This window comes from Papilio machaon, chromosome 19 (assembly GCF_912999745.1).
Source record: "Papilio machaon chromosome 19, ilPapMach1.1, whole genome shotgun sequence".
In the NCBI taxonomy this organism is placed as follows: Eukaryota; Metazoa; Arthropoda; class Insecta; order Lepidoptera; family Papilionidae; genus Papilio; species Papilio machaon.
In genome coordinates this window covers 4,300,138-4,588,495 of record NC_060004.1, presented here as the reverse complement: position 1 = coordinate 4,588,495, position 288,358 = coordinate 4,300,138, and the positions used below count along the sequence as shown (strand labels likewise).

The window sequence follows — 288,358 nt, the reverse complement described above, 5'->3', positions numbered from 1 at the left end:
ATTTTTAATTTTCATAATGAACAATGACAGAATTTTACTTAGGGAATATTCTTTCCTCACTAAATCTGATTTATACATATATCCTACTAATAAGTTAAAAATGAATATATGTTTAAAAATGCGAAAGGTTAGATGGATAGACGGATGTTTATAAAGTAATTTAGTTTAGACATAGAACACATACTGAAAGAACACATAGGCTACCTATGATCCTGGAAATATGTACGGTTCCCATGGGTTACGAGATGCATTTGACATGTTTATTTAACGGTTCTTCACATCTTATTGAAATTTGCACACATAATCGGAACATAGTTTCGAGTAACACATGAGATAGTTTTTACCGTTTTTTATTTCTGCGCAGACGAAGTCGCGGGTAAAAGTTAGTATTTTCCTAAAAGTGCAATATTTCAGCTATCTACTCTTTATCTTTAATTCTCTTTTAGCTCATTCGAACTCTTTGATTTTAAAATAATGTTTGACACATGACATTTTGACACGCATCTTTTGCTCATCGTAATTGATTATTATAGTTGAAATATAATTAAAATTTAAAAATATTCCATAAACAGGTACATTTCAGTTAAAATAACATTTATTTGCATTTAGTAGTAGATTAATCTACCATGGCTGATGTATTAGACATTGAGAATTCCGAAGAATTTGAGGTGGACGAAGACGGTGAACGTAAGTGGCGTCACTGACAATTATTCATAAATATATAAGATACATTGAATTAAATTGGTTAAAATTTTATAATTGCACAAAGAACTCTGGAAAGATTTTATTAATAATGATTTATTGTAGAGGGAATTGCAAGACTCAAAGAGAAGGCGCGTAAACGTAAAGGTCGTGGATTTGGCAATGAAGGCGGTGGCGGCGGCGCAGCAGAGCGCGGGAATAGAGGAAGGTAATAAGAAATTGGATTAAAACAGAAAAAGTACATACAAATGTTTACTAAAATCATATTTATTTATGCCTGTACTTTTATTTTAGATATGATAGTTTAGCCCCAGAAGGTGATGGTAATACACCAGGTCCACAGAGATCAGTAGAGGGTTGGATATTGTTTGTCAGCAATGTGCATGAAGAAGCACAGGAGGAAGACATACAGGTAAAACTCTTTTCAAATATCTTGGTAGGCCAAGATCAACAAAGCACTGTACAGTGCCTTTCTTCCTTTCCTTGCCGTGCATCCTGCTGCAGCTAAAACTGTGCCCTGCGCAGCGATTCCGCGAAGTTAAGAGATATTTGAAAACATTTATATGTGTTATAATTAAAGTAATGGTGAATTTCCAAATATTAAACACCTGTGTAAATCTTGTTATCTCTATTTTTTCATAGAGATAGAGATATTTTTGTAGATGTGTTTCAGCAGTCTACATACAAAAAATTACTTTCTCTTTCAGAATCAGTTCTCTGAGTTTGGTGAGATTAAAAATATACATTTAAACTTGGATCGCCGTACTGGATTCTTAAAGGGATATGCTTTAGTAGAATATGAAACATACAAACAAGCTGCGGTAAGATCTATATCTACTTTTTAGTGGTAAGAACCAATTACCTGAGTAGTACAAATTATTTTTTTTTAAATATTACAGAGCGCCCGTGAGTCATTAGATGGAGCTGATATCTTGGGCCAGGCAATCTCAGTCGACTGGTGTTTTGTAAAGGGACCAACCAAAACCCACAAGAAGAGGCGATAAATATCTTCTATTTAATAAATAAATCATTAGAGTTATGTATTGCACTAAACATAAATATTTGAAACTTTTGCATTTCAATTGTAATACCAGATTCCTGTTATTTTTTTTAATAACAAACAGAGCAGAACATCAGATGAAAGTGTAACAAATATTCACTAAACAATGTATTAGTTATGAACAAACAGTGTACTTTTAACATTTTCATGTAAGTTGAATGTTCCTCATTTTTTTTATAGCTCTGTTATTTATAGTATAACAAATTACTTTGCATACTCTGTGTAATGTCTATTACTTAGGCATAAGGTAATATACATAAGTCTCTCATATATTTTGTTTTATTTCACTCCATGTGATAGGAATTCAATAAGATAAGAAACAACTGGATTGAATGGTGACAGTTCTTTTGTAGTTCACCATGCATAAAACTTGTGTTGGAAGTCTCGAAAAAAAAGCAATACTGCCCTTTGGTCTACTGGTACAATGCATGTTGTGCAAAGTACATCAATCAATATATAATGCACAAGAATTTAGATAATTGAGAAAAATGTAAATGTGAACTCTATTCAGGAGTCTGATCAAAACCTTAGTGATGATTTGTAAATGTTCCAGGGAAGAGAAACTGTACATGTCAACATGACAATTTTCTAAAGAAATGCTTTTTGAGGTCAAAGACGTACCATCAAATAATATTTACTTATATATTACCTACTTCACACTTTTTTTTTGTAATACAGTGAATTATGTGATCAGGGTCATGGCCAAAAAAATTGTCACATATACCATTGGTTTGTCATCTCTGGTGTAACTAACATATTTAATTTTCTGATTTTTTGTATGAAAGTGAACTTGCAGGGCAAGTCAGTATCACTAAATGTGTGAATGGATTATTACTTTATAAAGGAAAAAAAATAAAAGATTTGTAATTTTTCTTAAGTTTATATTATACTCAAGCTATTGAGCTTGCGTTTGAGGCGATACGGGGCCACAGATCAGCGCACTCTTTGGCAACAGGTCCGGTGATGGCTGAGCCTTTCATTTCTCCCTTGTTGTTCACTATGACGCCTGCATTATCTTCAAAATATATGAAAATTCCATCCCGCCTTCTAAACGGTTTCCGTTGCCTGATAACCACTGCCGGCATTACCTGAAATTTGTTTAGAGAAAATTGTCGTAGAAATTATAATAAAACATTACAAAATAATTAACAGAACATATATTTGCTTCAGTCAGCCAAGGTGTATCTACAGACCTTTTAGGGAGGTTCAGATATTGAATATAGCGAAACCTTTGGCATATCATCATATTTAGAACTTATATGAAAGATGTAGTTACAATTTATATCTAGTATATTATTAAAATTACCTAAAATCACTAATTAAAGCAACCAATCACAGCAGTTACAAATTATTTACATACAAAACAAAATGTCAACTTTATGTTTACCTTTTTCCTGAGTTCAGGTTTGCCTTTCTTGACAGTGGCTACAATCATGTCACCAGAGCCGGCAGCTGGGAGCCTGTTCAGGCGACCCTTGATACCTTGCACAGCAATCACATAGAGGTTCTTTGCTCCTGTAAACACACGTTAAAAATTTTGTGTGAAAAAATGTATTAACGCTTCTAAAAAGTTTACCATTTGACAATATTTTTAAAGATAGTACAATTGAAAAATTATCATTTGTATGCAAACAATGAAATGACATTATATTCATAAAATTCTTTTTCGAGCATGTTAACATGTGTTAATTATTGTAACTATAATTCTGCAGACTGAACAACCTCAGACACAGCCAAGGAAGAAATCATTATATTCATAAAATAATGTATGTTTGATCATCATCGGTGTGTTCAGACATTTCAATACCTAGTAATTATAGGTTATGAATACAAACAACTCGAAACATTTACCTGTGTTGTCGGCGCAGTTTATAACGGCACCCACTGGTAAACCCAGTGAGATACGGAACTTCGCTCCCGCGGAACCACCACGTCCTTAAAAATAAAAAATATGCACACTTTAACATCGTTCACTATAGCACTTTCAGTACGAAGAAAACATTTAGATACCAAAAATAAACGCGTATTATAGACTACGAACACATAAGGATAGTATGTCAACATCTTTAATTATAATTTTTCCTATAATAGGACTTGATTATAACGGATATTTTATAATTCACAAACCTCTCTTAGACATTTTGTTGTGTCACTTTTTAAAAGAGGGATTGAAAAGGATCGTGACAGAGATGAAGTTAGCATTCAGGGTTACCTATTAAAACGTCCTAATTCCCCCAACTTTATTTTCTAGAGTTGTCCGGTAAAAATATCCAACTGAAATAAGGTAAAACATTATTTATACCGTATTAGTTTTTTTATTATTTGTTCGTTTCTTTCTTGCTTTTTATATAATATTATAAAATTGTTAATTAATTATTTGCGATAGTTTTTTGTTTTCAGAATTTGGTTTATCGTGATTGTAAGCGGTTTTATAAAGTTCATGAAAGGGATGTGAGAAATGGTTAACTTCCCGAAATGTTTGGTTTGGTTCCCCATATTCTAGAGTGCTAATTATTTTAAGAGCTAGCTTTAAAAACTCAGCTTTATTTTATATTATCTTTGTCGCTCAAAAGTGTTTGTCATTTTTTGTTGTTATATACTCTGTGGTTTTCATTGTCATATTTCAATGCGGCTTGTCAATTGTCATTACAATACAAAATTTGTTAGAAAACTTTTTAACTCAACGCTTAATTACTTCCAGCTTAATATAATTAAATATGGCCTTTATGGGTGATATGATAAGTCCTTCGCCGTTATGGCAAAACGGGCCATCCCCCGGTGCTTTCTATAATTTCCCTGGAAATTCAAATCACGGACCTTTGAGCCACATTAACCAGGATTTTAGAGCCCAGTAAGAACAGTTACTGATTTTATGATTATATGCTTAGATACCATTAAATGTTTAATTAGATTAATATCTGATTTTATTGTTTCAGCTCAGCAGCTCCTATAACTACAACCACTACTGTAATTGGCATAAAATTTGACAAGGGATGTGTAATTGCGGCCGATACCCTTGGATCTTATGGCTCTCTCGCCAGATTCAGAGATTGTCCTCGCGTATTAAAGGTCAATGATCTTATACTTCTTGGTTCTGGTGGAGATTATGCTGATTATCAATATTTGAGGGATATCATAGAGCAGAAAATGTGAGTACAAGATTTTGAACAGTAAATAAATTGTTGTAGGGTTTTATTAAACTGATCTTCTATCAAACAATAAAAATATTCTTCATGATGCTTTGTGAGCCATTGTTTTAAGCCAGCTGAGTTGAGGGCACCAAGTGTTAATAATGAACATTGACTTCCACCCTTGATCTGTAAATTTGGAACTACAAATGTCAAGTATAACATAAGATGATTATGTATAGATTTTGTATCATAAAAATAAGTTGATCTCTCTATTATTTGTTCTCAGTATTGACGAGCAATGTATCGGAGATGGTCTGCAGCTGAAGCCCAAGTCACTGCACTGCTGGCTCACACGAGTCCTCTACAACAAGCGCAGCAAGATGGATCCTTTGTGGAGCAATTATGTTGTTGCTGGTATTCAGGTAATAAATACAATAGTTAAAATAGTTTACAATAGTTAGGGGTAATACAGTTTCATATTATAAAGCAATATTCTTTGTTTGATAAACTGAGGAGCAGCATTTTATGGCCTTAAGTAAAATTTAAGTAATTAAAACACAAAAATCTCACTAAAAGTTACTATATTAACCTAGAAAAAAAGAGTTTAGGTTATTGCTACTACTCCTTTATAGGTCTAGTGGTTCTGGTCAATACCATACATTTTATAAGTGAGTGTTTAGATGGATGGATGTTAGAAGGTATTTCCGGAATGGCACAATAGATCTTGATGAAATTTGGCCCAGATGTAGAACATAGCCTGGAAGAACTCATAGGCTACTTATTAAGTTACTTAATCCATGCGGTTGGAGTTGTGGGCAATATTAATAATTGTATTCAATAATTGTATAGTGTGAGTTAGTATTCAACTAAGTATGATTTCATATTTAGGATGGTGAGCCATTCCTTGGCGCTGTGGACAAATTAGGTACAGCATATGAAGATGCTGCCATTGCAACTGGAATGGGTGCATACATGGCAACACCTTTGCTGCGTGATGTGCTTGACAAGGGGCCTTTGAATGAAGAATCTGCTAAGTATGTATATCTATGTCTTTTTTATTGTTATGTATATATGCAAATTATTGCTGTTATCGATTAACTGCATTTGGGGAGTCTTTTAGGTTTAGATCAATAATTCGAGTCTTGAACATAACAAGTATTATGTCAATGTTAAAATGTGTTATAACTTATGTTTTTCTATTGGTAATTTTAAATGGTATATGTACTGAGGTAATTCAACACTAGTAAATGTATGATATGTAGACTGATCAAGTTTTTTTACACACTTTATGGTAATTAGATCATTCAAATAGAGGCCTAATTTGAGTTCTCTTTTCCTTTCCACCCTTTTCTTATAAGGAAATAATGAGAAGGGGAAGTTGATTTGACGCAGGAAATGCATAGAAAGGGGAAAGATACGCTTTATGTTGATTAGAGGTAGGTATCACATCTGAAATTGCGGATGTCTATGGACAGTGGTCGCTTCGCTATTTCAGCCAATTTAGGTGGCTGCTTACTCGTATGTCCCTTTATGATGTACAAAAACATATAGTAAGAAAATTATTTTTACTTTTAAATTTCCAGAGCATTAGCACGTAAATGTATGGAAGTGTTATACTATCGTGATGCACGCTCATTCCCGCGCTACCAGCTGGGTGTGGTGACCGCGGCCGGCGTGACTGTGGAAGAGCCCACAGAGATAGGCCAGAACTGGACCCTCGCACACATGATACATATGAAGTAAAAATTTTGGAATAAAAATAAATGATTTCTTTTTATACTTGTTTTATTTAACGAAAATAAATGAGTAGAAAATTTTATTTGTCTTATTCTTTGTGTCTATGTCTCCGTTATTGTAGAAATGAAAAATTAAAACAAATGCTGAATGCAACACAAAATATGAGATTTATGCACTTCTCTTATATTCTACTGAACTAACTTACCCGTGAAAATTCAAGTAAACACATTTTTGTACAATAAAAGTGAGAAGCAATAAAAGTCCAATATTGAACATAGAAAAATATTTATTTCATAATATACAATTTTTCTAATTAGTTTTATTTGAAACAATTATTTAAATTTAAAATTTCTTATAATTATGGCTAATCGATAAATATTAATAAATGCATTTTTATTAAAAAATTTAACATTATTTACAATTACGAATTTAAACTTAATAATAGAATAATTTATGGACGGAAATATAATGAAATCGAAGATAATAAATAGAAAAGGTACGTACAAAATGTTTAAGACCATGAAAGAAAAATCTTAACCTAGTAATAACTTGCGTGAAGTGAATATTTTTAATTAGGGTTTTTTATACATAAGTCTTAAAATATTCATTTATAAATTCGATAATCGTGATTCAAAGATTAATTAAATGATGGCCTATAAATAGCTTACGATAAAAATTCTTAGTTTGGGTTTCCACTGTTAAAACAAAATACATATATTATGAACAGATGTTTTATCTATGGAAACCAACGTATAATCTAAATTAATGAGTTTATTAAATTTGTTGTGAAAAAAAATGTCATTTTTAAAACTTTAATTTATCAATTAAAGTTTTAAAAATGTTTAAATTGTTTTTTATTTTTTAGCATTTTGTACAAAATATACTTTGACTTAATTTTAAAATGTTAGTCAACAACTTTTCCATGTTAAAAGAAAAAATTGCTTAAATATAAATTCCTCATTGAGACTTTAAAAGTAATATAAATATGGTTACCTATTTGTATTTGTTTTGATGAGCAATTATTTCATTAGATTTACCCTATGCTTAAGATTGTAAGAACGTTTTGTAATATTCTTTTTGAGTATAAAATTGGAATATTAGTTCATATTCCAGATTTATGCTAAAAAAAGTCACTTGACATAAGACATGAAGTTTTACAATCTATTAAGAGGTATGTTTCTATATATTTTTAGCAATACGCTCTTGGTATACAAGTGTGTGGAAAGAAACATCCTATAACTAATGTAAGAGACGCCATACACGGACTAGATCATACAGTCATACTGTTATCGTTATCTATTCCGACTGCACCATGAATGGCTGCTCTTATATAAAAACAAGGAGCAATATGAGGAGAAACCGGTTTAGAACTGCAATATCTGGTTGATCCAGTCGCGGAAGGCGGAGATGCGCGTGTAGACTCCGGGCTGGTTGGGCTCCGCGCAACCGATGCCCCACGAGATGACGCCGCCCAGCACGAAGCGGGCGTCGCGCTCTCGCTGCAACACCATCGGACCCCCACTGTCACCTGTGTTACCGGTAAATTGAGAAAATAGACTAAATACTAAAACAATATGACTTTTTTATTACTAGTAAGAATAAATAAAAAAAAAGTCACAGTTACGACCCAATAAATTCTAAAAAACCGTCGTCGAATGCTTTCATAGTTAAGCAAAAATAAAGCGAGATATATTTTTTGATTTTGAATATTAATTATAATTTTACTTTTCAAATGGAGATCATTGACTCGCTCGAATCTTATTTGAAACGCATATATCAATAATAGTGCAATCAAACCTTCACAACTGTCAGCTCCGCCCGACTTCCAGCCGGCGCAGATGAAGATGTTAGGTATGTGCTCCGTGTACCCGGCCGCCTGGTACATCGCCTCGCACGCAGAGTTGTTGATCACTGGCACTTGCACTTCTTGTAGTACAGTCGGCAGTGGACCCTCTGAGAGACAAAGACACAGTATAAATTACTAAGTACGGTGCGACAGATAGTTAACAATTTAATAGTCTTATAATTATCTATAATTTCAAGTATTTACACAATTGACAATAACAATCTGTTTTCCACTGTTGTATCAACACAGTTGGTATCAATTTCAACAGTACTTGACTACAAAGAGTCATGAATTTCATCATATGTAGGTACTCGTACAACGAGGTACCAGGAGAGTATAACCCCGCAAGTAGACTGACCGTCATAGAGTCTTCCCCAGCCGGTGACGTAAGCAGTCTTGCCGACGTAGTCATCATCGTTGTCCGGCACACACACCGGCAAGATATTCGGCTGGAATGTCACTGGTTCGTAGAACCTGAAACAATCATAGATTTATTGTTACACCATTAATATAATAATCACCAAAAATCGCCCACTTTTAAACGTCGGATTAAATAGTAAGACATCGGGAACAAAATTTTTGGACCATTTCAATATCAAAATAATAGTGTAATCGGAAATTCGCCACATATTTCACGTTTTTCTCAATAATTTGAGAAAAAAAAAATAAAAAAAAAACTTGAGAACGCACCAAAGGTATCTTTCGAGTCGAATATTATCTAGATACCTCTAATTATTTTCGTTACACACTAGTACGAAAATCCATTCAAAAATTTACACGTAGTATGTTGGAAATGTCAATAGTGATCTACTAACCAAATGTAAGTTAACACTTTTTCCGGAACGCTAACCGTTTAAACTGACCTTAATTTTTACATGCCATAAATAGTCACTAGAGCGTGTTTCTTTGGTCACTCGTCATTACACTTGACCTTTATTTATAAAAACTACACAAGTAAAAAAGTGGCATTAACGGAATAGATCACGTTGATTGTGTTATGTGCATATATTTAAAAATATAACATCAACTATCTGTATTCTAATTCTTTCTAATCCGTTCGTACATTCACCTTATACTATTTTTAGTTTTTTTGTTTTAAAATAAAAAGTTCTAATAGCGAATAAACTATAATATTTTTGACATAGTTTCTTTCACAGTTTCGTATTTAATTTGCCCTGTAAATTCAGTTACACGTTAATATCAGAGTTATCAGAATATATGTCACAATTTTAAGATTAAGTGCCAAGGTGTTCTCTATCACTCGTAAAGCATATCCTTAATTGGTTTTAATAAAATAACTCACCTCAGTAACGCAAGATCGTATTCAAATGTATTGCGGTCGAAGTGCGGATGGCTGGCCACGATCTGTACGCGGCGCTCCGCGAACCCGTACGGCTCGTCCTCTGTCGCTAAGTCATGCTCTCCTAGTCGCACGAGCAGCTCTGATGGTGGTACACTGAGGAGAAATATTTTCATATAATTAAGACTATTAAAAAGCAAAGTAATGTGGTAAAGCCGATTTGAATGAAAACAGTTTAACTCTTAAACCTAGAGCCGTTCCAGGGAGAGGATACTACATAATTGATAACCACGCCTCTAAACGTTTAACGGGTTCTCAGGGTAATATCAGTTTTAAAGAATCCCACCATATTTGTACCTATAAGGAGCCAAACCAATCTAATTTCCACGAAAATTGTTATGTAGTAACTACGAGGAGTACCAATTTGAAACTTGTAATTTGAGTTTTATTGACAAAGTAATTCTTTTACTTTTATTAAATACTAGCTTTTTCCCGCGACTCCGTCCGCGCGGAATAAAAAAAAAAAAGAAAACGGGGTAAAAATTATCCTATGTCCTATTCCTGGTTCTAAGCTACCTGCCCACCAATTTTCAGTCAAATCGATTCAGCCGTTCTTGAGTTATAAACGGTGTAACTAACACAACTTTCTTTTATATATATAGATATAGATTTTTTAAAACCGTGCTTTTTAATGTTTTGCATTTATATTTATAGTTTTAATTAAAGTATCGTTATATTTTACGTTCTGTATTAGGTGATATATAAAAACAATCATCAAAATACCCTAAGTTCAGGTCGCGACAAAACGCAAGTAATGTTTTTTCATTTGCATATAACGATACTGAACTTTTAGGATCGCCGAATTTTTATCAGTTTTAACTAAATATTGTTTAAAAATCCTTAAATTTATCTTTTTTATTGATTTTACATATAAACACATTATTTCCAATTATTTTTTCATGTTTTGTTAGTTTCCTTAAGCAGACAATTATGTTTTTATCTCATATCAATTGGGCAAAAAGGTTGCAATTTTTTATAACATTCAGTCTCGCTTCTTATAAAAAATTCAATGCTACTAACTCGACGTTATCAATTGAATATGTCTGAGATATAACGTGCGATTTTTCATAACTCGTCTCGTTAAATTTAATTGTATTCAAATTCACCGAGTCATGTGATTAAGTTAGTTATTTATATTTCACTAAGCAACGAGACATTATAATTTTGAACAACCTGTTCACTTTACTGCCTGTTATTTCAAGCGTACTGTTAGTTATTAGTCATACTAGATGTCGCCTGCGACTGTCCGTGCGGAATTAAAAACAAAGGTAATAAATCTATGTGTTTTTCCAGACTAAGTTCTACACCTGTGCCAAATTTCATCAAGATCCGTTGACCCGTTTTGGAGATATTTTCAAACAAACATCCATCCATTCAACTAAATATTCGCATTTATAATAGTATTAAGATGTTATTCATTTAAGTAATATATGTATATAACAATAGAAATCTCGATATAATACGGTAATCGACTTGAGTGTACAACTACGAATATGTTATTTCTGAATGTGCAAAGAATGTAGATTTAGATCCGTCATGCGATTAGTACTGTGAGCTATCACCTTGTTCTAGTTAATTTTTTTTTAAAAAGTTAAAATATCTACAAGTAAGTAGTTTATAAATATTTTTGATCAACAAAAATAATACTAAAATGTGTTTACATGCCATACTAGAGTTAATATTATTCATACTCACTGTTCAACGCAATGCGCGGCTGTGATGGCCCAGTTTTCATTCAAGAGTGCAGCACCACATTTGTGGAGGTATGTAGAGGTTCTATACTGACGTAGTGAGATCTGCCACGGCCACTGGCCGAAGCTGGACTTGGTGCCGCCAACGATGCGCCCCTGTGGCCAAAGTCGCCGACCGCACACTGCCAGCATCACCAACGTTGAGTTTATTATCATTTTTCAATAACAGCGATAACAATCGTCCGAAAAAAATTACGCTCCGATGCATATGTGCTTTTGTCTAATTTAGCTAAATTAAAAAGACACTTTTGCTGCCATTAAATTCCATTCGAATAAAAACAATTTCGTCCGAACGCATGTGAAAGCTTTTGCCTAATTGCGCTAAATTAAAAAGTTATAGTTTTGGCGCCATTTTGAAAATAGTAAACGTCACTTGTTGTTCACGGCGTTTTTGTTAGAAAAAATATGTTATCCAAAAACACTACGTAAGTTACTTATATTGTAATTGTTCGGAATAACTAATTTAGAACTATGAAAAAGAATTTCAATGTTATTTTATTTCTGCTAGTCATTTTTGAGTTCACTTGTTCAAATTGTTATGAATTATGCACTCCATAAATAGGCACAGATAATGCAATACGTCCTTGCGTTTGCCTTGGCAATGGCGTCCGGCCACAACGCGCGCGAACTGACAACTCTTTGTTTAAAATTTCTGAACAGAGTTGATTTTATTTTTTGTGGTTGTTGATACGCTCGGCAGCCTGGAGTTGTGCAGGCTCGGTGGTTCTTTGACCTGGCGAACGATGCGTCATATTGATTTAGGGCATCCCAAAATATCGTATGAATTTATTCCAAATTATGTTTACTCCATTTTCATGATACTTGATAAGTAATTATAACAAAGATTTTTTTCTGCGCTTGAATCTAGTGACATGTCTTGCCTAGCAACTTAAAAATGTTTTTTTTTAAATTTTAAATACTAATTTTTATTGTTATTGTTTGTAAATATTTATAATTTTATATGCGTTTGACCGTACACGGAAATCACCGTAGTCAAGGATGCTGTGACCCTATAGCAAAATTGCTTTGTGAAGTAATAACAACTGTAATGAACGTGCAACATTTCCACGTGGAAACAAATTGCTTTTAATTAATATGTTTACCACTGATTTTAATTTTTTACATTTTGCGAGTAATGTGAAGTAAAATTATAATATAAAATCTTACCGTCCTTATAGTCAGACATATTGATAGTTTCAGGACTAATTGTAGTCTGTGATGATGCATTTGGATATATTGTTGTTGTTTCTGAAATGCAATGAAAATAATTTAAAATTACTATCTATATTGTCAAAATATATTTAAGATTAATACAAGGCAAACCAAAACGGCCAAAAAACATTACAAGAGAAGTTTGAACGAGGAAAATGTATAATTTCAAAGTACTCGTAATTGGTTTAAACAATACAAGTGAATTAGGTAAATTATACAATGTATGTCTGTCTGTTTAAATAACAAATATTAAGAAATATCATGCTTTTTACCATTTTCATATACTCCAAGTGTCGTTGTATCAGTAAAGTTTAAGTTTGAGGCTGTTGTAACATTTTCTGAGGTCAAACTCGGCGTTGACGTCGGCACAGTCGGCGACAAAGTTACATTCACAGTGAACTCCAGCAAAGGTGCTTCGGTCGTTAATACAGATGTTGACGGTGATAGTTCTGAAGTCGGTAGGCTTGTTGTCGTTGTTGGAGTGACTGTTTGTGTTGTTGCTGGCGAAGAAGAACTTGGTGGAATGTAAGATGTTGATTTCTCTGTTGTGGTAACATCAGCTAAGGTCGATGTTGGCTCTGATGAAAGTTGCTGAGTTGCTGATGTTTCTACAATTGTTGTTGGTGCTTCTGTTGTAGTCGTCGTTGTTGTGGTAGGAGTTGTTGTTGTGGCAGGAGTTGTTGTTGTCGTAGGAGTTGAAGTTGTGGAGGGAGTCGTTGTAGTTGTGAAGGGGGATGTGGTTGTTGAGGAAGTTGTAGTGGTTGTAGAGGGTGTCGTGGTGGTGGAAGAAGTCGTGGTGGTTGTGGTAGTAGTGGTAGTCGTTATTGGGGTAGTAGATGTTGTGGTTGTTGTAGGGCTAGCGACTGTTGTATCAGGTTTTGGTTGCAAAGTTGATATCAAAACCCAGCCTTCGGGTGGAGTAATTGGTGACCATACTTCTGTAAAGCAATTAAATTTATTTTAATAAAATATTTGTACACCTGCTATTATGTTGGAATACGTTTAATTTTCAATTATTTATTTAAATATTTCTTATTTACAAACTTGCATTGAAGCTAAGTATGTAAGTGGAATATGTTAATGTATAATACAAATACAATGATGTTCTTTCGAGTTGCAATGTCAGCCGAGAGTTGGCACGGGTTCAAAAAATGAATGGACCACTAAATGCTCGGGTCAAGTAGGGTTACCGGCTTGTTGAGTTTAATAATACTTTGTAAACTCGATCTTGAAATTCTATATAATTATAAAAAAATATCATAGTGCGCATCTACATGTTAAGTGGTCTTGATTAACGCCGACCAAGTATCATAAAATCAATTGATAAAGTTCTTTCACAAATCGCGGGTTTATGAGTCCGAAATCTCTGTTTTAAAAATATCGTCATTCCTGTGACAAAACAGGGATAACAATATAGTTTAACGAAGATTTTGGTTTCAAAAACCCACGGTAACAGTTTGAATAATATGTACCAATATTTCATTTGAAAATTAAACGTATACTTTTTGGTAGCTTGAAGGATTAAAACGTACTTTAGTAGGTTGGTGTTATTACATACGAATTCTTTTAAAAAAAAACAGACATAATTTTTTTTTTGCAGCTTCTAAAAATCGATATCATACAAAAAGGTTTTATAGCGTACTAATGAACGATTCAAATTGTAATGCTACATGTCCAAATACATCGCGGACGATATATTCAAATGAAAAATTAAAGTAAAAAAACATTATTTTTGATAAGGCTTTTTATACCATGTTCGATCGAGATAAAGTCGATTTTTGTAACTATAACTCCATAGTGCTTGTTGGTCCAAGTTTTTTGTATGCGTTTTTTAAAAGTTTGTTTACCAAAAAGTTCAATGACCCAAGGTGACATTGAATATACCATAAGCAGTTTAGTTTATTGAGATGAAGCTTAAGGAATATTGGCAAGGTTTATTGATATTTTTTTCGATATGCTTTGGTATGATTTTACTTGTCTTAGTTACGATGTTATCGTATCTTTATCATTTAATATTTATGTCCGACATTGTACTAAAGAGTAATTTTTGTCTAAATCTAAATAAATTCCAAACTGATCATATTCTCAGTCGTTATAAATAACAAAAAATCTAACCAGGTTAACTCGATCAAAACATCGTAACATTTAAACGAATTTAAAAAAGAATAACAAAAGCAATGCTTGTGATCTGTTGGCAACAGTGTTGAAGAAAGTGAGGCGGACAATTTCACTGGGGCAGAGCGGCTGCGGGACTGATCTCACTGGGGTCATGCGCGACCTCGATACGTGAGTTGTGGATATCGTTTCATATTATTCGTTTATCCATGAAACACGCAGCTTTAGATACTTCGGAGTTACTTATAACTACCATTAAAAGTATAACGAACTATCATTGCTGTATGTAGGAAATTGCATCTAGTTTAGTTTTACCGAAGGTAAGAGAAAGTTATTGAGAATTCCCGTAAAACACGACCATTTGTACTAGACCGTGCTATAGAAAGAATTTTATTATATGTAATTGTACAGGGAGTTATTCTAACAATCTCTCTCAGCTTGTACTACAGGATCTGTAGGAATTAAGCGAAGTTCAAAATAAAATTCAGTTAAAATTTATAATTCTCAAAATTGTTATCCCATCAAATGTTTATCTTAAATTTTATGACAAGGCAATTGTAGTTAATTAGATGAAGATCAATTTCAAACTTTAAATTATTTTCATATATCTTTTTATGTTATGTAAATATTTTATCTTGTGAAATGTAGAGGTTTGTTTATTGTCATAATATTCACAGTCTTTGCTGACGTTATTGATTATCTAGCGGTATCTTTTTGTTACTGAATAAAAAACTAAGAAATAATATTGCAGTTATACTTAACAAGCTTTTAAGATTTCGAATCGAGGTTATGAATGAACTACCGGTGAATCACACGATGTCTTATGATGAGTCATGGTAGTAAATGATGCGAGAAACAATATTTATTATGAGTAGTTAAGAATTCTAGACATTCTAAACTGACAGCGAAAAGGTTTAGGAATTATTACGATATATGGATCCGGTTTCGAGCTCAAATGTTCAACCGTTAACACTCGAACATATTCAAAATTACATATTCGTAAATCTTCATTACATATTTTAATTGTGAGAAGAAGGGAATAATTATGATAGTCGTGATTATGTTAAATTATGAGCACGGAAATTAATGTTAAAAAAAAAGTACATACCATCCGAGGCCGTAGTCGCTACATCTGGTGCTTTTGTTGCAGAATCGACATTACTAGACCAGGTCACAAATGGAGGGAATTCAGTTGAGAGCAAAGAATTTGGTGCTGTTGTTGATAAAGTAGTGCTTTCAGTCACCGGTTTTAATTCTTTTTCAGTTGTTGGTTCTTGGGTTACTGCTTCTTCTTTATCTAGCTCCACCGGTAAGCTTTCCTGAGTTACTTCTGCTACTGGCTTAGTAGTAGGTTTTTCTGTGATAATTTCAGTAGTTGGTGAATCATAAATTGTTGTCTCAGGTGATTCTGTTATACGTTCCGTTGGCGCTAATGTTGTTGTGGTTGTAGACAATGTTGTAGGACTTAAAGTTGTGGTGGTAGTTGTCGTAGTGGTTGTAGTGGTAGTGGTAGTTGTAGGAACGTCTTCTGTTTTAGAATTAGTTGAATCAATGAAGGTGATGATAGGTGATGAAGGCCTAGTGAAGAGCGGCCTTGCGCTAGATGTTTGAGGAATTATCGTTATGTTTAATCTTGGTGGCGAAGGTAAAGGTTTTTTGGTAGAGTGCCTTTTTGGTGGGGTTTTATATGGAGGTTTTCTTGTTGAATTATATACTGATATAGGTTTTGTTGGTCTTGGTTTATTACTAGGACTAAATTGAGGCCTTGTAAAATTAGTTAAAGGTCGAATCGTAGGTCTCGGCTTAAATGGAGGTTTTATAGGTTTTCTAGATGCTAGGGGCTTAGTGCTCCCCTTAGTAGTTGTTACAGTTGCTTTAGTAGTAGTAGGTGGTATTACCGTAGTAACACTTTCTATTTCATCATTTTTGATTTTGTCTGTTTCCAAATTTTCATTATTACCAGATACTGTTTGGAAAGTCGAAAGTTTTATTGGTACTTCTGTAACTGGTATGTCAGTTGATGCAATCTTTGTAGTTTGTTTTTGTGCTAAATCTAATGTTATAGTTGTATGTAATTTATTGTCCAAATTTTCGATTTTGTTATCGATAGTCGTTATTTCATCGGACTTGGTTTCTAATACATCAGGTTCTGTTCTATCATGTGAGCTTTCTGATACATGAGACTCTGTTGTAAATTCAGTTACCTTTTCTGTGGACGGTTTCTTTGTAGCTACACTAGTTACTTTGTTGCCTATACCATGAATTTTATCTTCCAATTGTGGGTGAACGAAATTTGCACCGTCTATCGAATTATCGTCGATATTTTCAATTATTTGTGGAATTATATTTTTATCGGGCATTTGACAACATGAACCGAAATAGAAACGATCAATACAAGTTCCTAAATGAGTACCGTTTGATTTTAGGCAATCTATGGCAAACATGCATAAACCTTCTTGCGCTGATCTTCTTGATATGCATGGCAAGTGTCTTATATTTCTAGCTAGTGGCACTGGACCTGAAACAAAATTAGATGACATTAATACAATGCATTTTTTTAATATTATGCTAAATAGACCGCTTAGATTTTCATATTTTTGTTCAAGTAACTATTGGACTATGTATTATAAACCTTATTGACTTTTTACTGTGTTTAAAGCTTAATTATTAAGAAAACCTTGGGTCTATATGAATAGATGTAAAGGAAGTTAGGTACAAGTAGTTTTTATTTTCCGTTGAATCAGTACTAATGTTAACCGCCATCTGACGGCTGCAATTAAAATTATATTGTTTGCTTTAAAGCCTTACTTAATAAGTGTTTTGTAAACCAGGCACTAGATGTCAATGCTTTTACAGTTGTGATATTTTAGAGATTGGCAGTTTTTTATATTACTGGAGCCGAGAGGACTATTATTATGCTTTTGTTTGCTTCTGTATCTAAATTTAACTTAAAAATAACAATTCTTAACTTTCCATATAAAAGACTTCAACGCATAACGATTGTCTTAAGTGGAAGTTTCGTAGTAAAGCGTGACATATTTGATAATCGATACATGTTTAAAATCGATATAATGCTAATAATTGTAGATATGAATATTTTTATTATCGTTGCAAAAAAAATAATTATTCTTATCCTTTAAATGAAATTCATATGTTGATTAAAAATCGGCTAAAATGCAGGCTATGTAGTATTATGTAATGTTCCTCGTTCTTGACATTTGACATGTGGAATGTTACATATATGTCATGAGTAAATTATAACTATTAATTAAAAGTAACATAAATGTCGCAGATGTACAATCCTGACTAGTATATTTACTAGCTGATAAATAGCATAAGGATTTACCGCGACCTCATTTTGAAGAAAAAATTAACTTAAACGTCTTGATTCTATTAAAGTAAAATATACAGATTGATATGTATATATATTATATATATATATATATATATATATATATATATATATATATATATATGTATGATATATATATATATATGTATGATATATATATATATATGTATGATATATATATATATATATATATATATATATATGATATATATATACTATCATACTTGCACTGAAGATGGACCCCCGATGGGTCCGAAACTATTAAGAAATACTTAAGTAATTTATAAAAATGAAAAGCGGAATAAGTTAACTCGATATAATTTAATTTAAACGTCAAGGAAATTTGCCCGCGATTTCGTCCATTTGGATTTAAAAAAAACTTAATAAGTAGCCAATGAGATCAACCAGACTATGTTCTATAGCTGAGCCAAATTTCATCGAGATTTATTGAGCCGTTCTGGACACTTTCTAGCAAACATCTATCCATCCGAACATTTGCATTTATAACATTAGTAAGAAAGTTTTTATTATTACTGCTAGTCACAATAGATAGAATGTTCTTGGATATAGTCACTACTTAATAAAAATTAACAATAGGCAGTGTAATTACAATCAACAAAGTTGTAGTGAAACAGATTAAAAAAATAATATACATAAAAAGAACTTTATTCAAGTACAATGCAATGAACGCGTAATTAAAAAGATTTCGATCTTTTCCTTAAACGTATTAGCGTATAGTATTAAACATTCAACATCACAAAAAGTAAGGTCAATCGTCTTGATCCTTTAAACAAAGTAAAATTATAAAGAGCTAGCTGTCGCTTGAAACCCGTTCTCCTTCACAAAAAAAATGAAATGATTAGTAGCCTACGGAATTAAAATAATTAGTAGCCTACGTGTTTTTTCAGACTGAGATGTATTTTTCAATTTCATCGAGATGCGTTGAGTCGTTCTGAAATACATAAATGTAAATTATCTTAATTGGTATGGAAAAATAGAAAATTAAACTCTGTCTTTAAAGTCTTAATACTTGAGTTCTACATATGTACGTATGTATTGTATTGTTCTCAATCGAATAATATCGATACTTATACTCGTATATCGATGTTTAAACTCAGATTAAAATATCTGTCTGCTATTCCATTTACGAAAAGTATTAAAGTAAGATGAACTACATTCAAGGATAGTTTTAGAAAAATTTATCAAAGGATCTTAAGGAAAGGTCACTGTCCTATTTAAGCTACTAACATTTTAGTCACGATTTAGGAGATAAGATGACATTAAGTCTAACAATGCAAGTGATGTGAGATACACTCATAAGAATCATGATTATATTTTTAAAGCAATGTCTTGTTATATATAGAATAATATAATATATATAAGTTTAGTGCTTATTTATTCGCTCTTTTTAAAAGTTTTTCCAGTTCATCAGATATATACATAAATCGGACTTTTCCAGATCAATATCAATGCGAGGAGCCGCTACAGCGAAATGATCCCATTCATCCTGGATGGAGGAAGGGCCACTGACGGACCTACATCGGAGCTCAAGGTATTTAAGACTTTATTTGATTAGCTTAATAAAACTAATTTCCGCAATGCAAAGAAAGCAACGTCTGTGACGTAGTTCTTAAGCGCTTGACCGGACCGGATCGAAATCTATATACATCCAGGTTCGATCCCGGCTATGTACATACCAATGTGTTTTCCGAATTTTAATGTACATATCATTTTATCCTGATACAACCTGAACATATCGTCGAAGAAATTCAAAGATATGTGTTAAATAAACCAACCCGTACTGGGCCAGCGTGGTTGACTATGCCTAGTTCCTACCCCTAACTCCAAGCCCCTCGGTGAGGTCATTTATAAGCTGACGAAAAGAATGCTAATTGAATCCGGGCGTTCCCTTCGTTTTAGTTCAGTAGGTAAAAAACTAATAAACGTTACTAGTAAGTTTATTTATCCGGGATCCAATCGTAACTACATTTTATCACTGTAATGCCTATCTGCCGTGACATAACATAACCGTAGCGCACACTCGTACATCCTTACAATGTAATGACGTAAGTAATTAAAAAGTTATAAAAACTAGATTCAATCTTTGCTTGGTATGAGGTGCATTGACCGCACACAATTCAAATAAGCAAGTCGCAAAATACAGATTGAATTTATTAAAAAAATAGTTTATGTATCGAATGAGAAGAACTGTTTGTGAGAAGTAGCACTCGTAGGCATTTCTGTTGTGAATCGGCCTAATGGGATTTTTTTTTCTCATTAGTCTGAACGATCAGCCCAACAGGATACACCCGACGTAGTATCGTTGACACGTCATTAATGGATTTAAATATAAAAAAATGTTATGTCAACTTATAAAAAACACATTAGATTTGCGCTTTGTTATAAACACCCTGTAAGCTATGCCAACACCGGGGTTGTTTTCTATTCATCTTACTTTATTTTCTTAACGTGGATTTTTACTGCTGAATTATGTTTGTACTGCTAGTGTACTCATGGCCTTTTTAACACAAAGGATTAATCTTTAAGCTATCCCTTATTAGTAACGGAAATTCACGTTATTAATAGCATCAGTAGCCTAAAAAAAAATCTGAATATTATGCCATTATTCACACGTTTGTAATTTAATTAACACATGTATAATTATAGCAAGTCGATCAAGTAGTAAGGTGCGGTGCGTGGGAATATCGCTTAGAGATCTTTGGTCGATGACACACGCGACCTACATGAGTCCTTTAACAAATAAGAAAGGAAGTGAAAGTGTGGTTAAAGTACGCAGACAATTTCTACGAATTTTTATGCATGTACCTGCCACGAAGACAAGTGCTGGGATTTTACACACATATTGAAATGTGGAACGTTTTTATAGAGGCCGTTTGGAATGCGTGGGGTGTTAAAAATAATCTAGAAATACACTATGAATACAACATTCGAATATTCGTAAAATAATATTATAATAGGTACTCAACATGTGTCGCCACCATTTTGTTCTTTCGTCGCCAAAGCAAGTTTGTCAAGATCGATGTGAGAAAAGTCGCTGCGATTTTAAAGATGGCGGAGCAAATCTATACAGTTGACATTTTGTAAATTCGTGTTAGCCGTGTAGTCGCTATGCCTGTACTGACCGCTTATACGACTCACGTCGACGATTCAACGTTGTGTGTACGGAGATGCATACTACGTTTCCTTCTATTCGAAGGGCTTAGTTAAGCAATTTAAGTTGCCTGACCTATTTTTCAACAAAACTCATTTAAATGGCAACAGAATAAACTACAGCCTAATTCTTGTTTAGGAAATAATTTTTACTATAAATCATTTTAAAATAAATTGAAAGTTGTACTTTTTAATAAGGTTTTACTTTTCACGGTGAGTGTTTTGTCATGTTGTTAAGTAGTAAAGCCTTAACTAAGCATCACTAATCGCCTTTCTCTGTTAACTGCAGCAGCCTTCATTGTTACATTGTAAAGTGTTTTGTCAGTGTGTCAAGGTGTTATGAAATATTTCACGCTTCCCCTTTCTACATCATTTACATATTAAAGACAACTACAACAACATTTAGTTGATGCGCGCGGCTTCTTTCGACAAATTCTTTTTGAAGTTGTATTTTGTTAATTATTAATTTACTCGTAAATTGAGTCATGCTACTCTAAAAACTAGGCTATGTCTCTTACAAACTCTTTTGCTACACATTTCCGTAGAAATCCTTACCTTCCGGAAAACAACACTTAAATACAACAACACAGAAATAGATAATCAATTTCAAAATTTAGTGGGTGTGTATTTTTTAACACAGACAAATTAATTGGAAATAATACTCATAAAAAGTTGTGGAACTATATGACTAAGCTTTTAAATGCGACGTTGAAAGAAAGGTGATCTCGGAGAGATGACGTATTGTTTTATGTAACATGAGACGTTAACAAACAGAAGACACGTGTGAGTCATCATATTGGATGTTAATCAAATACGTTCTTCAGGAAATATGAAAGAAAAATATCACAATAATTAAAGGATTTATGTGTTACAGTTTAATAAAAATATATAAAAAAATGTTACCTTGTAAATAATCCAAATTTAGTATCACCGGACCCGCGGCAACAGAGTTCAAATTTAAAAACACTTGAAAAAATATTAAAGCAACTGTAAAATTTAAACATATCACACGAACATTATTTACGATGCTTAATATTGAACATTTCGCGTAAATATAACTGTCACTGGGTAGCACTTTACTATCTTCTTCGTCGTTCTGTTCTCCTTTGATTCTGGGATGGCTGTATGGCCACGTGTTTAGAGGTGGGCCCATTTTTTAATGATGTTTTGTATGCTTGCAGATTATCCCGATGCTATGAATGTTGCATTTTTTTGTAGTCTGATAATGATTGGAGAGTTATCTGTAACAAATAATAAAATAATTTTAGCCAAGCTGTAAAATCTATATTTGTAAAAAAGATATCTTTCTGTGGATACAAGGTATTATTGATTAACAGCCGTAATCAGTTCAATTGCTTTTAAATGTTAGTTTGAATTCAAGTACTAAACATACCATAACAAGATATGTACACTGTATTTCCGTACTTGTATTGAATTACTACGTAAAGCTTCATTGATCAGTACAACAAGGCTACTAGCCTTGTGAATGAAAATGCTTGTTTTTATATTATTGTATTATATTAAATAACAAAGTTTTTAATCTACACCTGACGTAAAATGCAACTTGAATAATATGAGCTAAATGTGTATGAGGGCCGAGTGGATCTAAATTAAATTAGGTGCAGATGTAGATTACAGTTTGGAATAGCGCATAAGGCTTCTGTATGTATGTCGCTTTAACTTTTCAATGTTAATTTATAATTAATGTAATAATATACCTTTTACCCTTTACACAATAATAACATTATAAACTAGTATAGTCGTAGCTTAGTAGCTTAGGTCTAAGTCTGAGCTATCTAGAATTCAGGAAGTGGCTAGTGACCAGTCTGTACAGTTAAATGAATCTCGCACAGCCGGCTCAGCCTGTTTGCGCGGCGTTCAACATTCGATTCTGCTCCTACTTGCTGCTATTTGTTAACATAAACTTTACGACCTAAATGTATTTTAATAGTGGCCGTATGTTATATTTAACTTCCTCCTCGTAATAGTTAAAGTTAGTTAAAGATTTTAGTAGGTATACATTAACTGACAACATTAACGGATTACCGTATATTACTGCTACATGTGTAGAGATATGTTGTTATTCTTTTACAAAAGGAAACGAGAAGATTGACAATATACTTCTTGTGCATTTGTTTCTGCAATGTAAACTCACGCTAAGTAACAACTAATTTTTTTAGCAATTTCTAAATATAATTTCAATTCAGCTCATTGTAGGTGTTGACTTTTGTGTAACCAAATAAAATATTTGTTTAACTTTCAATCTGTCTGAGCGTCAAATCATTTGTACATATATTTACTGAGAACTGTTAATTAATAAGGGTTAGTGCATTGAGGTCAGGCGACGCGGCGCCTCTAACGGTCCGTCATTTTCCTAGCGGACCAGTAGCAGTCATCTCGCCCGCACACTAACACATCCAAGATATACTTGTATTAAGTTATATCTAAGACTATTTTCTTATTGTGATATTTTTGATTATCTATGACATTATTAAACAACATTTAAATAAATATGCTTCTTATCCAACTGCAATATCCAATGGAAAACCTAATCTAAGGCTTAGAAGGTGATCGATTCATTTTTGTTCATCTTCCCATACAAAGTAATTAAAATAATCTTCTGATCAATCTTAAGAATGATGCGCCTCTTGATATTGACTTATGAAAATCATGATCTTTATTTTATCATAAAGAAAATTAAATTCTGCAGCTTGTATAAGTATGCATATGAAAATAGACAAAGACTTAATAAAAAGACTCCAATGTAATTGTTTTGAACTAAAATGTGAACTATTTTTTTATTAGAACAAACGACATCTACAGACTCTTTGTCCGTATTTTTTTTGCACATGTTCGTTATGCTAAATTACAGCAGTGAGGTCCTTATTTTAGATATCTTTTATGTAAATTAGGAACTGCGTCCTCTCGTATTTAATTCCATGAACAGTTATATCGATAAATTTCAATTTACATCATCTAATAAACTGTTTTCACCAATACTTGTAACAAATGAACATATGACAATAGGCGAAAGTGTCTAAATAATAAATACTAATACATTGACGAATGTGCAAATAGAAAAAGTGCATTTAGAAAGTGTTTCAGGCATTTTCCCATTTGTCACATCTATACAGCTGTTAACGAAGTTCTAAACGACAATACAGGGTGTTTGAATTGGTAACAGTTCCGAGTAACAAAGACATTTTGACAATATCAATTTGTGTAGATAATTAAATTACGATGTTTCTAAACGGTCTTGCATTTACAATGCGTTTAATAACTTAAAATACACCAATGAATCGAAAAAATATATTACTTATAGTCAAAGGAAAATTATAAATATATTCGACTTCATTTTTTTAACTCTTTCATTCACATTAACAACAATGTTGTAAATATGTAATTGTCAAACGTATCATAAATCCCATAATCTTTATCGAAAAATAACTTACTGAGGCTTTAAAAAATAAATTCTTGATTTTTTACAAAATCCAAAGTGAAAGCACTAAGTAAGACTTTCAAAGATAAGCTTTAGTGTTTTTACATGTTTTTACTTAATGCACTTAGGTAAGTAAGAACCGGTTACATCGTAATGTACAATGTATACTTTGTGGCTGAACCAAAACTTTGTGCCTGTTTTAGTTTAGTGTTTTAAAATAACTAAAAAATGTGACATTACGTTTTCTGCCATTTGTCATTATTTAATTTTTTTTTATATACACACTATAAAACCATACCGAAATTTTGCAGGTAGCAATTTTGACATTAAAAAAAAAGATTCTACTCACCTAACTTTTTTTTCCATTCATATCGATTAGTTAAGTTATTAATAAATTCGATTAGTCTCAACTTAATTGTCGAATTACGTTGTCTCTACATAGCGGTCATAGGAAAATGACCGATGTTCAATCTAAATCGCCCACGCGACTTTCACACACGCTAACCGCGACAGGCCGCCGAACTGCTAACGGTCCGCGCGACTGACATACATAGGAACCCCGTATACACTTACCCAAGATTATACCAATGTATAGGCAAATCGCTCAGAGCTCGAATTTACCTGTACCTAGAAAAACATCACCGTCCAATCGGTTGCCATGGTTACTATGACCACTATACGTAGTAGTGTTTTGACAATAACATTATTTACCGTGCGTTTCTGAGATTAAAATCTTTGCTTAAACATAATGTTATATCTGTATTGTCAAAGATACTGACAATGATGACGATATGTTTTATAAAGAGATTTGGTCTCAAAAACTGCGTACCCAAGAGGGTTACTTATAACGAACAACTCAAAGTTGTATTTTGTCAAGCACACATAGTTCCACGTATCATGTGAGATTGAATGATACATATTGGTTTATTACACTAATTTGTATTCGTGTCTTGTGCATTCGTAACATGCGGTTGTACAAGTTTTCCGAGATAGTTTTGTTAGAATTAGAGCGAACGTAGAAGCTTAAAAGTTAGTACATTTCATTCGATCGGTTTATTAGGAGACATAAAACATGTAAACCATTCGTTGTGAATACGGCAATAATCATTATTAATTGAATTAAATCTAAAGTAAGATTTCGTTGTCGTAAAAATAGTCTGTTCCTAATAAGTAAAGTTTAATCTGGAATTCTACATTAAGCCCGAAACAATTAAACGTGGGTTTCTGAGATCAATCTGTTTCTGATTTCTATTTTGTTAAAGATAATGACAGGGATGTTGATATGTTTTATACAGATTTTGATGTCAGAAACTGGTTAGTAGGTAATTTAGTTAATATATAGTTAACATAAAAACTTCTGTGTGATGGTTTAGACGATCAGTTAATCATAAATACGCAAATTAAGAGCAGAAATGCATCTCTGCTATTCCGGTGAAAATATGATAGCCTCTTCTAGCTCCTACCTGTGGCTATTAGTCAGCAAAAGATGTTATCTTAGTAATAAATAGTAATCGAGTTTCCGTTAACGTAAGTTGATTTAACTTAAACGGGAAAAACCCACTCGATTTATGCAGTGAGCTTTCTATTGATCGTAATTATATCATTATCTCCACATTAACGTAATGCAAATTAAGCGATTTGAAAGAAAATCAGGACCTTTTAAAATCGGTGATAAGATAGTGAAGTATTCTCAAAGTCGAAATAATTTTTTAGAGAATGAAATAACATGTTTTTCAAAAAAAATCAATAGGAAACTCACTGACAACTTTTTGCCAGCTACTTTTATAGAAAAAATTAGACAGCAATATGGTGTCGTAGAAGTTTTTCAGTTAAAAATTATTTTTTTCTTACAGTTCATTACATCAAAGACCTCCCAGAAATTTAAAAATAAAATCCAATTAAATATTATACCTTGGTAATGGAATTCGGAGAACTATAACCACATATTGTACAAAGTGTTGACACTAATTAAGAGAAGGTTTTTTGGATTTTTATGCAATGAAATGTTGCAAGGGTTTTTCGTATTTGAGTACAGTAAAAAATGTCTTATGAGACGATGACTTACATATGTATTAAACAGCATAATAAACATAAATCTTAAGGTCAATCATCAATTAAACAAAATGGTCGTTGATCTACTTTCTGAAATTGGTAGCCAGAATCAAACTTGCAAATTTAAATTAACATTTAATAAAAACTTATTACTAGTAAACCTAGTATTTTCTGAGTCCAGATATTTTATACTTCCGGGAAATTACAGTTTTAACAGTTATGCGAAATTAAATTTAATATAATTCGATAAGATTTTAGTAAATAATCCGGCTTATCGCGTTAGGTATATGACATAAATATTCATAGTAAACAAGTTCTAGGCAACCGCCATTTTATTTTTCTTTCATAGTTTTAGAAAAGCTCATGATTGTAAACTTTACTGTATAACGTTTAATGTTTCTCTTAAATTGCTTTTCTTTTTTGTTTCACTTGTTTTAATTGATTTTTCATACGATATATATGATTAAAGACATAAATGTCTGTCACAATACGTTACAATTAAAGAAATTCACTGAGTCAAGTATTAACGGAAATACATCACTTCTCTCGAAACCAGAGTCCCAATTAAGATGCCTTTAAAACAAGGCTTGCGAGTTGATTTATTATCATCAGATATAAAACCGTTTTACCGCTCAATGGGATAAAATTTCATATATATTGTTTATCATACTTATAAAAACCATAATTTTCATCATAACTTTTTGTTGTTTGTAATAACTTTTATGTATATTAAGATTGCAACAAAATATAATTTCACATGTAACATACACCCAGCGGGCGATTTGGTAAAGGAAACATTATTGAAAAATATATATAAACATTATTACTTTGTGGTAAGAATTATGATGTTTTGAAGTTACGTTTATTGGGGAGCATAATAAAAATAAGTAAATACTTAGATGATATCAGTATATATTTAGGAAATGTTGTATTTATTCTAATCTATTCTTCTCTATTTATAACAAAAATTATGTAAATGAAATATACAGTTATGTAAAATGTAAAATATCAACGGGTTATATCAAAATATCAAATGTATCAGGTATAATGTATCAAGCGTGTCGTGATATTCATCAGCCATTATTGTGTGTAAATTAGTCAACATTTTGGAGCATAGAACAGTTACTTGCTCGTCGCGAATATTGTTTTTACGATCGAATGATTTCACGGTCTGCAGATAAAATAATTGGAATTAAATCAAAATCATTCAATTTGTTTTATTCTTTTTTTTTGTTTAGGTAAAGTTCATTCTTCTTTTGTTTCAATAATCTACCACATTATCGGGATAATAGATAATTTCTTTTATAATATTTGTTGTATTTCGTTTATTATTGAAAAAAATGTTTACTTTAAATTTTATTTGTATAGAAAATCTAAAATTACGCACCTTGATTTAATGTATAAATTGGCTAAGTTTGGTTTTCAAAATATAAAAAACACAAGTAAACCTGGAAATAGGTATATGTAAAAATAAGTAATAACAATTATAATAAAACCCCATATAAATATATTAGTGTACATCTATGCCTTACGTAGAACATGTTTTCGTAACGACGGGTATTTACGGACTCCTTCATTAAGAGAATTCCTGGAAGCACAAACTGCACCTTTTCCTTAAGAGGATTGATAGACAAGTCTAAAAGAAGGAAAACGTAATAAAAAGGGAACGGTGGTGTAATTAATGACTAACATGAAAGGAATTTATGATAAACTTTTGTTTTTATATGCTTATAATAACGCAATGAAAAAGACATCAACGCATAAGTAACAAGATTGTGACTTTCTCCCAATTTATTTAGTTTGAAATTGCATTACATTTTTTTGGTCAAATTAATTAAGCACAATTTTTTTTTTCCTATAGAAACGAATAAATTGAACTATTTAGTTAATTGAAAATAGAAGATGTAATTTACTTAATCTAAATTTTTTTGTTGTAGTATTATCTTTATTATATTTTTGTCATCCGTGTTATACCTCAAACTTAATAATACAACCTTAATTTATGATAAAAATATGAAACATAAATGGAATTTTGGAGCCACGAGAACTGTAATCTTACACCAAAAGTTTCATCCTTATCCGGTATGCATTATGCAAAAATGTCACTTATTTTTAGTGCTCGTAAACTTTCACGAGCGCCGCTGTAATGCGGACTTACTAAGTTACCTTCATTTTATGTCAATAAACATTCGAGTTGCATACAATGTGTGAAGGTTTATATGTTACATACGATCAAGGGCATTCAATTTAAACATATTTTCTCATATATATAAAACATTTTAGTCTAGATTACGGACAGCACGATCTAAAGAAATAAATTGAAAATAAATATGGGGACTTTGAGTATCTCTAGAATATTCGAGATATGCAAAATACCCATATTTATCATGTTTTGTTCATATTAACGTCCTCTGATAATCGTAACCAAAGTTTTCACTTAACTTGACTTGTTGTTATCATACTTTATACTGATATTATAAATGCGAAAGTTTTAGTCGAAGTCACAGGCAAAAGTTATCTCATATAGTTCGATGAAAATGTAAGTTGCAGCGTCCGTCATAAATATTTAATACAAAAGAATACAACAGCAATAAATGACAAGTGTTTCTTTAAAACATCTTAAAAAATAATCAAATAAAGATGTACAAAACGCCACGAATTTAATACGAAATGTGGGCCAACATAAATTACATCGCTTTCGCCATTCGATGCCTTCGCAGAAACGACGTCAAGTTTTCATTTTCGATCGTAAAATTCCTCCTAAAATTACTAAGCGGCAACAAAATTTTGACATTACATTTAAATACCTCAGATTTATTTACCTATTAAGATAAATCTAGAATTTATGCATAAGTCGCGTTTTATGAAATTAATCATTACTGAAATCAATTTATTTTATTGAACGATCTTGCTTTTAACTTTCGCGATTTCCCGTTACAATTGACAAAAGCATAATAGAATTTACATTAAATTCATACATGTTTAAGAGTATTTGCATGGAAGTAAAACGAAATTAGAGTGTAAGAATTATAAGTAGAGCAAGGAGGTTCGTATAACGTAATGCCAGTTACCAGTTTGCACTGCCGTAAATCCTGTAAACTTATTTTGTTATCCGTGTTTTTCTCAAAAAGAAGAACAGGGACGACAAAATATCTTGTACAGGTGGTTGGCCACAGAAACACCCGGCAATATTACACAAGCTTTTATCCATCTACGAATTATATTCTTCCAAATATCAAAATAGCTGTTTTTTTTTACTTCCTAAAGATATATAATAATTAAAATGATTTCTAGGATTTCCTGATTAGGGATAGGTCCGTTGTCAGAATAAACCCTAAAATCGATACAGCTTTATATACATGCTAGATTTTTTGTTATATCTTGTAAAATATAAATATAATACGAAACATATTTGCACGTTTGCACGTTTCTCGCATACATATTATTAATTTGGCAGTTGACTTCTTTGGGGGTCAATAACATGTTGAGAATCTTTGCTCCTATATGTAGAAAATATTTTTGCAAGAATTAATGAACTCTGAACTTTAAAATTAACATCTGACGTAATTATACTTCCGTCCAGATGATCATTTAATATGTATCTCAAAACACATGTTAAAACATATAATAATTCTAGAAATAATTAAAAATCTTTTTTATACCTATGTAATATATAGGTATATTGCGTATACTAAGAATATTATACTGAAAACAAAGTAAATAAAGATTTTTTCAATGATTTCTATGAGATTGTATATTTAATTTACTTAATGGTATGTAATAATATTATATTTTATATTGAAACCTGTTATAAGTCAGATGCTTTGCTGAGTCACTACACATTATGTGGTTTAATATTTTTTTTATCGTGATAATGTATTAAAAAAACTCGCTCGTTATAATTATAAGATATTCATTTTCCAGAAGGGATGTACTTATATTTCCCTCATAAACTGCAGTCTTTTGTTTAAGAACTTCATTATATTGAAGATAAAAAATTCCTCCGTGGTGAGCGGGACGCAGGCAACGCGATGTTAATGACCCCGCCTTGGAACCTGCTTATCTGGGTCTTATCTCAAAAGTAAGTCAATTGAAATGTAGACATTCTTAACTAAAAGACTTATGGTCACAAAATATAATTTGCATTACGTAATTAAATTAATAAGCAATATTTCATATTTAAAACTACTCTAAATGTTATATGAAAAGTTTTTTTTATTATTTTAATTATCTTCGTAATGTTTAATGATGATCTATTTTCGCAATGTTGCTTGAGCAAAAAAAAAGAAAAATAATTATGAAAGTGCGGGCCGACGGTTTGACACCGAAATCGGTCGGCCGCAGCTCGGGTCGGATTCCATACGGGACCGTGTTTCGATCATTTCACTGACCTACATTCACTCACAACACAACTGGCCGCGCGGAAATCGTGAACTAATCGCACTTCTGTTTTTATTTTTTTAATTCTTAAAAAAAAGCTATACAACTGTTACAATAAATAAACCATTGAAATTTTATTTGGAAAAAAATTATATCTAGTATTCTGATGTTTCAAATATTCGTGTTATTGAATCTAGGTCGGAGGTAAGACTTCAAGCTCTAGAATCTAGATAGTTTCCTTTATATAAACTTGTTGGTTTTATTTGTGGTGCGGGCGCAGTAGGAAGAGCAACAACCTATGATTGCAGGGCCGTTATTCCCGATCGTCTCGGCTGAACACTGATAAGTGGAAAAAACGGCAACTCTTTCAACCATAAACTTGAACTTTAAAAAACGGTCAAATCTTATTTTTTAAATCAGTGACATATCAAATGGTAACTTGGAACATGATGTATTGTCAATTGAGATAAATAAATTAAATTACCTGTTTTATTAGAGTCCAAGATGTATATACTCTCACACTAACGAACTCATTATCCACCGGCACAGAGACAACAGTTATTTGTACTAAAAAAACAGATAATTAGCAAAAGTTGTATTAAAGATGAAAAGAATTGTTTTATACGTCAAACGGATGTCGATTATTTTTAAAGGCGCGCGCGCTTTTTCTTGAAGTATTTTTTTTTATGTAAAGAAGCACGGGCGTTCGCCGCGAAGCCTTGACCGCTACGAGACTGCGGCCACACTGAACGAACTATCGTTGCAAGTCGAGCCAAGTTCTCTTGCCACTTCATGTAAATTACTTTCCAACAGTTACTTTTCGCTTCGCTGCACTCATTCCGGTCATCTTTTGTGCTTTTTTGAAACTAAGCTTTTGATTGCCGTATAGTGTGTAGAGCTTTGAGATACGTTATCGCAATGCGAATATCGTTTTAACGACTCAAACCATTTAAAAATAGTACAGGAACATATTTAAGATAAGGTAATGCTTACGACTTCTAATTTAATGGTTATTGAGTTCATTCTTATTTTTCTTAAAACCTGACCTACGACCACATATTTCATCTAATGGATATATGTGAATGCTAAAGAAAATGTCCTTAATAGGACAGAATAAAACAGGATATGACAAGTAAGCCTTACTTATAGCATGAAAAGCAAAAAACAATACTCATGCAGCTGCTATGCACATACACATAGAGCAAGTCTAATAGAGTCTAACATTATTTGTAAATCAGAGATATTTAATATGTTTTCCCTGTTTTTTTTCATTGATGTGGAAAGAGAGAAACCTCATTTAGAAACTTTACCACACTGAAACCACGATCATATTAACAGTTCTACAATGACACGAATACTTAGAACTTACTTAATCGTAAAATGAATATAGCAAAAGTGTTCAGTTTTAATGTCATTCATATCTGATACTATTGCTTCCTTGCTTGATATTTTGGCTATAAGTGTAGTTAGTTATAAAATGCGTAACTACCTATTTTCAAAAAGAGCAGAGTGAGCGGTTCACGTGGACTTTAGTTGTCCGATAAAACCTCCACCCCATCTCAGATGTTTTATGCTTGCAGACTTTGATGATATTTTAGTGATGTTAAATATATTACTTTTTTGCTTTCGGAAACTATGCAGTACTAACTACTAAAAAGTTCATTCAGTGCCTAGAAGATTGTGACGTGAACCGTAGTCAGTACATTTAGGAAGTAATAATTATTTATATATACTTATATGTCGACTTTCAACGACCTTCGATATATATAACGGTAAATCTTAAATAAGATAATTTATCCTTATAAAACGGAACATAGTAATTGACCTGTAAACGCGGCATAACAACTCATTAGAAAGCCTTACACAGCTTTCTGTTTTCTCTATAATTGAGATATGATTACCTTAGGCAAAATCTATGAATAACAAATGTCTTAGGCATTAAACAAAATAATAATAACGACAACAACAACCGCAACAGCGACAACAGGAATTGACCGACTTGATCTGTGAAATACACCCGTGTATAACGTAGAATTCGTCGTGTTGTGACTATATTTGAAGATAGCAGTGAATTTACAATTGAGAACTTCCACCACAAGAAAAATAATTTATAGGCATAAAATTACAAAAGAAAAGTTCGTTGTGAGCCATCTAGCGCGTAAGTTAAACAACTTTGAGACCAGATAAGATGGGTAAAATCTATTCAAACTAAAAATATTTATTCAATTCAAGATAAATATTTACAGCTTGCTTTATTTCATTAAAAAGATAAACGTATAGTTTTATAGTATTTGTATTAATACTGGTCCACTTACTTTTTTTTCTGCGCATAAAGTCTAAAACTTTTTTATAATCTGTAAACAATCTTTCATGCGCTACTGTCAAAGTGTCAACGCAAACATATGTCAATGTCACATTATTCAAACAAAAATGTAAAAAAGCAAAAATAAATAAAATATGTAAATCCAAAACTATACAATAATATTCTTATAAAAGCCTTTTGCAACTCTTGGTACCCATATTTAAAAAGACGCGTGTGATTTTTCAAACCCAAAACCTGAGTGTACCTAACCATAATCGCAATATGGTTATGAATGAAAAGTAAAGACCATGTGCTTTTGTTTTCTTCTAAAGATTACATTTTTTACTTTTCACTAAGAGGTTATCGTAAATATTCCAGGATGGGAGACACAGCTATAGACAAAAAAGTTAAAAAGATCGCCACGAAGCGAAAGAGAAAAAGTAATGAGAATGTGGTTAGTGCAGTAAATGTTCCCAAAAATATAGTAGCAAGCAAAATTGATGCGGATAATACAAAGTTAACAAGTCTGAAGGAAGGGCTGAAATCTCCTGATATCAAGAAATGCAAGACCACTGAAGTTATAGAACAGTATCCTATTTTGAGTGACAAGGAACTCATACAAAAACTACAAAGTGTGTCTTTGACAAATAATCAAAAAGGTATGAATTTTATACAATTAAGCTTCTATTAACATCTATGAATAAAATTTACATTCTAAGATGCTAATTTATAAGTCAATAAATTTATAAGCCACACAGGCTCCAATTGCTATACATCAATCATGAAATGTGAAGTTTTAATGTAATTTCAATTTCAGGAAGGCTTCGTCAAATGATCAGAGACAGCCTCAGGGGCACTTCAGAAGTTTTATTACCTGAAGTTATTAATAACAGAATACAAGCCATACTCAAAAGTTCAGATGTTTACACAGATTCAGATCTGAGAAAATTGAGAATTTTGTACAACATGTTGAAAACTGCATTGAAAGCAAACACAATTGAAAAAACAAAAACTGATAAAGTTAAAAGTAAGAAAAGTGATGTGAAAAAAAAGAAAGAGAAATTGTCAACTGATGATGCACAGAAAAAGGACACTCTTCCAAATGAAGGAGAAGGGGTTAAAAAAAGTGAGAAGGAAAATGTCCAAAAAGTCAAGGGACCAAAGAGATATGTTGTGTTTGTTGGCAACTTGCCTTTGGATATTGATAAAGAAAAGGTGAAAAATTGTTTGTGATTTATGATTAAAAAAAGTTATTTGACGTTAATTGGAAATTAGGATGTATTTAGTTTGTCGATATGATTAATAATTAATTAAAAAATCTATTATAATATTGAATTAAAGGACACATTGAAAAGGGGAAGGTCAACATTGTGATGTAAACTGTAAATTTTGTTGAAGAAATTTAAAGACATGTGTGAAGTCAACCCACACTGGAGTAGGGTTGTTGACTATGGCCTAGTCACCTCTAACTTGGGTAGGCTTCAAGCTACATACATATGAGCTGATGGTTCATTTATGTGACTAACATTTTTTAAATTTAAAATATGTAGGTAGAAATATAAAATTTTATATCAATTTATTACAGATAATGCAACATTTTGCTGAATTTAATGATTCAATAGTAGATGTCCGTTTGCCAAAGCAAAAAGAAGGTAAAAAGAGTGCTATAGCTTATGTGGAACTTAAAAATGAAGTTGTATACGAGGTATGTAATTCTTAACCCCTTCACGCTCAAGGGAAAAAATTTTCACTTCTAAAAGATTGTTATTGATTGTTCAATTATTATTTAATCAATATTTTTTTTACTGAATGTAAAAATAAAATGTATGTCCAAAGCAAATGTGTTTCTGAACGCAAATCTAGCTAAAATATTGTGTTGTATTGGCATATTTAGTCTTGGAAATCTTATGGTCCTGTAAGGGTTTAATATTTGTAGAATAAATGGGATATCCCTGATAGGGATTGGAAGTGTTCATCCTCAAATTGAAAAGCTCACAATATTTTATACAGTTAGAATCAGTATGAAGTGTCAAATCATTTAACTAGAATAATATAGTCATATAAGGATATCTGGTCTGGTGAGAGAGGTGTTGCTACTGCAGTTAGCTCTATATGTAAAATTTACATGGGAATAGTAAATATCATAAAAGAATAAACTATGAAAAGGATATTCTAACACTTGTTTAACATTGACAGGAGGGCGCTACTGAGCTCTCATTATTGAGTTTGACTTATGCCCACTATGTCAAATGACGTTGTTGGTCTTTCATTACAAAATTTACTGTTAAATATAAAGTGAAACCTTAATAATTGAATAACTTTAGTAGTAAAAACTCATTAATAATGATGTTTAAGGCATAAATAATCCTATAGTTGCAATTTTAAACTATTATCCATTTATTTAATTTGTTTTTTTCCCAACAGTTAGCACTGTCAAAACATCATTCAATGCTTGGCAACAAAAGAATAAATGTCCTATACACAACTCAGAAGAATGGAAAGATTACAAAAGCAGAAGCCAAGGTAACTTCTATCATACTAATATTATAAATGTGAATGTTTAGATGGATGGATGTTTGTATGAAGGTATCTCCAGAATGGCTCAACGGATCTTGTTGAAATTTTTCATTTATGTAGAATACTTGTGGATACTAATTAAGTTTTTATTTAATTCGGCGTGGACAGAGTCAAGAGTGACAACTATAAGATATAAATTACATTGAGCTTTATCATATTTGTTAGTATATACTTGCACAAAAATAATATTTTAATCTCTTTCTTTCTATCCGGATTATTAAGTGAAGAAACAGAAATAACAATATATGTTTTGGTACACATTTCTTCTTGTATTTTTAGAGTAAATCAGCAAAGCTAATAGCACTGCAGAAGTCTGGAAAACTGATTGGCAGTGTGCCTATGAACAAAAAACGTAGTCAAAGAAGATTGAAGATGAAACAGGCGCGAGCTAAATTGGCCGCCGAAACCATCTAGTGTTTATAACAATATTTTTGAAATAAAGTTTAAAAAAATATCTGTATTTTATTTAAAAAATATCAGATATAATGAATTTGATATGTAATATGTAGTAATATGTTCTTTTACATATTGCGTTATTGAAGCAGTTTGTCTTATACTGTCAACTTTGCCTCTTTATTAACAACAGCATTACCACGAGATTTCACTGTCTAAAACATGTTTTTGTACACTGTAACTGTAAACTTATGAAACATGTTTATAAATTAATTTGGCAGCTGTTTATATTTTATGTAGACCAGCTCATAAAATGTTAAGTATACTTTTTTTTGTTTTGTTTCTTTTGATATTTAAGAAACTAGTAAAAGGATAATAAAATAAAAATTCAAGAAGGAAGTGCTTCAAAAAATTATTTATTTATTCATTATATATAATTTATATATCCATTTTATAATTAAAATCAACCGATGCACACAACATAAAACTTTGTGATCACGTCACAAGCTCGCGGACGAATCTCGCAGCCCGCGAACAAAATACGTTTTACAAAAATTGTAATATCGTCCTTATTTACTGGCAGTAGGTTTGATTTTCGTAAAACATATTTCATCGAAGGCATTTTAAGTAAACAAAAATTAAAAAAAAACCCTAAATACACAATAATAATTTATTTAAAATTCGACGACATTTTAATAACACAGTGAGTAAAATAACTAAAAAATTAAAAGCATGGATTAAGTATTCGTAAAATTATTAATACTTTTACTAAAATAGTTAAAAAAACACAATGTTGTGCACAAGGAATGGACATTTAGTAGCTATTTGTATAAGTTTCCACTGCCGTAAAACTTGTATAACAACAATATTGTAATCCAGTTCATTCTCTTTGAGAAGAAAAGGGAAACAATAATGTTTTATTACAGGTTTTAGGATAATTCTAATTAACGGAGATTTATTTTTTTTCGTTTCACAAACAGAACATACGGCGATATTCGCTGTCACATAAGTACTAATAATTTGGATTCTCCAATTACAGTGAATTAATTTCAACTTAATATCAATAATTGAAATAAATAAGTCTTAGCATAAATATGACATGACTCTTGAATTGAAACATTTACAATATTAGATAGTCAAGTACAATATAAATATAGTTTTAGGACAAAAAGAGACGTCGTTAGAGAAATAACGACATATTTATCATTTGTATTGAGTATTAAAAGATTTTGTATAAACAGCAATAATTTTAAAGATATTAAAAGTATCAAAGAAAATATTTTACTAATTTTTTTTTTAATTTAACATAAATTATTAAGTAAAGTATCTGTTTGAAGAGATCTGTAAAATAATTTATAAAGAAATGTATAATCAATATAAATAATCCATTTCAAGAGAATCAATTTTTCATATACATATACATATGTTAATTTAAAAAATTAACCATCAAATACAAAATAATTTGTTATCGTAATATATTTTAAAGGACAAAACTACTTTTACTAAGCGTAACAATTTTTATTAAGAAATTCATTGACTGAAAAATTAAAAACTCCGGCTGCATATAGAAACTGTTTACAATAATTAAAAAAAAAAACTGAAATGTAGCCTCAAAGCTATTAGAAAAAAAAAAGTTTTGGATATAAAGAGTAAAACGTCTGTTATTCAAGTTAGGCCCTAAACTACACTTAATCGATCACTAAACTTTACTTCCCGCCTAATGCAATACTTTGAAATGGCCTATTCACAAACCAATCTGTGGTTAAAATTTGAAAATTTTAACAATCACAATCAGACTGTCAAAATGTATGGTATTTGCCATTTTACATGAAAAAAAAGTCCTTAAAATTGTCCAAAAAAATCTGTTTCATACAATAAGCCAGTATACAACTACATATTTTCAATTAATAATTTTTTACACACGCAAATACACATTTACAAATTCACTCGACTACGACTCGCCAACTGGCCACAGTAATATTTTATTCTATCCAATCGAAGATGCGGGAGAATAAGACATTTTAAATACTGGTTCGTTGCTACACGCAAATAATTATAAAAATAATATTCGAAAAACGACATCAATACTCTATACTTCTCTATGCTTAGAATAGATCTCAATCTAATACTTTATAATTGCTACAATTACTTATATTAAAAGAAAAACTAATATATACAGTCAGCTACGTAATTAAATACAAGTACGCCAGATAAATAACTGTGCGCGTTGTCCGTCACATATTTAATACATAGAGATTCGTTACAGCAGTGTTGCCATTGTTATGACATTTGAGACATGTATTGCCAGTAACAAATAAAATCTTTTTAGAAAGATTTCGTTGGGAATATGTTTAAGTTAAAACATACAACAAATTTTGTTGGTTTTATTTCTACATACCTATAAATATGTCTACAACAATTACAAAACTACATTTTGTAGTCATGTCTGAATTGGAATGTCATTATAAAGTAGTTCTAAAGTCAATTGACTGCTGATAAGTTTAATTTTAACTATGATAAAACTTTACAATCAAGACAAAAGAGATATCGAAGTAAATATATGAAAAAGTAAATACTTTCATTCTATTTTGTGCGTAAATAATTTGACTAAATAAAGTAAAAAGATAATTTATTTTTTATAATTAATGTTTAGATTATTTTCAGACATAAAATAAAATTCAAACAATTTGATATTAAATAAACCTTGAAAATTGTCACGAAAATCCTTTGTATATTTAACCATTCGATTCATTAAATTTTCGAGAATCGTTATATTCAAATAAGTAAATAGATTTTAGTTAATTTCACACAATCATTATTCGAAGTCAATTTCGGTTTATCATTATATTAAGTCATTATCTTGTCGATCTCCTCGAATAGATGTCGCTGACAAGTTAGCTATGTGTATGTCAGTATTTTCTCCAATAGATGTCGCTGACAAGTTGGTTGCGTGTGTGTCAGTATGTTGTGGTCGAGGCTGTCATACATGAGGCCAGCGTGCATCAAAGAACTGTCGCATGCTGTGTCCAGCTCGACCCACCGGGCTGTCGTCCTCATTGAACACCTCGCAGTTGCTGAATATCAGCCTCACGTCGGACGCAAACTCCTCTTTGCATTTGTACCTGAGAATTAAACATTATATTATTGTGAACTAGCTTTTACCCGCGACTCCGTTCGCGCGGAATAAAAAAAATGCACACAAAATAAAAAGTTCCTATGTCCTAGTTCTAAGTTACCTCCCCATCAATTTTCTGCTAAATCAGTTCTACTGATCTTGAGTTATAAATAGTGTAACTAACACGACTTTCTTTTATATATATAATAGATTACGTAAAATTACAATAGGATTAGATATAAAACTGCCAATTTGTCATTCCACTAGATTCATAAAATGTCGAATTCGAAACTTTCAAGTGATTATTTTGCGTTAAGATAGATTTCAAGATTAAGACCACTTTTTCACCAAGAACTAAGATACAGCAGCGCAGTTAATGGCTTAGTGAAAACGTCGTCTAAGAATTTAAAAAAATTACATATTTTCGTATGTAAAGGGTACTTACGTGCCGTCGTGTAGCTTGCGCTTGATGGTGGAGAGGTCCATGGGGCACTTGATGACCTTGCGGTACTGCGGCAGGTGTTTCGTGTTCACCGGCATCAGGAATGGCCACGCGTGCTCGTGACACTCCATCTCCGATAGCAGACTCCTGAAAAAATAATAAATATATAGCGCCATCTATTGCATATAATAAAATTTAGTGCCAGGAAATAATTCTAGTAATTTTTTTACAGCTATTTCATAATTTTTACAAAAAATATAAATTATATCTCACTTGCAAAACTGCAATTCTTTGAGTTGTTTTTTGGCACTTGATTTTTCCTTCTTGGCTCTCGACAGCAATGGCACATTCTCAGAGTTGATGTCCTCGACTGCGAAATAATTAAAAACAAAATCTTGCAATATTATAAATGCGAATGTTTAGATGAATGGATGGATGGATGGATATTTTCTTGAAGTTATCTCCGAAACGGCTCAACGGATTTTGATGAAATTTGGCATAGATGTAGAACATAATCTGAAAGAACACATAGGCTACTTATTACGTTCCTTTTTAATTCCGCGCGGACGAAGTCGCTGGCAACAGTAAAAAATAAATAAAATAAGTTTTATTGATCCACAAAAAATTTTTTTTACAATTCAATCGGCCTCCTGTGGTAGGTGGGGACCTGTGTTACAGGAGGTAGTGCCTTCTCTTAATCTATGTCTTAAATAGGTACTTATCTATGCAATATGCTTGTGTGTGTGCGCGAGCGCGCACGTGTGTGTATGTGAGTGTTTGTATTTGTGCTTGCGTTTGTGTGTGTGTACGTGTATGTGTTATTATTAATTATTGTTTGTTTTATTTTTGAATTAGTAGGAGATTTTCTGTTTGTTCATAGTTGAGTAAACAGTTATTTTATTATATTAAAAGGTTTTTGCATCAATCCTTAATTTAACAAAAATGATCCTAAAAACTTAATAATCTGGCTAAATGTTAGTGATTTATAGAATACACAAATACAAAAAGATATGTTTTCTGTTTATAACTAACCGTCCACGTGGTCAGTGTCATCATGTTGTACTGCTCCGTTGCTGCCGACTGAGAGAGCGCGTCTTTTCTCCGGCGGTGGTCCATCCTCTGACAATTCCGCAACTATTCAATATTCGTGTATCAATAAATATACTAATAAAATATCTATCAAAAATATATTTACATGATAACATGGACTAATCATGATTAACTTAAGTACTTGATTAACTAAGCTTAAATAAATTGAAGTCAACAAATTGGAAATCAAACGAATTCATTCATAAAATGACCTAAATTTCTCCATTTTCATACAATTTAAGGGACAATTGAAGTTTAAGTTGTGATCAGTCCCAGACATATGTAATAACATAGCCATTCTTTACTTCAATAATACAATACGATCTATTGTAAAGTTTGAATGTTAGTTTATTTTTTTTCAAATATATGCAGTTTGAAAACCAGCAAGAACAACAACTGTTACATGAATGACCTCTCCCGATGCAATATCAGGATCACAAAGAAGACAGGCGTTGAGTGGAAGTTATTCTGAAATTAGTCCTCGTTTTTTCTGAAGAGTATGTGTTCTGGAGACCTTTCCGCCTTTCTCTTATAAGGAAAGGAGAAGTTGATTTGACGGAGAATGGAATACAAAAGAAGAGGAAATATTCCATTTCTGTGTGTTTTCCGTCGATTTAAGGCAACGCAATCTGCAATTGCATATATTTATTTAAAAATATACTTAATATATATCGGGAAAAGTTCTGTACCAGGATGATGGTTGAGTCCGTTTTCAGGCTCTGTGAGAGTCTCATCTCGCTCGTCATGTTTCTCCGGCGTGTGAAGTACACTCGGTGTGCATTCCTCCGCTGTTGTTGATGTCGATGCTTGAGATGCCGCTGGACTGTCCACATATAATACGTTATAGTAACTTTGTATACATTGTATTCATAGTATACAATGTATTCTTATTATACATTGAATTTGAAAATATACATTAATCACCTATATCTATATACATAAAAGAAAGTCGTGTTAGTTACACTATTTATAACTCAAGAACGGCTGAATCGATTTGACTGAAAATTGGTGGGCAGGTAGCTTAGAACCAGGAAACGGACATAGGATCATTTTTGCCCCATTTTCTATTATTTTTTATTCCGCGCGGATGAAGTCGCGGGTAAAAGCTAGTGTATTATAAAAGAAACACATTTCGTTCACATGATTTTCTAAATTTTATCTGTCTGTCTGCAATTCGGCGTTTGTTCCGAGTAATTTCCGGAAGGTAACTGATACACTTGGCCGTATTATAGGTTACTTTTTCTGCGCTAACGAAGTCGCGGGAAACTGCTAGTCTTTAATAAAAATGACATTACTAACCTGGGCACCATGCTCTGGTCTAGATCTATACTGTTGTCCTTGTGCTTGTTGTCTCGCTTCTTGGTGTTGCGCGGCTTTTTGGGTGGCGCACGAGATATACAATGTGAGCAGTACCATTTGCCTCGAGGATTCTGTACAAAAGATAAAGCAATTAACAATTATGAAAGACTTTCATAGTTACAACGTATTATAACGTGAATAATTTTATTGTGGTAATAAATGTCGCTCCAAGCATATTACATCACGCTATTAAGAGGAGTAAATTGATTTTTTTTTGATCGGGAAATTTTAAATATAATACGGGGTGGAATAATAAAGTATCACTACCTTGTGTAGAGGCGGGTAGTGACAGTCCTGATGGTATGCGCGTACGCAGAGTGCGCAGGGTATGGTGCGCCCGCTGGCCGCGCCGCCGCACACGATGCACACGCGCTCGCCCCGCGCCTTGTTCACACACTCCCAGCAGTACCTAAATAATAATACATATAAATATGAATTGTATACATAATGAAACTATTAAAAACGTCATTTCGAAAAAAAATAAAAAAGTACGCAATAATTTTGTATCGTTTCCCATGCTGTATTCAATAACATAGTATTATATTTTTTTTAGGATAATTAAACTCACCAATCGCCTTCAGGAATTTTCTCCATGCGTGGCTTGAAGCAGTATGTGTGGTAGCCTTTGTCACAGCCATCGCACAGCAGTAGCTGGTCCTCGTTGTCACCAGACAGACAGAATTGACAATTCTATAATAAAATACGTAAAATAATTACTTTAATAAGTTATTTTAAGATTTATAGATTTGATCAGTAACATCAACCATTTATGATTCTAAAGAGTTACAACGTGAAATCCGAATTTATGCGATTTGGTCCTTTGAGCAGGACACAATACTCACCGCTTTTAAGATGCTCTTGTCCCAGGCGATGGCAGCTTCCAGCGCCTGCAGCAGCATGGCGAGCTGCGCAGATGTGTTGCAGCGCGCCACAGCCTCCCGCCAAGTGGTCAGACCACGCGCTATGCCTTTGTTATCTGAATTACATTAATTAAATATATTAAATGCTATATTCAAAGTCATTTCATGCTAACTAAAACTGTCCCTTAGAATTCTAAGAGAGAACTGAGAGTGTCACAGTTATTTATTTCCCCTGGTGTTTGTTGTCTAGAATCTTTCTTCGTCCGTCTGATAGGATGATATTGTGTCAACTTTTGACATTTAGATTTTGCCATTGCAACGCAAGTTTGGATGGATGTTTGATAAGTATCTCAAAAACGGCTTAACGGATTTTGATGAAATTTGGCACAGATGTAACACATAGTTTGGAAGAACACATAGGCATACTAAGGTGTTTTTTTTTAATTCTGCGCGGACAAAGTCGCGGGCAAAAGCTAGAATTCTATTGATATTGCGAACAATAACACATCTGATCAGTATTTGAGAAATAAAATTACCTTTAGGTTCACTCGTTTCAGTGTTTTGTGGTGAGGTGACGGAAGAGTTTCCACGTTCTCCGTGCAGTATCGCGCCCAATGTAACTTCTGTACTGCTGCATACAAAGTATTTCATTTATTTTTTATATCAATATTTTTCTTTAAATATATCGCGATATATTAAGTTTCAATAAGAAGTAAAAGTATGAATTTACAGACTTTTAAAATGATAGATTTTACTAACGGTAGTAAATTTAATGATATATTTGATACTAGATAGCAGAATTTTTTATTCTTTATTATTTTTCTACGCTATTCAAATGTCTACATCTTACTTGAGTAACCACTAATAAATCACACTTCTTGTTCATATTTGAGAAAATCTGTATTTTATCATGCTTCATATTTATGAAACCCAAACATTTTTACTAATCTACAAAACACACTACGAATTATATAAACCACCACCATTATTTAACAAATATAAAAATATATAAATAAAATATAGTATCAAACTTGAACTCAAAGTAAATCACAAAAAATGACACTTTTTCTATAAAGGGTACATAATATAACAACCCAAATATTCCCAACAAAATAAAAAAGATTAGTGAAATTTCTTCAATACAACTCATTTATAATCGTAAAATTCCACAGCCGTAATACTTGTATGAGAGTGATAACAAGTGTTACAACAGTGGAAACCCGCTGCATAACACTCAGACCTTATATCCTTACCGTATAACTAGACACACACTACCACCAGCAAAGCGAGCACACGTCAAACCAGCCTAAGAGAGATGTTGACGTTACCTAGCATACCTTTGTACCAAAGGTGGCTTCAGATATCTCCTCTCGATGTGAGCCTCGAGGAAGGCGAGCTCGTAGCGCGCGCGCGCCACTATCTCCGCGCCCGTCGCCTCCGCAGACAGAGGAATCTCCGACGGCCGCCAGCTCTTCACCAACATTGATCCTAGCACGAGACGAGCTTCCACAGACTCGATCTGTACAAATCAATATATATTTTTTTCTTTCAAACTGTGTAAACTACGAAAATTATTCATATAAAATGATGCCTTACATTAGCTAGTAACTGCATATCCACGCGGCGTGCGGTTTTAGCGCAGAAAGAATTCGGCGAGTCCGGTGGAGGATAGTCTTGATCAGATTTCTCTTCGTTAGATGTGGTTTCTAAACGCATTACGTCGTTCTTCTCCGTGAACATCTGCAAATAAACGCTTAGATTGGTTAATAGTCAACACATAACGTACTTAAACTTGTTATATAAGTATGTATACCTATACACATGAGGTATTCGAATACACAGATATTGTGAATATTCGTACACATGTGTTACACGTACGTACACACCTGGTATATATACTCGTGTAGTACGAGTACAATACATATTATACGAGTACGTACCGATGTGCTATGTGTGCGTACCTTGTCAGTGAGGAGATGGTGGTTGTGTGTGAGCGCGGCGTGCAGCTCTCGCTCGCGCACACCTCGCGGATGCAGCGCGCGCATCACCTCGCCCACCTCCTTCATATCGTTGATGCGCCACCAACCGTGCCTACAATACAATGTCATTTTACTTTTTTATTATTATATCTTACTAATATTATAAATGCGAATTTTGGATGGATGGATGTTTGTTTGTTTGAATGTATCTCTGGAACAACTCAATGGATCTTGATGAAATTTGGCACAGATATAGAATATAGTCTGGTAGAAAACATAGGTTAATAATTATTTTTTATTCCGCGCGGACGTAGTCGCGGGCAAAAGCTAGTTTTAAAAATACTTTCAACTGTTCGTTTTGCGTGATACTATAAATTTCAATGAAGATTCTAATTGAAAGAATTCTAAGACAATATTTACCGTAGTTCTCTAGGCACGAATCCACCTTCTAGCTTTTTGGGCAGACCGTGGACCTTGCAATTCTCCAGCTGCTCAAGTTCCTCGGGTGACATCTGTATGGGCGGTGGACTGTCGCAAGTAACGTATGTGCTGAGTGCGTTGAAGTTGAGCAGACCGAGGCTGGTTAGACCGGACGCCTTGGCCTTCTGTGTCGCCGCCTCTTGCTTAGCCGCGTCCGCTTGCAGTTCTTTTTCTAGGTCATTGTCCTGGATAACGTTTAGAAACAATTTAAGGTATGATGTTAGGTAAAACTTTGTGATGATGCTTTATAAAAATGTCTATAAACTTACTTGTTCCTTATTATCTTCTTCTACTTCGTCGCCTTCAAGATTTTCATCTTTATTAATACTAGCGTCCATCATTTCCTGGTCCAGACCAGACATAGTCAGACTTGAGTCTGTGTAAATGTTATTGGTTGGCACTTGGACACTGGTCACCATACTGTTCAGTGTGAATAGACTCGGATCGTTCAGTAAATGCAAATTATTCGACACATCCCATTTATGACCTTGGCACATTACTACTTCGGAGCAAGTGTGTTCATTATCACAAAATTCTGGAACTTTCTGTTCATTAGACTTTTCATCATTAATGTTAGTCAAATATGAACTCTCGTGTCTTAGTATTGAGAACCATTTTCCTTCGAGCATTTTAGTATAAAGTTGGGCGTGTGCACTTTCTGCATCCATGAGTTCTTTCTTTGTTGGTCGTTCTATGATTTCGCTTTCGTCTTTGATTTTAGCTTCAGCTTTTTTAGCGGCATCCAATTGAGAGGATACCGCTTCTGCCATTTTTCTCAATTCTTCTAGATTGTTGACTAGTTCATCTTTACTCTCTTCTACATTCTCTTTCTCCACAGCTTCTGTTTTGACGACGTTTTCTACTTTAACGATCTCTTGTGGCTTATCCATGGGTTCCGCTTGCGCAGCGAACATAGGTTTGTGAGTGGGTTTCTGGACTAGGAACGCGGTGGGAATAGAGTCTTCAATATCCAGCATGTCTTCTTCTTCGTTAGTTTGCTTTTGCTGAATGTATTTCTCTTCCATTTTGATCGCTGAACCTATGACATCATTTTCAAATTAGTAACCAAAAGCCAAAAGAACATCAACGACCTTTAAAAATTGTAGAAAAAAGTATAATTTGATTTTATTATAAATAATTAAACTGGGATACTGGCCACTAAAAAAATGTAATTAAAAAATTAATTATCTAATTGGTTTACGGATCTGCATATATTTTTTTAAATTTTTGTAACAATAGTTCAATTTAGTTATATAATGAAAATACCTTCAACTTTAAAAGTGCCGTGTTTCACGTTAGGTTCGTACTTGATAATTTGCGTGTGATCGCTCAAGTTCAGTTCAGACTTGATGTTCCTCAGTTCCAGTTCGCTCTGCAGTTCTTGTTCTTCACGCTGTGCGTCTGTTTCCATCTCCTCCTTCTCGTCTGATGACTCTTTCTTCTCTTTAACATCTAATTATTATAATTGTAATTATTTATTTATGCTAATTCAAAGTTAATCTTTTGTGCATGTAGCAATAATGTCTAACAGAACCAGAGAGATATTAGTAGAAACACTTGGAACTCGGAGTGTTTAATGAACACTTAAACAGTCTTTTAAAGTAGATTTAGTGACCACTAAAAAAAATTATTTTGTAGTAATTTATAAGATTATTTACTAGAAATATCTTTCCTATATTTTTCATTGGTTTGAATAATTCAACTATACCTTTTTTCTTTTTCTTAGCGGTATCACTTAAGGGTTGTCCTTTCAAAGCCGCTGCCTCCAATGCCTCTTGGTAAGGCAATATCTCTGGCTGAGCTGACTCCATCGCCTCTACGAATATACCCCCACACTTGCCTAGTGACCAGTATCGTCGCCAGTACCTATTAATATTACAAATATTTAATATTTCAACAAAACAAAACATAACAACGTGTTAAATTATGTAATCACTCCACTTTCATCGATTTATGAATTATCAGACTCCAAAAAACAATTTCGTGAGTCGTATGTAATTTTTACCAACAGCAATTTACTTTTCACTTAATCTTTTTTTTGTTGTATACCTTAGTAGGAATTGACGTATTAATACAAAGATGTGTATGAAATCAATCCAACTATCCATTTGGTTCAGTTAGGTTATTTAATCATCTCTTTAGGGTAGGTTCAAAAAGTATATTAATTTGAAGAAGACTTGTTTTAATCTATCGTATATAATATAGTTAACCTGTCCTGTCCATAGCAGGTGGCTCGGAGCGCGTGCGAGCCGGCGGAGAGCTGCTGCAGCTGCTGCTCCGACTGCCGCACCAGCTTCTCCAGCTTGCGGCCTAGCTCCTCTGATGATAGGTTCTTGTCCTCATCCTGTATATATCATAAGGGAATCTTATTAACTTCTAGCGACCTCTATTGATCTCTTAGTCAAATATGTAACTTTAATGGAAGTAAGTTTCGATATCTCACTTGCTTGTCACCAATTTATTGTTATCTTTTGAGCTTTTAACACACTTTATACTTTGCTTACGAACTCTAGTCCGGCTTCGCAAGGGTGGATATTTAAAACAAAAATTATAACAAAGTTAAAAATAGTCTATGTTCTTTAGGAATAATGTAACATAATTATGGTGAAACAAATTTTGTAATCGCTCGAGTAGTTTAAGTTTTTTCGTTACAAACATACTAAATTACAAAAGCTTCAACTATATCAGTGTAGATCTACACACAATAAAAAAAAATTGCAAACCAATAGCAACAAAGATGGATTGTTGCCATGGTAACAGTATTTCTCAGACAATGGGGAAAGCCTTCGTTGTCATTTGAGCATTTGAATTTTGAAATATACAACTTAAAGTTTTAAGCAATGAAAACAATAAAACAAAGTTTTTCTGTGTAACAAAATGAATGGAATGGAATTATTTTAATTACATAACCAACAAAAGTTTATGTAATATGTAAAAGGCAATGCTTGTACTTACCTCTTCTGGTTGAGTGCCTTCGCTTTCTAAATCACTTAAAATAGCGTCACAATCACCAATAACACTGTCCTTATCGATCTTTGAGTTATCTGCTGGAGAACATTCGTCTTTATTGTTATTCAAAATCTCTTTAGTTTTCATATTATTGGACAAATCCTTTAAGGGAGAAAGTTCTTTGTCGCTCTCCTCCATAGGGGCGGTATCTTTGTACGGGGACGGCAGATCGACTTGTTTGTTGACTTCAGACTCTTGCGGTGAATCAACTTTGTCCAGTTTCTTCGGTGTCTCGCTTTTGTCACTGATTAAATGCTCTGTTAAAATAATTATTAAATTAGCGTCTAACATATCTATATGTTTCTTTAAAACAATAGGAAGTGTGGTCTTTAATATCAATACAAAATAATTAAATCTCTAAAGATATAGTACAATTAATGTTTTAAATAGTATGTTATAGACCGTGAAGGCTATCCTAATCGGTGGGCATATGTTAAACTAAATTATGATAGCTCACTACCGCCCTCTCGTTCCCGCCAAAGAATATGACCAGATTTTCTTTCTATTGTAGCTGTCATATTATTTTCTTCTTTTATTTCATTTTCTATGTCCAAGTAGGTTTTATATATATTCTGACAGAATCAAGCACGATAACAGCGCCCCTCACCGGTTCAGATATCCTAGTTTGACTGTACTTAAATATTAGTGTAGCTAATGATCACTTTCTTTTTTAAATTACCAGGCAAAGGTAACGCTACATTATGCCACAGATACAGTAACTTATAGAGGATTCAAAAACAGGTATATAATTATCAGCAATTCTTAATGACGTGAGAATAATATCTATTGAAGAAATAACATCAAGTGACCTTCTTCAGGCGCGTTGGCGAGTGCGTGCGCGTGCGCGTGCGCGTGCGCTGCGCCAGTGGAAGTCTCGTCTACGAGGCGCTGCATGCGCTCCAGCGCGAGCGCCTGCTGACGCTCAGCCTGCTCCGCGCGCATCTTGCGCTGGTGCAGCACACGCACTCTGGACACAGCGTACACGTATATTAAATGCTGTACTAAGGTGACACCTTAAATGCTTTCTTAAACAATCCTTTAGTATTTGATACTAAATCTACAAGAACATAGGATGGATGATGGACATTAAGCGTGGTAATAACATACGCAATTTACACCTTGATTAAACCCATTCTACTAGTAGATTTATGCAGAAACCAATTTAGTTAATTAATATTTTGGTAGAAGGAAACGAATAAAAAGAGCTTTAATAATTAGAGATAAAGTATGTTATGTGGTCATTATTATAGAAGAATGTTAGAATATTACAAGACTTCGTACTGGAAGGAAGGCGAGGCTATCAAAATGACGAATTTCAAGAAAACTGGAATGAAAAAATTGTCTTTAATGTCCCATTAGGGTCAAATAACATGGCTACATACTTGCGTATCTTCATATCCATGAGGTAGCGCTCCTTGCGCAGCTGGTTGAGATGGTCGAGGGAGGCATCTATCTGCCGCAGCACCGCCTTGCTCTGCAGCAGCTCGTCACACAGGTACGCCAGGATGCGAGCCTTGGTAGTAGGATTCAGCGCAAGGAATGGCTTGTCGCGTAATGTTTCTGAAAGATTAACAATTATTGTACCAAAATGCTTATTCAATCCAACAAATTGTTTATTCCATCCGTGATAATATTACTGTATAACTTCATATTTTATCAAATATGGACATCAGTACCGTCATTTGTAACTGGGACTTCTATAAACAATTAAACATATTTGTTACCAATGTATTTTATCTATACATTAAACATTTAAAATATGGACAGGAGCATTAAACAAAGATGCAAACTATCAAATAATTTGATACACTCGTAGTTTATAATACGCTTTAGTTTAGACCTCATCGCGTCACCCACTGCTCTGTATGGATTTATATGGAGCAATAAACCCGCAACCGGTGGGCGTGTCTAGAGTGTCACGTGACCAAGTGACAAACACATCAAAATGGCAACATTTTGATGTATTTGTTAGTTTTTGCGGTCGTGAAGAATCGTTACCTTAATTATTTTACCTGATAGTTTGTATGTGTGGTTAGCGTGCAGTTGCTCGTAGTATGCGGTGTTCTTGGAGTGTGCACAAGTGTGCTGTATCTCCGCGTCACTCTGGTGATGGTCGGCAACGCGCCGCTCACGCTCGCGCTCCGCCGTCAAACCTGTCACATAATTGACATTATTTTTAAGAGAAATATTTTCATTATTAACGAGATGTTAGTGATTTTTCGAGGTGTCTGATTCCTTTCATTAAGGGTTTATTCAACATCTTCAGTTTTCGTATGCATTTATTTTTTCAACAAGTAATGTGTATGTTTCATCATTCAGCTCATTATGCGTCCCCTTTGAGCAGCTCGGAGCCTACCCCAAGTTAGGGGTGACTAGGCTATAGCCAACCACGCTGACCCAGAGCGGGTTGACTTCACACATATCATTGATTCTCTTCTCAGATATGTGCAGCATCACGATGTTTTCCTTCACCGTAAGAACGTCGGATAAATGTACATATGTCAATCGAGAATCGAAAAACACATTGGTGAATGGTGGGATTCGAACCCAGGACCTGCAGATTGCAAGTCAAGTGCTTAACCCCTGAGCAACCGAGATAGATGTAGACAATAAGAAAAGGAGGGGGCTAATCGTATAAAGGTATAATGCAGCATACCTGTGAGAGCCTTGACCTCTCCAGTGGCGTTGGCATAGAGGTAGATACGCAGCACCTCGCTAAGGTTGGCGGGCGTGATGTCCCCGAGCCTGATGGCGTGTCCCAGCAGCGTCGTGTGCCGTCCAGGGTGAGGGATGCCAGGGTCCTCTGCATAATACAAAAGTTAATACTGACTATTCGTCCTAAATATTAGTTCAAGTTCAGTTTTAATATGTAACTGTGGACTTCAACTGCACTTGTAATCATGTCTTCCCTCTCATTGGCTTTGGTGAAACATATTGTCGTCTCTATTTATTCTAAAGAGAAAGAAAGTAATGTATTTTTGTACATTTGTCGGCAATGGAAATGTTTATTGTTGACGTAACTTACCAATAGCGCAGACGAGCAGCTGTGTCAGGACCTGCATGAGTTCCTCTCTCACATTAGCGTTGCTATCAGGCAACAGCGATTGTTGCAACGTTTCGAAACTCGGCAGTGAATCCATATCTAAATAAAAAATCCATTAAATTTAATATAGAATTTTATTATAGATTAAGCTGTGTATATTTATAATACTAACCGAAACCAAGAGTCTGTCCAAAGTTGTGGATGAATTCATATACTTGTAGTAAATCCGCCATTGCTTGACCTGCGAGCTTCAATCCTGGGATCCTACTTAATGTAGGCAACGGTTTCTGGTCTGATAATGATGAGTCTTCTTGAGGTCTCCTGTTTATAAAACGGATAAAATTCATAAGTTTTTTTTAATAAATATTAACTTATCTTTTGTAATTCATTAGGTTGGTGGTTAAAGGTTAAGCATCTTTTAGTCCTTCCTTTTAGTCTTTTTAGTAACTTCTTTCATATATAATATCTATAATTATCGTCTGACAGTTTCTCCTAAATTTAAGCTCTATGTAGGTATAGTTCAATGGAAACTTTATGACTGTTTGCAATATTTACGAGACGCTGCGCATAACTTACATTTAGATTTCAACAATATGTAAACGGAATAGATGGCTCATCGCTATCAAGTTTGTATGTTTTAATACCTGAGCTCAGCAAGCAGCTCCATCTCCTTCCTGCGCTGCTGCAGCTTTCCCTCCTTGGCGAGGAGGCGGTCGAGCAGGTTCTGGTGCTTCCTGCGCTCTCGCTCCGCCCAGCGCCGCCGCCCCTCCAGCTGTCGTATAAATGTCGTGTGCTGACGTCGCCTTTCTCGCTCCTGGACACAAAAACATAATTACAATAATATGTCAATCGTATATGTACGTAATATTCAGGTTTAATAGATACAGCAATAAATATATAATAGATTCCAAGTGCGATAGATTAATATGTGTATATCTTCAAACAGTTGCTACACAAGCATGCAAGAAAAGTACATGAAAGTTTCGCGTATTTTTCTAAGCATTTATTAAGTGAAATCTCGTATAGTAAAAATGCAACTTATACGTTCTCCATTCATCATTGAATTAAATACCAAGTTATATCGCATAGGTTCCAGTTCTTATTCTCATGCGCTAATTCCAAATATAAGATGGCTCCTACGAATAAGGGCCAATGTGCAAACTTTACAGAAGAGGCTCTCAAAGTTTCAACCATGTAGGAAAAGACGCCTCATTTGCCCTTTTACTTTAATAAAAAACACGTTTACACCTGTAACTGTGTATTTGTGTTTAGTGCATGTTGTTAACTAGACTAACAAGTTATAATCATGAATTTGTTACTTTGACCCTTATACATAGGACCCATCGTAAAATGTATAAAAAAAATCATGCATTGTTAGTATTAAAAGTTGTTGATAATTATCCCTCCACTTCAAAGCGAATTGTAACATTTGATTGTTATGAATGTAAATTACCTCAGTTATGTACTTTTGCTGTTGATGTGTAGTGGCCGATGGAATTGTGCATTGGAAAAGAAAATGTAATGAATGAGTTTATATTGTAAAATTAGTAAAAAAAGGTATACAAATACCCAAATAAACTAGTTACAGATAAAAAATGATCTTTTTAATTGTTGGATTCCATGTGTCATGAAAATTTATTACAAATCCTATTATTAATTTTAAGGTATTTTATTAAGTCAAAAATAAAATAAAATAATATATTCCCTTAATATCTTAAATAAAGTTATTTACCAGATAAACATAAAGTACATTTCTTATGCAAATTGTTAATATTTACTTTTGCACACATAATTATTACAAGACTAAATACATAATGTAAAATACACACAAAACACATAACTAATAACTGTCTACATTGATTTATCTCACCTGTTCTTTTAATAGAATAGCTTGTTGTCGTTTTAGTTCTCTTTCCTGAAACAATACATAAATACATAATGAACATGTGTATACATATATAGGTGTATACATATACATTAACATAAAATTTGCATCTAATCATCATCATCATCATCTTCAATACATTAGACATCCCCACTAAGGATATCGGAGCGTACCCTAAGTCAGGGGTGACTAGGTCACTACGCCGGTCCAGGCCCAGGGTTGGTTGACTTCGCACATATCTTTGAATTTCTTGGATATGTACAGGTTGCATTACAATGTTTTCCTCCTCCGTAATAGAGTCGGATTTATGTACATATGTAAATCGAAAATTCCATAGGTAGATTAAAATCCAGGACCTAAGCCATTGGTAGATTGCGGGATTAGAATCCAGGACCTGGTCGATATAAGTCAAGAACTTAACCCCTGAACCACTGACGCTCTTGCATTTAATACATCTATTTAGGTTGCAGTTAACAAGAAATATCACAAACGATTTTTTCCAGTGTCGACACCGACTTGTTTCGAGCCAATGGTGGCCCTTTTTCATGGTGAGTGGAATTGGTGAGAGAAGAAATAACACCAGTCCCACTCACCCGAAGGAAGGTGGCCTGATGGGCTCGAAACTTGTCGGTGCCGACTTCAGTTAAATGCGTGAATGTTAACCGTTTCATATTTAGTTTATTATATTTTACGTTAGTTTAAATAATTAAAGAAATATCACATTACGAGTATATTACAAATATTCTAACACCATACATTTTTAGCCATAATCCGTTTACATTGAAATTTTCGATGTCAACTCATATTGACGATTTAACAAAACAATTCATTGTCTAATAATATCTACGAGTATTAAACAAAAAGCTCTACTTGCTTAGTTTAAATATTGTAGAGATCAAGTCCTGTATTGAAATGCTAAGCATGCAATTAGACCAACCTGTTGCTTCTTAGCCTGGTCTTCGATTTTCTGCTTTTCTAACTCCTCCTGTTTTCTTCTTTTAGCCTTGAAACACATCCGTAGTGACAACATCGAAAGCGGTACAGCAAATTATAATCAAAGCAGCGAACATGTAACAAATAGAAAATACGAAAACATAAAAAAAAATAGTTTAAACGCATTAAAGTTACATTTAACTGTATAAGTTATAAGAAAATAAGTATTACATTCTAAGAAAGCGTGCAACAAAAGAAAACATTCAAAAATGTTGTTAACTATTTCTTTGCTACAATGGTAGTAGCTAAAAAAACCTTTAATAATATTATTTTAAGATTGCCTAAATAAAATAAACAATTTTTTATATCAATTTATTCGTAGCTGAAACAGATAGTAAAAAGATTTGAATTCTGAAAAAGGGTATGAAATAGCAAAGTTAATTTTATAACTTTTCACCTCCGGTTAGAAATGTGCATTAATAAAAATCCAAACAAATTATTAGCACATACCAACACCTGTTAAGTGAAGACGATGGCACAATTGTTAAAGAATGCATACATAATGTGTATAACAGATCTTAATATTCAGATATACCCATAAATGTAACCACAGTAATTAGACGTGTTAGTGAGTCCCAAGAAAACGTTAGTATTTTAATGTTGATTTTAATTTCTAACACGTACCAAGTACATGTCCTTACTGCCGAAGGGATGTACCGAGATAGATAGCGCACCGTCTTTGCCTACGTTAAACGTTCCTTGGCTTATCTTTTTAGTTATAATATCGTTGAGTATATTTTCATCGTCGCCGCTCAAATCTATCACTTCCTTTAGAACAGATTTTTGCGATTCTTTCGGCATTAGCATCAAATTTTGTGACATAAATTCGTTTTTTGCATCTAAATATTTCTGTTCTAAACTTTTAGGGTCCTCGTTTTTAGTTTCGCCGTCTATTTTCGACCAATCGCACCCGTTTATGAATTCGCTTATTCTCGAATAGGATTCGATTAGTTTTTCCAAATTGTTCTCTTTATCTGGTGTTTTCGTTGTCTTGTCTGACGCTTTCATTAATGAGAAATCAAAATATTTATCTTTCGGTCGTTTCGGGAGATCGAAGGCAGCTTTTTCCGCGAAATCTTTCATTTTATCCAAGGCATTGTATTCTTCTACTTCTTCCTTCCATCCGGATTGGTCGAAGTTTAATGTTTTTAAGGGTACATTTTGGTCTTTAGGTCCACTGACGGGTATCAGGGACAGACTTATGGGCGGCATAGTGCGGTCCTTGCTAGTTCTGAGGGCGGGGTCCACTACTATCTCTGGCACTTTCGCCGCGTGCACTGTGGGTGCTGTGGGCGCGGTGGGCGCGGTGGGCGCGCTCGGCAGCGGCTCGATGGTGAGCTGCGTTCGGTTCTTGTTGATATGCTGTTTACATTGCCATAGTTAATTTTCTTTTATGTTTCACAGTTTCTATTATCAATTGGATCATGACAACATTGTCAATTAATACCAGTTTAGTGTGATCGCTTTTAGTGTTAGAACTAAGATAAAACCCACAGACAGTGAAAGGGGAATAAAATTTACATAAATATATAGAATAGTATATAAAGATATAACAGACGTAACTATTCAGACACACAACTAAACTACCATCTAAAAGCTAAGAATTCCAACGCTGTCTACGAAAAGCAAAAAGTGACCGACATTTTTGTATAATTCTTAATTCCGTATTGGTTCTTTTTGCTTTGAAAAAACTACATAATACGAATGTGAGCACAATGTTGCCAAGCATCAAATTGATAATAAAAAAATAAAAACAAACACAAGCACATGTAAATTAAAAAAAAAACATATACAGATAAAAATAAAATGTCTAAATAACAGCAAAATACCAAATTAATAAAAAAATAAACGATAATTTAACGTGCAAAACAAAAAAAATTGTAGAGCCTTATAAAACATTATATTTACAAAACCCGTAAGATATATAAGTAACAGAAATACAGTTGGTATTGACAACTGTTATGAAGAAAGTAGTCATATATTTGAATAGAGGACAAGACAGTATATTATTATACATATAGTATGGTTAAAATCGACATAAGAGCCCGATATATCCCGATGTAAGAAGGTGTCATACCTCTAACAGTTGTTGACTTCGCGCCTCTTTTTCCCGTTTGACGAGTTCAGCCCTTTCGGACCTTTCTAATTCTCTTACAAGTCGAGCCTGTGGATCAAATGTATTGATGCGTCATCGCTAACACTAACCATTATTTGGAAGTTTAGCAATTTTAGTAATATTTGATCGTTTGGTGAATAATAAAAAAAAAAAATAGTTTCAGATTTTCATTATATCGGAGGAAATAACTGTAATTTTCATACTGAAATTTACTTAAATTTTAATATCTAAGTTTTCTGTTTACTGTCTTCGGATATATTAAAATGAAATATCAAAAATCACTGCCTTAAATAAAAAAAACAAAGCGAACCTACAAATATCAGGCTTATTTAATACAAACTAAAAACAGATGCATTTATTACATTTATTACTACGCACTAAACGTAATCCTACATACAATTGACAAAGATTTTACAAATAAAATAATTTAGTAAGCTTTCGTAGTAATAGACAGACAATTAAAACTAAAAGAATTAAGGTTCATTTACACATAATCCGGAATCGTACGAACAACAATCGGCAGTCATAGAGCGAGACAAACGTATGGGAAATACATACGGAAATACATACGATTCCGGATTATGTCTAAATCAAGCCTTACATCTGCAAAAATGTCACTACTACGGACACATAAAGTTTCACTTAGTGACTATAAAATTATAGCCTAAAATTGGAAAAATGTAATGTGATGAAAAGAGTTACATCTTATATGATCTCATAAGATGTAATAGTTTTGGTGGTACGGTGCGCAATGTAAAGAGTTGTATCTGACCTGTTCCCTGCGCGGTGCAGCATCTCTGCGCGCATCTCGTGCTGCTTGTTGCCGACGTGCCAGCTCTATGCGCCGCTCTACAGGCGGAGGTGTCGGCCGCGGTGTGCTCAGCGCTGCCAGCGCACGCGCTTCCTCCAACCTGTATATAAGATACTAATATCATCATCATCTCCATGGCCTTTTCTCACTCACGTGGTGTCAGCACACAAGGTTTTATGAACCTTAAAGTTTTGGCTTAAGTTTTTACGGCCGGCCGCCTGCATCTCGACAACTTTATTATTAATACTAATATTGCAGACAAATTTACCAGATTTGAAAGATATGTCGACTTTGAGGAGATTTCTTTGCGTCGAAGAAAATCTAAATATTAAAGTCATAAGTGGTACAGTCCAACAAATTAGTTATTTGATGATATAAAAATTGGATGAATTAATGTAAATGGCTATAAAAGTAGAGGAAGACCAAAGAAAGTATGGATGAATTTTGTGGAAGTGGATATGTGTAAGAAGTGAGTAAATTCAGATATGACGGCTGATAGAGATGTATATGGAGGAGTAGTACATACTCCAAAGGGATAAGGGTAAGTTGATGATGACATAACAATTTAATAAGATTTTTTCGCATTTTTTTAGTACTTATACTTGCCTCTTAGTGATCTCAGCCTCATTGAAGACTAGCGGTTCAGCGAGATCAAGTGCCGGTTGTACGTATTCTCCGAGCAGAGTACGCGCGCTGAAGCTAAAGTTGTCAGACGAAAGCGGCGGACACGGGTTCGATTCTAAGAACTGTGAGAAAAAAACAATACTTTTAAGTTTTTTTAGTCTATTGATAAATAAAAGAAATTCGTTAAAGCATAGTACAAATACGGGGTACATTTTTGTAAACTTAACCTTAACTAAGATTTTTTAAATAATTTCTAACATAACAAGTTTATTTGATCATCGAATAGTAAGTTTGAATCACAATTTATATATATTTCATTGTATATTTTTTATAAACGTTGTAATATTGTGTTACAATGCTTACATGTGAAAGTCTGATATACCAGCTTTCATATAATGCTCGTAATATGCCTCAGCAACTTGTATAGCTGCAAATTATTGCAGGTTGGATACTAGAAAAAATATAACCACACTCGTTAAATGCTACTTCCACTTATTCCGACGAATAGATATCAAAACATATATATTTTTATTCGGATAAATCAAACCTGGTCTATCATTAGTTCATCTGAACAATATGATGTAATTTTCATTAATTCTATATCATATATGTTCATATTCTTTTATATATAAAATTTTCGTATCATAATATTAGTTACCATACTCCTTCGAAACGGCTTGACTAATTTTTATGGAATTTTATACACATATTTTGTAGATCTAAGAATCGGCTACTATCTAATTTTCATATACCTAAATGACAAAGGTTCTATTTGGCACAGATTTAGAACATAGTTTGGAAGAACACATTGGCTACTTATTAAGTTTTTTTAACTGCGCGCGGACGAAGTCATGGGCGACAGCTAGTATTAAAGAATGTATAGTACCGTGCATAGTTCCTGTGTTGACTTTATCGCCAGTCCGGAATGTGGCTCAGGCGGGGAGTAGCTCACATCACCCTTTATGTTGCAGTTTCTTGATAGACCTTTGATTACTGTCACTCTCTTCCAACCTGCGTACAAATATAGTAAAAATCACAATAATATGAACCATTTATTTTGATTACACGTGAATTCTTGTATATTCTTTACTTGATAGAATAACTGTATCATACTAATATTATAAATGCGAAAGTTTAGATGGATGGATGTTTGTTAGAAGGTATCTCCAGAACTACATGAATCTGGATGAAATTTGGTTTAGATGTAGAGCACTGTCTTTAAGTATACATAGGCTACATAAGAAGCCTATCCTATAGTAGCCTGGCCTATAAGTAGCCTAAATAATAATAATTTAATTATTCACGGACGAAGTTGCAGGCAACAGCTAGTAATGACTAATGTCAGCGGTCAATTTTAGAGCGAAGTGGAAAAGAATAATAAAGAAAGCTGACCCCATCATCATATAAGGTGACGACTATATAAAGAGAAAGAGATAGAGAGAGAGAGAGAGAGAGGAAGAGGGGAAGATTGAAGTGGAGTCTTGGGCCTTTTAGATATTAAAAGGTTTCTTAGAGTAACCATTCGTAGTTTTAAACTTGTATTAAATGTAAAATAATATGTTTATTACCAAGTGCCAGAGGCAGGCGTAGTTGAGCATCATGCCGGCGGCCTGGATCACTGGCGTCGGAGTCTGAGGGGCCACTGTCAGATGGACACTCGGAGTCTGTGCTTGCACTCTCACCGAGTAATGTCCGTAGTTTCTCCTGTTGAATATAAAACTATTATCTCCAAGAATACGTCTTTTCAAATGTTTTGGCTGCTTAAGGTCATCGGCGCATTGCGCAGTGCCCTTTACTGCAACCCTTTACGAGACTTACGAAACTTATATCAGCAAGTTCTTTTTTCTTTCATCATATACAAATTCTGGTTCTTTTTTTAATAGGAATATAAGGAATAAAAGAGCAGAAGAAACACCAAGGTGATCTTCGATGCCCATGTACATTTACAATACTAGAGGAACTGCAGATTCATTGCCGGCCTAATCGATCAAGAAGTTTTTTTTATATATTTTTAGGTGGAAAGAGCAAGCGGCCATTTGGATTCGCCGAAATAGATTCCGCCGAATTCAGATACATTGCCTAACTTTAATCGATATAAAATTCCTACATATATATATATTGTTTATAAACTATGCCATGTTTTCACTAAGTCGTTTTTTATGTAATATGTTTATTCAGTTACCAGATCAGTTTCAGCAAGTAGTTGGTGTGCGAGTGCTGGTCGCAGGCCGAGTGCTCGACTCTGAGCCAGCAATGAGGCGACTGTGTTCTTCTTGGGTTTGCTGACGCCGCGGCCCAAGTTGCGCGGCCGACCTTCCCGTGTTGCCCACCCGCTTACTGCTGTATACATAACATCATTGTACATACACTATTTAAAAAACAATCGACTAGTTATTTGTTGAAATTTTTATTTATTTATTTATTTAGATACCCCAACAGATAAATTATAACACATGCACAATAACTAATATAACAAAAGCAAATTAAAAACCGAATTTGGCCAAATTATAGGTGTACAAATCATACAAGTATAACACCAAAACTTTACATAAAGAAAATTAGTAAGATTTATGTGATGAAGCTAATTATGTAATAAAAAAAAGAAAGAAGAACAAAAAAAATTGACTTAAAATAGAAAAAAAACTGCAAGATCAAATTTATCATATATATTACCGGAGACACTTCGAAAAAACATGAATATTACCGTGGTTTTGACTACATGTTTTTAAGTAGACGTTTTGCGTTCAGTATTTAGTGATATTAGAAATTAAAAAAAATGTATAGTTATTGAAATTGATAGAATAAATATATGTATTTGTAAAAGTAATTATGATAAAGTTGTTACATTCACTATCCTCACTGCCACTGGACTTGGGCCTGGGCGAGTCAGCGGCGTGCGAGTTCAGTTCGGGCGCCACTCGCCTCGGCTTCGCGCCCGGCTTGCGTCGTGCTGCAAATATTTATTAATACTTTTTTATTAAAATATAAACAGAATTTAGTTCGTAATAACCATCCCAAAATAAACTTAATACAAATTATAATTGCAATGAAATTAAAAGAAATATAATCTTACAATATTCTCTTCATTAAAGAGAAATAAAAATAAAAATTTCCGAAATTAATTGTTAACTTACATATCCTGTCATTATTTGATGCATTTAGAGAGCTACTCAGTGAGGTAAGACGAGACAATGCGTCCGAGGCTTGCGGGCTTGCTGTAAGAGATATTAGAATATAATTAATTTCTCAACATTTTTAACTACTACACTCAGAGTAATTAAGTGGTCACTAAGGGAGATCTTATGTGACCAATAAACAACTCTAACAGGCAGGTACAACAAATTTCATCTTTTTTAAAAATGGTTTCAATATGAAAACGTATGTCTTATATGGATGTAAAGCGTTATTTAATCTCTGAAGATAAATATGTAACTCTTTTCGTTCGATGGGTACATTTAATAATGTTGTAGGTGGAAATGTACACTTACGAGGTACGGGCTTCAGCGATAGGTTGAGAGGAGTATCTTCGTCGGCGGCGGACTTGAGGCCCAAGTCCAAGGGTGCGTCCTCCGACGTTGTTGACTTCGTGCTCAGGTTCAATCCCGAATCACCTAATTGTAATAAAACGAATTTACAATATTTTGTAGTACCAAATCATTAAATAACAAAATTTATGTTACAAAAAACAATCTAAATCATCGTAAGCTCATATATTTTTCTCATCGAGGAGCTCGGAGCCTATCATAAGATAGGAGTGACTAGGCCTTATAGCCCTAGACCGGGTTGGTTTACTTGACAAATATTTTTGAAATACTTCTCAGATATGTGCAGTTTACATCACGATGTTTCCTTCACCTTAAGAACATAGGATAAATGTACATATGAAATTCGGAAATTGAAAAGCATTTTGGTACATGGTAGAGAACGAACCTAATCTCTTAAGAATCGAATTGGTTAGTTTTTAATCTTTAAGTCACTTATCCAAGTAGTTAATTTAATTTACTAGCTTCTTAAAAAATAAAAAGTTTGACAAAGTATTGTATAACATACCGGGTTGTGCTGCTAGCTGTCGCTCGAGGGCGGCGAGGCTGAGGCCGCTCTGGCTGGCGATGGTCTGCAGCAGCTCGCGGGAGATGCCCGCGTAGTCAGCCAGGTTGGGCGGCGGCGTACCCGCGTGTCCGCCGCGCTCCGGCTTGCCCGGCAACCTGATCACTTCCACTGATGATCGACCGCTGTAGTCCTCCTATTATAATCATTTTAATGGTACTTTCATCATCATCAATCAACTCACTATACATTCCCACAGAGGGGCTAGGGTATTGATAAATATAACAGAACCAAAGATTTTTAATTTATTAATCATCATTAATTAAATAAAATTTGGTTAGTTAGGTAGTGGTAAAATTCTTTCAATAGAACACAAATACAAAAACTGTAAATTATTCTCATGTATTGAAACATGTATTTCAGCAGTGAAAACGCAATATTAGACTTACAACTTTGGGACGTTTACTGGGTAGCGGCGTGGACCTGTCACCGGCGGAGGGATGTACAGACACTTGCGGAGGGTCCAGCGATATCGTCTTCTTACGACCCCGATTCGTCGTACCCGGAGGCACCTGTAAATATATCAAAATATAATATCTGGTCTTAAAATACTCCTACAAACCATGTAATGCCCGCTACAGACGTTCTGTTTTAACTGTACAGTTCGACTGTTCAGATAAAACTGAACATCTGTAGCATGTTTAAATGTCATTTCTATTTAAGACACTATGACAATGTTATCTTACTAATATAAATGCAAAGTTTAAATGGATGGATGTTTGTTTAAAGGTATCTCCAGAACTGCTGGATGAATCTCGCTGAAATTTGGAATAGATGTAGTCAGTCAGTCAGAACAGTCTGAAAGAACATATAAGCTATTAATTATTTTTTTTTTAATTCGAAAAAGGGGCGACTTCTAGTTATTCATAATAGATATACCTTGGGGCCTGCGAGTGACGACGTGTATTTGATAATCTCGGTGTCAGGCGGCAACCGAACACCTCCAAGCACCGACGAAGGATCACTGAACATAAAATTAATAATGTATATCTTAAAAACAAAGAGAATTAAACGTAAGGACTAGGCAATAAATGTTAATTTGATATCAAAAACTATTTATTACTATTTATTAATGGTAGGACTTTTAACACACCATAGATTAAGTAGGTTAAAAAGGTCAGTTGAATTCATTGAGATGGAATGCGAAGGAATAAAATGTATTGGCTAATATTAATGGATGTATTCATGCAATGCAATTCACTGAATAAATGTAACAATATTATAATGTTATATTGTTATTCGTATCTCTTATTTAAGGAACCGATGTTTAAAGCAATATGGATGCTTCTACATAAGCAATTTTATGATAATCTTTGCCATTCATAAAAAAATATACAATTTAATGTTTTCACGGTTATGCTGATTTAAATTAGTTTAATGTCTTTGATTGATCCTTCAAGCAAAGTTCTAAGATTTATTATTTTTACAAACAAAAATGGATGCAAGCTTTAAATGGAAGCCAAACAATGATTTATGAACAATTTTAGCATCCACTTACCCGCCCTCCAAAGCGGCACTAGGAAGAAAAATAATCAATCAGTATTTACATTTTTTATTGTTATTTTAAGAGTCAAAGATTTTTTTTTTAATATTTACCTAAGTATTGTATGAGGAAGACCGGTGAGTGAATCTATTCCCGAATGTCTATCCTTATCCGAACCCGGCATTCCGAACGGATACAATGGCGACATGTTCTGAAACAAAACAGATGCAAAAATAGCGGTTTAACTCGTCTATATCATAAGTTTCCACTGCAGAAACATAAATACAAAAAAAATTGTAATGAACCAATTTGTTAAATATAAAGTATGCACCTTTCCCTTGGTGGCCGCCGCGACTGCTGCGTGGTATGCGCCGTGCGCTGCAGCCTGCGCTAACATCAGATCGCCTCTTAGCAACGCCAGATCACGATCTTTGCTTTTACCCGATGAACTGGACGAGTTTTTTCCTGAAAATAAATAATTACATTAATAGAGTGCCCACCAACATTAATGATTTTGCGAGAGAAAGGACGTACCCAAATGAGAAATATCTTCTTTCTTTATATCTCTTTTTCTAAGTCCTTATGTTATATTGGGACGGTGAAGTCTAGTATATAAACTATTGCATTACTACTAGCAGTCATTTTAGTATACTTACTAGATGAGGAGGACTGCTGCGGTGGTTTACTGGAGGACTTGGACTGGTGCGGAGCTGACACGAGGCTATTGAGAGAGGCCAAGCTCGATAACGACGCCTGTGAATGCATCGCTGACGGTGAAGATGTCTTCGGAAAACCGTATGACGTTCCTGTTCAATGATAGCAGTAAATATAATGAAAAATCGGTGTCATAAGGCTCTAATGATACTATAATACATCTATCGAGTGAACATAGTCGAAAGATGTCTACTGTTTAATATAAGATTAATAGAACAACCCAAGTAACGTAACAATAAATTTCAAACAAGTAGTTACGTTTCAAACAATGGGACTTAACTGTATAAATCACACACGAAATAATTCTATACAGGCTGTAGGTGAAACAAAACAAAATATTCAATTTCATATTCATCTCAACATATTGACTAGAAACTGTTACCTAGAAGTTCTATAAGATGTACCGGGCGCAATCCTCAGAATTTTTAACTTAATTTTTTTATGGAAACATATATAGCTTTCCTTTTTCATACAACATTGGTTTATTTATAATGAAAAAAAAAAAAAACTATTTTAAGTAAGATACGTGCCCCACTCACTCATGGTCGGCTGCGAACTACCGCCAGTGGAAGGACTCTTGTCCTTTAACGACGCACTCGACGTTTGGCCGCTACTGCTCCTGCCCGATCTACTGTAAACACGAGAAAATTCTAGAAAACGTCTATAATAAAGCATAAGTCATATGCAAACATAGAAAGTATTGACTTGAACTTAGTAGCAGTGAAATGATTATCAACCTTGTTAGCTTAGGGACTGTTTAAATAATTTATACGACTCTGTATTAGAGGAGAAAATCAAAATACATAAATTCACATACCTTTCACTTCTCATTGGCTGCTTGGGATGTTTAGGCGGTTGCTTCATGCCACCGGTAGCCCCCGACAGTGCTGACAGCGCGGAGTACGGGTCCCCGAGCGGTGGGAAGTTGAGGCCCGAGGCTTGTAGGCGCGCTAGATAGTCCTGCGCTGCGAGATGTGACGCCATGGACCACCATGCTGCACCTGGAAAACAATGTTTCATAATGTATATTCTCTGCTGTAGGCTTGTATTTAATATTGTACAGATATATTAAGCTGTGGATACTTGTAACTAATATTACAAAAAGGAGAGATTTGTGTTATTGTGTGATTGTATAAAAACTCAAAAACACTGGTCCTATTTCAATAATTTTTCACCATTAAAATGGTACATATCTTAAAATGAAATACCCTATTTACTATCGTTTAAGATGTTTAAAAAATAAATGTCTACCTTTGCGAAGCCATGTATGTATCTGATAGTGTTATGGAAATGAACCTGATGATATGCGAGCTTTACTGTATGGTCCTTTTAAACTACTATCAATGTATACTAACTGGCAACGGGATGTAGGCCGAGGGAAGCTGCCTGGTTGGCAGCGACGCCAAGCGTGGTGGGCGGCGGGTAACGAGAGCCGAAGCCGAAGAGTGCCGCCTGCGCCTGCGCCTGGGCCTGGGCCTGAGCCTGAGCCTGCGCGGCCGCCGTCCCGCCGCCGGACCCCTCTCGACCCCAGTACGCTGTCCACAAAAACACACATTAATAAACGTTCGAAACCAATATTCGATCCTTGAGATCTAATTGAAAATTATAATTACATAATATAAAACGAATTTTAAAAATGATTTGACCGGTCTCTAGACAATACATCGTGTTTTTCGATTGCCATTGTGATCGGTTTTTAAACCAAATATATTATAAATGTGTATAAAAATACGAGGATAAGTAAAATAAGAGATTAAAGTAAAGGAATAGATAGTGGTATCGCTATACCATTTTTCATAAAAATAATTTAGATTGTAGGAGTGACAATTTCTAAAGATGTTCGTGTCGAATGATCGGTTTAAGTCGCGTATATTAATAGAAAATTTCCTCATAATTCACATGTATTATTAGGAACATATTCCACACACTGACAGTCAATCGATATCGTTACTTATTTCGTCTCAATACGAGTTATGTTGGTCGCAGAGGCGTGTTTGTCAGGGACGCTCGCAAGGTCAACGAACTCGGCCGGGTTTACTTATATGGTGGCATGGTACAATACCACATGAGTGTTGAACGACAGAAAGATGTGAGACTTCTTTTTTCAATAAAAGATAAGATCACAGTGGACCGCCACACCTAATGATCGTTGCTTGTTTACTAAGATTCCTTCAGTTAGTTTTTATTTTTTGTTATATCGGTGTACTTTATTTTGAAGGTATTATTCAAACAACTTTAATAAATAATTAAATGATAAATACCAAGGAGTATACATAATAAACAAGTAAACGTAGTTGAGCTCTATTAGTGACTTCATTTGTTCCTATTTTGTTTTAGCCTCCGAAATGAAATTTAACCTGAATTTTCAATCTTTGTTACCTTAGGTTTCCGACACCAAAACCTCCGTTTAAACATATTATTATCTCTGTTTTGTCAAAGATAATGACAGGGACGACGATTATACAGAGATTTTAGTATCAGAAACCCACGGTTAGTGCTCTCTTTTAAACCACTCGCAAAAATAACACTCGTTTCATATATATTTGCGTTTGCATTGATAAAACTTGCTTTTATCACTGTCAGCCAGCAGAACAGTTTTTATATATACATTGATAACACATTAGGTACTCAAGCGAACTCGTACCTCCGAAGAGTCCAGCGGCATCCAGCAGGCCGTCGGGCGGCGGCTTGCCGGCCGCGTCGCCCTCGCCGTTCTCCTTGTCCATGCCGCGTCTGCAACAATACAATAAATTCAATAAAATATACCATCTGTCACATATTAAATTATATTTTAACACATGGCACAAGAACACAAACAAGTAGGTCGCATAATGTTAAGTGATCCTACCCCCATGGACATATGTAATACCAGAGGAAAATGTAGTAATTTTTTTTAACTGATCATAATTATGTCTTTCAGTCTTTAAAAATACTCATTAAAATATTTGAAATTAAAAATTGACTGATTATATCTCAGCAAGAGTACGTGCGCGAACTATAAACCACCAACAGCCTCGTTGACACATTGCGTCATCTCTGATAGCCCGATTAGGGTAATAAGACCGTGGGAGCTATTTATATCTAGTTATAAATAAACTACGCCAGTGCTTAGGTTTTAGGTCCAGAGCTTAGAGAACATGATAAGAGTTCAAATAAAAAACTACATAATTAATTAATATTAATTTTCGAATCTTATAGCCACCGATTCATTATATTTTCTTTAACTTATATGATATTTTCCATCTATTTTGTAAGTCCGTGACACTGAGAGCCTCATTCAGATAAAAAAAACAAAGGGACATTTATAAGAAACGAGCATTTATGATTTCTGATTACTTATTTATTATTAAGCTATAACACATACAATATTTATAAAACAACATATTCATCTCCCTCATTTGCTTTGAACAAAACAGAACAAAAATATGTTTTGCTAAAGTGTTTCTGCAGTGGAAACTTATATTTTTTAAATTACTCAAAGTTTTAATAATACAAATGGGTTCAAAATGTATAAAGTACTACATGAAGTGTAGTAAAAACGTAAATCATGCGTTGACATTAAACGATAATGTAATGAGAACCCGTCCGGCTGCCATTCAAGTTCTCACTCCAGTGCGGCAAATAGTACTTTCGCATTTACACCCTAGGACAATGCACTCGAGCATCTATTAGTGACGTCTATAGATAATATATCTACTTAGTACTTACCTTAACTGGAGTGAATAAAAGGTAATTACCTTTTTTATCACAATTTACTATTGGGCAGACAACGCAATTTATATGTTAGTGTCTATTTTGCATACAAGTCTATGTATACATGTGAAAATTTATCAATATTTTCACAATTTTATCCTAATGATTTGTTTATGATGCTTATTATGTCTTCAATTAATTTATGTTTTAGATAAATAGCGTGGCAAAGATTAAGCTTCATTTACTTACTTTACACCCTAAAAACGTAAATAAATTTTATGTAAACGCATAAATTTAAATCTGTCCTTTTAAATCACAGTTCGTCTGAGATTACGGACATTCATTTCCCACGATCCTGACACACCTGTTCCACTTAAACATTCATCTAATATATAAAATTCTCGTGTCACAGTTTTCGTTGCCATACTCCTCCGAAACGGCTTGACCGATTCTTATGAAATTTTGTGAGCATATTCAGTAGGTCTGAGAATCGGCCAACATCTATTTTTCAAACCCCTATTAAGTTTTTTTTTAACTGCGCGCGGACGGAGTCGCGGGCGACAGCTAGTATATCTATGTACTTGTCACTTGTATGTATAGACTATTTACATAGCACCATTCTATACCATCTTCAGTAAGCACGACATTTTAAGACCTAATCTTTCATGACACAGATAATTTTGAATTTGGAACAGTTTTTCCTTGTTTATTCCCTGTTAATTAATTATTTAAAGATTATAGTATTAAGACAGTTAACAGTGGGTTTCTAAAATCAAAACCTCTGTATAAAACATATTATCGTCCTTGTCATAATCTTTGACAAAAAAGAAATAACAATATGTTTTGAATGGACATTTTGGTCTCAGAAACCCATGGTAAATCCTTCAAGCAAAAACCAGAATTTATAACAGCTTAGTATTTACTTACGTCTCCACTGAGCGATATGATCTAGACTTAAGATATGTCTACTTGAATTATAACGGTGTCGGCCACAACTGCAATACATTCAAACGACCAAATCTGGTGGTCATTAGTAATGTAGTACATTCGTAATGAGATATGACTGTGTCAACTCGTGAGACTGAGAGTGGCTTGTTTACTACATGACATATATGTTTATTTATTGAATTATGTATTTCAATAATGTTATTGAAGTGATTAAATATCGTTAACATGATAAAATAAACTGACATAATATATTAAGAATACCAAAAGACAATTTTGTATCGTCAAAATAAGAAAGGAAAACAGCGCAGTGCCACGATCTAAATTGTAAATATCAATTAATTCCGAAATAACACACTGTAATAATTCAGAAACCACACGAGAGCCAATCACAATTTATGATATATCAAGACAATCTCTTATTTCTCATATCTCTTTGACATTAGAACAATTTTAATAGACCGGGATTACCTTAACTTTCCGTTATTTCCTTATATTTAAAAATATAGAAACTTCACATATTAAATTATAATACAATATGTTATGTTTCACAATGGCAGACATAATACCGTTGCCTTTATAGTAACGCGTCAAATCGCACTAAGAGAGACCTTATTAGACAAACACAATACTTTCTACACATTTCCGTGTAAAAGGCAAACAGTGCGCTTGGCGGCGGTTCGACGACCTCGCATTGTCTCAACTCTTGCCCGAGCGGCGATCGTGTTTAACGAACTGTTAGAATCAGAAACTGGAGTTAATACGCCGCGCCGTGAGAACGAAGGAAGTCTGTGGCGTTCGGATAGCGTTTAATCCGCGCCGGACGTGTTTTTGTATGTCTCAGCGATACTGTTACAAATGCATTAGGTTTAAAGTGACTATTAGAATGTCCATAACGTTATCGTATTCTCTTGAGAACGGTACTTAATTAATTTAAGAAGCTATAATTTAATTTACAGTTGACTATAAAAATTCTAAGGTCTAGGGAACATTTAGACATTTTAAAGCTAATTTAACTCAATTGATCATCGATTACGCATAGTAACTATTCAATTGGTACTTTTACTTGCGATTCCAGTTGTTGTTTGTTTTTTATTTTAACGTTTTCGACAGCAGTGCGTAAACGTAGTTCTGACAGTTATAAACGCTACAATATGGTGCCGTATGCTAATAATATCCGACAATTATGTGTGCTGAATAATTTTATCAGATTATTAAATATCACATTCAAATTATTCGCTTATATTAGGTTTTCGTCCAATCTATAATTATAACTTTTTGGTTTAATTAAAACCTGAATGTCACAAGCTTGTGACATTGATGTAAGACATACATATTATATCGTAGTTACTACATTGTACGTGGGCTTTTGTAGATTGAATTTCAAATAATAGGGCACATAAGAGCCTGCTTTCAATTTATAAAATCGCAGAGCGTGCTGTCCAATGTAGCGTGGTGGAGGCGGGATTATCCAGGGATTACGCCCGATTCTAGAACAATCCAGTTACTATCGGCCGGGTAAAGCATAGCTCATTACACCTAGCCGTACACTATTCCTGTCATCAGTTAATTTTGGTATACATTTGATGTTTTAAAATATCTTCCGCTGTTACCTTCATATGTTTTTACTAGCTGCGCTCGCGACTTCGCGTGAAATGCTGTCTTCGGGTAGCATATTAATTATTTATACTAATAATGTGTTTTTCGATTTACAAATATACATTTATACGACGTTCTTATGCTGAGTGAAAACATCGTGATGCAACCTGCACGTATTTGAGAAAAAATTCAAAGATATGAGTAAAGTCAACCACCACGCACTGGGCCATCGTGATTGACCAGTCACCCCTAACATAGAGTAAGCTCCTAGCCCCTCGGTAGTGACGTATAGTGAGCTGACGATGATGAATAAGCAAAAATTAAACTTATAAAACGTTACAATAAAACCAACTTAACTTACAAAACATTAACATGAAACATTCGCGTTTATAATATTAGTAAGGATTTCTATTTAACTACAGGAAATAATTTTTAATAAAAATAATGTTTACATCAAAACATTAATATTAATAAAAAATTTATTAAGTAGCATAAAAGTAAATGTTCGTTTCTGACGTCACGATGAATTTTCTAACGTGCACAATATTGCATAAAGGTATAACCTCAAGAGTGCACGCTACAGTGGCTTCAATAATACAGTGACTCTATAAACAACGAGATTAGGTTCACCATGTCTTTAAGAACAAACTGATACTTTATTAATTTAATGTCACAATAACCTTTAAAACTATATGTGAATTATTTTACCACTACTAGATTAAAATATGGTAATTTTAAGTAAGTAATAAGTTAAAATTTACAAATACTTTTGTTCATATAATCAGCTTTTATTTTTAACTAGTATAAATGTACATACATTTACAACAATTAAAATTAAATATTTTACTAAATTTTTTAGAACATAAGTGTTGCGATGTATGCTTTTGACCTCATAGGGTTATGTGTTGGTAAATTATGGTCACCCTAACAGTGACCCACTTAACAAAATAACGTGCGACCAACTGTATTGACTTGTACTTTTTAATGCACCTTCAGAACAGATGTTTGTTCTTTAAATTTTAAAGACTGGAACATTTACAATTTTAATTTCCTTTAATATGTAGAAGAATAGAGTGCTTTTATGTGAATTGGTTTAAGCTGCTTTAGTAATATACATAAAATACAATTGTGTTTAATTAAAATCACGGTAAATAAATAGTAAAATTAAAGAAAACAACTTATATTCATTTCAATAATTTCTATAATTGTGTACATAACACATAATTCGATTTATATGAATTGAAATGTAGTCGGACGTGATTGATAATAAAGAGTAATTAAAATAGGTTTACATAACTTGGCGGCGCTCAGTGGCAGCCGACATGAATACAATTGGGCTGACATGGCCCGAAACCAAACGCAGAGCCCAACATAGAGCGAGCTGGCAGCGCACTGTGGACGCCCTCTGCCCCACTACGGGGACATAGGACATTAAGTCAAGTATATAAACAGTAAATTACTATCTACAATAAATACAAACCAGTGACACCACTGACCTACCGAGCGATGACCTGTATTATTATATATTATGCAGATAAATCAATTGAATCATGTAAAACTTCTTTGTAATTGTAAGAGCTTTGTATCTCGTCTGTAATCTACATAATCTTTGTTAAGTCTTATCTTAAGGTACAGTCGCAGACAAATGTATGTCGTGTACAATCGCATATTTGGATAACAAAAAACTTTAATAATTATTTCTGTTTCTTTTTTACGGCCGGACCCAATAATCGAACTCAACTAATCGAATTTATTTTTGCTTATAATGGTGTTATTGTTTAATGTTTTTAAATCCATTTAATTTTAATTAACCGATCTTAGGATCAACAGTAGTATTTGAAAAACCTTATCTTTCGTTATAGTAGATTATTATCGTTATAGTATATTTTCCTACTTTCTTTCATACAAATTAATTTCTAATCTTCGTATCTTAGGGATCGATTATTGGGTTCGGACGTTATTTTATAAACGCACTGCTATCTGTCGTTGAACTAAGACATCGTGGTACAGTTACGTGTACTATTAGCTTATCGGAATAATAAACCACGCTTTGGGAGTTTCAATGTAAATAATAATAATAAATTTTCTATGTACCTATATTCTAAAGATAATAATTCTACAATTGTTTATACAAATTCACGCTAATACGATGTTAATTTGTAATTATATTGTATATTATAAATAATAAGTGTGTTGGGTTTGATCTAAATTTGTTTAAAATGTCACTTAAATCACAATAAGCGTGCCATCAATGTCCTAAGCTTTGTTATTGATGTATCGTCTCTGATATTCAAAGCTAAGCTAAGCTAGTTTGCTACATTATCCGGAAAACGGTACTTTAACTACTGATTATATTTATTTCTTACATTTAATTTTGCAAGGAGGTCAAAACTAATCGATATACTACATAGCATTGAAAAATTCTGGGCAGCAATATATAATCGCAGATATCTACTCGTATAATCATTCTCATTTAGTTATGAAAATTGTGTATACATATATAAGTAAATAGGAAAATGCACAATGGAATAAATGCAACAAGTTATGTAATGACGTCTTCGGTGCTTACAATCGTCAACACATAACACATAAACATGATTGACTCCTGTTACTTATGTCAGTGCAACATCGATTCAACGTATGAAGATAAGGTATAATAAAACTATGCGATATATTATATTGTTATAGTACAGATAATGACATCAAAAGAACCGATATCTTGATTTATCTAGAGACTTAGGAAGCTAACTTAATACGGGTACATTATTATAAACTGTTTAATCGAGAATTTTAATGCTACGCTACTAAGAAACTATAAAATTTATAAATTAATGGGATACAATACTTTCGATTAACGTTTAAAATCCTACGATTCAGGTGTGGGAAAGTCTCTTTACAATAATCGTCAAGATTCTATAGCACTAAACGAAATAAATGTCTCTGTAGGTACCAAGTCTACAGAAGGCCTAGAAGATACAGAATCTCAAAACTTATAGAAAGTGACATTGTTTATCTTAATAATATTTTAAATGGGAAAATTTATATGAATGGATGTTGGTTTGTTTGAAGGTATCTCCGGAAAGGCTAAACGGATCTTGACGAATTTTGGCACAGATGTAGAACATAGTCTGGAAGAACATATACTTATTACATTTTTTTTAATTCCTCGCGGATGAAGTCGCGGGATAATGATAGTCGGTAAATAAAGGATAACGATACTGTCCTCTGTGGGAGTAATACTTTTAACTAATAATATCTCCCTACAATAGTATACAATTCATACGTAATATCTATCGACCAATAAGGCCATTAATTGATATTTATAGCAATCGTTTGTGTACACGCGTTAGCAATTAAATAGGCCAGTTCCGAGGACATTGCCCAAGCGCTGGCTCAGAGATCACAGTGGCGTAGGGCCGTTGATCGATCCAACCGTTTGTTTATTCCGTCTTCGTGTAAACGACGGAAGCGCTTTATTTGCGTTGGATGAAACTGATTGAACTAGTTCTTTTTATGCCAACTTACTTTCGTTTTTGGTTTTTTTTTACTAAGTATTTGAGATGATTTGACTTTTAATATTAATAAAAAAAAAGAATAAAAGTACTGTAAAAGCAAAAATAATTGTTTCTAAATTCATTCATATAAAATGTTGATTATGAATGAACTTTAGAATACTTTAGTTTGATTATGAAGGGACAATGGCTTTCTCTTTACCTACGTTAATACAAACGGTAATATTGAACTTTTCACTAGTTAGAAATAACTGTTACGTTTACCCGTTTTTATCCTTCATAACCTTTAGTGTATATGTCGAGCACGGGAGGCAGTTAATTATCTCTATTTTCCAGTCACCGCTATATAATTACAGCAATACAAAAGATCACGAGCCATAGGTTGAGAAGCCCCGCTCTAATTCTTACATAAACCTGCTCATTATAACAGAGAACGTTTGTTACGCTCTAAGCCGTATCAAGGCTAATGTAGACCATTATTAAAAGTAAATAGTATTTAGATCCTTTGTTACATTATGGCGATTACTTATATAAATTACTACCTTTCGCCCGCGACTCCATTCGCGCGTAATCAATGAAAACGTAATTAGTAGCCTATGTGTTCTTCCAGACTATGTTTTACATGTATGTCAAATTTCATCTAGAGCCGTTAAGCCGTTCTGGAGATACCTTCAAACATCCATCCATCTATCTAAACATACGCATTTATAATATTAGTATGATTAATATTATTATTATTAATTTATTATATTTAAACAAAATAAATGTGCTAACAATTTATGCACGCAATTGCTTAAGCAGTCATCAGTGTAGATTTTTTCAGTGATTTTTAAGTTATTCAGGAAATCAGTTACAAAGCGCTTACCTTGAATGGTAGCTATCATCCAGAACCCGGATCACGGAGGGCCCGAGACGTTGTTACGATGCACATTGTCTCACTCCATGTCACTTCACACACATAACTTGCACTGCACTTATGTCACTTAACACAAGCTTGCAAATCCTGTTGCCGCTTCTGTAACAAAAAAGAAACATTGTTTGTAATCTTTTTACAAGGGTCCGTTGAATATTTTTTGTACAATATTATAAATGCGAAAGTTTAGATGTTTGTTAGAAGTTATCTCCGGAACGGCTCAACGGATCTTGATCATATTTGGCACAGATGTAAACATAGTCTGGAAAAACGCAAAGGCTACTAATTAGATTTTATTTTAAACTACACGCAGACGGAGTCGCGGTTGACAGCTGTTACACATAAGATAAAAAAATGTCGATTGTAAAACGAAACTCTTTGCTGGGCTTTCGTTAATGTTGCAGATTAATACACAGCCACACAAAGTTATAGAAATACTTTCTACTAAACTATTGGACCATAACTTTTTAGAATTATTTTCAAAATAGAATAATTATGTGTACACTCGTCATTTTGATTGCTAGCGGTGATAATATGGTCACCATTACTCTGACAAATTCCAGTAACATAAGGGGCGCGCGACAACCCCTGTCTGCAACCCCACAGTTGTTAAATTATGTTGAAATCGCTCATGATTCTGTACGATTCCCCGTCACGTGGTACAACACTAAATAATTGATGCCTTGTGTATTGTTCGGTTTTGAAATGACTCATTTGAGTATGCCATGACTCGGAAATTTTGTTACGGTATTGTAATTTTTGATTTATATATTTGAGAGGTTGTTGAGTTTCAATATTATATTTATATAATTACTGTCTTTGGTCAGATGTTCTTAAAAAACAAAAGCAAAATTAATTTAATTAGCAAAAATTAAATCGTTTTTGTTATAATTATACGTAAGGAACAAAATAATTATTAAAACAAAGTTCAAAAAATTTCAAGAGAATTAGCAACTAACAATTCTAATACACAAAACTCATAAAAAGTCAAATAACTAAGGGTTCGTGCAGACAGACGTGAAAAGTAAATTTAAACCTTGTTTCAATCGTGTAAAGCTCAATTTTATTTGTTATAAAAATTTGCTCTTCTCCGACCCGGTCTGTGTGGACGGTCCCTTACGCTACTGGCATAAAAGACTATTGTAACGTGAGCGGCATTATCTTTTCAATATTATCTTTATTTGTATTTTAGTTGAAATTACTAAGTAAACAGTAAAATCTTTGTTTAACGGCACAAAGCGACCAAATTTTACGAATTTCTCTAAAACAATCTATTGTTTTACGTTCTTTAAAGTGGAACTATTTTCTATTATCATTTTATATGTTAATAGTGTTTATTAATAAGTTTCACTAACATAAGCAAAATTACATATTTCACGCTTAATAACCTTAGAATGAGCACAATCTAATTCCAAGGTCTGTCTATTATTAGAAATATTACTGTTATAACTTAAGACATACAGCAAACCTTAATACATACATATAAAATTAAAATATAAACTTCGTAAAGAAAAACCCTGGCAGCTGTGGAGCTATCGGACACTAAATCAGTGTATCCGTATTATGATGGAACGATGTAATGAAAGAAGAGGACTTTTGACTAATCAATAGTAATATATAGAAACAACATTGCCGCATCTGTCTGATTATAAGCATTTTACAATATTATCACATTAATTTTAAATTAATCACAATAGACAAAGTGTAATACAAACCGCTGACCGCTGTTGTTCAGTTTATTCAGAGTAGTCGGAAATCGATTCTAATCGAACTCGAGTGGTCTCAGAATTGAACCTCCGATCCCGAAAGTAAAATATGTCGCAACCAACAAACCATCGGCATTTTAATTAAAGGTGATATCAGGCACGAAACACAAAAAGCGCGAGCGCGTACCCGCCGAGAGCTTCATAAATAATACCTTGTCGCAAACCAATCGATTATAATCGCAAAGCAATTTTTCAGAACGCAGAATCCAGTTAACCACATCGGCACGGCCTGTACACATTCACGCACACACAAACAAAGCGATGTCTCCAACAAAATAAAACATCGGCCGCTGTCATGTGGTATTGATTCCGGCCCTTCGCCTGCCGTCCCTCTCGCGCTTGCCTAGTTTTAGAACGTGCGAACGGGACAGGTGTACTTTCTTCTCGCCAAGATGTTGTATTTACTCGTGTGCAGATTAATACGGTAACGCCCTGTATATTGCTTTGTACCTGTACGTTCGTATGTTTGTTACATCACACATGAGAATATTCAAATGACTCGTTACATATTTTTAGTTATTTTGTTCGCATAATACCTACATTATTGATTATGTATTCAATAAAATGGATTAGAGTTAAATACATACACTTCATAATTAATGCTTTAGTAATATAAGCGTACGACTTACAACGAATTTTAAAATCCTTCAAAATAAATCAGGTCTAAAAGCAATATTTTCATTACTACGAAAACTTTTGGCCAGATTATTATAAACAACTGGCATTATTAATGAATACAATAAAATTAAAAACTGAAATTTAACTAAATTACAGTATTGTTTCATTACAAGTATAACTAATTATATTCACCTAACCTTTAGTGCGGCAGATGTTTTAGAGCAGATATTATACGTATATTTTGATGGAGTGGACGAATCAGACTGTGAGGGGCGGATGGATATATCGCCACCCTAATTTCGTATAAAACACGTACAAGGCATTAATGTGAACGGTCGAGAAATAAAGGGTATGTTAAATCTCAGTTTTAACGCGCCCCTCATTCAAGTCTGTAAATCGATAAGTGCATTGCAATAAATTATATCTATGTTTGTTTGACTCAGAATGAAGTAGTTTGTTTTAGATATAAACGAATAATTGATATCTAGATTTTAATTAAAGTACATACGATAATGAAACTAACACAATAACAAAGGTAGACAACATTAAATATATGGATTTGTAGCGTATATTTTTTCTATGTCCAGCAAGAGTAAAGGCGTCGAAACAGAATACTAATTTGTAGGTAGTTAAAATTAGAATACACCAAGAACACAATGTAGACAACAATATTTAATTAGTAAATAGTATTTATAAATATATCTTATCTTACTAATATTATAAATGCGAATGTTTAGATGGATAAATGGATGTTTGTTTGAAGGTATCTCTAGAACGGTCCAACAGATCTCGCTGAAATTTGACAGAGATGTAGAACATAGTCTGGGATAACACATACACTACTTATTATTATTTTTTTAATTCCGCGCGGACGGAGTCGCGGGCGACAGCTAGTCTGTTAATATGTATATCCGATTGACATAAAAGTTTCTTTGAATCCAGTGACAGTCTATAGCAATCAACTTAAACTTGACATCTAACCTAACTGATGGTGTTATAAATAAAATACAAAACAAGGCAGCAATCAAGGCAGCTGTCTTCTGTATAACATGGGTCTTCAGTTTTTATTCGACCAATATTTTGCAGCGCTCAACTCACTGTTCACTAATTAGATGTTACAAGAACGTCTCATATATAGTTTTGACTGTGCGGTTTCATCACAGTAACAACCGTAAAAACTTGTATTAGAGACAAAGGAAGACAGAGGAAAGAGGACTTCTCCTTTAGAAGCAATTATCGCTGAGTGTGAATTTAGTAAGAGAAATCTACACTAAGCATCTATTAAATAACTTTAAAAGGTAGTTTTTTCCGTCAGTTAACTTTGTTATGGATTTTGGCATTTTATATTATTACGTGTCTATATCTTTTAAATAAATTGTTCCTTCAAACGGAAATCCGTCCGCCATGTACAAAGCGTCATCGTATAAAACATGTCGTACAAACACGAGAATTTTTTGCGAGTTTCTTGTGTTGTTTCAAATTCATGGGCGTTCTAAATTTGCGTCAAAAAGCGACATCTTTGTATAAAAACAATTTTACTTTCGATTTAAAAATGTATTGCATAAAATTGAACGATAAAAATTTCAATTCAATTGCGTAATATTTAAAATGTGACATGTAGCTTTCTTTTCATGACTTTTAACACGACATAGTTTCAATCAAGATGAATGAATTTTATCACTTTCATTTCTTATGACCATTTCGATGGCTCCTAAGTACTCATATAAGGGCCAAAGTAACAAATTAATGATTTTTACTTCTTTGTGTTAAAAGCTACCTCTTAATTTAGTTAACGACATTTTTTTCTGCTTATGCCGGCTATTTTAAGGTTATTTAATATGGTTGAAACTTTGAGAGCCTCTCCTGAAAAGTAGTCAATATGCACATTGGCCCTTATTCGTAGGAGCCATCGAATTTAAAAAAAAAAGAACATTCCCACCGATAATATACCACATGAAAGCACAACCACATACATTAATAACATTTGTGCTAAAATAACTTTATGAAAGCAGATTAAATAAAAGTTGTGCATTGATTGATTGAAGCTCAGATTTGCATTATTACGTTACATCCCCTCATGGGAACAAAGCGAGGGGGCCATGGGAAGCGGGCACAACCCACACTCTACTGTTTGTCGATCACAACTGTTATCAAGGCGGCCACACTTTATATATCTCGGTGAACTATGAAATTTTCTAATTGTTATAAAAACTATATTCTACACAAAGACGCTTACTAACAAAGATTTTTTATTACCTTTAGAGTTTTTTTTTTAATGTCAAAGATTTATTTTTATGTCAGATAGAATTATACGATAACTGAAAATTGGGAAATATAAAAAAAAACAAATCAAAAGTTTCATTGTTAAGTATGTACAGCAAATTACAAAGTGTTATTTACTAAAACATGAGGTAACATTATATAGATTTCTCTTGTTGGTTAAAAGGCCTAACATATTTCGTGTTTATTAGCGAAATAATAAAAGTAGTGTAATAGCAATTTCCGGATTATGATTGTTACATGTAAATTCAAATAAAACATGTAAAGTTGTTGAGTGACACGCAATCAGGCGCTTTCTAATTGACGATCGCTCGATTTATAGACGACTAGCTGTCGCCAGCGACTCCGTCCGCGCGGAATAAAAAAAAAAAAATTAGTAGCCTATGTGTTCTTCCAGCCTATGCTCTAGATCTATGCCAAATTTCATCAAAATCCCTTATTCCGGAGATATCTTCAAGCAAACATCCATCTAAACATTCGTATTTATATTATTAAAGTATAATTTGGTAACATCAAACATATTTTCTTGTTACAAATGCCTCTTTTAAGAAATTCTTATTTCTTAATTGACTACGACTAAGTAACATTGAAATATGCAAAAACTATTCCATTAGCATATTTAACTGTACTACGCTGTCAGATTAAATAGAAGATAGTAATGTGCATATTATATGTTATTTAAAATGTCTTTCAGCAGTGGAAACTCAAAGTAAACTTATACAAACTGTAATTATCAATTGTAATAGACTGTTGTCTTAACATTATGCCTCGACTTATTCACATTTTCCGAATTATAGCGAGAAATGAAGACCTATTTCTGCGTTACATATTATTTGCGCTAGTAAAAATACATTGATGGTCTCATGTACATTATTTAAACAGTCATACAATATGTTGGTTCTCTAAACAACTAGTAATATGACACGAAACGAATGCCCCGTACAACAATAACGGTTAACGCCTGCGCCCTCGGCCCAGGTGTGCCCAAATTTTTGGCATTCAATTTCAACTCAAACACCACGCATTAAACAAATTAATACATTCAATTTTGAACCTTATCTGTTTAGTTTAAAACTCAAAATAAGAGTATTTCGGAATACAATTTGTATTTCGAAGACAAATCGCGTTATTATTCCTTTTCCTCAAAGGCGATCAATTTTAAAACGTCTATTTAACGCCAAAGCGATTTACTGAACAGTCTACATGCTGGCTTAAATAGAATTTAAAAAGGCCAATTGAATTAGTGCTTACTGGCAACTGTATTTTCAAAAGTTATTTATTACAAAAAGAAGAAAAATCTCTATTTACAAAATACGTATCATATAATGTCTTAACAAATGATGTTAATAATCACACAAAATAACACAAAATCTTACTTAGCTATATCGAGCTCGAAAGAACAAATCAGTTATATACTGAAAGCGAGTATTAACACTTATTGGTTTTCAAACCCAGAACGTAGAACTTTTATGGTGTACTAACTACTCTTAGTATAAAACTTCACTGCAGTGACAGTTCTATTAATACATAACCCCATCTCTTCCATTATCCTTGAAAAAAAAAAACAGAGATAACTATATGTTTATATACACAAATATTGGCAGTAGAAACTCACAATACGAGCTAGCGCACATCAGTGTATGAGAACAATAAGCATTCATTTTACAATACTGTTGCAGCAAGGAATTCTCCGTACAACGTGGTATGAAGAGATAAGCAAATTGTTAGACTTCAACTCGGAACTCTGTTGCAATATGCTCTACTTACACAATACATGGGGTAAAGACCTCTACGATTTTAAAGATTATTTTTAGACTGACTGCCGCACTCATTAAGAGACCACTAAGGAAGTGCACTAGGTACATTTAATAGGATAAATTTACACTAGTCGACTGTTTAAGTCCCATTAAAGGAATCTTGAGAGCGCGAGTAACAGATATAAAATTCTGTTCAAGTAAATTGAATTAAAGAAACAGGTAAACTGTGAACTTGTGTTTGACGTGAAGCGAAAACTTTGTACCTCTTTTTTAAGGAAATGGCGAGAACGGATTGCACAGTTTAATCAAAACAAGAAATCTTTGATTATGAATTATAGTCGAATTTCGAAAAATGGGCGACCACCAGATTATCAAAATGTACAAATTGCAACATCAACTCTACAAGATATGTTTTTAGTTGCAATAATACAGTTTGTTAAAAGTAATCAAACGCACGTATGTGTGCAATTTATTATTAATTGTGCTGTTATTGCTTCTTCATAAGTAAATTGCAAGCTATGCTATGAGATGACCTTGGCTGCACTAATAAAGGACTCAACGGCTATTATCATTATATTGCACTTCAAACAGATATAAAACTAACAAGTATGTGTATTTAACATTTATAGACAGGACCGCTTAATAAAAATAAAGACAAAGATCTGTGGATTTCCATGTCTATTTTGCTTCTAGTTTGCTGTAGTGAATTGCAGTAGTAGATCAGTGTAAGTCAAAATTTGACAGTAGACTTTAATCTTACTAGCGATGATTAACAATTGAATTTAATTGTTGATATAATGTATCGTTTTTCAAAGTCGGATAGTGACCTGACATTAGTTTTATTCACTGCCCTACCACAAGTACTCGCATTTCAGTTGAGTAAGTTTAAAGCATGACTAAACATATCGACAGCCGCGCCAGTAATACGTTAAATGAGCGTGACAATTACAATGTTTAATTGTATTAGCAAGTACAGCGCACGTATACCTCTTACCTTGTACTTTGATTAGCCTACACTACACTATATAAGATTACATTTTGTTAAAGTTATAGTCAACAAGCTGTCGCCCGCGACTACGTCCGCGCGGTATTAAAAAACAACGTAATTAGTAACCTTTGTGTTCTTCTACACTATGTTCTTCATCTGTGCCAAATTTCATCAAGTACCGTTGAGCCATTTCCGGAGATCCCATCAAATCCACCCATCTAAATATTCGCATTTATAATATTAGTAAGACTAGCTCTGACGCAGGATTCTTTTTGTAATTAGAGACTATGTTCTATACCTGTGGCAAATTTCAATAAGATATATCGAACCGTTGCAGAGTTATGGATTAAAAACATACACGTTAATCAAACGTATCTCACGGGATCCGCATGCATTTCCGGAGTCATAAGTAGTCTATGTGTTCTTCCAGACTGTGTTCTACATCTGTACTAAATTTCAGCGAGATCCATTTATCAGTTCTGGACATACCTAGTACAAACATTCATACAAAGATTCGCATTTATAAAGTTAGTAAGATTTCTAAGAATACAACATCTTTTTTCGGAGAAGAGCTTATGGGTTTAGACGTATTGTCGTGTCCTCGTTAGTATGAAAAAATTACATTAAACTTCCCCTAAAAGCTAAGTTAACAGCTATGTTAACGTTAAGTAATAAATATGTGGAAATATATGTTAATTTATTGGAATATAATAAATGAACTGTCGCTTGTTAGAAAAAGACTACTACATTTACTTTAAATCTAAGTCGTATGTTTTGTGCGTGTCGTAACGACTACTATGTTTAGGTACTAAACTTATAAATGTAATTAAATCTAGACAGAACAGCGGACAGCTAATGTCAGCATTGTTACGCCATGTTTTCGAATACAAACCATCTCACGTATTGTAACGAACGGAATGATGCAAATCACAAAATGCGTTCGATTCACAAAAGAATCAATAAATAATATTTATTGTGGTACATAAGTTTATTTTCCTTATTGCCAAATAAAAACTAACCGACTGAGTTATTTATTGTTTAGTTTTATGGACATCAAACGTTAGATCACTCGGTGCAATAAACTGCACGAAGCAAAATATAATGATATGATATTTCTTCAAATCTCACTAATATTATAAATGCGAATGTTTAGATGGATGGATGGATGTTTGTTTGAAGGTATCTCCGGAACGGGTCAAAGGATCATAGTGAAATTTGGCACAGATGTAGAACATAGTCTAGAAGAACACATAGGCTACTTATTAAGTTTTATTAATAATGCCGCGCGGAAAGAGTCGCGGGCGACAGCTAGTTATATATAACTAAAGTTATAAAATAATGTTGGATTACAAAAATTAAGATTTCCATCGCTTAAAAGTTTGAGAATGTTTTTTACTTCTGCCACTAAATTGATAACAAACCAGCTACCATATGTAATAAAAAATAACATTATAAATTGTCTGACGCCGCTCAAAATATTTCTCTTTTAAGAAGCGAAGTTCCATTTGATGTCGGACAAAAAACAGCCCTCGTCTCGAGGCGGCTTTGTCTCGATCGCGCTGACGCCAAACGACGATATAAGCCATCGATCCGTTGCTCACCGTCACATCGGAAATGCCCTCTCGCATACTTGTGTCGATATTAACGGACATTTCTAACCTGTTCACATGGCATTTGCCTTTTTTTCAAGTTTGATCATTGGCTAGTATTATATCTTCAAATAAAAACCTCATGTATGCTAAAATGCTTGTCTTCCGTGAGAGAAAAAAGCATGTCTTTAGGAATATTAATGGACAGTTTTTTATAAATGTATATTTCACCTAATTCATAATCATACGTATATCCCTACTTACATTATATTATTTCTTTCCTCCCACGCACAATAATACAATCTGCCATGATTCATCTCAATGAAAATAAATGAATCATTTTAAAATACGACTGATATTTGAAATAATTTGTTTGGAGTGATAACATGTATGGTATGCATTATATCATACAACTCTAGTAAATACGCGAATATTTTGTATAAAATATCTCCAGTATAGCAAAACAAAAACGTTAACACATACTTAAATATTCCCAGAGAAAGAGTAAAGATTGAATCGCTTTGTTACAATTTAATGACACCAGAATGTTATATTCCATGATGACAAAGTTGTTATTTGACCAATACGTTTTACTAGTTGTCGCTCGCAACTCCGTCCATGCGGAATTAAAAAAAACTTATTACGTAGCTTATATATTCTTTCAGGCTATGATCTACATCTATGCCAAATTTCATCGAAATCCGTTGAGCCGTTCCGGAGATACCTTCAAACAAACATCCATCCAAACATTCGCATTTATGATATTAGTAAGAAGTAAGATAATAACCATGCGATATACCGTATTTCTACTTCGACCGTCACGATCGAATGAACTCAGCAATTACACTGTTAGGTACATGACAGTGCTTGCTTTTGTAATGCTCTTTAATATGACTTCATTGCAATTGTTTTACGTATTACTCGTTCATACAGCGCCATCTGTGTTATATATATATTTAGGGTAATTATGGTCACCTTACATACGATAATTTAGAGATGAGAGACATATCTATATATATAAAAGAAAGTTGTGTTAGTTACACTTTTTATATCTCAAGAACGGCTGAATCGATTTGACTGAAATTTGGTGGGCAGGTAGCTTAGAACCAGGAAACGGACATGGGATAATTTTTACCCCGTTTTCTATTTTTTATTCCGCGCGGACGGAGTCGCGGGTAAAAGCTAGTATAATATAAAAATAATGATGATGAATTCAGACATGACGGCTGATAGAGAATAAGAAATCGACCTTCCGTACGGAATATGTAAGGTAGCTAAACATCAGGTAAACCCGGCATAGGCTTAAACCTGTGTCTAAAAAATGCGAGTTAACAAGTCTTTGTTTATTACTGGAATTAGGGCTCTGATCTTGATACCTATTGAGTTTTAATTCGCAAAGTTACACGTGTAATTTATGGATGCTAATTACCGCCATCATCAGTCTCGCGTAGTATTTAAGTGCCGTTCTAAACATAATACACATTTCTTGTAATCCGCGGTGTAATGGTACAACACGCGCTAGTACAAAGCCTTGAAATGTCTACGGCAACAACAAGGTCACCTTTGTTAATCTGTCGAATTAAATACTTACAACATAACCTTATATTGTGACATGTAACTCACATCATTATTAGATTTAAACTTAAACATGCCTTGGTAATTTAAAAGGTACTACACACACGGTAGGCTATACACAACGCAAAGAAAACTTAAGAAACTCCTATCTTAAAACTTTATATCCTTACATAAGGGCCTAACCATAAAAATATTAGACAGTTTTTCAGTTACATTTTTGCCTTAAACATATGTCAACCATTTTATAGCGTTACGCGAAGTCTTGATTATTATAATATGTACTAGCTATCACCTGAGACTCCGTCCACACGGAATTTAAAAATAAACCTAGATAAGTAGCCTATGTATCTTCCAGACTATATTTTACATCTATGCCAAATTTTAGCGAGATTCGTTGAGCCGTTACGGAGATACCTTCTAGCAGACATCCATCCATCCATCTAAATATTCGCATTCATAATATTAGTAAGATACCGGGTAGGTTCCAGAAATGCGGTTTTGGCAAATAAATAATGAAGTATTTATACCGAAAGAAGGGTGGTCAATACATATATTTGGTGAAACATGACCACGTTGACGTCCATAATAACAATCAACGGTGTCAGAGTTAAAAAAATGGACTTTGACGTGTTTAAATAAACAGTGTGTATCTATATTTTTGGAGTAATACAGTATAACTTTACAGTAATGAAAAAATTATCAAATAAAAATTATAATAAATTACATTATCAAAGTATAAGAAAATGTAGAGTTCTGGCGCCGTTTCCTTTGTCCTTCATAACATCGGGTTGGCGCTTTGCTAACGGTGGCGCTGGAAGGAAGCCAGTCGCATACTCGACAAATTGATAAAATAATATCTCACCCGTTTTCTCATACAATCGCCTGTTATGACTGCTTTCATGCTGCATTACTACGATTGAATTCCTACATAGTAATATGTTGATATTAAGAGCATATTATGTTATACTAATTTTAATAAAAACAACATATTTTGATTAAATTGTTTAAACTTTCGTGAGACATCATAATTAATTAATTAAGAAACGGCTTAACTCACGTTTGATCGTCCGGTGACGGCACCGACTAGTTTCGAACCCATCGGGGGTCCATCTTCAGCGTCTCGCACGCGACGCGACCGCGAAGTCTTCGGATTAAACACTCGCCCTGAAGATGGACCCCCGATGGGTTCGAAACTAGTCGGTGCCGTCACCGGACGATCAAACGTGAGTTAAGCCGTTTCTTAATTAATTAACATATTTTGAGATAAATTCGCTGTCGCTAATAATGTTTTATAATTTTAAAAAACAAATCTATTAGGTTATGTCGCAAGTTGGAAAGACTTGGAGCAGTAGAGATAGAGACTAACAAAATATATTTTGGTGACGCAAAATGGACGCATCGGTCGTAAGGTTCTTCGATCGCCAAAATCATATGTAGGTAATGAATTAATAGTTTCCTAGTTCGTAGGTAATAAAGTAAACAAATATAAGGTACTTAAATAATCTTACTAATATTAAAAATGCCAACATTTAGATGGATGGATGTTTGTTATTAGGCATCTCCAGAACGTCTAAACGGATGTCGTTGAAATTTGGCATACATGTAATACTTAGTCTGAAAAATACGCTACTAACTATTTTTTTTTTAATCGTGCGGACGAAGTTGTTGTCGACAGCCGGCGTGAAATTAATTATGACAATCGCTCCAATAGTTTTACAGAGATTATCAATTATGTAAATAAAAAATATCAATTACAATTAAACACTGCGTTACAGATTATTTTAATTGCATGTTTTATTATTAAGTATTATGTAGTTCTTGAAAAGTCCAACAGCTTAGTTATATAATGACCTTGTATACAATTATAACAAAGGAACAATACTTGGTACAAAGCATTATCTTGCTTTTCAAAGAACAGACATGGGACAGGTAGTCACCAAACATCAACTATACTCCAGTTCCCTTAACAATTATTCTTATAAGAAAACTAATCCCGCCTCGGCTTCGCACGGTTTTTTTATAGCTTATGTTACTCGGAGATAATGTAGCATTTTAAGAGTGAAAGCATTTTTTAAATCGGACCAGTAGTTTTTTACTTTATTCGTCACAAACACACAAATCCTTCCTCTTTATCATATTCCTATTAATAAATATAATAACAGTTACAAGTAAAGACTAGTATCTAGCAGAGGAGTTCAATTGTTGTGGTTTTATTTTTATTTTTCATCATACTAATATTATAAATGCGAATTTTTAAATGGACGGATGGATGGATGAATGGATGGATGTTTGTTTGAAGGTATCTCCGAACGGCTCAACGGATCTTGATGAAATTTGTCACAGATGTGGAACATAATCTGGAAGAACACATAGGCTAGTATTACGTTTTATTTAAATTACGCGCGGACGGAGTCGCGAGCAACAGCATGTTTATATATAAATATGTTATGCTTTATTAGTCTATCAATATTAATAAGATAATGTATTAAACAACAGCAGGGTGTAAAATACTTCAATCTAAATTTAAATTACAAAGCAGTAAGTTATTCTAAAAAAAAAACTAGGCATTTCAGGTGTATTAAAGGAACTTGGTGGACCTGGCATTATTAAAAGACGAATAAATTAATATATCTTTTTAAAAAATCGTTCTTGCTGTCTATCACCGTATTATCATTAAAATATGTGCTCTATAATAAAATATTAACGCTCAAACTTATGACGATGTTCTTTTTACAAGTTGTGCGCTTGAAATGTGAATAATCCATATAGACGATTGAGTTTTTACTTTGGCCATTCTGTATTGTTATAAAACATGTCACGAATATAGCAAACGAATAAAAGGATCGCGATTTACGAGATGACAAGTGACCTGAACGAACGCAAGGTGGCGCTCAAGGTTACATCAAAGGTATTTAACTAGCGATAAACATATTAATACGATAAGCATATTAAGACTCTAAAAACGTGTTCATTAATTAATTATTAATGATTTATTAGTAAGAATTATAGATATTTCTTTTAAAGTTACAAATAGTAACTTCTAGAACAAACATATAATGACAATGTAATCGTTTTTACTGCCGAGAGTAGGAGAATGATATGGATGAAAATATATTTAATACATGCTTTTCGACAGTGGAAACGCACGTTAAAGAATACTCATAAAATTCGTACACCTGGAAGATTGCATTATTCCCAATGTAACAGGTTTTGTACTTAATGTAGAAACAATGTAAAGTTAATACTGCTGTTGGTACGTCGTTGTATTGTTACTAAAAATATTTTTCTCTTAATTTATTACTAGTTTGTTAAAATAGTTTTTTTTTGTGAAATTACAGTTTCGTCATACTTTAACGTAGAATTTGTATATTTTATACGGAGTCAAATATTGAATTTGTCGTTAACATATTTTGAAACAAAAACCTAACCTGTTAGAGCCTCTAACAATCTCTTAATTTATCGGACCAAATTATACATAATTCTTTTACTATTTAACATCTACATTATCCAGAAGCAACGAAGGTTAAGAGCAAGGTTACGTTGTGACGATACTTTAATACGCATACCAATAGAGGATGTTTTTAAACTGATGATTCTTATTTTTTTATATCATAAGGTTACAAACAAGCAAGCGGCCAAGTGAATACGACAAAATAGCGAATCGACCGATGCCCATAGACATCTGCTATTGCAGATGCGTTGCCTTTAATCGACGGAGGAGGGAATGCACAGAAAAAGGTTATATCCCTTTCTATTCTTATTTCCTTATAAAAAAGGTTGGGAAGGGAAATGGGACTAACATTAATACTACCGAACGCACACTCATCACACGAAGCAGAATTGCTTCCACTTGATGTCTGTCTGCTGTGTGATCGTTGTATTTCACCGGGCGAGTCGGCCAATTCTGCTGTTTGTTGTTACTGGCGTCTACCACCGTTGAAGTAGTAAATTAAACGATATTAGCAGAGCCTAACCTTTTACAGATGTTTTAACATTATAAAAAATACGCTATTGTTAGACTTTCTAATATTGTCGATCAAGTTAAATATAATTTGATTTAATACATTGAAAGGCTGACTATAAATTTGGTGGCAAGACGTTCACATCGATGCGTTAGGTAGCCGAGCTCGCTTGAAGAGATAATGAGGCCATGACTCACGGCTGACTCATGTCCAACGGATTGTTTAGCTGTTTGATTACCTGCACTCCTGTCGTAACTAAATATAGACTACAGGCCAACTTAAATTATATTGAACGAGAATAATCTGTCACGTATTTAAAGTTGATTGCAATACGTAGATTTTATGCGGTTTGCAGTTTCATTATAAAAATTGTAACAAACAAACGTAACTAAAACTAGCGTTGTTTATTTTTTTTACATTTAATTGTGTCGATTAGATGGTTCACAACTGAAACACAAATTCGCTTTTAACGCTAAGGAGCTTGGACGGATATCCTCACGGCTCTTCATCTTTTAACCATTTTTTTTTTTAAATAAATTGTAATTTTTTTGTTATTTTAATTGCAAATTACAAGCACACACAATTTTTTTTACTTTAGATAGGCCTTTTTAATTCACATCGGTTTGTTCTTGCCACAATCTACATCTTTATTAATTAAGGAATATAATTAAACAGGCCTGTAAGTGGTATTTAAAATGTAAATCGAGTTTTATTTTTATCACAAATATAGTGAGTAAATTGTTTTATTAATTATAGCTAAACAAGTTTGTGGGCCACAAAAACATATGAACGATAACAGTTAACCGTTGTAGAATAATATATATATAGGACTATAAAACCTGAAGCACAACAGAGGACATATTAAAGAAAAGATAAAACGTCTAATAAGCGTCTAATCTAGCTGTATAATTACAGATTATTTTAAATTTTCTATATCAGATACCACTAAATTCCTATTAAGTTTTGAAGAATTTTAGCTTTTTAGGGCGGCTCTATGCCGTCCTCTCGTTCTCCTAACATGCTGTGGATCAGGGACTTTGGGTAGTTTTAATCTTTATTTCTTTATTAAAATTGTTTAAAAATCAAAATATTACAAAAATTTCTTGCACTCAAATATCACAAATAATTATGTACTAGAAGAGTTTTAGTTAAAACAGATGATTCTTAAGGAAATGAAAATATTTACTTGATTATTGGTTTCATTCCTGTTTGGTTTTATTACGTTAGTTGATGTTGCCATTGTGTTTTTCATTTCTTTTCATAAATAACGACAATAAACTTCATTAATATGTCTCATTAGTGTTTTCTACCACGACGAAGATTACTTGTTAATAATTCAAAGACAAATAGAATCAATAAAACTTTCAATCCCTGAAAGGTCAACATTAGTATCGATTGAGAAGGTATAAGGTGCGCGGGTTGGGGGGATTGAGAGGGGTAGGCGTTAGGCTGGCAGTGACTTGATGTGATCCCGGCCGGCCTGCGGTGACCTACATTTACATGGCAAGCCGCTGCTGGCTGCATTGCTGTACCTTGTGAACGCACTACGAATTTTACCTCACAATAGTACACAAGTTAGCCGCTATTTTACTCAATTCGAATAGCAAGATTAATATTAGAATAAAAATAATTTTAGTTATAGCAAAATACATTTTGTTTAGTGCTTGAGGGAATCTAAGACTTGTTGGTTATAGCAATGACTTTTTTATAGAACCATGGTGAGATTTTAAGACTATGAAGATAGGATGTTGTTTTTGAAGGCTGAAAAATATCGTTCATTGAAGTTATCTCCTATAAGTTAAGAGCAAATGATAATTGTATGATGATGAATGTATTGATGATGTTCAGTTCAATTTAATTTTATTTATTTAAAATATGTTGGGTAAATTCATGTCACTTTTTTGGAACGTAATTTTTCGTAAAGAAGTCGTTACCGCTTATTCAAAATGCGTTTCAAGTTAACATTTATTAAGACTAACAAAGGACCCACATCGCGTCGTCGGAGGAGATGGGCTCACTGTATGAAAACGTCAAAGAATGTCAAATAAAAAGTAATTTTGCAAGTTCTAAGTCCCTGAACCGAGCAACAAGTCTGTTGGGAGTCCACACGGAATGGTGGTGCAAGCCATTTAAAGACAAAACGTCTACCAAATAAGGGTAAGAATCCTTTGCATTTTTTCGTTTTGGTCGTAAAACCATTTGAGTGGACGTACATTCTTTCGTTTACGACGATCATCTTACATCTTTTGAAGAAAAAAAAAATGGTTTCAAAAGTACATACTTTGTATTCGCGAGACATGTAACCAGTTTCAAAATTAACAAGTGATATAGACATTAAGGGGCAAGAAAAAAACTTTCTCCATAAGTGACCAGTTTTAGGAACTGTACAACTTCAAGACATTAGCCGCCTTATTACAAAAAATCTCAACAACTCTGGTTTAAACCCGAACTACGTAGTCTAGCTTAATCTCTAAAACCATGGTCTAAATGAATCCGTATTACAAAACGTAGACCAAAGCAGAACTTCATAAACTAAGAATTTGAACCACGGTCAATCGATTATGACAGATAATCATTCGCTCACTAAATGTCATTCGATAATAAACGTTCCGTTTCTGCGAAAGTTGTAACATCTGGCTATCTTTTATCGGGTATGTATATAAAATGGAATAGAATAAAGCACGTCAAACGGAATTCTTTCGAAAGTGCCCGCCCCGCGCGATCTTTGCTTTTACGTGTGTAATTGTCAATAAACTAATTGAAAATGGATCAACGATATGCAAAATGATCTGCAAATTGGACTTCTGAGAAGAAAGTAAATAATTAATTACCTACTACTTCATTTACTACTACGTTTAAAAACTTTCTTTGATCCGGAAGAATTATTTAATTTTTAATATTTTAGGAAATACTGCGTCAATTAGTCGCACAATCGTGCGTTACTTTTTCGATCCACTATTTTTTCCGCAAAACGTTTAGTAAATCGGTACTTTTGTCTTAAATCTTCATTCGACAATTCAACTAAAGGATCCAAACGAACTCGACGTTTATTAGGTTGACGTGACATTTCTAATATTGGAGATGTTTTAATATCATCAATGTCTTCCATGTCCATTAAATTAACCAAATCAGATTTTTAACAAAAATCCGATAAGGCACAAAACTCGTAACTAAGCGGATAGCAAATTCAAATGAATAACCTTAAATTTTACACTTTTGACATAAGTCTAAATCTGTGGTCTAAATAGTTAAACCTGGGAACGCAATGGTTTAAAGTTGTTACCATAGGTAGTCCAGGTTTAACGTTAAACTAAGTTTTGTAATATGAATTTTAAATAAACCACTTCGAATGTAGGTTTAAACCAGGTTTTATTGTTAGACCACGTTTTATAATAAGGCGGTAGTGGTTTTAATTCAATTGAAGAAAATATTTACAATAAAATAAGAAATGTTTAGATTTAGGCCAAAACACTTAGAACATAAATTCTATAGTGGCTAGATTAGTTAGTTATCAAACATATTAATTAAGAAAAAGGTTATGTATTTGTTAAAAACAACTATATAGGAAAAGATTTATGTAGTAAATATAACAGATAAGAAATTGAATAGCTACAAACCAATTCTATAACCACATGTTTTATGACGCATTATTATATTTATAAATGTACTCACGTATTGATGAGAGCACCTATTACTGTCGTCAAGCAATACATCAGTGAGGGAGGAAGACGTATCATCTAATATCATCTTATACATATAGAAGTTCAGCACATTACTATGAGTTTTTTAATATCATAGTAAGAATTTACCACGCAAGAAGGCTTATAGTGAAGCTGAAGAGTTTATTCTACAACGATAATCTCAGGAATCGTCAATCAGATTTCACCATTTTTAATTTTACAATGTAATTATTAGGAAAGTTTAAAGACTTATTATCTTATATTATCTTTATAAACTTTAACACAAGTGAGGCGATATATCTATGAATACCTATGAATTTTATCGTATCTAAATTAAGATTGAAGTGGAATCATATGTTTTATTGCTGTTGCTATTACTTATTAATACTATAAATGTGAAAGTTTGAATGTTTGGATGAATGTTTGTTAGAAAGTATTTCCAGAGCGGTTCAAGGTATCTCTCTAAAAGTCATAGATGTAGAACATCGTCTCGAAGGACACAATGGTAAATCAAGATTTTTTTTTAATTCCACACGGTCGGAGTCGCGAGCAAATGCTACTATTTAAAATTTGTTGCTAATATAAAACTGCGTATTCAGAATTTACAAAAGTTGATATTATTTTCAACGAAATCGAACAGCTAATAAAAATAAACATATTCGAGTTCAATAAACGATATGTTTTGGACTGTGATCAAATTTACACGTTCACAAACGCATCTGAAAATATCTCTCGCACTAATTAACAATTTCAAGACCAATCTCCAACTTCTATACGTGTCATATAAATGATAGAAATGAAATCCGGCACAAGGTCGTACGTATTAAATCAGGTACATCTTTGAGGCTTTAAACGTACATAATTAACGAATTCTTACTTGTCACAAAACGTGACTCTGATGCAAGCTATGTAAATATATATTAAGGTAAATGATTAGATCGTGTTATTTTACGATCAACGGCTCTGTTGTATCTTCTAGGTCAGGGATGGCGAACCTTTATATTTCAATATGACATTTTTGTAGAGAAATGTTTAATAAAGTTATACACGTGCCATCAAATAGTTTGTGATTATTGTGAACATTTCGTAGCGTCGGGAACACTCGAGTTCGTTCCTCGTACCTACTATTCCTACAACATACCTTTTTTTTTAATTTTGTAATCAATGTTTTGACCATAATATTATGTCACGTGCCATTAGTTTGCCATCCCTGCTCTAGATCCTTTAATTCCACATTGACGGATGATTTAACAACAAAATATACATGACCAAAGTTGTGTTAATTTCAGTTGAATTTATAGATCATATTTTTTAATGAGTTCTAATGTTATCCTTGTTATTCTTCTTTTTGAGGTGAACGTGACTGTTTATTTACCATTTAATAAAATTTAAACTGTCTATCAGTTAAAATTAACAGATTATTAAAAGACACTTAATTGACTAGTATTACCGAGGGGAAGATTTATTTTTATTAAACTGAACCAATTCATATAATTATTTCACCATTAGCAAGACTTCTTTTAAGGAAGTCTTAGACTTAGGTATCAACATTGTGTTTAAAGCGGCGACGACGCACAAACACTTAATAGAAAATAAATTAACAACCAAACTCACAGACCTTTATAAGATAGGCACTGAAGCAAGAAAGAAACGGCAATAAGTGATTACGTAGGCGGACTCGAAAGCTATTGAAGCAAGCGTTGTTTATAGCTTTCGATTTTCTTTCAAATAAGGCTATACGAATCTGACCTCTGTGCCATAGACAGAATATCATAGACACGGAATTACATTGTTTAAAAGAAGAACCAACGATGTAAAAGGAAAAAAGTAAATTTTTTCAGGGATCTTTTTAAACCTGTATCTGTTCTGAATTATCCTAGTTTCGCTCTATCGTAACACAATGATGTCCTATATTTTCGACTAAAATATTCGGTAACTATGGTATATCTATGTATTTTTAATGGCTAAGCTAAATAAATCAAGGCTTTTCTCAAGGAATTAATAAATTTAGTTAAAAAAATGAAAAAAAAATTACTGTTTTTTAAGTTTATCCTTGTGAAAATACTAGTTAATTTTCTCTAATGAAACATGTTACATGCATTTGATAGATTTCTTTCCATTTCTATAATATAAAATTATGGAAGGATAATTTAGTGAGCCTGCAATTAAACTCTACTCGAATGTTATTCAAAGAACCTGTTATTAATAGTGACATTCAAATGTTCCCATCAAGTGGAGCAAAGAATAAGCCAGCGACCAAGCGCTAACCATATTATCAACTCATTAGAACTCTTTTTCATTATTAAACAAACGAAGCATAAGAAATAAATGCCTTCAAAACGATAATAATTACCTCCAGTAACGGCCTATGAATCATCACTTTAAACCATAACCTCATTTTATAATGAAATCTTTATAGGCGTCCTATGTATAGGACGGCCGACATGCCAGAATAGTCGGATAAATGCGATCGGAGCATCTCGAACGATGTCGGAAAGTAATCTGGTGTATAAAAAAATGATGAACCCAACTCGTCCGCGGCAACGCGACAAATTCGGAGAGATCGCAGAAAGATGCCAAGGGGCAGCCGGCGTCGGCACAATTTGACACGTTCGGGTAACAGCTACAGGCAGTAACTCTCGTTAAACATAGGTGCCTATATCTAGTAAAGCAGTGAGGTCGTTCACAAGGCGCGGTTGTGAATGCAATTATTTCATGCTCAATGCTTGCTTATCCGCCATGATTGTTAACGCATTCAAATTCGAATTTTAAATCGTCTTTACCTTTTGGCATTGTTTGTCGAGATTGTTTTGATCAAATTCTGTTTCGTTATCAAGTGTGATGTAATCAAATATTATGCGGCATTACAATAGCGAGGCATAACTAGCATACATAATATTTTTATATGAATGGGATATCTTTTACATGACCTTGTTACTTTATCTTTCGCAGGCATTAACCACAATTCATAATAAGAAGTCTTCAGATTACTTTTCGTGCAATTACCAATATAAAATTGTTCTTTAGTGTCTTAATCTCATTAAAGGCCGGAAAAAACATTTTGAAGTTACATTATGTAAATATTTGTCTTGTTCCGTAATAAATTGAATAAGTGGTCGGAAATAAATACATATGTAACTTTCACAAACTTTCCTGTCTTTAACATTGAATATTTATGAATATAAGACAACATAAATTAGGTATAAATATTTTATGATGTTTTCATTGATTTATAATCATGTATTGAATATGAAATATCTACGTTGACATAATCCTATACAAATGCATTAGGTACTTCGACACATACTTAGCACATTGATGTTCTATTAATAGATAAGGAGAAAGCGAATTATGTTGATATGTTATTGCAAATATTTTTTTCAAAGCGATATCAAATAACTAATGTAACTTAAAAGAAAAAGAACTTTACCTTTTTAAAGACCCCGGCGAAGAACACAACGTTTTATTATATTTCCACCAACAATTTTGTTTTTGAACAGTCACAAATAAACTAAACGATATTTTTACAGTCAGTATTTGCTAATTCAATACATAACACATTACAAAGACAACGTGAAATGTACTCGCGAAGTAACAGTTACAATCTCTCACCGTTAAAACACCGACAGCATTCGGAACGTCAAAGGATTTGAAATAAGAACGCGATCCCCGCAGCTAGCCGCCACTAAAATTATTGATTTAGCAGCGTTACAAAACAACAAAAGATATAAAACGGGCCGGCTGCACACCCCCGCGCGGGCCGAATCGATCAGAATGATAATTGTCGCGCACAAAGACTGGTGACTACTCACCTAGACAGACGGAATGCACACACCTAAAACAACAACACACACAATTTATGTCAACAATGTTTCAGATCACAACGTTCAGGCACTATTCCGATGTACTTTGGCACTTATTTAATATGTTTTTATTATGTTAAACGGTTAATTAGTGCGAATTAAAAGCGATTTATGTCGCGGAGACGCGAGCAATTCGACGACCGCTAGCAAGATGGCTCCGCGTATGCCGCGCGGCGACCGCCCCCCCGCGCGCCGCGCGTACGTGCAATGAAAGATAGGTGGCCGCTACACAAGCCAAACGGAGAACGATGACTGGTCCGGAGATAAAATACTGTTTCGATTTGTAAAACATTTTCAAATTGGTTAATCATTTTATTTCATGAATTTTTACTTTTATGATGTTAAATAGCAGTGATAATAAATATTTTTGTGATAATAAAGTTATTTTTTGAAAATTTATATGGAACCATCTGTCATTATTTTGTAATATGTAAATAATATGCATTAGTTATGATAAAAAGAAACTTTTAAGTTATTTTTAGTAAAGAAATATTTTTAAAAGTAAGTGAAAAAAAAATTAATGTTGCAATTTTTTTATTTTTTTTTATACTATCATGTAACAATTTAGACAGCATTATTTTAGGTCTGTTTTGGTAATTTGGTTCTATTTTAATGATATCCAGCGATCAATCTGGAGATATGAGCTCTTGTGCAGTTGTACCGCAGTTCTTTCCCTTCACACCGCTTTGCCGTGCGGAGATCTCCCCGCGCCCCGCTCCCGTCCTGTCCTCTGCCTACCGACCTCTTATATACTGCTCTCTTTACAACAAAAAAAACACCAATTTCCCAAATTCCCGAAGCGGACCGCGCGCTCTCTCGCTCGCGGCAGACCTAAGATGGCCGCCCGCTTCCATTTTGATCGCAGATTACATTCGTCGCGTCCCTCGACCGATTGTTCAAAGCCTAAACGATGCGGCGTCCTGCCGTTATCGTTCGCTTTGTAAACGTATCGCACACGTATTTAGGCTATTTTTTCCCGTCCGACACGACGGTGACGTTAGATTTCGCATAACGCGATCCGTTTTCGCGTAAGCATTGTATAAAATGGCCGACGCTGTCAGTTTAGATATAAGCGAGAACATCGAGATCCGGTTATTGTATTGATTGAATGTACAACGGCCCCTCGGTGCGGGGTTGAAAGAAAGTCCATAGCCGGTCTAAATGGCCGCGTTAAAATGTAGCCGGGTTACGGCCGTTGCGATGGTTTTGTCTCTTTCGTTATTCCGGAGTCCTCTCTACCTGCCGCACACGACATAAGCGGCAATAATACATCTACCTAGCTAGTTGAGAGGGATTTGTGCACGGCGACGGCGAATCATCCCAACTGTGGCGAATTACGCTATCTAAAGTTATAATGTTACGCCGATTCAATCTTCTAGTGGTCACCTTACATTTATTCCTTAATTCAATCAATATTCTTTGAATAATTGATAATATTTTCTATCACACTTTCTAACAATATTTACATGATTTAATACATTAAATTAATTTAGTTATGAGGTATCACAGTTTCTTTAAAGGTTTCTTGTATTATGATAATAAAAAGTTTAGCACTGCATTCTAAATACGACCTTATGCTTAGTTCTTAAGGTTCACAATGCAGTAACGCGGTGATTATTTTTACGATATCACAAACTATTTTTTTTATAAATTATACAAATGAAAAAATTTAACGTACTTTTAACTTTAAAGTTGTATTTAGACCATGTGTATAGTTAAACGAATTGTAACAAAAAAGCTACAAAACATCGATAAACGCAAAAACTTCTTGGTTTACATTGATTTTTTTTACACATTTGATATATTTTTCGGTGTTAATTATTTACATAGGTTATTACAAAACGATCTCACATCGACGTTTTATCTAAATGCTCGTTTCTATTTTTATACTTAGTTGAGATGAGTAAGAGTTTGATGTCCAGTACTAAAAATGTCCTTGACTTTACGATTGTAACTACAATTATGAATTAAAAAAAATCCCACATTTTCATTGAAAACTGCCGTAACAGAGGAGGATTTAAATATTTCTAGTTCATGAGTTAGTGCATTAAAGTAATCCATTTTCATTTTAAGGTAAATAGAATGAAAGAAACTACTGGATTAAGTAAAATTTATGTGTGATAGGCATTTAATAAAATAAACAAAACTGTAATATTTATTAGAAAATTATAATTCATTAATATTCTACGAGTATAGCTGTGAAGCTGTGATAATAACAACTAACGCCATCTATTGTCACAAATATTAAATTTGCACTCAAACTAAAACTCTTGCCCAACATATCAAGTTACACCGAATAACAATTAGTTGGTAATTGATTTGTTCTGTAACAGTTGAAGTACAATAATTAATATTTTGCAACATTAATTGTTTGAAATAAGAAGATACAACATGAAACGCCATAGAGCAACTATTCTATTTATTTCTGTAGTCAATTGATTACACAGATTTAAAAATATTCTTAAATCTTAATATCTGTTCTAATAACAAATGATTGATTTCGAGTTTCATTACAATTATTTAGGTCGAGGTAGAGGTAGTTAGTTACTTTGCATCGCGCAACGTGTCTTTGTTTGAATATTTAGGCATCATTTTTATTATTTACAATCAGCTTATATAGTCATTAAATTGTTAAAAGTATAAATTAAACATAAATGGCATTTAAATGCCAAAGTTAGTGGTAGAAGATTAATTTGGTTTAGATTTTATTAAAATGTTAGTCATGTTAAAAAAAATCGTTTCAGTTATCCAGTTAGTAAGGTACTAAGTGAATGAATAGAGGTTTCGCTTATTGATTGTTTTTTTTAATTAATACTATTATTTTTTATGATCAACCAGTATTATTTATAGAAGTGATATAATTTTATGAAATAAAAATACACAGATTAAAAAACAGCATAAAAATATTCGCAAAAGAAATGTAACGGCATACTTTCAAATTGCATTAAGTAAACGCGGTCATTCACTTCACGCAATTGTAATACGTTAAGCTATTGCTGACTCATTCTATGCGCTATAAAATATTAATCGTTGATTTCTGAGATCAAAATCCCTATATAAAACATTTTGTTAAGTCTGTTTTGTCAAAGATACTGAGAGGGATGACGATATGTTTAGACAACATTAAATTTCAACAGGGGTAGATCCCGCAACAACAATATTTGTTGGGTGCACGAATTGGTCGGGTCAACCGGTGCAAAACCACGACCACACAGAAGACAGGCGTGATGTGGAAGCAATTCCGCGTACAGTCTGATGAGTGTGGTACCGGAGACCTAATTTTAGTCCTCTTTCCTCTTCCGCCCTTTTCCTATTAGGAAAGGATGGGAAGGGGAAGTGGATTAGGCGGAAGAGAGGACGCATAGGAAGGGGAGATATCCTCTTTCTGGGCGTCCCCTTTTCCGTTGATTAAAGGTAGGCAACACATCTGAATTTGCGGATGTCTATGGGCAACGGTCGCCTCGGTATTTCGGCGAATTCAGGTGGTCGAATGCTCGTTTGCCACCTATTGATATAAAAAAACAAAGATTTTGGTTTCAGAAACCAACGATAAATTAAGGCGTCCACTCCAAATTGTAAATAATAATGTAAACAAAACCGCTTCGTATAAAAACTTACTCTTCTTTATTATTTTATTGAATTACGCCCCCTTCCGCTACCCACTACTGCAATATCGTACTGGACGTTGTGGTGATTTATACTTCGTGTTCGAGGTGATGGATTTACTAGCTGACTCTAATATACGTTGTTATGCCGGAGTTAAATATAACAATTGAAATAATACCTGTTATAGGGCAACCGAAGTTTTCTTGAACCTGAATTTTACTTTATTATTTAGTTTTTTAGGGCACAAATCGTCTCTGGCGTTTTAAGATTATTCCACTAAAATTTGACCAAAATTGTGCAAAGGTTTAGGGCACATAAGGGACAAAAATGCTATTACTGTTTTAAAAATAGTAGATGAATATTACAATAATTAAGAATTTAGAATCTGTATTGTCTTATTTTCGTGAATAAATAAAAAACACATTCTTTGAATAGTGCACTTTAATTAGTGCACTTGTGAGTACAAAGTATAAATAATTAAAACACACAGTTGCGTGATATCGTAATATGGAAACGTCGTCGTTATGGAAACATTAACGGTTGTCCACATTTGTATGTATAATAAAAGAAGCGAGACGTAATTCAATAAAATAATTTAAAAGTGTTTTCCGTGTGTTTTCACTGACGAAACACTATGTATAATTTGTGTGGCCGATGCATTTGTGTTTGTTATCTCGAAAGGGAAGAGAATAAATCTATCAATGTAGTAAATTTGGACAATATTACTACTCTGTTCTGATCAAAATAGTTTACTATAACATGGTAACAGAAATAGTTGTCGTATTGATACCCACTTAGCCAAATAGGTATTTACCATTAAAACGATAAAAGGTTTTTGTATAACCGCAATTTTAAAAGCAATAATAAGTCAATAAAATCTTTTATCTCCTAATGTATTACCAGTTATCAAGCGATCGCAGCGCCGCACCGTGAGATTTAAAATAAACCATTTATGCCATTACTTGACGAATGATTTTTTGCAATACATTCGTATACCTGTCAACTGCTTTCCGTCGATTGTAACATAGCATGCGCCATTATCTCACGACCTCCTAACACTAAGAGCGCCTTACCTTTCTTATCCGATTTCTGCACTGGAGCGGGAAACGAAGGGGGTCAATAAAACTGGACGGTCCATTCGAGGGGGCAACGACCTCGAAGCTAGAGTGTAGCGTTTCCAACAAGACGACACAGTGTCGGTAGTTTTAATAACTCACTAAGGCATTGTGTTACATAGTGCGATGTGATCTTCCGTGTTCTGCAGATAGAAAGGGATGTAGCGATATAAGGACCGGCGCACGGCGTCGCCGGCGTGCATACATGTCGTTGCGAAATTGCTCGGTGGAAGCCGTGGGGGCTATTTTCTGACCGGCGCGATTAAAAGTCAGGTATAAAGCTGTACGCTCGTGTACTTATAACGCACAGCGGATATATTGCAGGCAGCCGGCCTGATCGGAACCGCGATAAAACGACAATTGTAAGAAAAATAATTCCTTACATTTGCTTGTCATTTTTGTATACTAGCAAACAGCGGAGCTTTCTAACTTAACAAATATTACCTTCGTTAAATGTAATAAAAAAATGTTTAAATTATTAATATGGAATACTATACAGATCTTATAATTTTCTAACAGATGGCGTTAGGAGTACATTAAAATTCCAACGAAAAAAAAACAATTTTTTATTATCTCATTATCCTAAATATACCGTAAAAATAAAACGAAACATTAAAGTAGCCTTTTTACATATCCGAATACACTCTTTGGCTACACAAACGATATTGTCATGGAAAGTGACTCGAACTTAGTCCCATTATTAGTTGCAAAGAAAGTTCTACTTAACCAGTTTAATTTACCTTACTTCTTACTAATATAATAAATGCGAATATTTGGATGGATGGATGGATGTTTGTTTGAAGGTATCTCAAGAACGGCTCAACGGATTTAGATGAAACTTGGCATAGATGTAGATCATAGTCTGGAAGAACACATAGGCTACTTATTATGTTTTTTTTTTATTGCGAGCGGACAGAGTCGCGGTCGACAACTAGTTGTTAATAATTACACAATTACTTCAAAATAAATTACTAACTTTTTTTAAACAAATGGATATGCGATAGAAGCTAATTTGAACATATTTTATGGTGTTAAGTCTCAAAAACAACAGTCAATAATTATTGGTTGATTGAGAGACCATAAAGCTTTTTTTCATTGACGATTCGCCACTTATTGTTGATTTATGGATGGTAAAAAAACGTCAATATTCAATGTGCTGATTTCTCGTAACATTCTGTGATTACAGACTATATTAATTCGTATCACGATCGAGTCGCTTAGACGGGCGACATTATGTTACACATACGAGTACCTACAGTCGTGTGAGGTGTTTGTTGTATCAACCAATTCGCGGTTGCCACGGCGTTTTGGATTTACCGGTTGCCCGTTTAGTTTACTGTGGATTTTCAAAACGAAAAAATCTTGTATAAAAATACTACATGCATAAGTACTCTGTTTTTTTTTGGAACCAAAAGCAAAAGAAAACGAAATTGGAAGTTTTACATTTAAACATAAACGAATATAGTAGGCGGGATGCTAAGTACCTACTTATTTAGTTTTATTCTACAAACAAATTTGTAGAATATTCATATTTATCAAATTGTATATTTTAAAAGAGAAATTATGATATGTCTCAAGTTACTTTGTTAGAAAAAAATGTTTTTAGATTCATTTGTTCAACACACATTTGTCTGAAGAGATACATTGTAACAGCAACATTGTAAAAATAGAGTAATAGAAATTGTCGATGGTATTACACATACATTGTAATTGTAAAACAATTAACCTCGTACACGTACACAAACATTTTTTATTGAGCTAATTAATGGCGTAAGAATTAATACAGCCATGAATTATACGCACAAAATATCAGCGTATAAGTAAATGGATAATATTCATACATTAGTTAAAGACAATACAGAACGTAAGCTTCTCCCAAAAATTAGTTCCTTGCCGTATCTTCCGATGGATTTCCATCTTCCTTTATTTAAAATAGATTGTCTAAGTTGTGATAATTCTTTCTAATCCTTCTATCTATATCTATAGGTCTTATCCGTCATAGTAATAGGTCTGCGTAAAAAATTATAGAGATGTACCGTAAGTAATTTCAAATTGTGCATTTAAATATCAAATGAAGACGAAATTAAGTTCCTCAAATAGTTGTATTCCATTTTCTTTAAAGGATTCGAATTATTTATTAACAACAACAAATTAACAAAAACATTATTTATTCAATTAAATATGTAATAAAAGTCTGTTCGTTCAAAAATAACCCTTATTCGTAAGTACTGAACGAAATTTACGCGGCAAAGAGTAACAGAATCAGTTCTTAGATATCACACGGGCTTTGGACGAAGGCATGGTACGGCCGAATCGATAACAGCTATTATAGAATCGAAAGAGACACAGTCTAGTGCGGGCACTACGGGCACTACGGGCACAGGCAGAGGTGAAATACATCGGCGTCCATAAATATTGATTTTATGTGCGCGCGGCGACCGCTGCCAGGGCTGCCCCGGACCCGGACCAAACTACTCAATTTATGTTTAGATATTTTTAACTTAAGTAGGGTTATGCTTACGCTTATTTTATATTTCACTTAAGGGTTGCGACACATTATTTTTTAACTTTTAAGTGAACTGCTTCAATTAAAGGTAGGCAACGCATTTGAAATCGGATGTCTATGAATAGCGTTTTCGTTTCGACGAATTCAGGTGGCAGCTCGCTCGTTTGCCACGTTATGATATAAAAAAATGCTTACTAAGGAACATATTCATTTGTTTAGATTTCGAAGAAACGTAGTACGTATGTTTTTCGTAAAAGTCAATAGGTATAATTAAAAATAGAGTAAGTGCGTATTCATATCTAATTGTGGGCGCGGTAGCGAAATTTCAAATATATGGTATTGTATGAGAGTGTTCACAATAAACGTGGCACAGGCACAGAAGCAGGCGCAGGGAGCTGAAAGATATTCGCGTAGGCCGCACTAGTAACAATTTCAAACATAATGAATTTATATGGGAGTGTTCATATATATCTCGGGAGTTAAATATGAACATGCACTAAGGAGTGGGAATGAGATTAGGCATATGAAAAGATTCGACCTGGGAAGTATGACGACCCTAGCATGAAGTAAATAATTGATACTACACTAAGAGTCCTAATTATTTGCAAACTCTCTCAAACGTTTCCTTTACAATTTAAGCTTTCATTACCTTTACTCTATAAAATCACGCAACGAATTCGCTACATTTCATAACATCTGGAAAGTCACTTGCGTGCAGTGCAAATAACAGCACAAAACATTCGTATAAAAATTACTACGTAAACTTAGCAAATGGTACTGTATTTTTTTCTAAGACTGTTTGTTCCATTGGGAAACCAATACGATACAAACATTTAAATACAAAAAAAGTTATGCAAATTATTCGGACAATGATTAATGTACAACCCTAAACAGGAGAGTTAAGCCCGCGGGGATGTCACACGTCTGAGGGGCAGTGAGATGTGAGAAAGGGAGCGCATAAATCAAGCCGTACGTCGGAAAGAGACGACCGGTTGACCTGGTGTTTGCGCCATTGCTGGGTACTTAGGTGACTCTTTTATATTCTATGCGTTCGTTACATTTTATTCATTTTGTACAGGATTTGGCCCTTTTTCAATTACAACGGCCATTGTTAATTGATTTTGTCCCGCTTTTGTTATTTAAAAACTATCTATGACAACAAATTGGTTTTGAAATTCTCTATGAAATATGCGCTTTAAATTAGTATTTGAATTGTAGTACCTAGATTAGGTTTCAGTATTTTATTAAGTAGTATATTGAGAATAAATATAACCAGTATATTATTAACCAATATAGGCAGCTAATATATCTTTTTTTAGCCCTAGGTATCTAAGCCGCTTTAGTCCCTTTTGTAAATCTGTATTTTCAAAAAGCTACGGCTACATTCTAGGATATATGCACTTAAATATTTTTTTAGTATTGATATTGTTTACATAATCAAATATCGTTGGCATATGGAGTAATGATAATAGATGTTCTGTATTACTTCTTAGTAATTTTTTTGGTTACAATTTGGCTGTCAAGTTCATCTTATTTATGAAAAGTAAATAACTACAATATGATAAAATGACTGATTCAAAAATCTGAAATATACGCAAGATAAAAAGTAATAGTAAATAAAATTTACGGTTATTGCGCCATCTGCTACATTATTTAGAAAGTAATTTGTCTTCCTCAAAAAGGTTCAATGGTTAATAAAGCGTAATATTCACCACAGATGTCGTTGATTTGCGTATTAATTCTATTGACCACAAGATGTCGCTATAAAATCAAGATTTGTTTTACACAATGTTAATTAATGAATAATTTTATTATTAAATGTAATGTTTTTTTAATTGTTATTATTATTCTTGAATATTCTGTGAAACTTGGGCTAGGAAAATCATCACCGCCATCTGTAGTTGAATAGAAGAAATAAAGTGACGTCATCACATGCCATTACGACAGGTTTTGTAAAAGATTCACGATACCGTTGGGTTCAATGCACTTCAGTCATTTTGTTTACGCGGAAATCCGAGATGCAGAAGACTTGATATAATTCGTGAAAATTTTCGGATTTACGGACGTTGTAGAAAAATTATACGCACGTATTAAAATTATATTATTTAGCAACTCATTGATATATAGTTTTAAGGAAAAAATTATGTCAATTCTACATTTACGATAAAGCTACGCAATTCTTTCGTATTTCTGAGGCTAAAGTCGTTATACTTTCTAGAAATTATTTGCATAGTACTGTTTCATAGTATGTTTAGAATATCAATATGTTAGCTTGCTAGTTTGCTACGTGACGTAAGAGGCGTAGACACTGAGTCTTCCTCCAAGTATTAGCTCTAATATTATGCTCAGCACATGTTTATTTCTTTCCTGTTAACAAGCAACTGAAGGTAGCAATTACTTCCACAATATTATTGTTAACAAGAAGCGTACATATTTTGAATTTCTATTTTGTTGAATACAATTTTTTTCATATAAATTAAGTGCCATCTCTCTCTCTGTGCGTCGTTTCTTCATTCTTGTAAGTCATGAAGTCATGAGTCTCTTTTTGACAATACAGTTTTTCTCCATTCTTTGTGAAAATGGGTGTAACGTTGATCCACTGCGCGACATATATGTTATTTCCTATTTGCAATTAGGTTGAAATTTATCATGACATTATACACATGTACTAAATTATAGCTCTCATAGCGACAGATTGTTGTACATTTGATCCCAAGTGGGAAGTGAATTTAATTCTTTGACCATGTTACGAGTATTCCATGATATATTGACCTTACATTTTGAATAATAGGTAAAATTGTATATTTCGTAGTGTAAGATCAATCACCTAAGTTTGAGGTGTCACATAAAATGTTACCATCTCTTAGCGGGCTCAATATCAGTTACTTTTAAGGAACGGTATTAGTTGTATCTTACTGTAACTTTATATTCTCGACGTGCTTTACTAAGTTACGAGAAACATTTGAATAACGGTAGAAATTCGTAGTAGTTTTATCTGTTAACTCCTCAACAGAAAACGGACGAATGATCTTCGTAGCTTTGAAATGCAAGACTTAACAGGTATAGGATACAAATATTGTAATGTACTAGACAAATAACAGAAGATAACTCTGTTAGTTACAGTGGGAAATGCTTCCAAAATTAAAATAACTGATTTATATGTAATTACGAACTTCTAAAATTAGCTTTCTGATTCTCATATCGAAAAGAACTTGATTCCCTCCAACTTTTATCATCAAACAGCTGGGATTTTGTTCTGTACCAGAGGTTAACTTCATCGGCTGCCGCAAACAGCATTAGACTTTCGTTAATCGAATTGATCGGACATCGATCGTTCCTGCATCCGAAGATCCACCGGCTAGAAGAACCGGCAGCACCGTTACCACTCTTCGCATCACGAAAAAAAATTACAGTTAACCGTAGTCCGCCGCGCGCGTCGACGGAACGAAAAAAGCACAATCTGCCGCCACACCACCTCACTAGGACGTATACGAGCGGCTTTCGAAAGCGCGGGAACTTTGACAATTGCAGTTGACAGCTTAGTTCTAAGCAAAGACCTATATAACCTATAATAAAGTGTTCGTGCTGTGCTGTCTTTCTGTTCAACGTGTGTTTTAAAAGCAATGTCAAAGACATGACGGTGTTTGGAAAATTAAATTTCAGTGTATAACGCGTGTTATTTGGATTCTTGGTTTATTTTCTTTTGAAAAGGATTTGATTGGCAAAATGCCGAGTACAATACGAGGTAAGTAGAACATTTTAATATTACTTAGATTTATTTGTGATTAAATGAGATGAGTTTTTTTTTTTCAACGAATATATCTCGTTTTTACTAAGTTATTATGAATGGCATGAATCAAAAGGTGAATGTACTGTTGACGGAAGGATCGGCGTGACTAAGAAGAGTTACAATTTGAATTTCATATGGCATCTGGCGCCAAACAATACCAAATCAGACATGCATCACTTTCAATAATGTTTGTACATTATTCTGCCGTTTTAATGCATTCTTAAGATTTAAAATAAGTTGCAATTTTTAACGGCGTTATTGATATTTTTAAAATATCAAAATGCTTTTTCCTTTTATAAAAGTATTTTAATTAATTATGTACTTATGTTACAAGGCTTCGAAACTATGAAGACTTTTCGAAGCTCTTTAATTATCATAAATATAGTATAGCGGTTAGCTTGGAATCGAACTTCGAACCTATAAGTATTCGAATAGTACGTATAAACACAGACTTACCCAATGTGTAAGTAGCTCTACTTTGTACAATTAATAAGTTATAATTCCAATGATTTTTGTTGAAATCTGTACTTGAATTTAGTAATGGAAAAGCTTTTAATTTTCTTCTCATTTTCTTTTTAATTATAATTTCTCTGCAATGACTAGTATCTGTACTTAGTGTAGTTTTTAAATATTAATTATTACTTTACTATTATAAAACTATTTCAAAAGGTGATATTTTAATTCCTTTTTTAATTTATTGTACAAAAAAAAATTTAGAAACATATACAATTTTGATTAGTCAGCAGTACAAAATCCCACAGGGTTTAAGTGTACTTAAGCGACCAGTGCGCTTAGTTAGTTTATAAAATCAACAAATTAACAATATTACAGACGTCCTTTTTTCATTTCAATAATTTTATTAAGAAAGATCAAACTGTTTTCAGATTTAAGAATTATTATCATACATAATTTTTCATGCAGATGATACGAACAATTAATTTGTAAAACGACATGTTAAAATTTGCCGCTGTAAAGACGTACCTGTTATAAACCGTTGTTAAATTTGCCAAATCCAAGGTCATTGACACCAACATCGCTATAAAGTAAGAGGTACATGAATAAGATCTTACAACGATGCTTGTTACTTACAAAAGACATAAAACATTTAAATGTTTGTTATAAGTTGTGAATAACTGAACTGTGAGTTTCCACTGCACTGAATCTTGTCTTAATACAATTTTTTGTCTCTGATCAATGAGATTGTACGAGATGACAGTACAAGTAAAATTGTTTTGAACATACAAAATTTGTATTAATTTGTTACCTAACTTTATTAAAGTTCAATAGACTATATGTATAAACATTAAAACAGTCAAATCGCATACGCACTTTTAAGACTCTTTGACAAGTGAATTTTAACATTTTTACACTAAATTAAAGCTCAACTCACGTGGATTTCAATCTAGGTAACTTAGTCTAGGTCAGTCTTGAAAAAAGACCCAGGACAATTATAAATCACGGTTAAACCTTGATCTTTATTTTATTTAAGGAGTACATTCATATTTTCACTTTGTAACATGAATTCTCGACTTAAAACAAATAGCGATTGATAAAAGTTACTAAATTTATTGCGCGAAAAGTGAGGTAAAGCGCGATATATAGATAAATAAACCGTATATTGCTTACATTACACTTACAAACAATTGACTAAAGTTAAGGTTTTACATATAAATGTGGAGAAATGAGACGATAACCGGCCGGGAAATACATATATATTTACCATGTCATCATCAACCTGCCCTTATCCCTATGGAGGGTCGGCACAGTATGTACTACTCCTCCATACATCTCTATCAGCCGTCATATCTGAATTTACCCTCTTCTTACGCATATCCTCTTTCACACAATCCATCCATACTTTCTTTGATATATTTACCATGTATCATGTTTAAATAAGAAACGCATTGTACTATAAAAGTACAAAAATATGACATCATTTATTTAAAGAATTTGTGGTTGATAAAGCGTGCAGAAACCACACATAAAAATGTGGTTGAGATGAGAACATTTTGTTTCCTAATATATGCTGAGTTAAATAAATAAATAATTTTCGCGCCAAATAAAAAGACCGGCTAACATAACCTATTTGAACAGTAGTAGAAATATTCTATGCAGTTATTAACTGCATAGCTAAAGAAATGCAATTTCCAATTCAAATCAACGTAAAGTATGTTTAAAATTTTATCGTTAATAAAAAATTAATACTCAATCAGTTAGTAGCCACGCTGAGCAGAGTAACTACCGTTCAATGGAGACTAAGTTATTTCCCCGGGCAGCAGGCAGAGGCCGGGCGATAGAAAAGCGACAGTTCTGCGATCGCGCCGCAAGGCCCTCGGTACCGTTGCTACAGTCCCTTTCTTCGTGACGTAGCATCGTACGGTACACGGCCAGTGATGTGACAGCGTTGTTTTTATCGATAGACACGATATCGATATATAGGAATCGTGTTATCGGTAAATACGTTTTATTGGCGAAAAATAGATTTCTTAATGTTACATGTTTTGATAATTAGTTAGTAATTGACACTAATGATTACTTTAAAATCTGTTAATTAGTGAATCATATTAGCACTTGTCTACAAACCTACCTAGCCTGTTACCTTCGTAGGCTACCTAGGCAGATTTTGAAGTGTGAGATGTCATTTGTTTTCTTTCTAAAATGTTATAAGGTTTTTACAACTATCGATAAAATTTAATCGATAGTTGTCGTGTTCCATCACTGTAGTGACGTGACGTCGCTAACGGTGCGCGCAGTTAGCCTCACCCACATACAGTGTAACTGTGCGCGCCGCCGTTATGTGGACGCGATCCGAGACACCGCCATGCCATGCCGTGGGACCGCCAGCCGACAACATGCTTTACAAAAATGATGAATACACGTGCCAATGTCAATGAGACATTGATTTTTAATTCAAAAAGTTTGATTAAAGAGTTCTTTATCAAATTAAATTACTTGAATCACATTAGCGATGATGATTACATGAAAATGCTAACTTTAAAATAAAATAAGTTGCTTTAGTAAGCAGAATAATGTAATTAAATAAACGTTTTCTGATAATTCGTCCCCTCCTCCGTTGATTAAAGATAGGCAACGCATTCTGCATTTGCGAATGTCTATGGGCAACGGTCGCCTCGCTATTTCGGCGAATTCAGGTGACCGTTTGCTCGTTTGCCACCTTTTCATATAAAAAAAAATAATTCAGTAATTTATCTTCAGTAGTTAAACTGTTTAGTAGTATGTTAGCCTAGTACTACCAAACTTCAAACTTCCTGACGAATCTTTTATTATCACAATTAAAACCCTAAGAAAATTTCTATACCATTTTTCAAATTTATTACTAGTTTAGTCATAGATTGGGGAAACTTTGTGATGATTCATCAATCATTATTATTATTTGAAAACAAACAATCACTTACAGATAATATCAAAGTAACAAATTTTTTTTCATTATAATGAAATGCTATTTTTTCGAAATTATTATAAAATTCGAAGAAACTATTAATGTCATTAAAAATCTCAGTAATTAAACAATAGAACACGAAAATGTCTAGACGCAACAATTACACATTTGTTTCTTAAACTAATACTTTTTGTTGTGCGGTCATTGACTGATATTTTTACACAAAGTAGCACTAAATAAAAAAAATCTCGGTATTTTTTTTTACTTACCGTTAATTATGATTTAATGATTAGATTACAACGAAAAATTTACAATCTTACTAATATTATAAATGCGAATATTTCGATGGATGGATAGATGTTTGTTTCAAGGTATCTCCGAAACGGCTCAACGGATCTTAATGAAATTTTGCATAGATGTAGAACATAGTCTGGAAGAACACATATACTACTTATTACTTTTTTTATTCTTCGCGGACAGAGTCGCGGGCGACAGTTAGTTTAAAATGAATATGGATAAGAAGATTTATAAGTAACCAAAGGTTAAGATCAATTATCTAGAATATAAATAATTATATATTATGACCTTGAGTTTCCACTACCGATGTGTACAAATTCAATGTCATCCTTTCTGTTTGTGTACAGGGTGTTTCAGTATTGAAAATACAAGGTTAAAAAATTCAATATACTTAAAAGCGTCATACGTGATTATCTAAACATCTGGTATTTTAAATATGCACTTTTAATTATATTCACAACATAAAAATAAATCGTATAGAATCATTTAGGGGTCACAAAAGTGTAACAATGAAGTAAACAACGAACAAATAAAACCAGATTTTCTAAATAACCAATCGTTAAATTTTGTTGAATTAGCGATATTAAATAACTTTAAGCTTTAAATCTACAATTTATAATGCATATTATTTTAGCGGTATCATCACTAAAGGGACATATTCATTTTTATATTTCCATCAATTCACGTTATTTATTAATGGATGATCGGTTATAGAATTACGTGCCGAAAGAGTTCGTTCACCCCGACCGGTTCGCGACTAGAGACTAGAGTTTTTTATTTCTAAAAGCACTACGCTCTATGCCGTTATGTTTGTAGTAAGACATGTTTTATTTAGTGTGGGAACGCAATTAATTTTTATATCTTCAAACACGTCTTTATTACTTAGAGATAGCCCATTTCCTTTGCCATTTTTTTAAACTCTCTTCTTATTGACTAAAAGTTTTAATCAAGTTAATTTGACATATATTAATGTATCGTAGAAAGCCATTGAATAATAGTCTAATTAAATGAAAAAAATTGCCGGCTATAAAATGTAATGATTGTAAAAATATGTAAATGTAAAATCTAAATCTGGAAGTAGAAAGTCTGAATTATTTGAGTCACACTCATATATTATTTACAACAATATAACCTTGCTTAAGGTTACCTAGATAACCTAGGCTTCAACTGTGACCTAGCTGTCTCTTCAGAAATGTAAGCATAAACAACGTAAAACGCAAACACTACCCACATATAAATTCTGACCTATTTAAAAAGAAAGAAAAAAAACAGTTCCATTTTTAAAATTCGCGCCACGAGCAAATCTACGTGACAGTTGGATACTTAAAAGAACCGTAATGGTTAGGGCTGTCAACATAGAAATATTTTAAGAGATGCAGCCTAAATATTACATTAAAAATTAATGCTATTTTTAATATTAAGTTCTTAAAGTTAAAATGACATTAATAAATCAAGTTTTATATAAATACAGTATTTTCACTTATTTAGTAGTTCACTTTTTTTTCGAAATCTTGATTTATTTATACACAATATGTTTTTAAGTTTAAGTTACATATTACATTTAATAAAAGTAATATTATGTCAAATGTATTTAGAATTTTATTTATAGATTTCAAGTGAAGTATATTCTCAGTTAACTGTAAAATTGTAACAAAAATAAAATCACAGATTTGTTGAATCTAATCCACTTTGACAGCCCTAGTAACGATGACAGAACATTCGGATATGATTGCGCAACGGACACGCATTCGGTTCGGTGTTCGGGGGTCAATGCACGCAGTTCGGCAGTCGCGGTATCTCTCTCCCGTTAGACGCGCACGTGAGCACAGGTGGTTTTACTTTTAAATTTGCAATTTAGTACCGCTATTGGATAACAGGGGACGCTGACTTATGTCACGTCCGATCGTGTTGACTGAGGCCTCCATGCGCAGGTGTGTCACACGTGCCTCTTTTAATTTATGGTCTAGTCTAAATTTATAGCCTAGTCTAGGTCTATAGCCTAGTCATACCTAATTTTATAAAGAAATAAAATGACGTATTTTACTCGTAAACAATTTATTACCAGTTAAGTAGTTTTTATACATAGTTCTAGACTGGAATTATTACTAAAAATGTCAGAGATACTTCTGAAATCTGTTATATAGCCTGACCAGAAATATAAAAACCCTTGCCATATTACGAAATCTGTGGAACTAATTTCCTTACATAGGTTAATAAGAAAGTAATATAACAAAGAAGCCGATTGATTAGGTTATAATTTGGAAACATAATCAATCATATTTCTAGTAAAAGTTGTTTGTACTTAGCGGAACTTTCGCTAAGTTAAACTTACCATAAGTTTCTTCTTTTATTAACGTAACTCGATTGTGAGCGATCGGGAGATTTTTTTTAATTATGTCAACATTAAAAAGTATTAAACTTTTGCTCGAGAGGAGGCGCTACAAACGCAGGTAACTTATCAAACTTTTCTTATGCCAACTTCTAAGATTATTTTCCTTAGAAGTTCAAATTGGCATTTCGTAACATATTTTCTTAACACATAGTTAATCACGAAATAAGTAGCTTTTTATTTGTGTATCTTGCACTTTTTTAATTAGTTTTTATTTTCATTTTGAATAAAAGGCTTCTACTCTAATTGTTTAAAGTCAAATTAATATGAATTATATAAGTATATTTATTTAAATGTATACTAACTTATGTTCGTGACTTCGTTCGCGCGTTAAAAAAACTCAATAAGTAACTCTATGTGTTCTGTCAGACTATGCTATATATATAATATATAAATAAGATAAGATTATATAGTAAGAAATCCCTGTTAACGTCCCCAGAAAGATTGAGCAACGCCTTGTTCGTCGTCCAGAAGGAAGGATATAAGAGGGATATACGATAGTTTCAAGTTGTGTGGCACAGAACTACTGAATGTATCTACATGAATCGTTGAAGTCATTGACGCAAAAAACCACTCTTCAAAAAATATCGAAATCTATGCAGTGATTGAACGTATACAATAATAAAATAGATTTTTATACAGATTCGTACGTTTCGTGCGAGTCAGGTTATTCATTAGGCGTAGCTGGTGTCCTTGGGAAACACCGCATAGCGTAGTGTCCCGCGTCCCGCCCACTGCGACCGAACACCTGTCTCTACTTCTGTACTATGTACTGTGTATCGACGACATTGTGTCACCTTCCCATCCCTCTTTCAAATTTAAAGGCTAAAACGAAAAACGTTACTTTGGATTTTAATATACCCAATATGGCAATGGTTTTTTTGTTATTGGCCATATTTATGTTTACAGATTTCCTTGTTAATTTGTATCAAATTATAAATTACTAGCTGTCGTCAGCGACTCCATCCGCGCGGAATTAAAAAAAACTTAATAAGTAGCCTATGTGTTCTTTCCGACTATGTTCTACATCTGTGCCAAATTTCATCAAGATCCATTGAGCTGTTCCGGAGATACCTTCAAACAAACATCCATCCATCCATCCATAAAAACATTCGCATTTATATGGTAATTTCGACTATCTGTGTAGATAATGCAGTGAACAGATTGTATTGATAATCTTAAAATAATTAAGAATACCACTGTTATTTTTCCTAATTTTGCAAATATATGGGTATGATTATTATAGGTGTTGTTTTTGTAGCTTATGTTGTAGCTTGCGTGGTATGCTGTAGTAAAATTAAGTTGTGTGACCTCTAGCAATTGTCCATTGGTTCATTAGTGCTTTTACATGTCAGAATTATAACTATTTCTATGTCTTTCATTGCATTTTGTTATATTTTACAATATAGATAATAAAAAAGATTGTTACGGAAAAAATGCCTTATGATTTTATCATTTGGTTATGGCAAATATAAAAATCTGACGTTCTAAGGCCTGAACCATTAAACCACCACCTTCTTAACCACTGAAACAATTTAGAAAATTCGTGTTCAGAGATTTTCACCGAGGGTAAGGGAACGAGACTGCTATTGTCACAAAAATAAAACAAGAATGAATTAAAATACAAGATGAAATATATAACCTGGAACCCACAATTGGAAAATTAGAGTTACGAAAATTTATATATTTGTGATCTCCAGCGATTCATCTCTCAAAATAAATGTAATTTAACATTCGTTCAAATGTAAGCAATTAGAAAGAGTTTTATAAAAGTACCTATATAAATTAAATTAACAATAATTTTAAAAACTGTTTTAAACAGGGTTCATTTCCATAGTGACATACATTACATTTTTAACTGTACGTAAAGGAGAAAGTTATTGACTTAGGTGTTGTTTACATGGGGTTTCCTTATTTGGGGGAACGTTAGATCATACCTCGTGTTACGTAATGAAAATTCGGGTACAGTTAGCAGAAGAAATCTTTTGTACTAAAAATATTATATTTCTGTTTATTTATCTTAAATCATTATGGAAAATGGTTACTCTTTACAAATCACAGTTAAGGATAAATGTAATTTTAATATTACAGAAGAACTTTAATTTTATAAAATTAGGTCATCACTAGGTCATCTAGTGGTAATCTGATGGTTTGACTGCCATCAATTTCTTGATGTAATTTATGATTTTATTAGAGTATCGGTGGTGCAGTTATTTAGCGTTTGACCGTACTGGACCGAAATTTACACTTTTCGGTTCGATCCCCATTATGCGCCAATGTGTTTTACAATTTCAGAATTTAATATGTATATTTATTCGACGTTCTTACATGATACAACCTGGACAAAGATATGTGTGAAGTCTACTAACCCACACTGGGCTAGCGTGGATTGACTATGGCGTAGTCACTTCAATTTGGATAGACTCCGAGTTTCTCGGTTGGGACATTTATGAACTTAGCTGACTACATGATTTAATTTTTATGCCTACGATAAAGCACGCTAAATAATGTCAATTTTCTCTACTTCATTTTAATGAATATTAATATTTAAATCATTAATATTTAATGTCATTTTCAAACGTATTCGTATTCAAATCGCAAAGATTTCTAGCACGTCTACTGCACTAAATACACAAGGCATTTCGAAAGTATGAAAGAAACGGGAGCAGTGTTAAAGTTTAGCCCAAAAAACTATGAAAAGAGTCGGATGACATATATCCTGAATGTAGCCCAGCATGAAGAGGCTCGCCTTTCAGAAATTAGTCCAAGGCCGTCCGTGAAAAAGACGTGCGTTTTTGCTAACGGTACGTACCGGCCCGGGGACCAACATAAATTCGATTATATGCTTTTTCGTCATTGTGAAACGATCGAAGCGTACGGAGAGGGACAGAGGTAGCGGGTTTGAAGGAGATGGAGAGTATAAGTAGAGTGCGCATGCGTAGGCACGTGCCGCCGAATGTGAAATGGTTCACACGGTATGACTTTTTCCTGAGATATCTCGGGATAAAACAATGTTTCTTACTTAAAACTAAAACGATAGTAATAATAATAGTACTATTTACTATCGTTTTGGTTTCTATTTATAATGTAGTTAAAAGTAAATAATATTAATGTTTTTAACAATTACTTTTCAAGTCGGTAAGTATAAATTAGCCTAATTAAAATAGGTCGACGTTTTTGACTCCTTGTATTGTTTAAAATGTTTTAAATTTATATATTTTATCTTTTCTTTTATAAAGTCATATTTGATTTTTTGTTAACATGACTGAATGTATTCTCAAAAATAAAATAATTTTACGATTACGATATTTTTTACACATTTTAGTTTAAATAAAACAATAAATAAAATTTTATGGAAGTAAAAATATAACAATGTAAAAATCTTAAGAATAATCTCGAGACAAATTCACGGAAGTGTACTACGTCAGGCCTACGTTGCGCGGCGGCGTAGCGCTACGCTTTCGTAGGCTTTGCAGTGGCTACGACGGCTACCCGCCGCCTCACCGGTCCGCGTTCTCAAAATATAGGACACCGTGTCAATGTGTCTCTAGCGCGCACAGCCTTCCAAACACAACAACAAATAACACCGCGGCCTGTGGCGACGCCTCGCGATACAACGACCATGTGAGACAAGCCGAGCCTCCAACGGAACGATCACTGCCATTCGAATTTCCGGCTTACCCAAACGCACAAAGAATCGACGTACGATATCAAAAAACCAATTTTGGTAGGATGTTGACCCCTGACCTAGTTTCAATGCATCTGCGCGTTGCAGTCCTGCAGTGGCCAGCCTAAACAAACGATATACGGAACTAAAGGACGGTAACCAGCGGAGTGTGTTCAATGGATTATATATACCCTATGCCCTAAGGAGTGTGATACCCGTGTTCATTAGTTTGTAAAAGATATCCCGCGACTATTTATCCTTATATTAGCGCTTCTCTTGTGCAATAATTTTATTTAAATTGACTGAATCTGATAAGTCTGATCGCTTCGAGTGTCTTCGCGGAAAGTATATTATAGTGTTGTGCATCGGTATCGATATTGAGAGCGAATTATATATAGTGTGATTATAAGAGGGAACAAGCAATATGGCGGGCAACCGAGACAATACGCTCGAGGGTCAGCTGACGCATGTCATCCAGCACCACATGTCACAGCCGGGCACCGAGGCACAGGTCAGTGTACACCAGGTGCAGAGCCCCTCGGGCAGCGGCACCAAGCGACACCAAATCATTATCGATATTAAACAAGACATCGATATCGATGAGATGTCAACTCGATCGTTAGCTGAGAGTGTAATGGAGACGCTGGGGGCGCGGTCGGCCGCTGTTTACATCGATAACACGCAGGTCCCTGGCGAGAACTCCGATATGGAATCGCTGACGACGGTTAATGTGATAGTGGCTAACGACCTGAGCCAGACGGCGCCGAGCCCGAGGGTGGAGGAGACCGAAGTGGCAGAAGTTAGTCAAGACGCGGCAGAGAGTTCCGGTGTCCTGCCAGGGAATCGTATCGCAGTCGACAGGATCGTAGAGATGTCTAACGCGACCAACACAAACAGCGAGACGTCGACATCGAGCACTGCATCGATAACAACTGTGGCCACCACTACGGCGTCAGGTAAAAAAAATCACATCTTAGTTCCGTGTTTGGAGATATACAGCTTATTGCATAACTACATGCTTGAGAGATGTTTATTAGCTTATACAGACGATTCACGAACGATGTTAAAGTAATAGTTTATAACGTAATGATATAACATAATGATTTTATCGTTTCTCACAACCAAATTAACAATTACTTCTGAATAAAGCTCAATACAAGCTCTTAGCTTATAAAATAGGACAGTAAGATAACGTAGTCTAAGGCTAATGGCGCTATAAATAAACAGACTGCAACACGATAGGGCTATTTTGGATTTAAGTTAGAGATAAATCACTGCCTAATGGTAACTTTTTTTAAAGGCTCAGGAAACAATAACTACGTAATAGAATACTGACGTAACATACTGCAGTTTGGATTAACAAATTCACAAAAACAATACTTTGCTTTTAAAAGCTTTCTATATTCGGTATTGCAATTTAAATCGTTAATCTAGTGATTATTTTAGATTAACTTTAATAATACATTTTGAATGTTAGGTTGTAAAATATTTTACTACAATTTTTATATCAATACCAATTCTCAAGATGGCAACTTGCGAGCGATTTTACAATCTACATGTGTTTATATCTGTCCCTACTATGTAACATATATTGAATAGGGTAATAACGTAGTTGTAAATAATATGATGAAGTTCTGTATGTATCTAAAATAGGAAACGGTAAAACAATCACGAACATTTGTCCGGTGTATAATTACATAGACGAGTATAGTTTTGTATGTAACTCGCCTGTTACTTTACTTATTATCTATTTTAATTTGAGCGTACAATTAAAAAAAAACATATATGTCGATTACGTTAATCCATCGTACGTTGCTTTTGCGTGCGAGGTAATTAATCTTAATATTGTGTGAATATTTGTACTGTTAAAAATGTTATATACAAAGGCCAGCAACGTATCTGTGGTTCCTCTGGTGTGGATGTCCATGAGCGTCGGATCAATTAATGTTAGGCGATCTGCTACTCATTTGCATTTATCCAATATAAAAAATAAAACAAAGGAATCATTGCAATTATTTTCTTTTAGCGCTTATATACAATTTTAGAAACAGTTTACGACTAAATACATAAAGCTTAAGTAAAATGCAAATAATGTTGGACGATACTAATTAAAACTTATTCATTTAATATTCATTGTTTACTCATGTATAAACTTGAATGAAACTGAACGCACTAGTTCACGTAATAATAGTATTATAGGAACTAAAGCCCTTTCTTCTCCATTTACTCTGAGCTGAATACGAAATCGATTTTACAGATTAGCTGTTAGAAGCGTGTCATGGCTCTATTATTATTGTAACAGAGATGTTAGACGCATCTCTAACTTTTGGTTTTAACTGTAGGATATTGTTATCCTGCTCATTGTCTCTGAAGAAACAGAGACAACAATACTTTCAAAACTACTCTTTCGGCATTGGTTACTTTTTTTGGCCAACTGACTAGAGGGTAATGAGTGTCTTAACGTAAAACAATGCATGCATTTTGTTTCAAAAATTTACAGCGTTGTAGTATTATTTTTATATATTTCCAGCAAGATATGATCGGAATAGTTGAGCTGAATAATTGACTAATTACATCGATCGTCGGGAGTTAGCGATGCTGTCGCGACCCCGCGCCGGTGACTAACCTACTTTACATATCATCTCATATACGTAGTTCATCTTTAAATAACTTCCACATTTTAAACCGCTGTACACGGATTTGTTAATATTATAACAGATTTAAATGGAAAAGACTGATTAGAAAAACCGACCCCACCACTTTGTGGGATACGAGGTAGGCAGAAAGAGAGAGTGTTACCGACTAGAGAAGTGGCGAAAAAGTCGACATGGCATGGAACGTGTTAAGCAGTCGGTATCGGTTAATTCAAGCTGTCGGCGTAGGCTGTTTTCTTAGCGACTGCTCGATACTCAGGTCCATGTCAACTGCTGATCGCTCAATGCCGTTCACTTAATGATGATGGTCTGACTGCTTAAGCAGTCCATGACGTCAGTCATACTTCTACTACACCTTTTAACAAATAAACCGATAAAATACTACCACTAATATTGAGTTTAAAGAGAGACCATAAAGGATCTAGAATATAGGTATTTAAAAGATATAATGATAAGGATGTGCAAATATAAAAACAAAATAGATAGGAAATATAATCCTTCATTTAGGGCTCTATAATCTTGCGTATTATAGCTTCACTTGCATTTCGTAAGTGCACACGGACACAAAATTCATGTCACATAATTTCCTTTAGCTTTAGGCTAAAGATATGTATCGGTACCGACAACAGACGTAACTAAACAAGAGAAGGGAGCTCGTGCTATCGATGACTGTGCCTTTGACTTTTGAAAGACAGGACCTATCAAGAGCGCGCATTCACTCTGACATATAAACGAACAATAATTTAACAATTTGCTTGAATTGTGTGTGTAAACTTTGGTACCAATATGCGTTCAAGACGTAAGTGCACATGTGTGATTGTCATCTTTGTCAGCCACTGCGAAAATCAGAATTTATTTTATACCTAAGTAGGTTTTTGCTCAATCCGTTTCTTTATAGTCAAAGCAATGTTCAGTCCCACTGCTGACGTTTGAATGTAAACGCTATCTCAATACAAGCGGACCCCTATCGAAGCACAATGCTATCTGGTGACTGCGATGTTAAACATGCTGATTTTAGTGTAAAGGTACTTCCACATTAAAGTTATGTTGCAAATTTATTTAATTTAGCAGTAATAGAGGAACACCTTTAAGAGTTATCCTTCTGGACTTGGAAAGTACAATTATTTCTTTATTATATTTTAAATGAAATTATCACGCTGAAATGCAATACGATGCACTTATGAAAGACATATTGAAGTTTATTGATAAATAAATTGGATGTCTCACAAAGTGTTTGTTGTACGTTTTTGATACTTATTTAGAAATGTAAAATGTTTTCAAACATTAGTCTGGACCTATCATAAAATTTGTTGAATAACTATAGGATTGTATTACACAGGTCTACCGTTTAGGTTAGTTTATGCGACAGTGTATCTTGGTTTAAATTTGTATCTGTTATTGTGTTTTGAATATTCGCTGTTGGAAAATATTTTGAAGATGTTGTTATAAAATGTTATTTATTTTTTCTGATAAACGACAATACGACTACTAAAAGCGACGTAAAGACTTTAGTATTAAAAGACAGATTGAAATTCTTTTTTACTACAAGAATAATTTTAAGGATGTCCTATATTTACAATTTAACTAAATCAAATATCTACTTTTAGAACAAAGGATGCTCTCTAAATAGACTAACATCGATCTGTGCATGTAGTTTATTGTAAGATATGCCTGTTAAAACTTTACGTAAAGTAAAAAGACATGCTCCTTAAATACGACAATAGATTTAATGGTTTTTATTAGTTGCAATATAAAGCATAGATTTTAAGTATGTATTGCATACACAAAAAATAGTTTTTACGATAAACTTTCGGTTACCGTTAACTAATGCCATCTATTGAATAAACCTCGTATCTCTTTGGCACATATTAAAACCAGACGGAACGGTATTTTCTTACGAACTATTCAAGTCAGAGATGTTCGTTAGCAATTATAATTAGACAAGTATCCGTGATCGTTAAGCATTTAATCAGTATTCTACTTGATTGAATAATTTCAAAGCTTGAAAATTATTTTTTTAAAAATCTGGCAGTGCCATCTATTGTTGAATAGTAACATTTTATTCTCGCGTTCTAAGTAAGCAAAATGATGACGACCATTTAATAATAATATTTGATTTTCAAAAACATCAACTCAAGCATTTTTTCCTTAGATTTTGTGAGATGCATTAATGCAGATTCATTTTCGATACAACATAATCAATCATGTTTTTCTATGAGGTGGAGTTTCATGGAATGTCCTCAGTATTTTGCTGAACTATAATTTTAATTTGCCACTTGACTATAAAATTTGTAGCAAAACACATCAATCATACGTAGATAATATGTTGTCAATGAAGTGTTCTTATCTTTGACCTATATTGTTTCTATCAAATCTGTATAAATATGTAATACTTAATATATCATTATACAATTAGATAGTTGTAAAATGAGGTCAACATACTCTAAAATTAAATAGTTTACAAGTACCGATAAGTAGCGCCATCTGTTGACGAGTAGAGACAGCGTGGGTTTTTTTTTCGAAGTACCGTTTAACGGTACCGCTACTGACACAGTTTCGCGCTCAGCTGATGTCGCGTCTGTGTGCATAAATACACTGTGACGTATGTGGCGAACATGTATGTAGGTGTCGTGGATCCGGGATGCAACGGGGACCCGTTAGGACTTAGCTTCTTTAAGGTAACCTGTTCTTTGCAAGTGTTTTTACATGTCTGTTGTATAACGAGCCTTTGTCATGTATTTGAGTGATGCGTTATTGTTCTTCGGTGCTGTGCTTGCTAATATAACTCGTAATTAATACTTACGTGTTGTTTTTTTCGTAAATCTTGACCTGAATACAGTGCGTTGACATTTCGCAAATGTAAATTTATCTCACTTATGTTAAACGTCAACGGTAATTGCTAAAATTTATTTTTATAGAAGCCTACTTAATTAGATTACAAATAAATGACAATTTTTACTTGCGTGGTTTTTTAAAGGTTGTTTATTTAAACAAATATCAAATATTTTTAGCTATTCATAGCGAATTTTAAACATAAAAATATCCAGAGGGGATATCTTTTTAATTCTTGTTATGAAGTAACTTTACAATTTCCTATTAATTTAATATTTTGTATCAACCGATTCCGCAACAAGGACGGCTGCCTAAGAACCTATTGGTCATAAACTTCCGATGAAGGCCGATTACAAAATCAAAACTACTAGCTCGTTAATTACAATGTAATCGAATTTAAAAGTTATGTTATTTTTATAAATTACTTTTGTACAATATATTTAATTCATCTGAATTATTGAGTTATTTTAATTTTAAATGTTACTGTAAATAACATTAACGTTAATACGATAATTTTTGAGCATTAATTATGTTATGAAAGTGCATTTTATTCTTTATTTTCTTATGGCATGTGCTAATAAAAAAAGTTATCAATTCATAATATTGGTGCCCCTTTGTTGAATTTACTTATGACATAAAATACTTTGAAATATATGAAATTAAAAACGTAAGAGAGACCAGAGGGCCTAGCACGACATTTGTGACAATCGCCATCGTATCGTCATCGACATGATGATGCCAATGATGATGCCTCTAGAAGTAACAAAAATCTCAATGTAATTTAAGACAATGAGGACTTCAAGTTGCAAACAAAATTTGTAGTAATTTTAATGTTACTGCGACTCACTATATTCTGTGTGTGTTAATGTGTTGTAGTTAACATGTTATGTATCATTTTAATTTTTAATTATACACTAGAAGATCTGCAGATAAAAAATGAAAAAAAGAAAGCAAACACAGCGCTGTAAAACAAGTGTTAAAACTTTCTCCCTTGCAAAAAATATTCGCGAACGCTAGTATCTATGCGCGTTGCCCCCCGAGGTAAATTGAGATATTCATTAATTTTACTTCGAGTGTACATATTATGTTATCTTACTTTCAAGGGCTCAGATATTAGTATGCATAAAATTGTTCTTCAAAAATATTAAGTCCTTATGAATAAAAATATGTGTTAGTAAATGTTGGTCAGAATTCCAAAAAATAAGGTATTATTTGTTATTATTATAGGAACTAAAAGGAATTACATATAAATATTTTTAGCACAAGCTTATCTGGAGGTTCAGTACCTCTGCCAAGACGAGGGAGCTGTAGCATAATTTTCTAAAAGCGAATGAAGTTTAATCTCATTTTAAGATTAATTAGTGCTTAGATGCGTGAAACGACATTTCATCCATCATCTATTTCAGCCTCGTAACAGCCACTGCTGGGCATAGGCCTCCCCCAAAGATCGCCACGAAGATCGGTCCTGCGCAACCCGCATCCATGATACTCCCGCAACCTTGACCAGATCATAAGACAACGACATTTACAATTAAGTAATTTTATCAATTTTGAATCCATTATCCATATCCTTCTTAATTAATAATTTATTGGATAGATAAACAATTTTACATATCATGGTTTATTACAATAGTCCAGTGACCGAAGGAGAGGGATTCGATCCAACCACCAAAAGTTCGGCAATCCGAATATTTGACCATAAGGCTATTGCCGTTTCATTTTATGTTATGTGAGTGCGCATTTGATTAAACATTTTTAAATCTGTACTCAAAAATTCGTAATACCGACTGTCGTAATAAATTACCACCTGACTAAACAATCTAATATATTCTATAAGATAATGGAAGTAGGATCACATCTGCATTAATTTAAATGAAAGGCCTTTGAAAAGAGAAAGTATTTTTTTTCACTCTTACTTTAAATCTGGTCTTCGAATGTTGCAGTAAATAAAACTGGTTTTAACACTATTTGTACAACGCCTTGATTGATTGAAACTATGTTAATTAATTGTTATTTTTTGTGACCCTTGTGACATTTTAATTGAAAGTTAAGCGCCTTTTTTGTGTTAAGTTTCACAAGATTTGGTATAAAATACCTTTAGTAATTACTTGTGCAAATTAATCGCTAAGACATTAGACGTCCTATATTTTGGTCCCTAGTTCTGATTAACTGTATTTATATAGCTGTATAGCTAAATGGTTAAATTTTAATATTATGCCTGGTTTACATCATGCTTGTATAATAGAACAATAACGCTAACCTAACATATTTGGCTCACTTGCGCCAGTTAATATTCACATTATGCCAGTTGTATGTCGGCGTAGATTTCGAGCGCGGCTGTACTAATGTTAACTAGGCAATAAAGAATTGAACATTAGTTTTCGGAAGAATATTCATTTATAACCCTTCATTATGTACAATATTTGTTCTTTGAGATCGTATCTCATTTTGCCTCCACAAGTTTTTAAACTTTAACCAACTGACTTTGTTTACACAGTAACACTTTGGTGTTCCCGCCTCTTATTTGCCCCCTTCTCTTAAAAAAAATAAAATAAAAAAAACAACTGATGAAAAGCAATTTATTTTTCAGTTATCTTCTTAACTTATTAATTGTAAGAATCTTATAAAATTTGCAAAGTTGAAATTAACTCGTAATTAAAATTTCATTTTTAGTTATTTATTTTACAATACCGTTTCTAAATGTTGTAACATGTTTGTTTAATTTCAGGTAAGTGAAAGGCAATGGAAAACGTGAACGTGGACTTTGTGTATGTAAGACTCAAGTCAAAATATTCATCGTTATAAAAAACATTAACTTGGTAAGTATTAACTAGTTAAAATGATTTAATCCTGTATTATTTTGTATTCATTTAATACGAATACTGACTTATACGATGTCATTGTCTCCTATTTTTTTTTGTTATTTGTAGTATTTCACCAGTCGACTATATGAATATGCCATAAGAATGCTTTCATACATGGTTTCAGCTGCGGTAACCTATGGTTGATAAGAAATTTTATGTTTCCGTACATAGGTCAAAATGACTAAGCACGCTCAAAATCCAAAAAAGGTTGTCGATGGTTTGCGATACTACAAAATAAGAGAGATTCCAACATTCATAAATAAAAGAACGAATGGTTGGAAGAGAAAACACTAATTTCATCTAACATATTTAAATTGCATTTGGAATGTATTCTATAATTTTAGTAACAATATTTAACTCAAACAATTACGTAAATTGTTTTACGTGATTCATTATAAGCACAATTTGATACTTGTCTATGTAGTTATGTACGTAGTATCATTTTACATATAATCGACAATTTAAAAACAAAATAATCGATCAATATTAGAAATTATTGTTAAGGTAAACATATTTCTAATACCTAAATCTAATTGCGCAGTCACTCTTTTCGTTATATATTAATTTTATTAGACGTATAAATTTTTTTTAATTGCTTAGTAAGTAGGACTAATAGTTTGGAAAGACTGTGATCAAAGTCATATATTGAGTTGAAATAGATAAATGGCAAAGTCCAAATTAATGTTTATTATTCATAATAATAATAATTAAATTTTATAAGTCACGAATATATTTTATTGTTAATTTCATGTTAAGGACAAAGGCAAATTTTCAAATGTCTCGGAAACTACGAAAACCTGAAAGACTGGCACATATCAACCTCATTATTTTTTTTCAAATATAGAATGCCTTTAAAAATAGTATTAAAACAATAAAAAGTTAATTTAACGCTACAGTACAGTAAGTAATTAGGGCTTACGCTGCAATTAACCGCACAACAAAAGCTCGAAGCGGATCGATCGACTCAGTATGCAGTGTTGATTAAATGTTCATTTACTTAGAGCATGTGTTACTACATGGCAACATCAGGCTGAATTAACTTTGAAATGCGTTGAGGAAAACAAAAGAAAACTGGACACCTGGTTTGAAGACTATGAATGCAAAGGCTGTGGTTGTTACGTCAAATAGTTTAACAATAGTTAGGCAATTTCTGATTAGTTTTTCGTCTAACTACCATACTCAGAGTCATTAAGTGAAGTGTCACTTAGTGTAGATATATTTTAGTTACTTAGTAGTAGAGGTCTAACGGGTATTTTGTTGACGGAAGTTCGTGGATCACCAAAGAACCGCAGCAACTTCTTAATGTTACTGGTGTTCTCCGGGAGTGATCTCAGCCAGCCGATATACCTAACTTATTATGTGATGTAGATATACTATGAGAAATCTGCACTAAAGGACTTAGTGACCAATAAACGACTTTTAAGTGCAGCAATAATTTTCCTTTATAAAAAAAACATTGCGTATTCGATCTAGTGTAATAATTATTACATTCGCTTTGTGTGAATTACAATTTCTTTTAGGAACTTGTACTAGGCTATCATAGATTTAACTTGCATATGCATTCCTTGAAAGATTAAAATGGAATGGCTAGGCATTGATTGAACCTTTTTCTGATATGACCTAGTGTAGGGTAGGTTTAACAATGAAAGGGTTTGTTCCCTGCTCTACTGCGGCTTGCTCGAGCACAATGATTCATTTGCGTAGGCTGAGTTTTTTTTTGTTTGTTTTTTTTTTCAACTACGATGTTGTAATGATTTTCTACGCTTCTATCTAGGAAGCTAAATTACACATTGAAGTGGAAAATAAAATGGCAAAGTGCAAAGTGCTTTTTATTCAACTGTACGTCTAAAAATGTTTTTTTTTTTAGTTCGCATTATTCTAGGTTCATATTTATACTCTTTATTTACTAGTTAATTTACTATATAAGTAGAATGCTGAATCAGTTGCTTATATTCTATATAAGAATATTTTTTTCTAGTAACTACATATTATGCATGAGATCGATATGTAGATGTAAAGCTTTTTATCATTACACTATAAAAGGCAAAGCATTCTTATTTGCATTTCGCACTCTTGCCTATTTATGTCACGTTTCGATTGTAAACTTAGTCAGTTTTATATGAAATCACATCAAGTTATGGAATAATACAATCTTTAATATAAATTCTCAAAACACAGACAGATTATAAATTAAGTAAGTCCAGCAATATTACTATCGTCTGTCAAACAAAACCAGTGTTTATATACTGGCGAGTATGTTAATGTGGTGAATTAAAAAATAATAAATAAATTGCATGTTGCCAGGATGTAAATTAGGTTCTTTAAAATTTATCAAACAATCTTTTATTTTGGCATTGTGATTACTGCCGCGTCACAATGTAAGTGTAATTTAACGTTTATCGTTCATTGACCGAGATATGAACCCTGATACGACCGTTATCATTGCCCTATCGTAACGAAATTGGGTTACCGTGTATCGCTTTTGTGGAGCGTCGCTATTATTTAGATTGTCTGAGGAGAAAACATCGAGAGTTGATACTCCCCGCCACAAACTTAATACGCTAAACTACAAAGTAAACATTTAGTTATTACTCAGACTTATTAATTAGTTACAAAGGTGAATTAGTTTAGTTAATTTATTTCATCTTTTTTGTATGTGTGTGTATTAGTAATAAACGGATTTGTTAAATCACGAATCCTTATTAATGAAAGAACGATTGAAACTGAGACACATCGAGTACTAAATAGTACCAAAAAGATGTTAAGTATATGTTATTGATTACGTCACATAAATAATACTTTTTACGTCTTTGCGATAGATAATAAAAATAATTTCAATGCGTTTCAACTCACCATATCGAGTTCAAATGTTTTATTCGAGGGTTTGTTCTAGTTGATACTAAATAGGGTATCCATTTTGCGTCCCAAAACTATGAGGTTGGGGCTGGTTAAACTGGATTTAAAGATTCTTGATAAGATAGGTTTTCTTTGTGATAGCTATATGTGAATATCTAGACATTTTGTAGACATGTTTGTTTACAGTGATGTTTTTGATTGAATATACGCAACATTTTATTAAAGTTCTTTTTATAATATTGCGTTGTGTGATTGTCATTGTTTGAGAATAGGCAATTCGTTTTTAAATAAGAGAATTGTGAATGAAAATTTATCATATTTGGTTTGGCTACTTCTAAACTACTCTACACATAAGTGATAAAATCATTTTGATTTTTACTTTGTTACCTAAGTCGCGATTATTATTTGTAAATGTTAATATTCCGTCATTTTCTATCTTATTATTTAAATAAAAATAATATTTTAATATAATTAAATTTCCTTCCTCGTTTCGGTCAGATTAAATTAACTTTCATTTAGTTACGTCACTGATAAAATACAATCGTTGAAGTTTTGTTTATAAAATTAAGTAAAAGCAATTAAGATTTCAATAGTCTCTAAAAGTCAAGAACGTCTTCTATTGTGGTTACTTACAAAATATAAATTGACTTCATTGTTCTGCTGTGTATAGATTTTTAACATGTCTTTTTGTAAGTTTTTACACAGCTTTCAGCTGTTTTATTCCGCGAAAACGACCTGATACAATATAGACGGACAATGGGAGCATCTTCTACATTCTCTGACCCCTCGATTTGTTTAAAAATACGTGCCAACCCTCTCTGACCGGTCCTCCCGGTTTAAGCCTCAATGGACTTTACATGTCCTGTCATTTTTGTACAGGGGTGCACACAAAGGGTTAATTTGCGAACCAAAACCACTCGCTCCTGAAGGGTGCTGCTCCTTTTACAAATAACCGTTTATAAATATAATGTTTAAAAAAAATTTAGCATCTTTTTAATCAATACGAAAGTAAATTGAGCTTTTACCTTGTTGATATTTATGTTTCATAAAAAAGATCACTTTCCGTGAACTTTCATTGAAAAAAGCGCGAAAATTTACTGTTCAACTAGAAGATTAATGTTAAAAATTTTGACACTGTTTTGTGATGTAATCTTACTATTAAATTAGTGGTACAAATAATTAAGTAATTTTATTAAAGTTATCTATACTAATATAATAAAGAGGAAAGATTTGACTGTTTATTTGTTTGCATTGAATAGTTTCTGGAAGTACAGAACCGATTTTAAAAAAATTTTGACTGTTGGAAAGCTGCACTATCCGCGGGTAATATCGGTTATATTACTATATTTTTTTTAAATAAATAATTTAAAATTAGGTCACAAAAGAATACGATAAGAATTTATCATATTATTTAATAATTTGAAAGGTAATATACAAAAAAAATTCGTGACCTACTTTTGAAAAATTTTCTGAAATAAATACATATATCCTATGTAAAAGGCATTTAAGTACAGGAAATTAATCATACCCATATATTGTTCTTATTTGATATTAAATAAATAACAAAGAAGAGAAGTCTGTATCTTGAGTATTATTTTCTATTACCAAAGAATATTTGAAACTCAAAGCAACTCAGCATAAACTATTTATAAGCCAGATGTTGAATGTAATAACGTTCAAAAATTAAGACCTGTTTGGTACATACGAGCTAGTGTCCCTCTGATGGCTAGAACAACTCTTCAAATTAAGTGCTTGTGGCTGGTACCTTCACAATCCTGTGCCGGAGTGCGCCAAACCATTCGCCTGCGCTTACAAAATTTAGTTTGTGTTGCAGAACGCACGCGCGCGGCCGCTTTTCGCGCCCAAAAGTCAAATTTTCGGCAACCGAATTCGTAACTTCATTAATTAAATAAAATATTCATTTAATATTTTTTTGATCTTTGTGCTTTATCAGAACATACTTTATTAGTCTGTGTTAAAAGTTGAAATTACTTTTGTGTGAACTTGTGACTTGGATTGTAATGCAAAACGGTGGATGTGAGTAATATTATGTTATACATTTTGAGACTGTCCGTCCGTTGTACATTTGTGATATATATGTTACGAAATTAAATTTTCTTTTAATTGACTGTTACTGATTGATACTTGATTTTTTCATCAAATCGCTGTCCATAGAATTCGACTTATCAACTAATTATTTGAGTAATTTAAGCTAGGTTCACATGCAGGAATAAAAAAAATATTTTTTTATTTTTATATAATTACAAAGGCTGGTATAATAATCACCCGTATACCAATTATCTATCACGAATCTTGCAATTTATCAAGGCCTTTAGTTGCATGAGATCTCGTATTGCATACTGCGAGCGAGACAGATATAAAAATGGCCTTGTGTTGGAATGAGACGCTGAATGTTGGGAAACTCTTGGGAAATATCATTTTTCTCTTTCGGGGCTGAAGGGCATTTTTTTTCGATGTGTCTATTTATTTTTCATGATAATTGTTATCTGTTTTTTTGTATCTATTTGCACTGATTCTGGGTCGATGTTAGGATTGTTTTGAGATAAATTCTCATTATAATTTTGTCACATACATTAGTATTATTTATTAGTTTTATTTTGTATGTATGACATGACAAATGAAATATGACCCCTACTTATTAACATCTCATAAAAGAACAGTTAAATTTATATTGTTGTAATTGTTTTATTTTTTAATTTATTACATTATTATTACCACTGAAACTTTTAATATTGTAGGTAATTTCCTTTCTATTTATACTCTACATATTACATAAAGATAATATCAAAATATATTTAGAATAATTCATGTGTTCATTTTTAAAGCTCGGTAAAGTTTAGTTATATATATTTGTTATTTATTTCATTATTATTTAATAACTTTTCTATGTATTCGTTGCATGTGTGTATTATTTTTATAAACTGCATCAATTTCAAATAATGTAGATAGCGGAACAGTCTATCGTTTCAAAAATATTTTAAATTTATATTACAAAAAAATTGTCGTATTTTATTACATGAACAATTTTATATATCGTCAAAATTCAAATATATTTATATCATTATAGCTGTAATGATTGAATTGAAAAAAAAATTATATAATCTATGAACCTTTAAAAACAAAAAAGTCGTATCTGAATTTGAGTATTCTTTGACTGACTTGTTTGTTACATCCGGCTTTTGCTTTTAGCATATCTCATATAATGCGTAATAATAATTATGGCATCGATCAAGCGAACTCTCGCTCACTTTCACGTGAGATTTTGGCAGTTGCCACTTTCACTTGGAAACCGCGTGGTCCGAGTTATTCGCTAAAGAGAGAGCGGTTTCAGCGCATGCTTTTTTTGGCCTTTATTATCATGTTTCACCATATACAGATTTTTGTTTGGCTTAAAATGTCCCAAATGTTTAAGTTATCTTTAAATAAGCAAACCATTTTAACGTTTCCATGCCACCTTTTAAAATATGCTGCTCTGATTTTTTGAAAAAGATAACATTAAAAAAAATTGTTATTCGAAATTTACCATATAACTTTTAAGGTAAATTCTTATAGTAAAATAAAAAGTAAGGTCTAGTAAATTCTTATAGTAAAATAAAAAGTAAGGTCTAAAATTGAACAGGTAAATTAGTTATAGTTAAGTTAAACCGACAATATTTTATATTTCATGTTTCGTACATAATACATGTTTCACAACAATGTTTATGTTAAACCATTAGTGCTTATTTTGAATACTTGATTGTAACTTTCACCGATCAATCGCTTTTAAAAATTAATCTACTTGTTACCTGTCGTATAATAATTATTTATTGAATTGTTATGAGATTCAATTTATGCATGCATTATGTAATTTATTTATGCACTCACAATCTTTTCAATTCTAACTCTTACCTAATTCACTGAATTGCAATTGTACAAAAGCATGCACGTAAGCGTAAGAACTATTTAGCGTTAGGTTAACTTATTAAAATTGAATGAATTACAAAAAATCTTTATATCACAGATCAGTTAATCACTTAATCTTCTTTGGACCTTACTATTCAACATTTTGCGGTGTTAACAGAAAACAAAACAAAATTTTGGCATAAACATTATAACAGCATTATGTTAGTATTACTGTTAAGCTTGAGCTGTAGTAATTATAGTGGTATGTAATATGTAATTAAAAATGTTGTATGCCCTAAAGTATCATAATATAGCACACAGATTGCTTTAAGAAGATACGATAGGTGTGAACATTTTGCGTGATTATTAAGAATTTACGTTAATTGGAGAGACGTTGATTTTTAAAACGCTACCGCTTAAGCTTATATCTTGTACTAAAACCACCAAAAGCAGCTAGCTACATTTGCGCGCGCCTGTGTGCGACGTAACGTAATCTTGCGTAATCGAGTGTCGCCTGCGCCCGCGCACGCACTGCCACTCAATGCTTATTGATATTTATACGAATTACATCGTTGTACTTTAAGGTTTTCTTTTAAAAATCAATAACTGCATAGTTAACTACCAGTTATATTATGCTACGCTAATTTTATTATTGCAAAAGCTTTCGTTTCTATCAGAATAAACATTATTAAGCATAAAATTAAAAAAATATTTAATTATGTACACAATTCGTTATATTAATTATCTCAAAATATATAGTAGTAAATTTACAATAACAACGAGAGTTACATAGAAATAAATCCAGTGCATAAGATTATATATACTGATGAAAATATATTATTCGATTTATAAACTGTTAAAATTTTTGTTACTCATTAAATCCATCCATCCATCCATTCAGCCTCGTTACGCCCACTGCTGGGCATAGGCCTCCCCCAAAGATCGCCACGATGATCGGTCCTGTGCAACCCGCATCCAGGATAGTCCCGCAATCTTGACCAGAAATACCTCATTAAATATTTATTTTAATTGAGCCATCCACTTATACTTTATTCATATGAAACTTTTTGTGATATCTAACAAGCCAATAAAAATTTGAAAGTTTATAATTAGTAAAGAACAATGCGAAGGTGGTCGAGACAAGTACAGTTAGTATTGTACGGCCTAGCAACTATAAAGTGCGCGCAGAGAAACATCAAAGTGAATGACATAATAGAGGAGTGATGCCTTCTATCCATATGCACGAGTAGTAGGATCTAGAATGCCGGCCTTTGCTGGCATTTCCATAGCATTCATGCACATAGCACGCGAGAAAAGTAGTGCTTTAGTAGGGACAGCTTACTAACCATGCGGGATCGATTGCGGGCGTGCGCAGTCGGCGGCAGCGCTTCCTATCCCCTCCCCCTCTCGGCCCCCACGCCCCGGCACGCTGAAGCTGAAACACCCCCAAGCCACTGCAACTGCACTTCAGTGCATGCGAGAACGCGATTAAAAACCTCCAAAAATATAACGCAATAAACCAACCGGCCGAAGAGATACCGAGTTCTAAATTTAAAATACGCGATCGTGTGTCGTTTTGACTTTTTTATTGAACTGAAAATGTTTCAAGCCATAAACAAAACTGTGATCGAAACCGCGTCGGTGTGCTATTGAAGAACTGTTGCCAGTGGAAGGAATTGGGAGAGCGGACATTTGAAAAAACTATGAAGAGGAAAAAACGCATTCATAGAAAATTCTACTGCAGTCATACAAAAAACCGGCAAATCATTTTATATCAACAAATCGCACGACAATATTAAAAAAAATATTTAATCACATTTTTTCCGAAAACATTTAATAAGAAATAAAAATTACCACAGTTTACCAATATTTATACGCAATATATAATCACAGAATAGTTTTTATTAATAACAATAATCACACCAATTAGCGAAACCCACGATATAACGTGTATCCTCCCAAGCAAATAAGCCCAAACCTTACGAACGAAATTTTAGACTGATATTTAAATCCGAATGACGTAGTTGACTTAAATATATATAGCGTATTTACATTAGTTGACCATTTGAGAAAGTTTATATATATAGAAAAAATATTTATAAAAATATTGATTAGTAAGAAAATAAATGGCAATATATGATACAAATTGAACCGGGGATCAGTGCAAGTAGCCTTAAGTTTTTGTACGTACAACGGACGAACAGTGTTGATACTGGCTGAATATTTTCAGTGTTAAATAGATAATGGATGAGGTACCAAACCGCGCGTGCTCGCCGTGATTGTAATGCGGTGTGAGTGACGGCCGCTGGGCGAGGATGCTGAACATGTTCGATATGTGGAACTCGGTGAGCACCAAGCTGGAGGCACAGAGCAATGTACAACAGAGCCAACAGCCACACACCTCAGGTGGGAGCATTAAAGGTAATTTCTTCTTAATTTCGCGTCCGCATCGGTTACTCGCGCGCCCTATGCCAACTTTCCTAGCTGATATATTGCACATATTATTTCGTTCGTTCGTTATCCTATAAAAATGTTAAAAATCCGATTCGTAAACTCCTTTAAAATATTTTTTCTTTATCTCTATGGATAATATTAAATTGTGGTCTAATATTACAAAAGGATTTATAGTGGAGTGGTAGTTTGTGTAATTTTAACAATAGCTTGCCTTAACAATTATTTCAACAGCACAAAAAACATACTTTCTTTTCTTAATTCTCAAAGCCTGCATAATAACCGGCCAGTCTCACAGATAAAATATTGCGTGAGCGAAATCTCATAAAAATATATAGTCGCTAGAAAGTTCAGCCAAACACTTCCTTTCCGGTATATTAATACGTACATAATTGTTTCTCATTTCGTTGTTATGTAATTTGACGCCACACGCCTAAAGAAAGTGGCCAATTAAAATTCGGTAACAGTTACTGTTTTTGTCATTGAATTCACAGTCTCTTTCACATGCCCGATGACATAACTCGCTTAAATGCCGCTAACCACGTTACTTCAATCAATTTATAACAGAGTAATTATAATGAATATAAATTTTATTATAAATAATTACGCCCATAACTTCGTTTGCGTGAAATGAAAAAACTCATTAGCTTACAAACTTTCGCACTTTTTTTAATTATTTTTTTTCTCACCAGAAATTTTATAAAATAATCAAAGATCAAAAATCTAATTGTTACGAAAGTGACAAGAAGTGAAAAAGTTTTATTTTAAAATTCCTGAAATACTTAAATATTGTCAAGTATTAAACAATGTTATATTGTACTACGTGTATTATAAAAACAAAAAATATTTTTTAAGCCTTGCATAATGCATTCCAAATTCAAAAAAATAACTCCGTAGTTCAATACATAAATTACCGTGCCAGTATCATAAAAGTACTACGAAGAAATCTGGTTTTATTTTTAAAAATACACGTTCTCGTTGCGTAACTAAATAAGGTTGCACGACAGTTAACAGGCAACCAGTTCTACATCAGTTATTAACTGTATTGTTTGTGGCACGTGAAAACAACTGTATTATCCAATTTATTTGTTATTGATACTACGAATAATTCGGTAAAAGTGTCAATTGTGTCAATTATAGGTAGGTATATTTTGTTCCAATCTAAAGCCATTCACCATAGACCAACTGCATATTTTTCGCAAAAACACGTAATTTCCAAAGTATCCTCGTAGAGTACTTTCTTCGAAATAAACTATAAATAAAAACGCGTTTAACATTCGTGCGAGTTCGTTTTCGCATCAATACGTATTAAAGTCAATCGAATACTATTTTAGACGTCACATAATGTTTATTGATTATGAAACAAACCATATTAATAATGGACGATAAAATATTAAATTAATAATACAATTTAGTTTTTTAGAAATCAGTTTTTTAATACAATTAGGTTAAAAGGGACAGTTAAATATGACGTATTTTCATCTTCGGTTTTAAACTTTTTAATTAAATTAAGTTCCACGCTCTTTTTCATGAGAACGAATAAGTATTGAGAATATGTAATATTAATATTTGATAATGTTTACATTACTTTTACACAAAAAAAAAATAGAGCAAGCATCATTCGAGCTTTTTTAACTGTTTAACTAGGACTTTAGCTTAGACATATTATGTATATTTAAAGAAGCTTTTTTAAAATTAGAACATCTTATTTCTAATGAAAGGAGTGCGTGGACTTTTGTTCATAAAATTTATACATTGTATTGTTTTAAGTTAAACATTTAATTGGATAAACAAAAGATTGTCCTCTTTAGTTGTAGATGCGTTACCATCCCTCTACCACTTACGCATACGTCGACGAAATTAGTATAATTGCTACATAGTCTGACATCAAAAAAGTTTATTCACTGCAGATTTCGCGATATACTGTACACGTTTCTCGAATGATGACGACACATCAATTTTTCTGCAGATTTTTTCAACAAATAATTCTCTTCAGCAGTTTTAATTTGAAATGTTATTTATTAACTTTGTTTTGCGTTTTAGTCTGTTTTTTTTTGTAGTAGAAAATTATTGCATACATTTTTTTTTATAAAGACAATGATTAATTTAATTTGATAAACTTATTGTTTTAGTAATGAAAAGTCTTCTATTATTTTGGGCTGTTAACTTATGACTTAAAGGACATATAAAGTGGTAACCCTAAATACTTTTCTTGAAAAAAGCCGTTAAATCTCTGTCGCTGCAATGCAACTGCATGCATATATCATTTGGTTTTTATTGTTTCTTATCCAAAATAATCCGAGTATTATGAAGCAATAAGCACCAAAATACCAAGGCGAACGACACAACAGCCTGTTTGTTTAGTGGTATTTAAAGAAAGTGTCGAAAAATATTCGGAATTATTGCGGTTTGCCAAAATTTTTGTATGCATGCTAACTGTTGTTTTAAAGCAGGAAAAATACTAGAAGGTTCATCATTAAAATGACCAACGAACCATACTTAGTAATATAAATACGATACTTGCTGTGCCTCGCAGCATTACTTGCATCGTGATTTTTTTACTAGTCTTAAGAGTCGAAGCGCGGTGATAGCCTACGGCATATTGTCGGTTAATAATTACATTTTAAAATATAACATAATTTTTATAATCATATTCGTATTTTTAATCAAAAGTTGCAACAAAATATATCTATCATAGTTTTGCAAAATACAAAAATGTAAATGCCTATTAAAGTCCTGCTTTCACTATGTTATACTAAAATACATAACAAGATGATAAAATATAAATAACTCTATTTTACAACAGAATAAACGCACGAAAATTTACTTAAGATACTAAAAATAAATAAAAACTTAACTTGCTATATTTATTATACTTCGTTTTTTACAACATATGAAGCTTACATGAGTCAAATGTACTAAGCTACCAGGATCGCATAAACATGTGACAGGCGTTAGTTTAGTACTAAAGTGTGCAAGAAAAAGTTGCCTGGCCAAGACCCATATAGCGATACCTCGATGCGTGCGCGCGAGGCGTCTTGGTACTTGTGTACCTGCAGTTACCTTCGACAGTTTAACGACATCTGTTCTAAACAACGTCTCTCTGCCATTATTTTCCTATTCACAGCACGGATTTTGGTACATCTTTTAGATACTACGATAATAAGATAAACGTTTTGAATTTTAAGAAGTTATCTGTTTTGAGCATGTAATTTATTATCATGAAATATGCAATTTTGACTGTGATTTATAAGTATGAAGCTTTGGAAAGTTTACATAAAGGAGAAACTTATTTTGGAAAACGGTTATTTTTGTAATTAAGACATTATGCCATTGGCGATGTTGTTATCATAAAAGTTTTTTTTATGATAACAACATGGAATTAAGTAATAGGTTAAGAATTAAGTAAGAGGAGTAATGAAATTAAACATACTCTTACTGTGGGGTTAAAAGATTGGTAAAGGCTTTTCATAAATAGTGAACTAAACGACAAATGGTAAAAAGAAATTAAATTTCGATAATATTTAGGGAGATTCGCGGTACTGTGAGGCTAAGGATTTTACAACTTAATTTCTATGTATAATTTACACACTTAGGTAAAGACTTAAAACCTTTACCTAAGGCCAAAAGTACTTGTCCATTCGCTACTTAAATTTCATGATATTGAGCCTTGAATAGAAAATATTACTCAACGCAACACAAGTATCAAGTATGTCGCATCGCGGTACGTATTTATGCATGCGCATGCGTGCAACATGCGCTCAGGTACTAGCGCGCTGGTAGCGACTGATATGATAATATTAGCCTGCCCTGTGTGTGTGGCTGACTGCATCGTGCCGCCTTTACTACCTAACGTCTATTAGCAAGTGGAGTTTAGCACTGGAAGAAGTTTATTTTAATACTAACAATATTTCATTGATTTTTTTTTGTAATTAAATTTATACTACCCCTAACTTAGGATTGGTTACTACGAGAACGTATTAAAGGTACCAAATGATTTTAAATGTTTTAACAAATATTGTGTAAAATATTATTTATTCACATGTTACTTTATCTAATGATGTGATGAATTATGGTAACCTTAACGAAAATAGATTTTATCGGAGCATCATAAAAAGCGTAGTACTAAGATTATTATTATTAAATGATAAAGAGCCCTAATAGTAATAAGAATTTAATATCTTTAAATTAAATATCTTTATATGAAATATTCGATAGTTAAGTTACTTGTGCGAGTAGCGTTAGTGATTGGAATGCGCCTCCTAGCGCAACTATTAAGTGACTACAGTGTTCTATGTTTCATGTGTGAGTGCACGCGTGTCCACATGCGTCGCTTTGCGTTTATGCTTATGACGTCATTCGCTATCATTTATTAACATAATAAAGGAAGGATGGTACATCCGATTTTTTAAATAAATAGGGATGGCTAAGAGAAGATTTAAGAGTAGCAATAATGTAGCAAAATTTATCAAAAACAATCGTATAAAATATGACCTTGAAACCTAATATTTTAGATATTTTCCTATATTCAAAATTTTGTATGCTAAATAACTTAAAATGTTGCACAAGTGAGAGTCAAACTAATACCAACGTTATCGAACAAAAACCACATACATATATCAATTAAAAAAATCAACGAACACAGATAATATTTGTATTATTTTTATAGCAACTCTTGTTATTATACTCTACATAACTTCAGTCGTGTGAACGGTCATGTCGACACATTTCTTCGAAGTGTAAACCAAATTGTTTGATTGATGAGGCGAGAGACAAGGGAGAGGAGGCAATTTAGCACTGCACATGGTCGTAGCCACACTTTTGATATAAATAACCACAGTGACCACAGTATATAAAAAGCTACATTTATGTTTATAGCTTCTAGTTATGGGAAAAACACTGAATAGACTTGAAATTTGCATCTAAAGATATGGGGGATCTCAATCTCGTTTTATTTTAAGATTATTCCATTTGAAATATCATAATTAAAATTTTAATTTCAGAAAGATCTTGTGTAGAAGAAGAAGCTGAGTTTTGAATGCACACAAAACAGTTTGTTCAAAAAAAGCGAGATCCGCCCCGATATGTCGATATTCCGTCATTCACAAATTTCAATTTACAGCTCTCCATAAAAAAACATTTGTGACCGAAATCATTTAACAATACAGAGATTTCATAAATAAATTGAATTACCTATACTTTTTATTGGCAAATTCAGTAACGCCTAAAGCGTTAAAGATTACAAAATCAAACTTTCAGTTCTGCTGACATTTTAACCTTGAACGTGATAATAAATCATCAAGTTTAAATCGAACTGGGGGAGGCTGTTCCGCTTTCTACTGCCGATGGTCATTATTGTCACGATTATTAAAATTAAAGTACAAACTTGTTGTAATCATTGTTACGTGATGGAATTAATATTTGTAATGCAATTAAATTGAGATTTTGACTACTCGGGAAAGCAATTCTTTATAAACAATAAAATATTATTCTTATATTCTTTTTATGAGCTAGTTGTGAATCTTCTATAATAATAAAGAAAGAAAGAAATTAATTTATTCAAAAGAAACTGAACATCATTCAGCATGTGCTGCGGCGGATACCGTAGCACCGATTTTCAATAAATATCATAATAAAATATAAATTTGTGTGTGTCCCTTATGCGTACCTAAACCATTGGTAAGATTTTAGTGATAGTGTGGTAGGACATTCTTATTTTAGTCAGATAATGGTTATCTGTGGGCCTAGTAATTTGTGACAATCGCCTTCGTATCGACGTCGTCAATTATGTCAAAATTTGTGTGAGATTTTTGGTATACTCTACGACCGATGCACATATTTTCATACAAATTTTTTCGATAACGTTATGATGGCGACTGTTACAAATATTTTTGCTAGGCCCACAAGCTATTTACGTGACACTGCAACACATGTCGGGTTTATCTACTCGTAGTATAAAGTAAAACGAAACAAGAACGCTTAGCTAACTTACCTCTGCGTAGCAAATATGACAATGTAAACGAATCAATCTTATAAGTTGTACAGTTTCACCCCAACAATAAACAAATTAGTTTCCATTATAACTGGAGGTGAAATTCGGCCTTGCGTTGCGACACGGTTGTCGCTAACACAGGCCTGCTTTTTACAATTTTCGCAATGTCCCTTCAAGGCGACAACTGATTGGCTTGTTTTTTTTTTCCGCGACAATATTGATAGGCGAATCCGGGTCATTAGGGAACAGTCCTTGAAGTGTCACGACTAGATTACATTTATAAAAGGATGTAAACGATAGAAAATTCGACTTCGAAATTCGAAAAATAGAAAATATCGAATATCTATTTTATTGTGAACTAGCTTTTACCCGAGACTCCGTTCGCGCAGAATGAAAAATAGAAAACGGGGTAAAAATTATCCTATGTCCGTTTCCGTTCTAAACTACCTTTCCACCAATTTTCAGTCAAATCGATTCAGCCGTTCTTGAGTTATAAATAGTGTAACTAACATGACTTTCTTTTATATATTTATGTACTCTTTAATCTATATTTAAATGAAATGCACTCTGATACATTAAAATTTTAAGAGAGAGTTTCCCTTTGATTAAAATCATTATAAACCAATCGTGAGTCAAGAGCGTTTCATTGTCTTGAACAAATGTATTGACTTTTATTGAATTAGGATAGTTTTCTAAAAGTTCTTAATTATGTTATAAACTTGTGAATTTATGTATTTATGTATACTTTTTCTATATAACTAAGCCAGTTTGACGCACTTAAAACTATTCATTTCTAGTGTAACTAGATAAGAGTAGTTTATATCAAGACGGCCTAGGTTTTGAGTTGGCAAGATAAGACCTGATTTAGTGCCTAAATGCGGACTTTGATTACAACTGTCCCGCTCGTTAGAATAATATTGATTTAATATCTATTGTTCTAACTTTCACACAATTATTAAAGAAAATTAGAGTTTCCAATTAAAATAATTGAGAATAAACCCTAAATTGGAGTAATCTTATAAAATGACAAGTGGTAATTAGGAAGGAAAAAGTTTTTAATGTCTGTTTTAAAAGTAAAAATTAAAATGAAAATGCATGGCAGTGCAGTCAACGTTTTTAAATCCCGCGAATTCGAAATTCAAATTTCGAAATTTGCGACAGGACGCCCGAGCATTGCGCCCGTCTCAATTAAAACTATGCTTTCCCTCGGATTCGTTGTAAAAGGAACCTTGATGTTTACGCAGTAATGTCGTTTATCCTGTGCACCGGACGGCGGCTAGAAGCCAACTCAAAAGTGTGTCACATAATGCGCACTATGTGGATAGCGTTTAGCGGATGCTGTTTAAATCGTAAAAGCAGTATAATATTAATGTTATATTGTGATTTTGTAAAATTTTCCTCACAGAGATTTTCAATGCATACAAAGATTAGTTACATAGAGTCTTACTTTAAATTTAATCACTTAATTAAAGCTTTTTAGTTTTTTTTTTTTTATAAGAGAAGGGGGCAAACGAGCAGCGGGAACACCAAGGTGCTCGTCGACGCCCATGGACATCTGCAATACCAGAGGAATCGCAAATGCGTTGCCGGCCTTATAAAAAACTAACTACTACTACTACTACTACTTTTTTAGTTATAAAAAAACGAAAAGTTATGGTTATTAAAATGGGTTCCTGTAATCATTACGATAAAATATTTTAACTCTAACCTATTTGTCATATGAAGAATAAAACCGATTGATTTTTTTTATTAATTACTAGCTTTTACCCGCGACTCCGTCCGCGCGGAATAAAAAATAGAAAACGGGGTAAAAATTATCCTATGTCCGTTTCCTGGTTCTAAGCTACCTGCCCACCAATTTTCAGTCAAATCGATTCAGCCGTTCTTGAGTTATAAATAGTGTAACTAACACGACTTTCTTTTATATATATAGATTGTCTACTATTTTTATAATCCTTGTAAACCTCTTTTGCTTTTTTTTCTTATACAAGTGAATAATATTGATCGTCCCGCTACCGTTTATGTTAATATGTACGCAACCTAACAGAGTTGAACAGCACCCGCAAGGCCGGTCTATCTATGAATGCGCGCGCAAAAGTGCGGATGTGCGACCCTTGCCTGTCTCTATCTATTGCTGTTATTTAAATCGTACTATTATTGTACATTAAACTAATAATTTTCTTTTTTTAATTATGTTTAATTTGTAGCCATCTTCATCATATTATAAAAATGTGTCTTATTAGAATCAATCTGCTTTCATAGTTATTGATTTATTTTAACTTACATTATTATTAATAGATTGGGTTTGTGACAAAGTCTGTAATTATCGACGTAGTATAATTTTAATGAAAAAAATAAAATAAAAAACTTATTATTTGTTGAATAAAGTCTTCATTTAAATTAGTATGACGTTCCCTTTTATTAGATAGTTGATTACAAAAGTTCTATTTACGCATTCACTAGTCGTAATTGACGATATTTAAAGCAAGTGAGTGACTAAACGGAATGTCGTAATGCACGTAGTGACCATTCTACACTAATAAATCCACGCAATAACAAATCATTGTACAGTACTTTAGTTACTTAGGCTATATTTTTTAATTAGTAAAAATATTATTTATTACCTTTACTTATTTGAGTTGAAAACACATTGTTTTTTTGTAAGAGAAGGGAGCAAACGAGCAAGCGACCACCTGGTTCGCTGAAATAGTGACCGCTTCCCGTAGAGTCATAGAGGTTCGTAATTGAATATGCATTGTCTACCTTTAATCAACGAAAGAGGGGAAGCATAGAAAGATAATATTTCCCCTTACTATGCGTCCCCTCCTCCGTTAAGTCTACATCCCTTTCCCATCCTTTTCTTGTAAGAAAAAGATTGGAGGGGAAAAAGAACTACAATTAGTCCTCCGATAGGCACACTCATCAGTTGAAACGTGGAATTACTTCCACTTCACGCTTTTTATCTGTGTGATGCGGCACAGACGTTGTAATTGCTGATTTCTACTACTGTTAAAATTAGCTACTCAGCTACAGTCTGTAAACTATGTGTGACTATTTCCATCTTAAACGTTTTGATAGATTTTATCTCGATATTGACATTAATATTTGTAATTAGAGATAAATATGAAGACGGGGCGTGTCTTTAGTAGTTTTTCACTGTTATATACACGTGTTATTTTTAACAAACGTAAAGTTCACCGTTAAGTAGCAGTTCCCGAGGCGTATCGCGGCGCTAGCAACTGATAGTCGAGTACAAAGTGTAAGGCAAACAAAAAGTGAGCAAACTCCTTGCGCAAGCGCAGCCCGCCTGCCCGGCCGTGTGGCGACGAACGCATCAAAAGTACGCACCGCGTTGAATGATCTACTTGCTCAACAACACTTGCGTTTTGTTATTAATTTAATGAATTAATACACTTTTTTGGCAAGTTATCTTAAATGACAAAGTTAAGGTTTCGGTTGAAATTGTTAGCGTTTTGGAATTACTCAATTTTGAAATATTCAATATATTTTTAAGCATTATAGAATGTTATTTCTTAATAAATCAAAACTAAATAAACATTCGTATCGAAAAAAATAAAAAAGACAGGAAACAATGGATGCAAAATATATGATAAACAGTTTATTTAATGCTAGTTATATAATCAGCTAGCAAACAGTTAAAGTGTTTTCTTCTAACGAGTGAATGGGTTTATTTCTAAAATATAACTTCAAAATGATAAAACTTTATGCAGACCTTTGTTTTTACTTCTTGTCTTTTCATAAAATGACTATACATCATACCATAGACACAGCTATCTATTTGCTATATCGTCCTGAACTTTCTATTGTTTGTTTTGCCAGCAATACCAACATTACGAATGGTCGTTTTCCTCGTTGCGACATAATTTTCAAGGGAAAGTCGAATGACGTGTCCATCCTCAAGTAATTTACCCGAACATATGAATAAAGAATTATTGTTCTATAATACGTATCGAATAGTATTTTTAAAGGATTTTGAACCGCATTTGTCTGGGCAGATTTTACAATGATTTCTTAAAAAAGGTTCTGCTTTAGCAGACATCAGTGAATAGTGAACATTTTATCGAATATTCTTCCTTTTAGAAACTCAAGGGATTGGCAGATCAATAAGATATGTCATTGGTTTTTCATTAAAAAAAAACATGTAGCGTATTAAAAGATTTCAAACGTTCTAAAAAGTGTATATGCTGAGAGCGCGCGTCGCGTGCCCGCGCCCGCTCAGCCTTGGAGCTACAACATCGTGGCTGCCGTATAATCGCTACTGCTACTACGAATTGCGATTTATCACTACGATGTATTTTTTAAAACGTTAGAAAATTATACAGATAATAAAACACAATGATAATGTTTTCTTTGCTTTATTTCGTTCTAAAACTATGTGATTTTGTTGTCTGTGTGCTCTTGTCAAATGAATCAATTTTATAATTTTTCTTTTAAAATCTCGTTATCAATTTTTAGTTAATTGCAGTGTACCTAATCTAAAGATTGTCTGCACATTATCATATTCAATCATTTTTATTAATTTCAATTTTTTAAACCCTTCAGTGCACGCACAGTAAACGGGGATTCCACAGGCTCATGTTATTTATGATTAATACAATACAAGTTAAAGAGTCAGAGAAATCCAGTATCATTCTAGTACTCCGTTGATGAGTGTACCGCCGTCTAATACTGTATCATAAACTATTTGCATGGATTATGTCTAGTGATGCAACGGATGTCTGTTTCCGTTTCCGCAAGTGCGGAAGTTCCGCACCCTTTTCAACATCCGTTTCTGTTTCTGTTTCCGCAACTTTTATAACGGAGATTAAACGGAACTTTACGACACCTGAGAGATCCAAATGCGCGGCGTGAGACGCGCAGTCCGCGCGCGGCCTTTCGGCACTTGTCGCATTTGTTTGTTTACGTACTTTTTCTTGAATTTAAGCGCGTTATATTTTCTGCTGCTATTTGAGACAATCAGCTTCTCTTGCTGGAGTTGACTGTCTAGTTGTTGTCCATATAAAATTTGGCAACTGGCAAAATGTGACTATTTCATACTTACGAGTTATTAAATGTACTTTTGAATAAGTGATAATCATGTAATATATCATCATCATTATTATCATCAGCTCACTATACATCCCCTCTGAGGGGCTCGGAGCCTACCCCAAATTAGGGGTGATTAGGCCATAGTCAACCACACAGGCCCAGAGCGGGTTGACTTCACACATATCATTGAATTTTTTCTCAGATATGTGCAGGCAGCATCACTATGTTTTCCTTCATCGTAAGAACGTCGGATAAATGTACATATCTAAATCGAAAAACACATTGGTACATGGCGGGATTCGAACCCAGGACCTGCAGATTGCAAGTCAAGAGCCACGAGCCACCGACGCCTAATAATTATATCTATTTCTAATCTAGATTTGGTGTATTTGATACTTAGCACATTCACTGTTGACAAAATAAAAAAAGGTAACAGATGGGAGCCAAAACTTTTTATGGTGAATTTTTATTTAGTATCTGGGAATGTTTGAACATATAGATAAATTAATAATGTTATTATAATTATTAAAAAAAAAGACATTTTTTGCATTTGAGCACTAGGGATGGCAATGGTTTAGTTCACTAATATGTAGATATTTGTTCCACTATTGCATTTCTATGTATTAATATGTTACAAGATTTTGACAAAGTCAAGTTTTTCATCAAATTCCAGAATATTGAGTAAAACATGTAAGGATACTAATCAAAACCAGCTTTTATCTTCTCGGTTCAAGATCTTGTAACATTTCATACACACCCACACATACACACATGTGTCATAGCATTGTCACTACATTATTCCCACAACAAGAAGACCTGGACTACGAAATACCCGCAAACGCCGCCGAAGTCCCTGCAATCACGAACGAGGAATTCGTAGGCGCATACAACGCAATAAAGAACAAGAAGGCGCCGGGTATGGATCGCATCCCTAACGTAGCTCTGAAGGCGGCAATGAAGGGAGAGCAAAATGGGTTTCAGGAGGTATTTAACAGTGGTCAGCAGTGAATGTATTAATAAAAAAATATATTTGTTGTTTGTCAACACGAGTGGTTTGGCGAACATTAATTTTTAAATAGTGTAATTTTGTTTCCTGAAAATAAATTAAAAAAAACACGTATTTTAACTTATTGAAGCACAGTAAAAATACATACATTGAAGGCTACAGGACACCGATATCCAATGCCTTAATAAATTAAAAACGAATACAAACTGATTTTCCAAAAAAAAATTTTTTTGTAAATATGTTTTTTTTATTATTTACACTTCTGTTTCCGCATCCGTTTCCGTTTCCGTTTCTGCTAAAATTTATTTTTGACATCTGTTTCCGTTTCTGGTTCCGGTAAGACACTTCCGTTGCATCACTAATTATGTCTGCGTTGCATGCATTATGTCGTAGTAATAGTGCTGTGGGAACGTGATTTGTTTAGATAAGATGGCACTGAAGTGCGTTTACATGCATTCACATTTTTTTGCAACCACAGCTACTTTTAATAACAGTCAGTTTCCACTGCCGACCACAGTGAAAAATAAAAGTATGTTGTCTCTATGTTTTCTAAAGAGAATGTAAGAGATGACAGTATGTTTTTGTACATGTATTTCACCAAAGAAAACACACGGTAACAACAGCTCATCAAAGTTATATTCGTCTATGATTGAGTCTTAATAAAAATATAGAAATACTTTTTTTTACATGTAGTAAAATCAAACTTTACACTTTTAACGACTATTGACTTCATTACAAGTCAAATAAACCAAAGTATTTAGAATTCAATGACGTAACAGTCATGACACAAAGAAAATGGATAAGTACCATCGAAACAATACTAGGATTGATAACTTTGCACTAATTCGAAAAACCAATTTAGGGTTGTCACATTATCGTTATAACTTAATTAGTCATGTCATGATTGTGTGTTTAATTTTTTTAAACGATTTTCCTTCTAACATCTCCGGTTATTTAACATCAGATGAATCGCTTATTTTCCTCCCCCTTCTATAAAATAAAAACGCATCAGCCAGTGCAATAGTCGCGTGCGCAGTCGACCTCGATGATGAATAATTAAATGTATTTCGTTGGAAACCTGTCCGATAACGTGACTCCTTGATAGTCGATGGTAAGCTGCCCGCAAACGTTTTATGTTAAAATTTTATAGACCCTATGTCTGGAATGATTTACATTCTATTTAATATTATAATTGACTTGTAATTCATCGTGTATCGATTTCTAATAGACGGTGGAGATAGTTTAAAAGTCAAATTAATTTGTTAATGGAAAATACAAACAATAAACGACAAATATAACGAATACACAAATTCAAGGTAAAAGAAATAAGAATTTTATCTAAACGTTTATTTAGAAAAAGCCCCTTTTCTAATGTTTCTTAAGACAATAGTTACGATCCCGTAGGCCAGGGGTAGTAAACCTTAAAGAATCAACTTGCCTTTCTAAAAAAAAATAATAGACGTGCTATTAAATAATTTTGATTTTCTCATTATTGGAAACATTCGGTAGCGTAGGGATCACTTGAGTTACCTATTTACATAATGGCTACTTCACACTTTTTTGTAGTGCATAATGTTACGATCAGTAAATTTGATAAAATGAAAATGCTCTAAGACAGGAATGGCGAATAAATGGCACCCGTGCCATCATACAGAGATTTAGGCCCGTAAGCGTAACGGCTAAAATTGTCAATTAGGTATATTAAAACTGTTGATTTAATCATGTTATTGGATCTATCAAAAGAACGCAACATTGGTTAGCAGTTGTTTATAAAATATTGTATCAAGGCGTGGTAATACCCTTGGAATACTGAATCATTCTTCGTTAATAATTGTAAGTTAGAATTTAAACGGTAACACAGTAAATATAATATGTATATAGTAGTATATATGATATGAGTATATCAAAACACCTTGAGAACGCGATCTAAGCGATCTATACATGAGATTACTTAGTTGCCGCACATTCGCAACTTATCAAGTTTAAGTTGCAATACAAGTTACAATAGTGAATGGTAGATCCCAGTCGACTAGGACAATCATAATTTTAATCAAACAAGTGACTCACGAATCGACTAAAATAGATTTAATTGAAGGAATTGCAACTTTTTTATTTTTTATTTTCTTTTAATATCCATATTTATGTCTCTTCATTTGTTTTTAATTGATAAGAACATAAGCGCATAAGGTGTTTTTTGTGTAATTAAGCAGGATACGATGTACTGATAATTCGCGGTAGGCATTTAAGAAAAGACCTTCACCGTATTTCGTAGGATGCACGCGATCCTAGCTTGGCATCGGACCACGCTTAAATCGCAACTTTTAATCTATTATAGCCTGTATAAAAATGTTGAAAAAGGTAAAAATTGCATGCATAGTTATTGCAACACGGTACACGCCGAATAGATATAACGTGGGCAATGGGCATTCATTAAGATTTGCAACGTAGTTGAATAATTTTTTGACTGACGAAGATGTTGCATAGGCAATCAATTATCGACAACATTGAGTACTGGCTGGTTTGAAGGATTTATTTTTTATTTAACAACTACGAACTTTTTCGTATCATCCTTACACGTTCAGGGTCAATGGCTTTATTGTTTTTATTTTTTTCCTTTTTAAATAGAGTACAATAGGTATGCGTAGATTTATAATTAAACTAGCTTTTGCTCACGATTCCGTCCGCGCGGAATTAAAAAAAAACTTTATTAGTAGCCTATGTGTTCTTCCAGACTATGTTCTAGAGCTGTGTCAAATTTCATAAAGATTCATTTGAGGTACCTTCAAACAAATATCCATCCGTATAAATTTTCGCATTTATAGTAAGATTTTAAAAATAATCTAGGATCAACGATAGCTTTCTAAGGATACCTATATCCTGTAATTTAAAAAAAGAATTTTGATATTAAAAATTCGATTTTACAAACCAGAATCAAATTGTTACTGATGATAGAGTCATTATCTTAAATATCGGTAACATTTGAGGTCCTTTATGTATTATTTTGTTTCTTACTGACGTATTTTCCTAAGGTTGTATTTTAAAGATGTAGAAGCTTATGATATACGGGTATACATACCCTTTTAATATTACTTAATTTAGGAAAGATCTTCCGTGCTTAGGCCAAGAGTAAATTTAAATAGTTTTGTTTGTCATTATTCAATCTGTAGGCGGCAAAACCCAACCACACCTCTTTTTACCGCCAACGGGCCAGTAGCAGGTTTATTATCTAATAACTAGTGAAAGTTAATTTTTTTGAATACGCACAATTTATATTTACTCTCTTATTCAAACAATACAATTTCCTTCCGCTTTTAAATGTCAAAATGTAAATAAATTATTGATTAAAATATAAAATGGAGATTCTTAAAAAAGAACGCGTGGGACTTACGTGGGAGTCAAGTCAAATTTGATCATTAAAACATTAATTCAGCTTTCGCCAATAACTATATATTTTGGTAGAATCTATCAGTTGGTCTGTCAGCTAGAGCTCATCATTATTTTAAATATAGTGTGTAATATTTTTTTTATTTATATCTCTAGTTTAAAAGTGGCAGAAGATAGATCTTTTAAAAAGTTCGCACAAAGTTTTATCCGACTGCGGTTATAAAACTCTTTCAAGGCTGGAAACTATTCAACTTATTTCCATGACAATTTTCGCATTGCCTCAAAGCGGCTTATAAAGAAAAAAAATCTACATTCTAAATTATTATTTGCTCTTTTCTAATTGGGAGAATAAAAATAATTTGAATTTTATTTTAGTTAACTCCAAGCACCACTTAACAGTATTGGTAATTGTTTTATTAATAAGAAATGATTTATTCATCTTCACCACAAAATTTGGAGTTAGATAAAATGTATTTGATCCTATGTACAAAAACGATTATTGAAAGAAATTAATAGCCTATGTCTAAACAAATATCAATCGCAGTCCCATATTTTTCAACATGAGAGGTAATAAATCATGTTACAAGTATTAAAATATATAATATGAAACATAAATATGATTTGTATATGGCAAATGAATGTACGATTGACAAAACTGATATGGAGAAAGTGAGAGTAAGAGATGTTTGTACTGTGCCTCAAAGATTGGTACAGGAGAAAGTGGTCCGCTCTGAAAGCCGCCTCGTCCTTCGAAAGTCGAATTCTCTTTATTGAAATGTGACATTCAAGTTAATAAGATAATAATTATCATTACAAATAAACACTTTTTCCTTGTATTTATTTTTAATCTGTATATTACTTTTAATAAAATAAACATTAAATTAAGCTTTCGAATCTTTTCTTTTAGGATATTTAATTAAAATAAATTCCAATCTTTAAAATGTTCTTGTGTTTTTTTTATATTATAAGGTGGCAAATGAGCAAGTGGCTATCTTATTCGCCGAAATAGCGAAGCGACCGCTGCCCATCACTTAAACTATCATTTATAGCTGCTAAGTAGAAGTTATATGCTTAAGATTCGTTTAAAATATGTAGATTTTCAATAATATAGACTTGATTCTTTTTAAACCTTACAATGAGTTTTTAATGCCGAAACGTATGTAAGTACAAACAATATTCTAATTCCTCTTCGCTTTGAAAAAAATATGTTCATGTTTAATGATTCGACTACAAACCGCTTTTTCAAATGTAATAATTTATTTAAAGGATCGTTATCGTCTATGAAATAAATACATTGATTACGTAACAAACAGTACACAGTTATAATAAATACCATCTTGAATTAGGATTGAAGATGAGTTGTTATTTCGTTAGCAATCTTGCGTGCCCGGTCGGTTTAAGCTTTCATGGGAGCGAATATCCGAAAATAGTGACGTACAAGCCTTGTACAGATAACGTGCAACTTTCGAATAGGTGAAAGTTAGTGTGGGGAAAAAATTAAATTTTGTATACGGAAGTCGACGTTGCAATGTGGGCACGCGATATCTCCGCTTTTAATTGCCAACCATTTCCATCTCCGTGGCTTATTTGAAATCGATGAACGATTTGGGATTCCTATTATATCACTTTTATGAATTCATTTGTTTTACGTATGGTAATTTTAAAACATTAATGTTACATAATAGAAGATAATTTCCTTAATGTATTTGTGTTATGTGAGAGCTTATTTCAATTCAATTTCTTTAACAACGCTTGTTTTATGTTTTCGTAAAAATATAATCTAAGATCATTTAGTGTCCTATTTTTCATCACAGACTATTATAGAGTAAGATATTCTTTCACGTAATAAAAAAATACGATCGTAAAACGCAAACAAAGTATTAGTATTACAGTAATAAGCACCACTTAAGTATTTGACAGATCCACGTAACGGCCACAGCCGTTGTCCAATTACATTGACCCCTCGACGTGTATCACAGTTACCTAATTTTCGTTGGCAGTATAGGTCAAGTTAAACCGGCCATGTCGAAAAGTAAAGATGGCCGTCGGTGTACGACCGGGCGACGGAAACAGCCGAAGCTTCACGAGCGCGCTCGTAATTGGGTCACACGGATGCACTCACACAAGCCAAGTACTCGCGGCATCGTGCCTGCGTACAGTCAGAGAAAAAAGCTTTTTTTTTCGTTTTGGCACATTGTGAATTTTCGCACGGGAAATCGAGACTCGCTTTCTTTAAAACGTGTTATTATCTGTATACGTTTTTGAGTCATGATTTTTTAAAGACGATTTTTAAAAGGTGTGTTTTAATTTGCTTTCTACTGACTGATTAAAAAAATGGTTGTCACTTCATTTTATGCAAATATATCATTTTAGAACAAAGAATAAAAATGATTCACAAGTAATCCAAATAATTGATAAAAAATACCAAAACACAAAAATCCAAAACTAAAACACTTCATACCCATTGTTTAAAACAACTTTCTTTTACCTTTCCTCCGTCTTACATATTAACGTGTCCTTGAAAATTCATTCTCGATTCTCGTTGAATTGCCGCCTAAAATATTTCAATTCTATAATTGTCTATAATTATATGATGTTGACTCACAATTATCAAAATTAAGATTAAACCATATTAAAATTTTTGTCTAAATACTTTTCAGTACCTCTCATATAGAGCAACGCAGTTTGTGTAAGTAAATTCTACACCAAGTGATTTCGTATTACAGCTTCGAAGGTCTATAGTATTCCAATAAGAATAAGGTGCTAATAGGCTAAAAATACAGTACAATATTAAAGCAAACGCAAACATATATGTAAACATGTTTACAATCTTGCAAATTACAACGATGGCTCATAAATTTTCTAATCATGGCGAACGATTAAAAATACGACATTGACCAATTTTAGTAATGTACTTAGGCCTAATCGTAGTACCTAATTATGCAGATAGGTCCGCCCGGCTAGGTTACAGCGGCAGTAAACCTACGTGTTGAATATAAATCCGTATAGAATTAGCAAATGGTTAAACAAACACCCGTTAGGCTGGTTACACATAACTCTCTACATGGACATCGACTTGCAACTGTTATATAAGTGAACGTTAATAATTTATGATTCAAACTTTATAACGACTCATAGTTAGCTGCAAGCATATGTCTTTATAGACGGATGCCAGGCAATTTTAGTAAAATTATAATGTTAATTTTTGCTTTCATCTATGGATAAAGGAAAGCTTGCGCTGGATTGTACCCAGCTCCTGTATCATTTTACGTCTCTATGACACCTAAAATTGTGTACCGCACTTCGTTCTCGAAGCGAACCCCCGTAAAGATTGTATGGCACTATACACTAAGTAGCAACAGATCAACACACTATGTCAGTTATAAAGTTAATTAATTCGATCGTTATAAGTAAGAACATAACCGTTTTATTTAACGGATAACTGGAACTGTTATTAGTCGGAATACAAAGAACGTTTCAAAGTTAAAATCACACACACTATTATTATATACATAACTGTACATTATGTAAAATATATAACAATTAGAAAACAGCAAATTATTTTCACTTATATTATTTGACTTAGTTTATTTGCTTTTTAACACTAAAACTAGCTAAAACTAGAATTTACAAAAGAATAAATGAGAAATATGAATTTGTAATTTTCCACACATATGAGCATACTGTCGCATACATAAAACAACAAAAAAACTTTCTCCTGAATAAAACAGCTATTCACAAAATGTTGGAAAAACATTGTACGTTTAAAAATTGTTGCCATTGTTTAATTTGTGATGATTACAAAAATACAACAATAAATATAAATAAAGAGAAAAATATAAAGTAGAACCTGAAACAATAGGTACTATATTTTTTCGGAAGGAAAAGTAATATATATTTTTTAAATTTAGTTAGTTTTAGTAGGTTTTAATTTCCAAAGGTGTAAACATAGAAAAATGTGTTTATTATTTTCTTTTCGATTTCCTGTATTATTTTTTTAACGTTTTCACAAAGCTTTATTACATGCCAGTGACATCGATCTAGACATTACATTTAAAAAAAAAATAATAATACTGGCCGAAACAAAAAGAAAGTCGTAATTACGAATACGCTATCAATCATTATTTATTTATTCGTTATTGTCTATGAGATACGAGTCATAACTAAGTCGTTAGGTCTATATATACAGGAATCCTGACTGACTGACACACTGACTCATCAACACAGTATCCGAACCGCGCTTGGTTACATAAATTAGGTCATTAGCCTCCTTTCATGTTTGCACGAAGAGTTAAAAAAAAACTCCGAACATGACATTAATAAAATATTTGTTATTATGCACAAGCTTATCGTTTTGGGGAATACATGAAAAGTTTCTGTGGAAATTATAGATTAAAAATTAAAAAGATGTTTATAATTTAATTTAATCATCAAACAGTAAAGAGTTTATTTCTATACCATAGAGATTTATAGTTTAAAATAAAAGCAATAATACAATATTTACAGGTATTTATAATCTATTTTTTGCGTTAGCAACAGATAAGTCCGTAAATGTAAACCATATTGCATAGTCTATGTACATAACGATCTAGAAATAACAGAAGCATAGCACATAGTTACATATATGTGCGTAAAAAGATAGTTCATACAAATAATGTATATACGTATTATGTATTATGTACATATGTTCACGTAACGCACGTCATAGCGATCGTTGCAAATATATTGTAATAGGTCAGGTTCGTTTCCTATGTAACAAACAGTAAACTATTATCAAAGTCTATCGATTGAATCGCAAGATGCAAAGGTATGACGTCACAGTATGTAATTATTCGCACATTTTAAAAATTTATTTTTTGAATTTCGAATAACTTTTTTAATGACGGTAAAAATTTCATTCAAATATGCTGGCTGGAAATTTAATATTCCTTTACCTTAAAAAGAGTTTTTTTTTTATAAAAGATAAATTTGCTAACGTCACTCATTAATTCGTATTGTATTGTAGTTTATGGGAAAGAGACAAAAGCGTTCTATTAATTTACAAAATAAATTACTAATTGTGAGAAAATAAGCATAATTACATTGAAAATAAAGTATACAAATACAATTTGTCGTTTAAAATTAATATGAATATCCGATTATTTGTGATAATCTTTCAACCTTTATATTACCTTAATGTTAAATGCCATTTTTTTCTATTTAGTTTAACGTACATTTAAATGTTATAATTAAAAAAATATTTTAAAGATACTAAAAAATATTAAAATATTTTATATAAATGAAATGAAAAAATATGAAATAGCTTCATATTTCAAGTTTTAAAAACTTAAGAGATCTTTAATAATAATACTTAAATTGCCCGTGTACATTTTCTCAAAAAAAGAAGGCATATGAAAATTAAAAAAAATAAACGAGTATTTAAATGAGTTGCCATGTATAAAATAGTAGTAAAAGAAGTAAAGAGGAAAAAATCTGAAAGCCAGAGGCAGTCCAAAGAATTTTCCCTTTTCAGCGCTTTTAAAAAAGTACTCATTAAGGTATGAAACCCGCATTCCACAAAAGATTAGGCCGCGCACACACGTGGCTGTAGTCACACTGTGTGTACAGCACGTGTGGACGAGTGACGTGTGTGTGAGTGACGCACACTAACGCAACTCACCGAACAGTGATGTAATGCTCGTTGACGCCTCGCAGACATTTTTTATGGACTCTGACGCAACTTTTTTATATCCATAGCAAAGTAAGGGGGAAGGCATAAACATTTTACGATATTTTGTATGAATTGTTAGCACTCTTGGTTTCATTTAAAGTTATAAAAATGCTATTTGACTGACAAACTTGTGTAACTACAAGATATATTTTTAAATTGAAATAAATTGTTTTTTAATATTTTAAAATGTCACTAATAAATAACAGAATGATAATCATTATTTTTATTTTCCAGGTAAGAACGAGTAATGCTTCACAAAGGTTTGAATTGTAGAATTTTTAATAAATGCCAAGTATCATAAATATTTAGTTTCAAAGATGTTTGAAAGAGCTGTAAAAATTTGAGTTCGTGTGAAACGTACTTTACGATGCACGTTTACTACATACAAACAAGTGAGTATAACTGTAAAGCAAGGCTGCACACTAATGCAACAAGGACAGGTCAACGCACTCTGTTGCCTTCACGAGCGAGACGGATATAACTGTAATCTCCAAGTGAGAGTAGTACAAGTGTACGTCGCTCGCTTCCGCGATTCAAATGGAGAGTTGCATATGCGCGACAAGGAAAAGGATATAGCGATGGGAAGAGATAGGTATATAAATATTATGCCTGTTATTTCACTTCCTCCGGTGTGATGCAATAGCAATTTACAGTATAAGCATCTATTTTGAGACAAAGCTCAACAATTATTATATCAAAATAGAGTTTAGTATTTCAAAATTCGTTTTGTGGTCTAGCCAAAGACTGTTTTAATATCAAAGTATTTTAAGACCCCCAAATAATTACTACAAAGGAAAAAATTGTCTTTATTTTGCATTTTCAAATTTCAACTGTTTTTTATTATCGGGAATGAATTAACTGTAATTTAATTATAACATTATTTTTATTAAATTAGTATGATTCAAACAATAAATAATAGCGCCCTCTGTCATGAAGTAGCTGAATTATTTTCCTTACCGATGGCGAGTTTATTACACATGACCTCAATTTTGTCATTTCTCGTAACTAACAGCACAATATTATTGGATTGTCATTTTGTCATCAAATTCTATTCTACATACATTATTTAATTTTAAGGAAAATCGATCAAAATTTCAGAATCCCAGTACGCATGCCCCACTTTTAGTTCTGTGAAAATATCACATCTTTTGTGAACTTTTCAGCCTATGTCATAGTGGAAAAAATAAGTAGGCTCAAGAAGCGTGCCAAACCACGTGTCAATGAACTCCTTCAAAAAGCTGCCAGGCTTGCGTGTTCCGAAATAAAATCGACTTTAATGCAATCGCGATAACACTCAAAATTCATATTCGCGACTACAGTGCAGAGTTCATTTTGAAAGAGTACATTCGTGCACTTAAGCTTTTTTGTACGGAACGCAAAAATGTAAAGACACTCACACATAAATTTTCCAGCTCACACATATCGGGAAATCAAAGACATCATAGTGTTTGTCTACAAAGAAAGTAAGCATAGAGCTTTCCCTGTGTTACACAATATCGTACATCCCTTTCTGTCACCACAGTAAAACTATCAACATCTCTTTCTCTCGTTCTGTTATGTAATAACGGTTCTTGTTTAGCCATGTAACATTTTTCTGATAAGACCGTTACATTGTTTCTGTACTAAAAGTTTAATTTGACATTTAATTTAAGTAACATTAATTTTTAAGAAATTAAATTTAATAAATATTACTCAAATTGAACGTGATGATATAAAATTTTTTGATTCAACGTATTCAGTTGGGATATTGTCGAAATGTGCGTAAGTTATTTTGTGTTCTAAAACTAATGTTAATAAAACAAATCTAGGTCTATAAATAGGCCCTCATGTGCTGTCAAAACGCATGCACCTTGTTACATACATGCATGAGTGTGCATGTATACGACTCGCTCGAGTGTGGGTAAGCTTGGTGGTGTGCCACGCGCCTGTGTTCATTTCCTAGTTGTTCCCTCGATGGCCCGCTTGCAACATCTCGGTGTGAGCGGGTCCTTACGAATTCGGCGCGCATTTTCGAAATTAGATATCCGCGTTTAAAAAAAACAAGCATTGTTTTTTTTTGTGGTGTGTGCTGTGAATCATAAGCGGCCAGTTTTAGTGATGTGTGTTAGTGAGGAATTTTATGAATTGAAATAAAAAAAAGGTTTTATTTGGAATGTCGCGAGGTTTGATATGACAATTTTTTTACTTGAGGTTGTGACACAACTTGGCGCATACGAAAATTTTCCCCGTTCGAAAGTTGTGTGATGTAACGGTTGTTATAACATACATTATTTAACGAGATGTGAAATACGAAACGGCTTTCTTTGACTAAAAATAATTAAAGCGGTTATTTTTAATTAACTTATTAATCATGTGAAATGTATTTAAATATAAATCATTAAGTTACTTAATCAAATTTAACATTTTAATTTCGTACTACTTATGTTGAGTCAAAAAGATTAATCTAAAGGAAATGAAAATTGTAGGCATATGTATAAAACTAAATTATCTATTCATTATTTAAATTCATAAAAAAATTTACATGGATTGTAATTTTTAATAGAGGGTCTTTTATGCAAAAATTATTATGTCTATCCCCTTAAATAACATTACAATCTATATAAACACTTTGAAAAGTCGAAATATTAGTAATCTTTTCACTATAAAAATTTATCATACATAATATAACAATATTTTTAATAAGAAAGCCGATAGTACATACAATTTACTTGATATAGGGAGTCGTATCTTGGTTTCTATGTAATAGATAAAATCGTTGTACAATGTAACGCATTGGCTTTCGTAACCTGCGTACGGGCACTTAAAGTATGACACAATCGTCTGCACATCACAAAATGTACTTATAGTTCGTACCAACTCAAAACCAAAACTTTGTAAACAAACTTATGTAGACGTCGAGCATTGTAATGCTTTATTTTATATCAGGGATGTTATTTATTGGATATTGTGAGATAAAAAGTAAAGATTTTTTTTTAATATGGGTATATAATGTTACTACAGAACTGCGCTGTTACAGAGCCGGCGATAGGATAGGGCGTGATTGAGCCGCCCAGGACGCTGGACTAAACAGAGCGTCACAAATCTGCGAATATCTCATTCTATCTCATTGTGGGAATATGTAGTTTCACATAACCGTATTAAACCCCCCCTAAAGGCATGGTAAAAAAAGAGGGCGCCGTAGAAATCTCGCCCAGAGGTCTTGTAGAGCTAAAACCGTTACTGGTGATACTTATATCCATAAATATCCCTTTTGTTATCGTTAAAAAATTTAAACAATATCTAGTTTTACAACTGTCAATGCAGGAAGTCCACAGTTTTATATGAAAACGTCGGTATTCATGCATCATCATCATTACCTCCCTGGTCTTATCCCAATCACGTGGGGTCGGTGCACAAGTTGTTGTTTGCCTGTCTGGTTGCCTGTCTGTCTCCAAATCTAATTGGGAGAATTTTTTTTTAAACATTCGGCTTTCATACATTTCTATGTACATGTGTATGAAACTCCGGAAAAAATTATAAGTAGCGCTAGATATAACAGATATATAAAATTACTACAAGGAAAAACATTTCAATTATTTTATATTTATAATTACGAGTACTTAATATAGTATTAAAATACTTCACTTGCTTAATATACGTAGAACTAGCGTATAGCTTTCTAACTTCAGTCATTACCAATGTCCACAGCATGGCATTTGAATATTAAAAACTTTAGTTTTAATTGAAAAAAAAGTAAAGCAAAAAAATATTAGGTCAGCTATAATTAAAAAAAAAAAAAACACACACATTAAAATATGCCGGAGGAAAGCGCTTGTACGTTCGTTACGTAACTATAAATACTCGTAGTGGGCAAACCTTTTAAAGGAAAGTACTTGTACACAACATCTACAATTCCTTAAATGACCACTTTAAAACACTTGTTTACTTTTAGGTTTCCAAAGCTAGCCCTCTATGTGGACATTCATTACCACGATTGGTAAAGAATGATTTATTAATCTACTAGTTCTTGCCGGCGACTTCGACCGAACGGAATTTAAAAAAATACATAGTAAGTAGTCTATATGTTCTTCTAGACTGGTCTACATCTATGCCAAATTTCATCGTAATCCGTTTAGCCGTTTTGGAGATAAGTAGTAAACAAACATTCATCCAAACTTTTTCATTTATAACATTAGTATGTCAACTCACAACTGAACATAGGCCTTGCAAATGTGAATTCAAAAAAACATATCATACATAATGTATAATGATTTAAAATTATGTTGTTTTATTTTTCAAACTTTTAATTCTCAAATTAGAAGCGGATTCTAAGTTTTCTTTTAGTTGCAATTTTATAACGATTCTTACTGAAACAAATAAAATACCTTTAAAATTACCTTTAAATTAATAAAATAAAATGTAACAGTATTTAAAAAAAAAATTATGAATTCTAAATTCAAATAATTTCTTTTCACTAGATGTTACGCTGTAAGTTGTCAATACCGCTTGTTCACTCTCTTCGTACGTGCATTCCGTACTAACGACGACATAACAAATACCCAAGACCCTTTGCCGCTCACTCTTATAAAATCTGATAGAATATCAAATTATGTATAAATTTTTTATAAAACTAACATCGACAACAATTTTTCCTTCCGAGAGTGAAAAAGCATAGACTAGTGAAGAATAGACTTTACTTTTTTAAATTTCGATTTTTTAAATTTCGACTACATTTTTTTTTAATTTTCAAATTATTTTTTAAAGCAAAGTTAGTGTACGATTGGGTTAAGTCTAATTTAATATTTGTTGTTTATAAAGTAAACAAAATACGAATTTTCAAGAATCAGCAGTGAATCTGGGTCGTTAACTGTTATTTCCTTTACATTGTTGCCATACCAATTAGAATTATTACTAAGGTTGCCTTCTTAAAATAAAGTATTTTCCTGTCTGTCTTATCTGTGGTACCGCATTTAAAGCTTGAAGATATTTTATTCATATTTTTTAATTTATTTCCGTAGAAGGAATTCTTCTTTAACACACTGTGAAAGACAAATCAAATGCTTATTTCAAAAATATACACTGTGCATCTATTTTGTTGTTAACTAAATTGAAAAGCCCACACACACACTTGTTTAATAATAGTCGATAAAACATACAATAACCACAAATAGATAGTGCTGCAACAAATCGGTGTGTCAGTAGGTTCGTTTAGTGTCACTAGTACAATACAAGTTACTTTGGAATCGAATGATATCGCGTTGTGAGAATAGTAGCCATGTTATATTTAATAAAAACAGGACTGGCTTTAACTACTAATACAATGACTTATTTCAGAACAAAAGAACAATAAATGTTCTTACTTTATATTTATTTCGAGGTATTTTGTCTGTTTTACCAATTCACAAGTACTTTGTGCTTGTACATTGTTTAATTTAAAGTAATTTTTTTATCTAACTATCTTACTTCTTATATTACTAATATTATAAATGCGAATATTGGATGTATGAATGTTTGTTGCTATGTATCTCCAGAACGGCGATACGGATTTTGATGAAATTTGGTATAGATGTAGAACACAGTCCGTAAGAACACATAGGCTAACTAATATCCTAGAAATGTGTACGATACCCGTGGGAGACGTTAACTTAATTTACTCGATATATTTACTATAACTCAGCAACTTTCTGCATACGAATACGTTATTAAAATTTGGCACAGGTATAGAACATAGTCACAAATAACACATAGTACTACTATTTATCCTGTTTTTTTTTTTAATTCCGCGCTGACGAAGTCATGGGCAAAAGTTAGTTAATACATACGTCACAAAATATTTATATCATATTGAAAAAATTTTGATGACTACTTATCATGAGATATCATATTTTTTTAGAAAATCCTCAAAAAGTTAAACGCATAGTGTTCGTAGTCTTAGGGTGCGTTACTTTACGGCACTAGTTCATAATGCTGTCTCTCTCATTCGCTTAATGCTGATAAGGGAGGGGCGATAGCGTCTTTGAAAACGATACGAGGTAACCCATTTCCACGAGCCACGTGGCCTGTTTGAAAAGCCCCCTTCAGCTATTTCCCTTTGTTGATTTCTTTAGTTTCGTTCAGGATGGAGGGTCCGCAGAATGATAACAATAGTTTGAATACATTCCAGTTTTTACAGAGTACGTAAAATCCACATAGAATTTATACGTCAATTTATTTGGACATATTTTTTGGACTGTACTTTTATTGTTGTCTAACTTTGTATGAAAGTATTAAGAGGTTTTGAATTTTAAATACAATACCCTCTTTTCGTAAATGTAGTACAAAATTTCTTTAGGGGCAAAGTCGCACTAAGTTATTTTCTTACTAAAAAGAAAAGTGAGTTTCATACCTTCTAAATTAAAATGCTTAGAATATAAAATTGAAGTGGCTGTTCCTAAAGGAAAGATAAAATTTTATCATATTTTACTTAATTTGTACTTTCAAGGGTTTATCTTTATTAAATTTCACTCAATTAATATTAACGCCATCTATCGATACGAAATCGGTTCACGAGTCGGCCTCAAATTCAAATCGGATGTAGGTCGTGCAGACCGGGCCAGGTCGCAGCCCGCGTTTTGGGCAAGATCGGGCTGCGCCCTAATCTGACCTCAGTGACCTTGAATTTAAGGCCTGTGTGTTCGAGGTCAAAGTCGATTTGGCGACCTTCGCTCCAGTTGTTCGCTTTTTGAGGTGATCACGTGCGTTACTTCCTTTGCCTTGTTGAACTTGAGACTTATAAATGGATTACATTTTTAAATTAGATCGGCATTAGACAAAGGCATATTTGTTTGCCTTTATATAGAAAGAAAGAAGAAAAAAGCACACGTCATCGAAGAGTATGGCATTCACAGAAATGCGTCAAATGGAAATTGGTAATCTCTGCCCACCCTTCTGGTTTACACGATTTGTGTTTTATAAGTTTTAAAAAATCCTTGCAAAGTTGAAATTGATCGACAACTTGGTCAAGATTTACTGAGTAATAAGTCAAAAATTTCAACTTACTTTAGTTCTTAAGTTGTCAGTTTTTGTGATAATCATTTTGTGGGACAAACGGGAACATATTCTAATACTACTTCCTTACCTTATATCCATTTAATGGCCTACATAACGTATATTTTTATGGTTTCCAACTGAGAGTGCATTGTCCCGCCAGTTTATTGACTTAGTACACGGATGCACGAGATCTGTTACTATGCTGACGTGTGATTCAGTTGCGTTCAAATACTTACTGCACCTACAGTTAAACCTACACTAGTAGCGTCCCTTAGTGTGGTTTTAGAAATGGGATATGAACGCAGAGATTCTGCTTAAGTTCATTGGTAAATCAATAATTTTGTACTAATTTATAATGAATTTTATTAAATTACACAATATTACTACTCTATGCTACTGCATGCTTACTGTAATCACAGATTTTTAAGTAAGATTTTTATGCGATATTTAAAAAAAATATAATTCCGCATCCAGTAATTTCCACTTGTGAAGCCTACACTTTGAAGAGGAAAAAACTGAAAACTTCATTAATTTTAAGTGAGGTCTATAAAAATGTTGCGTAATTTCGTTCATTACTCTCAACAGTCTACGGAACTAGTAAGAAAATTCTTAGCTATTTTTAAAGCTGAATATCCAGAGATTTAAATATATCGGATTAAATAATAATAAAATTAAAGAATATATAAAAAATGTCAAAATTCTGTCTGAAATTCAAGGCATAAAGTTTTGTCAAACGTGAAAAAAAATTTTTTTTTTTAAGACATCTGACTATTGATTTCGGTACGCATACGGCACAAACATGCAAACATCGACATTTATAAAAAAAAAAGATAGTAAATTCTCTTTCGTCGTTTCTGTAAATTAATTTGGTTGCCATCGTAAAGGCAATACGGCTTGCTCCAATTACTTTATTATTTAAACGCGTTAAACATAACACGGTGAAGCGAGCCAAGCTTTCACAAGTCGCATAACGCGCCTCAACACGACTGGCATACACAACACTACACGACTACACTCGCGATAATCCTGACAACGCGGTTGCGCAACGAACACTGGCCACTTTCACACAACAACCGGTTTATTTTGTTTTTAATTATTATTTTTTTGAAATTTTAAGGCTTGTTTTTTTTTAAATTGTGATTTGATAATGCTAAGGTCACAACTGGCCGTTTTCACACCACCAATTTATTCATAATCTATGTAATTTAGCTCGAATTCCTTATACTGCTCATATACTATTTAAAATGTTACAATTTTAAATTGATTACAAATAATAATACTACAAAAGTAATTATAGTTTCATAATATTCACATGAATACTACAAATTAACCTTATTTTTAATTAGACTCATGGTTTAAAATGCTTGAAAACATTCCAACGAAACACAATACACGAACAATTTGCCGCAAGCCTTCAAATTAGTTTAATTTCAAATTTATATTTATTGTGTGGACATGTCATAGCATCGTCTGCATATATTGCACGCTACTTTCGTCTCCAATTGTGCAATGCGCATTTAATTCTATTTAAATCACAGTGACACATATTCTACGAAGTCTTAAACAATTATTGTTAATGCAAGCAATACACACAAAGACCGAAATTCTAACTCATCGACACATTTGTCAAACTATATGCATAAATGATAAAACTTTCTAAAATATATGATGTAATAATATTGTAATATTATACAAGACATTTGGATTATAATCGATTTTACTTTTAAAGCGAAAAAATAATTGCCTTATATTTTTTCTTGATTATAACACTATTTTGTGGTAGTAGTTAGTAGTATCTTAAAGGTATGCCTGGTACCGCTTTTCACAAGAACGTTTAATAAACTTTACGTTATATTGTCCAATTTTAAATGCATGTTTAAATAAAATAATTCATCTTTTTCTTTGGTACAAAAGCAAGTAACACTTTAAGAAATTACGCTACGGTGTAAAAGGCGGTCCAGCGCATATTTTATAAGGAGAGTTACCTAAGACAAAATTCATAAGAGTACCGAGGGTCCTTTTCATTGTGAAGAGAATGTGATATGACCTTCAACCTTGTTGGGGTGTTTTGAAAGGGCGGGACGGTTTTGATGTTTACACAGCATGCCGGCCACACCTAACTGGTTTAATTATAATGCTTACAAATAATTGAGTTGTGGAACAAAGAGTTAGCACGCTCTAGCAGACGTTTTCAACCTCATCTAAGCATTTGTAAGCAGTAAAAAAAATTGAACAAACATTTGCTTAGAATGTAACGCATTGGTAATTTAATATGTATGTTATAGGTAAATTGACGTCCATTATTCGTGTTAATTCAACTTTCCTTTAAATTACATATTTGAATGAATTATAAAAGCATTATTAAATACATATTTAGGTGAATAGTCGACTGTTTTAAATAATAAAATCCACGAAAATTTGAGAGAATTACATTTTGTGACAGCGCCATCTAGTGCTCAGTAGCTACCTTAATGTAATATTATATTTTTACAAATTTCCATTATGTGAATACATTTACTTTTAATCTTTACTTACATAACATAAAAATCATAAAATTTTATATAACTTAATAAATCAAATGTGAAATTAAATATATACATTTCTCTAACAGATGTCGCTACGGAGGTAGGTTATTACGTCTGTATTAATGTCTAAACATTTTTATTATGTCACATTTTTTTATCAATTACTTGTAATATGACTGCACTGCTTCCCTAATCGTGCATTGACCGATTACCGATATTGTTTTTGTAGTACTATCTATTGTACGGTTGGTATAAAAATATAATTAACCGATTGAGTTTTAAAGCCTTTACGTATTTGCTGTTCAATAGTAGTAAAGTTGTTGATAATAACTGAAAATGTTATTACGTGTTAGTGAAGATTCGAATTTAGTTCAGCCATTTTAAAATACACTCCTCACAACTTCGTATAAAGAAATTAGTTTAACATTGTTTCCTTTTTCCAATATCTAAGTGGTATTCAACATTATTCAGTATTGTATTTTTAATTGGATGTATTTCTAGTTAAAGTAACATTCGAAATTAAAAATATTATAAGTTATACTAGCTGTCGCCCGCGACTCCATCCGCGCGCAGTTAAAAAAGAAAAAAAAGAAAAATAGATGTTGGCCGATTCTCAGACCTACTGAATGTGCTCACAAAATTTCATGAGAATCGGTCAAGCCGTTTCGGAGGAGTACGGGAATGAAAACTGTGACACGAGAATTGATTTGAGTTAGACTACCGCGTCTTAAAATTCATTCATTCCAATTCAATCCTAATACATCACAATCGCAATTTTATATACACGATAAGACTTTAAAACCGGAGTTGAAAACAGTCGCCGTGGCCGATATCAGCTGGAATTACATCATCATCATCCCTATCAATTGAGGAATAACAAACGAAAAAAAAACCCCGTGAAACGACGATGCTTTCGAAATTTGTAAAGTAATTTTTTTAAATATTAAATAAAAATAGGAATTTAAATATTTCCCAACATTTATAATAAACATACTTTGACTTCAAAATCCAAAAATATTACATTGATTAAATCAAGTGACGTATCCAAAATGAATAAGACTTTATCTTTTCGATCGGTCTGATTATTTTGGGTCATTTAGTCTAGACCAAAATATATTTATTTAAGAGAACGGACGCGACATAATTTTAAAAACTCATGACGTGAACAAGCTCTTGAATACACTTAATCGTTTTTCATTAAGTAACTTAGTTTTTTCACATACAAAGTTATATATATTTTTTGTACATGTTCATTCACTTTATATTAGAAGAACATATGAAACTATACACTACAAAACTAATGATCCTAGTTTAGACTTGCTGAATTGTCAATTTAACGACAAAGGTTCTTAGTTCACATGACATGGTTACGTTGCCTTGTGTATTAAAGGCCCAAGGCTTCTTGCGAGCCAATAAATTACGCCCAACTTTGATCTGACAAATTGCAGATACATAAGTCATTGCCTTCAAGTATTCTCATACAATGGTTTGTTACCCGGAACACTATATCCTCTTCAAGAAACAAAGCAACGGCTAAACACTTGTTATTCACTTAATATGTTCATTTCAAATAACATATGTTAATTGATATGAATTAGTAAAACAATAAAGTTATTGTTATTTTTATTCAAGACAAAGGCCAGGTGCATTTAATTACGTTTAAATTCCTCAACAATATACATTGTATTGTACATTATGAAAAAGGAATAAATCATCAATGCGTCATAAGAGTGCCATAATGCGAGATAAGCTGGTGTCGCGAAGGTCGTTCACCTCAGTTTGGCAGTTTGAACTTTAGTGCGGCTAACCGATACAAGATGGCATTGAAATGTAATAATTATGCATGTCAGTAGTCATATTTCCAAGAACTTATGTAAGTAACGGAATAGTTTGTTTCATGTCTTCTACGATGTTGCTAAGCGCAATAAAGTTCAAAGTTATTTAGTTGTAACGTTTTTAAATTGGGTTCACCGCATTGTTACGAACAATTTGTACAACTTCAATAAAATTAGCTCGACTTCACATTGTTTGTTACGTATCTCTTTCAAATATGATACCTAAGCTATTACATACTAAACCTTTACCGTAGTAAAAGATTATTCCCTACCAAGGATAAACAAAGGTGTAATTTATGTCCGAATCTACAAAAAAAAAAAAAATTATGTCATAATTCTGTGATTATGTCAAAGTAAAAATATTTCTAAATTCTAATCTTCGGCATTCCTACCTGACTGCAGTACAGACTCCTTTCTTAGAATTATATAAAAAAATCAATTAATCTTAGAATAGATCTTATCTTAGCTTATAAAACAGGTCAAACCATTAATCAAAATGTGCAATTGTTACAAAAAGTCCTGCGCCACTCTGCTACTCGTATAATAACTGTCTAGATCATTAAACGCAACTAAAAGGCGAATGAATTTATTATATTCAAGCTACGACTCGTTAACGATCGCTATTATGTTCAAACATGAAAGTAAACATGAATTCAATTACAACTATTGTGATATACAATACGAGTACACCACCAAAAATAGACAATTACATATTGTAATCACCTTTCAATGTAGTTCGTTCACCTTGAGTATCATTTGACCTGTAGTTCCGCTACCGGACAACAGATGGCGCTGACCGGATCAGCTCCCAAGTAGGGTACGTGTCTAGGTGTCAAGTGAGTGCGTTGATCCTTGCCAGCGGTTGTTGGTCCCAGCAACGACGTATTGATCAAGTGTTTTGATACGAAAAAAATATCTGTCGTAACGAAAGTGTCATATTTGATACTTTCCGCTCTCGATACATTTGGGCTGATGTTTTTGATTCAATTTGTTTTATAGCACGTAATCGGACCCTATTATTAAGATTGTTATGATTTGCAAAAACTCGTACATGCTCTTTATCCTTTATCTTCTTTTTTAAATATGTCGGGCATATACACAGTAAATAATTTCCTTTCCGAAAAATTACAAGTATCAGTTTCCCCAAATTCATTTTTCTTACGTATTAATTTCACGTCATTAAGTAGGTATATTTTTTGGGTTATCATTTTTCAGTTGTTATGTGTATTTTATTTATTTAACCCTTCCTATAAAAATCTTAACAACATAATTTTGTATGAAGAAAAAAAATGGTAAAACACTGAAATAAACATTCAATTATATGGAAGCCAAAGCAACAAATTAAACTTTCATACGCATATACAAAAACATTGTTATCTCTGTTTTTTTTCAAAGTAAATGAAAGAGATGACAATATGTTTGTATTGCAGTGGAATGTTTCAATTAAATTCCTGCAGAAGCGTTATTTTGACACATCATTCCTGGAGGTGTGCCACAATTAATGCTAAATCGTTTCACAATGATTTCTAGGTCATTGCCCTTTGTGACTAATTAATGATACACAGTACGTTCCCGATGCGCAAGTGCTAATAGGTCAATGACCTTGACCTGTATTTCGTTAGGTCAGTCGAGATCAGACGGGAATTTCATACAGTGTCAATTGTCGAAAAATTTGAACTTTCGTATCTTTGCAAAACTTTACCCGATTTATTAGAAGGTAACAATTAAAAAGTGAAACAATATTTTACATAATTTTATCTGAGTATCTTTTTTAAAGAAATCTTTTTTCTTTTCCTTAATAATGCTTTAAATCTCGTAAAAAGATACGCTACTTATTCGAAAATGAATATTAAAAATACCTAGACCTACATTACTTGCTTTTCGGTGGGTAATAATCTGCCATCATCATCATCAACCTGCTCGTATCCCTATGAAGGGTAGGCACAGTATGTACTACTCCTCCATACATCTCTATCAGCCGTCATATCTGTATGTATTTACCCCCTTCTTACGCATATCATAATAATAATATAGGGTAATAATCTGTCAGCATTATAAAATGTCTCATGTCTTTATTTTAATTGAAAGACTTAGCTTAACTTAGCTTAATTTAGCTTTTTTCATGCAAAATAATTATTGTATAAAGAAATACACATTCGAACAAATCAATAATATCTCTCTAACAAATACTTACTCAGCTATTGGAATAAACAACCTTTTAAAACATCCATTTATTGGATGACTAGCTATCGCATGCGACTTCGTCCACGCGGAATTAAACAAAAACTTAATAAGTAGCATATGTGTTCTTGTAGACTATGTTTTACATCTGTGCCAGATTTCATCAAGATCCGTGAAACATCCATCCAAACATTTGCATTTCTAATATTAGTAAGATACATTTATGTATACCTATATCGTATTTAAAAAATGTCCAAAGTCTTGTTGAGACCACCCAATTGTACATTAGCCAGTCTATTTGTATAATCAATGATTTTTAACTCAACTAACGTCGTCGCAGTGATGGAACATTATCTTATGTAAATTCTAGTGGTCATATGTACATACATATAACAAATACTAATGATAACATTGTTCTCTAATCATTCAAACAAATAAAATATCAATTAAAATGCATATTAATTTAAAAAATCAAATAAAATCAAAATATTCTATTATGGCAGTCGCAGGGAATCTTGACATGATTGTTTGATGATAAGTAGAAAGTATATTTTTTTATTAATATCACCATAATCTTCCTGGCCTTATCCCACTCAGGTGGGGTCGACGAGGGTAATAGACATTAAGTTTTTTTTTGCTTAATTTTTATGGCCTGCCTGTTGCCAACCTTACTAAGGAGGAGTAAATTATTACTTTTTATTAATCGTTTCTGACTGTGGATTTCAATTGGAACACTTATAGTAAGCTATAATGATTGCACACGACTTTTAGGGGAATATTGAGTGCGACAGTTGAACGTTACATCATCAGATAGGAACCTCGGGTAGTACCCTTGTGGAAGCCGGAGACCCGAAATGATTAATTTCCTCGAGCCATCACGAAGGCCAATGCCATCTCTCTGACGAAGCTAAGATGAATAGCAACGAAACCATCGTAAAATGACCTCAAATCAAAATAAAAAATAATAATTTAAAAACACAATAGATTGGGATGGACTTTTTCTATTCTTACTTTCTTTAAACATTACTTTCCTTAGATTTATTGTTTTAACAATACTGATATTGTAGTAAGTTCGTAAAATTCGAGTATCCCGGTTCGTTGAACTTGATAAGGGGAAAAGGGACTTGTGTTCACCTATTAATTGTCTTATTTTATTACGTTATTGCGCAGTGATAATATTTACCAGTTCATTCCTTTCATTATAGCATTTTTTTTACTTCGGATTTAACCTAAAAAAAAACTATTTTATGAGTAACGAAAAAATTTAAACAAATTGCAATTGATTTTTCCGTCAATATGTAGACTTCATTTGGTACAGCGACAAATTTTAAAGACGCAATACGAATTTTATTATCTTTCCATTAGTTACACTGACAAGCAAGTATGCGTACATGTATGTAGAAGAAGCGAGAGAGGTGTGTCAGGACCGGAATGGAAGGAAGGGTTTCGTGGTCTCTGTCTACACCTCTAGGTCAAGTGCGTGATTATATTGTCATTGTTGTAGCTAATAATTTCTTTTTTTTTTTTATAAAATGCACTGAACACTAGGTTCGCAAACATCATCTTACATCTTACATTGTAGACTATAATTGTGACAGAGATAGTCGTGAGTGATTTTTATAGCACCACTAATTTACGAAGCGAATTGGCTTTTTGCCGGATATAAAATAGAATAGTAGTATAATATATAGTAACTATAGATCACCAGCATTGTAGGGGTTTTTAGACAGACAGTTTTATGCAACTGAAATGACATTCAAAGTTCAATGTAAACCTTTTTATTATTAATAATTCTTAGAAGAAAACTTCGAGATAAACTAGTCTTTGATAATTATATAAGCGTTCTATAAATAAATGTACCTATGTAAGTAATTTTATCTTAAAGAAATAACTATCGCTTCTTTGATAAGAGTGCGGATCATAAAAAGTATGAATGAATACAGGAAATGTACAAAGTCCGAACCAGAAATATACGAAACTTACTAATGCAATTTTATTTTATATATATTCTTGCACTGTTTAACTATGTAATTTTTTTATTAGTCATTATTATGTGTTATTTACTGTTATTGTATAAACTATTATGTAAAGTGAGTATAGTGTCAAATTGGTTGTATACTGTAGTGATGTTATGCAGTTGTTTCAAATAAAAGAAAAAAAAATCAATCTGCAATTTGACCACAATTTCATTGGCAGTCGATTATGATAGGAAAGTTGAATGAATGACGTATATTCTGTTGTTATTTAAATCATTTCTTACAGATGTATATTATCTCTACTTTCTTTAAGAGTATGAAAAGGATGACAAAATGATTTTTTTTACAAATGGTGCCGTAGTAGAAACTCTTTGGAAATTAAACAAATGAATAAATGTAATTCCAAAAGTTTAATTTGATAGTACACGAAGTCTACATGTGCCTGACGCTATCGTATGTAACTATTAATTGATACGCCGGCTGAAATCGAATTCTTGTTACGTACTTGGAAATTGAAAACGAGCGCTCGACAACTACTTGGTTAATGAATTTGATTGTAGATGAAGTTATTTAAAAGTACAAGGTCATATTTATGAAATCTTGTATCATCAAAAAGTTTTTAAAGGTAATAAATAGCAAGTTTAGATCATAAAGTTATCTGCGTTATTTTTTTTAAATAACTAATTGATTAATAATAGACAATGAAAATACTTTGCGGGCTTATCGAAAGGCTTTCTTCTGCGAATCATCACGTGTCGATACACCTTACTCGTTTTAACATAAGTTTAAATTGTATTTCCGTCTCGCTTCATCACTATAAATACACGGCCCGTTCGGCCGGCGACCCGGGCGTTGACCTGCCAAAATTCTCGAGGGTCAACGAACGACCGAGCGAAGTTGAATGACACGCACCCGAACGACTCGCTCGAAAACAATCTGTCTTTTTCGCTATTTTTTCGCATTCACGCCATTTTCCTATTTTTTTTAGCGGGTTTTTTTTAAAATCCACTCATTTAAATGTAGATATTACGAGATTTTAATGTTGTAAATTTTTCTATCTTTTTCAATATGCAAAGATATAAATTTACTTTTTATTTCTTTTTTTTTCCGTAGATATTCAAATTAATCTATAAAACACAATGATTTAACTATTAAAGCTATTTTTTTAATGCTTTGAATGATTTAAAACCATACGTCTTTTTTAATTAAATTATTATGTAAAATAAAGTAGATCTTTTAAAAAAAATTCTATGAAATTGATTCCTAAAGAAATTCCCTTTAAAATGACGTATTAACGTCTAACGTCTGTGGTGTTCATAGGAGGTGAGTAGGAGCTTAAAAAAATCAATACAACTAACATGAGGCGTAACTGAACGAATTTTTCGGTCGGTCATTACACCAAGCGGAGTTTAATGAACGACATGCCAATGTTTGGGTGTTGTTGCGCTCGGGGGCAATTTGTCGTGGGCTACCGGGTTCAATTCTTGCTTATGCAGATCCGCCCGATGAGACATTAGCCGTTAACTTCGGTGAATAAGACGATTGGATACCAATGATCTCATCTTGTACTTCTAAACTGTATTAGGTAGGTAAATAAAATATCAAATCAAAGTTCGTTCGCTTAAATTGGACAAAAAACTTTATTTATTAAAAGAATAAGTATAGTAATTTTTAAACAATATTTATCAACGTACAAATTTCCTAAAGCATATTTTTTTCTGTTTTTTTTTTTTCATAAATAAAATGGAGTAGGTACATAATATTATCATATATCACCGTGTTAGTAAATTCGTGAACAATTTAATGTATTTTTTTTACGTAAAAGTGCGTAAATTTCGCACAAGATAAACTCTAAAGCGGGTCATCGAACGCGCGGAGTTGAATGTGCCAAAATAAGAGGGACCAGTATAATTTGGCCTCCGGTCGTGATACGATTTCCGTTATAAATTCGTCGGCCAGTACCTTGTTGTCATAGGTCTTAGGGATTTATTTTACAGCTGTGTACACACTGGGCCTGATAACGTTTGGTGTGTCGTTAACGTGTGTGATTAGCCTTTAACATGACCACAGTGAACTGGCTTTGCTTTATTTTTCGCAAATTGGCAACAATGATTCTGGTATTAAGTTCATGTGCACCTTATTGTTTATTTGATTGGAGTAGTTAAATAGACTTTCAGTCAAAATGGCTTATATGTTGTCACTAATCAGCTTATATATATTCTATACAAATGAAGCGAACATTTTTTAAAACATATTGCCAAATATCGAAAAAATCAAGTTTTTAGTATGCATATCACATACCTAGTAGTTTATTGATATATCCTTAATGTGAAAAAAATGTCACTTGATTTCTTTATACGCTGATATTCCGTTCTTAAATAGGGTCTATGTCCCCAGTAGCAACGCACTTCACAATATTCCACTGCCCACAAAACACAACACACATTTTATTTTTAGCATCGAAGTAAATTTGTCATGAGCGGCTAAAATAAGCGACCTTGGTCTCGGGTTCGACTCCCGGCCGTTGACGTAAGCGATGACGTCATCAGAGTGCGAAACAGAATGGAATTTTACACAGCATCTAAGCCTAATAGGGGAATGTGAAACGTGTGACCATGAGAGCCTAACCTAATCTGATAAGATAAATTTTACACACAAGATGAACCCGGCACTCGTTATACTACCAAAGTTCAAATTATGTTATCGTACTCATAGGTAGGTATACCTACAAGTTAAAAGTTTTGTTATTACTTAAACGCATTTTTATTACATTACTAGCTGTCACTCGTAACTCCATCCGTGCGGAATTGAAAAAACGCAATAAGTACCTCTATGTGTTCTTCCAGACTCTATGTGTTCTACATCTGTACAAAATTTCATCACGATCCGTTGAGCCGTTCCGGATATACTTTCCAACAAACATCCATCCATCTAAACTTTCGCATTTATAATATTAGTAAAATTTATATTTTTAAAACGCAAACATTTTGCAACTTCCTCAGAATTATTAGGGTTTTGCTAATATTGTTTAAAAAAAACGTCATAATTGGTCCAGCAGTTTAGGAACACTAATGTACAAAAAAAATGATTTGATTCTATTACTCGTATATTGTAACATATTCACAATAAATTACTAATTTGCAGACGGCCCAGATTTTGAAGCTACCCTGTTTCGTTATTTATTACTCTCGTATCTAATATATCACAGGGTGAAGTTGGGTCGGAATTAGGGTTGCTAACTCTCAATGAACGTAGACCCAACAAGCCTTAAAAGACGACCATTGACCTATCGACTCTTGACAAGGCCCATAACAAAAAAATAACTATGACTCGACGAATAGAAAAACGACAGTCACTTGTTTAACATCTCCTACTCCCGAAGAAATCAATGAAAAACCCATAGCACCCGTAGCACAGAATACGCTCTAAGAATCCAGTCGAAAAATTCAGGTCAATTTCAAAGAGGTGACAACCCTAGTTAGAATTCTAGGGGTCATCAAACGACCGGGCGAAGGCCGTCTCCCAGGGCGGGGACCGTCCGCCCCTGATAAGTGGCAAACACCCCACAGAAACAAAGCCTACATGAAAAATTCTTTTGTAAAAAATCTCACTATGTAATTCAAAAAAGAAAATGCAGATGTATGAAAAAAACGTTAGTATTTTGTTTTTATTTGTTTAAAAATTTATAGTCAACCACAGTAAATGTATACAAATTTTCTAATAAATAAGTTCAGAAGCAGTTTTAGGACACGTAAGAATTTAAAGTTTAGATATTCCTCGATTTTAAGAGAATACTAGAGTCATATTTTAATCATTTCATGATATAAAATGGAATGTTCATTGTTTTCTGAGACCAAAATCCCTGTATAAAACATATTGTTATATCTGTTTTGTCAAAGATATTGAGAGGGATGACGATATGTTTTGTACATTGATTTTGATGTCAGAATGTAAAGATATGTCCACTAAGATAAAAAATGATAATTGTAGAGTTTTAAACTATAATTTCTTGTTGAAAAAATTGACGAAAGAAAGTGAAATCTACAGCTTTACATACGGAAATAGACTACCTTAATGATAATCATAACAAAAATATTTTACGATACAAAATCTCACTTACAACGCCTTGTAACTTAACATTCATACATCCTAACGACCGCATTTACACGTCATTAATTTTACTGTCACAGTTTTCCGCTTAACTTTCTTTATAAAATGTGAATAGCAACGCAACTTTTTCAACGTCTAATTTTATACATTTCGATATATCACTAATCATTATATTGATAAATATATCGCACCAGAGAAAAAAAGACTTAAAAAACTCAAAAAAAAAAAAGTTCAGTATTTTAACGTGACCATTATGCAGAGATACAAATGGATGGTGTTTTTAAAAACATTTAAAATCTTACTAAACAGTGTTTCCATTCTCAGAAAGCACGAAAGGTGTGTCGTTTTAAATATGTCCCGTAACAAACTGCAATGTGGTGTTCCGACATTTAACTGTTTCCCCGCCACGCTAGATCCGTGGTTAACGTTACAATGACAGTTATAATTACACGGTTAGCAACAGTTAATTAATACTCAGACAGTGGGAATTAATCCGAGTAACTGAAGAACATGCAATTTTATGTTAAACAATTATAATTGTATATTATTATATACCAATTGTTATTATGAAAGAAAAATATAAACAACTCATTAATATAATTAAATGTAGAGATGGGGAGATATGTTATTAAAATGAACGGAATTTACGAAGTTAAATGTAGCAATTTAATCTGTATTTCCTATTGGTGGAAACAAGCAGTCAGTATAGATCTTTAGCTGTAGGATCGTGGATAGAACGCATGAGCAGAAACGATCCCACGCTGGAGCTATCTTCCTACGTAAATAATCGTAACTCACAATTTCGCCAAATTTTTCATAGTAATTTTGAATTACATTTTAGATACTATTATCTGTGTTAATTACAAAGTAAAAAGGTTCATTTTTCCTACGGAGGATCAGCACAGTATGTACTAGGTACTCTCTACATCTCTAGCAATATTCATGTCCCTTTCTTCACCAATTTATAAACACTCAACTTTATTTATCGGCCCAGCTGGCTCTTTCGCGGAGTCCAAAGTGTCAACTTGGACCGTTTTGGTAATCAATAATCTACGCTAAGGGCTTCCTTTAATGATCACTACAACTCTGAGTCCGACAGTTCAATAATAACTTATACTTCGATTTCCCTTTAACTAATAATTAAATGCCTTCAACAATTAGTCACCTGCGTCTCGAGTTGTGTTGTGTGCGTGTACACAGTACAGGCGGCGTAGTGCGTAGTGCGGCGTGCAACGAACCCGAGTGCGCAGTGGGGCAGGCGTTGACCCACCACGTGGGCTGGAAGAACCGGCCTCCGTTTATCGCGCGCGAGACGCTTCCCTTTTACATCGTTTTATTTTTTTCTTCCATAGCTCCTGATTGTTAATACGTATAATCGAAAGATTATAATTACTGTATAGGTTTAGGAACTTAAAATTGTTATATTTTTAATTCATTTAAAAAAAACCATTTAAAATAATGGAAATTTGGAATTATTACAAAGGGTGAAATATTTTTAAGGCTAAATTCAAAAATATTTAATCATAGTAGTGATGTAGATGGTAAGTAGTTATCATTATAAACGTTATAATAAGTAAAGGAATATACTTAAGAACTCGTATTTATGTACTTTATAGGATGTCGTATCGGAACATTCCTTAGCGAGTATTACCGGCGGACTTCTTGTACTTCATTACCTTGTACAAGTGGATACTAATAATAAACGAATATACCTTTTATTTTAGTCGTATTTCATTTGAACAATGATGGATAAAATCATTCACATTTTTGTTATATTGAATTGTAGATTTTCAAATTATCTGCAGATTAATCTTTATTTGTTTAATTAAATAAAAGACTGACAAAAAAAGAAATAATTTGAATATATTTGTGTCACTAGAAAAGTTGTAATTAGTTTTCTTTCTCTGTTCCTTGTCTTTTTATTTTAACTTTCCTACAGATCACGCGAATGGGGACAATCCGTAGGCGTTGATTACTCGATATACTCGACTGTAATTTTTCCTTCTATTATCGCCCCAAAGCCTAGGCTATACCCCTTAAGCTACAGTTGAAATGTACAGTTAGAACTGAAGGTATGTAGCCGGCTTAACTACAGAAAGGAATCGGAATAAATGGAACAAAGATTAATTGTAACTTAAAAATAAAACAATCACGTGACTCGTCAACATAAAGTTGCTAGAAGTAAATTTCTTGAGTATTTTAATTATTGTTACTAGTGAGTTTATGGCATACATATAATTCTGTAGATTTCTTTATTTAATAAAAAGGTGTACACTATTGTAACCCTTTATAACTTCATCAAAGATAGCTATTGTCCGCGACTTCGTCTGCGCGAAATTGATAAAAATCTATAAAAATACATATAGCCTATGTTACTCAGCGATAACGTAGCTTTCAAATGGCAAAAAATTGAAATCGGTTCAGTAGTTTTTGAGTTTATTCGTAACATACAAAAATAGAAATCTTTACTCTTAATATTAGTGTAGATGTAGATAGATTTAATGAGAAGTGTAAGCATCAAAAGTGTAACTGCCACACTTGAGTTTCATAATCGAGACGAATACTCAGGATGTCCCTTAGTGTAAATTTAATGGTCAAATTAGAAAATATTATAGTTAAAATGAGTAAGACAAAAAAAATTCATTGTTGGTTTTAGTATTTTAAGAATAAGGATAATTTCTACTGGCTACAGCTGGAGAACATGTAAATTGATTGATAAGTGCTTTTGATAATTTTAGGAGATTCAATGAAAGTGTTAATTTTTTTCGACTACGACTTTGAAGAGTCGTATCTTTGAACTTTAACCAAAAACAAAAATGTCGGTTCGATGTATTCTTGTTTGATTTACTAGCGACGACGACGAGTTTTCCTGTTTGTGTATACTTATTAGTTAAAAAGCTTTGAGACGTTTTATGTCGGATAAAAATTAATTGCAAACAAAATGTGACAGCACTCGTTTTACGTCAAACTGATTGAAATAAGAGTTAACATTATGTTGGTATTTTAAAACACGTCATAACGTGTCCGTCAGATTTCATCATAATAACGAGATGAATGACCGTGTACATGTTAACCGTTGGTTTCTGAAACAAAAATCTCAGTATAAAACATATCGTCATCCTTGTCATTATCTTTGACAAAATAGAGATAACAATATGTTTTAAAAGGGGATTTTCGTCTCAGGAAGTCACGATAAGTCGTACTATAAATGGCAAAAACTAAAAAAATACAAAACATTGATCAAAAGTGTATTTATATTAAATGCAACGGATCAAATTACTCGTAATACAAAACGCAGAAAATTGTTTTAAAATATTGAACATAATATTGGTACTTAAAATTTGAAATGATAATTTTAAAGGAATGTTGAATATTTAATTCATGAAACGAAACGTTTTTTGTATTTTAATATCATAATCTTACTAATATTATAAATGCGAACTTGAATGGATAGATGGATGGATGAACGTTTGTTAGAAGGTATCTCCTGAACAGCTGCATGGATCTCAATGATTTTTTTATGTGATACATTTGGTACAGATGCACTGTCTGGAAGAACACTTTAGCTACCTATGATCCCGAGAATGTGTACGGATGCTGTGAGATACGTTTAATTTACTCGATAACTCCGCGATAGTTTAACACATTGAAATTTGGCACTTGTGAGATATGTACTTACTTTTTTTTTAATTCTTTAATTTTAATTCGGGCTAAAGCTAGTTAGTTATATTATAATTATATTGCAGTTAATAACAATGTATTTCCGTGATGAAACTTTTAGGCGCTGTTAAGAAAACATATTCGCATGCAATAACAGTTGGCGGATGTCGTGCACTTAAAAAAATAACGGTCGTACAGTTTTTTATGCTATAATTTTTAACAGCCAACATCATGACAAATGCGTAAATAATTGGTCAATTTATTAATATGAAGCTCAAATCGATCTTTAGTAATTTATTATGTCTTTTAATCTATGATCACTTACGACACTCGAATTTAATTTATTTAAAGTAATTTTTATCTGTAGAATACACTGATAAGACTAACAGCTATCGATAAGTTAGGATAGTCCCTAAATCTGCGATCGATTTGGTGCGTTATCTGGAGATTGCGCGGCCACACGGCCAACGAACCCCGAATCTGCGAGTTCAACGGCATTTCTCTAGCTAGCCAGTTACACTGGCCCGTTGCTGTTGATGCAATTCGCGAATACTCTGACACGATTTGAATTTCGAATCGCTTTATCATATTCGTATTGGCCAGCAACGTTCGATATATACGATGCCTACGTTTAAAAATTTAACGAACATTTACACAAGCTGTTGCTAACCGGTGTCCAGGTTTGATGTTACGTTAATACAATAATCGTACAATTAGTTACTTGTGGATAATTTAACATTCGAAATTTAAAAAAACAATTGAACGCATAATAAATTAAGATGTGTCTTTAAAAGTACGAACAAGTTTTTTATCCTTTTAATATTAGGTGTATTAGATAAAATAAATTGAAGTTTTTTTATGAATAAATTAATTTAATGTAAATTATTAACGTTTTCAGTAAAAATGAAAAAATTAATGAAAACTCAATTAATATTCAAATTTCTTTTGATTCCGATAATACTTAAAATTTAAAGGTAAATTATTTTTTAATTCTATCAAATATTTTACGTAACACGTAAGTATATTACTAATTCGACAGAAATGTGACTCTTGTAATAATTTCAGTAAAAGATACCAATTTTTTTAAGTAACACAATTCGATTTGCTTAGTTAATTTTGTTATAATTCAGTATATATTTATTACTTAGTAAGTCATCGCTCAGTCAAAGGGTCATACGAAGTTCAAACAAGAGGTTCATAGTTCATTGGACACCTCTTGCGATGCGAGGCCAAACATTTTTGAAATTGTAATTTTTTCCTTTCAAATTTCTTGCAGGAAGTACAAATAAAAGGAAAAAATTTGGGATGTTTTTAGTTCGTGATATTTTTCCTATTGGATTTAATTATACGATCGATTGAATTGCTTTCTTTTTATTTTAAATTACAAGAAATATGAGTAGAAATATACTAGTTTTCAAATTTAAATACGTAAAATTAATATAGTTACGTCCAAATAGTCCTGTTTCCTCAACAACTATTATTTTAATTGAATTCTAGGTTAAAATAAACATTTGCACATTAAAAAAATTAATAGAATATCTCCTGCAAAGATTGAATGACTTTTGAACCAGATATGCATTTGACATCAGTATTTAGTCTACCTACAATGACCAGCAATTCTTAATTTTGTATTTTAAAATAATAGATAAATATTTCATAATAATAGAAATAGAAGAATCTTAAATCACCGATTATTTATAACCTTAGTTCAGCACTCGCTTACACATTAAAGTTACACCAAATTTTGAACTAAAATATCATCATAAATTGTTAATACTCAAAGTTCACAATTGGTCGGTGACATGATCTATCTCGTATATCTCTTTGACCTGGCAATTTGACTAGTTTCGCTCTACTGAACGTGGCATATTTGCTTCATAGCTTTGACGCTTAGTAACTTTAGGTCTTCTCTCTGTGGAGAATATAAAAGCGTTTTTAATCAGAATTCCAGAGAAGATTTAAATAAATTTTTGTGACATTTTTCTTTTAGAAATTTTCATGCAAATTATTGTTTGTCACTTATTTTACAGAAGCTATAAGAATAAAAGGAAAGGAATTAAAAATCTTATTTACATCTGTAGTGATTCTAATGTTTGACAAATAGTAAAAACCAGAGAGTTATAAAAATTATGACAATTATTTTAATTCAAAGAATTAATGCTTATTTTTTGTGGTTTTCTATAATAGTTATTAACATCAGTTTAATTACTTTTGGTTATAATGATGCATCGATTAATTCGGAAGCAATAATTAAGATAACATTATCTTTTAGATTGTTTATTTCACGTCTCTATTTTTTATTTATCATTTGGAAAGTTCCGTACGAACAATAAAAAAATTACCACTTAACCCGATCTTCTTTTATAAAAGGCTTTTGTAGATCCTATACATACATAAAATAAAACAAATCATAATTATCTGAAAAAATATTTTGAAGGCAACTAAGTTGTATTTTTTTCTAATTACAATCAAAATAAAAATGCAATAAAAATCTCAAGAAAATATTAATATAAATTATTGGAATCTAAATGTAAAATGACATTTTATTTTTTAAAAATAATGATTTTGATTGTTAGACAATTTTAATGAATTTATGTAAAAAATGATTGTGCAATTACAATTTGAACGAACGTGATTGGGGTCGTTGACTTATTGCGATAATATTCACTGCTGACTCATCAGTTAGTTAAAAAAAATTAAGCAAGAAATACGATAGTATTGGGTCGATGACGCCTGCGTACATGACATGACATGCACCACACATTTGTTGCGGCTCTTGCAGGGTTAACGTATCTAGGTATACAGGTGGGTCTGATGTCATTGCTCTAAATAATTATGATTTAATACAACAATTTATAGTTAGATCATAACAAAATCTATATATAGAGAAGTAGAATCTGACTGATTTATAAATCCTACTAAGTCTAGTGGAAAATTGATATACTAAGCTATATAATAGCTAGCTAATAGGTGTTTCATGAAACTTTTCTACTTCAGAATATAAAACTAGCTGTTACCACAAACTTCGTTCTTGTGGAAATCAAAGCGTTATTTCAGTTAAAAAAAATCTTATATACCTACCTACAACACGCGAAACTTACATTTATCGGGACATAAAGTAGCCTACACGATAATCTAATTATGTTCCAAACTTCAGTCAGATATTCAGATATATTTCGAAGTTACCTGCTACTAAACATACATCCCTAAAACATCTACAGTACATCTTAAGTATTAAGAATGAAGTAACATTATCATCGTCATTCATAATCACAAAATTGCAAAATTATTAATCTACAATATGCGGGACTTCTCAAGAAACTGTATGCATATAAACGTATGTCATATTAATTTTATATGAGTCTGTTATATTAGTATGCTTGCGTTCTGATTCAATAGTTGCATCGGAAGCGTAACGTCCGTTTTCTTTACGACAGTCAGAATAGTTAGATAGTGTGATTAGAACGCGTAGTCAAGACGTCACGTATCCTTAGTTAAGGTGACTGATATTATTCATTCATCACTTTAATGCAAAAAACTTAATCCTTTGAAGTAGAAGATGTCTCATCGTGCTAGTCAATCGTTAAATTACATTATATAAATTAATTATATACTTTTGAGTGACATTATAGTTACGAAAGTTTCAGTTTTTGTTGATTAGCGAGAGTTTGTGGATTACAAAAGAATTAGTTAAATTGGGGCTAATTGGAGTTTCAGAGTCCATTACAAAAAAAAATGCTTTTAATTTTTTAAATTATCTTTTTTCCCCCACGACTCTTATGTAGTTTATTTTTAAATTGAGACTAATGATAGGACTATTATAGGTCATCTGAAAAAGGTCAGTTTTTTTTGTTTTTAATTTTAGAAACATGAATATTGGGTATTTTAGAAGCGAAAGACTCAAATCATATATCACCAATAATGTGGTTTAAATCCCACTTCCTTTTTCCATCAAAAAATAGAACGATGCTTTCATTATTCCCTAATACCTTTCTATTTTAGGTGTTTGAAAAATTTTTGACGATCGCTTTTAACTTTCGTGACTCATTATTATAAACTCCATTACACGATACGGGTGATGAAGAGTCAGCACGTGGTCCCGAATCGATAGTTCGTTAGCCCAAGGGGTGCGGGGGAGGAAGGCGGTAGTCTGAGGGAGGGGGAATTGGTGCGTGTGACGTCACTGGCGTCTCGCTCGCAAGGTCGCCGCCTCTGCTAGGTTATTTACACCTAACCCTCCAATATGTCGGGAATTCGTGCGATTTCCTATGTTTTTATATCGTTCATGACCTTTTTAAAAATTCTGCTCTATAAGATAGCAATAGTAAGGTTATTCTGTTCTTTAATACTTTTTGGATGGCGCTTGAGTTTTAAGCAAACAGTTAAAGTGATTATCGACATTTTTTCTTCATCACAAACGTAAGTTTAAATGAAAACGAAAAGAAAAAGGCAAGGAAAAAGTGAAATAAAATTGTAGAGTTATCAATTCTTTCGTGTCAGTTTTATTGTAACATCAATTTAATTTTATGTTTTAAAGTCGATGGCAGGTTAGTGTTTTATTACGTCTTTTGATTAGTTCCGAAATAAAGAAGTCGACGTGAAAATATGCACAGATTACCTCATTTCTGCATATCGTGTGAATACGACCTCGCAGTAAGGTCAATTGGCCAGGGTGAGCACGTGTGCCTACGGACCGATGACCTATAAAACTTTTTACTTTTTTTTAATTTTATTTTAAAAGTTTACAATTTTAAAATTGGAACGCATCGAAATTTACGTAATACGACAACTTAAGGGAGAGAAGCGATCGTTATTTTCATGGTTTCTGGTTTTATTACTTTTTGCGATAATTCAAATTCGACTGATTTGTAATTAATAAAAATACATTAAAATTTAATTGCAACTTAATTATAATTGTATAACCATAAGATAGCGTTCCATGAATAATGAAACGGAAAAATGCGCCGGCTGACGTTATGCGGTTGTCAACATTCATTTTCCGGGGTCATTGAACTATTTACAAAAATCGCATTATGGCTCTTAAACTGCATCATGTTAACAACAATAACAACAGATATAAAACAATTCAAAATAAAAAAAATTGCTAAAGTAATGCAGGCTACAAAAGCGCCGAAGAATCCACATTCAAACTAGAGTTCAACAGCATTTCACCGAAATCTACTTTGTTTGGGTCCCGGGGTCAACGAACTGCTGTGACGCCCGTGCGTCTGTGTGCGCGCGCCGCTACGTCCGTACGTAACACCGCCACACGCACACATCGATGTCTTGCCTTGTACTTGGTGCGGACTATGCTGGGCAAATTGATTCCTTTCTTGTATGCGGAGCTTTATTGATATTTAATATTTAAAATTAGAAATCGACTATTCTTAATATACCATTTTATTTACAAAATTTAATTTTGCTTAATATTAAATTTTCGCAAAATTATTGTTGACCATCATATTCCACACCAAGCCGGGGCGACTGAACTATCACTATGAGCTAAGTTGATTATTCGGTCCGAATGAAAAAATATATAATTTTTTCGTGAGCCCGACCGAAGATTCGTCAATGCGTCAGTCACGATCGGACCGCTCAGGCGTCAACATCTCAAGACGGCCAGTCCTCGACGCGTACCCGAGTTGTGCACAACCCATAGTACAAAAATTAACGTACAAATTTTTTTTGTCCTTACAGTAGTGAGGTGATCGGATCAGTTGGTTTATTTACTGAAAATAGTGACGGTGCCTTGTACAGTGCAACAGTGAACAGGATGTTTCTATATGGAACGTGGTGATAAACGACTTATAAATCTAAATTTAATGCATTAGCGCTCAACGTAAATTTAACGAAAAAGAAAAATTGGTTTTAGATAATTGAGCGCAGTTCAGTTAACTAAAATCGCTTTTTTTTTAAATATCGCAAATCTAATTGGCATTAATATCTCCTATTAATAATAATTAAATAAAATCAAGTAAATCTTTCTCTCTGCTTTGGTTTTCTTTTTACAGATTGTTTTTTTTTCGTTTTGTGACAAAAAGTATACGGGAACAAGTGAATTAAAACAATAATTTGTTTAAAAAATTTGAGTAAAAAATACAGTGCCTTAAATAGATTTTAAGACGCAAAAGGGACAACAAAACAAAATCACGGAGACAAAATGCCAAGGAACTTGTTGCTGTTCAAAAAGTTAATTCCTGAAATAAATTTCGCGAAAAGAAATCTCACGTCACCACTCGGCCTCAATATATTTATCAGTTAATAAAAAAAAAACAACAACAACTGGTGCTTAAAATCAACAAAGTTGACGACAAAGTCCGGAGTGCCATAAAATTTTTTCGAAAAATTCTTATGGTGTCAAAACATAGAATATAATTTGCCTTAACCCGACAAAGTCGAAAGAAACAAGTTTTTACAAAGAGTTTAAAGAAAAAAAAAACAATAAACCAAACAGTGATAGTAGTAATAGCGATGCGAATTCAATTTGCACACAAATCGGAAAATCATTTGTCAAAAATAACTTAAGAAGAGAAGAAAAATTTCGGCAAGAAATCCTTACTTTGAAATGATGAACAACAACCAGTTTCACGAGTTGTTCGGGTCTCAGTGGCCACCTGACCAGCACGGTGGTCACTCGTCGGCTTCGACGATGCTGCACCAGCCATCGCAGATACCTCAGGTGCAGTTGAAGAGGGAACCCCATCCCGACGTTCCAGGCATGCACAACCAAATGGGAATGGATATATCAGGATCTGTAGCTGACAGTACTTCACCTCCTCCCGGCAACAGCGAGGGAATGTTTGGATCTTCCATATCTGGCATGTTCATGGACAAGAAAGCTGCTAACTCTATTAGAGGTAAATTAAGATTTTTCTTTTATCAGTACCTAGCATAGGTACTTTGACTAAGGAGATCGGTTATGATTACGTACGTAAAATTAGTACGCCTAGTAATTAGTGCAATTTTTTTTTTCAAAATTCACAAAAGGATAGACTTACTTCCTGTTACGTTTGGATTCTTATAAGATAACTTGATTTAATCGCACACTTATTACTTAGCGCGTGGTTTTCATTGTGTAGTGTAAAAGAGGGATAAGTAGAGTAGGAATTGAAGTAGTAGGAATTTGTAGACATTTGATCAGTTATATCGATTAAAATTTCATAACATTGGCTAGTGCCAACATAAAATAGTTGTGAAGTTATTAACCCTCAATCGATTAATCTAAATTTCCTAACAATACCAATTCGTCCTGTAATTCAGTTAAAAATGGAGTATTCAATACCTAAATATGGAGTATTCTCGTATGCAGGTATAATAAGTCGACATACCAGTACTAAATGACCTTTTATCTTTATAAACAAATAATAATATCGTGTTTGTCTGTCTGGTATATACCTCTGTTGATTTACAATACAAATATATGCTTCTGTTACAATTCATATCATAAAGTTATCGGAATATAAAAATGTATTAAAGTCGGAAAAGAGATCTATAATCTCTTAGGCCTGGTTTTCATTATGCCAGTACAGTAGGACAGTAGTACTGGCCTGTCAAGGACTGTTTTGGCTCACAAGCATTAATGAGGATTAACATTATGCCAGTTTTATGCCAGCGCTTTTGAGTGCTACTGTCCTACTGGTGGAAATTTAGGAACTGTAATGACTCTTGTGTCATCCTTTTTAACTACTGGCATAATGTAAAACAGGCATTAAGATGCAGACGATCTGCAGTTTAATTTAGTAAAAAATTAACGTTTCGCAAAAAAGAACCGCAGTTTAAATTCGGTGTTTAAATGCTTAAAGCTGTCGGTATTGACTGTATTGCAGACCGTGTATGGCTGCTTTAACAGTGTTATTGCTCGATTGGAGTTGAGATGATAGAAATGTCAGTCGTTAGATTTTGACGTAATCACATTTCCACAAGTTGAGAGTACTCTGGTTGTGACAGTTGCCATCGAGTTAAAGATGTCTTATGGATAATTGAAAACTGTCTGCACTATTAGATTGCGTAATTGAGATTAAAGTCAGTTACAGATTTTGAGTGTTTATTCTTAAATCATTGGGAAAGAAATTTAAGATGTAGCTAAGCTAAAGATGTTCAACAGTACCTATACCGTCACTATATTTCTTCTTTTGAAGTCGTTCTCTATTCTTGTTTCTATTTTATGCTTATGGTGTTCTTGTTTTGAAAATGAAACGTTTCAAGTAGTTTAATAATCGTTAGTTTGTTTCTTTAATTAAAAATCTAAATTTGTGTTAGTTTCGAAGTGCGATATTTGTTTGATAGTGATTTACGTGTTTAAGTGTTTATGCGTCATTTGTGCCGAAAACCTAGCGTCGTTATTTACAATTTGCATTATCTGCAACGTTCCCAATTGCATTTGAATGTTTGTGCCCTACTAAATAAAGTTCCACTAATAGTTGGTTTTTTTCTTTGTTCGGAATGCGTGTTAATTGTCCCCAAAATTTGGGTTAACATAACATTCCATACGTTAGTTCGCAATCGGATTGCGTTATTGTAAATTGCACTTAAAGTTTTATGTAGGAAAATATAAAATCGTAAAACTAGAAAAATTTATTCTTTCTACGGCGCAAACGCTACATTTGATTCGAATGAAACGTGGGAAATATCACATACAGAAGTTACAATTGAAAATAAATCCTTTCACTTTTACTTTAAGATCTAATTTTGTTAGTCTACCACGTGGTCTTGTTACGTTTTCGTTGCGGGGGTGTGTTGCACGTGTTTTCGGTCGGGGTTAATGCACTTGACACACTTTACACTTTGACTTGTTACTTAATTGTTTTACAAGAGTACGCTTCGAGTTCGTTTTCATCTTTCGATCGATTACCTTTGCAACATCGCATTATTTTTTTAATACCAATTTAAATGTAAACCAAGAGCCCATTTTTATATTTAACTACGTTTAAAAATATTTTCATTTTAAGTGATAGGAACTTTTAGTAACTTTCATATGTGTTAGTAAATAATACTTTTACTAGATAAATAATTGAATATTTTCTACATTTACACATTGATTAAATGAGATTACCCTTAGTGCTGATTTAATATCAAAAAGAACACTAAGTCAGTAACAACATCAACATCAGTTACTAAGTAGTAATACTCTATGTGTTAGTAGTAAAACTTCCCATTAAATAATTTTACTCTTCAATACCTAACTTTTCATAAGCGGGAAGCTTAACCAATTTGTCATGTTTTTGTCATCAAAAAATTCCAGTTGCATGTAAAATAGCTGGAACTTGACTGAATGAATTTAGTGGTTTATCTTTCAAAATGGGAGTAAATTGCTTAATTCGCCAGTTCAAGGTTGTTCACAGTTAATTCAATGATACGTCGACCTCTCTGAATCATAAATTTACAGAAATAGTGTTACAATCGGGTTACATTAGTGCACAAAATTGCACAGGACTTTTATTTTTTTGAAGTATTTTTTTTAAAGATATTACGTTTTTGGTAACATTGACCTAATAAAATATTTTGTTCGATCACTGATTGGAAAGAACTTTATGTATGTAATTGGAATAATTATGTGAATAGGGCAAGTATTCGGGATAAACAAATGTTAAAACATTAGACGCTCATGCTAAAGTGTCTGTCATTATTCCAGTAAATAATATGAGCTAGCCAATTAAATATAAAATTCCCGGAGTTTTAAAAATGATAAACGTCATGGCAACATTTTGTGTATTTAAATTCATCATTGCATTTCATTATGTTTGATAAATATGTTTTAATAATTATTAAAATACTGCAGAATGGCCGTTCCAAAAATTCAAAAACCGAACGCGCTACGCCCACCACGAGGTCTTTGACCTCTGACGTCACATCAACGTCACGAGTAGCTGTCACTTTTATTTTAGGGCGCGTTCCAAATTAACTGACGTATGACGTTTAGCTTAGTTGAGCAGCTACTGTTTCTGCTTTCTCTAGCATGAAGATAGATTTTGTTGGTTTCGTTTTTTAGCTTCAAAATAAGACGAAACATTACGAGTTTATTCCTACATGCAACATCACACATAACCATCTAATATTACATAATATACATATTAAAATGTAATAATGTAACTCACGTGAGCAGAGCCGAGCTATAAAAATAAATATAGTTATTATTGTTTATTATGACCGGTACAAAAGTAGTCAATAAACTTTACATTTAATAAGGTAAATAGTTGTGTGTGAACATATGATTGTGTCGTAAGGGTTGTTGCTCCGTTGCGATAAAAACTCATTCTATTTTTGAATTTCCCTGACCAGACAGTTGGTTATTTATGTGTTATTTATTTCCTTATAGTCCTACAAACATATCTGACCCGGTGAGAGGTGCTGTTATCACGGTTAGCTCTAGCAAAAAATATGTAAAAACCACTATGAAAATTGATATAAAAAACATAACAAGACAGCTACTACGACAAGAATCTTGGAACACTTTTATAAAAATTGCTAGTGTCATATATTCCAGTAGGGTCCTTGTCTGTCTGTTTTCTTAACGAACTGCAAAAGTGTTGTCGATTCTAAATAGTCTTTCTACTTCTATCGTTAACCTATGAGCTTAGTTGGTACGGTTAAAACATCAATAAAATTAGAAAGGGCCGATATGTAGGTTAATAATGTGAATTAAAATTTATAACCTATCTCTCCCCAAAATACTTAATTCGATATACATAGTTTAGCTCTACTTTCAATTAATAATTACTATTTTTACGTGTGAGGATTTAGGCTAGTTTTCTTATAACTTACCTACTTGTTATCTAGGAGGTCGTTGACCTTTAGACGTCATAGTATATCACCTCAATGTTACGTAGTGCATTCGAATTCATGATGCAATAACTTTTCAATCAATTCATAGATCATGGATATTCCAACTATGTTATACGATGAAAATTTTATATTGCTAAATTATAGAAGAACGATTTCGATAAAAAAAAGTCTTCGCATTTTCAAAGCATTTCCTAATGGAATTGAAAAATTTAAACAAACCCAAAAATGTTTCTACTTTTAAATACTAATTATAAAATGTAATATACAATACTTATTATTGATTGTTATTAACATATTCCGTGAACACAAATTCAAATCCAAAGAAAGCTTCTATCCTGGTATGTCTTGACAATGATAGTTATGACTAATGATAGTGCAAAATAAAAAGAATATTTAGAACAATTTACCTTTATCCCTACGTGAATAATTGTAAATGAAACAGTACAAATTTGTAAAGAGTGGAGGGTTCGACGACCACATTTCGTTGCGTCAGCTGATTTGAAGCCAAAACTAAAATTAAACCGCGAAGGAACTCTGTAAACATCGTTATTAAATGCACGAGTCGAAATAAAACTTTATATACTAATACTAATATATAGGTGTAACTAATCGAGCTGTAATTACCTAGACATCAGAGATCACAAATCAAGTTGTTTCCTTGATACATAGAGTGTTAACATACAACCTTATGAACGTCACATAAAGTAAAATTTCTGTTAAACATATTACTTACTAGCTGACTTCGTCCGCGAAAAATTAAAAAAATATCTTGTAAATAGCCTATGTGTTCTTCCAGACTATGATCTACATCTATAACAAATTTCATCGAGATCCGTTTAGCAGTTCTGGAGATACCTTCTAATAAACATTTATCCATTCATCCATCCAAACATTCGCATTTATAATACTAGTAACATTGCGATTTTCGTAATGACGCCTGGATTGTTTATTGCGATGGTTATTTAAATATTATAAGATAATTATCGGTAATATATAGCTACTTATAAATATTTTCTTCGATGACCGCCATCCGCCATTGAATGTCCATATTGATTTCGTTACTAGTAAGACTTTAGTGAATTATGTTGAATTAACTTAGAACTGCACCACAAACAAGACTTTTAATAATTATCGCAAACATTATTCAATTAAAAAAACAACAATGTAAAAAATCAATTAATATAACAACAGTTCATTTAGCACACGTTTAAAAACGAACTTCCGTTCATCAACTGAATTCTAAGAAAAGCGTCGAAAAGTATTGCCAGCTGAAAATAATAATAAAAAAATAAAAGACAATTGTGAAATATAAACTATTTCTGGATTCAGAATTTGAATTTCGAACTCTAAAACATTAGAATTCTAAATTCGTTCTGAAACATATGGCTATCAGCAATTCTAAAACTCGATAACACATGAAAAAATTTTCCATTGGCATCTTAATAATTGTTGTTTGATATAAAACCTTTTTGCAATTAAATAGAAACTGTGATAGAAGTTGTGCGATAGTCAAGAAACGGCTGCGCGGCAAACGTTAGTTCGGACAAGCGCGGTCGTTCACCCGTATCCTACAGGCCGTTAGATTAAAATTCAAATTCGGAACTAGAGCCTTGGATTTGGCCAGGGTTTGATGAACTCATGACGTTTGTGGGTGTGTAAATTTGGAGACGCGTATTGAATGTTTATTATCAAAACACATAATTAATTTAACGGCTAAGTTTTATGTAAGTAAGCATCAGCTTACTTAATATTTATTAAATATTAATTTATTGTGTAATATAATGAAATGTCAATTAGGCACTAAAAAGATCTTTTAAATGTTTCATATTCTGATAAGAATTATATTAGATGATATTTTTTCTTAACAGATTTATTAATAAAAAAATCGATTTTTAAATTTGCGTTCTTATTATAATCAAACATACCAATTTGAAATTTATATTAAGAACAATATATTTCACCTTATACGGATCGTATACACTACCTTATTGATTCACAAGTCCGTTGAAATATCATTCAGAGTGAGGTATGAAATAACTCAGACGCAGTGCCGTCCAATGACCCCTCAGCCGCGGCAACCTTGGGTACCGCATGTTACGCAATTACCCATCGCACCGAATTTGAATCGCGGTACGCGCGTGACGTCACGCGGGTGTGATATCCCAACGATTCAAGATCGGTACAACATTCGAACGGGCCCCAGAGGGTCGGTGACCGGTGACGTCACAAACAGCTGACCGAGTGCAACGGGGCGGTGAATGTCTCCTTCCCGCTCTACAATCGATGGACAAGTCCTATTATATAAGGTTGTCTTATCTATAGTAATCTTAACAGGCTCAACTTTTTTAATCATTCTCGTTATGGTATCAGATTCAATCCCGTGAGTGGTCATTAATTAAAAATAATTATTGCATAAACATCATGTCATTTTGTCAGTTAAATAATTATTTAGAAATAAACTGAAATATTTTATTTTAAAGATACATTTATAGTTGTGAGGTTGGTCTGTTCGTTTCTAAACAACATCTCGGAAGACTCATATATAAATGGCTAGCATAATGTAATTGATAATATATCATTGGCTTAGCCACTGAGTTATGGGCTCGCCCTTTATTCGTTACATGATTTAAGAGCATTTAACATTGTAAATATGATATCTGCTACTATACAAACGCAATATCTATAGTTACCATAGAGATCATCACAAGTGAAATAAAACAGATTTTCATTGTAATTTCTATCTGCATGGTCTTATCCCACTCGCGTAAAGTTGGAACACGAGGTTATAAACCTTAATGTTTTGCCTTATTTGTGGAATAAATTAGATATTTATCTTTAGTTAAATAAAAAAATCTAAACTATTATTTATAATAAACTGTAATTATAGCTAAATATATATATCGACGCTGGAAAGCGTAAACGCTGTAACCCCGAAAGTATGAACTTTACAGGAGAGCCAAAAAATCATAACTCGTGAGCTGATACGCCTACAAGCATGCGGTATTTAGCAATGTTGTGTAGTTTGTGCTAACCTATAATAAAATCATTATCGTTTGTTAATGGTTGACATTGGAAATGCATATTTATTTTTAATCTGTGGGGCATGCTATTTTCTCATTACAGCAATAAGTCGAAACTAAATAACAAGCGCTAACTCGCTAATAATTTTTATAATATTAAGTATTTTTATGAGTTAAATACTGTTATTATAAGGATGTCAGATTTGATCGTTTGTTTGTATTGAATAGGCTCTGAAACTACTGAACCTACTTGAAAAATTCTTTCACCGTTGGAATGTTACACTATCCCGGGGTGACATAATCCGTATTTATTATTAGATTTTTTTTTAATTTCTCGCGTAAGAAGTCGCGTGTAACTGTACCTAAGGAATTAATATAAAAAAATATAATTATAGATAATAAATAGATTTCTGGAACATTCATAAATTGTTCAGTTGGCAACTTATGTTCGTTGCCAAACTGCTGACAATGTAATTTCGCCACTGGCAACCCGCAGTCGTCAAAACAAACGCTATTGTTACGTAACTGAGGTTTTGAATCCATTGTTTTAAATCTTTTGAAATGGGATGGCTGCCTAATTAGTTACACTTTTTAATTCATTGTTCAATCTATCCATGTTCCCATTGAAAGCTCAACTATAATTAGAATTGTTTAATTCAAACGATGAACATTTTTATTGTTGTAGAAAACGGAATCAAATATCCGTTAATTGCAAGAGATACAACATAAAGAAGGTACAAATACTGAAGATTACATTACATTTACATTACATCAATATAAAGGATAAATTTATCCATGTAAAGGTAATACGAAAACTTGTATAAACTTACTAATACATAATGCAGTAACTTTCGTAGTTATTGACAGATACTGTAAAAAAACAATTGAAATACGGTTGAGAAATTAGAGCGTTTAATCGTTCTTTAATACTTAATACCAGTACCTAAAAATATTGTGGTACTAAATATTTTTATAATATTTACTAATATTTAAGATTCAGTGACGTTGGAGTAAATAAGCAATGATTTGATGTCACACGTGTTGGTGTCATTAGACTGTTTATTGCATACACTATTAAGCTCTGATCGCATCTTAATGGACGGCTAATACGATACAAGTATATAGATAATTTATCTATTAAATATCAATTTCTGTTTATGTATATTTTCAATATTAAATCTTTTACAGGGGATTATAATTGTTAACTCGTATTACACTGGCGAAGTACCCGTGAGAAAATAGTTAATTATATAATTATTTTAAAGGTACCTAATCAAAGGGCTCATTTATTATTGGATGAATTTATCTACAGTGGAAATATGCAGTTATATCTAAATTAAAATAAACAAAACCAACAAACTCTCCAAAAGACAAACGGTATAGTCAATCTTACTTATATTATAAATTCGTATGTTTAAATGGATGGATGGGTGGATGTTTGTTTGAAGGTATCTCCGGAACGGCTAAACAGATCTTGATGAAATTTGGCACAGATGTAGAACATAGTCTGGAAGTACACAATAGCTACTTTTTAAGTTTTTTAAATTCCGCACAGACGGAGTCGCGCGCTACATCTAGTACAAGATAAACGGAGTCTTTCAGGTTGTTTTTCAAAGTATTTTTTGATATTAAAAGAAGTGATAGGTATAACTTAGTAGAAAAAGATTAGAAGTTATTTTGGTCTCATCTTTTTAATATTTAACATCTTGTGTAAATTTATTTTGGATAATATTTAAATAAAAACTTTTTGGACAGGATTAAGATCAAGACACAAACATTCCGAGACCAAATGCTGCTTGCACAGCTACTTTGTTCAAGCACACACTCAAAAGGTTTGGAAAGAACAATTACTAAGTACCACGTGTTATCTAGTAGTACAACCAAACAGGGAATTTCAACTCTATATCTTTAAAAACAAAGTACATTATTAAATAAATGTCTAGTTATGTTACATACTGAAAACAACACCATAGAAACCTAGTGTGATTAATAACGGCTCTTATTTCACATACGATTGCAATTGTAAATTACTTTCGCAATAATAAGTACGAAATGCTTACATATATTTTTTAACCATCTGTCAAAAATCAACAATCTAATTAGAGTTTTATTCAACTGTGATATGATTTAAAATGCCTTGCTCAACATTTACAAACACTTGAACGAAAAGGACGCACACATGTAAAGACAGTCATCGGCCGCGCTCCGACCTTGCCTTAAGGTCAACGACCTGACAACCAAAATGACATACAAATGTAATTTTTTAATTATTTAATAATTACACGTGTAATAATTTATGAAAGCAAATATTTAATTTCTATAATTTGCTGTAAAAAAAATAACAGGATCATCTTATTGTATATACGGAAATAAAACCTCAACACTGAACATTAATTAAATGAAATGAAAAGATGTATTAGTAAAATTGAATATTTGTTAGCACTTGATTACAATGCATTTACAGTAATTCTTCCAATATCTGTAAATGTTACTTCATGATCTAATGTCAAAAGTAAAAAAATCTAAAGGTAAATTAGTGCTGTGCAAGACTAAAAGTTGTTCGTTACGTCTTTTCGAATAATTGACTAAAATAAAAATGTTACACCGTTATTATAGTAAGTAAAACGTTAGAAATATAAGCTAAATCCTGATTTCCTAAGGTTAAAAGGGTAAGAGTAAGGTTATATTAGGTTATAAAGTGAGGTGAGAACCAAGGTGATTTATGTTTAAAAAAATTATAAAAAAACTAAACCACTGCTTCATTTTGTTTGTAAAATAAAAAACCTAAGTTTAAAAAAATGCGTTTATTTTACAAAATAATTCCTGTTTTTTTTTTGTATTAATAAATATTTTTTGTTTGTTGCAGCTCAAATCGAGATCATACCATGCAAGGTATGCGGAGACAAGTCGTCGGGGGTGCACTATGGCGTCATCACTTGCGAAGGATGCAAGGGCTTCTTCAGAAGATCCCAGAGCACAGGTCGGCTTCTTACAATAAGCTTTTTATTTATTTTTATTTCAATTCACTTTTTAATATCCAGCCAGGATTTTTTTATTCTCTAAAAACCTTTTTATATTATTTTAAATTGTTATTCTTAATTTAAATTTGACGGTTCGCTTTACATTTTTTAAATTATCAAAGTTACTTAATTGTACTAAAACTTTTTTATATCTATTTCTTCAAAAACAATGAGAGGGATAATAATGTCTTTATAGTTGTTTCGGCAGTGGAAATTCACGGTTAATATACAATTCAGAGATGATCAAAAATGCTAAAGATTAAAAATAAAATTAGAGTAAATGAGTTTCTTTATGAAATATCATAAATATCCATTTTAAATACCTACAGCTTTAGTTTGCAATGAAAAATTAAAATTAAAAAATTTATACTTACTACTCACTACTTACTACTTCTAAAATATCGAGTTTAGTTTAAAATAAATAAGGTCGAGATATATTCATTTTAGTTTGTTCATATAAAATAATTATGTTATCTGCGATTCCTCTGGTATTGCAGATGTCCATGGGCGTCGATGAAAACACCTTGGTGTTCCCGCTGCTCGTTTGCCCCCTTCTCTTATATAAAAAAAATAATATATATTCCTCGTTATTATTATCTAATAATTATAATAAATACTTTTGTTTACAACATTCTCAATGAAAGTTATAATATATCTTACTTAAACTAACTTGTAATTCGCTCGTATCTTAAATCGTGTTTGACTTATATTTATTGCTTTGGCGATAATCTTTCTTCCTGAGACCTTATCTCTTCGTCCGTTAGTTGTTGGTATTGTGAGGTCTTACTTATTTTATCTATATTATTGTTCTTTGTTGCAACATTTACTAACAATTGTATAAAGTATTTTTATATTTATATTTTTTATGGACTTCTAACTATCTCGCCTATGTTGAGCTGTATCATTTAAAGTGAATCAAAATGATTTTAATCTGTTTCACATTTTCTTAGTAATAATAACTTTTATAATTTGTTTAATTTTAATAAATCCGAGGCAGGCCTAAGACAGACTAAAATGGTTTTAAATGGTAAATGATAGTTGGTTTGATAAATCGCTTATTTAATTAATTTGTAATAGAAATATATTTGTATTTGTTTATTAACACAGTGCCTTCTTTCAGTGGTGAATTATCAGTGCCCGCGCAACAAGGCCTGCGTGGTCGACCGCGTGAACCGTAACCGCTGCCAATACTGCCGCCTGCAGAAGTGCCTCAAGCTCGGCATGAGTCGCGATGGTATGTATACTTTTAAATTTAGTCGTGTTATAACAACTACGGTTATAGTGGGAAGTAATGGCAATCAGCACAATCAATTATGTTAGGAAGATAATACTATCAAAGATGTAGGTGCTTTCATATTATTATGTTACTCTAGGGTTCTTCGAAAAATTAGAGTACCCTTTACTTTGAGAGTTATAGCCGTTGATGACGTTTGGAAACCCATTACTTTTTTTTATCTATTTTTGAAAGTCCTCTTGATATTTTAGTATGTAGGTATACACGTCACTCGTCGTCTCCAAAGTAATTTAATTTAATTTACGTGCAATGTATCTCGTACAAATTTATAATTATACAAAATATATTATTACCTATGAATTTTGTTAGATATTGTCTTCAAGAGTGCTCTTGTTCTATTATTTATATCTATAGTTGCAAATTATATGAGTTAAAGAGTTGGATACTTACGGCTGGTTAGTAACATGAAAATAATTTGCGTAAATGTCGCTTGTATTCCAATCGTTTATGGTTTAGATCGGAAATAGTTAGATTGTGATATAAAATTACGTAAACACGTGGTATGAGGAAGCAAGCGCGGGGTCAGCGACACCTTATCAAAGCTTGATAACGCAATGTTGTTCTTATACAATCAGGTCCGCTGTGGTCCAAGTGATAAAATACACGCGGGAAATTATTACGTCGACTTATGTTGTGTTTCTCCGTTCTTGTGATTGGACCAACTCTTTATATTGACCGTTTTATCAATGTGGGTTATATATTTTTTTGTTTAGACGATTGCTTCGTTAGTCATGCGAGTGTATCGAATTCCTGATATACAATGATATTTTAAAGATGTTTATAAATATTGTAACTTTAATTTTTATGAGGAGGTTTAATACTTCGCCTGTTATTTTGCGTTTGATTTAATAAATGTCAATTTTAAGGCAATGTTTTCGTAAGCAATTAGAAGAGAAAAAAAATGTGCAAGATAAACTGAATTTAAAAAGTATAAACTGCATGTAAAGAACTGACCGCCAAGTGTCTGTAGCATACGTTATAAATTTAAATTAAAATAAACTTATACCGATACAAGTTTTATTAATGGGAAGACATATAAAGGGAGGAACTTCTTACATATATCTTATGGCCATATAGTTTGTATTACAAAACAAATGTTAATCGATAAATGTCAGATGCTTACATCGTGGTGGGCGCGCCTCGCCTATATTGTTGGGACTGAAGTCTCGCATAGCGCGCCGCCGCCCGACCGTACGCGCGTTGCGCAACTCTATGTAATGCTAGTGATGTCAAGATGCTATCGATATCGAAAATAGCAGATTTATTATTGACAATTTTATGCCGAAAATTCCAATCATAAAGGAACTATGTGCAACGTTATGTAATATCTAATACCTAACTGTTGTAATAAATAAAGTAAATAATATCTTCTAATAAAATACTTTAGTTTCACTATTAGAGGTTGAACAAAAGTGAATAAGTATTGATAGATTCGATTAACGTAGTATTGCTCAGTATTGCTTAAGTACGAAAATTGTACTAAGAACTATTATGAGTTAATAGTACATATAGCCAAGATTTAATTGCTTTGGAATTCATAAGATACATCTATGAGAGTGTTGTATTTAGAATCAAGTCTTTCATATGTCCATACTTTTAAGTTGTAAATGAAATAATTATTTAGTTAGATGAGTTAGTAATATATGCGATTTCCTGTGTTAAAAACATAAAAATTTATCGACTTCGGTGCTTTAATTGGGTTCTTTAAATAAAATATAGATTGATATCGATATACTATAGCCATCACTAGTAATTGTGCAATAGTGCAGGCGTGAAGCGTAACATAATATACGTTTTTGTTGGCAACTGACAGACACGAATGCTATATCAAGTCATTATGTAACTAACTAGATCGAACCTGAAAATGTAAGAAAAAACTAACATTATGACCCAATTTTAGTAACTGTGGAATGCTGCGGATTCCTTCACGAATATGGAGATACGTAATCGTTTAATGTTGATAATTTTCGTTTAGAGACTTTTTTTAATTGTCTCTTACTAAGTTTATACTCTTTATACATATGTCTACCATTTACTTATTTTTTAATTTATAAATTATTCGATAACTTCAGGCGAGTAGCTTATTAAAATCACACTATAATTTATATTATAAATTTGTTTTTAATTTTATGATTTAAATATAAAAAAAGTTAGTACATATTTATACGAGTTATACATGATAACATATTTTGTTAAAAGTGTCGACGTAACCTAAAAATTTTCGAGGCGTAAATTATGTTCAAAGTTCTCAGAGGCCTTAGTTCACGAAAACAGCCGACTCATTGTCTAGACGTTAATGTTTTTCACAAAATATCGCCTTTGTACGAAAACCCATTAACTAGGACGTTAAACTGGAGGTTACTGTTCCAAAATGCGTACTAATAATAACCACTCGTCGCGACCTCTTCTTTCAAACGATATACAAAGAAAAAGAGTTCCGCATTAACTGGCAAATACTGTGGGTCATCGAACTTTTCGTCAAAGAAGACTTTTCATAGGCAAATAGAACCGAAAATTATACTCACACAAAAACAAAATGACAGCGACGCATTAGTCGGCTAAATAAAATGAATTAGTTAAACCGAATATAAAATCTTGAAGTATTAAACGTTTTAATTTAGTCGAGTTACCGGCCAACGGGATCGAGCCGAGTTACGTAGTAAGGCTATACGTCACATATACGTAGTACGTATACATACATACGTCAGAGTTACCAGAGTTCGTTGTTCCACTAGGCAGTGTGCCAACGGCCGCCGTGTCCCGCGCGCACACACGCGAACCTCGTACGTGTTCTCACGCACACTACAACGTCTCGCCTGTGCCGTACAATGCACACATTCGCAACCCGTTACAACATCGACGCTTTTCGCACACATCATCCATTGCGCGTGTTTGCGTGAGGTATTGAGTAACAGTATGCTAGGTGTCATTGAGGGCGCAATGCATTGTGAAGATTACTTTACCGATTTTTACGTGGTGTGTTTTTTCGACGTGTGAATTTGCAGAAGCTATGAGAACGGCAAGAAAAATTGATTCCCTTGTTACATCAAACATACGCGATCTCAGCGCTATCTAGCGACGAATAGCGTAATTAAGATTTTTTTATTTTCAACTTTAGGAATAAATTATTGAAAATTCTTTTCTTTCCAGCTGTGAAATTCGGTCGCATGTCAAAGAAACAACGTGAGAAAGTAGAGGACGAGGTTCGGTTCCATCGTGCACAGATGCGCGCGCAGACCGATGCCGCGCCCGACTCAGTGTACGACGCCCAGCAGCAAACCCCCAGCTCCAGCGATCAATTCCACGGTCATTACAACGGGTATGTCATATAATTTTATATTAATTTATATTTAAATAAAATATGTATTTCATTGAAGTTCATACATTTCGTTTTTATATTTCGCATAGTATTTTCTAATTTTACGTGTAATAATAACCAAAATACGTTACTATAATTGTCGATATGTTAAAAATTGATATAAGCAGTTGTTTATATCAATTTTTAACATATATAAGTTTATTTTAATTAAATTAAAAAAAAATAAGGGAACTCTGTCTTTCAAAGTATAGTAATATTACGAGATCTGATCTTAACATTTTCTCATTGATAGCCATTTAATTATTATAACATACATTTCTTTCTTCTATAAAAATGCAAGTTTAAATTAGTTCTTAGAGAAGTTTTGCAAAAAGTGAATAAGTGATTATAAATATGGGTTCCGCAAGAAGTGATGGCATACAAGTGGAACAATGCCGTCTTTTTCTACTTGCAGAGCAAAATCTATACTGTTTCTTTATCAGCGAACATTGCATTTTTCATCTTCCGCTTGCGTACCGTTATATCACCTTCAATGCGGAGGGTTTCTCCGTCTACATGGAAGGCCCTTACCGTTGCTAGTCCGTAATTCGCTATAGACATTCGTGTCAGCGGTGCATCAGACATCATTACGGGAACGGTATAAGCGCGTGACATTGAATGACGCCTAGCGGTAAATGTAAATAGCGCCACCTAGTATCGAATAGCGGTATCTCAATGGTTACGGTAACTGCCGATAGATTGCGGTGTCGTCGGCTGTAGTTATTTCAATTGTGGCGTATTAAATTTATTGATTTTAATTGACAGGTGTTTGTATTCAATGGTAATATGAAGAGATTTAATTTGTATAATGCGCGCACTATCAACGGTTTCCATCCCTTTTACTGTGTAGTTGTGTCTATTATATCGAAACGTAATTTTTTAAACCTAAATAAGTAAGATTCACGTCATTCTTTCAAGTAAAAAAAACATTTTAAAATAAAAAGTTCTACGTATTTACTTTATCTATGAAATACACATCGAATGAATAAAATGTCTAATAATAGATTAATTTCATTGCAATGTCGAAAAACTGTTGTCCAGATCAAATAACCTTCGAATTAGGGATATCAAAGAAATCTTTAATTGTTTCTTATCACACAATTGTATACTTCCAGCTATCCTGGCTACAGTTCACCGTTGTCGTCATACGGATACAGCGGCGCGGGGCCGGCACTCACCTCCAATATGAATATACCGCCGCAGCAGCAACAGCCGCAGCCCTACGACGTATCGGCTGACTACGTCGACTCCACCACCACGTACGAACCCAAACAGACTGGCGGATTCTTGGATACAGACTTCATTGGGGGACATGGTAAGTTGGAATTTGATACTTATTTAAAAATAAATCATCCTGTATATCTTAACTTGAGACGTAAATTATACATGTCATTCTTAGAGTTAATTTAGAAATAATATCTTTGTTACACTATAAAATATTGCAATTTATTTCGTTAAAATTATGTTGGTAGTCTTATGACCGATGAAATATTCCGCTAGAGCCTAATGTTTTTGATATTTCGTTCGAAATCACAAATATTTGGTAAAGTAGAAATATTTAATAGAATAAATGTTTATTAAACATTGTCAATAGACGAACAACAAAAAAGTTCGACAATCGTTCGACCGAGCGGCTCGACATCGACCACAACTGTCACCACTCCGACCACGTCTATGCGACAGACCACAATGAACGATATGAATCGAACTCGGATACAGCAGGACTTTGATCGATACGAGCAAGAACGAATCCAGTCACCTGTATCCATATCGTCAGGAGTGATCAACATAAAGCAGGAAATTAAACCCGAAACATCAATGGGCGTTGATAATCTAGTTGCGAGCTATGTTGATTCAACGACTTTTCTACACAGTCCTTCAAATATAAGACATAGTCCTATGGACATACAAAACACTGTTCTCGTTAGTGGTCAGAGTTCAGTTTCTTTAACCAGTGAGGAACTAAGTCCGGACGATTTAACGTCCAGTAGTGGCCACGGACGGCTAATGGATCCGTTGAACATGAATATGTCTGGAATGGGTATGGTGAATCCAAATGCAGTGACGAACCGACGACATCCAGGGTCGAGTCAGAGTGGATCGAGTGGAGACGATTTGCCTTGTAAGTGGTAGTTGGATGTCGCTTGGATTTTAAATTTTTTGTTTCGATTCTGTTGTTGTTCGTTGTTATTCTTTTGTTTAGTTTATTTTTTGTCGGCTAGTTTCATATTTTGTTTATACGCAATTTTAAATAAATTAAATATTGAATAAATTAAAATGTTTAATGCAGTATTGTAAAACACAAGCACAAATGTATTGTTAATGTATTGTTTAAACTTTAAATTGGTTTTGAAATTGAACTTGGCTCTTGTTTAAACTAACATAACACTGCCTATAAGCCTGAAACAGAAAAATGTATAAAAGTATTGGAACCAAGTTCAGGTAACATTAGTCATTCCCAACTTTTGACCTTCAGTTGTCATTTAAGAAAGGGAAGTATTAAAGTACTTTGAATTTAGAAATCGAAACCTTTAGTATGATACAAAAATACCTTAGGATTTTGGTATTCTTCCATAATACGTCTTGACTTTGGTTGAACAATTAACACGGGTATTGGTACAAAGGGTGTTGTGAGACAGCACGCGAACAAGCAAGCTGCAATTATAATTAACTTATATTAATCGTACAAAGATCAGTTCAAACTGTAGTGTATTCTTTGGTGATGAAGTTAAAAAATCTGAAGAAGTAATCTCTTAGTAAAGTACTCACGCCAGCAAGTCAGTAGGCAAGTCGTCAGGACAACGGCAGATAGTGGATCTAGAGCCATATTAGTTTGTTAGTTTCTCTCATTAATTTATATTTATTGTATCCATGGATTATCTAATCATCTTTGGCACTTTTAACTGTCAATGTCAGCGTAGTTTATTTTTTAATATTTTTAGGCGTAGATTATACCTTTTTACTGTTATTACCGCTATCTTTTATTTTATTTGCAGAGTAGTGTTTTTAATTTTATATTTAATTTTTATAATTAGTTTTATTATAAATGTTTATATTTTTAAGATACGTATTATATTTTGTACTACAAACAAAACCGGTTATAATGACATTGATTTTGCATTCTTAATAATATCTGATATTGCATTGTTTATAAGATACAGGGTGTTCAGTCGGGGGATACCTTTTGGTCGCTACGTAGTGCTATCAATATGTCGTATGATCGGTTTTCATTGTATTTAATTAGTAAGAAAAAAAGATTATTGTTTATTACTAAAATTCCTTTCCTTGTTACGTGAATGTACCCTTTGTTTAAAATTTTGATCCTAATATTACTTTTGTTTGCAGCTGAGGGCGACATCAGCAAGGTGCTAGTGAAGAGTCTGGCCGAGGCGCACGCTAACACAAATCCAAAACTCGAGTACATACACGAGATGTTCCGGAAACCACCAGACGTCTCCAAGTAAGTAACAAAGCTAACTGCAAAACCAAGATAACTGTGTGTCTGTATTAAGTGAAATTCCTTATCTTTGTCCATTGAAATGATTCAAGGCAGTTCTTCTAATTCCTCTAGTGTTGCCAATGTGTATGAGCGTCAATGATCACCTCGGTTTTCTGCAGCTCATTTTCCCTCTTATCTTTATTAAAAATAAAAAATATATTTAATTAAATCTTTGTTTTCCGCAGGCTTTTATTCTACAATTCGATGACGTACGAGGAGATGTGGCTGGACTGTGCGGACAAACTGACCGGAATGATACAGAACATCATTGAGTTCGCCAAACTCATACCCGGATTCATGAAGCTCACGCAGGACGATCAGATATTACTGCTCAAGTCTGGTATGATTCATTGATTAATAATTTATGATTATGTAATCTCATTGTGTGAATGAAATAAATAGAGAAATATCCTTATTTCCCATAAATCACATAACATAGTATATCATTGGAGAATGTAAAGAAAGTTGCGTATTTTAAAGACCATAGAAATTAACGTGACAAGATATGCTTTGGTGGTGTTAGGTCTCTCTCAGCTCGAAGCATCTTAGAAGCGAATTGAAAGATCAGATGGGCTAAAAATCGTATATTTTGATACCTAAAAATCAAGAAGTACTAAGATCATGGAGTCAATGGCGGACGAACTTCTGTAGGTTATGATAGATTACGAAATCTCTTAAGGTTAACAAAAAACGCGGATTAACATCTCTTGATCGTTGTTCTTCTTTTACAGGCTCGTTTGAACTTGCCATAGTGCGTCTGTCGCGGCTGATCGACGTGAACCGCGAACAAGTGCTTTACGGAGATGTGGTGCTGCCCATACGGGAGTGCGTACACGCTCGGTGAGTTACTATGCATTCATTTGTATTTATAAAATATGTATTTATATTTGAATTTATACAAAATTTAAATAATAAAATATTGTTTACATCGTCCTCTATTTATTATATACAGCGTTTAACAATTTTGATAAATTACATAGTTTTTTTTTATTTAAAGAAACTTACGTTGTCAGCTCCATGTCTCCACGGAGGGTCTCGGAGCCTACCCAAGTTATGGATGACCTTTACCAGATAATCTTAGTCTTGTCACATATAATGGACAGCGATAACAATTTTTTGTTTTTGTCTCAGTGTTTCGGCAGTAAAAACTCATGGTGTATAACATAATATTTGCAGTGACCCTCGGGATATGGCGCTGGTTGTTGGCATCTTCGACGCGGCGAAGACAATCGCACGACTTAAACTGACTGAGACAGAACTAGCGCTGTACCAGAGCCTTGTGCTTCTCTGGCCAGGTGAGTATTGTATAACGAATGTTATTTTTATTAACATTATTTGTATTATTCAATATTTAATTATGTAAACTGCAAACATACCTTATTATAAAAAAAAAACCATCGCCAATCGTAATCGTCAATCGCCATCGTAACAATGGAACACAATAATTGAAAAAACTATTCTTGAAGGCCTTGCTTTTGAAACACTGTTGATGACTGATAATTTCATCAGACCTTTGTATAAGCCAGGAAATTATGCAAAGTAATGTGGAGAAGAAACAAAGTAAATAATCCCAATTATTGTTGTCATTTGAGGGGATATTTAAGGAAGTTCTTGTAATAGCATCGTAATATCAGTGTAAGGGTGAGAACTATTTAATAATAGATTATTATGTTTCCCAGAACGGCACGGTGTGCGCGGCAACCCTGAGATCCAGTGCCTATTCAACATGTCGATGGCGGCCATGCGGCATGAGATAGAGACTAACCACGCGCCGCTCAAGGGCGACGTCACCGTGCTCGACACGCTGCTTACTAAGATACCCACCTTCAGGTCAGTACCCTATTGACCGGTGAACATATACATACATTAGTAAATATATGATGTCTATATACAAGCTGAATCGCTTGGGAATGACATCTTTTGCATCGTTTCAACTTAAAAGCACCATTTGTCTGATCTCTATTATTAGTTCGAGTTACAAAACCATCACGGAGAAAACTAAATTGTTACAATATACCATTGCCTGTATCCAATGGAATATAGAGTGGTAACTAGACCTCAGTTTAAAATATAAATTATGTTTACAGAGAGCTCTCGCTGATGCACCTGGAGGCGCTCTGCCGCTTCAAGGCGGCGCATCCGCAGCACATGTTCCCGGCACTGTACAAGGAGCTGTTCTCTCTGGACAGCGTGCTCGACTACACACACGGTTAGGCGACAGGTGACTGGCTCGCGACATGTGACAGGATCACGACAGGCTCGCGACAGGTTCGATCTCATTTTTGCCTACGGATGCGGCGTTCAGACGGCAGTGAGGCAGCAGTGAGGCGGGCCCGGAATTCAACTTATCAAGACTCGACAGCTACGTTTCGTTTAGTCTCCCCCCCCTCCTTAGCCGGAACTGAAGACATCCGCACGTCGTTTGTTAACCTATTTATAATTGTATGTATGTACTTTGAGACTGTTATAATATAATATTTACGTATAGGTACGTACGTACAATATTAATATTTAAATGTTTATTTAATTCGATTCTAGGGACGAGCGAGTGTCTTCAGCTTACATTTACATTTATTATGAGAACGTATCGATTATTTATGGGTTTAAATGTTCGCGAGACTATGAGTAAAGTTACGGGAACGCGCGGAACATGAGAGTATGCCTTTTGTATTCTGCAATATGTAATATAACATAATAAGCTGTATTGTATTACACATTGTATAGACAGGGCGGAATATTATTATCGTAAAGTGTATCTAACTTTGAATGAAGAAATAATAATTATATATAAAGATATAATAAATAGAAATAGAGTTTTTATTAAGAAATAAATAAAAGTTATAAAGATGTAGACCAGATTTTGAAGATCACACAACAGTTTCTTATAAGCGAGACATTTAATTAATAGGTCTTTTTTAATTATTTTATTAGTTATTTTAAAAGAGAAATGTAACTTGTTATTTATTTCAAATGATTATTAATATTGATGTTTTTTTATTCTCCTTTCAGTTGTAGAATGTCGATTATGTTGTAACGTAGGCTTACATAATACTGCCTTATTTTGTATTTTTATTTTCTTAAGCTTGATTTAATGAATCAAATAAGTCGAACACATTAAATAAAGCAATGGAAAAACCTTTTCAAAAATATATAACGTAATTTAAATTAAATTAAGTTGCATCATAAGGTTTTGATGCGCGGTGAACAAAAATACAGTCAGAAGAAAACATTCCGTTTTTGGGTGCCGCGGTATTAAGTTTATTTATATTATGTAACCGCTAGTTTCCACTTCTGTTATACTTATATGAAACATATAGTTATACTTTTTCAACGAGAATGAGCGGGATGACTATATGTTCTGTAGGTATTTCGTTAGTGGAAATTGACGGTAACCTTTGACTTTATTTTCACCTTGTACTAAAAGATGACAAAGTCGAAGCGTTTTTGTTATGAGTTGTATACCACCAGCGTTTTTCATGTGTTCATTTTTCAAATTAATGTTAATTTTTAACGCACGATTTTTTTATACAATATTTTTTATTGTATTATTATTTTATTTCGATTTTTCGTATTTTGTATCATGAATTTTTATAATATATTGTTCGTGAATGATTTGTAAAATGAACGCTTTTTTATGGCACTCAAAAACGGGATGGTGTTAATTAAATTGTAGAGACAAAAATGCGTTTTGTATGTTTTCATAGCAGGCAATTTACAGTTTTGTATCTTTGTTGAAATAAATTTGATCTCATTGTGTTTGCACTTTTCTTCGCTTGGGTGCCATGTTTGGATTTTTTTTTAATTTACACCGCATAATACAAAAAAATAAATAAGTTGATGCATAATATTTACTTTAGTATTTTAAACAGTAAAGTACATTTTTACACTTTTTTTTTACAATTATACGTAAGTTATTTCGCTTTTTTGGTTAGTATTTTTACGTTTTTTTTTATTATTGCTAAATAATTGACAGTTTACGTAATTTTGACACATCTAAATTGCCTGCTAAGTTTTTAGATATATCTATAACCATCAATTTTCTAACACTTACGCTAAGTTTTGTCGAATAGCCTTTACTATAGACTGGTTTATAATAGTGTTAAAAAGTATAAATCTTAACTCGTATTTTGTAAATAGCTAATATTCATATGTATTTTATATTAAATATCATAATAAGGTTCGATGGGTTATTTTTAATTTTACATTCTATTTAAAAAATAAAAACAGATTTTCCACTTGGATTGAGAGATGTTAATCTTGAAGAGTCACGTGAAAAATGTTGTTTTTTTTTCCTTTCTATATATTATATATTTTTTGTTAAATAAAGCAATCTGTTATTGTCTATATTTTTTGTTTTATTTTATGTTCCGTTATATCGTTTTCATTTGTTATTTATTTTTATTTTTTGACAGTCTCATTAAAATCACATACACATAGATTTTTTAAATATCAATACCATAGTTATAAATATACATTATATAGTGAGAATATATAGAGTTTAACAAAAATATACTGGTGGTTCAAATATTACTTTAAAAAATACACACTGTTATATAAAAATATATTTCAAATATGTTTAATTCAAATTATTAAATATGAATATAGTTGATAGAGAGCCGTTGAATGTTTAATCGAAATATAACTTTTACCGCCACGTTCGCAACTTCATAGTGATGTCACATGTTACAAAAATTGGTTCCAAACGTTACAAAGTTGGTTCCAAACGTTACAAAGTTTGTTCCAAACGTTACAATGTTTGTTACAAATGTTACGATTTTGTTTATTAAATATTATAAAATTAGTCGCTTAAATTTAGTGGTACAATTATTTCGGCATACCAATGAGGAATGTCCGATTTTTCAATGAAAATTGAGACTGATTCAATTAATGGGATGCGATAAATAATCAAGATATCATTTGTATTTAAGCATTAACACGTGATGTAGATTTTCATATTAAAACGGACATTTCCCATTAATACATTATTTTAGAGCACGGTGAAATTTTAAAGCACTAAGACTGAAACAAATCGGCTGAAACCGTTTAAGCTTTTGCCTAAACAATAAAAAAAATAACCGTCTATGCATAAATCTATGGAACATAACCTTGTCCAAATCCAAATAAATAATATATTTATAAAAGAACGACAAATCTATATCTTCCTTACAAATAACAATATAAATCAGACTATCACATGTTATTGGATTTAGATACAGGATGTTCCACTTTATGTCGAATTTATTTTAACATTTTTAAAAGAATAGAAAATATGATGAAATATTAAAAAACTTGATACCTGTGTTTTCTAAACAGGATGTTACTTAAACCGAATCGTGTCCATTCTATATAAATTTTGTCTTTAAAACTCGTAGACTTGGAGACTGGTGCATAACATTCGAGAATGTTGTAACACGGCGTATCTCTTCATCGCAAGCGATCGAGGGGTGTTAGTGTGATAGAGATAGGAATAGGGTAAAAGTTTAATTGCTGAGTAGATTTAGTAGATATTTCTAAAACTTTTATACTATGTTTTGCTAAATTTTCACTAAAACAAGATAATAGAATTGGACACTAATCGATAGAGTATAAATTAACGATTTGGTATAGACGCAAGAATGGTATTTGCGGGAATATTGGGATAATATGTTTGTGTGTTTCGTGTGATTTGTACGTAGGTCATTTGTTTTCCTTTGTTACCTTTATATCAGTTATTCTGAAAGAGCTTCTATTTTATACTTAAACGATAATACCAAATGTACGGGTGTGTCGAACATTGTGGAATAGTAAAATTTTGTACCTCTTGTTTTTCTATGAGATAATTATTTTATATTACAAAAAAAATATTGATTTGTTAAACTGAATATTACGTATTTTTACACATTAACTAAACATATAAAAATTGAAATATAAAAATAAACCTATATCTATGTAAAGAGAACAGAATATATAATTACATATTCCGTATATGCAAGCTGATCGAAAAATAACCAAGACATACAAATTGTGATACAGTTTAACTTAGGAACTGTGAAATGCTTTTCGATCAACCTGTATGTACACATTAGCTTTGTTGATTTGTGAACTCAATACAAAACATTGTACCTTAAAGTAGATGAAGAATGGAGTTTGAGAACCAATAGAAAATAAATGTTATTGTTTTTATTATTATTCTGGAATCACTTGCAAAGGATCGTGTTTTATTTCTAGTACCTTATATAAGTAACCTTGATCAAATGTTACAATGGTTTCTCAGAGGTGTTGACCTTGAAATTCTACTGTCGAAATACATGTTCCCAAATATACTGTCATCTCTTTTATTCTCTATTAATGAAACCGAGATGACAATAAGGTTGTAATGAAACACTCACGGTAATAAAGGATGTTCTAAATTCTTGACTAACAGTGTCTTACAATTTTCAAGTAAATCGGGAAGGAATGTGGGAATATGAGATTTTTTAGGACAATGGAAAATAAATAGATTTCTAGTCTTACTTGTTGTTTCTTCCCGTTTTAATTAATTTTCTTTTACCACTTCTTTTGTGCCCCATATTAACTTATTGATAGGCCATTGAGCGAAGTATATTAGATGTACTAACACCCCGACGCCAATAAATATCATTGGGAAGAATATTGTCCCGAGCATTAGCTTCAAAAAAGGGTACGGCCATGCCCCAATACGGTAGTGTGTTGAGAATAATCTGTAAAATGAAAACATTGAAAACAAACTGCTTAGTAAAATCTTATAAAAATGTATAATTTCAAACCAAGAAAAAAACTACGTGAACTTAATATACGTTACTTACAAAAAAATACTGACATTACCCAAAATTTAAACAAAATATTGTAACTTGATTTTCCATGCGTAGCAAAAACAAGACCCAATATTATACCAATGACTGCAGAAATCGGACGTTTTTTAACCCGTACATAATGACAAGATATTTTGATATTAACAAGAAGATTTATGAAAATATAATTGATGTAAAGATACTTACACGGTTAAATATGATAAGTAGCATCCGAAAATGTGAGCTAGATTCACCTTGTGCGATTGTGGCGCTGACTTTGGTAAGAATATGAACTCCCAGACAATAATTAGGAATATGGCTGTGTGCATAACATGATTTGATCCTTGACTTAATACTTTATCTATGAAAGCTGGGAATATTAATTCTCTGTCGTATAAATATATCGGCCAGAATACGAATGTTATAAACTGAAATAAAAAAGTTATAGTTAACTTTAAAAATTAGGCTAACAATTAATTTTTAAATCTAGAATGAATAAAATGAGGACGAATACTCAACATAATTTAGGTTCGTCGTACACAAGGCGATGATAATTGTCGAAACTTGGCGATTTTAGTCGCGACGCAAAGATACAATATTAGATACAAAGATTTAAGTTTCCTTATGTACGACGGGACTTAGGCTACAAATAATAATAACATAGATTTCGTAGGAATGATTTAATCGTGGCTATTCACGGTTATAAAAAAATCGTTGTAAAATTGTACAGCAAAGGTGTGTTTCTGACCAAGTACGAGTACATGGGATCCTACTAGAGTAGTTAATATGCAATAAACTAGCACGTATAACTTAACATTAGGTGGAATTGTGGTTAGACGCTTGTTTCTTCATTATTAAAATAATCATACTTACGATGCCAACTGGTAGTATAATACTAGCGAATATAATTTCTCTATAAGTTTTCAATTGTTTTATGAGTACGTGTTCCTTAATTTCTAATATTGTTGGTAAATCACACAAAATCCCTAAGCATGGGTACGCTAATTGGAATATCTGGAAAAAATATTCATGTATAAGTATATAAGTCTTTATGCATACGAGTAATTACAAGCTTCGAAATCCAAGGTCTTCAATTAGTCAAAAAAAAGGAAGAAAAAAGGTCCGAAAAATCTATAGATGAAACATTATTTACGCTTCAAAATTTTCCAACAAAAAATAACAATTATGAGTTAAAAATTCAAGTGATATTTAAGAACTTAAGAGTTAAATTAGTTACTTAAAATATTAATTGGTTAAAAATATTTTAAATTAATTATTAAAATAATTAATATCAAGGAATATAAAATTGTAATTAAAGAGATAATGAAAAGTAGAAGTATACTACGCTTAGTATTAAGAAATTCCCCTTTTTTTGTCACAAAAAATGTCATGTCAAAGAAATAAAAGCAAGGTTCCACGGTACAAAGATAACATGGTATAACTTACGACATTCCAAATAGTGATGTATGCCCATTGTAAAGCTGCAAATGTTTCTATTTCTGGATCCTTCATAATGTCACCTTGAAGGGCAAAGTACATGACTAAGAAATTACCGCCATGTAGAGCCAGTGCTGAAACGTACCCGAACAGCCGGTAGGGGGCGTAGTTCTTTGTTAATCTAAAATGCATGAGAAATTAACCAAAATTGGTACTGATTATTATTGGTTTCAGACGTTTAAAACTGGAAGGTATTAAGTATTATGGATCATAAAATGTTCATGATTATTTTAGGTGATTGACGTAAGCGAAGGCGCAGGAAACTGTTTTACTACAATGGGGTTAAAATATCAAAGATTTGTATGTTGTTTGTGTGACAAACTTCAAGGTAACATTCTATAGCTGCTTTGGTTATTGATGAATAACTAGTACAGCATAATTAATTAATAATAGTAAAAATATTGAGTCTATGAATTATTTAATTTTTAATCTGTGATTTATTAAATTGTTATGTTTGTCTTCACATTTCTGTGCCAGAGTGCAATCTCTGAATGATTTGATTAGCTGTATATTGTGTTCCCGTACCGATGTAAGTTAGGTTCAATAAAGACTGACACAGCGGTTTTTACTGAGAATAGGCGAAACGAGTTAAAACCGTGCTAGTCAATGTATATACATTTACATACAGATAGATTTTTTGTTAAATTCGCTTGAAAATATGAAAAAAAAAATTTTGAACGTTAAATTTTTTCTTATTTATTGCGTAAGTCAAATGTATTATTTATAGCAACTAAAACAAAACGATTAGCTATTTATTATATCTTGTACAAATTTTGTAACTTATATCTTATCAGATTTTGCACAACCGCTGCAACATGGGCATCATTCATGGGCTTGACAAGCAGAGTACAATGCAGTATAAAAATCCAAAATGGCCGCTGTCACAAAATTGCGGATGACATATGTTTATGCAACTAAATGGGTATCAAATGATAGGATTTAAATTAAAAAAAAAACAGCGCGGTAAAATCCAATTCAAAAAATTTACTAAAACCTTAAATGTGAATTGCTGAAAGTAGGAAATCACCTTAAAGTATTTTAGCGCATGCAATAAAATTCTCCAGAAACAAAATTGTAATTTTTTTTATTTCATTTTGTAAACAGAATTACTAGAAGGCGAATATTAAAAAAAAAAGCAAGGACGACTACTTACGTCATTTTTTTTATATATGTTTCCCTTACATTTAGAAGTTCTTCGAACAGTTGATACGTTCCCAATATCTGAAAGTAATGCGATATTATTTAGTAAAAAGAATCATAATTCTAAATTAATAATTCTATGAAAACATATTGTTCTCCTTATCATTCTCGTTTGGAAAAAAGAAAACAATATGTTATAAAATTATAAGTAATACTGAATGAAATTTCGCGTTTTTTTAATATATCAAAAGGTGGCAAACGAGTAAATGGTCACATGGATTCGCCGAACTAGTGAGGCGACCGTTGCCCATAGACATCCGCAAACTCCGATGAGTTGACGACCTTTAATCTACGGAGAAGGGGACGCCAAATCCACTTGCCCTTCCCATCCTTTCCTAATAAGAAAGGGGTGAGAAGGGAAAGAGGACTAAAATTAGGCCTCCGGCACCACACTCGACAGACGAAACGCGGAAGTGTCTTGTGTGTGGTTATGGTATTTCACCGGTCCACCCTGTCCATTCGTGCACCCAACAAATATTATTGTTGCGGGATCTACCACTGTTTAGACTAGACACTTAGTTTTACATTTTTTATCCATAAATGTCAAACAGCAATATTACTGTGAATTTCCAACTTGAACTTGAATGCGTATATTTTTGTATTTAAAGAGATTGAGAGGGATCCCAGCAAGTTTTTATACAAGTCTTTCGACAATGGAATGTCACAGATTTCAGACGCACAAATTGGAGCACATTTTGAATGACAACGAACTTAGTCATAATTTAAATGTGAAGGATTTTTACGGCGAATCCTAGAATCCAGTTTTGTTTAGATCATTGTCAAAGCAAATTCTGGTACAACCGGTCTTTGGTTGTATTTTAGTAAAACAAAATAGCAATAGGTATTGCACGTTTTCAATTATGTATATGACAAATATATTGAAAACAAATGACTAAAAAAGTAATTAATAATAATTTAACATTGATTTATAATATATGACCTTGTCAAAATAATTATTAACAATAACTTACTCTATAAGGTTATTACATAAATTAAACACACTGATCGTGATCAATGTCGTTTGAAAATACGAATAATCTGTATAATATACATATTAAAAAGTTATCTGAGAGATATCGAATCAGTAAGTAATCGGTTAGGACGTGATTCAACCTATACCTCGGTGGATAAATACAAATCAAATGACGAACATCATTACTCAAAATGGGCTCAGTCGTCTACGCTCTAGGGATGGCGAACCTTTTTTCTTGTTTTTTATTGGAAATATAGTTATTAATATTATTCGTCAAATAAGTTGGTTTTGTTTTTAATTATTTAAATTTAAAAATAAGTTATTTAATTGTATTATTTAAGAATTTTATATAAAAATGAGGTTAGAAAGTAGGGTTAGGAAGAGATATTATATGTATTTTTTATGTATATAATGAAAAATTGATGTATATATTTTATGTATATTTTGATTATATGAATAAAATATCAGTAAAATATGTTATTTATCTTATAAATTTGCTTTAAAATTGCGTTATGATGAATAAAATAAATTATGTAATTGGTTGACCTACACATATTATATTAAACATTTATGAAAGTTTGTTTACATTGAAATGATTACGTGTTCATCAAGGGCATAAGTAACAAGTAAAGGAATATGTAAAACTAGTAATGGACACTTGTCCCGAGTTCACAAGGGTGTCAAGTATTATTGTCAACTGTTAAAGTCATTAATCGAGGTAAATCTGTCCTATCGTTGTTCTTGTCAGATTATACGTGTTCCAATGTTCTCGGAGCCTACCCAAGTTAGGGTGACTAGAGCACGCTGGCTCAATCCGGTTTGATGCGGTCCTATCGTTAATGACGGTTAATATAATTTAACTATGATCATTTTAGGATAATCTCCTGGGTTTTTTCCGAACATATGTGACGAAACGAGATTTTATACAACATTATACAGTGCGTTTCCACTGCCGTACTGATACAAAATAAATTGTAATCACTGCCATTCTATTTGAAAATAAATAATATAAAGGTGTTATGCAGGGAAAACCAACGGAAAGATTTACCTGATTATTTAGTGTATGTGAAAAATACGTGCACAAGAATACGTCAAAGTATGTTTATTCGCAATGAACATGTCTGACAGACAAACTGATATATCACACTGATAAGTATGCTACCTTATACCGAAGTAACGTAGATTATACTTTTTGTTACTCACGTGCTATTTTATATTCACATAAGCACAAGTAAGGTCGTTTGCCACAACATATATCTCTTAATAAAATATAATTGTCACATTGTACATAATATACTATTTTCCATATATTACAGCCTTTTATACTAATGATATTTGTAAAGTTGAAAGATTGGTATTTTTCTATGTTTCAAATAAACTGAAAAACTATTGGAGCGATTACAAAAATTAGAAACCTACATTATTATTGAGTAATATAGGCAATATTTATTACTAAAATATTTTTTGAATCCCACGCGGACGAAGCCAATGGCAAAAGCTAGTTAAGTTAGTAATTAATAAAGTTGCACATGAATACAATACGTGATGGTTAAATTGTGATTTTTACTCAATAGTTTTGTACCGCCAAAAACCTAACTCTAATGTGATAATTTTTATTACGCTTTACGCTTTTAATTCATATTAAATATTGTTTTCCTTCTTACTATCATCGAAATAAACAGAGATACTAATATTTTCTTGTATTTCAAAGTAACACTACTTTTCAATTAAACACAATCATATAATACACAGACAGATATAAGAAGACACTATAATAATAGAAAATTACCAAATATTGCACACACAGTAAGCCATTTAAACTTATTAAAATTACTTAAACTTAACTTAGTTAAATAAGCAATCGATTTTATATGTTATTAAAAATCCTTTAGTTAAAGATGAAGGTATTTAAAAAAAAATAGCAAAAACTCACATACGCTCACTCTGGTTTCCAAGTGCTCGTACAACTGAGGCTATATTCTAAAGCCTCAACTTGTTATACATAATAACGTGTAGGAAGTATTATGTACAGCCAATTTACGTAGACACTACGATCCACTGCGCTTAATCTGTGACAAGGTTCTTTTTAAAGCGGATTATGAATTGTAATTTAAAAATAATATAAATAGTCAATGTATTTCTTTTAACAGTTTTATGTAGAATTTAATACTATATACAAAAGTATTTACCGTGTTTTTAAAGGTTTTTGCTAAAAATTTATATATATTTTTTTGGACTTAACAAAGACTAAAATTAATATTCAATGTCTAAAATAACTACATTGAGAGTTATATGTTATTAAATTTTATTACATAAAAAAAAATTAAAGCTTAGATTTATGAATGGATGGATGAATTGATATTTCTTGTTGTGTATCTCTGGACCAGCTAAACAGATCTCGCTGAAATTACACATAGATCTAAGACATAGTCTGGAAAAACACATACATACTAGTTAAGTTTTCTTTTTTTTTTATATCGCGCGGACAAAGTCGTGTGCAAAAGGTATTTAGGTATCCTTATGTTTCACAATTAACACAACATTATTAATTTTAACGACTTCGTGTTACGTTGTTTTTTATACTGAAACTGTAATTAAACTATAATTATGTGAATATTTTTTTTTACTTACAAGAAAAAAAAAATTTCATGTTTATAAAACTACTAGATTTTTCGGCGATATGAGTAATTAATTTATAATTTCAACAATACAAAATGATAGCATAACAACTAAGACCAAAGAGATTCAAACATAATGCTAGTAAGAGCGGACATTCCGAGTATTTTTTCTTTAAATATATTAAGCATGATAGTACATAATTGTCAGCACTGTTATCTATTACAAGTATCAAACTAGACAACCAAAACTCTACCAGTAGTAGAGTATTTTGAACGTACGGTTTAATTCGTAACGTCACGTCTATTGCAATGTATATTTTAAATGCCTTTAATAAGGACACACGCGGTCAAATACCGGTTGGCCAAGTTTCAAGTCAATTAAAAATGACCTTGACTTAGATGACTTTTGTTTTTGAGTTTCTGAATTTTAATTGTTTTAAACTAAAGCATAAGATCTACTGGAACAAGGGAAACTTGTTCCGACCATGAAATACAGAAAGATGATCATGAATCAAAGCTTAAAACTGTCTAGACCTGATCATGGCCTAGAGAAGCGCTACGATAATCTTTGTTTAAAGAATTACAGTTAAACATATAGTTGTCTCTGCTTATCTAAAGAAAATGAAGAGAATAGTAATATACCAGTGCTTAACGGTGGACATCTTTAGTTGTAATAGCTTTAAAAATAATGTAAATAAAAAATGTTTATTGTTTGAACCAGAAGTACTTTGCGTAGCTGTAGGTAGTCTCAATTTCTAGTACAATAAAATGTGTCAGGCAATCGCGTAAAGATCACTCTCAAAGAGTTTTAAGTATTGAAGAAACCTTTCTGTTGCATTATTTCAATATTCTTAGTATATTGTGTTAAGAATACTTGAATCGAATCAATGGACAATAATACATTGTAGTTTAATTAAGTCTGTTAAGATCACTAGTCGTCGCTTTCTGAGACCAAAATCCGTATAAAACATATCTTTGTTTTATAAAAGACTAGTAAGTAACTAGTAATTCATCAAGATCCGTTAAGCTGTTCCGGAGATACCTTCAAACAAACATCCATCCATCTAATCATTCACATTAATAACATTAATAAGATAGTAAGATATGTATTATACAGGGATTTTGATCTCAGAAAGGGGGCGTCCATAAATTACGTGAGGTGTTTAAGGGGGGGAGGGGGTCGAGTCAAATCTCATCTAATCTTACGTTGGAGGGAGGGGGGGTCTCGGCAAATATCACGCAATTTTTTTTCTGATTGAAACAAAAAAAAATTATACTATTTTGGTCCGTTTTCTGCCACCTCCGTACCCTATCACTCAAGTTGATGGACATTTGACAATTCCGGACTTTAAAGAGCATGACGGAAAGTCATTTGCTCCATTTCTAATACGCCACTGCCTACCGATTCAACGGCTGAATGCCTTCATCAGCACGCCTTATGATCTCTATTGCCCAAGTGTACGTGATGATTTAGAGAAAAGATGCTGCAGTACATGCGGTATTTACTTTGCATCTAGCACAAGAGCTGCAGAGCACAGGCGATCAGCCCACATTGTACCAGCTAAGCAAGCGCGTATGTTCCGAAAAGTGCGACCCTCACGGGTTGTCACAAGACGAGCTATCTGAATTACTTTGTGCAAGTGCCAATGGCTTACAGTGGCTAGATCAGAACGAAGTTGAAGGATCAGATGATTTTCCTGAAAATCATATGGACATGTTGGTTCCAATAGTCTCTCTTGAGACCATGCATGATTCTCCATGGACTGAATTAGAGTAGATACTCTTTTTTAATCTAAGTAGTTACGATTTAAGTATTCTATTGTTAAATTTTTATTACACTTATAATTAAACTCTCAGCAACATTGATTACTAGTCATAACTCCAACGCGTTTACGTAAGAAACTCACATTTTGAAAAATCTCACGTGAGATTGGGAGATGGGGGAGGGGGTTGAATAAAATCTCACGACATCTCACCAAGGGGGGAGGGAGGGGCAGAAAATTAAAAAAAACACCTCACGTAATTTATGGACGCCCCCAAACCATAAGGCATATAAAGAGTTAATGAAGAAAAAACTTAGATTTATTATTCTATATTTTACAAATAAATAGTTATATTTTTTTACTTTACGAATGAAATTAGTATAAAAACTGAATTGATTTTCTGGTCTGGTAGATTTAATCACCAACGAAGTTATTTTAATATGTGAATTATTCTTGTGTTAAGCGACTAAATTAGTAAAATTTTAACTTAAATCCAAGGTCATAAACCTAAAGTTTTTATTATAATAATTTAGGTTTTACTTTTATGAAAATTTATGAAATAATATTTTACCTTTATATATATAAATAATATTCTACCTCTATATAAATAATGTTCTCTATGTATTTGAAATTCAATGCTATTTAAATAAAGAAAAAACTCTTTCCATAAAGTTTTGTAACATCAAACATTGTTGTTTTAGTAATATAGCCGGTTAATTTATTTTCTCCTTGGTTGCGGAAAAAGAGCGTTTCTTGTCTACAAATATCTGACTGGGGTGTTCTGTCTAGAGTATGATTCAAAGCTCATGTATTTTTTATATGATAAGGGCAAAAATTAGTAGCGGAATCCTTAGTAAAAAGAAGTCTCCAATGCCCATGGACATCTGCAACACAAGAGAAACCGCAGATGTGTTCCCGGACTTTAAGAAAGTGATACGCTCGGTTTTGTACTCTTGAATAGAAATAAAATACTAATTTTATATCTAGACCATAAAATAGGGGCATTGAATCGAAGGTTTCGGCCGTGCTTACATGAAAACGAAAATATTGTTTGTTTGAATTGAAAAGCGCCTACTGATTATTAATAGTTAAAGTGAACAGTTGTACTTTTGATCATATTTTAGCAATGACTATAATTATTCGTCAGAGCCCTATGTGTAGTAATAGGTTGTATGGATTTTGTACCAAAAAAACTAACTGAATTAAGCTGAAAACAGCTTTCATTGACAAGCATACGAACATGCACACAAGTAATATCAGTTACAACTTTTCTAATCTATAAGGTTCAAAGTCAAATGGCCATTCTCTACTATAGGTATATTTGAAATAACCTGCACTGTAACTTAGTCCTTATGAGTTTAGTTTAAGGTTGTTAATTGAACGTCTGGTGTGACACCGGCTCACGCGAAATCAGTTTGTACGTATACGTAGTGTTTTACCGTTACTGGATTGCAGTGGTCGGGTCAGTGGTATATTTCCTAAAGGTGTTGACATAAAAAATTCCCAAAAAAGAAATTAAAAAAAAAACAGGTAAATATTTTTTTTTTCATATATTAAAAAAATAATATTGTAGTACATAAATCACAAAGTATTTTTTCGTTATTATAAAATAATGAAATAGATATCAAATTAAATATAGAATATTAAAGGAAAACTATTATATTATTATTAAACTGTATATATATTCTTTAATTTCGATATCTATTAAAAGCAATATTATGTTCAATCAATTTTTAAATAGGTTAATAATTGACACGACAGAAATTTAGATACTAATTATAAATCCGGTTTTATTACTTGTCCTATAGTATTTCATTACTTTGTTGTCGTGAGTCATTCTTATCAGTTGCTACTGATAAAATTAATTAACTCAATAACAAAATAACAACAATATTGTAACACGTATCGTCGTTTATTGTTATTATTTGATATTATTGTAAAAAAAATAATTTCTATCAAAAAATATTGGATTGAAAGAAAGAAGAAAAATACATTTATTAATACACAAAGAAAAAGAAACATGCAAATAAGAAAGACTAATCAATGAAAAGTATGGCAAAAGATAGCCACCTCAGTGTATCCAGGGACGGACTAAACCATCTTTACGCTGGTATTGGTATGGTATTTGTAATTATAATACAAATATTCTAAAAATATGGTATTGTAAAATACCGTGTTGTAATAGTAGTTCAGTTTGTAAATAGAATTTTGGAATTTGTTAGCTTGAAATAATGTTTTCCTACGACCAAATAAAGAGGATTTTCCACCTGACAAAAACGTTACTAAATCCTCATACTGTGCTTTTTTCAAAGTTTTTTTTTACAATGAGAGGATGAGGTTTTTTGTACAATGTATAATATATGTATCAATACTCAAAAAATATTAGATTTATTTTGCTTCAACGTTTTAATTATTCGACTCTGTGTTTCTGTTTCATCTTTCTGTACTCAGCTGACCGGATATGCTGCATAGTACTTGTTTATAATGAAGTTTAATAACATACGAGTACTAACTGCTGTATTAATTATATAGTATCTAGTCAAATATCTCCATTAGCGGAACAACTCTGAGTGTAGCAACTTTTAACAGACTTTATCCGCACGGAATTAAAAAAAAATGTCACAATAAATAAAAGTTATTCGGTGATAATGTAGCTTTCTAATGGTAGAATAATATTTGATATAGTTCTTATAAACTAATTCTCAAAATGTTATAACGTAGAAAACTTCTCCAAGCAACATTCGAACAAGTTGCGCATTATTTTAATTGCGCTTATTTGTTAGCCGACTTCAAAAAGAAGGAGGTTATTGTAATTCGACATAGCGAACTTAACTGGACCGGATCTTAAATGTAAACATACCATGTTTCTTAGTTGACGCATGTATTGTATTATTAACTTGAGTTTTGATTAATTTATTTATATATAATGTTATTTTCAGAAACATGCAAGATAATATTTATTATAGAATTATTGGATATGCTGCGACTATAATAATGCACCTCTCAAATATATATTTCATGGCAAAAGGAATAAAGAAAGAACACTTGGATGATCCGGTGCTAAGATCTTTTGGTAATTTACAGGCCCGATACTTTACCTGTTGGACATTTGTAAGTACTACTTCTGTTATCACTGGCAATCTTACTAATATTTTAAATGCAAATGTTTTGATGGATGGATGGATGTTTGTTTAAAGGTATCTCCAGAACGTCTCAACGGATCTTGATGAAATTTGACACGGTTGTAGAACATAGTCTGGAAGATAGGCTACTTATAAATTTTTACAATGCCGCGGGACGGAATCGCGGGCGAAAGCTAGTAAAATATAAACGAAATAATTAGTTTAGATAAAATTTCTTCTTTGGATTTAACAAAATTTAATCTGAGAACTAACACACACACACACACACACAAATAATGACGTAGAAAGAGGTGCTTTTGGTATAGAGACTTAAAAAGAACTAGTTTCCGTCTACTGGTGTAAGAACGCATACAGAACTATAATTTTTATATAGAAGACTACTTGCAGAATTGATCGTTCTAATGTCCCATGCAGAACCATTGCGCTGAACAATAACAGTTAGTTCTTAGTAATAAGTACATTAATGTATCTTATGTTACAGGGTCTACAAATCATCTACGCAGTTATTGGTCTTATCTGTGATTTTTCAACTTTACGAAACAGGAAAAATATAAACTATAAATTACCAAAACACTTATTAGGCTTGAGAGATACATTATTCGCTGCGATTATTTGGCCGTCCACTTTTGTAAGTAGACATTATATTAGAATTTAAAATATAAAAATAAAATCGGCAAGTGAAACTAAATACACGTTTGTAATTTGCTTAGACAAATTCTAAAAAGTCGGCATTCACGATCGTTCGGTGACATTTGTAATAGTTGAAAAATGGAGTGCAATAAATTACTGAACGTCTTATTATTTTATTTCAGCTTGTTTTCACAGTATTTTGGTCGTTATTCCTTTACGATAGGAATCTAATTCTTCCGGTAAACATCGACAAAGTGCTAACCCCGATATCAAACCACGTGATACACACAGCTATAGTACCAGTTGTGCTTTGGGAACTTCTCTTTCGACCGAGGGCCGAACCGAAGTCACATATAAGATATGTAGCACATAGTGTGTTTCACCTTTTTGTTTATTTACTTGTGTAAGTATTAAGTGTTGTTTAATTGTTTTAAATAGAAGGTAAAAGAGAGACAAAAATAGTAATGGATACAATTTGTTAAAAAGAAAAAGGTTAAAACCTTTTTCGTGTCAAGTGCAAAGAGACAGTTGACTGTTTGTTAAATCAAGTCCCGTGCACATAGAGATTACATTTTTACTCAGTTAAAAACACTCAAACGACAAAGGTAAATAAAATTCGATTTTCATTTTTATAACTAGACATTTATTAATTATTAATATCTCTTTCAGATTGACGTACACATATTTAGAACGAGGTACGTGGATCTATCCCGTATTAACAAAGGCCTTTGGAACCATTAACTTTCCGATAATTTGTGCTGTTATGTTGTTTATTAAGATATTCTCGTACTTCATGCAGTGGAAATTAAACTCTATTGTACATGGAAAATATGTCAACAAGAAACCAATATGATATTAAATACACGATTTAAATTTTAAATTTTAAGATTTATCAAGTTTTCCTTTTTTTATATCATAAGTTGGCAAACTATCTACGAGCGGCAATCTGAATTCGGAGAAATATCATATCGATAGCTGCCCCTAGACATCCGCAATTTCAGATGCATTCTCTACCTCTAATCTACATAGGAGAGGACGCGCAGAAAGAGAACAATTCCTCTTCCTATGCATTCCCTCCTTACCCTTCCCATCCTTTCCTTATAAGATAAGGTTGGGAAAGTAAAGAGGACTAAAATTAGGCCTCAGGCACCACACTACTGGAACGCGGAATTACTTTTCATGGTCGTGGTATGTCACCGGCCAATTCGTGCAACAGATGTTGTTGTTGCTGGCGTCTACCAATGTTAACTACCACTGTAGGTTTGTAATGAGCAGAGCTGGGCATTAACTCGTTAATCCGTTAATCGTTAATTAACGAAGTTAACATTTTGCTTAACGGATTAACTTTTAAGTTAACTTCAAAAAGTGTTAACGCTTTTGTTAACTTCCGTTAAACTCAACTTCCGTTAATAAAAGTCCGTTAATCGTTAAATTAGAATCTTAGAGACGTGCTGTCATTTTGTTTAAATTACGCATCACGCCACGCTCGTAAGTTCAGCTATGTTGGGCGACTTGAATGGTGAACTAACGAGTTGATAATTGATATATGTGAAGTTCGCGTGCAAGTGTGATGCATCAGAGCGTCCGGGAAAGACGTGACAAACAGGAAAAAATCAAAAGAAGGTTCGAAATAGTATATTTCATTACGATTATATAAAAGCATGAGTATGTCCCACATTCCGAACGCTCTTCGTCCCTGCAATACGCCACTTTTTGAGCAACTGTATTAAAATACTTTTTTACTCGTGCTTTTTCTTTAGCTTTTCCAAACTCGTGCGTTCTCTTTCCCAACTGTCAAAATAATGTCTATTAAAAAGAAAAAACCAACCACGAAGTTTTTACAAAAAAAAATCATTGAAGTTTTTATGATTCATGCAAATATTTTTAAGCTCCTAATTTGTTACAATATCAGATTAAATGATTTGATTCAATGAATTAAGTTAGGTTTCATTTTATTTCATCTTATTAAATTTCATTTTCATTTCATATCAATAAAAATAATCTACTGAAGACCTGGCCGTTTGGGCATAGTTCCCTTTGCCTACCCAGAATGGGTGAAGAAAACAAAAAAAATATATCTGTTTGTATTATTTTACGGTTGGCGCCATTTTTCCAAAAATTTATTTAGTTGAGTTTATTGTGTTTTTATTAGTCTTTTAAATTGCTTAATTTTTTCGCAACTGTATTAAAAATAGTTGTTTAGTACACGTGCGGAACTGTCATTAGAACTTGTTCCAACTGTCAACCCTTACCTTCGGCTCGGGTAGACATTTTGTCTGGACTCTTTGCAATGACAGGCTTTCCGCACTCGTAATGAAATATACTATAATGCATTCATACTTGTCTCTAATACAAATGTGTTATAGAATTTTTAGTCAAATTACTATTTTAAACAAGTGTCGCCACATAAGTGTGAAATTAGTATGAATAACTTTGGTATGGTTAACTGTTAACGATTAACTTTAACTTGCGTTAAATTTTCGAGAATTTAACGCTTTAACGATTAACGAAGTTAATTTTTTAATTAACGAATTAACGATTAACGAAGTTAACTTTTCGATTAACTGTGCCCACCTGTGGTAATGAGATATAGATGGAAAAGTAACGGAGTGATTTTGTAAACAGGATGAAATATGTGAAGTATGTATGAATATAATATTTATTGATGAGCATGACTTGTACATTTTGGCATATTTGATATGGTTATGTAAATTGAAAGTAGTATATACAAGTATATAGTCTGTTTACGTGACATTAAAATTTTAAATAATGACAAAGACTTTACTTTTTACTTATTATTTATTGTGTATTGTCTTGTACAGTTTTAAAACCTGATTAAATAAGATAATAATTTAGCAATTAAATTATGTATTTTGTAGTAAGTACTCGTTTTATTTTATTTTACTTTCGTCAGTGCCAGGTTCTTTAATATTTCACTACTATCACACAAATAAACCAATCACTAATCCCCCCATCCCCATTTTACCATCGGACGTTTAGACGTACAGCTGTTCTTCATCCTTTCATACCTTTTATATTTGATGTACTGCGACTTCGAACAAAGTTATTTGAGCCATTGTTCCTCATGCGTTCAACAAAGGATTGGTTTACGTCTAGCTATAACATTCCTAATCCCAAAGGCGCCTTTGAAGAGTAGGGTGAAATATGTATCTACTAAGCTACTGTACCATCCTTCCATCACAGAACTACTTACAATCAAGTTTGTGGTCAAGCATTAGTTTATTCGTCATTAAAAAAAAACGACACGAATTAGTTATGGAATGCAAAATACTTTATTCCCTTTGTCGGAAAATAAAGAAATTATAATGTATATGCTCTTAGGATACGAAAAATAGACACGTATAAAGAGGCGGAAATAATTATATTTTTATCTAGCCTGATCGAAAATAAAATTTTAGGTTACTGCGTATTATGCTTATATCAGGACAGAGAAATTCAGTATTTCAAGGTCACCACAACCTTGAAGAGAAATGACAGGTTACTGACCAACGGCCGTTAACGTTCGAATAGATTTAAACTTTCTAAAAAAGAATCTCGCCGCATCTACCAAAATACAAAGATCCATAATAAATCAGCCTGCAGTGTTGTCTGTACAGTAAAACATCATGCATTTATCTCTCGGAGCTATAGTTCATTTTACGTTGGACACTTTCTTTGGCTATCAAAGATAAATTTGAAGCGTCATGATCTTACTGTAGGCTGTATAGTAATGTGACAGGGCCTAAATTTGAGCGGTTATTGATTTATAGACACCAACGTATGTTTGTTTGTTTACACTCGCTTCATAGAGTGATCAGACTAATGCTGTGTTCCACTTTTCACGGTGAAGACCATTAGTGTTGTCAGTCTATGAAGAATTTTCTATATTTTAGGGAGTTTTTAATTATATTCCTGTCACGTTTTTTATTTTATTATGCATTTTTAGAAAGATTGTAACATAGCCCCTTTTTGTATTAATTCAAATTTGAATATCTCATGGCAATATAAAAAAAAAAATTAAAGTTAAAAATGAACAGAAAAATTAATTAAAACTTAATTACAAAATAAACATAACAGTAAAAAAATAAATGTTACAATAAAGGGCTTTCAAGATTAAAAAAATGATAATGTAATGACAAACAACCCATTAAAGTTTAAATCTAAAAGTACAACCCTTTAACTAACAAGGAACGAAGAATAAATGTATGAAAATTAAAAATTCGACAGCAGAATTTTTATTCCCTGTTCTAGGAAACATACAATAAACCAAAAAAAAAATGATTTAAAGCTGACAACACTAAAATTACCGGCACATTTAACCGCTAACTGCACGCACAGTCGGCCGTACCATAGTCAATAGAAGAAAATAACTCAGCTATGGCGGTCTCTTACACCGTTTCCCGCGTTTTAAGACGAACGTCTTCGTTCCTTTTTCAAAAAAGGTACGAATCGACGATGGCTAATCTGACAAAGGACGAAATTTTAATTCTACTCCGACCACCTTTTACTAACTGGAGCAATATAACACGAGAAGCGGAGAAAGTGGTCGGATATCCTACGTCGTTTATGAATTTACGATGTTTACTGAGCGATGAGTTTGCAAATTTGGCGCTTTATTTGCGGAAGTTGGTGAGTTTTTGAATATAAAATTATATCACTTATGATATATAATTTATTTATATTTATCATTATATTAAAATATTATTCATCTTTTTTAATTGTGCCACTTGTGATAGGCAATGTTTTTTATTTAATAGAATCGCAAAATATTTAAATTTCAATATGAAATTGTGTAATGTAGTAAATATATTATATCTATAGATATTTAATTTAATGTTTATTTTATTACATAATCGTTGTGTAGAAATTGTTGTAAAATCGAATAAATAGTTCAAAGAACATATAACCCTAGGTCTCTATCAACCAAAGTAAAAAAAATATCCTGGTATTTTTTAACAATGTTTATAAAAATATCGTCGAAACTTTGTAGATAATAATTTTTTAAATTGAGAAAATATAGTAGACGACATAAGATCCATTCTAGGCCTTATAATGTTAAGTCCCAAAAATAATCTAATCACAGGATATTTTTTAAGTTAAAATATGCGAAAGTATTACTTTCACGTCGTAAAGCAAATTAACAGTGACACAGATAATGGAAATGGAAAAGCTGTTGCAATCAACTGTAACAAATTACTGTTCTCAAATTCCAATAAATCTTAATATACTTTGATAAACTATTTTTTTTATTTATCAAAGACTCGAAGTGAATTTCATAGTACTATCATACAATATTCTAAGTTACTTTTATATGAAACATTTTTTATTTTTTGCACTAATTCTTATAACGAAATCAGTAATTTCGGAATTCAGTTTTGTTAATATTCCATTGACAACTTAATCTTATTAATATTATAAATGCGAATGTTTGGATGGATGGATAGGTGTTCGTTTTAAAATATTTTCGGAACGGAGAACATAGTCTGGAAGAACACATAGGTTACATGTTAAGTTTTTTTTTATTCCGCGCGGACGGAGTCACGGGTGACGTAACCAATAAAGTAATAATAATCATACCTTAAAATATTTCAGGTTGGCAGTAATCATTTGGTAATGCAAACAGCGAAGAATGTCTTATATGGTGATTCTAAAAATTTGCAACCTTGGGGCCTCATTATACTGCTATTATCGAAATCTGTAAAGGCACATGTACCGACTACACAGGCAAAAGTCATTGACGAACAGCAAAGAGCTTTAGCAGAACTAATAGAATTAATGAGAACAGGCCATTTGATTCATCGAGGTATAGTAAATGTACCCTTTGCGAAACGATCCAAGAGTACGGAATCTGCTATTTTCGGAAACAAAATCGCTATACTTCTTGGTGATTATCTTTTAGTTACAGCTAACACAATGTTAGCTGGTCTTAAAAATGCTGATGTTCTATACATAGTATCATCAGGTTTGAAAGATTTATCTGAAGGAGAATTCTTTGGAGATAGAGACGAACAAAACATGCCGTTACCCGGTAAGCCTAGACTTGCGAACGATGATATAATTACATTTGATACAACTTCTATAGCAGTTGACGATGTAATAGGAAAGCCAAGAAAGGAATGGACAGCCAGAACTGTTTTTAATGGAGTCAGTTTGCTTGGTAGAGCCTGTCAATCAGCAATGCTTCTCGCTAAACAACATAGGGAAACGCAGAATAACGCTTACTATTTCGGATGTCATGTGGGCTTAGCTTGGCAAGCTGCTACTGAATTACAAAGCCTTACTTCGGATAGCAAAGATAGATTTTGTTTGGCTAGTGCCCCAGTTCTCTTCGCTTTGGAAGGTAATCCAGATTTGTATAAGATAATCGACCAAGCGAAAAATGACGTCAAGGATGTAGATTATGAAGATTTGAAATTTAATATTTTAAAAACTGATGCTATTGATAAAACTAAAATGTTATATGAGGATCATGCAAAAAAGGCCACTTCATATATTGAAAGTATTGGGCACAATGAATCTGTTGAAATGATAAAAAAGTTGATCAATACTTTCTAAAATCATGGACTTTGTCGTAGTGAATAAGAATTTGATATTTAATTATCTATGTTTAAAGATAAATACAAATTGTCACAAACATTTATTTAACGGTACAATTAAGTTTTATTTTCATCTTAGTTTTTAATATACTTGATAACATATACTTTTTGGACTAAAAGAAAATAGGTAGAAAACAGAATGAATATCCTTTAAATGTAAATAAATTGTTAAATATTATCAATTACAGGAAATATAAAAGAAGTAGGTTGATAACGATTTATATTAATCCACCATTATTTTATTTTAAATTAATGAATCCAAGAGAGTTTAGATTTACTCAATCTGTTCTCTTGTCTTGTGCTCTTGTTTTTTTTTTAAATAAAAATTATTTATTATAGGAATATACATTTATAATTTTATTTCAATACCTGAAGTCAATGTCATCACAATTGCAGATAAAACAGTGAAAAAACAATGATATTTATTCTTTGATCGCGAGTATATTCATGATACGGGAATTCTGTTACAGTGACCTCTACTCTCGCAAAACCCAAATTATTGATTAACATAGGATATTTGCACGTCATGTACAGAATACGCCATGTCATCATGCTGACAGTGATAATTGACCAAGGTGACTTATGAACCTTAGGACCAAGGTGTATTTGAACAACACAACATATAACTGATGTTGTAATAACCATTGTGTTTTAGATTGTGACCATTGGTCAGCATTATCAACAATTCAAAAGCGCTATGATGCTAGCGTGGAGGATAAGCTCGATTTTCTTTTAAAGTAAAAAACATTTTTAATGAAAAATATACACAAAGGGACAGCATAAGTAACCATGACTTAACGTGAACTTCTGAGACTATAATACCCGTTTAAAACATATTATTATATCTGATTTATCAAAGATAATGATAATGGTTGACTATATATTTCATGTTGATGTTTTGGTTACAGAAATCAACGATTAGAGAGTGGTAGTACGTAGGTAAGAAATGATATTTAATACAACGCCATCTAGTTTTGTCTTGCTAAATTAAGATTACTGAAAGTTTAGATGGCACTTAAAGTTAAAAAAAAGAAACTAGGTAGGCGTTGCGGTCATATAGGTCTTAGATTATCGAAAAATCCCCAAATGCGATTTTTTTTAGTGAAAAAAGGAGGCAGCCGATTGCGCAATATAATTAATTCAATACCCATGTACATCTGCAATATTAGAGGAATCGCAGATTCGTTGCTGGCCTTTAAAGGGAGGTATTAAAGAATTTTTCATACATTAAGAAAGACAACATTCTTTCAACATCGTGGAGTTGACGAAATAATGTCTATTACATACATATGTCTTTTACAATATTTGAGAATGGAAAGTATTGTCTCAATTTTTATCTAAAGATACTTAAGTAGTGCTTAATTTTGAATTAACTGAAAAAAAAAATTAAAAAAATTAATACAAAAAAAAAATTATTAAATCAGAATAAACTCTGTTTGATTAATTAATAAAATCTTTGTATGTATTATGGGTCAAATTTCGACAAATGGGCGATTAGTACTTTAATAACTGGCCCAATACTATACAAATAAATCATCCTACGTAACTGTGAGTTTCGACTACAGTGATTGTATTGAAACATATTGTCGTCCTTTACATTCTTTTTGAAAACAAAAGAGATAACATGTGTCAATACAAGTTTCACGATAGTTAGAACCCAGGACATTTATGAAAAATAAACGTATATAAAATTCGTTAGATGTTTTTGATACACATATTATGTTATCAAAAGATCTATATCGCTTAAAAATCTGTGTTACGTAGTCATATTTATTTATTAGTTAAAGTTGAAAATAATCTAAATTGCCATCTATGAATTATTAATAATATTTAATAATTAATAATATGTTTACAATGTTAACAATTTTGAATAGAATATGATGACCCTGGATCACATTGCAAGATAACTGATGTAAGTAGAAAACTAGGGATTTAAGTAAATATGTTTTGACTTGAGCGTCGGTTGCTCAGGGGTTGAGCACATGATTTGTAATCTGTAAGTCCTGGGTTCGAATCCCTTTATGTACTAATTTGTTTTTCCATTTACATACGTACATTTACTCGATGTTATTACTCTGAAGGAAAAAATCGTGTTGTGACCTTCTCATATCTGCCAAGAAATTTTAAGATATGTGTGAAGCCAACAAACCCGCACTGGGCTAGTGGTTTACTAAGGCCTAGTTACCCCTAACTTATGGTAGGTTTCGAGCGAGCTGGTGATGATATTTTAACCTGACTGACTTAGGAGGTGATGTACTTGGTGATGTACTTATGTACATGTATACCGTGTTTCAATTCATAACCAATATTAACTAAACAGAAGAACGTCAAAATATATAAATGGCGGCCATTCCCGTATTTGATTTATTCAGTTATTTTGTGAAAAAATATAGATTGAAATCAAGTGATATTGTAAAATGAGGATAGCTAATGTTAGTAATTTAACAAATAATATTTTTTTCAGAAATATTTTTGAATTTACAATTCTTAGTGTAATGAGCAGTTTTTGTATAGTAAAGAGTTTGTATTGGAATAGGGTAATAATAATGATTTTATTTCAATCCACTTAATGTTACTTTATTCTTTTGTATTCAATAAATCCCTTAAACCCCTTGTCTATAAAATGTATTATTAATTCCAAGAAAGATGAAGCCGTATAGCGAAATAATTGATTTGTGGCAAATGCATTTTCACTAGCTAATAAGCGGATAAAGCTTAAAGAATACATTATATTTTTATTTAATTCAATTGCAACATATTGCATCATATATTAGGTGTATTTTTCCAACATATATGTAACGATGTATAAAGAAAAATATGTCGTTATATGAATCATATTAAAATTTTCTTAAAAAAAAGTTTTTAATTAAAATATGTTTGATCTTGGCATAGTTACTTTTGAGAAACTATGTCAAAAACTATAAAAAAAACCAAATGAAGAGCTATTTATTATATGACGTTTCATATATATCATAAAGTTTAACAACAAATTTGTAGATTAACATGTTAGATATTAATATGAGGTTATGTTATGATGTTCTAATATGCATTTTCATATCACAGATAATGATCTGTAATCTTTTGAAGTTCAACCGGAAAATCTATTAAAAGTATTTACGGCGAACATTTTTCTAGTTTGGTGTCCTCCAGCTGTTTGAATGCGCATAGTACATAAGATAAAGCGGGTTACGTTCGATCATAGTAGTACATTATTATTTAAAAACAATCAGTGTTGATGAGAATACCTTGACTTCTGGAACTTTCCTCTTCGGTTACAACGGACGGCCGTCCGCTGTAAGAACTTTTGGGCGAGTGACCCCGACACCCCGCACAGTGTGCAGGCGCATCCTCCCCCGCACTTCAGACCCCTTCGCCGCATTAGTCGCATAATAATATAATCCTACCAGATTAAATTGGCGGCTCGGAGTATGGCGCATTTGCAACTACTATTATTACTATTACTACTTTTTAATATTAACATTAACAATCAGAAATACGGTCTACTTTAAAAATACCTCTCAGCTTCGTTTTATGTACCAGACGAGTGTCTAAAACATTGCCTTATATGGAATTTAAAATATTCCTACATATGTTTATTGTTTGAAATACGCTCGATATCATGCTTTCTCAATTGTTCTGCAAACATTTCTTCAGAATTGTAATAAGTCGTTTCTGTAAAATTTTATATAAGTATAATCATTTATTTTCTAATTTATATTAGGTACTTAAGTTTTATTTAGATGAAGCATTTATATGTTATACAAAGATTAGTAAACTAACTAAAAACTTAGACCTTAAATACAATAGAAATAATTCTAGAGATATATATGATAGAGAAGTGTACAGTACTTTAATCCGCTTCAGTGCAACACTAAGGCCGAACCCTTTTTGATCCAACGACAAGTCTATCCATTCGTCGCGTAGCCACCCCCTATATAAGCGTAACGCTACGCCACCGACTTCCAGTGTTAACTGAACGTCCTATATTTAAAGAATAATTTATTTTAAATAAAGAATACGATATTCCGTCAACGTTTTGAAGATTCTAAACATGTGAGTACATTTCAGTATTTTTAAAAATATTTTTTTCCGTTTTTAAAAATATTTTTTCAAATTGTTCAAAAATATTTTTTATTTGAGATGTTTTAAGTTTTTGTCCACATTCTAATAAAAGTTGCATCCAATTTTGAAGAGATTATAAGGATGAGTTTAAAATATCTATTACTAGCTGTAGCCCGCGACTCCGTCCACGCGGAATAAAAAATAGAAAACGGGGTAAAAAATATCCTATGTCCTTTTCCTGGTTCTAAGCTACCTGCCCACCAATTTTGAGTCAAATCGATTCAGCCGTTCTTTAGTTATAAATAGTGTAACTAACACGACTTTCTTTTATATATATAGATTGTTGTAATTGTAAAGAACAAGTAAATGTGTTTTAAATTAATTTTAAAATTGAGCTTACATGTAAATTAAAAACTTAACAACGAGTTGGTGTTATTTTCCGTATAAGGAACTCTCTTAAAGTGTTAAAATATTACAAAGAAAGGAAATTTTCTTTATTTTTCGAGTAAATACCATACTCTTATACATACATATTTCATTCACAGAGTTATTGAATAAATTACCCTTACATTAAAAAAAAGACTAAATCTCTGGCGCAGTATTTCTCATCAGCCACTCATTGTCACGCAGCTCATCGGCTTCTCCTGATTTCCCCTTTATATGAAAAGCAACTTTTTTAGTTTCTTATAAACAGAAATTCCAAATGTACTTTTTTCTTCGCAATAGTGAAACTGTATGTTCCGAAATATGATATTCGATCCCTTGTCAGTCAAGTATTTATCTTTGGTTTCCGAGTCCAAAATCCCTGATTAAAAACATCGTCATCCCTCTCCTTATCTTAGACAAAACAGAGATAACATTTTTTTAGATGTATTTTTATATCAAAAACCAGTGATTAGTTAAGTTTTAATTTCTTTAACGCATATATTTACTTAAAATATAAATTCAGTAGTTATAGCTATAGCTTCTTCGAGTATATTTAAGTAATTTTGTACTTGTTAATGACTACAATGTCTTTAATAGTGGGTTTCTGAGACCAAAATCCCCGTTTAAAACATATTATCTTTATTTTGTCAAAGATGGCATATGTTTCATACAGATAATTTGGTCTCAGGAACCAACGGTTAGTATCATAGCGAATTGTTTAAATAACCTGGTATAAAATCATATCAGTAGACGATAAATCAGAAGACGACAGCAGTCGGAACAATCCGTTTTATTTTTATACATTACTCCGAGAGGATTTGTCATTTTCACATAGCAATCGCTTTCTTTGTGTATTTGTTCTATCCCGCGGGGCGATGTTTGATTTGTTTCAATTTAAAACTGTAACCTCATGCTTCCTATGTAGAGAAAATTTCACAAAATCAAGAGACTTTAAGTACGTACTTTGGCCTACTTTATTAAATGATAATAAAAAAATGAATGAAATAGATATTCTTTTGTTCAGTTCTGCTTAGAATTGACAATAAAATAATTATAAAGAAAATATTAAAGTTTAAAAATTTAACAAATTAAAAGTTAAACATTACTCTTCTAGTATTATCGACAAAGGCCTCTTCCACCCTATTTCACCTCCTACTTTACTCCAAGTCTATCTCTTACATTTTTCATTCTTCCCTGAGTACCACTGAGTCAGAGATTTGCTTCATATGTCTCGTCCTCTTATTGTGTGTTCCTATTTATCATACCTAAATAAAACGTACAATATAACTTAACAAGGACATTCTGATTTTAAATCCCTAAAATAAATGTGTCTAAGAAATTAGGTCCTATGTCCGTCCCTAGTGGAACACACTAAAGGTAGGCTAATTTAAAAGGCTATATTTGAAATCTATCAAAAAATCGATTTAATGCATGAATCGATTCGCACTTCAAACCTATGAATCGAACTGAGTAGTTTGTTTGTTTGTTATAGTGTTTAAAAATAAAAATAGTTCACGGACGCAACATTGTAACGACGTTCGATTGACATGTATACATTAAATACATAATCGAAAATTGAAAAAAAGGTAACCAATTTTGCAGTTATAATTTCAATAAACATTTTTATTTCATGACCGCCGTTACAAGGTTACGTTATTAGATTTTGATGAAATGTCAAATGTGACCTATTAAATTGGCCCACCTATACTTTATACCACTTAGACTACACGTAAACGAAGCCATAGAAAAAAGTCGATATGACTTAAACAACGACATGAGAGATAGACTCAGCTTATTTGTAAAACGCGAAACACTGTCTACAGTTCTATTTAAGTTGGAAGTTTGATTTGTTGGTGAAATAAAAATATATTTCCTGTAAGTGTAGTAAACTTTACACGGACACAAATAATTTTGAGAAAGTGGTAACGAAGTTTTTTTTGTGTGGATAATTGCATTTTAAGTTTGGTATGATTTTTATCAATTACTTCTTCACATTAATATTTAGATATACTACAAATAATTTATCAATTTAAAAGTATCATTATATTTATAGTTTGACCCACTTCATTTCCGTATCTTGCATTGTCGACTTGGATATCAAAAATTTCGCCAATTTTGTTATTTGGGTGCTGTTTTAATGCTATTCTATACATTTCATTTAATTTGAATTAGTTATAAGAATCTTCTTTTTAAATGTGTGATTAGAAAAAGAAAAATAAAGTGGTATTTAAAATTGCTATTTTTATATAGTAAAAATAAATAAAAAAGTAATTTTGTATGAAAATCTATGTAAATATTAAGACATAGGAAGTTAAATAAATATTTAGGTGTCCTTGTGAAATGTACGAGGAAGCGTAGAATTTAAATATAAATATTTAAAAAGCATAAACTTACTTGAATAGTTTTGTTGCAGATAAAAGAAATAATCGAAATGGATCACAAGGAATTTCGTGTAAAGGGTAAGTATGTTTTTAAAATTAACAGAATATATTTACTTAAAATTATAGAGTACTAGACTAGAGTAGATGACGCCCGCGATACCTACCGAACGGAATTTAAAAAAAAAAACATAATAAACAGCCTAAGTATTCTTCCAGACTATGATCTACATCTTTGCCAAAATTCATCGACATCCGTTGAGCCGTTATGGAGATACCTTCAAACAAACATCCATCCACCCAAAAATTCGCATTTATAATATTAGTAAGAAAATAATAATACAAAATAAATAAATACAATAATTTAAATTTATAGGATCTTAAGTTTAAAATTAACCTAAGATTCTATAAATCAATCATCAAGACTACCATACGTATAGTGACAAAATAAAAAATTCAATTTTGTATATGAAAGTTTTTTTATACCTCGAATATAACTAAATTATACGAAGACACACAGTCACGATGCTGAGAGAATGTTTTTTTCACATTATAATTATAACATCACCAGGTGGTATACTGGCCATGACAACTCATGACACTTGGTTTTATAATTACTCGAAGTTGTCGCCTCGCGCTGTAATTTGATTAACCAAAGGTGTCATTATACGAATAATTATTGAAAATTGAAACATTCGTCGTGTTCTCATTACAACCGATACGTTGATTGAATTTTAAATCAATATTTATCTAGGATTGTATTAGTATTTCTTTATTACTTTAAAACTTATAGTAAACACATATTCCTTGTTGTTCGGTGTTTTGTGTTCTTGGATACGGTATGTTCAATATCTGGTTCTAAATTCAAACTTTGTATGTCTTACATATGTTTGTCTTCTATGAATTCTGTTGTTACTTAAGAGTGAGAAGTATTTCTGTGTCAAAAAAAAGTTAAAGAGGAAAAATGCTTTTTTTTGCCTGTTGTAAAGGTAAAGTAAATGAGATAATTTAAAAAATGCAATATCCTAGAATACAATTTATCTTTGAACTTTTGAAATGTGACGTTACGAGTGTGTTCTCTGGTGTTACGGATGTCCATGGGTGTAGATGATCACATCAATGTTCCCGTCGTTCGTTCGTCCCTTGTCTCATATAAAAAAATCTAGGAACATTCGCAATTCAATACACTGTGCATAATAAAATAAAATGAGCTTCGATTGATCCCCACGTATTTGCACCATGTTAAACTGTTCGCTTATTGAATCGTTTGTCAGTTAAATGTAAACCTCTTTTATGGCCAATGTGTCCGGACTGTTTTCATTTGAACAAATGTAATACGATGAATTTTCTTACATATATATTTCAGTGAATTTGAGTATATTGTGCCTACTAGAGAATAAATTGGCTAATAAGTAGTAAAGTAATGGATAGTATGGGAAGTGGAAGTGGAATGGGAAGTGAAGAGGGACGTATAAAATATGAAATATATCCCCTTTCTGTAAGTCTCCTCCTCTATTCTGTTCTGTTTGATTATTAACCACCTTTTATTATAAAATAATCTTTACAATGATTTAATTTTCCCCTGATGGAACTGACGTTCAATAGGAAAACAAATAAATTTATTAACTTAATATATATTTGTATGTGACGGCATTCGCAAGTTGTAAGGCAAGGCACAGTTGTTCGGTCAATTGGATATTTTCTTTGTACAGCGGTCTACTGTCCTTTCGATTATTTATTTTTTCTTAAAGCATTGTTAATGGACATTTCAAACTGCAACTGCGGGAACTCGGTTAATTTGAATTTCTTTTTAATCTTTTGTTTCAAATGTGTGAGTGTGTCTTAGTTTCTTTACACCAAAGTAAAAGTATAAAACAAATTGGATCATCCTTTGCACAACAGATGATGATTTTTGATTGCTATTGCTCATTCGAACGAGCGCTTTTTTATGTCGCATTACAAATTGTTGAAATAGAACAAATGCATTTCTTGTTCATACGGCAGCGATTTTAAAATGCGGTGATTTTTTTTCGCGCAGTAATGAATTTAGCCGCCAACACGGAGTTTTAACGCGCCGTTAAAAAAACGCTCGCGCATGTGAGCGGTGATCAGCTTAAAGATTTTAAATTTCGACATTGCATAATTTCTACCTAATCTTTGATAGTTTGATAGTTTTTCTTGATTTAAACAGCGAAGGAGATGGTGGACTACATAGCAGACTATTTGGAGAACATCAGAGACCGGCGTGTATACCCCAGCGTGCAGCCCGGGTACCTGCACAAGCGGCTACCTACTGAAGCTCCTCATTTACCGGAGAAATGGGATGATATCTTCAGAGATGTTGAAGAACATATCATGCCTGGGGTATGTTTCCACTTAAATTTCGACATCAAGTCACATATTAGTCCGTGGTATAAGTAATATTAAGTTACTCAAAAATAATTGATGTAACAAAAAGTAACAATTTTTTTTTGTGAATAATAGTAGCAATAAATCTTCTAAGCTGTATATAGTATCACAAAAATCTCAATGAAAATAAAATATCACCCCTCTTTGAATAAAACAAAAATAGAACCAAGTTTAGAGAAGAATTTGTTACTCTTTTGTTTACAGATAGTACATTGGCAGAGTCCGCATATGCACGCATATTTTCCAGCTCTAACTTGCTATCCATCCATAATGGGGGAAATGTTATCTAGTGCTTTAAACGTTCTCTGTTTTACTTGGGTAAGTATGTATTTCAGCTTTTCTGATTATGTTTTTTTAATTATTGTTCCAATAAATATTTAAATGTCAGGTATTAGTGGCCAGCCTTCCCACGGACGAATACAATTTTTTTTAATTATTTTATAACAATGCTAAATATAGCATATGTCACTCTATGATAACGTAGTATTCTGATGGTGAAAGAATTTTTGAAATTAGAATGGTATTTATTTAGATTTTAATATTTTCGGTTAACTAAAATCTCAGATTAATTTTGATGGATATAGGCTTCATCTCCTGCCGGGACTGAATTGGAGACAATCGCAATGAACTGGTTAGGGAAAGTGCTGGGACTTCCCGACTGTTTTCTAAACGAAAAGAACGATAGTTCTGGAGGTGGAGTTATTCAGGTAACGTCAGCATTATAATAGATAATATATATGTTTTTATTTCTTGATATTCTAGCTAGCTCTACAAGTTCCGGGTATGAATAGAACTTCAAAGAATAGAATTGACTTAACCGTATTTCCAAGATGTTTATTGAAGATTTAAAACGTTGAATTATGTTCAATTTATTACACTTTATTTACAAATAAATGATTATTTACTTCGTCTTATTTAGACAACGGCGAGTGAGGCAACATTAGTAAGTTTGCTAGCGGCACGCACGAGAGCACTGATGGAGTTGTCAAAACTGAACCCCGATCTTCAATCTTCCGAGCTACTCGGTCACCTCATTTGCTATTGCTCCGACCAAGCTCATTCGTCGGTGGAAAAAGCGGGCCTGATTGGTAAGTTGTTTGAATATTTTCGAAATAAAAAAACTATAGAAAGGTAGACGCAAAACTTTATTTTATTCACGGTAGTTTTAGAACTGTCTGTATAGTTTCTATATTTAATTTACATTTTCCCTTAAATTATTATTGTAATGAGAAGAAATAAGTTTGTTACAAGATGGAAAAGAGTGTAGTGAATTATTATTCTTTAAGGTTTGGTGCGAATGCGATATATCGAGTCAGACGCAAACCAAAGCATGCGCGGTGATAAATTAGAAGAAGCAATTCTTAACGACAAGTCCAAAGGTCTTGTGCCTTTTTGGGTGAGTATTGTCATATTTTTTTAACATTGTTTCTCATTTTTGACTAAAAAAATCATTTCTTAAAAGTAGCTAACAAATTTTCACAAAAAGAACGTGTTAGACCGTAAATTTTCTTCCGTTCAAAGACTTTTTTATGAAATTTATAATTATCTCTGTAAAAATTAAAATTAAGTCTTCATTTATAAAATGCCTTTATAAATAACTATCCCATGAGATCATTTAAAAAGAACATCTTCAGAAGCACTCAAATTAAAGCTATCATTATAGAGAGATTAGTTGTTTACATTTTAATACAAGGCGAAGTATGGCAGTGCTCCCATTGGGGCCAATTTGTATTGCAGAGATTATAAAAGGGAATCATTATTCAAGACAAGCACAAGTAATAAGAGTGTCGCGGAAATGTAACGAACAGGATTTGTTTCAAAGTTATGGATATTTTTAAATATTAATTTTTATATTATGCATTTTTAAATATGCTTAATATTTCGTATATATTTCATACGTGTCAACGATTCTGAAGGCATATGTAATTAAAATTGTAATTTTATTTTATATCAATCTTTTTTTCCTCCTAAGTAGTGTTGGCGACAGGCAATACATTAAGGTTTATAAAACTTGATTTGTTGAAGCCACGTGATCGGGATAAAAGAGATTATGACAATGTTTTTCAGAACATGAGGTTTTACTCGTTTGGTAATTTTAATTTATCTTCTAGTATTATTTCGTATGTGTAAATTGTTATTACCAATGAATAAGATTTACTCGACTACTTAACGAAAAAAAAAAAGTTCTAAAGAGCGTAGTTTATTTTACTTTAAATAACTTGTTTGGATATTATTTGTATGAACACTATGACGTCATAAGGGAAACATGTTATGAGCACGTATTTTTCAGTAGAAATTCTTTTGAAGTCTTAATGCAGAATAACCGCTAATATATTACTTTGCAACACACAATAGCAGTGGAAAGAGGGGTTACAATGTTTTCCAACCTACTAACATGCAACTGAATCTAATATTAGCATGTTATAAACAACCGTTCGTACGCATTGAGTACTAGGTATTTCTCTCTAATCACTTAAGTCGCATCTAATGTCACTTAAAGATTAGTGTCAGCACAATCGTCCATATACTATATGTTATGGAATATTCAATGTAAATATTGTGATTGATTGCAACAAAAATAACTATCATATTGGATTATAATTTTAATAAAGGATTTGGTTATTAGTCAAAATTGTGCTAAATATGTATTGTACCTATAGTCTTGTGCTATAGAGTGTTTTTCCATTGTCACACAAAAACCGTCTAAGGAAACAAATGACAACAAAAAGTTATTTTTTTAAAACAATATGTTAGCAACGGCAAAGGTAAGCAAGGCAATGTACGTTAGTGTCGTTAATACCGTTACGACGACATTGTAGCAGATTTCTAATTAATTTTAAATGTTATCAAGACATGAAATTGCCTATTGACGTACGTAATGAGATGCGTTTATACTCGCGAAATAGATTGAGGGATTAATAATTTCTAGTTCATTTATACAGTTGATAGTAATAAGACACAAAAAGTATTAAGAAATAGAACGAAAGAAATTAAAAAAATTGGGATTATCGCAATACTAGCTGTCGCTCGCGACTCTGTAGCCTTAGTTCTTTCAGACAATGTTCTACAACCGTGCCAAATTTCATCAAAATCCGTTGAGCCGTTCTGGAGATACCTTCAAACAAACATCCATTCATCTATCCATCCAAACATTCGCATTTATAATATTAGTAAGAAGTAAGATTTGGTGCTTATAAAAATAAATGCATCTGATGTATTGATTTTAAGCACGCATTTATGAACAAATTATTTGAAAACGAAGCATTGTATAAAACTTTTTAACAAATACTAGATGTTTGATGAATACCTTAATCAAAGAAAATTTGATCGTTTAGTTTATACATGTTGCGATATATTGTGGTAACGTAATAAGTTACAGAATTTGACGTCGTTCATGGTTTTTTCCATAGGTATGTGCAACCTTGGGGACAACAGGGTCGGTGGCATTCGACAACTTGCGGGAAATTGGGCAGGTCTGTGAAAAGCATTCTGCGTGGCTTCACGTCGACGCGGCTTATGCGGGGAGCGCTTTCATATGTCCTGAATATAGGTAGACTATTATATTTATAATTTAAATTGTTTCTTTGGATACTTCATCTTTACTTGATTTTCTGGTGACAGATTCTGATTTCTTTTTTGTACCCTTTTTAAGGAGTAGCGTTACGCAATAGATTCTTATAAGTTACACAGGAGTACAATTATGTTCTCATATATCAGAACGTAATGTCTAGGTTTTAACTTAATTGTACTAAAAATTGTATTCTTATTACATTTTAGGCATTGGCTGGATGGTGTGGAGTTAGCCGATTCATTTGCGTTCAATCCTTCGAAGTGGCTGATGGTAAACTTTGACTGTACAGCTATGTGGTAAGTATCTTTACCAAATGTATTATTGTTTTGTTTTATGAATTTTCATGTGTTTATTTTTAAAATTATTTTGAACATTTACAGGGTGAAAGATAGCACTGCTCTGCACAGGACTTTCAATGTTAATCCAATTTACTTACGTCACGAAAATTCTGGTAAATGTTACTATCTTACTATTATTATAAATGCGAATATTTGGATTGATGGATGGATGTTTGATTGAAGGTATCTCAAGAATTGTTGCATGGATCTTGATGAAATTTGGCACAGATGTAGAGCATAGTCTGGAAGAACACATAGCCTACTAATTAAGATTTTTTTTAATTCCGCGCGGATGAATTCGCGGGATACAGCTATACTATTATATTTTCAAATACAATTGTTTGTTCGTGCAAATTCATAGTTGTTTTGTTCTATTGTTTCAGGAAAGGCAATCGATTATATGGTAAGATAGTTAAAGTTATCAAACGAAATAAAAATCATATATTTTTCAAATAATGTAAAGTATTACATTGAATAAATTGCAATTTATTTTATGTGTATATTTAGGTTGGATCACAAAAATCAAACACACGGAATAAAGTTGTTGGAATTGAAATAAGCGGTGTTTATACAAATGGTAATGCAAAACTTGATAATGTCGTTAACGGTCACCATAAGTTGGATGAAAATGGTTACGACAAATCTAGTAATCTCCACGGCTATGATAAAATATCTCCAGGTTGCGGTGGAAACATACAACTAGAAAATCCTGAAAAGAATGAACCACTCGTATGAACCTTTATGCTTCGGTGGTTTGGTTAACTTGTTAGGTGGTGGTTACTAAAAATTGTTGATTTAATGTTTTTAAAAATATATTTAGAGCCAGTAACAACATTTTTTAAAATGCATGCAATGAATAAAAGATAGAATAGAAACAGTGAAGTCTATTAGATTAGGAACAAAGTGACTCCAGCAAATGTACTGACTGAAAAAATAATAATCGTAATATTTAATTTAAATATCAAAGTTTTTTTTAGTAAAATAACAAAACTAACAAATGCATGTGTTTGTGTTAAGGAGAGCTAACACAATTAAAACTTTATTTTTGGGTAATGTTAAATTTAACAAATACTTAATCAATTTTTTTTTGTTTTACAGCATTGGCAAATACCATTGAGCCGTCGCTTTCGGGCTTTGAAGCTTTGGTTTGTGCTTCGAAACTATGGAGTAGTTGGCCTACAAAAACATATTCGTGAGGTACATAAGAACAAATGACATCACTGCGCTTTTGTCTTAAAAGATGATACCGATATTATAAGATGGAGAGTTAAAACTATCATTTTTATATTTGTTCTAGAGTGTACGGTTGGCACAAAAGTTTGAAGCTCTCGTATTAGCCGATCAACGTTTCGAGATACCTCAGACCAGGAATTTGGGTATGTTTCCTAATTTCCCATTAGTTCTATCTAATATTTTAACTTTCACATAATTCATTTTAGTCTTATCTTCCGATAAATTCTTCTACTTTAATTTCAGTTTCAAAATATATGTATTTCCAAACATATTTTACATTACAGGGATGGTTGCCTTTCGTTTAAAAGGAGATAATGCTCTGACAGAACGTCTTCTGAAGCGTCTTAATGCTCGCGGCTACATTCACGCTGTGCCCGCTTGTTTTAAAAGTGTTTATGTCATTCGATTCACTGTGACGTCACAAAGGACTACAAACCAGGATATCATCGGTAAGTAGGAATTCTGTAAAAAAAACTTATATTTACCTAAATATTCATATCATAGACTTGTAAAGTTGAGGATAGTTCAGAAGTGTAATATATGTATTAATTGGTGACTTTTATTAATAAACTATGGCCTTAACTTACTGGTAAAGAGGCGAAATGTTTTGATTTAATAATTTGTTGCTAAAAGCAAATAAATTAAGAATGTGTTATTAATATATTTTCAGACGATTGGACTGAAATCAAAGCTGTTGCGTCTGAAATTTTGATCGAAATGTTTGGTTCAGAATACGGGAATGTTGTTGTACAGAAAAAGCCAAGAGTTACTCTTAAAGGTAAGTTAATTTTACTAAAATAATTTTTATACATAGAAACAACAAGAAATATAAACAACAGAAAACGTAAACGTACTAAATCTTAATTTTAATAATGAATTACTTTGTCTTATTTTATATTTTTATTGTTTTTCAGAAACTCGTGAACTAAACGCTACCTTCGGGACGAGTCTTCTTCTTGCCAATAGTCCGATGAGTCCTAAAATTGTGAACGGAACCCACGTTGCTATCTGCGATTACGAACAAGTCCTCAATTCCTGTGCGCAAACATTCGCTCAATTGAAAATGGAACCTAAAGATAGTCCTGGTAAGTACAATACTATTTTTTGACATAGTAATTAATAATACTACATACAGTACAGTACAGTATTTTTTTATAAACACGTTCGTTTCCAAAACTTATTTGAGTTCTTGGATTTTCGTATTTTAGTTTAAACTTTAGATATTATTCTTAAAATAGCAATGTTTGCACTGGATTTTTATACATTATAGTTTTCTTCAATTATAGTTACGTAGATTTTTAAATGTCATTATATTTTGTAATATTGCTTTCTAAATGTAATATAAAATCAATAAAATCATTTATACATTTTATCATGTGATAATGCCAGAGATGCGTAGACGCATCCGTGGAATCAAGATGTGCGGTAAGAAATTCTCGCTAGACTCCTGCATGGACATGGTGCAGGGTCTTATGATGGAACAATCTCTTCCTCAATGCTCCGAAGAGGAAAGAGAAGAGGTTTCCGCCGGTATGCTAAATGTGTTACGTAGCATATTTTAGGGCCATTGTGTTTATCCCTAGCTATTGCATTTTTTTGTCTTGGTGTGGTAGATTTTTAGTTAAGCCAATTAAATTTTGGAATAAGCTACTTTCATTTTGTTCTTTTCCGTTAGTTCTTTTATTGTGTAAGTTGTATTATATCATCGGGTCTCGTTGTTTATTTCGTTCTTTTGTGCCGCATTGGATTCTTTAGTTTTTACTATATTAAGCTTTTCGTGTTTAATGTTATGCAATTGCTTGTGTTCTTTGATAATTTGTAGTTACAAATTAATGTTATATTTTAGGACCAAAGAGCGCACCAATCGGAGCGAAGTACTAAGGTAATTTATAAAATTGGTGTCGGGATTTTGATGTAATTTTTTTTTTATTTTTTACTTATTGCGTAATTAACTTCTTCGGGTGGTAAATGTATTCCAAAAAAAATTGTAAAATTGACCTGATAATTAACCTTCTCTTTTATTATATTCATTTCATAAAATATTACTATAATAAAACGCTTTACCGTTCTTCTATAGTATTTCTTTGTAAGAAACAATTTGAACATATTCTTTTCTTAGACAATCATTAAAATTCAGGATCAAGCCCCGGAGAAAAATCATCCAAGTCAACATCGCCAGCGCCATCTATCAGTGCTAAGCCCGATGTAGTTTCCGACACAAATAAATTGGAAGTACCTGTTACAAAACCGCATAGATCCAAATCCATGGATGTATCTGTTATGGGCTTGAGCTTAGACGATGCTAAAATAACCATAGATATGAAGAATAATGAAATCACAATAACTCCAACTGGCTCAAAAACCTTTGACGATGGAATTGATAAAACACAAAAATCGGTCCATTTTGATGCTATCGAACAGAAACTTAACATTGGAGATAGAATCAGCCAAGCATTTGAGAATTTTCAAGATGGGTTGGAAATGTTGAGTGAATTGCGACAAAAGAATGAGATAAAAGATGGTAATGAAAAAGTTGAAGCTAAAACGGATGATTCTAGTAGTAAACTAACCATTCGAGGTCCGGGGAATTATATCAAGAAATTAATCCAGCAATTCAGTGAAGGCCCATTTGAAGTGGAAGATTCTAAAACTGAATCGGGAAGAGCCGTTGCCACACCTTCTATTAGAGATAGGGCGGATGCAATCTGCAAAAAATGCTTACATTATAAAGGAAAAAATGAAAAATAGGCGAAATTCTCTCTGTTCAACGTAATGTAGCTAAGCTATTTCATTGTATTGATAATTTTACTCTTTTTAAGTATTAACTAACGTTTTATTTTAATTATATTTTGAAGGATCGTTGCTTATTACTGACATATAAGGGATTTTGTTTGCACAATTTTTTTACGTTTAAGTTCTAAGTATACCTACGAGTTACAAATAATTTTAATAAGTGGTAAATATTCTATGAGTTAATTATATTTTTCTTTCGTTGTTGCATGTTTACATTAAACAGGAATGTAAACTTGTATGAATAAGTTTTTACCTTATTTTACATGACTTTACAAGCGTCGCAAGACATTTTAATATTCTAAGTAATTTTTAACTGTCAAGTAGAGTTGATGACCGATAGAAAATAACTTTGAGGATAATTTTTGTTGAATACTTTCATATGTTTATCAAATATCTTTGTTTAGCTTTCATTGATTTGAATTCGGAAACGAGAAAGTTCTACATAAATAGTGATCATGGTCTTAGTAAGTGGACGGTTCCATTTTTATTATGAGTATATTTTTTGAATATCGATGTTATTTCATTGCGGTCTTAAATATTATAAACGATGTAGTATTTGATCAATAAATTAAATAGTCACTATATATTAATACCAGTATTTAGAAGATTAGACTAGGCATTAAAAATGTAAAAAAATATATAATTAATTTTATCAAACTGCTGTGCAATATCAATAAATATGCTATGATGTTCTCTAAAAAAAATTAAAATAATTACAAATTAATAAATTTTAAAATTATATTTGTGTATTTAAATATGGTTCGAATGGCTTTTATGAATTTTTTTCTTTTATTTATGGATTTAAAATTTATTAGAAAGTAAGTAATACTGTTTGAAATCAGTAGATGTACTTAAATGGCAAAAAATATGTAATCAAAAAAAAATGTATTAGCAACTTTAATGTAATAAATGTTTATGAAGCAAAGTAACTTGAATTTAAATTATCATCGCTTATAGAAATAAGAACTGTACAGTTTAACGTAGCCTTGCAAAAATAATTCACATAGGTGACTACTGTTATCCTTCTCAAAACTTCGGTCTAGCTTTTGGATAACGACAATTTTCATCTTCTATTAACTACTCTACCCCACAGTTTCTGAGTGATTTATTGAACTTTTAATGAAAAGACAAAATTACTACCGCCTGTATCCGTTAATCTCATTTTTAAATTAAGAACGAAACAAAACAAATGATGGTTTGCGTTCAATCCGAAAAACAGAAGACGATCAAAAGTAGAGATACTTTTGATCGTCTTCTGTTTTTCGGATTTTTTCGGAAGAAGAACCCCTCAATAAAATAATACATCGTTTACTTAAACTTCTTATATTTTTATTAAATGCATAACAGTCATTTTAATATTAAATATTTTCCTACTTACATGAATTGAGCGACTAAAATATATAGTCTACAATCACAAAGATGTTAGTTCACTTTGTCAATGCAGAATTATTTAGTTGTCAACATTAGAAACTAGATTTCATTAAATAAATAAATGCCTTTTAATGTACAAAGCTTAAAACTAAGAAATATTATTTTACAACGTATACTAATGTAAATTTTTAGATAAGTGTTCGATAATTTTCAATTCAGTACATTTTTTGGACTATATTGTGATGTAAATTAGAGAGCACGTTGATATCCAACGTAGAAATTTTTATAGCCTAATTAGATTTATTCAAATTATTTTTTATTTTTTAGATCACGATAATGTCTTAGTCAGATGGTTGGAAAATTATGCTAGATAGATACTCGTATCACTTTTGTTTTTGGGTCAAAATTAATAAATTTAATGTACATTCTTGCACCTTAAATATGTGAACCGGTATTTAGTAGGAAGATAGACCTTTTTAAAGGTCTATGAATGTCTGAAGACATTGGTCCAAAATCATGAGAAAGTTTTGAATTATTTAATTCTAAATTTTGAGCATTATTCGTTTGACTTAAATTGTAGCTCTTAAGTTTGAGTTAAAGGTATTCAAACCGATATGTCTAGGTCATTATCTAGTACTTTTAATGCACTCATTTCACTCCTGTAATACTTCTAAACCAGGGTTTATAGTATGTAGTTCTCATATAGACGCCGGGTAGAAATCTCGCTGCACACTTGATGCCGTGTGATACAGTACCAACTAACACCCATCTTCCATCATCATTCCTCACTACTAAAGGACCACCGCTGTCACCCTGGAAATTAAATAATTCAATTGATTATTATTAAAGATTAACTAAATCACTAAACAATTATGTTTGTTGTATGTTACAATTTGTAAATTTTTGCACAGAACTATGTATTAATCGCGTCATATTAAAAACGGTAGTTTTAACTCCGATAATAGTTAATACATATGTACCTTTTCTCAATCGACAAATGTAATGAATTTTTGTATATGTGTGCGTTTGGTAGAAGCTTGAAAATATGTGAGTTAAAACTTCCCGTGAATTTTCTAATCAGAGTGTAATTCATAAAATTTTATTTTCCCATGGTCCATAGTTTTGTTTATGCACCCTAACATTTTTGGTAGCAATTTTTTTTTATTATGACTATCACTATGTCTTTTTCATTAACTTAGCTTACTTTTCAAGAACATTTATTATCAAGAAACAATTACCTCACAAGAGTCCTTCTTCCCATTAGAATATCCAGCGCAGATGAATGAATCAAGTATTTTCTTGGCGTGTCCGGCCGTTTGGAACATGTACTGGCAATGACTGTTCTCCATCACCGGCACCTGGAATAATAAGCAATACATTATCAGATCGTCTCCACAGACTTATACTAGATTGTATTTGACTTGAGACTGAAATAATTACTAGATATATGTGAGACGAATTTTAAATAGTAACTTTTCCTCCTAGGACATATTTACAGGCACCTGACGCAAAACAATGAGTGGTAAAATTTAAAATTACCTGAACTTCTTGAAGGATTGCGGGAACACCACCGCCGTATTTAAGTCTGCCCCATCCCGTGACTGTTGCCATTCGGTTTGTAAAATCAGCATCATCCGGTGGCATACATATGGGCACTGAAATAAAAATGGGCATTTCATAGAACATTGTTAATATAAACTCCTTGGCGAATTCTGATAGAACTAATTTTGATTCAAACTCACCGATATGTGGTTCGTATTTGATTGGCGAATCCAGTTCAAGTATAGCTAAATCGTTTTCGAATGTCGCAGCGTCGTATTTAGGATGTGGTATCACTCGCCTCACGTTCTTTGCCACTGGTCTCCTCGGCTCCAAGTTGGTAGATATGTCATTCTCACCGAAAACCGCTACCAATGACCCCATGAAGCTGCTAAATGAAGGTTAATTTTAGTTGCATTCTATGAAAAAAAAACATTAAAACGAGCTATATGGTAACTGAAAAAAAAATGATATTCAAACTAATATAAAGGAAATTTACGTAAATTTAAGACAAATTAGAGTATAGAATGATCTATTCCTACTACAAAGGGACAGAATCTAAATATTCGTAATAAAAATAAAGAAATAAATTATTGAAAAAACTTATAACTATACTCGTATACTTAATATAGACAAATATTAAGTACTAAAAAGTTAAAAATATTATGAATCGATATTCGATATCCAAACATACCCTGGTTGACAATGAGCTGCAGTGGTGACAAAACGATTAGTGATCAGAACTCCTCCGCATTTATTCTTCGTGAACAGTCCTAACCAGGTTGACTCTCTGATGAGCACCTGCCACGGCCAGTCGCCGAACGAAGCATTCTTTCCGCCAACGATACGACCTGATTTTACTAATGGTCGTACGCCGCATACTGAAATTTGTTCATTATTGTTATTATTTTTTTAATAAGAAAACTTAGAGGCAAACGACTAATATAACTATAATTTTAAAATGTTAAAAACGGCTAACATTCACATATAATTAATCATCTGGTGCCGTCACTGTAACACGTTGTTAGTATATTTTTATTTTATTTTTATTAATAAAATGGACAAAATCAATGTGACTTTTTTGAGTATTGAAAATTTAATATTTTACTCGTATTCTTTGGACTTAATTTAAAAAATACTCACGGCTTCTATCGTCGTAGTTAATTATTTGCTCCGTGTAACTTTCTGTTGTTATGTCATCGTAAAGTTCAGTTGTTGTGCTGGGAGTAACAGTTGTGGTCGTCACCTTTTTGGTTGGCTTAGGCTTTTTGGTGGTCGTTACCTAAAACAACATTTATCACAGGCCCAGAGCAAGCCCACTTTGTATTGACAGTGTTTATCACAAGAGGATGCACTAAAGATTTATCGACTTTTATGGAACGAAGGAGAGAAATTTTTGATTAAAATTACACACTACATCTGCTTTATTAATCACTATTACTTAGTTTAAATTATCAGTTATTTATTATTTAGCTTAAAGTTATGTTTATTGTTAAAATTGTTTTATATCATCACAATCTGCTGGCAGGCTTGTAAGTTTTTCTTACCGTTTTCTTTGTAGTTGTTGGGACTGTAGGTGTTGTTGTTGGTCTTCTTACGGCTGTTGTTAACCTTGTAGGCTTTTTAGTTGTTCTTACAGGTGTTTTTCTAGTAGTCGTAATTCGATTAGGTTTTTTTGTGGTAACAACAGGTCTTCGGGTGGTAGCTGGTGTTTTTCGTGTGGGTCTTAAGGTTGTTGTTGTTTTAGTATCTTTAATTATAGTTGCGTTAGGTTTTTTATCAAGTATGACAATATCGTGCAGCTCTTGGAATGTGCCTTGAAGACTTCCAACAATCTTGTTGACGAAGAGGTTCATTTTTTCATTTAATTTATCATCTTCGTGCCAAGACGGTGTTGTAAATTCTAATTCTTGTAAATTATCTAAATCATTGTCAATGCTTGTGTTGTAAGTGACTACATTTGATCCGGTAGCATTGAACATAGGGTTTCTCACTGGAGGGAAATTTATTAAGTCATCAGTAGAAGTTTGTAGTTCTGGTCTCATTGTTGTGGGCGAGTACAACTCTGTGTAAGAATCAAAACTTGGTATGTCCGATGTTAAAACTGAGACTGGTTTTGTAGAAGACTTTACTGGGTATGGCGAAGTACTTGGTGATGGTTTTGGAGTTATAACCACTGTAGGCGATGCAGGCTTGTCAAACTTCTGAGGTGGTTTATTTACATATATATTATTTGTAGATTCAATAACATTATTAACTGTTATTTGATTAACCGGTTTTTTATAAGGTTCTTGTGATATTTCAACGAATTCAGGTTCTTTGTCTCCGGGTGTTCCGGGTTTGCTTGTTTCTAAATTATTTAAAAGAATCACAGTCGGTGTTGCACTCGAAAATGTGTCCTGAGCAACGTTGTAAGTAGATATAGTGTTTAGCGAATCTGTTACAGGTTTTCGTGAGGGTTTTACACCTGTGACGTAACTAGTAGATGGCGGTTTTCTAGTTGTAGGGGTTGGTTTTGTTGTTGTCGAACTCACATAGCTAAAGGTAGTAACAGTTTGTCCAAATTCACTGGGGTCATTAGGATATCTATTGAATGCCTCAATCGCTTGACTAGTAGACTGACTAGGTTCAGGAGAAGAGAAATCGGGTTGAGGCGCCTTTTCAGGTATAGTTTCTTGAGATATGATATTAGGAGTTGTATAAATTATACTATAAGATGGTTTACTTGTCAAAGTTGTAGGTCTCTGTGTAAATGATGTAGCACCTGATGTGTACCAATTGTTGGGATAAGACGATGGTTTCATAGTTACATAATGTCCTGTAGTAACACGATGTATCGGATAAGCACTACTCTGATAAGATTGGGTAGATGACGGAATTGGCGAAGATTTGGTTTCTATCATATCGATGGTGGCATATGAACTTGGCTCTTCCTTCATACTAGGCGTGCTCTCGTTTAACATTTGAATGATGCTATTTATTGAAGACAGTTCAGATATTTTTTGTGTTTCTTTAGTTACTGTTGGTACTTCTACATAATTTTCAGTAGAAGGATTTTCAGATGTCGGTTTATTAACTGGTTTTGGTCTAAATATTGGTTTATACACTGGTCTGTGTGTTGATATAGTTAGCGTTGGCGTTGATTGTGAAGTTGTGGAAGGAGCTACAGTAGGTTTCGTTTGCATCGAAGAGACTTGTATGTTAAAGTCAGATGGTCGTGCAATATCTTCAACTTCTGATCCATCTTCATGCAAAAGTATGGTATCAGGGACGCCGTGTTCTATAGTACTATGCGTGTAGATACTATCTGGTTTGCCGGGCTTAATGTAAGCAATGTTACTATCTTTAGGTGGAGTATTTAATAGAGTATTTGTAATGTGACTTAGTCCTTCAGACAATATCTCACTTTCAGTACTATAATTAGGTTCAGTAGTAGTTATCGTTGTAGTATAAACATTTTTATCACTTGGTCTATACCCTGGAGTTACTACAGGTTTAAAGCTATTATGCCATGAATCGAGTTGTTCGAAACTATCATATTCTTCTCCTTCATTTTCCATCTCTGAATAGTCCGTATAGCCGGGAACGACTACTCCGGGACCTTTAGGAATATGAGACTGACTATCTGATTTGAGTTGACAACAAGCACCAAAAAGAAATCCATCCATACACGTTCCAACGACCTCTCCACCTCTTTGAGTACATTCGTGATTGAACATGCATATTGTATTTCCTCTATTATATCTGGCCGTTCTTGATGCTTTACAGTAAGTTGGTGTTATTCTGTAACCGCCAAAGAGTCTTCTTGCATCTGAAATAGAACATAAATGAATGATGAATGAATTGGATATACAACATAAAGTTTAAAACAGATATCACAGTCACCTGTTATAAAGAAAATAAAAAATCCTATATTATTTGATTTATTTGATATCTGTTAGTTTAATATTGGGTACAAGGACGTTATTAATAGCAAAAGTTTTTTTTAGTGTTTGGTGAAGAGGCAAGCAAGATAGATCTTTTTCCTCGTTTGGCTTTGTGTACTGCATCCCTTGAAATTGGGGAGATTTGACGATAGATTAAGATATTTATTTCCACGTTCGCCTAAAGACTAATAACAAATAATCATCTAGTATTTAATTTAGATTTGGTGGTAAACTAAATAACGCATGTCAATATAATAAAACACTGATTACATTTTTACCGGATGTTGTAGAGTAAGTAGTATTTACTGATATTGTATAAAGTGTTATTGAACTGGTAACTAGTTAAAATGATGCTACCGGAAGAAACATAGTATTAGTATACAGAATTCGAAGTGCACCTACATTACGCCGATGCGTTCTGAATATTAAACGAACGATTTGTAAATTGTATCGAGAACATTAAAATAGCGATCCGCTTTCTATTTGATTTTTTATCTGCTCCATTTAAAAGTGAAATTGTATTGGAAGTGACCATATACAGCTAAATGAGAAGATACATATGGAGTGAGTTTCCACTATCGTAACACATGTATGACAACACTGTTGCCATTCATTTCATTTTCTTTTTTGAATATACATTTCTAATACAAGTGTCACAAACAGTTGATATTGACATTTATGTAATGTATAATTTCTATATGTTTATGAAAATAAAATATAGTTAAACAAATAGTTATATGCTTATTTATGCTCATATTAAAGCATTAATCGACGTAGTACAGGGATGGCGAACCTTTACGTATCAACATGCCATTTTTCAAAAGAATTTTTAATGAAGTCATGACGTGTGATCAAATTCATTTCACTTTATTTCGCAGTGTAGCGACCAATTTCGCTCTTCACATACATATTTTTTTTGTAGTACATAATTAATATTGTAATCAGTGTGTCCAAAATATTGTGTCGCCTGCCATTGGTCTACCACTACTGATTTAGTATCTTATGTATGTCTAATAAAATTTATTTAATACATCCAGTTAGCAAATTATGCATCTGTGTATCAATCAGTTATTCATTCATATGCAAATTAGTACAGCTATTGATTCGACAAAAATCATTAAGTGAAATTTATTCCAAACAATTATACAAGTACTAGCTGTCCGTCCGCGCGCATTTAAAAAAAATTTAATAGCGGTATGAATTTTTTCACGCCTTTTAAACCTTCCCTAGACCTCCACGAACATTTCAAGACTAAGATAAGATAAATCCGTTCAGCCGTTATCGAGTTTTAGTGAGACTAACGAACAGCAATTCATTTTTAAATATATAGATATGTAGTATTAATGTTCAACTTCTCACAAGTGGCTACCATTACCTTACCTTACTTTCTCATGTGGACGTTATCTCTCAAAAAGTGTATACCGAAAATTCCTTAAGAATGACGAATTGTACGTAATCGGTTAGAAATGTTGCATGGCCATTATGATGTCATACATTTCTCGGTTGGATAGTGAAAGTGACTTTTGTTACTTTTTGGTAATAAAATTGCCGTACTCGATACGGCGTAATAGAAAGTTATAAAACCGTAGATTTATAACAGTTGAGTTGGTATTTAAATTCCAAATTTGAAATTAAATTTTCAATTTAAGTCTATGATAATTTAATTTAATCTTTCATGTTTCAGTCTGTTATTTGTTTATATTCATATTTGATATAAAAATATTGTTGGTATTACGTGATGAATATTGGAACGAATATTTGTCTCGTAAACAGATTGATAGATTTTGGGAAAGCATGGTTAAACAATTTTTTGTCCAATTACTTAATGAAGAACCATTAAGATTAAAATGATTTTAGACAGAACGCCACTGTAAATTTGCATAGTAACGAAACTAATTTTTTCACTGAAATTTTATCAATGTTACTATTTCATAAAAAAATTATAATTCGCATAATACGTTGTATTAATTTTCTAATAATCATTTAATAGAAGCCAAAGACTAGACAGTTAAATTTTTTATCAAGTTTCCATAAAACCTCTTTTCATAATGGCTCTATTGTAAAGTATAGTAACCGCACATTTATTAGCATAATTCCCACATTATGTGTATCGACACATTATGTCTTAGTCCATATTTAATGGTTTGCCTGATATATCTTAGATATACTCGTAGATATAAAATACAATGCTTTTAGAAAATCGTATTTTGTAAATGATAGCTGAGAAATGATAACTAGAGATAAATGCTAATAGTGAAATGCGGTTTTCTTTTTTAAATCCACGTCAATAACACGGGATAGAGACAACTAAAATTGCATGTATAAAAAACACTTCCTTCCTTTCTGAATAATAAAGTCTGGTTACACATTAGAAGCGTATCTATGCATTGCCAAAATTAGAGACATATAGATATCAAAACAATGGATAAAACAAATATCAAACATATTGAGTTGTGCTCGTGTTCGCAGTATTCAAAAATGTCAAAATGTATATCGTCGTTATCAGCTCTCATTGAGGGACTCGAACCCATGTTTGGGGAGAGTAAAATTTATGTAACGATTCCATGTGATTATAAGCAAGATGAACGGTACAATATAGTTTTGAAATAATTCTGTCATAGCTTTTAACGTATTTAAACGTCTGTACACACAATATTAATCGTTATACAATTAGATAAATCGCGAATCTATTCAGGCGGAGTCTCGGAAATCTAGTTGACAAACAGAGCGTGATAGAAACGCATACCTACCCGACAGCACGCTCGCTATCTCACGGTAAAACTGATTAGCAAGAAGAACTATGAAGAAATGAAAATATGTGAAGCATGTGCTATTAGTAAAATTCAACAGAATATCATAAGTTGTTCATGATAAAGACAGTCCTTAACTCTCTTCGTTGGCAGCTCTTGAGCGACAATCGCTTTAAAATAACTCTTGTTTCATTCCTTAAAATGCAACAATGTGCAATCAAAAAGCGTCACGTATTAAAAGTGCTGACGTATAAACAAATTCATTGAAATGCATTTGTTCTATTTGAACGCTTTTTTTTTTTAAATGGGACGCTTTTTTATCTCGCCTTGTTGGATTTTGAGTGCAGAGCGAATAGAGCAAAAGTGATTTTAACACGACGTTAAAAAGCTCCCGTGCGAATACGAGCTAATAGGGGACTTCTTAGTGCGTAGTAGTCGAATAGGCATATCGGCAGTGTAAATAGTATGTTTTGTCCGTGACACACAGTTTGGCTTTATTTGAATCAACGAATATAATTGTATCCATCTTTATATCGAAGAATACTATATAGAATACATAGACAAGAATAGAATAAAGGGCTATATCATTATTAGTTGTATTCTAGTTCTAGTTATTTAATTGAGTAAACTGATACGTTCATTTGGCATTTAAAAAGTATAACTTTTTAAACGTGTTTGTTTCATAAAAGAAAAACATTAGCACTACCAACGTTGTGTTCAATAAAAGTTTAATGCAAAAGAAAGGAATTAGTGCATATGGTTATTTAATGGCACTGTATAACAGTGAAAGTGTTTACAATATCTCACAAGTCATGATAACTTACCCATAAAAAAAACAATACTAGAAATTTATAGTAACAGCGAGAAAACAATGTGAAAGTTGTTTGTGACGAATGGACGTTAGATCAATTTGAAGCATTTTGCATTCCAATTGCATTCGATGCAGCAAATATTACAAAATTATCCTCACTTTTTATTTATTCGAATTCTATTTGTAGTTTAATGTTTTGTATCTAAAAACTTTTTAGTTGAATTATTATTTCAAGGTGTTAATTTTATCGAAGTAAGACTATGATGAAAATAATAAATTTACTTCAATGATTTCTCCTTAAAATAAGTTAAAGAATATTTTAAAATTATTTTTATCTATGTATATATCATGATTTTAATTTTTTTTCTTTCCTTCTGCTAATTTTCCTTCTGTTATATAATAGGTAACTGAATGTGTATTGACCTAACAAATAGATACTGATATTAACTGTATATATAAATAATTTGACTTCTCACCATGACTTACTCAAATAGTATGCGCGTATTAAAACAATTCGGTGAATATAACATTTATTACTGTTGTATGGACTAATTAAAAAAATTATAATGAACTATTTGACGGCTTCAGTCTATTTATTACAACTAGGATATCTGTTCGCGCGTGAAGAGTACGGTAATGTTTGTGCTCCTTCAATACTAACATCTCGGAAACTTGATAACGGAACACCGTTATCAAGTCAACGAGTTGTTTATAAAGAAAAATAATCCCTTTTTGCTTTTTATGGGTTCCTTTTAATACAGATATAAAATAAGAGTCGATCTTCTGGATTAATTGTGAGTAGCATGTTTTTAGTAACATATAAAATAAAGAAACGTGTCACTATAGTTAAGACTGAAATTATTCATTTTAGTCTGTGACAAGACATAAAACTAGAAATAAAAAAGTCACAATGAGAAAATAAGCACGAAATCAAACTAAGCAGTTGATTTAACATTTTCTCTGTAGTGTAACCAGTAGATACAATAGCCCTCATCATAGCGATAATAGTATGAAACTACATCTTGAACAAAAGGAAAGCATTTGACCTTCACAAAGACCTGCCTTATTCTTTTACCATTGTAGAGAAACTTTAAACTACAACTCGTATTCAAGTCATGATTTTGTCGTACATTGCTCGTTCGATTACATTTAAAACGCACTTCCAACTGTACTTTCGATTTGGGCAAGCGTTGTACGCTGTGCTATTCGGAAATGCTGTTGTCTGTTGGATGTTTAATAAGGCACGATAGAAAGTAAACGTTCAAGTCGGGTCGAAGAAAGTGAAAATTGTGTTAGAATAGAAAAGGGGTTACGCAGCGGTATGCCGACCTTTAAATTCTATATACAGGTGCTTGCCTGATGCCATAACTCTGTATTGTCAGACATTTTAAACACAATTACATAAATACGAACTTATTATTTTTTTCTTTTGTATTTAAATTACTTTTTTATTTTACAACAATATAACTCACGCCCGTAACCCTTAGGTAGGTAGGTGCGATTAAAAACCTCTATTTGGCGAAGCCCTTACACACTTCTCTCGCTTCTTCTACATTCATACATCTATTCAAACATGCACGTCGGTTTCGGGTGCTATAATATCGCCCTTCTTGAGTATTTTATCAATCTAGACGGCTTAAGTCCGTCTGGGAAGGCCCTGGCCGACACTACCGCTCGCTTTCGCGCCAGAAATTTCGTTCGTTAGTTCTTTGTTTTCCTTTCTTAATTTTATTTATCTTATTTATTCTTTTACTTCTTCATAGTAATTTTAATTTAATGCACATTCATACTAAAATTATAACGTAAATAAGAACTTATATATTTTTTTTAATGTGTTAATTTATCTAAAGGTGTGTCGATCGAACATTGCACAATTTGCATACTCTGTTTTAGTATATTTTAGCTATTACTACATTTTTTTAATGTTACATTCGGTTTGGTTATATATAAAACGTCACAAAACCAATAAGGGTCAATGTAAAAGCACAATTTGTAACATGTCAAAAATAAACATGTTCAAGAATTCAAAAGATAAGAGAAAAGATTTTGGGTCTTTGTTGAAAGCATTAAGAATATTGTAATCAAAAATTCCACAGTTGGGCGCAACTAAAAAACATCTTAACCCCATTAGTGCGGTGAGACCGGTCCGTCTGCCGAATGATACCCGACTTCGGGAACTGTGACCTCGTTAAAAGTATTTAGACCATTCCACGTTGATGCGGATATTATGAAGTCAATAGGAAGCTTCACAGGACATTGGTTGGGGCCCCTAGACTTTTTGTACAAGCAAATATGTGTGGAATGAGTACTAACTTATTTCTTCGCGCAAAAGTAGAAATTATACTTACTCGTATGTAAGTCCGTTCTATAGCAATATATAGTCTGAAGAGCGCGTTTGTTATGTTAAGTTGTTAATAGATATTAATTTTAATAGATATTAGCTTTGTATTATATTTAGTGTTCAAACCTATATATTTTTAAATTATTTTAATGTACATATATTTTAAGAGAAATTACGTAATAAGTATACTTTAAATTGACCTAGATTTTTAGTTACCGTATCTTCTCTAATGATAGTGTAAATACGTTTTTTTAGTTCATTCATGTTTACTTATGGAATTTCGTATGTTCCAGTTCAATCGTCACGTTACTTAACAGTTACTATGCAAAGATTTAGTAGAATAAGATATAATTTAACTATAAACTTCATTCTTTTTTTAATACTTTTACGAAGTGGTATTTTAAAAATATAATTTAGCATTTAAAGAACATATTCGTTTCTATCACTCGTACATGACATATCCACTATCAAAGAATCTATCCATACTTGTATCCATTTTTCTATACATAAGAACAATAATTACAAATTAAAATGCTCAAATATGTCTTGATTTCTAAGTTTAATTCTTTATACTTTTTAACCAAGTGCAATGGAAATAAACAAATGCAGTGCAATGGAATTTGAACTACAAAATATAAATATACAATAAAAATAAAATATTTAAGATATAAGCCATTGTGGGAAATGTATAAATTTTCTTTAACTTCTAAACTTTGTCCCGATTACAATTAGTTCATACAAAAGACTTCAACGATTTGGTGACTATATTCTCAGTAACAAAATTTTTACAAGAAAATAAAAGGAAAGGATTTTATTTGGAATTATTTTTTACATACCTCTGTCAAAATCTTGTCCTTGACAATTAAGTGGCAAATAGTCCAAAACCGTCAACAGCACAACAAAAAATAATATTTGTTTCACATCACTTCGGTATAATTTTCCAAATCGACACCTTTGGACAGTCATCTTGACAGCGTTTTCCCGCGCTATTATTTCTTCTTAAATCCAAAAAATAAATTAATACGTTTACTGGCTGAATGGCATTTCACATTATTGAATACACTTTATTTTTAATATTTAATGGCGACACCGAAACGGTTTTCTCGTCATTTTAATTACGTTTTGAATTCTCGTAACGAGTTTTTACTTCGACTACACCGTCTTATGGATACGTGCGTCTTGTACCGCGATGTAGAACCCACTAGCCGACTGACCAACTTAATACTGTAAAATAAGAAACACACATATTACCACTCGTACAATTACAGCGACAAGGTTCTAAGACATCATGTTATTCAAACTAAAACCAACTTTATTACGATCAAAACAAAGTTTAGAAAGCAAAAAATTTTTACAGTGCTGGGACTCGGTCATAATAAACAAAATCTCGCTAAACAAGTGAACGGTGAAATGAGAAATTGTGCGAGATGGACGTATATCAGAAAGAGAAAGATAGACATTTCTTCTTAAGTGACACCACGCAAACTTTTGACATTCACAAGTAGCACTTTGATTATTTGCCCTAATCTTTTAATTAAACTTTATAATAATATATCTACATAATTGTTAAAAGATATATTTTTATACTGTTTCCTGTCCCACATATTTACATATTTTTCAATAGATTATTAATCAAAATATTAATATCAGCGGTGTATTTGGGTTTTTAAGGAAGAAAATAATAATTGTAAAATAAATTATACATTCATTTACTGCTAATGACATTGAAGTTTCAGCTCAGTTCAGTTTATAATATTGAATATAATTCTAAATTATAGGGTGTTTTCAAAACAAAATATGCTTTAATGGTTCATTATTATAATTACTCTCAATTAAGTGATTAAATCAAAATTCACACATTGCTGCATAGTTTTGGGTGTAAAGTATTTTTATACAGATAAGTATGAATATACCCCTAATTTAGGGTAGGCTCCGAGCCTCTCAGTGGGGATCTATAATGATAAAGTATGAATATACTAATTCAAAAGTGGGTCAAATAGACTCATGCGCAGGTCGGCGGATGAATACTGATTGTTAATTAACTTAATATCATGGGAACGGTAAATTAATCAACTCTTCTTTTGTATTTACTTTATACTCGTAACAGTGTTAAATAGAGCAATTAAAAGTTGAAAATTTCTAATAATACTCATGAAAAATAATATCTCCAGCTCTTTATTTTTTCAAGATTCCGCCTTAATACAAGCATTATTATGCAAGTTATTTGTTATATTGTTGAAGTCGTGTTAGATTATGGTATATGTAAAGACTGTACTTTTGGTGGAGTGTTCGTATTTTGTCAAATAGCAAATACCTTGTTTAGACACTATCAAACTCTATTTCTCTAATACAAGCTGATTTTTAACTCTCTTACTTGATGCAACAATTTTTATAAAAATAATATCGTTTCGCTTAAATCAAGTGACTCAAAACATTCTGTTTATCATATCAAAGTCACGTAGTCGTTATATGAGTAGGCAGTGAGCCATAGGAACATAGTTTGCTCATCTCTATGAAGCGAGATGGACTTTCGCTTGAAGGTAACCTTTACAGTGATGTACCTTGACGTGGTAGTTCATTGATGTTACTTCAAAAATATATCGATAGCTTATTATCGCAATTGTTTTAAGATCTTAAACAGTACCTTAGTATAGATTACTAATACCAAATCTACATATCTTCAGTGATAATTTATCTCTGTCAGTTTGGCAGTTAAAAACATACTTATCATACATTATCGGTATATACGAGTATATAATATATGTATATATATATAAAATGTGTATATAGGTGTATATAAAACACTTAATATATATTAAATTAACTGCATAACTCCAAAAAATACAATTAGACAATGTTTAGTTAAACAAGTGTTTTAAGCCATTGACCGCCGGTGATTGATGTTATGGACGTCAATATGGTTATAAAAGAGTATGTTTTACCATTAAACATCTATCAACAAAACTGCTTCCGGTATAAGTATTTAGTTTTTTTTTTGACAAGACAGCATTTCGGAAGCCTACGCGTAATAATTTTCAATAATCATGATTTCTGTAATATCTAATAACAGCGTGCAATAAAATGGTTGAATAAAGTTTAAGGCTAAAATTTATTAGAACCACTAAGTTTTCTATGGTTAGGCCGTTAAATTTTAATTGAAAGTTTTACAGACAAATAAATGTTAAACTATAAAAAACTTTATAAGACATTGAACTTTAAGTGAAAGCATGCTTGATTTGAATTTAATTGCTTTATTATTCCACTGATTAATTAATTAACTTTCCAAAGTATTTCAAACTTTTTCGAAAAAATAAGATTAATTATATTCTATACACAAGCTGGACATGAAATGACATTCAAGACGTGAATATCGTAAATGATCTATTTAATATTCAAGAAATATCAATATGGATTTCTAAGCAAATTTGTAAGTTTGAGGCGCCACCTATTTTTATGGATCGGTACTAAATCTAAAATAAAATCAGAAACTAATTACATAATTAAATGTGACTTATTTACGCACAATACGTTAAGTTTCACACAGAACAAAACCTTCGTAAATAATCTTAAACTTTCTATCGACATAAGTCATCGATAGAGGCGCGTCATTATTGTCCCACGGTCCATTATTGATAAAGTATTCCAACAAGTTGAGACACAATAGAAAGTTTATTTGTACTGGCTCTTGACCGTAGCGTTAGCAAAAAAATATAGCTATACACTGTTATTAAGAATGTAATTTATTTAAATTTTTAACTAGTTCAGGTCTTTAGATTAAACCTATCATTAAAATATAAATACATTTCATTAAAAGTAGGATAGAGTACAACAGAAACACTCGGAATTTTCAAATTATCTGGTGTTAAGAAATTGAGAGAGCAAGAAATGAATTGATCATGTATTTTTTTAAATAATTTTCTGTAAAATTATGTTGCGAACCCCATAAGCATACTTGACTAAAGTATTTTTTTCTCATTGTGGATAGAATAAGTAAATACGTTTTGCTGACTGTACCAGTCCAAATGAGTATCATTGACTTGTATTTACATAGAATTTGAAGGCAATTTTTTTTTAATGCGTTTGATAATAAAATTAATTTAATTTTATAATATTTTTAATATAAAAAAGTAAAGTAAATAAAGAAGTAAAGTAGACAATTTTTTAATACAAATCTAAGAAAATGAACAATACTTTCTTACACGTTGCAAATATCATTGTAATTTTAAGCAGAAAATTTGCAAATTCAAAAAATATCGACATTCTTTTCACATATTATGCAAAGGATATAATTTCTTTCACATCATTAAAACCAGTTTGTATTTTGTACGGAAAAAGACGATTTCACATGTTTTAATAATGCATTAAACGCAAAGAGAAATTGCCAAGAGGCTTGCATAGTTTGACCTCGAAGTGTCGTATTACAAATTCTCGTTGCGTCTATATTGTGGGTTAGGAAGCTCGTATTTAGTCTGTAGTGACAGACAGGATATTGACACTGTATACCCACTATCATAGAGTTTAACACACTTTACACTGATGGTCAAGCGTTATTTTAGCCGTTATTAAAAAAAACGATACAAAAGAATAAATCAACAGCTCCTTCACATAAAGTTGTAACTTTTTTTTTTGTTCCAGCCCAACTTAATAAAAACTTTATAGTCCTGAAATCAACATTTGAATATCTCAAATCAGTAGATTTCGATGGACTATATGCTTGTACTCTTTATATGAGAACACTTCTAAGTTAGTAACTAACTCTGTAAGCTCTTTTTCTGAAAAAAAAAAAAAATAAGTTGCAACTACATCCGTACGGGCCGTCGAAACATTTCTAATATCATTGCAACTATACTCGTTAACTTGTAAAGTAAGTTATTGATTTTGTCTGATTAGATCATAACTGTACTTTACAAATGTTCCTAATCAAGTATAAAAAGAGTTTCTTTGATGTAGATGAATCATAATAAATAACTGGTCTAGCGTATCGGGGTCGTGAGCTTCTTTGGTCATTGATGTAGACTAACACAATTAACGTGAGAATTAGGCGCAGTTAGTATGACAAAATAGGTTATGGATTTGTAAAAAAAATTCTAAATAATTTGTGACAATTGTAACTGAAAAATTTATAGTAGCAAAATGTTTTGTAGATGCAGATTTCTATATTTCAAGGCATAGGTTTTCAGTAACTCTAATGAATAACTGTTATTTTATGTAGGCAATACTCGTTTTAAACTATTAGATGTATCGGTAAACTTAAGAGCATATTATAATGTGAGTAATAATGTAAAATTATATTATTTTTCCTAATATATATGTTCTCTACAGTTATGTTAAAATTATTTCATCATTTTTTTTATTTAGAAACTCCTTTGTGAAATGGCATACTTTTCCTATTCGAAATTAACACTTACAAAGCCAGCCAATTATAACGAAGCCATTGTGGTGTCATTACGGGAGTCAAGTGCAAAGTTCATTGAACTCACTGAAGAAAGTGCCGCGAAGTTTGTAATAACATCTATAAGATTGTTCAAATAACACTTTTACCCGACGGATTACGAGTGAAAGCGAACTTTCGCCAGGGTCAATGCAGACCGCAATTTTGATACCGAATTTTTTGATACCTCTGTTGCTAAGGATATACGTTTTAATTGATACTTAATTGCCGCTGGATTACTTTCATTACTAGCATTACTCTTGTCACGTATTCAAAAATACCCAATTTTCTACTTCAAATACCAATATTTGAATTAATCAAGGATATTAGTAAATTAATTACAAAAAAAAACTAAAGATACATGAATAAAAAATACGCTCTACTTAATACCTCCCGCTTTGTACGAAGATTTAAGATTGCAAATAGTAAAATCAGTTTTTTAGAGTCGTTCTTCGAGAAATTATAATCTAAGATCAATGATCTGTTTTAGTAATGATGCCCTAAGGAAATAATGCGTTTTTTAAAGCGTGAGAAACACAAAGTAATGATAGATCCTCATTAAATAATATTTCAACTGTAAGAGAAGTTAAAATAGCTTTAATAATTTTCTTATGATACAGAGAAACGTAATAAATAAACCTACTCCATTAACACATAGAACAAACCTGTTTAAGTTGGCCTACATTATGAGTGTGTCAGTGCGTATGACGATTATCATCATAGAGATGTTTAGCTGTAGTGATTACGACAAGTATCAAGTATCTTCAAATTTTTGAGTCATTCTTTGCTACCTATACAATGCGTTTGAAATAAGAATGTGCATGAACACGCGTCATATTGTGACGTCATAGTTAATAAATAAAAATGGCAATTCTAAATAATATAAGAGAAACGATAATTGATTGAAAAACAACCGCACATATGAAGTCAAGAAATAACACGGTGAATTAAATCAACATTACTTGATGTACTTATGTATGCAATTTTTTTGATATATCTTTTTAACGGAAATTTCATTCAAATTATGTCATTAAATAGACAACAAGCGTTTCTACTAAAAAATAATTTTGCTAACCTTACTTTAGATTATGTCTACGGAAGGACTTATATAGTCTTTATACCGTACTAAATACGTTTAGCAAAGTTGATCATTGAATAACGTTTCCTCTTTGTCATTGATCTTGTTTCTTTTGATAGATATAGTACTATGATAATGTACTAATATCTCTCCGTTCCACTGGATCAAGATGGGGGAAGACGAGGGTGCACACATGCATTTGCGAGTACGCTTGTGGAAGTAAATATCTCCTGTGCAACTGACTGCTTACGAATATGGACTCCGATTTGAAAAAACGGAGTTGAAGACAGTCGCCGTGGCCGACATCGGCCGGGATTATTATTATCTTACATCAATTGTAGGGTATATCGCCCTTGACCTTATTCTCATGACTGATCTCAACTTCCAAACAGTGCATTGCATTAAAAATATGTCCCAGTATGTCACGTCTCGCTTATCGTATGCACTTTCACAAGTGAAATGCGCTAACTGCACATAATATGTGTTTGTTGGTACGTGCGTAAGTCACAGCTGAGTCATTGCCTCGTTTACTTTCTATTGAGCTTAAATTATTATGTACGACTGTTTGGAGACATTGTAACTCATCTTGTATGCTTTCAAGGAAACTCAACACACTTTACATCTAATACTTCAAGTTTTACCAGATATTTACAACTTAAACCGGATTCCCAAAGTGGCGCAGGTGGATTTTTGGGGTCTAAGTAAGACCCGGTGGGGGTGTATGATACTGAAATAAATTGAGGTTCACAAGTTAAAGAAGTAATATAAGCAAAGGGTTCACAAAAATCAGTAAAAGCTTAGAATGGGTCTACGAGAAAAAATAAGTTTAGAAATCTCTGACTTGGACAAATACAAGTTACAAGTTGATAAATAGCAATGAATACATAGTTTTAATGTTCTTGTTTTTGATAGGTGTGACTTCTATCACATTTGTGAGTACTTTTTAGTTTATCTACTTTCGTTAAACATTTGTAATACATTCCAGTCATTCATTGCTTTCTTACTTTGCATTTAAAAATTCACAGATACTTAAAAAAGTTGAAAATACTAAATATATAAAAGTATGGGAATTAACATTCTCCGCCAAAGGTATAAATATTTGTGGAATGAGATTTAAGGAAGAACATACATGATATTAAATAAAACGCGTAATGCTAAGAAAAGTATCTATTTCTACAACAATAAGTTAGTTTAAGTAAGTTTAAGTTTAAGTAAGTTTTTCATTATTAAATTTAGGCTGTATCGCATTTTATCCAGTACATCAAATTTGTGTAAATTTATGATTTAATTTCATATTACTGTAAAACATATATCGTAGTAATAAAAAGGAAAGAACATTTTCTTACAAATAATTTTATAGAATGCTAAAAAGTATAAAACTTAAATATTACGAATACCTTAAATATAAAAGCATCGTCAGTTCAACTCAAAAGTTATACATTTGAGGTCAAACTGACAATTTTATAAGCACCTACACATAAAAAAATCTAGTACTCCCTAGATTTATTCCTCCGAAAGATACAATTTTAATGACAATCTTACGTAATAAAATTTAACGAATTTATTCGTTCTCATTTTATTGCAACATATATCTAAATAAATTATGTATTCTTAGATAATTGGTAACCTCGATCGAAAATAATACGGAAAAGGGTTTTAAGTTAACATCAATGCTGGAAAAAATTACTACTTTTCTTCCACTTTTGGTTTATTATCTGATGATTTTAAGTTTTTTTCTCTTTCTAATAATCGTTTTCTAACTTCCTCTGGGTTATACCGCTTTCTAAATACTCGTCTTACTTTTCTAATTGGATTTACATTTCTTGGTTGTATAGTTTTTCGTTTGGTATTTAAATTAGTAGAAATAACTGATGGACCCCTCGCTTCGTCCAATTTAAGGCTCTTAGCTTTTCTTGTCGCATTAGTTATTAAATCTCTTTGTTCCCTTATAGTGGCGTCGTAAAATACTTTTCCGTTAACAATAGCCTTTCGTATGTTTTCAGTTGTACTAAGAATTCTAGGCGGCCTTACAAAAGTTGTTTCACTTACTTCTAAGCTTTTGTCATTGGTAAATCTTTCCTTGTCTATTTCATCTTTACTAACTCTTTGTATGATACCGCGTCGTTCGGTCGTAGGAAACTTATTTCCGAAATTAAATTCCAACAAGTCTTTATCTACAGCAATGTTTTTGCTTTCCAAATCTTTTTGCGATCGTTTCTCGAGGATTAGCTTTCCACCACGTCTGGAAGCTACAAGTCTACCAATTGCTTCAATCTGTCTTTCTTCTGCTTCTAAAGTTTTGAAATCAGTTTCTTTATCACACTTACTTCTGTCTTCTAATTCAAATACTTCTATTGATTTAGAGAAATCTCCTAATTTCCCATCTATGCCTTTAATGTTATCAAATTCTTCATTTGTATCCACATTATCTGGCTTACTTATTTGAATCTCTGTTGTATTGGTATCTGTTTGGTTGTTGATAACCTCACTATCGTTATTTGATTTATAAGAATTACTCTTAGGAGTTGTAGTGGTTGTCGTAGTTGTTGTAGTTGTTGTAGTTGTTGTTGTACTTGTTGTAGTTGTGGTGTCATTGTCAAATTCCAAAATATTTTCGTCAACGTCTGTTTTGTTATCTGTTGGTTCGTCTCTTATTTTTCTGCCTTCTATATCAGTACCTTTCGATCTGATGACGTCTACTCTTTTGAACTCGTTTATTGAACGTTCCGTTGGTAGAGCTATACCATCCTCACTTTCTCGAGACTGAGATCTATCATAGGAGGTATGATCAGTTTCATTATATCGAAAGTACGTCATATTGGGAGGCGGTCCTTTATGAAGATACGCAACCGGCCAATATCTGAAATGGAAAATGTGACGGACAATTAAGTTTTACAGAAAAAAATGTTTTCATTGCGAATATATATGATTAATTTGTTTGCTACATCCTATTGTATACTGCTTCTCACCTAGGAGCTCCAAGTGGCTCAGGGACTACACGGTTGTCAAAACCACCTAAATCTGGAACAGGTACCCAAGTTCCACTGCCTGGTTGAGGTTGGTTATGGTGGTATTTTATTCTTGGCCTTTCTTCAGTTGGGACGCGGGTATAACCTAAAATGAATATTACAAATTACAAGTTATTAAGAACAAAGAAATTATGTCATAATTTTTTTTTAATCACGCTTAATTTGAGAATTTATTAATTGTACTACTAAAATTTTAAAGTTAATGCGAAAATTAAAGGTCTGGTAAAACTTTCCTTTATAACGCGTTTCTTTTGTTATGCATTATTTAAATAACATATCACTTGGTCGACCTGGTAATGGATTTCCATGCTTATCGTAGTAAGCTCTCGGGCCGTTCTTATACAAATTATCCCAGTATGATCTATCCGCATCCGCTAGATAGGGTCCAGGTCTTTCTCCGCTCTGAGGTATGTTACCAGATCTATCACGCCATTGTCCTGAAACTTGTGATGAACTAGGTTCTGTAATGAAAATAAAATTAGTAAACTATTTTATAAATAGTCGAATTTTTATTCTGCAAGAACATTCTATTCACCTCTTTGTCCTTGCGAGGGATGGGGAACCTTGTGTTTAAAATAAGGATAGTATTTCTCACTGCACGGACGCCATTGCTCATGTGTAGGACCCACGTAGCACCTAAAAATTTAAACACACTCAAAATAAAACGAATATACTAATTATTTTATTGACATAATTATTCCTATGTATAAAACACGTATAAGGTATGTTGTGGTATCCGTTGTACTATCTACATTATCTTTACTTATAACAACAGTGATAGTACAGAAAGTATAAAATAATGTCTAATTTAATGTATTTTACGTCACTTTGACTAATATCAAACTTTATTCGTATATGAGCTAACCATGGCTTCTTGAATCCCTCACTGTACCCGCAGCGATGAGTTGGAGCACAGCAGTAGTCCCATGATCCTGAAATAAAAATATTGTTAAATCATAAGATTTCGTTCTCCATTTTCACTGTAATTAAAAACATCTTTTCTAGTTGTCCACTTATTCTAAAGTCCATGGCTTCTTACCAATTTCTCCACCCTCGGGTTCGCAAGCCCAATGTCCGGCAATGTGATTTTGTGCACAGGTCGTGCCTCTACGACACGGAAACCCTGACACAGTGTACTGACGCCAAGACATGAGCACTGGAACGAATAAACTATATTAAAAAAATTCTAGAATAGAATCAGAGAACGTGCAAGTTGGTTTTCTGGATAAATATTTATTTAATTTATTGCATTTTTTGCAGCATTTTTAGATATCACATCTAAAAATGCTGCAATATGCAAGACTGAAAGTATTTCCACTTACATCCTCCATTCTCCTCCCTGTCACCTTCGTATCCTGGCCTACTACTACCCGGTCGATGTTCCGGTTTTGGAGGCAATGGCGGTCGGTTCGGTTCAATAGGGCGATAAATGGGTTTGTATCCAGGCCCGCTAGGAGGTGATGGCGGATAAGCCGGTCTGTAATCGGAACCACTTGGCGGTATAGGTAACGGCTTGCGAGGAGGTAAAGGTATTACAGGTTTATAAGTGGGAGGTGGATAAGCAGGTTTGAATGTAGGAGCATAAGGTTCTATATAACCAGGGCTAGAAGGAATATAGGGTTTGTAATCGGGTCCACTTGGTCCCGAAGGAGCTGTATCAGGCACGTATCCTGGAGAGTAGCTGGGCTTATGTCCGGGGCCAGATGGCGCGGAATGACCTGGTTTATTAATTGGTGGTTCCGGTCCTGTTGGGTATCCAGGCTTAAAATCAGGCCCACTGGAACCTGAAGAAGATGGGTACGACGGGCCTGAAATATAATAATATTATCCTTTTTAAATAGTTTTTCATTGAATTTAAAATTACGACCAAAATATAATAAAATGAATTTGCACCTGATGGGCCTGAATGATCATGACCGGTTGGACCAGACGGTGGGTATTCTGACGGAGCAATTGGATGCGGCAATTCGAAACTTGGAGTACTGGAAAAATAATATATTTTGTTATTTCTTCTAGCAAATATAACACAGGCTTACTTTGTAATTTATGCAATTGATAGTAAAAAACATAGATATCTTACTCGTACTCTTGTTTTCCGTGCACCTTCCTCCAGCAGCGTTCGTTGAACAGGTCGAAAGCAAACAGCCAGTCATCAGTCGAAGGCTCATAGTCTACACCTCGTTGTAAATCGAACAAACGGATCTCTGATAGAAGACAATTGTCTCTCCCTTGAGGTGCTTTTTTTCTGAAAATGTTTATATAAAACGTATTATTTTTCTGATCTCAAATGATCAGAAATCGCCGGTCAGTTTTTTGTCATTATATTCATTGTATAAGAAATCAAGCAATATGAGTAGTTGCTGCTCCATAACTATCTATTGCTTGCTAATCGTGATATTACGTGTTGATAAAAAACATGTTATCATTATTTACGTAAAAGAAAAGCTGAGGCATGTGAATGGAGCGTCGGTGCAGGCCCGATCACATTCCTGTTCGTCTTTCACTCTCGCCAGTCCGCGGACCGCAGTACCCTTGAGCTTGGCAGCGTTGTCATACTTTAAAAAGCACTCTGTAAGGTATAATCAATTGGTATTTTAATATAATTTTAAAAGCTAACAACAAACTAAGAACCGAGAACGTGAATAAACGAGGGCCTCATCAACGCGTGTTAAAAGTATAAGGTTAATAGATTTGGGGCCTATGACACCTTACTGGACAAACGAAACGAAGCACTGACTTATCTCTTTATTTCCCAAGGATCTTAATTAGTTTAGTGTAATGATTTGAGAAACTAATACTCTTTTATATTTCATATAATTATAAACAATTTCTTATATGTACAATCATGCGTTCAGTTTTAAACAAATCCGAGTTAAGCAACGAAAGTTTACCTGTATCCTTATGCTGCACATCATCGTACAGAGCGGGTTCGCAGCCGCGACCGTAGTTTCCTCTCGCATACAGTTCATGTCCCGCCGTAGTACGGAGTCCATGACCGATTTCTAGTGACGTAGGCGGAGATGACGTCAGAATGCAATTCTCCAAGTCATCCCCAATCTTTGGGGAATCGAACCTAAAATGTACATATGATCAGATGAATAGATATTTAGGACCAAATGATTAGATTTTTTTTAAATATTAGGAACCTTAAATATATTTGTGTTTAAAGATATTTTTTTAAACTTGTTTAGTTGTGAAAATCTGGTGCAACCATCACGTATCGTCCACATATCTATTGCCTTGATTTCCGGCAATAAGAGTCTCAACCTATTAGTATTGGTATAAAAAAATTATAGTAATCAGTGTACCTGAAGCTAAAACCTCTGCAAAAGAAGGCATGCGCACGAATGCATTCCGCCTCGCAGGCGCCCAGCCCAGTTACAGTGAGAGAGGTGCGGGCCGCACTGCCGGCCACCGCCGACTCAGATCGCACATGCCAGAAACATTCTGAGGAACAAAAATATGTCTATAACTCATTTACCGTCCCTAAAATAGATAAATGATTATGCATCTTATTAATTATGGTAAGATGGCTTAAAATTAGATGATAACAACGGGAAATAAGAGAGAAAAAGATTTTATTTTTATTGAATGAAAAAATTTCCACAGTACACTTATTTTATACTTTAAGTAAAAATAAATTATTTTACTCCCTTTAAGTTATTATAGGAATAGTTGAAATATTATTACAAATAACTTACTGCTCTTTAAAAGAAAACAGGTAAACGTAACGTATAGGTATAAAACATTAGTCGATTTTGATATCAAAAAGAAGTAATTAATAGTCGTGTCTTACCGCTCTCCACCCACGGCGTCCTGCTGACAGTAGCACAGCCCTGGTCCTGAGGCATGGCGTATACATCCGAGTCGCTGTCAGCAGACATGTCCAGTCCGCGATATGGACGCTCGCTAAGGAAACAATTGTCAGAACCACGGCCGTTTGAATATCTGTTAAGAAATAATTTAGATGTTAGAGCTGTTAGTTGTTTGTTTTGGTCTTGATTATCGCTCTTAAATGGTTTTCTAAGTAAGTTGCTACATTTTCGTCTTGTATGTTCTTTTTTGTAAGTTATTACCAAAAATTAAATATTTAAATGTTTGATACTTTCAAAAATACATCCATCCAAACATTCGCATTTATAATATTAGTAAGATAGAATTTACCTGTAGCTATAGGAAACACATTTAAATTCCTTTTCGCCAAAACAAGCGGCTTCACATTCGACCACATTACGAGCGAATAGAGATCGACGGATGGCGCCTGTTCCAAGCGACATTCCAGGCCGACGACGTGATGAGCAATCTGTCGGTAATAAATCATCTAATGGTAATATAACATCTAGTGGTGGTAATACAATGAATTATATTATTGTGTCTACGGTCACAAGATAACTCGGAACAACGTACCTTTAGCTGGTGGCCCATCCATTCTATCCAACTCGTAGTAAACAGGAGGTTTATTATATTTGTAATGATCCGATTCTCCATAATCATAACCATTCCATGAATTATTCCACCTTCCTCTCTTCCAAGCGCCATATCCGTAACCGGAATTCTCCCAACCACTGTCTTTCCGTAAACTGTTATAATTGAAATCTGAATTTAAGCTATGAGATTTGACGCCGTAGTAATTAGATCGGTGAGCTTCGTCGGATATTTGCCAGTGGTTGAATGATTTTCTATAGTCGGTTTTATCTTTATAGTAATTGTGACCGCCGTAGGCACCGCCATATTGTCGCCCACTTTCTGAATCTTCATCACTGCGACTAACTCCTAAAACCGTGATAAAACTTTAATCCTCATAAAGAGGTACCAATTGTTAACTCTACCGGTTATTAACCGGTAGAGTTAACAATTGAACTAGGAATTTGTCTTAGAAAATTTACACACCGATATATTAACATTTAATCATTTGAACGAGATTTTGCTTACCTATTTGATAAGGTACAAAAACCTCGTTTTGATATCTTCTATTAGAATTAACAACCCTTCTTCTTTCGTTGTAATGTCTTTCATATTCACTTTGAGAACTCCGATCGTACCAGTCTATTCTATCTTTCCATCTATCAACATCATGACCAGGCCTCTTATTGGATAAAAAACCCGAATGTAAGAGTCCTGGTCCTTTGAGAGTATCTGGGCAGTTAGGCTCTAAGCTATTCCGGTCTAGTTCGTAGAAATCATAATCTTTGTCTTCAACAAAATCTCTTCTAAGGTCGAAGGCTTCGATTGGTTTTGTCATCAGTTCGCAAAGACCTTTACCTCGGAAAGCTGGGTCCAACCTTGAAAAAGTATATGTAATGAATACACTTATCAATATAAAACACTTATTGTCACACAGATAGTCGGTAATTGGTCACTAAGCGCGCCCCTTAGTGTAGTTTTAGATATCACATTTGAGGGTGGAATAGCTGAGGCAGCTATTAAACTCCGCTGAATGTGGCAGTAACTCTGATAAAACCTTGATATTGTAAAATAAAATATGAATAAAACTGTAACTAGTTTTATAGGCGTGTAATAACGTCATTTTCAAAACCTTGAGCACGACCCATAGTCACACATATTTAGGCCACTGCTACGCTGTACGCAGATATTTATCTCATCTTCATGCAAATGACTATTTGCATGTAACTAACTACCTATTTGACAGGGACGTATTGGACTTATAATTTAATCTATTTTTTACATCTTAATAAAAATTTCAAAATAAAAATAAATATAGGTAACTCAAAAATTGTGAAACAAAACAAATCTATCCTTGCAACATATTATTATTACTTATTATTTGATATATACTGAAGCAGTAACTCAAATTTTCTGGTTTGACTGCAGTGCCATGATGTAACAGAATATAGGTATTTTTACAAACTTTTTTTATGTAATCCTTGAATTTATGCGATTTTCATTCACTACTTTCTTCATTTTTATAAACCTATCTACATGCATGATTATTAGGGATTAAATACGATCGAAATATTAAATTAAGACGGCATTTTTAAATACGACCCAAGTCAGTCCCTGGAGCAGTAGTATACGCAAGGTGACGCGGCAGGGCGGTACGTACGACAACAATGCAGATGTTTAGTGCTGATTGCGTCGAGGCCGTCAGCCATTCCGTGAGTACATCTCTTTTGGCTAACATATCACGCAATGTACTGCATCCAACAATCATATACAAAACTGTACTACAAACAAGTAGAAGACATCTTCAAAGGGGTTAAAAATAACTTATATTAATCGTTGTTAAAAATTAGTCTATTGAAATATACAAATTAGTGTGTACAAGAATGGTAAAATCTCTTATAATCATAACATTAAACATTATCTTTATTTTATAAATCCCACTTTAGGCAACTGATGCTATTTATCAAGTTATTATATGAAATTATAACTAATAGGTAATTTTCCTTGACTTCTAACCCTAATGAGACCCGGTAAGAGATATGTCTTTCAACTGAAAACACAATTTGTTGGAAATTATATTGACCTTTAGTTACTTCTAGCTTTCACTTAGGCTTAGTGTATTCCCTATCTAACCTGCTTTCATACTTGAATTTCGTCTGTCATAACACATGTATAAGAGCATGATGTCTCTGTTTTGTCAACGAGAACGAAAGGGATGGCAATATTGCTATTATACAGGGAGTATGACTATAGTAACTCTCCGTAGTGTTATCTACCTAGCTGGGTGAGAGGTAATCAAAGATTAATTTCAAAACAACATTTAACTGTTAAATATTTATCCTGTCAAATTCAACTGCGAAGTCTCAAAGTAACTGCAGTAAGGGTCAATTATTATGATTCAAAATTAAGGTCGCAAAAGCTGCCATCAGGAAACTGACAACAATCATGCGAAAACTTCGTGGGAGTGTTAACACATAAAAATATGATCATAAAACTTTATTATTGTTTTAAATCACCGTGTACGCAAGAAAATGTTTCATAAAAACCATATTTCATACGTCTCATTATGTTTATTAAATTAAATTATCCGATTTCAAATAGCATATAAATTTGAAGTTCTTTGTTTAATACTCTAGCTGTTGCCCGCGGTGGTGTTCACGCTAAAATTTTAGTAGCCTCTGTGTTCTTCCAGACTATGTTCTACAATGCCAAATTTCAGCGAGATCCGTTGAGACAACTCTTAACAAACGTCCATCCTAACATCCGAAATTACGCATATATAATATTTGTAAGATAAGGACACCTGTGTGACCGATTAACGACTGTGGGTGCAGCATTAAATTATGGTACAACTATATATAATTGTACTAACCTATAGTTAAAGCTTTCGCAATGGAAACGCTTCTCGATGGCGCATTCTCTCTGACAATCTTCCAGCCGCTCGCAGTTCACCACGCGTCTGACGTGACTCCTTAAGGTCCGTTTTCCCGCCAAAACCCGGCGAAAACATGCTGTCGATAAAAAATAAATCATTTTTTTTAACTAGCACTAGCGCTAACAGTTACTGTAATATTACATAATCTGTATAATACATTGCAAAGAAATAAATATTTTTGTAATATGTAAATCAGCTTGAAATAAACCTGTTGAAAATATGTATTAAAAAATAAAATAAACTCTTTACTTAAAAAATATACATAGCATTACTCGATAAATAAAATGGCAAACCTAAAGTCTTTTAACATAAACTTTTTAACTTACTTTAAACCTTAAACTTACAAAACGATAAAAAAAACGAGTTGTGTAACTGTTCAAATCTTTAAAAAGGTACAAAGATAAATTAATTAAAATTAAAGTTCACTTGAAATATTTTATGTTGATAAACAACAATTATATAATTTTTTGTATTTTTTTATATCTTAAATGCTTTTGCATAATTTTTATCACTTATTTCTCTGGAAACATTAAGTAACCAAACTTCGATAAAGTATCGTAAAATTATATTATATAACTCTACTGTCCATGACTCCTTCCGCGCCCAGTTTAAAAAAAACTCAATGGGGTATAAAAGGTAGATAGTAGCCGATTCTCAGACCTACTTAATATGCATATAAAATTTCATAAAAAGCCGTTTCGAAGGAATATGGTAACTAACATTTTGACACGAGAATGTTATAAATAAGATTACGTTCCTACTGTCATATGTTGTGTGAAAGACCAATAAATAACTGAACTGTCTCTTAAAAGCCGTTTCATTTTTCTTCGTCCGATACTTATAAGTTTATTAAGCAAACAATATTAGGTAGAATAAGTTTTTCTACATATGCAACTTATTTTACATAATATTGGACATGCTCTCTCATATTAACTAGATTCATATTTGAATTTAAAGTTCTAAAGAATTAAAAGCTTTCAGAGTCATTAATTTTACATTAAGGGGTACTTCTTAGTGTAGATTTAGTAGACACTCTAAGAGACTGGAGAGAACACTTAAGGACTTTGAGTGTTGCAATAAAAGTTATACGCAGAAGAGAGGTTTTACTGATCTTCTTAATATTGTGAGTTATCAAAAATAATTCACCGCAATTTAAATGTTTAATACACGCATGTAATTGATACCTACTTGGAGCGTTTTCCACAACGATAACCCGAGAACCGACTATATTATGTACACACAAACAAACAATGAAAAATGTCCACACATACATTTTCACTGCACTTTGATGTCATAATTCAAAACTATATAAAAATACATAACACAAATTCAAAGTTGTCATTTAAATTTTAACACCACTGTAAACACAAATAAATTATTATTTTAATTTTCAATAAATATCCAACATTTTCAATTAATTTTAATTTTATTTATTTTTTTCGTAGTTCAGTATGTTCCGTGGTATGTGGGTCAGTGAGGTTACAGCGCGTAACATATCGCGACTGAACAGAAGTATTGTCTGACATAAGTTTATATGCGTATGCAACTCTGAAGAAAAACTAATGTGGATAATCTGCTTAAATGGTACAAGATTAGTGTAAACACTTGATAACTTTAGTAAAACCACTAACGTCTCTTAAACGCAACTAAAACTTTACAGAAAGGTTCATGATTGAATACTACTGTTGTGATTATCAGCACAGTTTTAAAGCAGTTTAAAATGTACCGTTTCAAGAAAAAAAAATGTCTAAAACATCAGAAAAAATAATCTAAGAACGGTGCATTGACCGACACGATGTTTGACAGTTTTTTGTAAAGAAAGGAAAATACGTACAAAATTATTGCAGTATTGATATAAAAAAGAATACTGCCGCTGCTGAACTGCCAGCATTCTTTGTTCATCATAATTTATATATGTCATCTAGTTTATCTATAAAATAAAATGATTTTTCTGTTGTATTATATTACTAGCAGTTGCCCGCGACTCCATCATCAAGATCCGTTGAGCCGTACCGGAGATACCTTCAAACAAACATCCATCCATTCATCCATCCATCTATCTAAACATTCGTATTTATAAGTTTAGTAAGATATATATTACATATTTTTTACCATACTTTTTTTTAATTCGCAAATAAACATACTTGTCGGAATGTCCACACAAAACTAACGTCACATTGATTACACCTGATAACCCCGGCACTCGCCCTATTGTCTGTTAAAAAAAATAGATTTATTCGCGGCAAAACCTCAATATATCCGACCATTGTAGCTCGCATGTGAAAATAAGGTACACGCATTTTGCATTTTGTAATAAATGCTCATTGGTCATAAAACAAAAAAAAATATTTAAATGTTATGTTATTATGTGGTCTATTTATATGTACATATTCGAGTATATTTATTTATTTGTAAAGTCTACATTTTACGGATAATATTTTCGTATTTAAATGGTAAAACATTAAAAATAATTGTAATAAAATAAAACAATAGAACGCGGCATAACCTTGGTTCATCATAAAATAATTCTGTGATTATACATCACAGGAAATAATTACCTATACATACATAGCAAGGTGATACGGCTACAAAATTTGTCCATTTTTTCCTAATAATAAAAATGTTAAAAATAACATTCCTTTCTATGTAGGTATGCAACGATTTTTTTCGAAATAATTTTTTCATATTTTTATAAAATATTCTTTAATTTTGATGTTTAATAAATGTAGACTTCCGTACGCATCGCATTTTTTATTCGTTATCGTTGTCGTCAGCTTACATATTACATCCCCACCGAATAACTTGTACTTAAGTTACTATACTAAGTTAGGGATGAGTAGGCCATAGTCACTCACACTGGCCCATTGCGGGCTGGTTGACTTCACATGCACTTCTTCGATTTTCGAATGTACATGTGAGGTGGGGTTCCAACCTAACGTATAAATTACGGTCCGGTCCAATCAAGCGCTTACCAACTACGAAACTGACGCTATATTATTCGTTATATGAATTAAGCTTATTCGTTGTACATACGTTAAAATAATTAGTTTCTGAACAACATTCGTTAAAACATAATGTTTGGTTCATTTCGTGTTCTTTGCGGATTTTTATAATGTGGTAAAACATAATTCACTTAAACCATAGAAGCTGAAGTTATAAAAGGGACGCTTCCTAAAGCCATCAAGAGCATTGTTTCTCAGTCCAAGGCTGCTCAGACAATGGCAAAGATTTATCTTTAATTTTTCATAAGGGGAACCGATGTATTTTATGACATCACTGTGCAAAAAATTCTGACTCAATTATCTAAAACAATTGAGATACTTTAACAGTGAAATATTGAATCGGTTTATTTCGCGGAAAACAGAAAAACTTTATTTAATTTGTTTAATAAGAGTTATCTTAAGTATCCATTTAGTTAAACTGTAACATTAACAAAGCTGCACGAGTTCATTTGGTGTTGGACAATATCTATCTAAATATTAATAACTATTAGCTGTCGCCCGCGAATCCGTCCGCGCGGAATTAAAAAAAATTAATAAATAGCCTATGTATTCTTCCAGTCTATGCTCTACATTTATGCCAAATTTAATCAAGATCCGTTAAGCCATTCCGGAGATACCTTCAAACAAACATCCATCCATCCAAACATTCGCAATTATGTATAAGAGTAGAATCTCGATTATTTCTCTCAGTCTACATACATGACAACAAATCGCTTGCATGTTTTCGTTTCCTTCATTTACATATAAGTATTACTTGCCACAGACGAATACATCCAAAACATCAGATGAACAGTGCTAAAGTTGTAAAATATCAACTTTATAAATTATGAAAAACTTCTGTTTTTCTCAAATATTTATATCTTCGTTGTAAGACAATTTAACACAATTTACCCAAATTAAGTACATTACAATTGTTAAAAAAAATTAAACGATCTTTTCAAATGAGATAAACCTCAATAAAACATAATGCATAATAGCGAAGGTCGCCTACAAATAGCTACATGAATATGATATAACCTCAACAATAAGTTTTCGTACACAATGATTTAAACATCCTGAGATACCAGATCGCTATCGTAGGAGAATGTACCAAGTTACAAGAGTACTACTACAAAATTTACTGCTTCACTTTAAGGATTTACCTATGCTTCCCGTCCTCTGCCAAATTCACATCATAAGAATAAAAGAGGACTAAAATTTGGCCTTCGGCACTCACACTAGTCGATCCACACGTGGAAATACTTTAATTTTACACCTGTCTTGTGTGTGGCCGTGGTATTATTCCGGTCCAGCTGACCACAGCTTCTTGCAACAGATATTAATGTTGCCGGCTTCTACAATTGTCGGTATTAATTAAGCTTCCTAGCCAACTCCATATGAATTTAAAAAATGCTTGTCTTAATAAAACCATATCTATTTATACTTGTAACTTGGGCCACGTGTAATTTAACAAGCAGCAAATCTTAAACGGTAGGCTCGAGCTGAATTGTTTGGACCTTCCATTATACAGATGTTACGGTGGGTAAAAAAATTTTTGAACAACAGCACTGTACATTATTTCACGTAAACTTTTTGCTTAATTTACATAAAAGGAGAGCTCAAAAGTATCCTAAGTTTGAGGCTAGTTGTTGTTATGAAATATGTGAGCAAGTATTAATTTCTAGGTCATAAAAAGTATTAGAACATAAATAGTCAAGAATGGTCAGTTGAATCAGATTTTTTGGAACAAAAGAACCACGTCTATCACCATCACGCCTCGTAGTCGCAGCTTTGAGCGTGACAATTTAAGGTGTAATCAAAATTACTTCCTGCGTACTGACATATACAGATATATTACAGGAATGGTTAAGCACTACATCAACACCCAATAAATTTGTCTACATCCGAAAAAAAAATTGAATCTAATGACATCTCATTTTTCAAAACCGTTCAAGCAGTATAAGTTATAGAAGATAATAATGAAACATGTGAGCGTAAAAAACATCCATCAAAGCTGTCCATCGGGCAAAAATGCCAATATAATGGGAGCGAACATTTTCAACGATATTTTTCTTTTAAACCATGTTTATGCAAGACCAAAGAAAGTATGGATGGATTGTGTGAAAGAGGATATGCGTAAGAAGGGGTTGAATTCAGAAATGACGGCTGATAGAGATGTATGGAAAAGTAGTACATACAATGCTGACCCTCCATAGTGATAGGGGCAGGTTGTTGATGATGATACATGTTTTTGCAATTCGTAAATTCAACCTACCACGGAAACAAAATAAAATTTGACATTATACTGTAAAATGAAGTCAACGCTTACCGATTGCGATCATAATTCATCAACCTCGCGTTTTTGTTTCAGAATTTATCGCACCATAATCATTTGTGTGAAATAACAATTAATTTACATTATAATATGTCCGTCTGGTGACCGCAGGGCATGACCTTACGTCAACATGGAAGCTGAGCTTAAAATAGGCGTGGATTATGAAGGTTATCCCATTAAAGAATAGTTTAACTAGTAAACAGCTGCAATTTTTATGTTACATCCACCATAGACCCACCCAGGCTTCACACAAGAGAATCGATCTAGACTATTTAATATTTAGTGGCACCTCGTTTTTTTTTTAATATTTACCAATTGTTTGTTTCATAAAAACCTTTCTATTACCTTTAATAATACAATATACAGTATTACCATATTTGCACCATAAGGGATATATTAAAATTTTAATAAAGATATTTAAAAGTAATATAGAAAGTGCACAAGGAAGACATGTGCGCTGCATTCCTGCATTTAATTAAAAGTCTGAACATTTCTCCTCGCGACATCTGGTTATATTGCAGATAATTACCAGTCGTAATGTATTACTTATCTCCTTTCACAATTTATCCTGCATGCTGCAAATATTTTTATACTTTTTCAAAGTGCATTTTAAGAAAACAATTCTAATAGAAACAAAGTACATAGATAACTGGCAGAAATCTGAAAATATGTATACTTGGTTGCTACGCATCTAGCTAGGTTTGAATAAATTGCAGGCTAAAAATTTCAAGGCGCTATGCGATCAATAAATTATTTGTTATTGAGATTTATATATGTACGACGTTAAAATCAATTTATACATACCTTTATACGATGTCTCTCCGCCAGGATCTCGTCCGTAGTTCGGTTTGCCTGTGTAGTCACCAACAGCCACAGGTCTTGTAGTTATAACATCCCCATTAGGTTTGCCGTAACCTGACGCCTCATCTGGTCGATCTATCTCATATTCATAAACCGGTTTCACATTAAGTCTATCGCGATCATATCCATTGCCATAACTTGATTGGTTACCAGGCTTGCGATATCCACCATCATCTATTGGTCTGTTGTAGCTTGAAATGGATTCAAATGAATTTTGAGATTGATATTGAGAGTTATGTTGACTGGTGTAAGAGTGGCTACTTGAAGGTCGGTCAGGTTTGTGTGACGGCCGGGCATTGTAACCTGAGCTATGTGTCTGACCTCCGTAGCCTGCTGAGTCGTAACCAGAACCACCATTACCCTCAGTGTTACTAACGTAAACGGGACGATCATTGTATCCCTCATTTGGTCCATAAGGCTTACTAGAAGTACTGCCGCCATAAGGTTTATTAGAATGATGAGTACCTCCATAGGAGTTCGAATTACCATCATAAGTGTTTTGACCTCCATATCCCTGACTACTTTCATATTGTGTACCGCCATAAGAAGCATGGTTGCTATTATATCCACTAGAACTTTCATATCCATCTCCGTAAGAGGTACTTACTCCTGAAGGTTTTTTGTTATTATTACCATAAACAGAATTACTGCCTTGTGGTTTACTTGATCCGTAACTACTGCTAGAACTATCATACCCTTGGCTGCCTCCATAAGGTATGTTACTTGAATGACTTGTTTCACCATATGCACCTTGGTTACTATGACTGCTGCTTCCATATCCTAAGCTACTCGAGTATGGTTTATCATTGGAAGATCCATCACTGTAACCTGGTTTATTGTGATTGCTACTTCCATATTCATGATGGCTTCCATATTTATCTCCATATGAACCTTGGTTACTCCCATAATGACTTTGACTATTACTACCATATCCTTGACCACTACCGTACGGCCTATTTGTTGTCTGGCCACCACCATATTCATTGTTGTTAAACCCATATGAAGCTTGATCTGCGCCATAGTTTTGATTATTACTGCCATAACCTTGGCCCTTATAAGGTTTTTTATCTGATGTCTGACTACTTCCACCATAAGTCGCTTGATTACTTTGACTATCACCTCCATATCCGTGATTACTGTTTTGAGGTTTTTCATTTTGTATGTGACTACTACCGTAATGGCTTTGGCTATTACTTTCATAGTTCTCACTACCTACAAATGACTGACTGTTACTGTAATAGCCACTGCCACCAGAACCATAACCAGAACTGCCATAACTATCTGTCGCGCCTTGTGTCCCGTAACCACCATAGCTTGGTTTTTTATTAGGTTTAGGTTTTGATGTTGATAGTAATCCATACCCTCCACTATTTTGGTTATTTGAAGATTGAGAACCGTAACCATCTTGTATATCATATGGCTTCGTTGGTTTGAGGGAATATTCTGGATCAGGTCGATAACTGTTGTCCTGATTTAATATACCTGACCCGTAATATTGCGACTGACTGTTTTGTAAATGTGAATAGGAGTTTTGACTAGTAAATGTGTCATAACCATATCCAAGATGTCCATATTCATAGTCTCCTTGATTGATACCATACCCTGGTCTATTTGGCTTACTTGGTGGCTTATATGTTCGTGGTGGATCATATATTTCTAAGTAAATAGAATTATCATGATATTGGCTACCATAATTGCTAGCGTATTGACTGTTATAACTGTAATTTGGTTTATCATTTGGCCTTGAGGGGTAAGTATTACTGGGTTTGTTTGGTTTATAAGGTCTGTCAAGTGAGGTTGAGGGAATATTTTGTCCATAAGAGTCAGGCTTACCATTGTAATCAGGTTTATTTCCATAGCCATCGTCATTCTCGGGTCGTGATGATTGATGTGGTTTTCTGTTCGGTCTAATTATGTATTGGTACTGTGGTATTTCAGGTCGATATGGGTCCGGACCGAAGTCGTCCGGTCTGTGACCATACATTTCCTCTGGTCTCCAGGTACCTTGAGGTCGTGGTCGGCCATACTGGTCTTGAAACTGAAGTACATCATATGGGTCAGGTCTTGTATTCGATATGTTAATTTGCGGATTCTCCGTTGCATATGGAACATCTTGAGGTTTATGCAAACCATAACTTGGTGGACTATCATAGTCGGGTTTTGAATTATCGTAATCGTCAGGTCGTTCATTATTGTATGCTGGTTTTTTACTCGTATCACTGTTACTGTAAGACCCTAAATCATCTAACACTTCGTCCGATAGAGGTTTTTTTGGATCACTGGCTGGTTTAAATGTTGGTCTGTGTAATAATCCATCAGGATCATCAAATTCAGCTTGTATTGGGGTTGGTGGTGACTGTTCACATTGGAATCTTCGAACGTAGACATCATAATCGGGATGACGACCAAGAACACTTTTGTCTTTTATATCTTTTTCACTTATTGTGCTCAGGTTACACGTAGCATTACCCTTTGCTCCAACACTAGAAGAAAAATAGAGCAACATTAACATCAGAGCAAAATACACGAAAATATAGCGAATATCGCCATCATACGGTATACAAAGAGACTATTTACCCATAGTCGTAAGATTGACACTGCTTGTCTTGCTTACAAATTTGCTCACATTCTTTTGTTGTTAATTCTGAGATGTTACGATAGATGGCGTCTCGCGGCAAATGTTCCCCAATGGAAATACGCTCGAAACAATCTGAAAATACAAATAAACAAATTTATAAGATTTATCAGAACCGGAGTATTTATTTAAATGTTAAATGATAATGTAAATGAAAAAATCTCCAGAGAGTCATCGTTGAAAATATTCTTAAGGTTTGAAAATTGTTTAGTACTTTTAACATAATAAAGAAAAGAATAATGTCCTATTCGTAATTAAAACTAGATATTTGGTACAAATTTATATGACTACTTTATGCTTAACATTTGATATTAAATTACAATACTCAATGTCACAATACAGTATTTAATCAGAAGATATTTGGTTCACATCACTCATACAATGTTACACTCAAGTTGGGCAACTCAACATCTAATTATTTCAAATAATACAATCTTGGGACGGAGCTGAATCATATACAGTTAATCTGTACTTCGAATAAAACTGGTTTTCATATAAAATTCAATTAACTCGTTGCGTCCTGCGTCTTACGGTAAAGTGTACAGATTCACTAACAAGATTTCAACCAGCCATTTTCTCGTAAATAAATATTAAACATTGTTATTTAAATACTACTTGAAGATAAATAAGTGGTACAATTACTATCCTGATTAAAACCTGTTAATGGAACGTTGGTCTGGAATCTAAAATAATATGTTAAAAAAAAAACATAATATACAAGTACTAAAAAGGTTTAATGATTTATCGTTGATTTCTGAGACCGAAATCCATGTTTAAAACATATCGTTATCCTTCTCATTATCTTTGACAATTCAGAGATATAAAATAATGTTTTTAATAAGAGGAACTTGGTCTCAGAAATCAACGATTAGTACAATTTTTTTAACAATTGTTTCTTCTATTAATATTGAACGCAGTAACAGAAAATAGCTTGAACATTCTTAAATAAGAAACAAAAGCATTCACAAAAATATAATAAAAAAAACCTTTTAAAATCTGATGATCGAAACATAAGTTGAACTTTTAAGAAAATTCGTAACATTATTCGTTGTTCCATTTTACATAAGTAAACTGTTATTAAGTTATCGTCTTAGATTAAGATAATTGATAAAAAGTACAAGCTAAGTAAATTGACCCGAAATATCAATAATTATAATGAAGATTTGATCCGTAACATGAACAGGAAGTGACGTCACATTTAAGTCAGCAATAACATAATTAAAGATGACTAACTACCTCGTCCTTTAAAAAATACATCCTAGTAAATATAGAGGTCAGACAAGCAAAAAGAGAGCAAGTTCGGTCATCTATGAATCCGGTATTAAATGACGAAATTAACTACAAAAAAAAAGTAAAAATAGGTATTGCCGAGGACTAGAAATGTTAGAATTAGATCTGTGAAATACCCATACTCTCCATTTCATTCTTAATGTCTTGATTGTGTTAATGAACCCATAATGTTAATTGTAATTGTCAAACTGTTGTATTTTTTTTAACAAACCGTGCTAAAAATATGAAAACGTTGCATGTTTTAATCGGAGAATTATAACGACCCCATAGGACATCATACTTCAGTATTTACAATATAAACTACCTATGTTATGTATTTTTCACATCTTTCCTTTATCCCCTATTTTTTTAATAAAAGTCCACAACGATTTTTTATACCGATATTTTCTCGTTTTCGTTTAATTTTGTTGAGTAGTAGAATATTCGTCTCAAACCGTAATGCTTTCGCATCTAAAACTAAAAAATAATAATATACCTTCAACAGAGGTTCCAAGTTGTGAGTCGATGGTCAATGTAAGTACTGCAGATACGAGTAACACCGGACATACAACTAAGACATATAACATTCTAAGCGACATTGCGATTCTCATACTAAACTAACAAAACATTTTTAAAACTAATACGAAGAATATTGCAATAAAAAATCTCAATAAACTTTATGAAATTAACTTCGTTACATATCAAACACAATGTTCAAATGTCACAAAAGTCAAAAATTTCCCGCCAAATGTACGTAGCGACAATGTTAATCCGATACGGGCTGTCAACGAACTTTTTATATTAAGGATCAATGAAGACGTCCACTCGGTTTTGACTTTGCTAATGTTGTGGGCGCAGAGCTTGCAAATCTTCGTTGGGTGTGACCACTCGCGTCTCGCTCCGGTAGACAGAGCACACTTCCTTGCGACTCATGTGAACCTTTAAGTTGGTTAATCGGACCGACAATATGCTTGTACCTAAGAACATAATAAAAAATTGATTTAAAATATATCTGTACTTGATATTGCATAGTTTTTGCTAAAGCTTAACTTATAGGATAAAATTATACACCATTC

The 288,358-nt window shown here is 32.7% G+C and overlaps 13 protein-coding genes across 22 annotated transcripts; 7 read left to right on the top strand and 6 right to left on the bottom strand.

The window, feature by feature from the left end:
- Positions 1-489: 489 nt before the first annotated feature.
- Positions 490-1,808, top strand: LOC106715288 (RNA-binding protein 8A). Its single transcript, XM_014508556.2, has 5 exons — positions 490-687; positions 808-910; positions 997-1,114; positions 1,410-1,523; positions 1,602-1,808. The coding sequence occupies exons 1-5, from the start codon at positions 627-629 to the stop codon at positions 1,704-1,706; spliced, it is 501 nt and encodes a 166-aa protein (XP_014364042.1). The 5' UTR covers positions 490-626; the 3' UTR covers positions 1,707-1,808.
- An 821-nt stretch (positions 1,809-2,629) lies between these two features.
- On the bottom strand, positions 2,630-3,988 carry LOC106715289 (60S ribosomal protein L23). Its single transcript, XM_014508557.2, has 4 exons — positions 3,890-3,988; positions 3,614-3,697; positions 3,150-3,277; positions 2,630-2,850 (listed from the first exon to the last, which is right to left on the bottom strand). Exons 1-4 carry the CDS (start codon positions 3,900-3,902, stop codon positions 2,653-2,655), a joined length of 423 nt encoding a protein of 140 aa, XP_014364043.1. The 5' UTR covers positions 3,903-3,988; the 3' UTR covers positions 2,630-2,652.
- Positions 3,989-4,398: 410 nt separating this feature from the next.
- On the top strand, positions 4,399-6,660 carry LOC106715287 (proteasome subunit beta type-4). Its single transcript, XM_014508554.2, has 5 exons — positions 4,399-4,613; positions 4,699-4,911; positions 5,180-5,315; positions 5,782-5,927; positions 6,477-6,660. Exons 1-5 carry the CDS (start codon positions 4,480-4,482, stop codon positions 6,634-6,636), a joined length of 789 nt encoding a protein of 262 aa, XP_014364040.1. The 5' UTR covers positions 4,399-4,479; the 3' UTR covers positions 6,637-6,660.
- A 1,258-nt stretch (positions 6,661-7,918) lies between these two features.
- LOC106715301 (serine proteinase stubble) lies at positions 7,919-32,044 on the bottom strand. Its single transcript, XM_014508572.2, has 10 exons — positions 31,793-32,044; positions 22,341-22,678; positions 16,023-17,432; positions 13,072-13,737; positions 12,755-12,835; positions 11,532-11,709; positions 9,780-9,932; positions 8,835-8,950; positions 8,428-8,583; positions 7,919-8,158 (listed from the first exon to the last, which is right to left on the bottom strand). The coding sequence occupies exons 2-10, from the start codon at positions 22,588-22,590 to the stop codon at positions 7,995-7,997; spliced, it is 3,174 nt and encodes a 1,057-aa protein (XP_014364058.2). The 5' UTR covers positions 22,591-22,678; positions 31,793-32,044; the 3' UTR covers positions 7,919-7,994.
- A 1,658-nt stretch (positions 32,045-33,702) lies between these two features.
- LOC106715234 lies at positions 33,703-36,629 on the top strand. The gene is made up of 6 exons (XM_014508471.2): positions 33,703-33,909; positions 33,989-34,269; positions 34,428-34,825; positions 35,196-35,315; positions 36,035-36,133; positions 36,467-36,629. The coding sequence occupies exons 1-6, from the start codon at positions 33,893-33,895 to the stop codon at positions 36,599-36,601; spliced, it is 1,050 nt and encodes a 349-aa protein (XP_014363957.2). The 5' UTR covers positions 33,703-33,892; the 3' UTR covers positions 36,602-36,629.
- Positions 36,630-39,304: 2,675 nt separating this feature from the next.
- Positions 39,305-97,577, bottom strand: LOC106715191 (bromodomain adjacent to zinc finger domain protein 2B). Its single transcript, XM_045682687.1, has 52 exons — positions 96,997-97,577; positions 75,304-75,453; positions 67,334-67,422; positions 66,045-66,224; positions 65,507-65,690; positions 65,220-65,317; positions 64,632-64,781; positions 64,307-64,440; positions 64,089-64,186; positions 63,991-64,008; positions 63,372-63,456; positions 62,882-63,004; positions 62,436-62,628; positions 61,874-61,996; positions 61,520-61,600; positions 61,231-61,335; positions 60,568-60,725; positions 59,954-60,089; positions 59,272-59,396; positions 58,368-58,507; positions 57,723-57,861; positions 56,912-56,998; positions 55,459-56,196; positions 54,779-54,844; positions 53,827-53,871; positions 53,410-53,427; positions 52,601-52,770; positions 52,129-52,277; positions 51,939-52,055; positions 51,570-51,716; positions 50,926-51,066; positions 50,296-50,473; positions 49,723-49,880; positions 48,860-49,170; positions 48,115-48,248; positions 47,613-47,770; positions 47,171-47,356; positions 46,174-46,943; positions 45,845-46,089; positions 45,407-45,536; positions 45,042-45,185; positions 44,774-44,964; positions 43,982-44,076; positions 43,428-43,561; positions 43,154-43,275; positions 42,853-42,994; positions 42,526-42,656; positions 41,916-42,049; positions 41,170-41,271; positions 40,411-40,507; positions 40,141-40,284; positions 39,305-39,702 (listed from the first exon to the last, which is right to left on the bottom strand). Exons 3-52 carry the CDS (start codon positions 67,413-67,415, stop codon positions 39,561-39,563), a joined length of 7,878 nt encoding a protein of 2,625 aa, XP_045538643.1. The 5' UTR covers positions 67,416-67,422; positions 75,304-75,453; positions 96,997-97,577; the 3' UTR covers positions 39,305-39,560.
- A 10,538-nt stretch (positions 97,578-108,115) lies between these two features.
- On the top strand, positions 108,116-207,991 carry LOC106715277 (probable nuclear hormone receptor HR3). 6 transcript variants are annotated; one of them, XM_045682665.1, is made up of 13 exons: positions 158,836-159,062; positions 185,893-186,034; positions 186,207-187,052; positions 196,864-196,977; positions 198,138-198,251; positions 201,462-201,630; positions 202,785-202,984; positions 205,015-205,129; positions 205,354-205,508; positions 205,900-206,008; positions 206,345-206,463; positions 206,848-206,998; positions 207,256-207,959. In XM_045682665.1, exons 3-13 carry the CDS (start codon positions 186,761-186,763, stop codon positions 207,380-207,382), a joined length of 1,665 nt encoding a protein of 554 aa, XP_045538621.1. In that variant the 5' UTR covers positions 158,836-159,062; positions 185,893-186,034; positions 186,207-186,760; the 3' UTR covers positions 207,383-207,959. The 6 variants fall into 6 exon arrangements, with proteins under 6 accessions (XP_014364017.1, XP_014364016.1, XP_014364015.1 ...); XM_014508532.2 differs by lacking the exon at positions 158,836-159,062 and adding an exon at positions 203,264-203,791 and having other exon boundaries at positions 185,626-186,034; positions 207,256-207,991; XM_014508530.2 differs by lacking the exons at positions 158,836-159,062; positions 185,893-186,034; positions 186,207-187,052 and adding exons at positions 131,271-131,442; positions 135,539-135,714.
- Positions 207,992-209,762: 1,771 nt separating this feature from the next.
- Positions 209,763-217,657, bottom strand: LOC106715256 (androgen-dependent TFPI-regulating protein). 2 transcript variants are annotated; one of them, XM_014508498.2, is made up of 6 exons: positions 217,560-217,657; positions 214,607-214,674; positions 213,403-213,574; positions 212,830-212,970; positions 212,164-212,384; positions 209,763-211,866 (listed from the first exon to the last, which is right to left on the bottom strand). In XM_014508498.2, the coding sequence occupies exons 2-6, from the start codon at positions 214,609-214,611 to the stop codon at positions 211,683-211,685; spliced, it is 723 nt and encodes a 240-aa protein (XP_014363984.2). In that variant the 5' UTR covers positions 214,612-214,674; positions 217,560-217,657; the 3' UTR covers positions 209,763-211,682. The 2 variants fall into 2 exon arrangements, with proteins under 2 accessions (XP_014363984.2, XP_014363985.2); XM_014508499.2 differs by having other exon boundaries at positions 217,564-217,623.
- Positions 217,658-221,453: 3,796 nt separating this feature from the next.
- On the top strand, positions 221,454-224,813 carry LOC106715242 (androgen-dependent TFPI-regulating protein). 2 transcript variants are annotated; one of them, XM_045682555.1, is made up of 5 exons: positions 221,454-221,533; positions 222,944-223,118; positions 223,632-223,778; positions 223,963-224,183; positions 224,450-224,813. In XM_045682555.1, the coding sequence occupies exons 2-5, from the start codon at positions 222,951-222,953 to the stop codon at positions 224,631-224,633; spliced, it is 720 nt and encodes a 239-aa protein (XP_045538511.1). In that variant the 5' UTR covers positions 221,454-221,533; positions 222,944-222,950; the 3' UTR covers positions 224,634-224,813. The 2 variants fall into 2 exon arrangements, with proteins under 2 accessions (XP_045538511.1, XP_014363968.2); XM_014508482.2 differs by lacking the exon at positions 221,454-221,533 and adding an exon at positions 222,871-222,888 and having other exon boundaries at positions 222,947-223,118.
- A 3,258-nt stretch (positions 224,814-228,071) lies between these two features.
- LOC106715250 (all trans-polyprenyl-diphosphate synthase PDSS2) lies at positions 228,072-230,422 on the top strand. The gene is made up of 2 exons (XM_014508491.2): positions 228,072-228,409; positions 229,373-230,422. Exons 1-2 carry the CDS (start codon positions 228,158-228,160, stop codon positions 230,333-230,335), a joined length of 1,215 nt encoding a protein of 404 aa, XP_014363977.2. The 5' UTR covers positions 228,072-228,157; the 3' UTR covers positions 230,336-230,422.
- A 3,932-nt stretch (positions 230,423-234,354) lies between these two features.
- Positions 234,355-247,685, top strand: LOC106715276 (histidine decarboxylase). Of its 2 annotated transcripts, none has more exons than XM_014508527.2 (19): positions 234,355-234,429; positions 237,278-237,323; positions 239,434-239,606; positions 239,856-239,969; positions 240,236-240,358; positions 240,571-240,739; positions 240,938-241,047; positions 243,062-243,201; positions 243,429-243,518; positions 243,603-243,673; positions 243,944-243,963; positions 244,068-244,289; positions 244,659-244,757; positions 244,858-244,936; positions 245,078-245,242; positions 245,464-245,571; positions 245,708-245,878; positions 246,183-246,323; positions 246,931-247,685. In XM_014508527.2, exons 2-19 carry the CDS (start codon positions 237,296-237,298, stop codon positions 247,539-247,541), a joined length of 2,634 nt encoding a protein of 877 aa, XP_014364013.2. In that variant the 5' UTR covers positions 234,355-234,429; positions 237,278-237,295; the 3' UTR covers positions 247,542-247,685. The 2 variants fall into 2 exon arrangements, with proteins under 2 accessions (XP_014364013.2, XP_014364011.2); XM_014508525.2 differs by lacking the exon at positions 246,183-246,323 and adding an exon at positions 246,640-246,675 and having other exon boundaries at positions 246,931-247,010.
- A 1,628-nt stretch (positions 247,686-249,313) lies between these two features.
- On the bottom strand, positions 249,314-261,520 carry LOC106715300 (serine protease filzig). 2 transcript variants are annotated; one of them, XM_014508571.2, is made up of 8 exons: positions 261,161-261,520; positions 252,044-254,307; positions 251,640-251,778; positions 251,191-251,377; positions 250,700-250,887; positions 250,497-250,612; positions 250,196-250,315; positions 249,314-249,770 (listed from the first exon to the last, which is right to left on the bottom strand). In XM_014508571.2, exons 1-8 carry the CDS (start codon positions 261,288-261,290, stop codon positions 249,606-249,608), a joined length of 3,309 nt encoding a protein of 1,102 aa, XP_014364057.2. In that variant the 5' UTR covers positions 261,291-261,520; the 3' UTR covers positions 249,314-249,605. The 2 variants fall into 2 exon arrangements, with proteins under 2 accessions (XP_014364057.2, XP_045538320.1); XM_045682364.1 differs by having other exon boundaries at positions 250,700-250,884.
- Positions 261,521-268,458: 6,938 nt separating this feature from the next.
- On the bottom strand, positions 268,459-287,930 carry LOC106715190. Its single transcript, XM_045682508.1, has 20 exons — positions 287,779-287,930; positions 285,956-286,088; positions 283,322-285,861; positions 277,139-277,277; positions 274,795-275,144; positions 274,270-274,635; positions 274,027-274,165; positions 273,659-273,810; positions 273,171-273,309; positions 272,754-272,935; positions 272,296-272,431; positions 271,943-272,107; positions 271,756-271,844; positions 271,185-271,670; positions 270,902-271,018; positions 270,728-270,794; positions 270,398-270,498; positions 270,153-270,323; positions 269,803-269,947; positions 268,459-269,693 (listed from the first exon to the last, which is right to left on the bottom strand). The coding sequence occupies exons 1-20, from the start codon at positions 287,891-287,893 to the stop codon at positions 268,520-268,522; spliced, it is 6,906 nt and encodes a 2,301-aa protein (XP_045538464.1). The 5' UTR covers positions 287,894-287,930; the 3' UTR covers positions 268,459-268,519.
- Positions 287,931-288,358: the final 428 nt, after the last annotated feature.

Coding starts and splice junctions, on each gene's coding strand:
- LOC106715288 (XM_014508556.2), top strand. CDS start 627: ATGGCTGATGTATTAGACATTGAGAATTCCGAAGAATTTGAGGTGGAC. Junction 688..807: donor GGTGGACGAAGACGGTGAAC/GTAAGTGGCGTC, acceptor GATTTATTGTAG/AGGGAATTGCAAGACTCAAA. Junction 911..996: donor GAGCGCGGGAATAGAGGAAG/GTAATAAGAAAT, acceptor CTTTTATTTTAG/ATATGATAGTTTAGCCCCAG.
- LOC106715289 (XM_014508557.2), bottom strand. Junction 3,278..3,613: donor AAACTGCGCCGACAACACAG/GTAAATGTTTCG, acceptor GTGTGTTTACAG/GAGCAAAGAACCTCTATGTG. Junction 2,851..3,149: donor AACCTGAACTCAGGAAAAAG/GTAAACATAAAG, acceptor AACAAATTTCAG/GTAATGCCGGCAGTGGTTAT.
- LOC106715287 (XM_014508554.2), top strand. CDS start 4,480: ATGGCCTTTATGGGTGATATGATAAGTCCTTCGCCGTTATGGCAAAAC. Junction 5,316..5,781: donor ATGTTGTTGCTGGTATTCAG/GTAATAAATACA, acceptor TTTCATATTTAG/GATGGTGAGCCATTCCTTGG. Junction 5,928..6,476: donor TTGAATGAAGAATCTGCTAA/GTATGTATATCT, acceptor TTAAATTTCCAG/AGCATTAGCACGTAAATGTA.
- LOC106715301 (XM_014508572.2), bottom strand. CDS start 22,590: ATGGGCCCACCTCTAAACACGTGGCCATACAGCCATCCCAGAATCAAA. Junction 11,710..12,754: donor TATGTCTGACTATAAGGACG/GTAAGATTTTAT, acceptor TGATGCTGGCAG/TGTGCGGTCGGCGACTTTGG. Junction 8,951..9,779: donor TACGATCTTGCGTTACTGAG/GTGAGTTATTTT, acceptor TGATTGTTTCAG/GTTCTACGAACCAGTGACAT.
- LOC106715234 (XM_014508471.2), top strand. Junction 34,826..35,195: donor TGGATATTGATAAAGAAAAG/GTGAAAAATTGT, acceptor AATTTATTACAG/ATAATGCAACATTTTGCTGA. Junction 35,316..36,034: donor AAAATGAAGTTGTATACGAG/GTATGTAATTCT, acceptor TTTTCCCAACAG/TTAGCACTGTCAAAACATCA.
- LOC106715191 (XM_045682687.1), bottom strand. CDS start 67,415: ATGGACAAGGAGAACGGCGAGGGCGACGCGGCCGGCAAGCCGCCGCCC. Junction 61,336..61,519: donor ATCAAATAATGACAGGATAT/GTAAGTTAACAA, acceptor AAATATTTGCAG/CACGACGCAAGCCGGGCGCG. Junction 57,862..58,367: donor GAGGCTGAGATCACTAAGAG/GCAAGTATAAGT, acceptor TCTTATATACAG/GTTGGAGGAAGCGCGTGCGC.
- LOC106715277 (XM_014508532.2), top strand. CDS start 186,761: ATGATGAACAACAACCAGTTTCACGAGTTGTTCGGGTCTCAGTGGCCA. Junction 205,509..205,899: donor GATATTACTGCTCAAGTCTG/GTATGATTCATT, acceptor CTTCTTTTACAG/GCTCGTTTGAACTTGCCATA. Junction 206,009..206,344: donor CGGGAGTGCGTACACGCTCG/GTGAGTTACTAT, acceptor TAATATTTGCAG/TGACCCTCGGGATATGGCGC.
- LOC106715256 (XM_014508498.2), bottom strand. Junction 212,385..212,829: donor TTATACTACCAGTTGGCATC/GTAAGTATGATT, acceptor TTTTTATTTCAG/TTTATAACATTCGTATTCTG. Junction 211,867..212,163: donor TACTTATCATATTTAACCGT/GTAAGTATCTTT, acceptor TTCATTTTACAG/ATTATTCTCAACACACTACC.
- LOC106715242 (XM_045682555.1), top strand. CDS start 222,951: ATGCAAGATAATATTTATTATAGAATTATTGGATATGCTGCGACTATA. Junction 223,119..223,631: donor ACTTTACCTGTTGGACATTT/GTAAGTACTACT, acceptor CTTATGTTACAG/GGTCTACAAATCATCTACGC. Junction 223,779..223,962: donor TTATTTGGCCGTCCACTTTT/GTAAGTAGACAT, acceptor ATTTTATTTCAG/CTTGTTTTCACAGTATTTTG.
- LOC106715250 (XM_014508491.2), top strand. CDS start 228,158: ATGGCGGTCTCTTACACCGTTTCCCGCGTTTTAAGACGAACGTCTTCG. Junction 228,410..229,372: donor CGCTTTATTTGCGGAAGTTG/GTGAGTTTTTGA, acceptor AAAATATTTCAG/GTTGGCAGTAATCATTTGGT.
- LOC106715276 (XM_014508527.2), top strand. CDS start 237,296: ATGGATCACAAGGAATTTCGTGTAAAGG. Junction 237,324..239,433: donor CAAGGAATTTCGTGTAAAGG/GTAAGTATGTTT, acceptor TGATTTAAACAG/CGAAGGAGATGGTGGACTAC. Junction 243,674..243,943: donor CTTACGTCACGAAAATTCTG/GTAAATGTTACT, acceptor CTATTGTTTCAG/GAAAGGCAATCGATTATATG.
- LOC106715300 (XM_014508571.2), bottom strand. CDS start 261,290: ATGACTGTCCAAAGGTGTCGATTTGGAAAATTATACCGAAGTGATGTG. Junction 251,779..252,043: donor CAACAACTACAAAGAAAACG/GTAAGAAAAACT, acceptor ATGTTGTTTTAG/GTAACGACCACCAAAAAGCC. Junction 249,771..250,195: donor GGAAGAAGGACTCTTGTGAG/GTAATTGTTTCT, acceptor TTTAATTTCCAG/GGTGACAGCGGTGGTCCTTT.
- LOC106715190 (XM_045682508.1), bottom strand. CDS start 287,893: ATGAGAATCGCAATGTCGCTTAGAATGTTATATGTCTTAGTTGTATGT. Junction 273,310..273,658: donor GACGCCGTGGGTGGAGAGCG/GTAAGACACGAC, acceptor TTTGTTCCTCAG/AATGTTTCTGGCATGTGCGA. Junction 271,845..271,942: donor CACGGAAAACAAGAGTACGA/GTAAGATATCTA, acceptor TTATTTTTCCAG/TACTCCAAGTTTCGAATTGC.